This window comes from Lithobates pipiens, unplaced genomic scaffold, assembly GCF_037356315.1.
Source record: "Lithobates pipiens isolate NorthernLeopardFrog02 unplaced genomic scaffold, aLitPip1_a1.2 Scaffold_8, whole genome shotgun sequence".
Lineage (NCBI taxonomy): Eukaryota > Metazoa > Chordata > Amphibia > Anura > Ranidae > Lithobates > Lithobates pipiens.
Window position 1 is genome coordinate 302,052,860 of NW_027507903.1, and position 288,358 is coordinate 302,341,217.

Here is a 288,358-nt window from a genome sequence, read left to right on the forward strand (position 1 = left end):
CAACAGAACTAAATTCAAGTTCCAGGGGTTCAGGGGCGCCCTGTATAAAGCTTTGGACCAAATAACACGAAGCAAGCAGATGTTGAAACAATACCGACAAGGCTGAGGCCTGGCCCTTGATAGTACTCAAGGCCAGCTTCATCTCTAACCCCATTTGCAGAAAAGCAAGGATTCTCCCTATGACATACTTTCTGGGATTCCAACCAAAGGATTCACACCAGGAGACATATGCCTTCCAGACTCTATAATAAATGACTCTGGAAGCTGGCTTCCTTGCATTAATCAAGGTAGAAATTACCAGGCCTGAAAGCCCATGACTCTATAGAATGTGGGTTTCAATAGCCAAACCCTTAAATATAGAGTTTGTAAGGTAGGATGGAACACTGGTCCCTGCGATAGCAGGTCTGGACGTGTTGGTAGGGTCCATGGGGATCCTACCGCCATCGTCACTATTTCTGCATACCGATATCTTCTGGGCCATGCAGGGTTCTGTGGTAACAGACTCAATCTTCACCTCTCGCGGTAGGCTCCATTTAGAAAACCTTCAGGGACTGGGGCCCTTTTTTTTAACGGGGGATCCCAGCCCTGGGCCTGTAAAACACCCCACCAGGAATATGGCTGAAAAAAACAAATACTGGATCCCGAGGTCCAGCTCTCTAAAAAGAGAAGCGTTACAGGTAAAATCTCGTTTCTTCAGAGAAGAGGCCCGGGTACCATTCAATTTGGCCTGGAAAAGGCACTTTGAATGGATCCGGTTGCATAGCTTGCACCAGTAAGAAATATTCTAGCGGAGCTCAGCAAAGCACATCTTTACTGACCTAAAACACTGGCAAAGAAACTGAGGCACTCCTAGTAAGGGGAGTGGTTATATAGGGGGCTAAACTTCCTGACTAGGGTGTGCCAGTGTCCATCACCTGGCGGTGCCTATATAACCCATCAGCTGTCAGCCAATGACAGCTGATTATGTGATGTAAACAGAGTCGTTAATCAGCTATTTTTCCTCCTCACGCTGGTAGCGTGAGGTGGAAATAAAAGTTGATCACCGGTGGCTGCGAGAGGGACATCGGTCCAGATCTTGGAGAGTCACCAGCATCACCTACCAGTGCCCACAAGCACCACTGACCAGTGCCCACCAGCGCCATCTACCAGTGCCCCCAGTACCACCCATCAGTGCCCAGAGTGTCACCTCTCAGTGCCCTCAATGTCACCTATCAGTTACCACCTACCAGTGCCACCTACCAATGCCCATCAGTGCCCCCTATCAGTGCCCATCAGTAACATCTATCAGTGCCACCCATCAGAGCCCATCAGTGCCGTCTTATCAGTGCCCATCAATGCCTTCTCATCAGTGCCCATCAGTGTTGTCTTATCTGTGCCAATCAGTGTCGCCTTATCTGTGCCCATCAGTGCAACCAATCAGTACCCATCAGTGCAGCCTCATCAGCGAATATCAATGAAGGAGAAAAATTACCCATTTGCAAAATTTTATAACAAACTATGAAAAATGTTTTTTGTTTTTTTCTAAAATTTCTGTCTTATTTTGTTTGTTTAGCAAAAAATACAAACCCAAGTGGTGATTAAATACCACATTTTTATGTTTTTGAATTTCTTGCCTCCTACATTGCTTTTTATCGATTTGCGATCACTTTTTTTTAACATTTTATCCTACATTTCTTTGTAAGATAGTTTTTATTATAATAAACCTCTTTTTGGTTGACCTGTGCCATATGGAGCTCCTTTTTTCTTCCTGTTTTATATCTGGGTATCTGGGTACTGTTGAGTACCTATCCACCAACATTACCTCTGGGATTGGTCCGGTTGTCGAGTGTTCTGGAGCCACAAACCAGCTAGCGAGTGGTCTGGAGTCTTTGATTCATGAATACAACTCAGCGTGGAATTCTCACACTACCAGCAGTATAAGCCTATTTGATGCACTGCCGTACGGTTGGTGCGTCCATCACATCTGGTAAGAGTACCCAACTGTACCTTTGTGAATTTCCCTGAAGTGTCCAAAACTGTACTTTACCGTTCACGTAATTACACGCTTTAACTCCAGGTGGAGATTGAGGAGAAAGGACTTTTCTACTCTAATACATCTGTGGGGACTTTAAGACTTTTGTGTTCACCATATGATATATTCACCTGTGTGTATGATTTCATTTTTGCACTTAGTATTTCCGTTCACAGGTTGTTTTGAGTCACTTCATGTTTTTCTCCGTTTATTGAGATAGATAATTTTTAGCGCTACACTATTTTTTTCACATATTGACTTGGACTTTGTTTGTTTGGGTGTTAGCTGCTTTTTTGTATTTCACTTACATTTTGGTTTTAGTGCAGTCCCCCCCCCCCCTTTTCATACATGCTGCAGGGGATGTGGGAAGTTGTTTCCTTTAGCCACATTTGGCAGTGTAGTGGAAATTTGTAGGTTCTGTATATAATTGTATTCTATTTTATAAGTATTGCACAATGCCCTCACTGTGCACACGGCACTAATAATGTTTTCAGTACATGTTTTGCATTCCTTCAAGTCCTGATTAGAATTAGCCTGCCTATGTAACGCCCCTTGTCACCATAAACATACAATTGTAATATTAATGTGATACCTACGTAATCATGTGTATAAAAAGCTTCAAATGCGTCATAATAAAGGAGAACGGTTATTTGGAAAGATGCTGAGCGTATCTTTTGTGTCTGTTCCCTACTGCAGTAGTTATTATTCATTTGGAACCACTAATCAATATGAGGATAGGAGTTGCCTATCTATAAAATATCCATTTCAGTAGTTTTCTGATCTAGATGTATTGGGGGGGGGGGGGGGGTAATTTTTTGTTTCTATTATAATGGTTCAAGACAATTATCACTTTGACTATTAGGGCATGCATTGACTTAACCAACAGAGCCTGTTTTTTTTGTGTGTTTTTTTTTAAATATCTATTACATTCTATGTGCTGTTATGCTAGCTGTTGTTTACCTGTCACTGAATCAAGAAAAATATGAACATGCTGCAGGGGATGTGCAAAGTTGTTGTCCTTTAGCCACATTTGGTAGATTTGTGATCCAGATGTATTGGAGCCATACAGTATATTAGAAGCTATTAAAGACAAAACAGTTATAATTATAGAAGGAGACACATAGTAGATCAGTACTGCACAATGGAAGATATAACATGTAATACATCTGATACACAGTCCAAATTCAATCAGACTTGGGCAGGTTTTTTGGCATTTACATCTACAGAAAGGGATCTATGTATGGTATCCTAAAAATTAACTTGCTAACTGTGCTATTTTTTGCCCCTCTTGGACGGCTTTTTTTTAAATTATAATGGTTCAAGACAATTATCACTTTGACTGTTAGGGTGTGCATTGACTTAACCAACAGAGCCTGTTTTTTTGTGTTTTTTTTATATATATATTACATTCTATGTCCTCTTATGCTAGCTGTTGTTTACCTGTCATTGAATCAAGAAAAATATGAACTCAGACAGAAAGAACAGTTTTGTAAAGCCATATGAAAGATATACACACATCTGAACATTGCATTATTCCTCACTGAAGAAACCTTCTCCTGGGACATTTCAGTACATTTCAGGGATATGGGATCCCTGGTACAGGGTCCTATGAGCTCCTGTTCCTAATTATCAGGATCCTGGCCCTAGTAGGTGTCACTGTCCAAAAGTGGGAGACACCTGCAGTAGCCCTATATTGCTGCCCAGCATTCTGCCTGCCAGTCATTATTGTTGCAGGAGGTCCAGACTATGGGAAGAGCTAACCAGCAGCCAGGAAAGATGTAACCTATAGTGATACATGGATGCTTCCCTTCCTGGGAGAAGCACGGGGACTTTTCCCTCCACGGGAGATATAAGAAAGGGCATCTCATATGCTTTGGGATGCCTGGACTTTATCCCAGAAAGCTAAGTTACAAGTCGCTCAGTGGACCATCTCTCTCTAGAGAGATCTGTTGGCCCTCTTGTGACTGTTCGCCTCTCTCCTCTCCTCCCCTCCTCCTTGGCTGATGTTAGCGGGAGGTCTCAGCTCCTCCGGCTGTAGTAGTTGTCCGCCTGGGAGAGAGGTGAGCAGTCACGTGAGTATTGGGAGGCACTGCAAAATAGGGTAGAAGTCGTCATAATACACATACACTAGGGCACATGTTGTTAAACAGAGGGGGTTGTATGTTCCTAAACAAGTCGCTTTACAGTCACTTTAATGGAAATCCTTGGGCACCCCCAATTCACCAGAACCAGTGTCCCCATTGGAAGATATACACTATTACTTTTCTGGGGATAACCCAAAATTTGGGATTTTCTTTTCCTTTCAATGAATGATAAACAAGACAAATAGAGAGGGCGAATCTCCTTAACGGAAACACAGACAGCAATAAACACTGACAAGTGTTGCGATCTATCTCCACTCTATCCAAAACTAAAAAAAAGTTTTGCCTTTAGTTATACTTTAACATAACTATTGCTGTGTAGTATGTCTGACACCCCACTTTATCTATCCAGCCTCTCAAAGAAAGAGGCAATTTTACATGCTACGCATATGTGCAGATATTATTGATCCATTGTAGCTCAGAAACATGTCTAGGATTTGTAATATATTTGTAGTTCAATATGAATAGCCAAAGGGCTCTACATCAATTCACACATAATTCTTCCATAGCACAGCCACTTTGTAAATAATAATGACAGAATTGGTTAAGACTCATACAAGAATATTATTCTTCGTTATACAAATTACTTTTCGACCGCAAAATTTTCAGCTCAAAGCTGAGATCGGTATACTTTAGCCAAGATTAAAATGTATTGTTATGTGGTTGAAGAAATCTTGTTGCTATAGAGAGTAGGTCAACATAACTTAAAAGCCAAATCAAATAAAAAACAAATATAATGGATCCACCAGTCTAGTATGTAAATATTACTCATAAGTTCAACACAACTGACAGATTTTCGAATAAGGAATGTTTTCATATCACTTGTACTTCTGTGTTCTCAAAGTTGTTCATAATTGTATCACTTAACTGACCATTCATCGTTTGTAGTATGATTTAAGAGTTTTAAAAGAGAAGTATGGGTTTCAGGAAAAAAAAAAAAATTATACTCGCCTAGGTGGATGCAGCCTCGTTCCAATGCTGCATTTGTCTCACAATGCTACTAATGCCGCGTACATACGATCAGACTATCCAGCGGACTTAGTTTGGTGGACAAACCACCGGAAAGTCCGCCAAATTTCTGAACAAGTGAACCTGCCCACACACCGGACTTTTCCAGCGGACTAGGTCTATCCGCTGTACTTTTGAAATGAACGGACTTGCCCACACACGGAGGAAAGTCCGTTCATTTTGAACGAGGCTCCAGGTAGCCGGTGTTCTGCCCAATTGAGTCCGACCATCGATATGTGTCCGTTCCGTACTGCGCATGCGCAGTACGGAGCAGACGAAGCTTCGGAAAATCTCCGAAGCTGAACGGCGCCTGTGCCGTGAGTGGAGGAGGTAGCCCCACTATCCAAGCGGACATAGGGTTTAGAATTTTAGAGGGCCCCTCGCGGGCGAGCTTCGCTCGCCACGCTTCGGGCTCGGCCTCGCTGCGCTCGGCTCTTTTTTATTCTAACTCTATGTCCACTTGGATAGTGGGGATAGAACCTGGACTCACGGCGCAGGCGCCGTTCGTCCTCGGCAATTTTCGGAATCTGTGCTCCTGTGTACTGCGCATGCGCAGTACGCAGAGGACAGCATCTGATGGAGGACCCTATTTGACAAGACACCGGGACTAGTGAAGGAAGTCAATGTCTCCGCCTCTGGCACCTTGTCCCCATGTTGATGAGGACACGGGCCTCTTCCCGTCAACCCTGGCCGTTGGTTGTCGAGGTCTGCGGGCGGGGGGCTTATCGGAATCTGGGAGCCCCCTTTAATAAGGGGACCCCCGGATCCCGGCCCCCCACCCTATGTGAATGAGTATGGGGTACAATGTACCCCTACCCATTCACCTGATAAAAAAATTTAAATAAAACACAACACACAAGGGTTTAAAATAATTTATTGCACAGCTCCGGGGGTCTTCTTCCATCTTGGGGAGTCTTCTCACCGGACTCCTCCGCTATCTTCTGCTCTTTTGCTAGCTCTTTTACTAGCGGAGGAGTCTGGCTTTCTTCTTCATCGCCGCCTCCCGATTGTCTTCTTCCGACTTCGGGGGTCTTGTCCCCCTCTTTGGTTCTTCTTGCCGGGCCTCCGCTCCTTCTTCCAGCTCTTTTACTGGCGGTGGCCCTGTCTTCTGCTGCTGCTGTCGTCGCCGCTGTCTTCGTTGCCTTCTGTCCCCACCCCCTTTCTTGACCGGCCGGGTAGCGTGCTCAGATAAGGGTCTGATATGGACCTAGGGGGGTACCCTCATGCCATTTTTTCGGCGTAGGGCTTCCCCTTTAAGTCCATACCAGGTGACTGGGCCAGCGATGTGGCGACATTGACTTCCTTCGCTTGTCCCGGCCACCTGGAGCCGCGCTCAAAATGAACAGACTTTTCTCTGTGCGGGAAAGTCCGATCATTTCAAAAGTACGGCAGACTAACACACACACAGCCGTATTGTCCGCCTGAATGCAAGTCCGGCTGGCAGTTTTTGAGTCAAAACTACTTTCTAAGTCCGCCGGTAAACAAAGTGCGCCGGAGCCCACACACGGCCGGACTTTTCCGTCGGATAGTTTGATCGTGTGTACGCGGCATAAGACTGAGAACTGTGTGATCAAAGACAGCGGATTGCTCATTTTCCCCCTCCACTTTCAATCACAGTCTCTCTGTTCTGCCCCTCCATCCCTCACTGGAGTGCTGGGCTTCAGTGGGGCAAGGATCTTTGGTGGGGCTGGCTAAGGAGCCAGGCAAGGCATCTGAGTAGGGATATTCATATGGTCAGAATCTTTTTAAAACCTGGATTGGCTCTGTGAAGTCAGTTGACAACAGACTTAGCTATACTTCTCTTTTAAAACGTGAAAATGTATATACAGGTACATATAGGGTGCAGTAAAGAAATTTGCCAAAAATATATCTGTATTTCTATTGCTGATTAAAAATATTTTTTTGGTTTATGGGTAGAGACATGCTTTTGCCCATTCGATGATGGGCAAAAGAGAAAATAGCACTATGATGTAGTTTGTAAGTAGCATTAAACACAACAGTCTGCGTTTTGGAGTAAGTCTATTATTTTTCAACATCCTTTAACACACCAAGCTGTCCAGCAAAAGTGGTAGTTCAGGGGTTGAGACCAACCATATACCACTGACAGCTTTTATTCATATAGCTAAAACCTTTATCCCAAAACATAAAAAAAAAAAAAAAAAAACAGTTAGGCCGCGTACACACGCGGGGACTGTCTGCCGAAACTAAGTTCGTCAAACAGTCCGCTCAAACTTTTGAATGAACGAACACGCCCACACACGGCACTTTTTGAGCGGACAAATACGGCAAACTTTGTTCGTCGTACTAAGTCCGCGCAACTTTTGAAATGAACGGACTCGCCCACACACGAGGCAATAGTCCGCTCATTTCGAGCGCGTGTGCAGGTAGGCGGGGCCCGCGACGGAGACGTCGCGGGCTCCGCCGCCTGGTATGGACTTAAAGGGGAACCCCAACGCCGAAAAAAATCGGCGTGGGGGGTCCCCCCAAAGTCCACAACAGACCCTTGTCCGAGCACGCTACCCGGCCGGCCAGGAAAGGGGGGCGAGCGAGCGCGCCCCCCCCTCCCGAGCCGTACCAGGCCGCGTGCCCTCAACATGGGGGGTGCCTTGGGGAAGGAGGGGCCGCGCGCCCCCCCCACCCCAAAGCACCTTGTCCCCATGTTGATGAGGACAAGGGCCTCTTCCCGACAACCCTGGCCGTTGGTTGTCGGGGTCTGCGGGCGGGGGGCTTATCGGAATCCGGGAGCCCCCTTTAATAAGGGGGCCCCCGGATACCGGCCCCCCACCCTATGTGAATGAGTATGGGGTACAATGTACCCCTACCCATTCACCTGTAAAATAAAAGTACCCCAAAAAAAAACACAACACACGAGATAAAATATTTTATTGCACAGCTCCGGGGGTCTTCCGTCTTCGGGGGTCTTCTCGCCGGACTCCTCCGCTATCTTCTTGTAGCTCTTTTGCTAGCGGAGGAGTCCGGCTTTCTTCCTCCCCGCCGCCGGCCTCTTCTCCCAACTTCGGGGGTCTTGTCCCCCTCTTCGGTTCTTCTGCCGGGCCACCGCGCCTTCTTATAGCTCTTTTACAGGCGGTGGCCCGGTCTTCTGTCGCCGTTGTCGCCTTCCGGTCGCCTTCCGTTCTTCTTCTTGTTCTTCTTCTTCTTCTTCTCCAGGAGATGTTGACACGTCGCTCTCTCCGGCCGGAATGCCAGAGCCGCGCTGTGCGGCCACTTATATAGTGACAATGGGGCGGTGTCACATGGTATATGTCACATGGGTTGGTCACATGGTGACCCCGCCCCCTTACGATGTCATAATCCCCATGTGACATCAACCCATGTGACCAACCCATGTGACATATACCATGTGACACCGCCCCATTGTCACTATATAAGTGGCCACACAGCGCGGCTCTGGCATTCCGGCCGGAGAGAGCGACGTGTCAACATCTCCTGGAGAAGAACAAGAAGAAGAACAAGAAGAAGAACGGAAGGCGGCGGCGACAGAAGACCGGGCCACCGCCTGCAAAAGAGCTATAAGAAGGCGCGGTGGCCCGGCAGAAAAACCGAAGAGGGGGACAAGACCCCCGAAGTCGGGAGAAGAGGCCGGCGGCGGGGAGGAAGAAAGCCGGACTCCTCCGCTAGCAAAAGAGCTACAAGAAGATAGCGGAGGAGTCCGGCGAGAAGACCCCCGAAGACGGAAGACCCCCGGAGCTGTGCAATAAAATATTTTATCTCGTGTGTTGTTTTTGGGTACTTTTATTTTACAGGTGAATGGGTAGGGGTACATTGTACCCCATACTCATTCACATAGGGTGGGGGGCCGGTATCCAGGGGCCCCCTTATTAAAGGGGGCTCCCGGATTCCGATAAGCCCCCCGCCCGCAGACCCCGACAACCAACGGCCAGGGTTGTCGGGAAGAGGCCCTTGTCCTCATCAACATGGGGACAAGGTGCTTTGGGGTGGGGGGGCCGCGCGGCCCCCCTTCCCCAAGGCACCCCCCATGTTGAGGGCACGCGGCCTGGTACGGCTCGGGAGGGGGGGCACGCTCGCTCGCCCCCCTTTCCTGGCCGGCCGGGTAGCGTGCTCGGACAAGGGTCTGTTGTGGACTTTGGGGGGACCCCCACGCCGATTTTTTTCGGCGTTGGGGTTCCCCTTTAAGTCCATACCAGGCGGCGGGGCCCGCGACGTCTCCCTCACGGACCCCGCCTACCTGGAGACGCGCTCGAAATGAGCAGACTTTCCTCCGAGCGGGATCAGTTTGCTCATTTCGAAAGTGGCCTACACACGGGCGGACTGTCCGCTCAAACCAAGTTTCAGCGGACAGTTTTTCGGAATTTCCGAAAAACTTTGTTCGTCAAACTGTCCGCTGAAACTGTCCGCTGAAGCCCCACACACGAGCGGACTGTCCGCTGAAACACTGTTCAGCGGACAAAGTTGAGCGAACAGTCCACCCGTGTGTACGCGGCCTCAGGCTTCATGCACACAAGACGCAGATGCAAACGCTGCTGGACACATGTTGAAACCGGCGTTTAGAAACGCGCGTTTTGCCGTGATTTTTACCGCGATTTAGCTGCGTTTTACCGCGTTTGCGTCTAGAAGCGTTTAGTTAAGCTAACATCATAGACCCTCCCCAGCTCAAAAAAAACAGTATTATTAACTATTTCAGCAATTTTGTGAGACCAGAGTGAGTAGCAGCAGCTGTGAGAGCTGCAGTGTACTTGTATTTAGTGTGTCACTTGCCACGGCACCTGCCACAAGTTGTGGATTGTCCACTTGCCACGTCCCTTGCCACGTCACTTGCCACGTCATCTGCCACAAGTTGTGGATTGTCCAACTGCCACGTCACCTGCCACAAGTTGTGGATTGTCCACTTGCCACGTGACTTGCCACATCACCTGCCACGTCACTTGCCACGTCACCTGCCACAAGTTTTGGATTGTCCACTTGCCACGTCACTTGCCACGTCACTTGCCACAAGTTGGGGATTGTCCACTTGCCACATCACCTGCCACGTCACCTGCCACAAGTTGTGGATTGTCCACTTGCCACGTCACTTGCCACATCACCTGCCACGTCACTTGCCACGAGATGTGGATTGTCCACTTTCCACGTCATCTGCCATGCCACCTGCCACAAGCTGTGGATTGTCCACTTGCCACGTCACCAGCCACATCACCTGCCACAAGTTGTGGATTGTCCACTTGCCACATCACTTGCCACATCACCTGCCACGTCACTTGCCACATCACCTGCCACAAGTTGTGGATTGTCTACTTGCCACGTCACTTGCCACATCACCTGCCACGTCACTTGCCACGTCACCTGCCACAAGTTGTGGATTGTCCACTTGCCACGTCACCTGCCACGTCACCTGCCACGTCACCTGCCACGTCACCTGCCACAAGTTGTGGATTGTCCACTTGCCACGTCACCTGCCACGTCACCTGCCACAAGTTGGGGATTGTTCACATCACCTGCCACGTCACTTGCCACATCACCTGCCACAAGTTGTGGATTGTCCACTTGCCACGTCACTTGCCACATCACCTGCCACGTCACTTGCCACAAGATGTGGATTGTCCACTTTCCATGTCACCTGCCATGCCACCTGCCACAAGTTGTGGATTGTCCACTTGCCACGTCACCAGCCACATCACCTGCCACAAGTTGTGGATTTCCACTTGCCACGTGACTTGCCACATCACCTGCCACATCACTTGCCACGTCACCTGTCACAAGTTGTGGATTGTCCACTTGCCACATCACTTGCCACCTGCCATGTCACTTGCCACAAGCTGTGGATTGTCCACTTGCCACGTCACTTGCCACGTCACCTGCCACGTCACTTGCCACGTCACCTGCCACAAGTTTTGGATTGTCCACTTGCCACGTCACTTGCCACGTCAGCTGCCACGTCACTTGCCACAAGATGTGGATTGTCCACTTGTCACATCACCTGCCACATCACTTGCTACATCACTTGCCACGTCACCTGCCACAAGTTGTGGATTGTCCACTTGCCACGTCACTTGCCACATCACCTGCCACGTCACTTGCCACGAGATGTGGATTGTCCACTTTCCACGTCATCTGCCATGCCACCTGCCACAAGCTGTGGATTGTCCACTTGCCACGTCACCAGCCACATCACCTGCCACAAGTTGTGGATTGTCCACTTGCCACGAGATGTGGATTGTCCACTTTCCACGTCATCTGCCATGCCACCTGCCACAAGCTGTGGATTGTCCACTTGCCACGTCACCAGCCACATCACCTGCCACAAGTTGTGGATTGTCCACTTGCCACGTCACTTGCCACATCACCTGCCACGTCACTTGCCACATCACCTGCCACAAGTTGTGGATTGTCTACTTGCCACGTCACTTGCCACATCACCTGCCACGTCACTTGCCACAAGATGTGGATTGTCCACTTTCCACGTCACCTGCCATGCCACCTGCCACAAGTTGTGGATTGTCCACTTGCCACGTCACCAGCCACATCACCTGCCACAAGTTGTGGATTGTCCACTTGCCACACCACTTTCCACGTCACCTGCCACGTCACCTGCCACAAGATGTGTATTGTCCACTTGCCACGTCACCAGCCACATCACCTGCCACAAGTTGTGGATTGTCCACTTGCCACATCACTTTCCACGTCACCTGCCACGTCACCTGCCACAAGTTGTGGATTGTCCACCTGCCACGTCCCTTGCCATGTCCCCTGCCACGTCACCTGCCACAAGTGGATTGTCCACTTGCCACATCACCTGCCACAAGTTGTGGATTGTCCACTTGCCACATCACCTGACACAAGTTGTGGATTGTCCACTTGCCACGTCACTTGCCACGTCACCTGCCACAAGTTATGGATTGTCCACTTGCCACGTCACATGCCAGTCACCTGCCACAAGTTGTTGATTTTCCACTTGCCACATCACCTGCCAGGTCACTTGCCGCGTCACCTGCCAGGTCACTTGCCACGTCACCTGCCACAAGTTGTGGATTGTCCACTTTCCACGTCACTTGCCACTTCACCTGCCACGTCACTTGCCACAAGTTGTGGATTGTCCACTTGCCACATCACTTGCCACCTGCCACGTCACTTGCCACAAGTTGTGGATTGTCCACTTGCCACATCACTTGCCACCTGCCATGTCACTTGCCACAAGTTGTGGATTGTCCACTTGCCACATCACTTGCCACCTGCTATGTCACTTGCCACAAGTTGTGGATTGTCCACTTGCAATTGCAATTGTTTAAAATATTTTTCTAATGGTTTTTCATCATTTGCAATCATTTTTGAGATTTTTAATGTAAAAAAAAAGGTCACCTTTAAAAACGCATATAAACGCAAACGCGGCTAAACGCGGTAGCGGCGTTTTGCCGCGTTTTACCGCGTTTTGCCGCGTTTTGCGTCTGAAACGTGGAAATTTTTGCTTCTGAACGCATTTTTTTGCTTCTGGAAAAACGAGATTAAACGCAACTGCATAAAAACGGAAAAAAACGAGACTGTGTGCATGGACACATAGGATAACATTGAATGAGTTCAGGGGCAGTTAAAAAAACTGTCCAACTGCATCTGAACGCACGTTTAACTGCATCTCGTGTGCATGAGGCCTTATGCCTCATGCCTTATGTTGCTACTTAAAAAGTGTTAGCTGGTGGTCCCCTTTAATTTGTCAAGTTTATCTAAATCCACTAGTCCATCTAACTCTTCCTTCTATACAGACACCACTGCCTATAGCAACAACTAGCCTGTCCATTCACAGATCGAAATTCGGTCGGTCCCTTCTGAACCGGCTGAATTTTGATTTTGATCCATGTATGGCCAGCTTAACCACTTGCTGACCACCGCATGTACATTTACGTCGGCAGAATGGCATGGCTGGGAAAATGGGTGTACAGGTACGCCCCTTTGAATTTGCTGCCTTGTGGTCACGTGCACGCCGCCGGTGGCACACGCACGATCCTGCCGGGAGCTCCGTGAGTCAGATTGCGGGTCCCATGGACTCGATCAACGTGGGGATACCCGTGATCATCTCATGGGGCTGAAGAACGGGTAGATGCTACTGTAAACAAGCATCTCCCCCGTTCTGCCTAGTGACACTGTCACTTATCATAGCTCACTGTGATCGGGAGCTATGATCAGTGAAGTGTCGTTTGTAGCCCACCCCCCTAACAGTTAGAAACACTCCCCAGGACACACTTAACCCCTCCCTAGTCCCTTGATTAACCCCTTCACTGCCAGTGTCAATTTTACAGTAATCAATGCAATTTTATAGCACTGATCACTGTAAAAATGACAAGTGCTCTAAAAATGTGTCAAAATTGTCCGATGTGTCTGCCATAATGTTGCAGTAAAAAAAGAAAATTATTAATAAAAATGCCATAAAAGAACCCATATTTCATAGACGCTATAACTTTTGCACAAACCAATCATTAAACGCTTATTGCAAATTTGTTTTACCAAAAATATGTAGAAGAATACATATCAGCCTAAACTGAGGGAAAAAAAAGTTTTTTTTATATCATTTTTGGATATTTATTATAGCAACATGTAAAAAATAATGCATTTTTTATCAAAATTGATGCTCTATTTTTGTCTATAGTGCAAAAATATTGTTTGAGAGCCACGTCGCACGACTGCGCAATTGTCAGTTAAATCGACGCAGTGCCGAATCGCAAAAAGTGCTCAGGTCTTTGGCCAGCAAAATGGTCCGGGGCTTAAGTGGTTAAGACAATATTTTTGTCACTGGCTAAATCACAGGTGAAAATAAGGATAAAAAAATGACAAAAGAATAGATACACTTTAAGGCATTGCTTCAAATTTTAAGCAGTTTTTTAAATTGTATGCAGCTCATTTGGGTAGTCGCATAAGGTCGTCTACTAAGGAAGAGATGGTAGGGGGAGAGTGAACCCAAGCTGACATTACCAATGGTCAATGACCAGTGAGCTATCACTGAGCTTGGGTAGGTAAACTAGGTGCGTAGCCAACATGCCAAACAGAGCTACAAAATTAAAAACCTGGTAGGACTGTAATAATTGGGATCTATAAAGTTTGTAATTGTGTCCCGCCAGTAAGACTCTCATTGCTGCAACAGAAGAGTGATTGGAGGGTATTGGGTGGGGCCAGATGGTCCATAGGTTTAGAGGTCCCAATGAAAAAACAAAACAAAGGTAGACCTGACAATGTAGGTGGGTGGACAGCAGTATGGTATGGGTATCAATCTAGAAGGGTACTAAGACATCTGAGAGTGCTTTATGTTATATGTCAGATCCTTTAGGGCCTGTTGGTATGCTTTGGAGAGCGCTTTGTCCATGAACGTTCAAATTTGTGCTGGAATCAAATAGATTTTTGATAGTCGGAGAAGAGCAAGTCCATTTACTTTAACCTGAGGAGGTTCAGTAGGTTGGCTTTTAAGTCCTTGATGGTAAGAGGGATAGAGGAAGTCCACTTTTTGAGGATTACCCTCAATGACAAGTAGCAAGTAGCAATCCAGGCCTTATTGTGTTTGGAGGCATCCAATGATTCAAACAGTAAAAGTAATATCTTGTTGTGGGGGCAAAGTGCGGTAATTGTTGCTGCAAAAAGTTACACTCGATTCCAGTAGGATAGAATATGGGGATCAGAGTCTGTGTAGAAGTGAAGGCTTGGTGATACTACATAATGGGCATTTAGGGCAGTCTGGAAGTTCTTTAGATTTTAGGTGAGGGATATAGACCAGGTGAACATTTTTATACTGCTGCTCACATCAGAATTAATTCCTTATAACAGCATACGTTGTCTTGTGGCCCGTTAGGATGATGTTGAGAGAGTCTCGGGATTGTAGACCTTTATTCCAAGCGGTGGAGGTGGAGGAGTAGATGAGTGTCATAAAAAAAGTGGTCAAAGGCTTGTAATGGTTGGAGATTTTGTGAAGGTTCTGCTCCAGTATAATGTCCAGTAACCATGTTTTGAAGCATACATTTCTAAAGGGACACATGCTGGCCACGAAGCTTGTTGCTTGGTGAATGAATAGTAGGTGGCGGGTTGGTAATTTGAACCTGTGTAAGATCTGGGTAGAGGGGAGAGGTCTCGAAGAAGAAACATCAAATAGTTGAGAAAATCTGTATAGACCCTGGGAAGCCCATGTCAAGAACGTAGGATATTGCTGAGCCTGTGGGAACAGAGGGTGACCACAAATAGGGAGATGGTTGGACATAAAGGGAGAAATTTTTTTTCCTATCTCTCTCCAGGCCACCACTGTGCCCCAGATGAGGAGGTTATGTTTCAGATGGCAGGGAATTGCCGCAATGAGGGTAGCCCATGGAGCAGGGGTCTCAAACAGGCGGCCCTCCAGCTGTTGTGAAACTACAAGTCCAATCATGCCTCTGGCTGTGGGAGTCATGCTTGTAACTGTCAGCCTTGCAATGCCTCATGGGACTTGTAGTTTTGCAACAGCTGGAGGGCCACCAGTTTGAGACCCCTGCCATAGAGGCTAGTCATTTGTGATTCTAGGTCATGATTTGAGTACATGGAGGCACGTGTTGTCCAATCTAACCCCACTCTCAGAAGACAGGAAAGATTGTAGAGCCTTATGTTAGGGAGGTTGGCTCCCCCTTCATGTTTGGGTAGAAATTATTTTTGCAAAGCTATGAGGGGGCTTACGACCCTTCCACAGAAAGATGGTTAGGACTTTATACAATTTTTGGAGATCTTTGTGTTTTAACAGTAAGGGGATCATCTGGAGAGGGTATAATAACTTTGGAAAGCTGACTATCTTATAAAGGTGGCATCTGCCAAACAGTGAGAGAGGGAGGCCTGACCAGTTTTCTAACTCACTGCCACCTTTATAAGATAGTTAGCTTTCCCAAGTTATTATACCGTCTCCAGATGATCCCTTTACTGTTAAAATGCAAAGATCTCCAAAAATTGTGGTGCATATTAGCTCATTATACCTTTTGCCTTACAGGTCTGTAAAAAAAAAAAAATGTCAGCGGGTTTACGGCCGCTTTAATTCCATAGAGATGGGGGTGGGAGAGTAGAAATCTGGAGAAGGGTTCTATTGCCAGAATAACTAAGAGGGTGGAGAGGGGGAAACCTTGCCTAGTGCCTTTGTGTATTTTTTTTTGTTAGAAATGTTTCCTGTAGCAATCACATTAGCTAAAGGGGCTGAGTACATTGCACGAAAAAGATGGCTGAAGGGGTCCAAGAAGCCAAATTTCGACAATGGAAGTTGACATTGTCGAAAGCTTTTTTGGCGTTGAGTGTTACTATGGCCAGTTCCTTGGATGAGCTGGCTCTACCCATTTCCAGTACTGTTTGAACTTTCGTAATATTAGATGCAGCGGATCTTCTTTGTGTGAAACCTGCTTGAGAGGGATGAATGAGGGAGCAAGTCTGTTTGCAACAATCTTGGAAAGAAGTTAGTAGTCTAAATTTAGTAGGGAGTTTGGGCGATAGGAGCCTAGGTCAGTGGGATCTTTGTCCTTATTAGGGATAAGCTTGATGTGGGCTTGGAGGCCTGAAGGTAGGTACTGGTCCCCTCTAATATCTTTTGATATACTGATTTAAGGGTGGGGACTATAATGTCTAGGGACAATTTGTAAAAGTCAAAGATGTACCTGTTGGGGCCTGGTGCCTTGCCTGGAGATAGTGACTTTATTGTGTGTATAATTTTGTCAACAGATATTGGAGTGTTTAATAGTGCCATGAGAGAGTAGTCAATGGTAGGGAGTCTGATCCTATCTAAAAAGGATGTGGCTATAGTCTCGTCGATAGGGTCCTGTCCGTAGAGTGAGGCGTAACATTCCTCTAGAATGAGGTTAATATTTTTTGGCAATGTGACGAGGTTTCCAGATTTGTCCTTTAGGGCAGCTATACGTGTAGGGGCTATGCACAAGCTGGCAAGGAGTTTGCCTGATTTATTGCCGTATTTGTGATAACTATAGTCTAGTAATGACTGGTGCATTCCTTTTTGTGCCTCTGCCCACAGATTGAAGCAGTCCTTGACCTTTCGCCAAGCCCTCCTGTGAATTTGCGACTTGTTCAGAGCTAGGTTGGCTTGAGTCAGGCATAAAGCTTTGCTCAACTTGTGGTATTCTTTGTGAATTATTTTCTTGTAGCCAGAGGCATAGGAAATAATCCTTCCCTGTAACACTGCTTTCTCCATTTGCCCATTTAAGGGGCTCTGGGTGACTAGTCCTGTTAACTTAACAGAGATTTGCACGTGGTCTAAAATGTCTATGTCATGAATGCATGGTTCAAAGGGGTGAAAACATAGAGGGGAAAAGGGGGGAAAATATAGGGGGGGAAATTGGGACTTTATATGAAACACACCACTCAGGTCGGATGAGGCATACAGTAGATATAGTATATGTTATTAAATAAGTGGCCATTTTGGGCATATTATAAAAATTGATGAAAATGTAATCAAATCAAAAATTGGATACAATACACATTCAAACATGATTATACCATCATAGCAATGTACAATTCATAGCATAATAGAAAATGTAACATAGGAAAGAGGGAACATCAACAGATGGTCCTAACACTCTTACCTATGGGTATCTGAAAGAGGTACAAAATAACGTATATGGTATACATGTAGTGGAGGACATCGGGGGATGGGAATACATCCCCACCGGGAGCTGAGGCGGAAGACAATGTGGCAGCAGGGCAAGGCCAACCAAGGCTATTTCTAAGCCCTGGTTGGCCTTGCCCTGCTGCCGCATTGTCTGCCACCTATTTTGTACCTCTATCAGATACCCATAGGTAAGAGTGTTAGGACCATCTGTTGATGTTCCCTCTCTTCCTATGTTAATTTATGATTATTAATTAATTACATAATTACAATCTATTACAGGCACTCCCAGACTGGTTGCTCCTGGATACTACTTCACGAAACGCATTGAGCTTATATATTTGGTGCTATATCATGGTATCCATGTGTACACTATGGGCTTCATTCGGGTCATAAAGTCATAAAGTCATAAAGATTTTTCTTGAATTTTTATTTTTTTATTCTTATATCTGTGCCTACTTTTGGGTATACTGTTGTTACGTATTGTACTATGTGTTACATTATCTATTATGCTATGAATTGTACATTGCTATGATGGTATAATCATGTTTGAATGTGCATTGTATCCAATTATTGATTTGATTACATTTTCATCAATTATTATAATATGCCCAAAATGGCCACTTATTTGATAACATATACTATATCTACTGTATGCTTCATCCAACCTGAGTGGTGTGTTTCATATAAAGTCCCCTTTTCCCCTCTATGTTTTCATATAAATAGGGATGGAGACCTGTGTACCGGATGGTCATGGTCTCATATAAAGTCCCAACTTGTTCTCCTTCTATGGTTCAAAGGGGTTGTCAGGAAAGGCTGGCTGGGGACATTGGTCCGTCACCTGTCTGTGCGTGCCTGCGGGTGCCTGGGCGCGTCCGTGCTGGTGCGTGCACTCGCGGTCGCGCGGGCATGCGCGGTTACCGGCGCCAGGCGGGCTATTTAAACCCAGTTCTCCCTTCGGATCTTGCTGCTTGATCTACAGCGTTCCTGAGACTATTACCTGAATCTGATCTGTTTGTGCATTGACCCGGCCTGACCTGTGACCTTCCCTGCCTCCTGCCTGCCTCTGACCTCTGGCTTGTCTACGACTCTGCACCTGTCTCATCCTCTGGTCCATCCTGCTCATCCGTTACCGACCCGGCCTGCTCCACGTACCTGCCTCTGTCTGCTGCATCTGTTCCTGTACTGACTGTCTGATTTGACCCGGCTTGCCTGACTTTTCTGCGTGCCTGCCCCTGAGTGATCCACCTGTTCCTGTTGGTCTCCTGCTGTCTACTGGTTCCTGTCCGCTGCCACTGGGGCCTGCTTGTCCAGCTACAGTTCCTGAAGTCTGCCTGATCCATCCTCCGGCTGTTCATCCTGCCAGGCACTCGTGCTACCTTTGACTCCCGTGTTTCCTGTCACCACTATCAGGGGCCATGAGTCGGGGACGCAAGAGAGGTCTCCTTCTGCATTCCGGGCTCACCACTAGGTACGTGACAGTATCAAGCAGCCATGTCCGAGCCCGGGCAGGGAGCCTCTCCTTTGGATGAACTGTGTTTGCATTTGGCGGGTTTGACCCAGGCAGGTAAAGGTCTTCAAGAAAGCTATTCCCGTTTGGAGGAACGTGTTCAAGCCCTGTCTTCACCAGCTACTGCCCAGGGGTCACCATCTGCCTCTGCCAGCATGCCTGCTCCACCAGCAGTGGTGATGTTACCCCCTGAACCTCGAGTGCCCACGCCTGAGAGATTTTCTGGTGAACGCAGCAAATTCAGGGCCTTTCGCAACTCCTGCGAGCTATACTTTGCTCTTCAGCTACGGACATTTTCTTTGGAAGCCACCAAAGTGGGCTTTGTAATCTCCTTGCTCCAGAATGAACCCCAGATATGGGCACATCGCCTTCTTGAACAAAAGGCTGACAAACTTTCCAACCTGACCAACTTTTTTGACGCAATGGCCCAAATCTATGAGGACCCTCAGCTCTCAGCAACAGCCAAAGCCGCTCTCCATGCATTACAGCAGGGTCGCAGGGCCGCAGAGGACTACGTTGCAGAGTTCAGGCATTGGAGTGCAGACACCAATTGGAACGATGCTGCTCTCCGCTACCAGTTCCGGTTGGGTCTGTCTGATCCCCTTAAAGATGAACTCGCCCATGTAGGGGTTCCTCAGACTCTGGATGAACTCATCAATCTATCCATACAGATTGACAGGCGCCTACGTGAACGCAGGTCAAAGAGAGACGCAGGTCCGTCACGTCCCACCTGGATGTTGCCAAGAGTGCCCAGTTACTCAAGTACTATGCCACCAGCTCAGTCTACTCCTACTACTGATGTGCCGGAGCCTATGCAGCTGGGTTTGCTACGACCAACGCTCACACCTGAAGAATGTCAGAATAGCCGCATGAATGATCTGTGCATGTATTGTGGGGAGCCTGGGCACTATGTGAGGTCCTGCCCAACCAAGATCCATAAGTGGCTTCCTCCTTCTGCTGATCAAGTCCTTGCAATCACCAATGCTTCCCCTCATCTTGCTCTTTCCGTTTTGTTGCAGCTCCCCGGAAAGAACATCCAGGTTCCCGCTATCATTGACTCTGGAGCATGCAGCTGCTTTATGGACTCTGCTTTTGCAGCGAAACACCACATACCACTACGCTCTAAGACCCAAGGACTACTGATACATCTTGCCGATGGATCTGCCATCCGGTCTGGTCCTGTCACCCAGGAAACCATCCCCATCTCTGCCAGCATATCCAATCTTCACCATGAACTTTTATGTCTTGACATCATCACTTCACCCTTGTTTCCAGTTATCCTGGGAATGCCCTGGCTCCAGGCCCACAACCCCTGCATTGACTGGACTACCAGTGATGTTACTTTCACCTTATTGCTTCCAACATTGTCTACCAAGGACTTCCAACCAGCCCACAGCTCTGATGTACCTGGATACGGAAGCTCGCCAATTAGTTCCAGAGGCATACCACGACTTCATGGATGTCTTCAGCAAGAAAGGTGCAGAGACTCTTCCCCCTCACCGGGTCTATGACTGTCCTATCGAGCTCCTCCCTGGGGCCGAAGTACCATTTGGAAGAATTTTTCCTTTAACTGAACTAGAACTGGCAGCACTTAAGGACTATATTGATGAAAATCTTAAGAAAGGATTCATCCGCTCTTCCACATCTCCTGCAGGAGCTGGCATTTTCTTTGTGGAAAAGAAGGACCATACCCTTCGGCCATGTGTCGATTACCGGGAACTAAACAAGGTGACCATTAAAAACCGATATCCTCTCCCTTTGGTGCCATAACTTTTCCAGAGACTGGGGGCAGCAGTCATTTTTACCAAATTAGACCTACGGGGGGGGGGGCCTATAATCTGGTTCACGTAAGGGAGGGTGACGAATGGAAGACAGCTTTTCGCACCTGATTCGAACATTTTGAATACCTAGTTATGCCTTTTGGGCTCTGCAACGCCCCTGCCACCTTTCAGCATTTTATAAATGACATCTTCAGAGACTTCCTGGACCTATTCGTCATCATCTACCTGGATGACATTTTGATCTTCTCTGCCTCCATCAGTAGCCATCGTCAACATGTCAAGTGTGTGTTAGAGCGACTCCGTCAGCATGGCCTTTATGCAAAACCTGAGAAATGTGAATTTGAACAACAGAGCATACCGTTTCTGGGACTAATAATTTCTGTTGAGGGCATTAAAATTGACCCTCAAAAAATTTCCGCTATCCTTGAGTGGCCTGCTCCTGTGAACAAAAAGGGGGTTCAGCGGTTTGTGAGCTTTTCAAACTTTTATCTGAAATTTATTAAAGGATTCTCAGCCATCATCGCACCTATTACCCAGCTGACCAAGCAGGGAGTTCGATTTCATTGGACTCCCAAAGCCCAAACTGCTTTTGACACCCTTAAGAGACTTTTTGCCTCCGCTTCTGTACTAAAACACCCTGACCCAGCTCTTCCGTTTGTTCTGGAGGTTGATGCATCCGAAGTCGCCGTTGGGGCAGTACTCTCACAACGACAAGGTCCCAAGGCTCTTCTGTTCCCCGTTGGCTTCTTTTCACACAAGCTTTCTGCTCCTGAAAGAAACTATGATGTGGGAGACAGAGAACTATTAGCAATAAAGGCGGCTTTGGAGGAGTGGCAGTATCTTCTGGAAGGAGCAGCTCACCCGATCCTGATCTATACGGATCACAAAAACCTGGAGTACCTGAAATCTGCTAGAAGGTTGAAGCCGCGTCAAGCCAGGTGTGTGCTGTTCTTTTCCAGGTTTGCCTTCCATGTCACCTACAGAACCGGGTTCAAAAAATACCAGAGAGACCCTGGAAATTAATCTCCATGGACTTTATTGTTGAACTCCCCGCTTCAGAAGGCCACACTGCCATCTTTGTGGTAGTGGATCGGCAGTCCAAGATGGCACACTTCATCCCCTTGAAAGGAACACCGTTGGCACCGGAAACTGCACAAGTTTTTATCAGGGAAGTCATCAGACTTCAGGGAGTTCCAGCCAACATCATATCAGATAGGGGGGGTGCAGTTTACCTCTCAGTTCTGGAAAGCACTATGCAGTTCCCTTGGCTATCTTTTTCCTCTGCATACCATCCTCAGACAAATGGGCAGACAGAGAGAACTAACCAGACTCTTGAGCAGTATCTTTGCTGTTTTTCCTCCTTTTCTCAGGACGACTGGTTCTCTCTGTTGCCACTGGCCAAGTTTGCTTATAATAATTCCATCCATTCTACCATCAAGCAGGCCCTGTTTTTTGCCAATTATGGTTACCACCCATCATTTCTACCTAACTCTGTTCCTGAATGTTCTGTGCCAGTCATTCTCAAGACTGTGGATTTTTCAGTACCAACAATAAACTGTTGCAGGAAACCATGACCAGAGCACAAGCGCTAAACAAAGAGACTTTTGATAAAAACAGGCTGGGGGAACTGACTCTGAAACCCGGAGACCAGGTTTGGCTGTCTACAGTTAATCTCCGACTCGCTTGCCCTTCAAAGAAATTGTGCCCTAAGTTTCTGGGTCCTTTTGCAGTCAAGAGGAGAATCAATGAGGTGGCCTACGAACTGGAAGTGCCAGAATCACTTTGGGTATACCCCGTTTTTCATGTTTCTCTCCTGAAACCCGCCATCTCTAATCCTTTCCCAGGACAAGCCACAGATCCCCCTGCTCCTATTTTGGTCAATGGTGAAGAGGAGTTCGAAGTGGAGGCAATAATGGATTTCAGGAAGAGAAATAACTGTGTCCAATTTCTCATTAAATGGAAGGGGTAGGGTTCCGAGGAAAACTCATGGGAGCCTGAAAGCAACATACATGCCAAGCATCTGATACAAGCCTTCAAGAGATCCCATCCTGAGAAAATGGCCCGGTTGGGCATCCGGAGGCTGCCCCTTGGGAGGGGGCAATGTCAGGAAAGGCTGCCTGGGGACAGTGGTCCGTCACCTGTCTGTGCGCGCCTGCAGGTGCCTGGGCGTGTCTGTGCTGGTGTGCCCGTTCGCACCAGGCGGGCTATTTAAACCCAGTTCTCCCTTCAGATCTTGCTGCTTGATCTATAGCGTTCCTGAGACTATTACCTGAATCTGATCTGTTTGTGTATTGACCCAGCCTGACCTGTGACCTTCCCTGCCTTCTGCCTGCCTCTGACCTCCGGCTTGTCTACGACTCTGCACCTGTCTCATCCTCTGGTCCATCCGTGCTCATCCGTTACCGACCCGGCCTTCTCCACGTACCTGCCTCTGTCTTCTGCATCTGTTCCTGTACTGACTGTCTGATTTGACCCGGCTTGCCTGACTTTTCTGCATGCCTGCCCCTGAGGGATCCACCTGTTCCTGTTGGTCTCCTGCTGTCTACTGGTTCCTGTCCGCTGCCACTGGGGCCTGCTTGTCCAGCTACAGTTCCTGAAGTCTGCCTGATCCATCCTCCGGCTGTTGATCCTGCCAGGCACTCGTACTACCTTTGACTCCCGTGTTTCCTGTCACCACTATCAGGGGCCGTGAGTCGGGGATGCAAGAGAGGTCCCCTTCTGAATTCCGGGCTCACCACTAGGTACATAACAGGGGTGTTCGAGAAGGAGGGGGTTCAGAAAACTATAGCCTATTCTGGAGAGCGAATTGTGAGTGGGCGAGAAAAAGGTATATTCTCTTCCCTCGGGATGAGTCAATCTCCAAAAGTCCATTAGTTAAAGACCTCAACACCTCAGACATCTGCTGAGCCCTCAATGGCGGAGGCCTCTGTCTAACTCCCTCTGCAACAGCAATATGGAACATCTGAGCAGGAGGTTGGGGGAGGTACAGGCACGCTGGAGTTCATCTGTAAGCTTGAATCCCCAGATGATGATGATGAGAAGATGGACACTGTTCCTCACCTGTGAAACAGACCTGTTGCGAGAACAAGATCCACCATGAAGTTTGCAACAATTGGGGGGAAGTCTGATTCCACCATCAGCCATGACATTGTAAAGGTAACAGCAGAGCAAGCAGGTACAGTGTGTGTGCAGGATGGTGATGTGGACTTTATTAGTGACAATGGGCTTGCTGAGGGTTGTAGTGCTACGGGCAGTCAGCCCAAACCCATAGACAATGTGCAGTCTGAATTTCCTGCTGAAAACAAAATTTCAGATCAAACTGGTGTGAGTAATGTCAGCTTCTGGGGGAAGAGTTTGCAGAGAGGAGATCCATGGACAATACAGAGACTTTGCCTGGACCAGGCACAGCGGTTGTTCTTATGAATAATGGAGGAGATGCTGGGTGCAGTAGTGCTACAACTCTCCAGGAGTTTGCAGCAGCCAAGACTGTGATGGATCCCAGGATTGAAGCTGAGTGTTCAGAGGAGGGGGAGGGGGTGGGTCCTGCCTCTGCTAATCAGAAGACTGCTATCCCAGCTGATTCAAACTCTCTGCCAGCAGGTTTGAATGTGTCTAAGGACAAGACTGCAAATGCTGGTGGTGGAAGAAAAAACTTATGCTGGTGTTACTGCCACAATTTCTGGGAAGGAGGAATGTCGTTCAATTAAAATTGGAAGGCAGTGGAATCCCCCCACATAGGAGGGCAGTGGTGGATAAAATCCTGCAGTTGGGGTTTAGGCCTGTGGATATCTTCGCCCTGATCAGTCTGGCAGGTTCCTATGAGTATGATTTATCCTTTATCCGTCCGGAGTCTTTGGACATATTTTGGGAGAAGTATGAACACATATGTAGGGGCCTGCCAGACTGAAACGGGCTCATTCCCAAGCTTATATCACGGCAGCCCCTCACGAAAATGGTGACAATTCGTGTCTGCAATGAGTCTATACCCCAAGGGGATTTAACTGTATGGTTGAGGAGGTATGGGGACATCCTGTGCCCCCTAAAAAAGATTTTGGACGATTGGGGAATATGGACAGGGGGATGGTCTGTGCAGCTAAACTTAAAGGTCATTGACAATGTCGTCCAGCATCTGCCATCCTCAGCTTTCCTGGGGAGGGACAGACTTACCATCTTCTACCCAGGCCATCCAAAGCTCTGCAACAAATGTGGAGATAAAGGGCATCTTGCATCCTCCTGTCCAGTGATGAAGTGCTCTCTGTGTCAGGGTATACGACATTTGGCAAAGGACTATAATATCATCAGGTGCAATCTGTGCAATGCGGTGGGACATCCTTACAGTCAATGTCCTGAGTCAATGCACAACAAGCCGGAGCTTATGAGAGTTCTTCCATCTGGACATGGAGGATGTTCAGAGCTCAGCAGCTGGAGGGCCTGTGAGTCCATCTGAATCTGTGCCCAGGGCCAGATTAAGAACATCAGGGGCCTGGTGCTGAGGATTTTGGTGGGGCCTTTTATAAACAATAAATAAATAAAAATGCTAACTATTTTTTGTTATAACAAATTAAATTAAAGAGAGAGAAGGAGGATGAGAGAGAGAGAGAAAGGGGATGAAAGAGGTGTGAGGGGTAAGGGAGGGAGGATGACAGAGAAAGGGGGGATGAGAGAGAGGATGCACAAGAGCATGTGTGGGAATGACATCAACGCAGCCTGGCCAAGGCAAATGACAGAAGGCACAGAACCCAGAAGGAAGACCGGGTGAAGATGGAAGTGCCCGGGCCCCGCCGGATTGATCACAGCACAGCACTGGAGGGCTCAGTCTGACAATTTAAGTGTACCCTAATGTGCTAATATGCTGGGCATACTTGTACATTATGGCATAACCTACCCCAGGGCCCCTAAAAAGTAGTACTGTTAGAAAGGTTTACTACCGCTTTACTATCACCGGAGCCTCTCATGGGGCCCCTACTGACCCTGTGGTCTTTGGGCAGTGCCTAAGTACATGGTTGACAACATTTCAAAAATATTTTCAGGGACGCTTTTTTTACAAGTGCTATATTTAGAGTGGCTGACATCCCCGTGTTCCTCTATACATCACAATAGTAATTACAAAATAAAATAAGTACTAATAATGGGGCAGAACAAATATGAGGACTGTGAGATTTCCTTTAGTTGAACTGACAAAAGTGCCCATTCTAGAGCTGGTAACATTGAGGAACATATAATTTTTTTTTTTTTATTGAGAAAAGAAAAGGGTACATTACAAATGGGTGAGCAGTACGTACAAAATTTTTCTCATTTTGAAAATTCACAGGCTATATAATAGCAATATATTGAGCAACAATTGGTGCCAGGGCACCGTCCCATAAATCACATAATGGAGAGTATCACTCTCCCTGACAGTCAAATAGAAACGAGGTAGCAATAACTGGATGGATCATGGAACAATTAAACACTAACTCAACCTCGGGGAGAAGAACAATACATATATCAGATCATCAAGAGGGCTCTGATTGGGGGGAGGGGGGGGGGTAGGAGGAGGAGGGGGGGTGGGGGCCCGTAGGTGCAGTCTTGTCGTGGGTAGCTACCCAGTGGTGGAGGGGGTTGCGGTGGGCCATTGGCCATTGTAGATAAAAGAGTGTTCATCAAGGTAAGCTTGTTCCTGAGGAGTTAGTTGCGATTTCACAAAAGAGTCCCATCTGCTGTGGAAGCACTGAACGGCCTTTTTGTGGGCTAGATTAGCATTAATTTTGTCACGGAATAGGAGATGTAGGAGATCTCTGTGAACCTGCATGACTGAGGGTGGAACAGAAGATGTCCAATTGGCTAGTATGGCCCGTCTTGCCATCAGGAGGCATATCAAGGCCCATTCTTTGTCTCGTGGGCCAGAAACTTTCGACCAGGGAAGTAGTGTGGCATCCCAATATCCAAAAATAAGAAGTAAAGGGTCTTTGGGTAGCTTCAGCAGTGTGATCTTAAAGATGAAAGCCAGGATTTGGTCCCAGAACGCCGAGATAAAGGAGCAAGTCCAGTAACGATGCGCGAGAGAGGGCTTAGGTTGTTGGCATAGAGGGCATAGTGAAGACGGAGTGGAGTGGGGTTGTTTGGCATGGAGAAAGGGGATGTGTGCCCGGTGAGCGATTTTGAGTTGTGTTTCCCTCCAGGATTCATTGGGAACCAAATTGTAGACTGTGCGAAGACCTTGAAGGATCTTGTCCACCATATCATCGTTCGGGAAGTCTTTTGCCCAATTAGACACTGATGAGGAATCCAAGGGAGGCGTCGTTTGGATGAGTAGAGGCTTATAGATATCCGAGATTTTGTATGAGTCCTTCTGTATAAGGGTCTCGAGGAATGACGATGTGAATCTCGTGGATGCATCTCTGCAGGTGTTGCGGAGAAAGCTGAGACATTGGCCATGATGAAACGAGGAGGTTGCGGTGAGGGAGAATCGAGTAGCTAGAGTATGAAAAGGTAGAGCCTGGCCAGTAGCAGGATCGCAAAGGCAAAAGAAGGTGGAGAGACCCTTTTGCCGCCAGGAGTCACAGGGATTATGTTCCAGACCTGGAGAGAAGCTCGGGTTGCCTTGTATCGGGAGAAATTTTGAGATGAAAGGAGAGAGCCGGAGGCTTTTCCTTACCTCCCTCCATGCTATAGCAGTGTCTCTCAGCAGAAGGTTATGTTGATATGGTGTTGGTAGAGATTTCCACTTACAGTGGAGAAGGGCTGTTAGAGAGTAGGGGTGGACCATTGCGGCCTCCAATTGGTAATTAGAGACTTTGGATTTTTGGGTTATCCAGTCCAGACCTACCCTTAAAAGACAAGCAAGATTATACATTCTAAGGCTTGGGAGACTAATACCGCCCTCGGTCCTGGGAAGATGGAGTTTTGAGAGAGCTATGCGTGGTCTTTTGTTTCGCCATATAAATTTTGAGATCGCAGAGTTCAGTAATTTGGAGTCTTTGTGTCTTAGCAGTAGGGGTATTGTCTGGAGAGGGTATAACAGGCGGGCGAAACTGACCATTTTCACCAAATGACATCTTCCCAGGAGCGAGAGGGGCAGATCCATCCAGTTGTCTAATTCCTGAGTGATTTTAGCAAAAAGTGGGGGGTAATTCAGGTGGTAGAGGGAGGACGGGAGTTTCCCTATTTTGATTCCCAAGTAAGTGATATGTGACTTGGCCATAGTAAAGATGGAGTTTTGAACCCAGGTAGGAGGGGGGAGGGATCCTAAGGGCATAATCTCGCTTTTGGAGTAGTTTATGCGCAACCCTGAGCATTTCCTGAATAAATCAAAAGTGTTTTTTATTGTGGGCATATCTGCGGAAGGGTCAGCTGAGAAGATGAGGACATCATCTGCAAAGAGGGACGTCCTCAACTCTTGGTTCCCTATTCGAATGCCATGCAGCGGGGCAACTGTTAAGAGATATCTAGAGAGTGGTTCCTGAGCTAAGTTAAAGAGGAGTGGGGAGAGGGGGCAACCTTGTCTCGTGCCTTTGTGAAGGCGAAATTCCGTGGAGAGGAGGCCAGCTGCTACCAGCCTAGCCGCCGGTGAGGTGTACATGGAAGTTATTAGATGAAGGAAAGGGCCAGAGAATCCCATTTTACTTAAGACCATGGCGAGCCAATCAAAGTTTACATTGTCAAAGGCCTTTTCGGCATCAAGAGTGATAATGGCATAATCTCCCCTTGGATGGCATCTGGCGTGTTCCAGCGCCATCATCACTTTTCTAATATTCATCGTCGCCGTCCTGCCCTTCACAAAGCCGGATTGGGCTGGATGGATCAGAAAAGGGACGATGTCGGCCAGTCTCGTGGCTACAATTTTAGAGAGAATCTTAACATCAAGATTTAGTAGTGAAATGGGTCTGTACGAACCTGGTTCCTGGGGGTCTTTCCCTTTCTTTTACAATAGTTTAATTATGGCCTGATTGCCCGTGGGAAGGTAAGAGCCACCAGACCACATACGTTGATAGACACTATGAAGAGTGGGTGCCAGGAGAGGATGCAGTGATTTGTAGAATTCGCCTGTCAGACCGTCTGGGCCTGGCGCTTTAGCGGAGGCTAACTGTCGTATCGTGGTAGTGATTTCTAAAAGAGAGATAGGGGCATTAAGGGTTTCTAATTGGGAGGGAGATATTGGAGTCAGAGTAACTTTATCTAGGAAGTCGCACGCCGTGGGTTTGTCAATGGGATCGGCGGCATATAGCGTCGAGTAATAGCGCAGCAAGGCAGCGTTTATGCCTTTTTGCGTGTTCGTGACAGAACCATCCGGCTCACGGATGGAGGGGATAATGGTCAGGCGATAAGTCCCCTTGCTAAGGCGGGCTAGAAGCTTGCCCGCCTTATTTCCAAATTTGTGGAGGGTGGCGTCCAGGTATGCTTTCTTGGTCGATTCCACGGTGTCTGCCCAGGTGTCAAAGGACTGTTTGGCTAGTTGCCAAGCGGCCCGGTTTTCGGGGGAGTCTTGTGCATACAATGCACGTTGAGCCATGTGAAGTCTAGAGCTGGAGGAGTCGTAATTGAGGTGAGCATGTTTCTTAAAGGACGACGCATACGAAATGATGCGGCCTCTGAGAAAAGCTTTCCCTGCATCCCAGAATAAATTTGGGTCGTCAGCGCGCGGTGCATTAGTTTGCGTGTAAAACTGCCATTCTTTAGTGATGTAAGTTTGGAAATCCGCGTTGCGTTGGAGAAAGGAGGGGAAACGCCAAATTCTAGGGTTAGGATGTATGTCTGGGGTCTCAAGGGATATGAATATGGGGGCGAGATCAGAAATGGCTATATCATGTATCTCTGCTTCTGGGATTAGAGGAAGTAGATCATCAGAGCAGAAAAAATAATCTATTCTGGTAAAGACATGATGTGGGTGTGAGTAAAAGGAAAATTCTCTATCAGTCGGGTGGTGAAATCGCCATATGTCCCGAAGGTGGAGGGTTTCCATAGTTGCTGCAAGTACCGTGGGGTTTAAAGAAGTAGGGACCGAGGTGGGGCGTAGTCGTGTGGATCTGTCATCAATCTGGTGGACGACAGAGTTAAAGTCGCCCCCAATAATCTGAGGAAGGTGTGGGTGGCGTAGAAGCCAAGTGGTCAGCATATTGAAAAAGTCCTTTGTGGGACTATTAGGGGCATACACGTTGGAGATCGTCAGTTCCCTTGTCCCAATGAGGACGCGGATAGTGAGAAGTCTGCCCTGGTCGTCCGAGTCTGTGGATAAGAGTTTAAAGGGGAGACGTTTGTGAATGAGAACAAGGACTCCTGCTTTGCGGCCTAGAGCCTCAGAACCCACAACTGTGCCCACCCAGAGTTTCCTCGTCCGATCAAAGTTGGGTGTGGAAAGATGGGTTTCCTGAAGTAGCGCTATGTCTGTGTTCAGTCTTTTAAGATGGCGAAGGACCTTCATCCTTTTAGAAGGAGAACGAAGGCCCTTCACGTTCCACGAAATTAGGGATATGTTGTAAGGGTATTGTAGATTCTAAGACAACGGGGCCTGGGTGAGTAAGATAGCTAAAAACTGCTAAGGGCCTAGCTTCCCCAGGCCTATGAAGGGGATCAGTGCATGGGCTCATAACATCAACGGGCCTTAAGGGGAGAAGGAGAGACAAACGGGGGGAGGAGGAGGACGGGTATATGTACCAACAGTAAATGGAACAAAAATGAACATACACATTTACCAACTTCGCTTTTTTCCGCATGGGGGTCACCGTGAGGACCAGCTCCCATAACCAGCCCTGTGTCTGAAGTGAGGGTTTCCGCCCTTCAACTGATAAATAAAGGATAATAACAGCGGCCGTAAAGAATTGGAGCGTGGGTGTAGGTCTGCACTATGGCGCCCAGGGGAGGAAGACATGAGCATAACAATAGTAGAAACAACATCTAAGGTATCAATAAAGACAAACTAAACCGTATCCTAAACTGTAGCAAAAGAATAGCACCTGAGAACAGCAGAGGTTTCAGGCCATAACGGACCTTGATGTTGCTGGGGATAAACCCAAAACCAGAGAACTTTCGTCGAACAGTACCTGAAAGGTGTGGACAGTCCAGTAAGGAGAGTCCAAAAAAAAAACTGTTCACCTGGAGTAGGTCGGGTGGGGGCCAGGAAAGGCCTTCCAGGAGAGGAAAGAGAGTGTGCCAGGGGGGGCACCGGCAAATGCTTCGCCCCTCAGCGGGCGGTGAGGCCATGTTGTGTCGGGCCGGAAGCCCTAAACCGCTTGGGGGAGTCTTTCCGTGGGCTCCGTTGATCCAAGGCTCGGTTGATTTGTGGGGCTTTGGGTGTGGGACTAAGATGCGAGCCCGAGCGGGAAGATTTCAAGAAGGATGCCGCCTCCTCAGGATCATGAAAAGAGAGTTGTTTCCCGGCGGATGTTTTGATCCGCAGAACGGCTGGGAATGCCAGGGTGAACTGGAGTTGGCGTTGATGAAGTTCTGCGCAGATGTGCTGAAAAGCCTTACGCTTCTTAGAAACGTCCGCCGAGTAGTCAGCAAAAATTAGGATTTTGATGCCATCAATCTGTACAGATCTGGATTGACTGTACTTTTGCAGTATGGCGGCCTTGTCGGAGTAGTTGAGGTATTTGGCGATTATCGGCCGCGGTGATTTGCGTTCTGAATTAAAGGCTCCCACTCGGTGTGCGCGTTCCACCGTGTAAGGGCCTCCCAGGCCCAAAGCCTCAGGAATGCGGCGGGCACAGAAGTCAGACAAGGCAGATGAGGGAAGCGATTCGGGGAGTCCTACAAACCGCAGGTTGCTCCTCCTGGACCTATTTTCGAGGTCGTCGAGTTTTTCCAGAATGAACTTGTTTGTTCTATCTTGGGCATGTTCAAAGGATTGCGTCTGGTAGAGTTCATCTTCAAGATTTGATATACGGTGTTCTGCTTCATTTAATCTGGAAGCATGTTCTCCTAGCTGGGCTTGGATCTTTTGCATGCCTGCGCTGACAGCCTTTTCTACTGATGCTGCAATCATAGGGGAGAGAAGAGCAGCCACAGCTTGAGCCAGAACCTCAGTGTGGTGGTCCTGCAATGGCTGAGGTATGCGGGGCTGCTGCCCATGAAGAGGTATTGCAGGGCCAGAGATTTGCGGCGATGCCTGGGGTTGTGGAGACAATGAGTCCCTCTGGTTAGAGTGCGTAGCTGAGTGATCGCCTACCTCCATGGCCGGGGCCGCCTCCGCTGGATAGGCCACGCAGGCCGGTTCCGTGTAGGCCGAAGCCGGGGCCTCGATTTGCGGCGGGGCCGACCGCGGCCCGTTTTTTTCCACGAACCTGTCCATCGCGCGGACGGATTGGTGGAGAGAGTCGCAGGGAGCTTTTTGAGCGAAAAACGCCGACTTTATATGCCGTTTTGTAGGGCGGTCTGCGGGAGCTGTGAGGAGAAGCAGCTACTCCGTGAGGCGCCGGAACCGGAAGTCGAGGAACATATAATTTTAACATATAATTTTAAAGAACAGTTTTTGTGGGTAAGAGGCATAAGGGAGGAGTATGGATGGTATAAAAGTGGGAAGTATGTGCAGGTGGGGGAGAGGAATGTGGAGGGTCTAACAGTGGGCCCTATGTACATGAGAGGAGTGCAGAGGGTATGGCAGAAAGCACTATGTACAGGAGAGGAGTGTGAAGGGTAAGACAGTGGGCAGTATGCACAGCAGAGGAGTGTAGAGGGTATGACATTGGGCACTATATATAAGAGAAGAGTGTGGAGGGTATGACAGTGGGCACTATGTACAGGAGAGTAGGACAGTAAGCAGTAATTACAGGAGAGGAGGTGGGCACTATGTATAGGAGAGGAGGATGAAGTAATCTGGGAAGGAAAAATGTAAAGGTTTGTGGAAGGATGATTAGGGACTGCGTAGTGGTTAAGCAGGCCAGACATGGATTGAAATTACACCAATTAAGCAGAGACCAGCCATAGTCGATCTATGTATGGGCTAGCTGGTTTTACTCAAGTCAACCTATTAACCGACTTGAGTACAACCAGCCTGTAAGGTTTTCCCCAAAACAATCAGTGCTGCCAGCTATAGTTAGCAACACTAATCATTGTATTCACTGGCAGAACACAATAACACTGTGGGAGTGATTGCCCCATTCACAGGTCAGCAGGTGAGAGGGTGTGTGGGGACAAGCTGGGGAGAGATACTAGTCAGTCCCTGGGTAGGCGCTGGTTAGTATCAGAGCCAGATACACACAGGTTACATACGCCAAGATCATTAGAGCGAGAGCAATAATTCTAGCACTAGACCTCCTCTGTAACTCTAAACATGTAACCTGTAAAAAAATGTAAAGCATGGCTTAATACACAACAAAAAATCGTGATAACTTTAGTGTTTTTTTTTATGAATGAAACAGTTTCTTTCCAACATAAAAAGTTGCAAATACCACCATTTTATTCCATAGGGTGTCTGCTAAAACAATATATAATGCTCGAGGGTTCTGAGTAATTTTCTATCATAAAAAAATGATGATTTTTACATGTAGGAGAGAAGTCTCAGAATGGGCCTGGTTGCCAAGTGGTTAATTATCATAAGTAATATACAAATAATTATTATAAGCACTGTGAGTTCCTCCTCTCAGTCTGCTGCAGAGTGTTCCAGCTTGTATTTAAACTGGCCGCTCTGTATGTAGCTTCTGACAGGCTGTGCAAGGAGCCCCGTATCTCTGGAACCATAGATGATAGCAGCCCCATATTTTAACCAGTGCTGGAGTGGGTCTTTAGCTACCTACCCCCCAAATATGGGGTCTCTGTGACTCCTGATCGCCGAGCTACAATCCTCGAAGTTGATCATTTCTTTTTTTTTTTTTAGGCAAATGGGCCTATCTTGAGAAAGGGGCCTGGAGCTGCAGCTCCCATAGCCCCTATGTTAATCCGGCCCTGTCTGTGCCAATACCCAATGTGTCTGTGTCTCCTCAGTCTGTGCCAATGCCCAATGTGTCTGTGTCTTCCCAGTCTGTAGGTAAGGTTTCAGTTGCTGAGAATGTGTCCCATCCTTTGTGTCTTTTAAAATTGCAGAGGCAGCAAGAGGTGCTGAGGCAGGTGCATCAAGTGCGGTGCCAGTCCCCCTCCCTCGATGCTGCAGGGTCTCTGTTATGGGTCATGGGGTGCAGAGAAGTGAGGTAGATGGTGAAGAGGCTGGCCTGGTGGTAGATAAGGGAAGGGAGAGTGGGGGGGGGGGAGGCTGTTGACTCTGTTTTGTCCAAGGATGATATGGAGTGGTTGGAGGATAAAAGGAAAAAGGGCAAAAGGAAAGAAAAAAAAAAAGAGGTACAGTTACCGTAAGTCCTAAGGTTTTGCATTTAGAAAATAAGTTTGAGGTCCTGTCAGATGATGAAGATGATGAGTGGGACTCGTTCAGTTCAGCGTCCTCTATGGATGATGAGTGCCAGGGTGCAACCAAGCACACTAGTTCTCCAGGCAGAGGGAGTAGTCAGGCTAAGAAATGGCTGCCTCGACTACCGTAATGGCTGTTCCCACTCCGTTTTTATAAAAGGCTCCATGCATGGTGACGGTGATGCTCCTTAGTCTGGCTCTCCCGTAGGGATTATGTTGTACACATTTTGGTTTGCACCATTTATTATGTTCTTGTTTTGTATAGTCAGATTCAATTATTTTGTAAATATGTTTTATTTATTTATTATGGTTTTATTGTATATAAGTTGTTGTTTGTAAGATTTTCAATAAACAAAATGAACCCCTCATAATGGGCTCAGCGGGTGTACAGACCCGGGAACTCAGCACAGGGATGGTGGGAACCCCTCATAATAGGCACAGGTGTACAGACCTGAAAACTCAGCACAGGGATGGTGGGAGCCCCTCATAATGGACACAGCAGGTGTACAGACCCGGGAACTCGGCACAGGGATGGTGGGAACCCCTCATAATGGGCAAATGTCTATAGACCCGGGAACTCAGCACAGGGATGGTGGGAACCCCTCATAATGGGCACATCGGGTGTACAGACCCGGGAACTAAGCACAGGGATGGTGGGAACCCCTCATAATGGGCACATCGGGTGTACAGACCTGGGAACTCATCACAGGGACGGTGAGAACCCCTCATAATGGGCACAGCGGGTGTATAAACCCGGAACTCGGCACAGGGATGGTGGGAATCCCTCATAATAGGCACATCAGCTTACAGACCTGGGAACTCAGTACAGGGATGGTGGGAACCCCCATAATGGGCACAGCGGGTGTACACTGAGCCCCGGGAACTTGGCACAGGAATGGTGGGAACCCCTCATAATGGACACAGTGAGGCTGCAATTGATGGCCACAGTTTTACCTATCAATAATGATACATAATCACCTGATAAATGGCTATTTACAGCCCTGCATTACTAAAAGTTTAATTATTAAGTTTGCGCCCCCCCCCCCCCCCAAAAAAATTTTTGAGCACCAGCTGCCACTGTGTAAAGGGATTGCTTCAGGGTGAGAGTGGTAAAAGAACCTGATACAGGAGATTGGCTAGGAGACAGAAAAGAATTAGGACTAGAAATAGAAGGGAAACCATTGAAGAAAAAGAGGAAGGTCTGTTGAGAGGACCTCCCAGGATTGACAGATATGTGTTCATCAACCTAGAGAATTAAATGCGCCTGCCCTGTGGGGGGGGGGGGGAGCTAGCGAACTATCCCACAGTGACGGATACCCGTAACAATGGGGTAGGTGGAGGCACATGTGAGCCGCCTATGACCATGGTTGTTTGGAGCCTAACTAGGGAAAAACCTCACTCAGTTTCTGGTGAAATCCTAGTCCTTTTTACTGTGAGTGCCAGGGGGATTGTGGTCGATGTTAGAACCTATTAGTCTTTATTGGGAGAGACTTTCTGTATCTAGACGTACACTCCAGGGCAGACCAAGTTTGTATTCTGTCCGTACGATGGCTGAGGGTCATTCGAGTCTCCTGGTTAAAGAAGTGAAAGTATGAGATGCTGTAATGAGATGATAAGTTGTGGATCCAACAAATCAGAATCAGGTTGGAGAGTTACATAGTGAGCAAAGGATAAAGGTCCAAAGCAGAATGACCAATGCAAAAGTTAGGAGCATGAAGTTCAGGGAGGTTAGGAGCTATAGCTCCATTGGCAGGTTGAGCCCCAAATGGAATTGAGGGTTAAAGGGGTTGTATAAAATGAAGCCATATTATCCCTAGTTAGGGAGGCCTAGTATCAGTGTTTTTTTTGCTCTTGGCCTTGTTCCATGCTGAGGCAACTGGGCTGCGGGGGAGAGGACGTTTGGTGGTTCCAGTTGCTGAGTTATTAAAATCCATCACTGTCTCTTGTGTGATCAGTTTAAGGCTGTGAAGAGTTCTTTCTCCTTCTGGGAAGTCTTTGAAGGCGTATGTTTTGCCCATGGGAATCTCCACCAGTATTTGATTTATTTTTGGGAAAGGACATTCAGGAGGGGTTGAGGGATCTTCTTCTTTGGATATTTGAGGGGGAAAGGTCTGCAAATATTTGGATTTGGTGACCCTGGAAAATCACCTGAGAATTGGCTCGGGATTTTCACATGACTTTCTCTTTTGTGGCGTAAAAGTGGGGCTGGACTAAACCATCCCTAAGGAATCCATCCTTCCAGGGGGACCCAAGAGCTCTGTGAGCTCTGTCTAATTCAAGGCAGTGTTGGGGGATGCTCTGAATCAGGTTATTCATGAGGTCCTGGATTGCTGTTGGGATGTCTGTGATTTTTTTCGGGCAGACCCCTGACCCTGAAATTATATCTTCTGAACCTATTCTCAAGGTCATCTATTCTGGAGAGAGCTGTATCGAGCTGATCCTGTAAAACTTAAATGTGGTCGGAGTTGGACCGTGATGTCCAGTTTCTGCTCTATAGCATCCATTCTGGCACCCACATTTTTAAAGTCAGATTTAATGTATCCCGTAATTTTTGCTGCAGTATTGGCCAGTCCCCTGTCAAGTAATTTGGACATTTTGTGTAGAAGATCCACAGATTGTAATGTAGCTTCTGCACCTGACAAGCCAGGAGAGTAGGCCTCAAGGGGGTAGGCTAAGAAAGGCCCTGCTGGGGATAAGTTGTAGTCCTCCATAGTGTGGCCCAGGAATGATTCTGTGGATGCTGGGGAGGGTGCAGGGAACTGCTGGCCTTTTACCTGAGAGATGGTGGTGTAAGAGAGGGTCGCTGGAGAGATGATCTTTCTCACTTCAGGTGGAAGTAATAACTCAGCGCTGTTTGACTGTGAATGGTCGGCTGCGGTGGCCATCTTGGCACACCCGTCTCGGGCCTGACTGGCAAATTGCGGCCTGAGGTTCCTCCGTACTCTTGCTTCTGCCATCTGTATGTATGAAGCAGGGCTTTGGGTGTGCTTATGCCCCGTTTTTGGTGGTCCCTGTGGCAGTGCTCGGGTGCAGTAAGCACCTTTGGTCTGAGGGGGTGTGGAGCTCCGGAGCTAGGCTTCCATATTGGAGCTCTCGCGAATGCGCTCTTCGCCTTTTCATTTTAACCAAACACACTTTCATTAATGACAGCATACCTGCATGGCATACATTGATATGTGCTGCATTATGCAGCTGAATAGAGGAGGTAATGTGGGGAGGAAGTGCTCTCATGCTGACAGGAAGGGAGGGGGGAGAGACTGTTAGAGGAGAGACGAGAGCTAGGGATAATGAGGCACGTAGACTGACCATGATAATCAGGGCTCAGCAGCCCTGATTATCATGGTCAGCAAAGGCAGGGGGGCACAGGAACTGGCTGGATCAACCAGGTTTATTACAAGTTAGGAAGAAAAGAATTGGACAGCACAAGCACTGTGCTGTTATTCATGCCTTTTTTAGGGTTACAAACAATTTAAACTATAAGCAACAGAGCATACAATGGTTAAAGAAGATGACTGAGTGGTACCCTGGTTCTAAGTTAAAATGTCACATCTGTCAACATATTCCTGCTGTGACTGCAAAGATAAGCAAGCCATCCAGCTGACACTGTTAGATACTTTGTTGGGATCAATCACCCTGCTGGCACTTTAAGTTAGCTTTAGCAACAACACTTCTCTCTTGCTGCTGTTATTTAGGTTTACTACTGATGAGACAACTTTTCCTTTCTCTCCTCACAATTATATTTTCTTTCCTCTGTCCTACAACCATCATTGTGGCTGTAGGGGAGGCATTAAAATGTTATTTCTCAAGGCCGCTGTCACTATCACATTTCTTTTGAAATAAGGATGCTGCTGATATTAGCACAAATTCCATAGTCAAGCAAAATTATATATATGATGAGTGTCTCCATAATGAACACACTAAAATGTGGCAAAAAAAATTTAAATAACACTGTTTCTTAGGTAATGCAATATATTAAAATAAAAACAATGAAAAAATAAGCAAAGTGTACAATGTAGGAGAAATAAATCAATGTAATCATAGTGTTTTGAACCTGACAGCCTGTTTGTAAAAGCAGACCACAATGTACTAGGACTAGGACACACCACAACGCTGATCTAGGTAAAGAGTCTCTTTTTCATGATCAGCCATGTCCAATCACTACTGATCATGACTCGTGTCTTATGCTGCATACTAAGTCCAACGGTCTTCCTGACTCTTCCTTTCGGCGGAGTTCGGACCTTCCGAAGGAATGGACTTGCCCACACACAACTGGAGTAAGTCCGTTCAAAAGTCCATTAGTTTTTAACACGATGATGTAAGATGGGACTAAAAAAGGAAGTTCAATAGCCAGTAGCCAATAGCTTCCCTTGTGTTGTATTTGGTCAGTCGGACCAGCATACAGATGGACGGTTTTCCCAATGGGAATTGAGTCCATCGCACAGATTTGAAACATGTTCTATTTCAAGGTCTGTCTGATTTTTTTATGTGAAAAATGAATGGATTAGCCCACACATGATTGGATTGTCCGACGGACTGATTCCATCAGACCTAGTCTGCCGGAAAGTCCGGTTGTGTGTACGCGGCATTAGAGACGTGAGTAGAGGAGAGCCGAACGGCTGTTCCTCTGACAGGGGTGGTCTGTGCTGATTGTTTATCAGCACAAGCCCCCCTCAGATGCCCACCCAGGACCACCAGGGATGCCACCAGGACCACCAGGGGTGGTCACCACTGATGACCACCAGGCATAGCATCCCTGGTGGCCATGGGTGGCAATGTGAGCCCACACATGATGCCAATGTGTGCGCACCCAATGCCCACCAGCAATACCTGCCAGTGCCTCCTAATCAGTGATGCCAATCAGTGCCATCTATCAGTGTCAATCAGAGCCACTCATCAGTGTCCATCAGTGTCACCTATCAGTGCCCATCCATGCCCATCAGTGACCCCTTATCAGTGCCCATCAGTGACGCTTATCAGTGCCCATCAGTGTCACCTTTCAGTGCTCATCTGTACCGCCAATGAATGCCCATCAGTGCTGCATATCAGTTCTACCTCTCAGTGCCCACCAGTGCCACCTCATCAGTGCCACCTTATTGGTGCCACCTCATCCTTGCTCATCAGTGCCCCCTTATCAGTGCCTGGCAGTGCAGCCTCATCAGTGCCCATCATTGAAGGAGAAAACGTACATATTTGCAAAATTTTATAACAGAAATTAAGAAAAACTTTTTATTTTTTTCAAAATTTTTGGTCTTTTGTTATTTGCTTAGCAAAAATTAAGATCCACAGAGGTGATCAAATACCACCAAAAGAAAGCTCTATTTGTAGAAAGAAAATGATAACAATTTAGTTTGAGTACAATGTAGCATGACCGCGCGATTGTCATTTAAACAGTGACAGTGATGAAAGCTGAAAATTGGCTTGGGCAGGAAGGGGGGAAAGTGCTCTGTATTGAAGTGGTTCACAGCTGTAATGTATTGTCAGACCCCAGCAATATAGATAAAAATACCAAAAATACAAAAAAAATGGCGTGGATGTTTCCCCCACCCCCAAAATCCGTACAGGCCCCTCAGGTCTGGTAATAAGGGGACACTGCATCTATTTTTTTTAAATGGTGTGGGGGGCCCCCAGGCACTATATACTTTGAACCAGAACACTGTAACCCCTCACAGTTACTCTTGTTGTGCGCAGGAACGGGCCCTGCCTAATTATTATTTCAAAAATAGTAATTGCATACCCCTGTTAAAGAGGGGCAGAAAAATTGGGCCTTTGGTTTCGGTGGTGCCACAACACTGTAACCTCTCCCAGATACTCATGTTGGGTGCAGGAATGGGTCCTGCTGTTAAATATTAGATCAAAAATTGTAATTACAAACAGGGGCAGAAAAAATGGGCCTTGGGTGGTGTTGGTGGTGTCCTAAACCAATAATATTGTGTGAAGCTAGCATCAACAAGATTGAGGAGGAATAGGATAGTCAGCATAGGCAGTCTTCAAGGGATCCCAGATCTATAGCAAATTCAATCAGTTACATCAGAATCAGGTGCTTGATAGCTGCTGATACAAGACAGATTCATTTTTTATGAATGTGAGCCTATCAATGGAGTCTTTGGACAGGCACACTCGTTTATGCATTACAAACCATCCAGCAGCACTGAATGTGTTTTCAGAAAGCATGCTGGATGCAGGACAGGCCAGTAGCTCAATTGCATATTGAGCAAGTTATGACCAGTGGTCCATCCTCAAGACCCAGTAACCCAGTGGATGCTCTGTTGGAAAGGTCTCCAAGTCTGCTCTTGCCCCTAGATATATAATGCATATGGTGGCGATGGTTGCTTGAACTGATCAGACCTTGGCGCTGAGGACTGAAAAATTGTTTAAAGGCATCGGTCAGCTGGCCACCTTCTCCACCACTCTTCCTCTTACTGAACGAAGCCTCAGCAACACATTGTCCAGCACCAGGAAATGGTAACCTCCCAGGGTCTGGAAATGCGTTACACAAACCTTTCTTCAAGGCCTCCTGAAGATGTTTCATCCTGTGCTCCCTCTGTGAAGGCAGGATGAGTTTTGCAACTTTACCCTTGTAACATGGATCAAGAAGGGTTGCCAGCCAGTAATGAAATGTGCCTGCTAAAATCAGTTGGTGGTGTACTGTTAGCAGATTGGCTGCAAGTACTTGGGACGCCTATTGCTATACCTTCATTCCTCTCAATGCAGGTTTTTGAGAGGACTGGAGGTATAGTGGGGTTGGAGAACCCAGATGAGGAGCAAGGAGATGTAGGTCTTCCAAGTGCTATTGCCAACAGACTGCATGGCAAGTCGTCATATTTCTGGTCAAGCACGTGGTGCCCAAGGGGCTACTGTTCTGGCCACGCTTGATATGCTTCAGACATAGGTAGCAAACAGCAATGGCACGATCTACTGCACACGTGTTGAAAAAGGCCCACACCAAGGAACTTTTAAAAGTCAGCGGGCAGTTAGAATCACCCTGCACCTGTGGAGCTCTGCCGTGTGATGCAATAGGGTGGCTGCCCTTAATCTGCCCCCTAGAGGATACCCTGCCTCGTTGGAGTTGTGCCTCCTCCTCCTGCTCACTTTCCTCCTCTCACTTTCCTCAGGCACCCAATCACAGTCAGTGACCTAATCTTCCCCTCCCTCCTTGTCACTGGAGAAAACTTGGCAGTATACTGCAGCTGGGGGAACATGACTGCCAGTTCCTTGTCCTTTTGTGGCATCCCCTCACTCTAGGCTCATGTTAATCCTTTCCTAAACTTGGGAACCAACATCAGAACCTCCAAATAGCTGCGCATCCTCTTGCAGCATGTACCCGACACTGTGGTCAAATAATTCTGGGGACTCCTCTGTGCATGATGGTGAGGCTATATGGCCATGTCCATGACCACCACTGTTTACTGTAGACACAGAGGCTGCTTGGCCTCTTTTAGTGGCCTGTGATGTTGTGTTTTTTGCAAAAACACACTACACTATATTATATAATGTGTACACCGCCTAAAGTGTATTAGAAACTATACACCCTCGAGTGCACTGTATATATGGGCTGCACTGAATGCATATATATATATAGAATGTGGGAAGGCTGGCCGTAGGCCAGCCTGTATTTGTGGGAGGAGTCTGAGGCTATATAACCCTCCTCCTCTGCCAGGGCTGGGGTTTTCTAGGTGTAGGCAGCTCATGGGGGAAGGGCTGTCCAGCTATCCCCCACCACTCTCTGCTCTGCATTCATGCTGGTGGGGAAGCGGGGGTGCGTTTATCTGTCATGTTCCAGTGTGAGGAGAGGGGGGGGGTCATCCTCTCTCTCTCTCCCCACACGTTTGCTCTGTCCATCCGCCCACCGTTTCTGCCAGTATGGGGAGTGGGGGGGGGTGATCGACCGCCCCAGCTCCTCTCTCTCCCCACATGTTTGCTCTGTCCACCCACCCGCCGTTTCTTCCAGTGTGGGGAGGGGAGGGGGGGGCGATCAGCCGCCCCAGCTCCTCTCTCTCCCCATGTGTGTTGTGCTGCCGATTCGTCCGGGGGGGGGGGGCTCCACGTGGCGGCCGCTCGGCTGATTCTCCCTGGGGGGAGGGTGTGATCTGCAGGGCTGCTGGGAGCCCGCCTGGTGATCGGCCGCCCGCTGGCTTCTCTCTCATTGCTCACATGGTGGGGGGGTGGTCGGCCGCCCCTGGCTCCTCTCTCCCTTTGCTCGCATGGCGGGGGGTGAGGGGGGGTCAGCCACCGCTGGCTCCGCTCCCCGTGCATGTCCGTCGCCAGAGCTGCCGAGAACCCGCCTGGTGATCGGTCAGCTGCTGGATCCTCTCTCCCCTTGCTCATGTGGGGGGGGGGGGAGGGTGGTATCGGCTGGCTGCCTAAGTGAGCGGTGGGTCCTGGTGCTTGCAAGGGGGATGGGCTGTCACCCACCTGTTGCTCCTTTCCTCCCCACAGCGCAGACTGGCATCTCTGCTGCAGTGATGGAGGATCTCAGTCCACCCAGGTTGCTGCTTTACTTGTTGGTGGTTTCTTTGGTCGGTGTTATATTGGGGTCAGCCCGGGTGTCTGTGGTAGCTTCCATCAGCAATTTTCTGTCATAGCGTTCTGTTATAGTGTTTTGCCAGCGTTTTCTGTCATAAGCGTTTTTTCCAGCGGTTTCTGTCATAGCGTTCTGCCAGCGTTTTCTGTCATATCGTTCTGCCAGCGTTTTCTGTCATAGCGTTCTGCCAGCGTTTTCTGTCATATCGTTCTGCCAGCGTTTTCTGTCATAGCGTTCTGCCAGCGTTTTCTGTCATAGCGTTCTGCCAGCGTTTCTGTCATAGCGTTCTGCCAGCGTTTTCTGTCATAGCGTTCTACCAGCGTTTTCTGTCATAGCGTTCTGCCAGCGTTTTCTGTCATAGCGTTCTGCCAGCGTTTTCTGTCACAGCGTTCTGCCAGCGTTTTTCTGTCACAGCGTTCTGCCAGCGTTTTTCTGTCACAGCGTTCTGCCTGCGATTTTCTGTCACAGCGTTCTGCCTGCGATTTTCTGTCACAGCGTTCTGCCTGCGATTTTCTGTCACAGCGGGCTATCCAGCATTTCTGTCACAACATTCTGTCCAGCATTTCTGTCACAGCGTTCTGCCCTGCATTTTCTGCCCAGCATTTTCTGTCACAGCATTCTGCCCAGCATTTTCTGTCACAGCGTTCTGCCCAGCATTTTTCTGTCACAGCGTTCAGCCCAGCATTTTTCTGTCACAGCGTTCAGCCCAGCATTTTTCTGTCACAGCGTTCTGCCCAGCATTTTCTGTCACAGCGTTCTGCCCAGCATTTTCTGTCACAGCGTTCTGCCCAGCATTTTCTGTCACAGCGTTCTGCCCAGCATTTTCTGTCATAACATTCGGCCCAGCATTTTCTGTCACAACGTTCGGCCCAGCATTCCTGTCATAGCGTTCTATCTAGCTTTCCTGTCATAGCGTTCTGTCCAGCATTTCTGTCACAGCGTTCTGTCCAGGTTTCGGTCATAGCATTCAGTCCAGTTTTTGTCACAGCGTTCTGTTCAGCATTTTCTGTCATAGCGTTCGGCCCAGCATTTCTGTCATAGCGTTCCATCTAGCTTTCCTGTCATAGCGTTCTGTCCAGCATTTCTGTCACAGCGTTCTGTCCAGGTTTCGGTCATAGCATTCAGTCCAGTTTTTTGTCACAGCGTTCTGTTCAGCATTTTCTGTCATAGCGTTCGGCCCAGCATTTCTGTCATAGCGTTCCATCTAGCTTTCCTGTCATAGCGTTCTGTCCAGCATTTCTGTCACGGCGTTCTGTCCAGGTTTCGGTCAGCATTCAGTCCAGTTTTTCTGTCACAGCGTTCTGTTCAGCATTTTCTGTCATAGCGTTCTGCCCAGCATTTTCTGTCATAGCGTTCTGTCCAGCATTTCTGTCACAGCGTTCGGTCCAGCATTTCTGTCACAGCGTTCGGTCCAGCATTTCTGTCACAGCGTTCGGTCCAGCATTTCTGTCACAGCGTTCGGTCCAGCATTTCTGTCACAGCGTTCGGTCCAGCATTTCTGTCACAGCGTTCGGTCCAGCATTTCTGTCACAGCGTTCGGTCCAGCATTTCTGTCATAGCATTCGATCTAGCTTTCCTGTCATAGCGTTCTGTCCAGGTTTTGGTTATAGCATTAGTCCAGTTTTCTGTCACAGCGTTCTGTTCAGCATTTTCTGTCATTACGTTCGGCTCAGCATTTTCTGTCATCACGTTCGGCCCAGCATTTTCTGTCATTACGTTCGGCCCAGCATTTTCTGTCATACGTTCGGCCCAGCATTTTCTGTCATACGTTCGGCCCAGCATTTTCTGTCATAACGTTCGGCCCAGCAATTCTGTCATAGCGATTGGTCCAGCATTCTCGGTCATAGCATTCTTTCTAGCTTTCCTGTCATAGCGTTCTGTCCAGGTTCGGTCACAGCATTTAGTCCAGTATTTCCGTCATAGCGTTCGGTCCAGTATTTCCGTCATAGCGTTCGGTCCAGTATTTCCGTCATAGCGCTCTGTCCAGCATGGCGGTCATAGTGGTTTGCCCCTGGGTTCCTGTCATATCATTCTGCCCGGCATGTCTGTCATAGCGTTCCGCCCCAGGTTATCTGTCAGTGTTCTGCCCCTGGAGTTCTGTCATAGCGTTCTGCCAGCATGTCTGTCATAGCGTTCTGCCCCGGGATTTCAGTCATCGTTCTACCTAGGTTAACTTTTAGCATTTCTGTCATGGCATTGTCGTGACATTTTTCTGTCAGTATTTCTGTCATAGTGTTTCTGTTCAGTGGTTCTGTCATGGTGTTTCAACCTCTGTGTTTGGCTTCAGAGTTCGCAGAAGGGCGTTCACTTATGACATATTCTGGTTAGGTTTGTCTGCATTCATTGTCATGTCTCATCGTATCTGTGTTCATGTTTGTACCGGGGTCAGTTAGCTAGGGCTCGCACATCGGGATCTGTCACGTCTACAGATCCATACGGGCTGAGGTTTCGTTAATAATGATTGTTGACCACAATCTTCTCGCCTGTATACCATACGTCATACGATGCATGTTCATTCACCACACCTGTACGTCTACCCACCACGGTCTGTGGGTACTCTAGGCCTGAGTTTCTGTTAATTACCTGTCTCTGCGCTGCAGGTTACTCGGGTTAACTCACTATTCACAACTCACACACGGGGGGGGGGGGGGTTCATCATTAGGTTCATTCATGCGCTGTGGTCTTGACTTTTCTGCCATGTTCTCATTCTTAGGTAGGCAGAGGGGCGTTGTTGTTCTCATGTCTGGTTGTCTGTCTTTCCTTCTAGTTGCGTTTTCAGGTTGGGCCGTCTTGGCATCCATACCAATATCAACCATGCCTGCACTCACTTACAGATGTCATTTCGCCACTGGGCGCACCCTCGGGTTGGAAGCAGACGTCAATTTTCTTAGTTGACATCCTGTTGCATAGAGGCCCTGGTTACCGCCCTGGGATTCATACTCTCAGGGTGTGTCCAAGCCACGGTCCTTAGGTGGTAGGTTGGGTGATGTCGTCACCATTCTGGATTCCACTCTCAGCTCCGATCTCTTGTCTAGGAGGTTGCCTGGAGTACTGCTCAGGGACGTCGGTCCAGTCATCTTTGCTCCTCCCCGGTTTGTTCCAGGTGGGGAGGGGGGTGCTTTAGTCACTTTGGGCATGGCTGGATCATGCTATGGGACTTATTCCCCTGGGTTGGAGTCTGTTTCTCCTTCTTCGGTTCAGGATTCGGTCTCGGTTGGTAGGTCTCGGGCAGTAGCATGACCTGTTCGCATCCGGTGGGACCAGTCTGTCTTGGTGTCGCCATGTTGATGATGCTCATTGCCATGGCACCTACTCCATAACATCCATCGGGCAGCCAGGTTTCCTCTCCTATCACTGGTATTTTTGGCACTCACCCTCTCACTTCCTCTTACCAGGTATGGGAAGGGGTGTTTCACGGTGCTTCTTCTGGTGTCTGTTGTAGGGGTTCTTCGGGTTAGCCCTTGCTCTCTTGTCCCCACGTATCCTCTCATTCATAGCAGTTCATTCGCATGTCCGGGTTACCTTGGGCATCAGGCTCATCCTATCCTTCACGGGACGTTCAATTGGGTTTGCGTAGCTTGCAGGCTCTAAGGAGGTTCCTTCTCATCTCCAGGTCAGGAGTCGGTGGGTTCTACTCTCACAGCGGATACTTACCGGTTATTTACGGTTGGCGTTTGGGCATACATCATTTTATGGATGGGATCTTTACCTTCCCTCTCCCACCTAAACTTGTGTCTTTTTACCCTCTTTTCAAGCATACTGACCATACAGGCCATGGCACACCTCAGGCCTTGTTTCTTAAGTAATATTGCATTTCCCACTTGAAGACTCCGATTACAAATATTAATACACTGCCTGAAGTGCATTAGAAACTGTACACACTGCATTAGATACTGTGTACACTGCCTGCACTGTATTAGAAACTGTACAATGGCTGCAGTGTATTATATTCTGTGTATACCATCAGACGAGTAGTATAAACTATACACACTGTATTAGATACTGTGTACACCACCTGCAATTTAATAGAAACTGTACTACGGATACACTGTATTGTATACTGTATACAACACCAAAAGTGTAGTATAGTAGTAGAAACTGTACACATTATATTAGATACTGTGCACACCGCCTGAAGTGTATTAGAAACAGTATACCACCAATAGTGATGGACGAACGTTTCGCCCGGCGGTCGTTTCGCGGCGAATTTCCGACATTCGCGGTCCGCACGTTCGAACGCCTTTTTCCGTCGTTCGCCGCGGCGGACTTACGTGTTTAATGTATACAAGAACTTTAACCTTTGGTGACACGTTTATCATGTGATACAGGACAGCCAATTGAGACATGACAGCACATGGACACTTGGACATTCCCCCTAACCTATAAATACACCCGATCCGGTGGCCATTTTACATTCTTTCTTCTGTTACGATAGGGACAGGTTCCTGTGTGGAGTAGGGAGAGATAAACCACTAGCTATTTGGTACACAAAAGTTCTTTTCAGGACTGGTATAGGTGTTAGGTGTTGATAGGTTTGCTGTGCTGCTGATTCTTGCAGCAGCCTGAGTGTCTTTTGTTAGTTTAGAGAAAGGGAAAGGACGGTGTATGCTACAGGGACAGCCAGATTAGTCTTTCATCATCATCATCATCATCATTAGCTGTTACTATCAAGGTCCACAAAAGAGCTGTTCCAGTAACCACTAATCGTTCTCTTTTTTTGCCAATTTGTATAGGGACAGGAAGGAAGCAGTGTTGTCAGGCAGTGAGGGTAATTTTAAAGACTTGCTGTTATTATTAGTTCCACAAAGGTTCTTTTCAGGACTGGTATCAGTGGTACAGTAATAGGCTTGTACATGTATAATATTCTTTCTTCCAAATATAGAAAGGATATTATACTTGACTGCTGCCCTTCTGCTGCAGTCTGCTAAACATTCACAACTCACTTGTTCCACAAAAGTTCTTATAAGGACTGGTAACTTGGTATAGGGTGCTACGGTACATAGGCTTGAGTGCGGTACAGTCTGCTGTTCTGTAAGGACCGCTATCGGTCCACAATAGATAGGGTTGACGTGCACCACTGCTGACCGCTGCCCTATACTGCAGCAGTCCTTCAGCGGTATAGGGACTGACGTACAGTCTGCTAATCACTAACACACAACCTGCTTGTTCCACAAAAGTTCTTATAAGGACTGGTAACTTGGTATAGGGTGCTACGGTACATAGGCTTGAGTGCGGTACAGTCTGCTGTTCTGTAAGGACCGCTATCGGTCCACAATAGATAGGGTTGACGTGCACCACTGCTGACCGCTGCCCTATACTGCAGCAGTCCTTCAGCGGTATAGGGACTGACGTACAGTCTGCTAAACACTAATACACAACCTGCTTGGTCCACAAAAGTTCTTATAAGGACTGGTAACTTGGTATAGGGTGCTACGGTACATAGGCTTGAGTGCGGTACAGTCTGCTGTTCTGTAAGGACCGCTATCGGTCCACAATAGATAGGGTTGACGTGCACCACTGCTGACCGCTGCCCTATACTGCAGCAGTCCTTCAGCGGTATAGGGACTGACGTACAGTCTGCTAAACACTAATACACAACCTGCTTGGTCCACAAAAGTTCTTATAAGGACTGGTAACTTGGTATAGGGTGCTACGGTACATAGGCTTGAGTGCGGTACAGTCTGCTGTTCTGTAAGGACCGCTATCGGTCCACAATAGATAGGGTTGACGTGCACCACTGCTGACCGCTGCCCTATACTGCAGCAGTCCTTCAGCGGTATAGGGACTGACGTACAGTCTGCTAAACACTAATACACAACCTGCTTGGTCCACAAAAGTTCTTATAAGGACTGGTAACTTGGTATAGGGTGCTACGGTACATAGGCTTGAGTGCGGTACAGTCTGCTGTTCTGTAAGGACCGCTATAGGTCCACAATAGATAGGGTTGACGTGCACCACTGCTGACCGCTGCCCTATACTGCAGCAGTCCTTCAGCGGTATAGGGACTGACGTACAGTCTGCTCACTTCCTTGACCCAAAAAAGCACACCGTACTATATGCCCCTACCCTCCTCTTTGAAGAGGTTGAGCGGTGTCATATTTCTACTGGGGCTGCTTATGATATCCCTGTGCTGTGCTGACTTCCTCCTGGGGGTTCTTATTATGAAGGGATCACACTATCCCTGTGCTGTGCTGACTTCCTCCTGGGGGTTCTTATTATGAGGGGATCACACCATCCCTGTGCTGTGCTGACTTCCTCCTGGGGCTGCTTACGGTGCTGCTGTCAGTGCTGTATGTCACGGTGCTGCTGTCAGCGCTGTATGTCACGGTGCTGCTGTCAGCGCTGTATGTCACGGTGCTGCTGTCAGCGCTGTATGTCACGGTGCTGCTGTCAGCGCTGTATGTCACGGTGCTGCTGTCAGCGCTGTATGTCACGGTGCTGCTGTCAGCGCTGTATGTCACGGTGCTGCTGTCAGCGCTGTATGTCACGGTGCTGCTGTCAGTGCTCTGTATTACGGTGCTGCTGTCAGATGCCTCTATCACGGTGCATGTGTCATTCCGGTATGTCACGCTGCTGGTGATCATCTCCTGCACCCTCTTCTTTGCCTACCCTGGTCCCTGACCTTCCCTCTCCTCCATTGCCTTCATTAGCTCCATAGTCCTGAATTGTTAGAACAATTTCCCAAATAAAATAAAAATGCTTGTAGTTATCGATCCCAAATTCACCTCATACATGTATTATGTCATTGTCCAGATGGTGGGACTACGTTTTACCCCCTAATAATTACCACGTGGCCGCAAATTCGACATGAAGGTTTGCAAAGTTCGCCTCCCATTGAAGTCAATGGGGCCCGCGGCGAACGTTCGGTTTCGCGAACGTTTGGGTCCGTTCGCATTTCGCTTTCGCGAAACGTCCCGTCGGAAGTTCGTCCATCACTAACCACCAATTGCACTGTAGATATAGGCTACAAAGAATGCAGAGTAGATATATTAATGCACCGTCTGAAGTGTATTAGAAATAGTGCAACACTGAATGCACTGTAGATATAGACTACACTGAATGCAGAGTATATATTGTAACCTGGGTACAGGTGGCAGGTACAACGCTCCCTGGGATAAGCAGTCTTTCAGGCACAGACACCAAATCCAGTGAGGTAGTGACTAGGGATGAGCTTCGTGTTCGAGTCGAAAATACGTTCGACTCGAACATCGGCCGTTCGTCCGTTCGGCGAATACCAAATGTTATGGGCCGTTCGCGCCAAATTCATGTGGCGCTCACGGCCCACAATGCACTGTGCCATCGCAGTGCATTGCTGGCTCATGATTGGCCAAGCATGCACTGTGACCCCGCATGCTTGGCCAATCACAGCGCCGGCAGCAAGGAGAGCCATGATTGGCCACAGGCAGGATGCCTGTGGCCAATCATAGCTCAGGCTGTGTAGTACACACCCCACACTATATAAGGCCACCAGCGCGGTGGCCTTGTGTAGTGTGTTGGCGTCTGTAGGAGTTAGTGGGTGTTCTGTGTACCTTCAACACAGTATACACTGTTCGTTATCGGCCGATTTTGCGTTCTTGCTCTTCTGTAGAGGTTGTTGTCTGCGTGCCCTGACCGCAGTATACACCATTATATCCACCTATATAGCTAGCTATATTTCTCTTTTTTAATAGAGCTTGCAGTCAGTTGTAGGAGATTGTGTGTGCTGTCTGTGTGCCCTGACCGCAGTATACACCGTTATATCCACCTACATAGCTCTTCTCTAATTGAGCCATCTGCAGGAGTTAGTGGGTGTTGTGTGTGCCTCCAGCACAATATACACTACCCAATTGCTGGTTTTCCCATCTCCCTTCAGGCCATTACCATGTCTGGAAGGCCAACAAGGAGAGGCAGACAGGCGCAAGCCGATATAAGAGGGCAAGCAGGCTCTGTGTCTAAAGACAACAGTGCTGGTCAAGGACACGGTGCATCGTCATCATCAGCACATGGCCATGGGACACGCTTGTCCTTCTTTTCGGCAGCTGGACATGTTGAGCCGCAACATGCCGAAGACTTGGTAGAGTGGATAACCAAGCCCTCTTCATCTTCCTCATCCTCTCTCACCCAGGCTCAGGGTACTAGCAAAGCAGCTGCCAATGCATCGTCTTCCCTCCTCTCAGTGTCATCATCAGTGACTCCTTCCCTAGACCCACCATGTCCTCCTGAGGAGTCTCCTGAACTCTTTGAGCACAGTGTTGGGTACATGCTCCAGGAGGATGCCCAGTGTTTTGTAGGCTCTGATGATGATACTCAGGTAGAGGAAGGCAGTAATGTGAGTGCAGAGAGAGGGGATGCTCAAGAAGGACAGCAATCTGGCAGTCATGTTCCACAAGCTGCAGCATACTGCCAGGTTTGCTCCAGCGATGGAGAAGGAGGGGATGATGAGGGCACTGACTCCACGTGGGTGCCTGGTAGGAGAGAGGAGGAGGAGGAGGAGGAGGAGGCACATGTCCAATGAGGCAGGATGCCAGCTTAGGGGCAGCACACCGACTAAATCACACCGCAGAGCTCCGCCTGTGCAGGGCGCTGCCTCTGCGTGTTATTCTAAATGGTTCTTTGGTGTGGGCCTTTTTTGAGACGAGTGCATCAGATCGCACCGCTGCTATTTGCAACATATGTCTCAAGCGTATCTCGCGTGGCCAAAACATCAGCCGCTTGGGCACCACATGCTTGACCAGACATATGTTGACCTGCCATGCAGCTCATTGGCAAGCATACCTCAAAGACCCACACCAAAGAACAAAGCGGACCTCTCCTTGCTCCTCTTCAGCTGGGATCTCCAACCCCACTAGAACTTCAGTCCTCTCTGAAACCTGCTCTGAGAGGAATGAATGTGTAGAATTAGGTGTGTCACAGCCAAGTGCTTCCGGGCACTCTGCTAGCAGTACACCCACGTCCGATTATAGCAGGCAAATGTCTCTGCCCCAGCTGCTGGACCGTCGAAAGAAGTTCACTCCCAGCCATCCACATGCCCAGCGGTTGAATACTAGCTTGACTAAATTGCTAGCACGTCAACTGCTGCCTTTTCAGTTGGTAGACTCGGCCCCCTTCCGTGAGTTTGTACAATGTGCGGTTCCTCAGTGGCAGGTCCCCAAACGCCACTTTTTCTCACGGAAGGCGATTCCGGCTCTCTACCGGCATGTGGAAGGCAATGTCCTTGCCTCGCTGGACAGGGCGGTCAGTGGTAAGGTGCATATTACCGTTGACTCATGGTCCAGCAGGCATGGACAGGGACGTTACCTGTCTTTCACGGCCCATTGGGTAACTCTTCTGGCAGCTGGGAAGGATGCAGGACAAGGTGCAGTAGTGTTGGAGGTTGTTCCGCCACCACGCCTCCAAAATGCTACTATTGGTTGTGACACACCTCTCTCCTCCACCCCCTCCTCCTCTTCTTCCTCCATGGCCTCTTCCAGTGCTCTGTCCTCAGAACCATTGGTGCTCTGTAGGCGTTCCAGGGGCTACGCAAGTACGCAGGCAAAACAATGCCATGCCGTGCTTGCGCTGGTTTGTTTGGGGGACAGGAGCCACACTGGGGCAGATGTTTTGTCAGCTCTGCAGGGACAGGCCAAGAGGTGGTTGACGCCACGCCAGCTTAAGCCAGGAATGGTGGTTTGCGACAATGGCACCAACCTCCTCTCCGCCCTCTGACAGGGACAACTGACCCATGTGCCCTGTGTGGCTCACGTCCTTAACCTGGTGGTGCAGCGGTTCTTGGGCAGGTACTTGGGCTTACAGGATGTCCTGAAGCAGGCCAGGAAAGTCTGTGTGCATTTCCGCCGATCATTTAATGCCTGTACTCGGCTGGATGAGCTCCAAAAGGAGTTGAACCTGCCCAAGAACCTCCTTATATGTGACATGCCCACCAGGTGTAACTCAACGTTGGCTATGCTGCAGCGGCTGCACACGCAGCAGAGGGCCATCAATGAGTACCTGTGCAACTACGACACCAGGGCAGGGTCAGGGGAGCTCGGTTTTTTCTCACCATGCCAGTGGGGCATGATCAGGGATGCATGCACTGTCCTGTCACTGTTTGAGGAGGCCACAAGGATGGTGAGCACTGACAGTGCATGCATCAGGGACACTGTACCTCTTGTCCACCTGTTGAAGAATGTGCTATATGGAATAATGGACAGGGCACTTGAGGCAGAACAGAGGCAGGGAGAGGAGGACTTCCTTGCCTCTCGAGGCCCCCTTTATCTAGACAGTGTTCCTGCTGTGACACGCATCACACATGAAGAGGATGAGGAGGAGGAGGAGGAGGATTGTGTCAGCATGGAGGTGGAGGCTGGCACTCAGCATCAGCAACAGCAGCAGTCTTGTAGGGGTGATTTACAGTCCCAAGAAACCCATGGACTTGTATGTGGCTGGGAGAAGGTAGCTGCGGATCATGTTGTCCTTAGTGACCCAGAGGACTCCGGACCGAATGCCTCAGCTAACCTACGCTGCATGGCCTCCCTGATCCTGCAAAGCCTGCGGAAGGATCCTCGTATTCTTCGGATCAAGGAGAGGGACCATTACTGGCTGGTCACTCTCCTTGATCCACGGTACAAGGGTAAGGTTGCCGACCTTATCTTGCCGTCGCAGAGGGAGCAGAGGAAGAGACATCTCCGGGAGGCCTTGCAGAAGGTCTGTGCAACGCGTTCCCAGAGACTGGGAGGTTACAAACTCCTGGTCCTGGACAATGTGTTGCTGAGGCATCGGTCAGAAGGAGCGGTGGAGAATGTGGCCGTCTGACCGATGCGTTTAGACAATTTTTTAGTCCGCAGCCCCAAGGTATGATCGGTTACAGCAACCATCGCCAGCGTCTGATTTACATGGTGCAGGAATACCTAGGGGCATGGTCAGACTTGGACACCTTTCCCACCGAAAATCCTCTGGCTTACTGGGTCTTGAGGATAGATCACTGGCCAGAGCTTGCACAGTATGCAGCTACTGGCCTGTCCTGCATCCAGCGTTCTTTCGGAACGCACCTTCAGTGAGCTGCTGGTTACCGATCACAGGGTGCGCCTGTCCACCGACTCAGTTGATCGACTGACCTTCATCAAGATGAATCAGTCTTGGATCACCAGCAGCTACCAAGCACCTGAAGCTGATGTAACCGAATAATTTTTTTTGAAATATCACATCCCTTCAAGACTGCCTATGCTGATGCTGAGTGACTGTCCTGTTATGTTGATTGTCTATCCTCTTCCTCTTCCGCTGATAAGTTGGAAGAACATTTTTGGTTCTGGGTGATGCCACCAGCCCAATTTTTCAGCCCCTGTTTAACAGGGGCATTTAATTACAATTTTTGATGCAATGCTTTTCACCAGGGCTCATTCCTGCACCACAACTAGAGTATATGGGAGAGGTTGCAGTGTCGTGGCACCAGCACCAGTGCCTAAGGCCCAATTTTTCTGCCCCTGTTTAACAGGGGCGTTTAATTACAATTTTTGATGCAATGCTTTGCAAAAAGGGCTCATTCCTGCACCACAACTAGAGTATATGGGAGAGGTTGCAGTGTCGTGGCACCAGCACCAGTGCCTAAGGCCCAATTTTTCTGCTACTGTTTAACAGGGGCATTTAATTACAATTTTTGATGCAATGCTTTGCAGTAGGGCTCATTCCTGCACCACAACTAGAGTATATGGGAGAGGTTGCAGTGTCGTGGCACCAGCACCAGTGCCTAAGGCCCAATTTTTCTGCCCCTGTTTAACAGGGGCGTTTAATTACAATTTTTGATGCAATGCTTTGCAGCAGGGCTCATTCCTGCACCACAACTAGAGTATATGGGAGAGGTTGCAGTGTCGTGGCACCAGCATCAGTGCCTAAGGCGCAATTTTTCTGCCCGTTTAACAGGGGTGTTTAATTACAATTGTTGATGCAATGCTTTGCAGCAGGGCTCATTCTTGCACCACAACTAGAGTATATGGGAGAGGTTGCAGTGTCATGGCACCAGCACCAGTGCCTAAGGCCCAATTTTTCTGCCCCTGTTTAACAGGGGCGTTTAATTACAATTTTTGATGCAATGCTTTGCAACAGGGCTCATTCCTGCACCACAACTAGAGTATATGGGAGAGGTTGCAGTGTCGTGGCACCAGCACCAGTGCCTAAGGCCCAATTTTTCAGCCCCTGTTTAACAGGGGCATGTAATTACAATTCTTGTTATAATAGTTCACAGGAGGGCCCGTTCCTGTGCCCAACCAGAGTAACTGTGAGGACTTATAGTGTTGTGGCACCAGCACCACAACCACCAAAGGTCAATTTTTCTACCACTGTTCAACAATGGCATGTAATTACAATTCTTGATATAATCGTTCATAGCAGGGCGCTCCAGCGCCCACCAAGAGTCACTTTGAGGGCTTACAATGTTATGGCAACACCAACACCTTGTTCCGCCATTTCTGCAGAGCATATAGGGCAGGCCCCTACTTTCAAACATCCAACTTACAAACGTCTTCTACTTGCAAACGGAAGGAGACAACAGGAAGTTAGATGAAAAAAGACAGACGGCAAAACAAATTATACAGGGGTGATAACCGTTCCCTATATTTTCCAAATAGCTTAAAAATTGATTTTTTGACTGGAGCTACACTTTAAAAATGTACCAGTTCAAAATTACACACAGATTCTACTTAACACAACAAATCTACACAGTCCCTGTCTTGTTTGCACCACCTGTATCCTGCTGTTCTGAGTATATAGGGCCTGGGGGCCCCACGTCTTTCCTTTTTTTTATATGTGTACGGGGTTCCCCTTAATATCCGTACAAGACCCAAAGGGGCTGGTAATGGGCAGGGTGGGCTACCCATGCCATTTTTCTCAATGATTTTCAGTCATTAGTCATTAAAATCAGTGCTCCCGCCAAAACGGCCATTTTTAAAAACATTTTAGGCATTGACCCATGTCCCCTGGGGCAGGAGCCAGGTCTCCAAACCCTTTTTAGGACAGTATCTTGCATATTAGCCATTAAAATTAGCACTTTTTATTTTGAATGTTCGAGTCCCATAGACTTCTATGGGGTTCTAACGTTTGTACGAATTTGCGGTCTGTTCGAAAGTTCTGATGCGAACCGAACCGGGGGGTGTTCGGCTCATCCCTAGTAGTGACAAATAGTACTGTGTTTGTTGGTCATATATACAAGTCTATATACAGGTGCTGTACAGTGTTTCAGAAAAACAAACAGAACAAAAATAGCCAAACAAAAACGTAGGCGTGTCTCGGCACTAACTACACAATATATACAAGTCCTAACTACCAGGCTGAGAAAGCAAGAGAGTAAAGGCGAGCAAAGGGTAGAGGATCAAGATCCAAACTGGATTGTGGATCAGAGATCCCTAAACATGTATGAGAGGAGCCTGGGAGATGTATAAACTCTGAACAGGACTTTTCCTGGCTCTCTCTGGGATGCTATGCTACAATATAAATATGAGACTGTATCTATATATTAATACACCGCCTGAAGAGTATTAGAAACAGTACACCACCTAATGCACTGTGTGTATATATATATATATATATATATATATATATATATATATATATGACTGTATCTATATATTAATACACTGCTTGCACTGACTGAATATCGAGTAAACACTGAATATATAGTCTATGTTAAATATATATAATAGGCTGACTGTGTATACATATATAATCTCAAATACACTGCCACTAATTGAAGAACCTGCCTGCTTAATCTAACCCAAGCTATCTCTCTGTCCATGCCAACAACACTACACACAGCCACCGTGCAAGCAGCCTTATATAGTGTGTGGCGTGGACTTAGTCCCCCTGAGCCATGATTGGCCAAAGGCACCCTAACGTTTTTATGGCTCTCTCAACAGAGAGCACTGTGATTGGCCAAAGCATTCCCTTTGGAATGAAAGATACCATTTTCAGATGTTAAGATAAAAAGGCTGATTTTAGAGAAATTCTAGCCTGTAAATCGAATTCATTCATGTCGTGCCAACCCAAATTATTGGTGTCAGTGGGATAGTAGAAGAATATCTTTCAAATCATTGGTTTTGGTGGAATATTGGACAGCAAAGGAGAATGCTCCCCAAATCATTGGTGTCAGTGGTGGTACTTAACTAACCCTTGGAGCAAACATCACCTGCAGATGAAACCTAATGATCTTGTGCAGTGCCTCTCCTAATGATGTCTTTAAGTACACAGGCATAGCAATGTTAGAACTATTTCAGATCTGTTCAGTGCAGGTCAATCTACTCAGAGTGTAATTTTAGGTAGGGTACTTTCATTCATAAAAAGTAGGGGTGCCCTGGTTTGTTTGCTGACACCATGAACTTGAGAAATGAGAATCACTGGACTAGACTAGACTAGATCCCTTTGTTATGAGAACATATCCAGATCCATAGCTCCCCTCAAGACTCACTCTTCCTATCATACATTATTTTAGAAAATGGAGAGTAGATTCTGCTATGTGCTACATCCCTAAAACTGGATTCACAGAAACAAATTTTGCCTAAGCCCTTATACACACGGTCGGACATTCCGTCGGAAAATGTCCGATCGGACTGCGTTGTCCGATAATCCAACCGTGTGTGGGCTCCATCGGAATTTTTACATCGGAATGTCTGACCAACAAAGTTTGAGAGCTGGATATAAAATGTTCTGACAACATGATCCGATCGGACAAAGTGCCACACATGCTCAGATCAAATGACGAGACCAAAGCTATTGGCTACTAGCCGCAACATAGTCCCATCATAACGAACGAACGTCATCACGTTCTGAATGATCAGATTTTCCGATAACTTTGTCAAACCTTGTTTATGCAATACCAGGAAAAAATCCAACGGATTTTGTTGTCGGAATGTCTGACCATGTGTACAAGGGCTAAAAAGATAATGGTATTTTTTAGGCACTACAATAACAAAGTATATGAAAGGTAAGAACATAAAAGCAATGTTTATGGAGTGCGCATGCACAGAGTTTCCAAGATGGCCGCTTGAGCTGGAGCTCCACCGAACCCAGCGCCAAAGGCATCCACAGCGCACCACCACCCGCTCATCCAGAAGCGAAAACGGGCGATCGGGCATGTCAGCCCTCTTGGAAAGGGGCTTAGCTTCTACTGCAGCTAAAATAACTGGGGACATAAAAACAGATTTCCAAACCCTGGGAGCTAGAATGGAAGCTATAGAACACAAACTAGACATGACAGTTTCCGTGACCAATCAAAATTCGGAACACATCCAGACTCTGCAAGATAGACTGGACACCGCCATACTCAGAATTGATGAACTTGAAAACAGATCCAGACGCTATAATTTCCGGATCAGAGGACTTCCAGAATCCATTTCTGATGTGTCACAAGCTACCCAAGACGTCATTGAATCCCTGATACCAGCACCAGTGCCTAAGGCCCAAATTTTCTACCCTTGTTTAACTAGGGCATTTAATTAAAATTTTTGATGCAATGCTTTGCAGCAGGGCTCATTCCTGCACCACAACTAGAGTATATGGGAGAGGTTGCAGTGTCGTGGCACCAGCACCAGTGCCTAAGGCCCAATTTTTCAGCCCCTGTTTAACAGGGGCATGTAATTACAATTCTTGTAATAATAGTTCACAGGAGGGCCCGTTCCTGTGCCCTACCAGAGTAACTGTGAGGACTTATAGTGTTGTGGCACCAGCACCACAACCACCAAAGGTCAATTTTTCTACCACTGTTCAACAATGGCATGTAATTACAATTCTTGATATAATCGTTCATAGTAGGGTGCTCCAGCGCCCACCAAGAGTCACTTTGAGGGCTTACAATGTTGTGGCAACACCAACACCTTGTTCCGCCATTTCTGCAGAGCATATAGGGCAGGCCCCTACAGAAGCGAAAATGGGCGATCCGGCATGTCAGCCCTCTTGGAAAGGGGCTTAGCTTCTACTGCAGCTAAAATAACTGGGGACATAAAAACAGATTTCCAAACCCTGGGAGCTAGAATGGAAGCTATAGAACACAAACTAGACATGACAGTTTCCGTGACCAATCAAAATTCGGAACACATCCAGACTCTGCAAGATAGACTGGACACCGCCATACTCAGAATTGATGAACTTGAAAACAGATCCAGACGCTATAATTTCCGTATCAGAGGACTTCCAGAATCCATTTCTGATGTGTCACAAGCTACCCAAGACATCATTAAATCCCTAATACCAGCACCAGTGCCTAAGGCCCAAATTTTCTTCCCTTGTTTAACAGGGGCGTTTAATTCAAATTTTTGATGCAATGCTTTGCAGCAAGGCTCATTCCTGCACCACAACTAGAGTATATGGGAGAGGTTGCAGTGTCGTGGCACCAGCACCAGTGCCTAAGGCCCAATTTTTCTGCCCCTGTTTAACAGGGGCATTTAATTAAAATTTTTGATGCAATGCTTTGCAGCAGGGCTCATTCCTGCACCACAACTAGAGTATATGGGAGAGGTTGCAGTGTCATGGCACCAGCACCAGTGCCTAAGGCCCAATTTTTCAGCCCCTGTTTAACAGGGGCATGTAATTACAATTCTTGTTATAATAGTTCACAAGAGGGCCCGTTCCTGTGCCCAACCAGAGTAACTGTGAGGACTTATAGTGTTGTGGCACCAGCACCACAACCACCAAAGGTCAATTTTTCTACCACTGTTCAACAATGGCATGTAATTACAATTCTTGATATAATCGTTCATAGCAGGGTGCTCCAGCGCCCACCAAGAGTCACTTTGAGGGCTTACAATGTTGTGGCAACACCAACACCTTGTTCCGCCATTTCTGCAGAGCATATAGGGCAGGCCCCTACAGAAGCAAAAATGGGCGATCCGGCATGTCAGCCTCTTGGAAAGGGGCTTAGATTCTACTGCAGCTAAAATAACTGGGGACATAAAAACCCTGGGAAAAGAATGGAAGCTATAGAACACAAACTAGACATGACAGTTTCCGTGACCAATCAAAATTCGGAACACATCCAGACTCTGCAAGATAGACTGGACACCGCCATACTCAGAATTGATGAACTTGAAAACAGATCCAGACGCTATAATTTCTGGATCAGAGGACTTCCAGAATCCATTTCTGATGTGTCACAAGCTACCCAAGACGTCATTAAATCCCTCATACCAAACATACCACAACATCGTTTGGAGCTAGATAGGGTCCACAGGGCCCTAGGACCCCCTAGAAAAGATGGAACCCCTAGAGATGTCATTGCCAAGCCACATTTTTACCTAGTCAAAGAGGAGATCATGAAACAGTCCAGAGCAACGAAACAACTCTCTTATCAAGGACATTCTATCCAGGCCTTTGCTGACCTTTCCCCCTCCACAATTCAAAGAAGAAGAGTCCTAAAACCCCTTCTGTTGATACTCGCACAAAAAGAAATAAAATACTGGTGGACTTTCCCTTTTGTCGTCAAGTTCCAACATAAGGGCAAATCTTACTCCTTCTCCAGCTTCCAGGATGGAGAAAAGATCCTTTTATCCCTGAAGCTCATCACAACGGAAGCAGACATGGACACTTCAACCCCGAATTACAATCCGGCTAAGCGCCCACCTCCAACTAGCCCGCTTACACCCCTGTGGAACCAACAACTGCCGAAGAGGACAAAGGACCGCTCACAGACCTGAAGCCGGGTTCCCCCCACAAACTCTGGCCTCTCTAACCCATCTCCTACTCCAGGATGGAGTATAACCGGGGAATTTCCCCCCACCTGATGTGAGCTTCAGCTCCACTATCCTCCATTGAAGGGTTTTTTTTTTTCCTCAAACTGTGTGCACCAACTCCAATCCCCCCTCTAGCTGACCTGTTCATTCAATGGCCTTTTCCTGCCTAAAGGAGGGGGGTACAGACTAGTCTGCACCAAGTTTCTGACCCGTTCATTCGATGGCCTTTTCCTGCCTAAAGGAGGAGGACACAGACTAGACTGTACCAAGTTTCTGTTTTTTGCAAAGTTTTTCTTAATACAGGGCTGCACGAGACCTCTCCACGAGGCATACCTGTTTAATGACGGAATTTATATTTTTGTGGATGCAGCTCTGTACGGACCCAGGACCCACCTAGAGGTCCACAGTTGGACTCTGTTATCCCCAATATGTTTTTATTTTCATTCTCTTTTTTTATTCTCCAGGTTTTTTCACAATCGTGCTCAATATTTCAAATTTTATTTGATTCATGCAGCTCAGAAGAGCATTCTACGGTATGTTTCGCTTGAACTACACCCTTCATATGTTTGATGCTTGTTGCACAATTGTTTTTTGTTTTACAGAAATGCCGGGGCGCTGGACTCGGTACATGCGCCTCCACCTATCCCACGGACCTTTAATGTTCGATGGGCTAGGAAGTCTGCCCTTAGAGGAGCAGGCGCTTCCAGTGGGGGTAGCTCCCGGGGGACGACATGGTCTCCGGGGGGGTTACCCTGACACACCCAAGGATGTCTTTTAAGGCCTCCTCCACTTCTTCTCTTTCTTCTTCCTTTCCTCCTTCCACCTTGGATCTTTTCACTATCCCTCTCGCACTAACACAATGGTTCTCAATGGTCATTCTCTATTCTCTCTTCCTCCAGGTCCACCAAGGGGTCGTTTATAGCTCATTGTTCCCGCTCGATGGTTTCCACCACAGGACGGCAGGCTCCTGGGACTCCCTAGAGGTATGTAAAGCAGGAATGGAAAGCATCCCCTCTCTTTGTCACAATGGCTGACCACCCAGGCTCCACACTCAGGGTAGCTTCGCATAACGTTCAGGGTCTGAATTCCCCTGTCAAGAGGCGAAAGCTCTTTAATAATTACAAAGCCCTAAGATTGGACGTTGTCCTGATCCAAGAAACTCACTTTCCTATGCGGCACAGCCCTAATTTCTTGCATCACCACTTCCCTCAGTTTTATCTAGCAAAAAACGAAAACAAAACAAAAGGAGTGGCAATCTTATTTGCTAAATCCTGCAATTTTGTTTGGCAAGCAGAATATAAAGACCCAAAAGGGAGATTCATTCTGGTTAAAGGGACAATAGACGGCCAAGTATACTCATTCGTGTCATACTACGCCCCTAACAAGGGACAGCACAAATTTTTCCAGTCCATGATGTCCACTCTTGATCCCCTCATGGAGGGGAGCGCAGTCCTGGGGGGAGACTCCAACATTGCTCTAGACCAAGGACTTGACAAGTCAAACCCGGCCAAAAGCAAGCTCACCCGCCCCTCCAATGCTAGCCTAAAATTTGCTAAGCTGATTTATACTTATGGTCTGGCAGACGCATGGTGCGAGGCCAACCCGACAAAAAGGGATTCCACCCACTTTTCCAATCCTACGCCAGGATAGATCATGTACTCATGCCCACGCAATTACTGCCCAATATTGAAAACTCCAAAATCATAGATACTGTCCTCTCGGACCACTCAATAGTGACTGTCACACTGCACAATTCGCTTCATAGATCTAAACATTACCACTGGAGACTCAATGAGTCTATTTTATCAGAACCCACTAGGGTGACGGACATTCATAACGCATTGCTTGAATATTTTGAGCGCAACAAAACAGAAGGGATCTCTGCAGAGACCTTATGGGCAGCACACAAATTTTCCATTAGGGGGAAATTCATTCAAATAGCATCACAACTCAAAAAAGAGAGAGACGCTGACATTCGCAAGCTTGAGAAAACTTATAATGAACTCAAGGTCCAACACAAAAGAGATCCACATAATATTCCCTCTTCCCAACTGGACTCCGCCAGGCTTGAATTAAACCTCGCTCTGACAGTGAGAGTTGAGAAACAATTAAGATGGAGTGGGGCCAAATTCTATTCTCATAAAGATAAACTAGAGCACATGCTGGCCAACAAACTCTCCCCCAAGACACGAGTTAGGACTATCCCTAAAATTTGGACTCATGACCACATAATCACCTCTGATCCCACTAAAATCATTTCCGCTTTTCAGGAATTCTATGCTAAACTGTACAAAGATGACCGTCAGGGTCCCCCTAGTCTTATAACAAAATTCCTAGACACTTTACCCATCCCGTCCCTCTCAGGTGCTCACAAGGCCACCATGGAAGAGAGGATCTCTGTAGAAGAGACCTTAGCGGTAATTAAGAACTTGAAGAGAGGCTCGGCTCCGGGCCCAGATGGCCTATCGGTGCCCTATTATAAGTCCTTTGCCGAGATTCTAGCCCCCTATAAGACTAATTTTTTCAATGAAAAAGTGAACGGCTCCCCTCTTCACCCTGATTTAAACTCAGCTTTTATAACAGTACTTCCGAAACCTGACAAAAACCCGGAAGAAGTAGGTAACTACAGACCATTTTCTGTGATAAATAACAACCTCAAAATCCTTACCAAAATCCTCGCAAATAGGCTAAACTCCTTTATTTGTTCTTATATTCACAAAGATCAGGTTGGCTTCATACCAGGCAGACAGGGACCTGACCAGACCAGGCGTACTATAGATGTCATTTCTATTCTCCAATCGAATTGGCCAGGGGGACCCAAACAACAGGGCATGCTGCTCTCCTTAGATATACAAAAGGCGTTTGACTCAGTCTCATGGCAATACCTTTTTACGCTCTTGGATAGGTGAGGGTTCGGGGAACGCTTTATGGGAACCATAAAAGCTTTATATTCCACACCCACAGCTATTAGATCCCAGGGATACCTATCCACCCCCATCAAAATAGCTAGAGGCACGAGGTAAGGGTGTCCTTTATCTCCATTACTCTTCGCTATTGCGATTGAGACACTAGCAGTTGCAATCAGAACTAACCCAGACATTAAAGGGGTACTCTGTGGGCCTCAGGAGCACAAATGCGGACTGTTCACGGACGACTTGATACTCTATATCACCTCCCCCCTTACTTCCCTACCTGAATTTATGTAACACCCTGTCCTCATTTGCAAAAGTATCTGACCTGGAAGTAAACTTCTCCAAATCCCAAGCCCTCAATGTTTCTCTTCCCCCGGCACTGGTAGACCTACTCAAATAGAATTTCCGCTTTGACTGGAACGATCACACAATTAAATACCTAGGCATAAACCTTACTCCCAAATTCGATACTCTATATGAGAAAAATTACCCCTCCCTGTTTCGCAAACTAGACCAAGACCTAAAATTTTGGTCCACACAAAATATATTAAGATGACCCTGATGCCAATATTATTATATCTTATCAGAGCTCTCCCAATCCCGATATGATCTGATCATCTTCGATCTTTCCAAAGCAAAGTCCTGAAATTTGTCTGGGGAGGCTCAGGCTACAGATTTTCCCAGCAAATCCTATACTTACCCCGCAAACAAGGTGGCCTTGGTCTCCTGCATCTTCATAGATACTATCAAGCGGCCAGATTGGCACAGCTCTCAGCGATATACTTTAATGGAGAGAAACCTGACTGGCGACAAATAGAAAACAAGCAGTCCCACACAATACTCTGGATTTCTTGCTTTGGACCTCACCTAAAAGTAGACCCCCAATCCTGGCCCCTACACTCTCCCATTCCTTTTCGTTATGGGACAAATTGAAGTTGAACCCGAACATCACCTCAGGCCTAAATCCTTTGTCCCACATATTCCGTAATCCAAAATTCCCTCCGGGACTAGATATACAAGCTTTTCAATGGTGGCTGGACAAAGGGCTGTACCGCATAGGACATTATTTTTCTACCAATGGACCCATCTCTCTTGCGCATTGCGTTAGTAAACTAGAACTTCCACGAATGGAAAGGTTTCGATTCGGACAAATTAGCCACTTTCTACACAGCCTTTGGCTAGACAAATCAAACCCTCCACGCTTCTCTATTTATGAACTCTGGTGTGACCAAGCCGTGGAGCAGAGAGGAGGGATCTCACTCATCTATGCTTCACTATCACAACCTTCGGGAAAGTCCTCTTACATGCTAGCCTGGGAGGAGGATCTCCAATTTCAATGGAGTCTTGAGTCCTGGCAATCTGCTTTATCTATAGCCTTTAAAGGAATCTTAAACACCTCCCTCATGGAAGCAAATATAAAAATAGTCACTAGGTGGTATCTAACCCCCGCAAGACTAGCTAAGATGTTCCCGGCGGCCGACCCTCTGTGCTTCAGGGGTTGCCATCTGTTAGGCACAATTGCACACGTATGGTGGGAATGCCCCAGAATTAGGCATTACTGGAAGACACTATTCAACATCATCAAAAAAGTGACAGGACACGAGCTCCCTAAGCTACCACAAATTGCCTTACTGAATGGACATCTTCCTCACATTTCTAAATATAAGCGGAAATTGATCCATTTCATCCTATTGTGGGCGAAAATGACCTTAGCCAAAGCGTGGAAGCAACCTACAATCTCCGTTAGGCAAGCGATAAGGAAACTCTCATGGATTATGACCCAAGAAAAAATAGTGAGTTTCCTTAATGATTCCACGCAAAAATTTGAGCTGACCTGGGAACCCTGGGCTCAATTTGTGGGGATCTCCCTCATTCCAGGGATCTCCCCGACCCACTCTCTGAACAAAGATTGACCATTGGGAAGCTAATGAATATTCTTACTCTCTCTCTCTATCTTCTTCTATCTTTCCTTTCCTCTTTCTTTTTTTTTTTTTTAAATAAATTTTATTCAGAGAAAAAGAAATAAGGACATACAAAGGCATACAAAAAAGGCACAATCAGTGATAAGGAGAAAATATATAAATATCCAGGGCATGCCCTGGGGCAGAGGGAAACCGTAGTACACCAAAGAGTGCAGCGAACAGTAATACTATCATAGTATAGAACAGTAGGGACCAACCGGATGAATCGGGGACTGTTACGAACTCTAAATAGAGCAGGTATTAATACCGGCTCCCTAGCGGAGCAAATGCCTAGATTGCATTATATAGATCCAAATAAGTAGGAGGGAGGGGAGGGGGGGGGAGGTAGGGAAGGACAGGGGAAGGGGGGGGGGAAGGGGGAAGGGACCGGGGGGGGGGAAGAGAAGGCAGATTAGGAACAAGGATAATATCGTAAGGAAGGGTTCATATGCAGTGATCACAAAGATGAAACCTGGGAAGCAGACAAGGACCATAACAGCCTAGGCATTTAAGTAGATCCTGGAGATATGATAGGAGTGGAGCAAGTCATTGTAAGTAAAAGACAGTTGATCCAATGCACGTTGATCAAGTGATGACATGGTTGCAGTGATAAACAGACGCCATTTGGCGAAAAAGGCAGCTTTTTGGGAGGCATGGGAGAAGTCAGCCAGAAGCCTCTCCTTATGCATGAGAGATAGCAGGTCCTGGAGAAGTTGGGAGGCCGAGGGGGCGGGAGGCGAAAGCATAAAAACGAAGTATAAGGCGACGGGCCAGAAGTAGACATAACAAGATCCATTCGACTGTAGCATGCTGGGAATGGGGCCCTAGAATGGGTCTGGCACCCGGCAGTGTAGACCATGGCAGCAGCAATGGGTCCCAATATCCGAAGATTAGGAGCAGAGGTTCCTTGGGTAATTTCAGTAGAGTGATATCAAAAATGAATGCAATGACCTGGTCCCAGAATGTAGATATTGTCTGACAAGACCAGAAGCGATGAGAGAGAGATGGCTTTGGATCTTTACAGTGAGGGCAGGATGCCCCGTCTTATTTTGCTTTGGGGGACAAAAACGGGATGTAGGCCCTGTGGGCAATCTTAAGCTGGGTCTCCCTCCAAATTTCGTTGGGCGTAAGTCTCAGAACTTTGTTGAGACCCAGCATAATCTTGTAGACGATGTCGGGGTCTGGGAAGGCCGAGGACCAGTTTGCAATGGAGGTGCTGGAGGCCGGAGGCGTTGAGCGTTCCAGAAGGGGTTTGTAGACATCAGAGATCTTAAAACACTTGTCCCGTATCAGGTGATCCATGAAACTGGGTTGGAAACGAAGGAGCTCTTTTTTGCAACTTTGAGTAATAAAGCTGACACACTGTTGGTAGTGCAGAAAGTGCGAGGTGGGTATGGAGAACGATTCCATCACTGAGTGGAAAGGAAGAGGTCTGCCAGTAGCCGGGTCGCACAAGGAGGAGAAAAGGGATAGACCCCGTTCAGTCCAAGACGAAAAAGCCTTGCAATGGAGGCCTGGAGTGAAGCAAGGGTTTCCTTGGATAGGCAGGTGTGTAGAGATGAAGGGTGGGAGATTAGCCAGTTTCCTGGATTCCCTCCAGGCTATCGCTGTGTCTCTGAGAACAAGGTTGTGTTGGTGAGGGAGGGGAACGGATTTCCAGCGGCAGTGCAGCAGGGCAGTCAAGGAGTAAGGGTGAGCCATAGCGGTTTCGAGATCAAAATTGGAGTACCTGGACGAGTGGGTGATCCAATCTAGGCTGGTTCTGAGTAAACAAGCTAAATTGTACAATCTAACATTAGGTAAACTGATACCCCCTTTGCCCCTGGGAAGGTGCAATTTTCTGTAGGCAATACGTGGTCTTTTGCCGCGCCATAAAAATTTTGAGATAGCAGAATCCAAAGAAGTAACATCTTTATGTTTAAGCAATAGTGGTAGAGTTTGCATAGGGTATAAGAGTTTGGCAAAGCTGACCATTTTCACAAGGTGGCACCTTCCCAGGAGCGAAAGGGGCAGATCCATCCAGTTGGTCAATTCTTGGGAGATCTTAGATAGCAGGGGAGGATAATTCAACTGGTACAACGAGGAAGGTAGCTTCCCAATCTTGATGCCTAGATAGGTGATGAAAGAAGGGGCAACCGAAAATAAGGAGCCAGCGGCCCAGGAGGGGGTGGAGTGGGAGCCAATAGGAAGAATCTCACTTTTAGAATAGTTGATGCGGAGCCCTGAGCAAAGCCTAAATTCGTCAAAGACACTTTTAATAGTGGGAATGTCAGCTGCTGGATTAGATGTGAAGATGAGTACATCATCTGCGAACAGAGATGTGCGGAGTTCCTTGCCCCCTATGTCTATGCCGTGGAGTGGAGCAGTATAGGTCAGGTGTCTAGATAGAGGTTCAAGGGCTATGTTAAAAAGTAAAGGGGATAGAGGGCAGCCCTGTCTGGTGCCTTTGTGCAATGGAAAACTGGGTGAGAGGAGGCCAGCTGCCACCAAATTGGCGGAAGGGGAGGCATACATAGAGTTTATGAGGTGGGAGAAGGGGCCTGTGAAACCTAATTTGGAGAGGGTAAATGAAAGCCAATCGAAACTAACATTATCAAAGGCTTTCTCTGCATCTAACGTGATAAGGGCATAGGAACCCTTGGGGTTTTGTTTGGCTGCTTCAAGAGCTAGTAAAACTTTACGGATATTTAAAGTGGCCGTTCGTCCTTTGGTAAAACCCGATTGGGCCAAGTGAATTAGGTGGGGTAAGATATCAGCCAATCGCGTGGCAATAATCTTTGAGAGGATTTTTACGTCTAAATTTAGGAGGGAAATGGGTCTGTAGGATCCGGGCTGTAATGGATCCTTTCCTTTTTTGGAAAGTAGTTTAATGATAGCTTGGTTCCCCGAGGGGAGATATGGACCTCCCGCCCAGATAGCGGAATAGACGGAGAGGAGAGTGGGAGCCACAATGTTGATGTGGTTTTTATAAAAGTCGCTAGTAAAGCCATCGGGACCGGGGGCCTTGTGTGAGTTGAGATGGCGGATGGTGTTTTCAATCTCAGGGAGAGTGATGGGGGCATTGAGGATCTCCAATTGCTCCGGCGAGATAGAGGGGAGGGATAGGGTGTCTAAGAATTGTCGAGCCTTTTGTTGTATGATGGGGTCCGGGGCGTACAGATTAGTGTAGTACTGTAGCATTGCTTCATTAATGGCTTGCGGGGAAGAGAGTGTACGGCCCGTGTGATCAGATAGGGTGGTGATGTGTGTAGGGCGAAGACTACCTTTACATAATCTGGAAAGAAGTTTTCCAGCTTTATTACCGTACCTGTGGAGGGTGGCATCTAAGTGAGCCTTTTTCATGCGCTCAAGGGTGTCCGCCCAGTTGTCAAAATTGGACTTGGCTGAGACCCATTCGTCGTGGTGTTTAGGGGAACTGGCGGAGGACAGCTGCCGTTGGGCAGAATGAAGTCTGGCACTGGCCAATTTGTAGTGTTGGAGAGCGTGGCGTTTAAATGATGTGGCATAGCTGATAATGCGCCCCCTAAGATACGCTTTTCCGGCATCCCAAAAAAGGTTAGGATTAGCGGAATGGGTGGCATTTGCAGACGTGTATTCTGCCCAGGCCTTGTCTAGATATGTGCGAAAATCTGAGTTATTGGTTAGGAAAGCGGGGAAGCGCTAAAGGTTAGGGTGAGGAGGGAGATCCAGCCTATCTAGGGTGACTACCACAGGGGCATGGTCCGAAATCGCAATGTCGTGTATTTCGGCATCAGAAATTAAGTTTATGATATCGTCTGACCCAAAGAAATGATCAAGTCTCACTAGAGATCTATGAGGGTTAGAGTAAAACGTGAACTCCTTGTCAACGGGGTGCGAAAGACGCCAGAGGTCTGTCATGTGTAGGGAGTCCATGGTGGACGAGAATAGGGTGGGGTTTGATACGGCCGCGCCCGACATCAGTGGTCTTGGAGAGGATCTGTCTAACGAGGGATGCATGACGTCATTAAAGTCACCACCTACCAAGTGAGGCAGGTGGGTGAAGTCAAGTAGCCATGTAGAGAGTTCCTTATAAAATTGTGTAGTGGGGTTGTTAGGAGCATATATATTGGTGATGAACAACTCTTTAGTACCTATCCGTACCGTTGCGGTAAAGAAACGGCCTTTATCGTCCGAGACGGTGGATAGGATAGTGCATGGGAGGTTTTTGTTTATTAAAAGCAGGACACCAGCCTTCCGTCCCAAAGATTCAGCTCCATGGACTGAGCCCACCCACATTTTATGCATGCGCGGGAAGTCGGATGCAGGTAAGTGGGTTTCCTGTAGAAGGGCAATATCTGCCTTGAGACGTTTAAGATGCCGAAGGATCTTCACCCTCTTATGAGGAGAGCGAAGGCCCTTGACATTCCAAGAGACTACTCTAAGATAGGCATTGGTTGGGGGCTTGGAAGGCTGGTATTCTGGCTGAAAGGTGCAGGAGAGATTAGATGGTCTGGGTTGGAGAAAATATGGATCAGAAGAGATAGGCCTCGTTCATGGGTCCTAAACGGATGAGGGGGAGATCCCCGGTAAGCAGGGAGGGGGGGCGGGGGGGAGGGGGGTTTGGGGGGCTTGAAGGGGTAAAACAGTGGTAAAAAATGGATAACCAAACGAATAAACAAAAACACACACTTCACACTTCACACACCGCATGAGTTCACTGTGTAGGGAGGGACGCTCCTCAAACAGAGCCCCAGGGAGAAAATGGAGTGCCAGCGGTTCGTCTCTAAGATGCTCAGTAAGCAAGTAATTCAGGGACGAATGTCGCAGCGTTGCGGCCGAAAAGTAGCGGTGGGGAGGGAATACACAGTGGAGTCATGGTAGAACTGTCACGCTGTGGTAACCACAGTAATGTATGGCTTAGCAGAACTATACATAAAAAAAAACGTGAACGAGCATAGTACAAAACAATACAAAATGCGATAATAAACATAACCTGAGTAGTCCTAATGAGCTCGGAGAAGAACCACGAAGGTGGGGCAGAGAGACAGGAGGCCTGCAGTGCCCAGCGTCTGAGTCCTCCATGGTCAGCAGGAAATCATCTCCCGGAGTCGGAGAATAACAGACCTGATATCAGGAATGATGGGGGGAGAAAGAGGTACCGTATATACTCGAGTATAAGCCGAGATTTTCAGCCTCTTTTTTGAGGCTGAAAGTGCCCCCCTCGGCTTATACTCGAGTCATCGCTGTCTGCCTGCTCGATCAGCGTGTCGAGCAGACAGACAGCGGCCATTCTAACATTCAAACGCCGCGCCTCCGGCTCCGCCTTCGCCTGTGATAGGCGGAACACTGAATTTCCCAGCAGCCTTTGTTCCGCCTATCACGGGCATCGTCTCATCCTCGTACTACGGACGAGGATGAGACGATGCCCGTGATAGGCGGAACACAGGCTGCTGGGAAATTGAGTGTTCCGCCTATCACGGACATCCGATAGGCGGAACAGCAGTCAGTGGGAAATTGAGTGTTCCGCCTATCACCGACGGAGACGCGGCTTTTGAATCCTAGAATGGCCGCCGACGAAGAGCTGAAGGACGGAGGCTCGGCTCGGGACGGGACGGGCCGGGCCGGGACGGGACGCGACGCAGGCTGGACGGGACGCAGGCTGGACGGGACGCAGGCTGGACGGGACGCAGGCTGGACGGGACGCAGGCTGGACGGACACAGGCTGGACGGACACAGGCAGGCTGGACACAGGTAGGCTGCACGGACACACACACACACACACACACACACACACACACACACACACACACACACACGGATGCATGGACACACACACACACACACACACACACGGATGCATGGACACACACACACACACACACGGATGCATGGACACACACACAGGGATGGATGGACCCACAGGGATGGACGGACACACAGGGATGGACAGGCATGTCTCACCCTCGGCTTATACACGAGTCAATAATTTTTTCCAGTTTTTTGGGGGTAAATTGGGGGCCTCGGCTTATATTCGGGTCGGCCTATACTCGAGTATATACGGTACACGTTAGATTGAAACAAGTGACGGAAAAAAAACGCCGATCAACATAGTGTTCCTTATGACCTAGGCGGAGGAAGAATAAAAAAGATAGGTCAGCATTGGGGAGCAGGAGAAGCTTCAACGTGGAATATTGCGGTGTTGGTGATCCGGGGCAGATGCTCTAAAGCGCTTTGGTGAGTCCTTCCTGGGGCTCCTCTGATCCAGCGCACGGAGTGATGAGGCCGGTTTGGAGGGTGTGACTGGCAGCATGTCTGGGCGAAGAGAACGCAGAAATGTTTCTGCTTCTGAGGGGTCCTGGAAGGAGAGTTGTTCCCCCTTAGGGGACTTGAGGCGAAGCACTGCGGGGAACGCCAGGGAGAATTTAATCTGCATTTTAAACAGTTCCGAGCAGATCGGTTGAAAAGCTTTGCGTTTCTTTGACACTTCAATAGAATAGTCCGCAAAAATAAGAATTTTGACACCATCAACAAGTAAGGATGGAGATTGCCGGAATGCTTGAAGAATAACGGCTTTATCTGCATAATTAAGGTACTTGGCAATGATGGGACGAGGATTCTTGCGGTCAGCGTTGAAGGAGCCCATGCGGTGCGCCCTTTCCACTGTGAAAGAGCCTGAAAGTCCCATGGCCTCTGGCACACGTTTGGAGCAGAAGTCGTTCAATTCAGCTGTGGGGAGAGCCTCGGGGACACCGACGAATCGCAGATTGGATCGTCTGGATCTGTTCTCCAAATCATCTAATTTCTGTATGATATATTGTACTGTTTTTTTCCTGGGACCGCTCTGTGGCCTGAGACTGAAATAAGCCATCTTCCACCTCAGAAACTCGGTGCTCAAGGTCATTGAGCCTGGTACTATGTTCTGTGAGCTGGGCCTTGATTTGCTTCATACCAGCCTGGATGGCTTTTTCCACCGAGGCAGTGATCATAGGGGACAGCAAGGCCGCCACCGCCTGAGCTATGCGGTTGGTATGGCCGTCCTCACCGGGGGACGCCGAATTAGCATCCCCAGGCGTAATGTGCGGGGTACCTGTGACTTGTCCCCGAGATTGAGGGGGTCCGATGAAGGCAGGAGATGTGTGAGAGGTGGCCCCGCTTACCTCCATGGCCGCATCTGAAAGATCTGGAGCCGAGGCCTGCGACGCCGGAGCGGAGTAGGCCGAAGCCGGGGGCTCGATTTGCGGCCGTTCGGGTGGCGCCGCCGCGGCCGCATACGACCGGGCCCCCGTTTTTTCAACAAAACGATCCATGTTGGCGGGGATCGAGTGGGGGACGCACGGGTCTGAATTAGGATTCTGTGTCCGCTGGCGGTGGCTTTATAGGCCGATTCGGGAGGCTCTGTGGCGGGAGCTAAGCTGAGACGCAGCTAGCTCATGCGGCGCCGGAACCGGAAGTCCCTTTCCTCTTTCTGATTCTTTGGAGGGCTAGCCTCCCTATCTCCCAGGGTTACTGGTCGACCTTTACAACACTCTCGCATAACCGATCTTGAATACCATGGGGGGGTGGCTGGGGGATCCACTCAATATGCGGGGGCCCTCTCCCTGTGCAGTGTGATCCCGTGAGGGGCGCAGGGAAGGGGGTCCTCTCAATAGCCAACCCAGGTTGGGCCCAACCTGGGAAATTGATACTCTCCTGCCAAGACAATGTGCATTTATGCCTTGACCCTGGCAGACCTTCCGGGTCATTCCCCCTCCCTTATGATGAAGGGAATCATGCTCATTACTTTTAGAGCTGTTTTTTTTTTCACACGTGTTTTTTTATAAGTTCTCTTCACTCTTTAATTGTCAAGACGGTTGATATGTTAACTACCATGACTGTCACCATCACTATGTATTTACTCTAATACTGCTTGTCAGTCTGGTTGATTCAGTTTCTCTGTACTTTGTTATATGAAAATAAAATACTTTGAAAGAAAAGCAATGTTTATTAGTACATCAAAAAATTAAAACAAACACATGGCATAGAAACTGCTAATACACTAACTGTACAGAATGTGATGGCTGATACAATATGTCTTCTTCCACCCGACATGTTTCAGAGAAAGGCAGTCTCCATCATCAGGGGTATCGGGAATGTCACATCTCTATAATACAGTTACAGTAAATAATATATTTCTCATCACAGATATCAAACCCGACCCATACCTGGCACTTATAGTCCGTTGTTTGGTATCATGCATAGATATGCCATACTGACATTAAAAACAACGTTTGAGAATTATATTCCTTTGCCCAGCATTCACAGTCATGTCCTATATATATTTGGACTCCAGAGGACTCCAGAGGCAGAGAAGTGGAGGTAACAGCAAACAGGGGAGACCATACACCACTGAGGCCTAGGATATCCAGTATTAGAGTAATGAAAACAATTAAAGAAGTAGATTATAGTATATTGAAAGGCTATATAATAAAATATGGCCATACAAAATATTGAGAGGCATAAGAAGTAGGCTTAGTTGCATTCCAATCTTAGCTTCTCTTGCCATAGTCATTAATTATCAGTAGGGATGGGTGAACGGTTTGGCCCAACCGAATTATAGGGCATTTGACCATTTGTTCGGTCTACCGAACAATCACAATGCACTGTGTCGCTGCACAGTGCATCGAAAACCCTGATTGGCTGAAACAATGAAAGCTTTGCCCAATCAGGGCTCAGAGCACTGTCAGAGCCATGATTGGATGCTGTCATGATGACTGTATCCAAGCATGGCTCATTGCTGTTAGTTCCTTCCCACACTATCAAAGTAGTCTTTCAATAGTGGGAATTTTCAGAGTGCTATCAGCGTGGAAAGAGATAGAAAATGGCTCTATTCAGTGCTATTAGAGAGTTAGTGTGCTGTTCTGATTCTATTGTCAGTGTAGAACATCAGTTTAGTGTGAATGTATGGATAGTTCAGTGTGAGTGTAGTGCGACCATTCAGCTTTACATTAGTGTGAAAGTAGGGATAATTCAGTCAGTGTGAGTGTAGTGTGGCCACCACTCATCTTTACATTAGTGTGAATGTAGGGATAGTTTAGTCAGTGTGAGTGTAGTGACCATTTAACACAGAATATTTGATTGCGTTACTGCAAGTTTAACGCCGTATATCTCAGTGCATTAAATGGCATTTCTTCCAGTTTATTTCCATGCGTTAGTACACGCCATATATTTCAGTGCGTTACATGCCGTTTAACGCAGTACATTTCTGTGCGTTACTGCACGATTAATGCAATATATTTCAGCAATATATTTCAGTGTGGTACTGCAAGTTTAGCGCTGTATATTTTGGTGCGTTAGTGCAAGTTTAACACCATATACTGCAGTGCGTTAACGTCCATTTAACACAGTACACGCCATATATTTCAGTGTGTTACATGCCGTTTAACGCAGTACATTTATGTGCTTTACTGCACGATTAATGCAATATATTTCAGTGTGTTACTGCAAGTTTAGCGCTGTATATTTTGGTGCGTTACTGCAAGTTTAACACCATATATTGCAGTGCGTTAACTTCCGTTTAACACAGTACAGGCCAGTGCAGTACTGCAAGTTTAACACTGTATATTTTAGTGTGTTACCTTTCATGTAACACAGTATAGTTCAGTGCATTACTGCAAGTTCAATGCCATATATATTTCAGTGCGTTATCTTTCATTTAACGCAATATAGTTCAGAGTGTTACTGCAAGTTTAATTCTGTTTACTTTCTGTGTGTTACTGCACATTTGACACAGTATATTGCAGTGTCAGTGCAGTTTTACTGCAGTATATTATAGTGTATCAGTGGAGTGTGTCTGTGTAGTGAATACTCAAGTTAAAGTGCACCAAACACCACTTTCCATTGATTAACCACTAATGCCCTGTACACACGGTCGGACTTTCTGATGGAAAATTTGCAATCGGATCGTGTTGTCGGAAAATCCGATTGCGTGTGGGTTCCATCAGACTTTTGCCTTTGGAATTTCTGACACACAAAGTTTGAGAGCTGGATTTAAAATTTTCCGACAACAAAATCCGATTGTTTAAATTCCGATCGTGTGTAGACAATTCCGACGGACAAAGTGCCACGCATGCTCATAATAAATTACGAGACGAAAGCTATTGGCTACTACCCTCTTTATAGTCCCGTTTTACGTGGTTTACGTCACCTCATTCTGAACTATCAGATTTTTTACGACAACTTTGTGCGACCGTGTGTATGCAAGGCAAGTTTGGTCATCAGAATGTCCGACCGTGTGTACAGGACATTAAGGACCAAGCCTCTTTCTGAGATTTGTTGTTTACAAGTTAAAACGGGTTTTTTTGCTAGAAATTACTTAGAACCCCCAAACATTATACATTTTTTCTAACACCCTAGAGAATAAAATGGCGGTCGTTGCAATACTTTCTGTCTCACCGTATTTACGTAGTGGTCTTACAAGAGCACTTTTTTTGGAAAAAATACCTTTTTGAATTAAAAAATAAGACAGCAGTAGTTAGCCAATTTTTTTTTTATATTGTGAAAGATAATGTTACGCTGAGTGAATTGATACCCAACATGTCACGCTTCAAAATTGAATCCGCTCGGAGGAGGTCTAGGGCTATAATTATTGCTCTCGCTCTACGAATAGTGGGGATACCTCACATGAATGGTTTGAACACCGTTTTCATATGTTTTTATATATTTTACCTTTTATTTTTTATTTTTACACTTTTTTTTTTTAATTGTCACTTTTTTTTTATTGTAAACATCCATTGTAATAGAAAAAAGTCACCTAAGTGATGCATTTCATGATTTTTTTAGTCCTTGCTGCCCAGGGCTGTCAGCTTCCACATCCCATCTGCAGAGTGGACAATTATCTAAGGGTGAAAACAGAGATGAAGAGCTTTCCAGTCAACGATCCACTGGCTTACTGGGTCATGAGAATAAACCACTGGCCAGAACTGGCCCAGTATGCAATTGAGCTGCTGGGCTGCCCTGCATTCAGCATGCTTTCAGAATGGGTATTCAGTGCTGCTGGAGGTTTTGTTACTAATAATAGAATGTATCTGTCCACAGACTCAGGGGACCGTCTGACATTTATCAAAATTAATCAGTCCTGAATTACCAGCAGCTTTGAAGCCCCTGATGCCGATGTCACTGATTAAGTGTTTTTGGGATGTGGAATCTCTGCAGGACTTCTAGGCTGCCTAGCGTTATGGGAGTTGATTTCATCTGGAAGAATTTCTTTGGTGTAGGTTTCATGGGCACAATTAACACCCAAGGAAAGACCAATTTTTCTGCACCTGTTTGACAAGTGCATATCATTGCAATTTTTGACAGTAAGGCCTATTCTTGCTTTCATCAAGAGTACATCAATATGGTTACGATGTGAAGGCGCCACTGACACTCAAAGACCAATTATTCAACACCTGTTACTTCTATCCAAAGTTTGTGGAAGACACCAGAATTTATTCAAAAATCTCTAATCTTGTTCCCAGTGTACTACATTGTGGCCTCATCATACAAACTGGCTCCGCAAACCGGTGCTTACAAAATAAAGAAAGCTTGCTGGGAAAATGTCATTTTTTGGGCTTTATAATTGCAATTATTGCTGCAGCAGCTTCTATACACAGTACAGATGTGCCTCTTTACAGGTATACTAAGGAGACCTCCCCAGGCACAATATTGAAAGGAACTTTTCATTTTTTCATTGATACATGTCCGCCAGGGCAGTACCCAGACCCCCATAACCACAGTATGCCCAATTACTTGCATATAGACCTTCAGAAAGGGCACTTTTTATTTTTCAAGTTTTGGTCCAATAGACTTCAATGGGGTTCATTACTCAGTTCCAAACTTTCACAATGTTCGAAAGTTCTTTTGCAAACTGAACAAGGGGTCGTTCAGCCCATCCCCAATTATGAGCAAGATATATGCATACAACAATGTCTCCACCAGAAAACCAAAGATAAGATTCCCCTATCCTTGTGAGCAAGCCAGGAGTGGTGTAATGCATCAACAAAAGTTTGTTTTCAGGTGGAAACATCATTGCATGCAGACTTTTTACTGACAATTAATAAATGCAGCAAGAGAAGCTAAGTTTGAAGTGCAATTGATATACTTTTTCGTATCTTTGATAAAGCTGTTAGTTATTTACATACTAGCTTTGGATTGATTATTGCTCTCAGCTTGTGCCAACGTGCAAAATTACAAGTTCACTACATTAAGACATTGAGATGCACTTAAATACTCATCCTACCAGATGGTAGAATAATGCATCTGTTTGTCTGTTTTTCATTTTCATAGGCTCTCTGTGTCAGGTATAATAGCACCACTAATCAAGTTACATTTTCCATTTGATGCTAATAATTGGTCACAGTAATAGTCGATCCCCACCTTGCAGCAAGCATGGAATTTTTTAATGCTCATTTAAACATAACACTGGCCCTTTTTTCATCACTGTTGTGTGCCTAATTGAAAAAAAACCCCTACTAACTGGGATAAACTAGAATATACAGCTTAAGCTGATGTAGGATGTCACATATGCTCCTCATAACATGTGCTCCCAATAGAAAATGATTACTTTCTACAGTATTTAGATCAGAGGTACACAGCCTTTTTATGCTGAAAAAGAAGTATCAAATTCCAGTTGCCGCATTGGTATTTAATACTAAGAGCATCAGCCTGGTATTTGGTGCTAGTGCTGGGCAGCCAGTGATAAAAAAAAAAGTTAAAATCTTTTTCCTCAACAAGCCCTAACCTCTGACATTAAAATGACTCTGTTGTGTAAACCCTAACTCCAGGACAATAGCTAACCCCACCCCACTCTCCTCTAACTAACCACTGATACAAAAGAAAAATGATGCAAATGCTCACTTTACTTGTTGCCACAGTCCCGTGATTACTCTTTTCTACTTTCTGTTTACCTTCTGGGGTCCTTCTTCTGGTGTCTCTGCCTGGAAGATGTGAACACCTACTATTCTTGGAGATGAAACTTTCAGCAACTAGGTGCTCTCTCATAGTCAACAGAGGCAAAAGAACTCATTGGGGGTTGGAAATACATTTTGCATTTAAAGGAACTGGTGACTTTGATCAATTTGACTGAAGGATAGCTGAGGAAGAGGTTTCTGAAATTAAGACTGAGGGTTAAGGTAACTGATGCAAAATACACTATTTAAATTTACATTTACCTGTAGTTGGGCTTTGTTGAGTTTATGTAAAGCATAAAGCACAGCAGCTTTCACTATACCCAAACACCAGGCCATTGTTATAGTGCAAAGCTGAGCATCAACATATGTAGACTGATTTAGATCTAATAAATGTTAGATTTTTTGCATTAGGACAATTAAACCTTTCCTACATATTTATTTATGGGCTTATTTATGTTTAAATAATATTTACTTCCTCCAACATTTAATACAGTTCTGTAACCTTTTCTTTAATGCAGTAACATTGCTATGACAACCAACAGGCCAGTCAGCAAACACACCACTATCTCCTTCAAGTCCCATTTAGTTTAATGCACATTCAAGCTTATTCAATTAAAAGTACAAACGGCAATAGAGGTGTGCAGGAGTGCAACCATTTAGATGTCAGTTTAATTTAGTCAACAAAGGATTTCCAGTTGCTCTGGGGTACTGAAACGTCAATGCTCTGTGCTGCCTTATTACATGACTTATCTTCTATTTTACACTTTGATCTTCCAGTAGTCATGAACATTGTAGCACAGTTTTGCTTAAATGAGCACAGACAAAGAAAGAGAACTTAATGTAACCATCTACAGTATACAAGGTCCTTCCTTTTTCTATAATGTTTTTCTTAAGCTTTAACTGCACACAAATTTAGCTATAGAGAGAACCAATTTGGATGCCAAGCAACCCTCTAGTGTAACCTTTTCCATGGGTACTCTACTCCTGGGCTTCTATTTTTTATTTAAAACAGAACTAAAGCCTAAAAACAAAATGTGTGGCTCGTTAGTGCATATGAGTCTTGCAATATTGCTTCTGCAAATATAATTAAATAAACTTACCAGGCTGCTCGTAAACTTTTGTAGAATGTAGACCAAGCTGCATATGACCAGCTTGGTTTATATTCCCAGGATAGTTCCTATGAGCTGGGATGAATTCATTCCAGTACAAATTTGGGAATTACATCATCCTGAGCCAGCCAGTCAAATTGAGACCTGAGACCTGGAAGATGCCAGGGAGAAGAAGCCAGTGTTCTGTTAAATTAGTCAACCCCTCAGAAACTCCAGCCACTTCTCTTGCACCTCAATTGCTGTTTGGAAACAACACCGGCAACCAAATACAGTCTGGTACAGAAAGATTTTGCTGTTTTGACACCATTTTGTTAGTTAGTATCGGAGCAAGTAACAATCTCTGCTCATAATATTATTCCGTGGACTGTAAACGGTTGCCGGTTTTGTATCCAAACACAATTGTTTGAAATCTCCAATTGCTGATGGTTTAAAGAAACCGGAAGTGAGGTGGTTGGAGTTTTTGATGAGTTGGCTAATTTGACATCGGCACCAGCAAGAGTACTCACATGCGTTGGAGTGTTGGAGTTGAGATAAATTTTGCAGACTTTAGTTACTCTTTAATGCTGAACTCTAATGTCGCGTACACATGATCGGACTATCCTACAATTCGCCTGTGTGTGCCTGTCAGGTGAGAGCATTCGGGCGGCTCCGCTGCCACGCGATTGCACCCACACACCTCCGGTACGTGCTCCCCGCTGCTGCCATGCCCCACCATACTTACCGGGTTTTGCTTGCCCATCAGCGAGCCTGGGGAGCTCCATGGCAAATGCTGGTGGCTGGAGGGGAAGGAGAAGAGTAGGCACATGTCTGCTCTCCTCCCCTTCTTATTGTGACCTGGAAAGCGATGTCTCTGACGTCACTTTCAGGTCAAGCTCTCTGTGTCCCCGGCTAGCTCAGCCAGGAAATAATGATTTGCAAAGCGATCTGTATTGCTAAACATTCAGTGGAGCACAGGGGAGACCCACTTTTATACCCTGCATATCTCAATAAAGAGAACCTGTCACCTAAAAATCAGTTTTGCCCAAAAAATAAAGTTACACCCAAGCACATAGCCCCCTCCCAAAAAAAAAGTTTGAGGCCCCCCACCCCCACATTTACACACGCACAAACCTAAACACATGCATCAGGGTGTATACGCGTGAAAACGTAGATTGCAATACACATGTTACATATCACGCATGTTTTCTGCTTTCAGAAAATATATAATATGTGTGGGTTTTGTGTAATCTTCAGGCCTAAATAATTTTTTTAACATGTGTGCAAAAAATGCAAAAATGGCTAACGCAAATAAAGGGTTCAAGTAGTTCTAAACCCTTACATATGCTCAGTGAAGTGACTGGTCTCAGGTGATACATAGAGATAAAACAAATCCTCCTACATAAGTTATACCTGCTTATCTGCAGTTTTCTCTTCTCTACAGTGGTTCAAAGTCCAGAATTTGGGTGGGGGGGCATAGTTTATGGCTCATGGAGTAGGATGCTCTGACGGCTCTCTTCATTCATACTCCCTGCAATCATCCTGATCTGCTTCTCCTATTACAGTGAAGCTGACCCTCACTTATCTTCATGTAGGCTACACTGCTGGTGTTTCCTTGCAATAGTTGAATTTCCCAGCTAAGCCATGTCTAGACAGGATAAAGACTTGCAAACAGCAGTGGACCACATGGGCCAAGATGGCGGCTGTCCTCCTCCAGGGAGGCTGCCCAGAATCTTTTTGCTAGAACTTCCAATAAAGAGTGTGCTAATAAGCCGGCTGCCTTACTTCCTGAAGCTGCTGAATTGGATCCTACAGAGAAGGCTGTTGATGCTGTCCAGACCGTGGATCCATCCATCTGGGACACAGCGAGTACTCCAGCCCTCCTGTCCTCAGGAACTGAGCCCAGTGATAAGGTTGCACTGAATAGGGTATTTTAAAAGTGGATATGGCGCCACTTTGAATGATACATGCCTTATGAAAACCTTATATTGATTCTTTCTCTTCTATGTTTGTGGTGGAGCAGGCTCACAGGGTGCTTGTTAGGCCAATACAACCAGGAGAACCACTGTGACCATTCCTGTTTAAACTCTTGAAGTTTAAGGATCGTGATGTGATTCTATATCAAGCCAGAACAAAGGGAGATACCATGATCATGGACAATGTCTGAATGTCGGTTTATCCTGATTTTTCTACTAAATTGCAATGCTGGAGAGCAAATTTCACAGAAGTTAAAAAGCATCTTAGGTGTTTTTTTTGTAATTGTTTATTTTAAATTTTCAACATCATACAGAAGAAAATATACATGAAATATTAATATTAACATATCGAGATTGCAGGTATACTTTGATTACAGGGCATACAAAATCTAAACATATAGGGGTATAGCGATGTGATTAAAGTAGTAATTTGAGTGGGGGAGAGATAATCGCATTCCTAAAAGGAAAAAAAAAAAAAAATAGAAATTGAAGCGACCTTCTACCATACCTTTAAGGGGGTTATAGACAGAAACTGTAAACAGACTATTTAACCTCAAAGAGAGCTTTAAGGAAAAATAGATTTCAGACCTTCTCTCGGGGACATGTATATATCCAAGTTTAACTAAGTAGGAACAATCCCATCAGAGCCATATGTAGACTCATCCCATGTTGACCAAATTTTAGAAAATTTCTGCATCTTACCCTCCACTACGGCCGTCAAGTGTTCCATTCTGCGTATGTCAGCTACAGTGGTGATCAATTGCGGAAGTGTTGGTGGAGAGGTGGACAACCCTAACCTGGGTATGACCCTTTTAGCAGCCAATAAGATGAAGGACAACAATCTGCTCAAGGCCTTAGAAATACCAGAGAAAGGGAGGCCCAGTAGATAATGCATGGGCGTCAGGGGAATAGGAGTGCCAGCCAGTGTTTCTAACAGATTTTGGACTTGGAGCCAGAACTGGTGGACTAGGGGGCAGTCCCAAAAAATATGGTAGTGAGAGCCGACATCTCCACCACATCTCCAGCATTGCTTTGAAATTAACCTGTTACGGGCATGTAGAATATCTGGAGTCCTATACCAGTGCATTAGAACTTTGTATGCAGTTTCCTTGTGGGTCACACATCGAGATATTCTGGAAGTGTGCTCCCATATGTTCCCCCAGTCCACCAGGGAAATATCGTGGTGTAGAATCTGAGACCATTTCCTCACGTAGTGGTGGGTGTTCATCTTAGATGTTTTGATGTTACCTATGCTATGCTATACAGAGCTCAGCTCCAAGTGGCTGAAAACAATGAGACTCACTTTTTTAATAATCCTATCACTGCCTCCAATTGGCTTGAATGGAGCACATTTTGAAGAAATTAGCTGTCCCTCGATCTTAACACCTTTACAGTTTCTAATTTGATTCTGATTCTGATTTCATGACCTCTCGGTTTGGGACAACATGGAGCTCTCTTTTTTACATCACATTACCATACGTGGGATCTGCAAGTCCCTTCGGATCTATGGTTGTTCCAGTGACGTTGGGCTCCACCCCATCTACCTGTCCTGCATGGATGCTTTGTTCACATCCCCTGCTAATCAGTATATTGATTTCTAATATAGTACCTTTTCATTTAATGCAATCTCATATTGGTGACCAGGGTAGATACATTTTCTTATTATGTAAATTGGCTAGGGTAATTTGTATTGTGGGAAATATCTACGTCCCTCCACCCTTCTCTCCAGACAGTTTAAAATGTCTAACCCAATTTAGGGCTCTGTACTCTAAAGCCGCGTACACACGGGCGGACTGTATGGCCAACTTAGTCCGTCAGACAATCCGACGGACAGTCCGTCCTACTTTCGAATGAACGGACTTGACCACACACGGATGCACAAACAGTCCGTCGAAAGTTTGCGCGATGACGTGTACAGCACGTACGACGGGACTAGAAATAGGAAGTCCAATACACAGCAATGCAACCTTTCGCCGTGTAAATCCTTTCTGAGCATGCGCCATACTTAGTCCGTCGAACTAGCTTACTCACGAGCGGATTGTCCGCTGAAACCAAAGTACGACGGACAATATTACGGAAATTCCGAAATACTTAGTCCGCCAGACTGCACGCTGAAAAAGTCCGCTGAAGCCCACACACGAGCGAACTGTCCGCTGAAATGTGTTTCGACGGACTAAGTTTTCCAGACAGTCCGCCCGTGTGTACGCGGCTTAACATTCCTATCTGGGTACTAGGAGATTTTAACAATTTTCTAGATAACAGTATGGAAAAAATGTTCCGGATTAATAATCGGAAATTTTTTTTGTTATTCAGAGATTCGGATATATCCAAATACCCGAATTACAATATAGACAAATTTTACCTAATGCTCCTAATAACGAAACAAAATTTGTCTGAATTTTGGGAATTCTAACTGAAATTCAAATTGAATTTTACAATGAACTCCAGTTGAATTCTAACTGTATACATATTGCTGAAATCAAAGTCTGTGTGTGTTAATAGAGTACCATTTTGAAATAATGCTGTTTTAGTTAAGCCAATGGGGATTTAAAGTGTTATTGTAACCATTTGTTGAAGATGTTTCTTTAGTTTGGTCACTTTGCCACATTCGAATTGAGAAAAGATTTTTGATTCGACCGATTCAAAATGTATCTATTTGAACATTTTGAATCAAAAAAATCTGTAAATTTGAAGAAAATTGGAAAAATTGTGAATACAAATCATGAATACAAAGTGAATGAATCAACTGAATTTAACAAAACTAAATACTGTACTTATTGGTGTATAACATTCACTTTTTCACCATGAAAATCGGGTGCAAATAGCGTGTGCGTGTTATACGCCAATACTTCAATTTTAGTTGGCGTGGAGGGGACAGGGAAGGGGGCGGGATGAGTGCCGTCAGATTAAATACAGTCAGAATCTCCTGTTTACTTGGCGGCCTCTGTAATAGGAAGTCCCGTCTCCTGGGCCACCATTGGACCACTGTTCTGTCTATCATAGGAGATTCTCACTATATGTAATCTGTCGGTGCTCATCCCACCCCTCCCTCTCCCCTCTAGGTTGCAGATGGGCATCGATCAGGCTGCACTGATGGCAATGGTGAGGCTGCTGCACTAATGGCAATGGTGAGACTGCTGCAGTGATGGCAACGATGAAGCTGCTGCATTGATGGCAATAATGAGCCTGCTGCATTGATGGCAATGATGAGGCTGCTGTATTTGTGGCAATGGGGAGGCTGCTGCATTGATGGCAATGGTGAGGCTGCTGTATTGATGGCAATGGTGAGGCTGCATTGATGTGGACTGATAAGGCTGCATTGATGGCACTTGTGAGACTGCAGATGGGCATTGATCAGTCTGCATTGATGACAATTGTGAGGCTGCAGATGGGCACTGACCCTTATTTTGCTTCAAAGTTCCTTATTTAAAATGTAATTTTTTTCCTGAAACGTCCCCTCTTAAAATGAATATGCGTGTTATACACCTGTGCGTGTTATATGCCGATAAATGCGGTAACTAGATTAACGTCTTGAAACAAAACAAAACATTTTTTTTGTCATGCACATGGCGAGACATCATGGACTGGTGCATGCTGGGTCGGTGACACCACATGGGGGGGGGGGGTTCCACCAGGGGATGTCATCATGTAGCACCACCCCTTACCTATATAAGAACTGGCAAACGGCGGAGCCTGCAGTAAGCGGTCAACCTCCATGAAGGGGCCGTTTATTTTTTTCTTCTTTTTCTGGTCCGACCCTGCAAATTCGGATGTTTTCCAAATGGGGCGAACGGCCAATGCTGGTCTGAACAGTTCACCCAACTTTATATATCAAGTACAATTTAATTTAGACCTGTTAACTTGCTTGCTTGGTGGTTTAGTTGAAGAATTGTACAGCCCCCCCCCCATCTATATAGTCCTTCTAAGCCCCTGTACACACGGTCGGAGATTTCCACAACCAAATCCGTCGGATTTTGCCCGTCGGATTTTGTCCGTCAGATCTTGTCCGAAACTGTTGCATACACACGGTCGGGCCAAGTTGGCGAAAAATCCGATCTTTCAGAACGTGATGACGTAATTTCGTTACGATGGGACTACATTCAGGCTAGTAGCCAATAGCTTTGATGTAGGAATTTGATCTGAGCATGCGTGGCACTTGGTCCGATGAAAATGCTCTACACATGATCGGATTAGGTCCGTCCGGCCCAGTTGGTCGGGAAATATTTCCAACATGTTGGAAAATTGGGTCGGACGGAGATTCGGATGGAATCAGTCCGATGCATACCACACACAGTCGGATTATCTGACGACACGGTCCGATAAGACTCATTCCGACAGATTCTCCGACCGTGTGTACAAAGGCTTAGACAGCTCTACTGAGACAGAAAGATACTGGTTGTCTCCCCAATCTCAAAAGTGTCAGCAATGGATTCAACAGGTCAAAATTATACTTATTTGAGAGAAGAATACCTTTCAGCATAGGAATACACCCAAACAAATAATGAATAGCTGGCAATATTGGTTAGACAGCCCTCCACAGCTCACCCTTACTAGATTGTTGCATCTCTAACTAGAGGACACTTATGAGTGCCATTGGGTTTGCCACGGTGCCCTAGGTCTAATCACTATTACTAGATTATAGGATTCTATTAAAGTGCCTTCTTCCTTATGTTTCTAATATGTCTAGTATGAGTAGTGCACACTCCAGGATGTTTGTTTATTTAATTTCTTTTGTTTTGTTAATTGTTTCTATATAAGCTGTGCCCTTTATGTGTGCGAACAGCTGCTGTCAAAATGTATTGACTCCCAGAAACTGCATGATAAGAGAACTTCAGATATTTTTTAATGTTCACTGTTTATGGGGTTTGTACTATATGGTACTTTGTTCAATATAGCCCCTTCCCCCCTTCCCCACCCCCTTTCCTGGCCGGCCGGGTAGCGTGCTCAGAAAAGGGTCTGATATGGACCTGGGGGGGACCCCCACGCCGATTTTTCAACGTAGGGATTCCCCTTTAAGTCCATACCAGGTGGCGGGGCCAGCGACGCCTCCTTCGCTGGCCCCGGCTACCTGGAGACGCGCTCAAAATGAACGGACTTTACTCCGCGTGTGTGGGCGAGTCCGTTCATTTCAAAAGTACGGCAGATAGTCCAGCGGACTTAGTGCGCCGTATTAGTCCGCCACAAAAGTGCCATGTGTGGGCAGGTAGCTCGTTCGGAAAGTCTGGCGGACAGTCCGGCGGAAAGTCCGCCAGACTAAGTCCGCCAGATAGTCTGCTACGTGTGTACGCGGCATTTGATTGCCCTGTATTTGGCTACACCCATCTTCTCATCCACTCTGACCAGCTTCCCTGAAGAAAAGCATCCCCACAACATGATGCTGCCATCACCATGTTTAACGGTGGGGATGGTGTGTTCAGGGTGATGTGCAGTGTTAGTTTTCCTGCCACACATAGCATTTTTCTTTTAGGACTCATCTGACCATAGCACCTTGTTCCATTTGTTTGCTGTGTCCCCCACATGGCTTCTCGCAAACTGCATACAGGACTTCTTTCAACAATGTCTTTCTTCTTGCCACTCTTCCATAAAGGCCAGATTTGTGGACTGCACGACTAATAGTTGTCCTGCGGACATATTCTTCCACCTGAGCTGTGGATCTCTGCAGCTCCTCCAGAGTTATCACGGGTCTCTTGAGTGCTTCTCTGATGAATGCTCTCCTTGCCCAGCCTCTCGGCCTCTCAGTTTAGGTGGACGGCCATGGCTTGGCAGATTTGCAGTTGTGCCATACTCTTTCCACTTTCGGACGATGGATTAAACAGTGCTCCCTGAGTTGTTCAAAGCTTGGGATTTTTTTTATAACCTAATTCTACTTTAAACTTCTCCACCACTTTATCCCTGGCCTGTCTGGTGTGTTCCTTGGCTTTCATTATGCTGTTTGCTCACTAAGGTTCACTAAGGTTCTAAGGTTCTCTAACAAAACTTTCAAGAGGGTAAACACTTGACAAGTGCCAACCAGGGATGAGCTTTATGTTCCAGTCGAACTCATGTTCGACTCGAACATTGGCTGTTCGCCAGTTCGCCGAACAGCGAACAATTTTGGGTGAAAGCCTATGGGAGAAATCAAGTGCTAATTTTAAAGGCTTATATGCATGGTATTGTCATAAAAGTGTTTGGGGACCTGGGTCCTGCCCAGGGGACATGTATCATTGCAAAAAATAGTTTTAAAAACGGCCATTTTTTCAGGAGCAGTGATTTTAATAATGCTTAAAGTGAAACAATAAAAGTGTAATATTCATATAAATTCCATGCCCGGGGGGTGTCTATAGTATGCCTGTAAAGGTGCGCATGTTTTCTGTGTTTAGAACAGTCTGACAGCAAAATGACATTTCTAAAGGAGAAAAAAAGTCATTTAAAACTACTCGCAGCTTTAATGAATTGTCAGTCCGCAATACACATAAAAGTTCATTTTGATTATTCGTGTTCGGGTACCATAGACTTTAACGGTGTCCGCGTGTTCGAACAAATTTTTGGCCTGTTCGCATGTTCTGGTGCAAACCGAACAGAGGGAGTGTTCGGCTCATCCCTAGTGCCAACATTGAACCTGCCCCCTGATGTAAGACACCACTGTCGTGTTGTTCAGCCTCACTGGAGACTAAAAACCCTGCTGTCAAGTGACAAAAGGCAAAGGGAATATAAAATAGCTGTCCAGAAAAAATTAATGTTCAAAACAACTTCCCAACCCGGGAGTCCTACTGGCAAAACAACTTCCCAACAGGGAACAATAGCAGCACAGAAGATTTATTACTGTGCCAGCACCCCGGGCTTTATCGGCCTGTTTGCGAGACATGAATTGCTGGATGCATTATCAACATTGGGGAAAAAACCTGTCAGGACAGGAGGCCATTTCCATTGAGCACACCTCATTATAGGGATGGGAGAGACCATGATCTTGATCATCGGGTATTGAGATTTTGACAGGAAAAGAGAGGAAAGCCAGGTTTACCCAGTGTCCTAACACCAGTATGCTCGAGTGGTAAAAACAATGTATTCTGAATCGTGATGGATTAAGCTCTCAGATACACAAGAATTTGCATAGGAGTAACATGACCTTTTTTGAAAGACTAGCCAATAGACATGCGCACACTGAAATATTTTGTTTTGGAATTTAATTTTCGTCCGAAAAATAAATGTATTTAGTTACTCCCGAAATTCGTTTTTATTTATTTTGTTTAGTTAAAAAATGCATTAGTCCAAAAATCCAAAATAATTAGGATCAAATCTGTCATTGTAGGCTTATGGTGTCTGTCGCCGCAATCGTACATTTCCGGTTGAATGTTTCGCCTACAAGCTATAGTAGAATTCTAATGTTGTATGACACTAGTAATAATTATATTTATTAAATATTATTACTAGTCAACCAACATTAGAATTCTTCTATAGCCTATGGGCAGAGCATTTGACCATAAATGCCCGCTTGTGGCGACTGTTTCGTCAAATCTTTTCTCTCTATGTCTAATAATCTTGGACTAATAGAGTTAAATTGGCACATTCGACCTTTTTTGCTATTGTCTCTATAATATCAAACATTTTCTCTCTATGTCGAATAATCTTGAACTAATAGAGCTAAGGTTAGGCACATTCGACCACAGGTTCGATGGACACAGATCGCTATTGTCAGCATCATGTTGAATCTCCTATCTATATCGAACTGTTGCAATGAAAACAAATCATTTGTCGTATTTCGGTTTTTGGATTCTGCATGTTCGTTATCGTTGGTTAAAATGATAACGAAAATACCCGAAATTCGGATCAAAATGCATTCGGACGAAAATGAATGCACATGTCTACTAGCCAGACAATCTCTGGTAGGGTTCTGAGAATTCCCTCTGTATACTTGACAGGAATCCCTGCCTATAGCCAGAGTGGATGGAACCCAACCAGCAAATATGAATGCTCCATGATGTCTTGACCGATGTAGAAACAGAGGTATGTCAGAAGACAACTCTGGGAGTTGGAAATAGGCATCACTCTGAGAAACAATAGTACTCCTCTTAAAATCACATCTGCTGGAATTGGAATTGCTGTCCCTAGAGATGGCATGAACAATGTTGGCTAGCAGAACTTGTCTATTGTTTCTGGAGCAAAGGATTCCTCCTGGCAAAGTCAGAGGCTTGAAGGTGACTGATTAACCAACATGACCTGAAGTGCTTGACCTGAGGGTTTAACCATCCGAGACCAAAGCTGTATCTTCCTATCAGAAGAGGAGCAACCAGGTATCCAGATATGTATGGGTGGTACAATATGAAAAAGGCCAGTAAGCAACCTCTCCCCCAGAAGTGGAGCTCTTTGCCCACTACTTGGTTGAGGACTCTTTCTCTCTTTAATTATTTCTGGACTCCAAGTCAGAACTGCAGGAGCAAAACTTTTTTGGAGTTAGACGATGACTCTTGAATTGCAGTCTTCTTTCATTCAGCAGACTTGTACTCTGAGGCAGAAGGCCGGACTAAACACAGCTCTCAGCTATCAAATGAAACCTGTTACTGTTTAGACTCTCGCAATGCAGACAAGATTGTCCCACTTATAGAATTATTCCCAGCTATTTTCTATCAAATAAAGCTATTATTTCCAGCTACCTCTGCCATTTTAGGCATCCCAACAGCCTTAAAAAAGGGAGCTACAAAAACCTGCTTAACCACATCAATACAAGGCACTTTCCCACATTCCAGCCCAGGACAATTTTCAGCTTTCAATGCTGTCACAATTTGAATGACAATTGCGCGGTCATGCAACACTGTATCCAAACTACATTTTTAGAATTTTCTTCCCAAAAATAGAGATTTATTTTGGTAGTATTTGATCACCATTGGGTTTTTTTTTTTTTTTTTTTTGCTAAACAAACAAAATTAGACAAAACATAAAAAAAAAAAAAAAGTTTTGTTTCTGCTATAAAATGTTGTTTTTTGCTTCACTGATGGGCACTGATGAGGCTGCACTAACAGGCACTGGTATGGTGGCACATATAAGGTGACACTGATGGCCACTAATGAGAAGTCACTAATATGTAGAATTTATGGACACTGATAGGCAGCACTGATAGGCACTAATAGGCGGCACTGATGGTAACTAATGGATGGCATTGATAGGCAGCACTGATGGCAATCATTACTGATGGGCACTGATTGGCATCTGTGAAGGGCACTGACATGCATTACTGATGGGCACTGATTGGCACTTTGGACACTTATTGGCATTGTGGTGGGCACTGATTGGCATTGTGGTGGGCACCTCTGATGGGGGCTGTGCTGATAATCAATGCACTTTTTATCCGCACAGACCCCCCCCCCCCCCCCTGACAGGAGAGCTGCTGATCGGCACAAACTGAGAAAAGCAGATTACTGGCACTTCCTGGTTCCCGCTGTGATTAGCCATTTGCTATCAAATAAAGCTGGTAAATCACACCAGATATGTAATAAGAAATCCCTTTAAATGCTTGAGTGTTTAAAATAAACATTGATTTATGTGGTCAAATGGAAAAGAACTTGTTTAGCAAATAACCTCAAAACACTCTATATTTTAAAATAATGCTTTATATAAGTAACACAATTTTAAATAAGGTAGCATAGGTAATGTTTTTATTATAGTCATCAATTAAAATACATATATTTCAGAATATTTTTAGAACAGTAACTATTTGAAATGTAGCTGGTACAGTAATCACACAGCAAAAATATATGGCATATACTATATTATTTGTTTTCAGTAGTATTTACAACATTTAAATAAGTAAGTAAGCTGCATGATATACAAAAACATTTCTATTTTAAAATCAGATAAATTCATATATATTGAAAAGCAACATTAAATAATTATGTTTTCAGAAATTATTTAGTAGTATAAGCGTGTGATCATGTTCAATTATTTACATTGTCTCGAAAACAAACTGTGCACTTAACCACTTTCAGACCGGACCATTTTGCTGGTAAATGACCAGAGGTCTTTTTACACTTTGGCACTGCGCTGCTTTAACTGGTAATTGCGCGGTCATGCAATGTCGTACCCAAACAAAATTTGCGTCCTTTTCTTCCCACAAATAGAGCTTTCTTTTGATGGTATTTGATTGCCTCTGCGATTTTTATTTTTTGCGATATAAACGTAAAAAGACCGCAAATTTTGAAAAAAAATTATATTTTCTACTTTTTGTTATTAGAAAAATCCAATAAACTCAATTTTAGTCATACATTTAGGCCAAAATGTATTCAGCCACATGTCTTTGGTAAAAAAAAAGTCAATAATTGTATATTTATTGGTTTGCGCAAAAGTTGTCACATCTACAAACTAAGGTACGTTTTCTGGAATTTACGCAGCTTTTAGTTTACGACTGCCTATCTCATTTCTTGAGGTGCTAAAATGGCAGGGCAGTACAAAACCCCCCCAAATGACCCCATTTTGGAAAGTAGACCCCCTAAGGAAATTGATAAGAGGCATGTTGAGCCCATTGAATATTTTATTTTTTTGCCTCAAGCGATTGAATAATGACAAAAAAAAAATATTTTTTTTTTTTACACAAAGTTGTCACTAAATGATATATTGCTCACACATGCTATGGGCGTATGTGAAATGACACCCCAAAATAAATTCTGCTGCTTCTCCTGAGTACGGGGATACCACATATGTGGGACTTTTTGGGAGCCTAGCCGCGTACGGGGCCCCGAAAACCAAGCACCGCCTTCAGGCTTTCTAAGGGCGTAAATTTTTGAGTTCACTTCTCACTACCTATTACAGTTTTGAAGGCCATAAAATGCCAAGATGGCACAAAACCCCCACAAATGACCCCATTTTAGAAAGTAGACACCCCAAGCTATTTGCTGAGAGGCATGTTGAGTCCATGGAATATTTTATATTTTGCCACAAGTTGCGGGAAAATTACAAACTTTTTTTTTTTTTTTTTTTTTCACAAAGTTGTCACTAAATGATATATTGCTCATGCATGCCATGGGCATATGTGAAATGACACCCCAAAATAAATTCTGCTGCTTCTCCTAAGTACGGGGATACCACATATGTGGGACTTTTTGGGAGCCTAGCCGCGTACGGGGCCCCGAAAACCAAGCACCGCCTTCAGGCTTTCTAAGGGCGTAAATTTTTGAGTTCACTTCTCACTACCTATTACAGTTTTGAAGGCCATAAAATGCCAAGATGGCACAAAACTCCCACAAATGACCCCATTTTAGAAAGTAGACACCCCAAGCTATTTGCTGAGAGGCATGTTGAGTCCATGGAATATTTTATATTTTGCCACAAGTTGCGGGAAAATTACAAACTTTTTTTTTTTTTTTTTTTTTTCACAAAGTTGTCACTAAATGATATATTGCTCACGCATGCCATGGGCATATGTGAAATGACACCCCAAAATAAATTCTGCTGCTTCTCCTGAGTACGGGGATACCACATATGTGGGACTTTTTGGGAGCCTAGCCGCGTACGGGGCCCCGAAAACCAAGCACCGCCTTCAGGCTTTCTAAGGGCGTTACAGTTTTGAAGGCCATAAAATGCCAAGATGGCACAAACCCCCCCCAAATGACCCCATTTTGGAAAGTAGACACCCCTAAATTTAGGGGTACACTAGTGAGACTAGGTAATAAATGGCGGGTGCCCTGAAACTATAAAAAAATAACTAACCAACCAGCGTCACCTGTAACAGTTATATGGTGATCACTGGTGAAAGGGTTAACTAGGGGGCAATCAGGGGGCTTTATGCGGTAGTATATGGGGGTCCCTGGCGCTATAAAAAGCTGCGGCAAACCTAAATACCTACCTGCCTAACTAGCGTCACCTGTGACACTAATACAGCGATCAGAAAAACGATCGCTTATTAGGCTGGGTTCACACTGGAGCGATGTGGGAACGCCACGAATGCGCGGCGGGTTCCCGCATCGCATGCCTCCCGGCGGCAGTTCACACTGCCCTATGCGAACTGCTGGGAGTGTCAGTGAAATGTTACTGACACCCCCAGATCAGTTCGCATATCGCAGTGCGATCTGGAAACTCGGATCGCATGGTGTGAACACCCATGCGATCCGATTCTGCTGCGGGCCAAAAAAAGGGTCCCGTGCGAATTTGCGGCGGGTGCGGCGGGTGTGGCGGGTGCGGCGAATGGCTGAACTCGAATCGCACAGAGATCGGATGTGATTTGCACTGCAGTGTGGTGCGAATCACATCCGTTCTCATAAACCGCTGCAATGTGAACCCAGCCTTAGTGACACTGGCGACGGGGGGTGATCACGGGGTTAAACCTTTATTGGGGGGGTTAGGGGGGTACCTTAGAACTAAAGGGGGCTAACCCTAACTGCCCTAACAGTTATTAGTCACAAATGACACCCGCCGGGTGATCAGGGGGTTAAACCTTTATTAGGTAATAAATGGCGGGTGCCCTGAAACTATAAAAAAATAACTAACCAACCAGCGTCACCTGTAACAGTTATATGGTGATCACAGGTGAAAGGGTTAACTAGGGGGCAATCAGGGGGCTTTATGCGGTAGTATATGGGGGTCCCTGGCGCTATAAAAAGCTGCGGCGAACCTAAATACCTACCTGCCTAACTAGCGTCACCTGTGACACTAATACGGCGATCAGAAAAATGATCGCTTATTAGGCTGGGTTCACACTGGAGCGATGCGGAAACGCCGAGAATCCGTGGCGGGTTCCCGCATCGCATGCCTCCCGGCGGCAGTTCACACTGCCCTATGCGAACTGCTGGGAGTGTCAGTGAAATGTTACTGACACCCCCAGATCAGTTCGCACATCGCAGTGCGATCTGCAAACTCGGATCGCATGGTGTGAACACCCATGCGATCCGATTCTGCTGCGGGCCAAAAAAAGGGTCCCGTGCGAATTTGCGGCGGGTGCGGCGGGTGTGGCGGGTGCGGCGGGTGCGGCGAATGGCTGAACTCGAATCGCACAGAGATCGGATGTGATTTGCACTGCAGTGCGGTGCGAATCACATTCGTTCTCATAAACCGCTGCAATGTGAACCCAGCCTTAGTGACACTGGCGACGGGGGGTGATCACGGGGTTAAACCTTTATTGGGGGGGTTAGGGGGGTACATTAGAACTAAAGGGGGCTAACTCTAACTGCCCTAACAGTTATTACAGTCACAAATGACACCAATGCAAAAAAAAAAAAAAAATGACATTGGTGTCACTATGACTGGGGGGCAGGGGTAATTGGGGGGGTGATCGGGGGGTAAAGGGGGGGGTGTGAGTGTGCCTGGCATGTTCTACTGTGTGTGTAGAGTGTTGGTGCAACTCACCGATCCGCTCTCCTCCGTGTCGGAACGAAAAATACCGACACGGAGGAGAGAATACATCACTTCCTCTCCTGTGTTTACATTACAGGAGAGGAAGTGATGTCACGGGGGATTTCCATTCGTCGAGAGCGATCGCGAGGGGGTGGCCATGAATGAATGGCCGCCCCCTCATCCCGGATCGCTCTCGAAGGAATGCCGACCGCCGCAGGCACCGGGGGGGGGCCCGATCGGGCCCCCCACCCGCGGGCAGGCAGGGACTTATATATACGCCCATATGCCTGCCCGTGCCATTCTGCCGACGTATATCGTCGTGCGGCGGTCGGCAAGTGGTTAAGGTAGCCAAATTTTTCATCTCTTATGCATCTCCTCCTGATACATACATTTCCCCCTCCTGATGTATGCATATACTCTTATTTTATCCTAATGTATATATTTTTTATATTCTTGTATTTTCTAAATATTTTGATCTTTCGCGTCAAAATTGTTTAATATTTTTTTTAAATATAACAAAGATTGACAAATTGAGTACATACAAGGATGGTGATACAATATTCAAATAGCAATAAAGCTAAACATATCGATTTATGGATAAGTGGATAACAATGTAAAAATGTCATGAGTAGAGCAATGAATTAACCAGTAAAGTATTACATCAAAAGCATGAGTATTCCATCAGAAGGAAAAAAGTAAGCTAGTGACTTTTGGTTCATTTTGCAAGAGCAGTAATTAGGACATCAAACTAATAAATGTATATATAGATATATATTAAAAACAGGAGATAATGTGCTTATAAGTACCACACAACATTAAAAGAAAAGTAGAGAAAAAAATAGGAGTAAACAGAGAGGAGAGGGTAGAAAAAAGGAGGGGTGGGGGGATTTACAAGTGGTAATGTGATCCCAAATGAATAGAAAGTATAGTCAAGGCAAATTACAAAGGCAATAATAGTGTTTCATCAAAGTCTGGATGTAAACAATGCTTAACCCAAAAAAGCCAGTGTTTCTCAAATTGACCAATTTGATCTTTCCCATTTTTGGATTTTATATTGATTATAAGTTCTATTTTATAAATTGACTAAACATGTATTAACTATGTTGAGTTCATATAGGATTTTTTTTATTAATCATTTGTATTACAATACATGCAATTTTACATAGGATATACAGTATACTGTATCTATATTCTATGGATAATAGATGGAGGATGTATATATATAAAAAAAAAATAAAAATCATGGCTGCATATTGGTATTTTTTTTAACGTAGCATCGCTATTTACCATAGCTGATCCTAGTGTGAAATCCCAGTCAATTCTACTCCTCGTGCCTGATATGTTTCGCCCTGCCCCCCGGCTGGTTAATCATAGGGGTCCCCCACAGACTAAACATGTCTTGTCTGTGTAGAATAACTTCTGCTCAATCATAGTATTGTGCTCTGTATCTCATATATCCTGTATTCTCAGCACTCAACTCCATATTTTGTAAATAATATACTCACTTGGATGATGCCTGTTGCAGTTGTATTATTGAAAAACATATCAATTCCCAAAGGTCCATCTGTCCTCAGGTATATATGCCTTCTGGTGTACTGGCAAGGAACACTGTCACTATGACAGGACTGGCTCTGCATCCAAGAGATAAGTCAAATTCACTCTATGTTGGACAAGATGCAGACAAATATATGTAAAATATTCATACAGTAGCAAAGCAACTGAGATAAAGTGAGGAAAACATCATATTTTTTTTGTTCCTAATGGGATGGGGAGTGGCAGCAGTCCAGAAACAGGTTACTATGGCAGTGACAGTCTCAGTGCAGAAGTCTTCTGCTTTGTAGTGCTGCATGGCTTCTTGAGCTGATACACACACTCATCCCTGCAGCTTGGTCCAGCTAAACATAATCAGCAGGCCTGTCATTGGAAATAACAGACATGTAATTGGAAAAACCAGACCTGGTCCATGGGATTGGAAATCCATCCCACCCTGCTCATGAGGATTTTCAGTGAAAGTAGAGCCAACACACATTTTGTATTTAAAAGGTGAATATCTAGGTTTCTTTACCATCAGGATCTGACAACTTCAGCATAAAATGAATATTTATTTAACTAAGTTTATAAAAACACCATGTTTTACCGCACCAGGTGACACCAACCCTAGTGAAGCCACTGACCATGATATCTAGAAAGCAAGGTGTGTTTACTTTTAGTGACATTTCTAATAACAGTAAAAGCTATATCAAGCTGAGCATCATATAGTGCAGAAACAGCATTGAGTTAAAGCTGTTGTAAATTACGGCTTGACAAAGAAATAAGCTATTCTATAGGTCTGCTAAAACTCTTATTCTGGTAAAAAAAATATTGTTACATAGTAACAGTAAAAACCATATCAAGCTGAACATCATACTGTATAGTTCAGAAACAACTAGATAATTTAAATCCAAATATTCTCAACATAGAAGTAAAGCTGTTGTAAACTATTGCCTAACATATGTCCTATAGGTCTGCTGCATCTCTTAATTATTTCTTGCAAACAAGGTATTGTCACATACTTGGTTGGATATCAAATCAAAAGATAGTCTCCCTTGCACCTCTTATGCCGCGTACACACGATTGGACTTTTTGACGGACTAGGTCTGACGGTCTTCTCGGCGGAGTTCCAACTGACTTTCCGAATGAATGGACTTGGCCACACACAATCACGCTAAAGTCTGACGGATTCAAACGTGATGACGTACGACCGGACTAGAATAAGGAAGTTCATAGCCAGTAGCCAATAGCTGCCCTAGTGTCGGTTTTTGTCTGTCGGAGTAGCATACACACGAACGGATTTCTCGATAGGAACTGGGTCCGGGAGAGTTCCAGCATCAAAATTTGAAACATATTCTATTTTTAAAGTCTGTCAGATTTTTGGACAGCAAAGATCTGATGGATTCCACACACAATCGAATTGTCCGACGGATTATTTCCATCAGACCTTTGCTGATGAAAAGCCCGGTCGTGTGTAAGCGGCATTAGACTCAGTTTACCATGGAAATGAGAATATTGAATGCAATGCTAGTGCTGGCAGCAAAAAGGCTGTCAATATTAATTTAGAAAGCTGAAAAAGGTCATAGAAAGGAAATGGTCAGCAGGGTTTTGAAAATGAAGCACTAAGACAACAGGTGGGGGCAGTAACAGCAAGGTGACGAAGTACCAGAACAGCAGGCAGAGATGAGCCTGTAAGCAGATTGTAGACAACAATAAGTACAAGAAGAAATGGATAAATACTAACCAAATAAAGCTGACATTTTAGAATAGCCTGATCTCGATCCAGTGTCATGCACAAGAGCAGCTGCTCTCCCAGTTCACTTCCTCCTCACTGGCTCAGACACATAACAGCCAGTGAGGAGGGGGGGGGGGGGGATGAACCCCATTATGTGTGTCAATGGAAAGAAAGAGCAGGGCTCGTGAGTGAACCATAGCAAATGGCTTGCTAAGGGGGTACTCACCAGAGGGAGAAGGCCAGAGCGTTGGAGGGGAACCCAAGAAACTCAGGGCTGCTCTGTACAAAATCATGGCACAGAGCAGATAAGTATAACACGTTTGTTTTTGTTTTTCTTTTTAAGGTACTTATATAGTGCCGTCAATTTATACAGCACTTTACATACACATTGTACATTCACACTTACCCTCAAGGAGCTTACAATCTAAGGTCCCTAACTCACATTCATATACTAAGGCTAATTTAGACAGAAGCCAATTAACCTACCAGCATGTCTTTGGAGGGTGGGGGGAAACCCATACAGGCACAGGGAGAACATGCATACTCCAGGCAGATAGTGTCATGGTTGGGATTTGAACCAGTGATCCTTTTTACTTTTTCCCACCCCTTCCTCTTGCCTCCTTTCTAACCCATGCATCCCTTTTTTCTTGTTTCCTTTTTTGTGAATGAGTAACATAATTATTCACATTGGGAGGCTGATAAGCAGCTTTAGTAGACTGCAATTTAAGAAGGTGACACAAGGCAGGTTTTGATAAAAAAAAAAAATCTAAATTAAAATGTATTATTTCACTAAAAAAGGCAAAAATATCTTTAGCACTATGTGCTGTAAAGCACTATATCTAAAGCACTATGTGATGTGCTTTAATGATGTGCTTTAGTAGGCTACAGTTTCAAATGAAGATAACAGGCATATTTATAATCAGGAAACCAAAATGAAAGTGTTCTATATGACAAAAAAAAGACTATGAAATAAAAAAAAATGTTGTGCTCATATCATGCACCGGTGCACCCAGGAGCCTGGTAATCGGTGTGATGCCTGGAAACAGCGGATCACATTACCACTGTGTCCAGGTGATCACCTGGTCTTGTTCCATGGGATTGCTGTGTTCAATCACAGCAATCACATTGTACTCAATAGAAACAAAAAGTAAAGATAGTTCTCTCTGCTCTCACACCGATCAGCTGTAAGAGCAGAAAGAACCAATGCTGCAGCCTGTGATTGTACAGCAGCTTGTTAGACTACATGTACACTCACAGATTGTAGTGCCAGCTTGCCCCAGTGTCCCTGATCACGGCACCAGTGTCATATCAATAAAGAGTGCAATCAGCCCCTGTTACCTGTCCCAGTGTCACTAGTGCTCATGACATTTACCATCACTGCCAAATCAGCAGCCTGATCACCGCTGTACCTCATACCAGCATCCTGATCACTTCCATTCGCCGTACCGGAGCCCTGATCACTGCCGTACCTCATACCAGCATCCTGATTATCACAATACACCATACCATCATCTTAAACTCCACAATACACCATACCAGTACCATGATCATTGTCAATCCCCATACCAGCATCCTGATCCTCTCAATATACTATACCAGCACCATGATCACTGCCTTACACCATACCAGCATCATGATCCCCACCACGTCGGCATCCTGATCAATGACATACCATATACCAGTGTCCTAATCACTACCATATCCCATGGCAGTGTCCTAATCATCACCTGGAAAATGGACTTCATAGGAACCACTGATAAAAGATATACATTTTATTAAACACACCACATAAATATAAAAACATAATTTATAAAAACAGTAATTGAGAAAACACACAATAGTCTAATATATGTCTCCAAGACAGCCGTCTACATTAGGGGTGTACTGGTGAGAAGTATTGTCATGGCGGCTAATTACAAAGTATGAATTACATGGCGCTTTGTTATCTTTCTACACCACCGTGCCATCCTGCGTTGGTGTGCTTAGCTCTTTCTTAATACTGATAGCTATCATACCACATAACAATGTCCTGATCACTGCCATTCCACATACCCAGAATCCTGATCACTGCCATTCACCATACCAGGGTCTTGATTCTTGCCATAATCCATGCCAGCATCCTGATCACTACCATACCCCATACCAGAATCCTGATCAATGCCATATGCCTTACTGGCATCCTGATCACTGCCATATCCCATACCAGCATCCTGATCACTGTCATATCTAATACCAGTGTCATGATCACTGCCAAATCACAGTACCTGTGTCAACAGAGCCAGTGTTCCCAATAGTTTCCAATGTCTTTTGGTTCTCCAGGGCCTTCAAAAATGTATCAGGTAATTAGATGCGTAATTTATGCCCCTAGAACTCCTTAACCCCTTCCTGACCAGTGACATACCAGTACCGGTGATTTCAAAGGCGCTAAATGTAATCCGAGTGGCTAAGGAGCCACTTGGAATACTTTTACAGGCAGCGGAAGGGGCCATATCACAGTACCTGTGTCAACAGAGCCAGTGTTCCCAATAGTTTCCAATGTCTTTTGGTTCTCCAGGGCCTTCAAAAATGTATCAGGTAATTAGATGCGTAATTTATGCCCCTAGAACTCCTTAACCCCTTCCTGACCAGTGACATACCAGTACCAGTGATTTCAAAGGCGCTAAATGTAATCCGAGTGGCTAAGGAGCCACTTGGAATACTTTTACAGGCAGCGGAAGGGGCCCCCATTCTGCCACCAACTTTACTGGGATCTCCTGAGCGATTGGGAAACGAACGGCAGCATCTGGCTCCGGGCAGACAGATTTTGTTACTCCCACTGTGAGGAGGATTTCGATTCACTTTTGTTTTTTGGTTCTTTGTTTATCAAATCTGTGTCTAGTCAACTGCATTGGAGGCTGCAGGGTGGTCTGGGGTTTATTTGATCTCTATAAAGAAAACCTGTCACAACTCATGCTGTCGCAAGGTATTTTGTTCATCCCTTGTGAATGGCAATAAAGTTAATCAAGAAAACAAAAAGAGACAGTGTCAAAAAAATGTTTTAAATAAAATAACATGAAAACATTTTTTTGAGTGCCCCTGTCCATGCTCACACAGAAATGTGAACATGTGTGTCAATACTGTCATCAGCATCAACATGGGGACAAGGTGCTTTGGGTAGGAGCACCCCCCTATGTTGAGGGCATGTGGTCTGGTATGGGTCAGGAGGTGGGGTGTTCACTCTCCCCCCTTTTCTGGCCTGCCAGACTGCATGCTCCTATGAGGGCCTGGTACAGATTTTAGAGGGATCCCCACATTATTTTTTGTATTTTTGGTATGGGGTTTCCCTCAAAAACCCACATAATTTTTTTAAATATTGTCATAAGATTCCCTTTAAAATCTGTACCAGACCGGATAGGCCTGTTATGGATTTTCTCCATTTTTATGGCCAGCATAGTTTTGATTCATGAGTCATTCAATGTTAAGGAGGCAGTGGCCTCTCCTTAACAACCAGTGAATAGCTGGAGGCAGCCTGCTTGTCAAGAAAAATGCTACTGCTCCTAAACACTGCAAAAACGCTGGCAAAAAAAAGCAAAATATTAGCATTTTCTAGCCAGATTTCTATAGTGGTTTCTGAGCATTTTTGTGCATGGAGCCTAAACAAAGAATTTTTTCGCACCACAGAAATGATTTCTTCCTGCACAGACTCTGTCTGTAATTTATCCGTACCTGTTCTAGGTCTGTTCAGCACACTGTGAAGCCGCGTACACACGCAGCGGTATGACCGACGTACTTAGTCTGGCGGACTTCCCGCCAGACTGTCCGTCGGACTTTCCGAACGGGCTACTTGCCCACACACGGCACTTTTTGAGCGGACTAATACGGCGTACTAAGTCCGCCGTACTATCCGCCCTACTTTTGAAATGAACGGACTCGCCCACACACGCGGAGGAAAGTCCGCTCATTACTCCAGGTAGGCGGGGCCCGCGAAGGAGACGTCGCTGGCCCCGCCGCCTGGTATGGACTTAAAGGGGAACCCCAACGCCGAAAAAAATCGGCATGGGGTCCCCCCCAAGTCCACAACAGACCCTTGTCCGAGCACGCTACCCGGCCGGCCAGGAAAGGGGGGGCGAGCGAGCGCCCCCCCCTCCTGAGCCGTACCAGGCCGCGTGCCCTCAACATGGGGGGTGCCTTGGGGAAGGGGGGGCCGCGTGGCCCCCCACCCCAAAGCACCTTGTCCCCATGTTGATGAGGACAAGGGCCTCTTCCCGACAACCCTGGCCGTTGGTTGTCGGGGTCTGCGGGCGGGGGGCTTATCGGAATCCGGGAGCCCCCTTTAATAAGGGGGCCCCCGGATACCGGCCCCCCACCCTATGTGAATGAGTATGGGGTACAATGTACCCCTACCCATTCACCTGTAAAATAAAAGTACAAAAAAAAACACAACACACGAGATAAAATACTTTATTGCACAGCTCCGGGGGTCTTCGGGGGTCTTCTCGCCGGACTCCTCCGCTATCTTCTTGTAGCTCTTTTGCTAGCGGAGGAGTCCGGCTTTCTTCCTCGCCGCCGGCCTCTTCTTCCGACTTCGGGGGTCTTGTCCCCCTCTTCGGTTCTTCTGCCGGGCCACCGCGCCTTCTTCTAGCTCTTTTACAGGCGGTGGCCCTGTCTTCTATCGCCGCCGCCGCCGCCTTCCGTTCTTCTTCTTCTTCTCCAGGAGATGTTGACTCGACGATCTCTCCGGCCGCAATGCCAGGGACGCGCTGCGCTGCCACTTATATAGGGACAAGGGGCGGTGTCACATGGCTTTATGTCACATGGGTTGGTCACATGGGTTGATGTCACATGGGGACTGTGACATCGTAAGGGGACGGGGTCACCATGTGACACCAACCCATGTGACATAAAGCCATGTGACACCGCCCCTTGTCCCTATATAAGTGGCAGCGCAGCGCGTCCCTGGCATTGCGGCCGGAGAGATCGTCGAGTCAACATCTCCTGGAGAAGAAGAAGAAGAAGAACGGAAGGCGACGGCGGTGGCGACAGAAGACCGGGCCACCGCCTTTAAAAGAGCTAGAAGAAGGCACGGTGGTTCGGCAGAAGAACCGAAGAGGGAGACAAGACCCCCGAAGTCGGAAGAAGAGGCCGGTGGCGAGGAAGAAAGCTGGACTCCTCCGCTAGCAAAAGAGCTACAAGAAGATAGCGGAGGAGTCCGGCGAGAAGACCCCCAAAGACCCCCGGAGCTGTGCAATAAAGTATTTTATCTCGTGTGTTGTGTTTTTTTTGTACTTTTATTTTACAGGTGAATGGGTAGGGGTACATTGTACCCCATACTCATTCACATAGGGTGGGGGGCCGGTATCCGGGGGCCCCCTTATTAAAGGGGGCTCCCGGATTTCGATAAGCCCCCCGCCCGCAGACCCCGACAACCAATGGCCAGGGTTGTCGGGAAGAAGCCCTTGTCCTCATCAACATGGGGACAAGGTGCTTTGGGGTGGGGGGCCACGTGCCCCCCCCTTCCCCAAGGCATCCCCCATGTTGAGGGCAGGCGGCCTGGTACAGCTCAGGAGGGGGGGCGCTCGCTCGCCCCCCCTTTCCTGGCCGGCCGGGTAGCGTGCTCGGACAAGGGTCTGTTGTGGACTTGGGGGGGACCCCCACGCTGATTTTTTTCGGCGTTGGGGTTCCCCTTTAAGTCCATACCAGGCGGCGGGGCCAGCGACGTCTCCTTCGCGGGCCCCGCCTACCTGGAGACCCGCTCAAAATGAGCGGACTTTTCTCCGGGCGGGAAAAGTCCGCTCATTTCAAAAGTACGGCGGACTGGCATACACACGGCCGGATTGTCCGCCGAAATGCGAGTCCGGCGGGAAGATTGGAGTGCAACACGGCATTCTAAGTCCGCCGTACTTTCGGATCAAAAAAGTATGCCGGAGGCTACACACGGGGGGATTGTTTGGCGGACTTGAGTTTGCCGGACTTTTCCACCGGATTATTTGATCGTGTGTACGCGGCATGAGTGTTGTCTGTGACTCAATGTAAATATAGCATTTTTATTAATCAGCACGATCAACTAACTCTCCTTACAAACACTCTGTGATCTATACCTAATTACTCCTTATCTCCTCACCCACTGCCAAAGGTTTGCTGATAACCCGGCTTTTTTTTATTGGGAGGGGGCTGGCACATGGGATCCTAGATATTATATTTACTGCGCTAGTTTTTCTCAAGTGAAAATGAGAACATTTTCTCTTATAGCTCTGATGTTTTACATTTTACTGGAACATCCGTTCATTTTATAAAGCATATTAATTCCATTTTAGTTGATTTTCTGCATTTTTTCCAAACCAGCTTGGCCTTCTGGGTTTCTGAAGGTTAAACCCCATACTTCTCAAGCTTTCTACAAGAAGCATCTTGGCTAAAAGGAATAGTAAACTAAAAAAGTGTTGGTAGGTGGATGACGTCTTTGAGAACAAAATGTCCTTTTACCATTCTGCCAAATGTAAATGGTGTAATAGTCCCTTATTACATTTAAATGGCTGCAGTGGTCATACAGAGTAAGTACACTCTCGGGGAAAAAAATCCAAATGAAATTTTCTTGATAAATAAAATAGTAATAATACTCTGTTCTGAGGCTGTTTACTGTTTTTTTTCTATATCAGCAGAAAAATATATATTGAAAGCACTAAAAACATCTGGTATAGATAAGATCCAGAGAAAAACTTAACAGTCATTAGTGCATTGTAAATGAGCAAAATGATTACTGTTAATAGAGTTCAGTAATTATGTAACCCTGTTTCTTTTACTAAGCAGTACAATCAACGTGGGCAGCACACTCCAAGGTATAAAAAGTTACTTTTTTTCTATATCATGGAGCAAGCTGTTCTAATAAAAATGCTCCCTGGCAACATGGCATAAAGAAAACAATAGCAATTTATGGTCCACTGATTTTACTGCACCACAACAAACTGTTACTGTTTTCTTTATTTTTATAAAAAGAGAACACCAGCTAGTCTTATTATGCCAGTATGAAACACTGCATCATTCATACAAATCTCTATATTGCAATACATCTATAATTAACCCCTTTTAGTTTAAATGCAAAGTCATTTGAGATTATATACAGTATATATTAGGGATGCACCAATACCACTTTTTTAGCAACAAGTACGAGTACCGATACTTTTTTAAGTACTCTCCGATACCAATTACCGATACCTATTTCTGGTATTTAGAGAGATCAATATGAAGAGGAGGAAGATGTGTAATATTACCATCTGGATGAGACCAAGTGATGAAGAAACACAGCACTCCCAACACTAGGCACTGCCAGCCCCATGGCTACGAGGGCCATATTGTCAACCCACGTTCTCCTCCAGTCAGGGCTGGACTGGAACAAAAATTTGTCCCTGGACGTCATCCAAACCAGCCCACTTTAATTTTGCAAACAAGCACAAAAACAGTATATAAAACTATACACAATTGTGCATAAAAAACAAAAGTAGAATAACATAAGGAGTCCTCACTAACCTCTTTTATTATTTCACTTATTCTCCTCTGTATTTTGTCATCTTTCTCACATCACTGCGTGAAGTTGAGGGCGAGCCGGGCAGCCATTACTTTGTCACTGAAATGGGCTCACTGAGCCATTGGCCCACCGGGAAACTCCCTGTAGTCCCAATGGCCAGTACATGCCTGCCTCCAGTCCCATCTCCTCCATCCCACATCCCCCTCCTCCTGCAGTCCATACAACATGTTTGAGTGCAGGAGTAAATAACATAAAATACAGTGTATTGACTGCAGAAGTCAGGATGAGAGTGGGGTGTGGGTGACAGGAGTGAACGACAAAGGGGTGAGAGAGCAAGAGGACAGTGAATGAGAGAAAGGGGGAAATAGTGAGGGGGAGAGGGAGGACAAACATAGAGAAATAGAGGCAAAAGAAAGAGAGAGAGAGAGAGAGAGAGAGAGAGAGAGAAATAAAGGAGAGATTTCCTATGGCACTACAAATCCCAGTACGGCAGACTCCCATTCCTCAGCTCACACAGCACAGGGAGATGTCCACCAAAGGGGTCACTACAGCCTGTCAGCTTTCCCACTATATAATATATATATATATATATATATATACACACAGTATCTCACAAAAGTGAGTGCACCCCTCACATTTTTGTAAATATTTTATTATACCTTTTCATGTGACAACACTAAAGAAATTATACTTTTCTACAATGTAAAGTAGTGCGTGTACAGCTTGTATAATCAGTGTAAATTTGCTAATGTGAAACAAAAATATGATCAGCACAATATTCAAACTAAATGCAAGTGAAAATACAAATAAAATATTCAGTGCAATTCAATATTAAACAAATCCATTGTCAATAGCCAACTGATAGGCTTATCGTGATTGCTGCCAACACCTCTCAGTGTGTATCCACAATTTACTCCCAGTACAATACTAATAAGCAAAATATAGTGTAGCACAACCATTAAAGCAATAATTCAAGTCCATATAATGTAAAAATTTCATTGTTGTGCAACTTTAGGTGACCTCCAAATGATGACCCCCACTACAGAGTCACACACGCCTAGTATTATGTCTCTTAGAAAACCACTGGAAAATGAATCCTCCTACAGGTGAGCTTCTTCAGCAGGTGAGGAGCTGTCAGTGATTCAATCACTGACGGTTCCTCACCTACCGAAGAAGCTCATTAGAGAGCGTAACACATACAGGTGTGAGGTGCCGCCATTGAGGATGTTTTTTCCATTTTATATCAATATGGAAAGTTGATGATATGCATGTTTTCACATACCTAACTGAGTATTTTAATGCCTGCATATTGTTTTAATAAATATAAATAACAGAGAGCACTATGGTTTGCCTTTGTCATTCTATGGTCAGACAGGATTGATTGAGATCCCGGGAGGAGGGCTGTGTTGTCCAGGGACACCAGGAAGAGGACTTATATTCCCATGGTATCCTGAGAGACATAATACCGGACGTGTGTGACTCTGTAGTGGGGTCATTATTTGGAGGTGAGCAGGCATTCCAGCTAGAGGTGGTGGTCACTGAAGTCACTGGATAATACGAATTAACCATTCTATGAACTGTCACCTAAAGTTGCACCATGGTGGAATTTTTACATTATATCGACTTGATTCATTGCTTTACTGGTTGCGTTACACTATATTTTGTTTATTAGCGTAAATTTGCTGTCCCCTCAAAATAACTTAATACACAGCCATTCATGTCTAAACCGCTAGCAACAAAAGTGAAAATGTCCAAATTTAGCCCAAAGTGTTAATATTTTGTGTGGCCACCATTATTCCGTTTCTGTTTAAAGATGCCCCACAGATGCCCAATAGGGTTTAGGTCTGGAGACACGCTTGGCCAGTCCATCACCTTTACCCTCAGTTTCTTTAGCAAGGCAGTGGTCATCTTGGAGGTGTGTTTGGGGTCGTTATCATGTTGGGATACTACCCTGCGGCCCAATCTCCAAAGGGAGGAGATCATGCTCTGCTTCAGTATGTCACAGTAAATCTTGGCATTCATGATTTCCTCAGTGAACTGTAGCTCCCCAGTGCCATCAGCACTCATGCAGCCCCAGACCATGACACTCCCACCACCATGCTGGACTGTAGGCAAGACACACTTGTCTTTGTACTCCTCACCTGGTTGCTGCCACACACACTTGACACCATCTGAACCAAATAAGTTTATCTTAGTCTCATTAGACCACAGGACATGGTTCCAGTTATCCATATCCTTAGTCTGCTTGTCTTCAGCAAACTGTTTGCGGGCTTTCTTGTGCATCATCATTAGAAGAGGCTTCCTTCTGGGACAACAGCCATGCAGACCAATTTGATGCAGTGTGTGGCATATGGTCTGAGCTTTGACAGGCTGACCCCCCACCCCTTCAACTTCTGCAGCAATTCTGGCAGCACTCAAATGTATATTTCCCATTGACAACCTCTAGATATGATGCTGAGCACGTGCGCTCAACTTCTTTGGTCAACCATGGAGAAGCCTGTTCTGAGTGGAACCTGTCCTGTTAAACCGCTGTATGGTCTTGGCCACTATGCTGCAGCTCAGTTTCAGGATATTGGCAGTCTTCTTATAGTCTATGGCCATCCTTATGTAGAGAAACGATTCTTTTTTTCAGATCCTCAGAGAGTTCTTTGCCATGAGGTGTCATGTTGAACTTCCAGTCACCAGTATGAGAGAGTGAGAGCGATAACACCAAATTTAACACACCTTCTCCCCATTCACGCCCATTCACACCTGAGACCTTGTAACACTAACGAGCCACATGACACTGGAAGGGAAAATGGCTAATTGGGCCCAATTTGGTAATTTTCACTTAGAGGTGTACTCACTTTTGTTGCCAGCAGTTTAGACATTATTGGCTGTGTGTTGAGTTATTTTGAGGGGACAGCAAATTTACACTGTTATACAAGCTGTACACTCACTGCTTTACCTTGTATCAAAGTGTCATGTCTTCAGTGTTGTCACATGAAAATATATAATAAAATATTTACAAAAATATGAGGGGTGTACTCACTTTTGTGAAAATACTGTATATATGTGGGAAGCACAGGGTTAACAATGAGATCCTGATTATAGTGCAGCTGTGTTCTAGTTCACACTTACAGGGCAGAACAGGGTTAAACCATGGGCTGTATAGCACACAGGCAGTAAAACAATGGGATCCTGATTAGCTCTCCCCTCCAAAGGCAGCACAGGGTTAATACTGGACTTCTAATTATAACCTCAGCCAGCTCTCAGGGCAGCACAGGGTTAATACTGGACTCCTTATAGCCTCAGCCAGCTCTCAGGGCAGCACAGGGTTGATATGGGCTCCTAATTATAGCCTCAGCCAGCTCTCAGGGTAGCACAGGGTTAATACTGGACCCCTAATAATAGCCTCAGCCAACTCTCAGGGCAATGCAGGATTAAAGAGGAAGTAAACTCTCCCACTCTGATGCTTCTTTTCATTTAGTCCATTATAATAAGTAATTATCAAACTATAGCCACTGTAATCCAGCCCAAATCTCATATTACTTACTGTTTAAAGAAACTTTAAAAAACTTGTTTCCAGGGGTTAGGCAGCGCCATCTTAAGTTTTATTTTCTGAGTCCATAGTGGAGTGTATTTATTCCCTTACATTGAGTACTTCCTGTAATGTTAACCAAGCCTTCTTCTCAATCAAACGTTTCTATGGCAATCCTGCTTCCCTGTTCATAGCTGACTTGTTTTATTTCATAGTATTTACTTTGCCAATTGTCTAATGTTAGCCTTTGTCAGTCTTATCAGCTTCAGCTGATAAGACTGCAGTAATGGCCAGGTTTACACTGCACGTGATGTCACATGGTCACATGGGGTGTAGAAGGAAGCTATGAATGATTCTGCAGTCTCCTGGGATTTCAGTGGTGTGCCGTAGGAAGTCCTGATAACAGATAGATAAGCACATAAAGAGTGTGCCGTAAATCAGGGGAGATCTGGGCATGCTCAGTGACGTTATTCTAAAGAACAAAAGGATTACAACAATACTAAGCAAGCAAGGAGATATCTACAAGCAGTGTTCATTAGGGTTTTTTATGCTGATTTACATGGGACAAAGTTGTGGGGGAGAGTTTACAACCACTTTAATAGTCTAGGCTTATATAAGAAGGGGTGGAATTCATCATGCGATAGAGGCGTTAAAATATTCACTGACTTACCAAATTGAGGTGTGGTGTTTGCCTAAATGGAGATTCAAAAAGAAAGGAAAACAGCTGTATAGCGCAGACTGTAAAAAAAAGTAGGCAGTAACAATCACCTAAGCAGTGTAGTATGCAAAAAAGTTGATTGAAAATAGATTAAAAAGTAATGTGTAATCTCCCCCACTTTAGAAAGATCCAAAAGCTTACAATGATTGAACAATGACAAAATATACATACAACATAACTACAAATAATTTGGATTGTTACCCAGTATGAGTAGGGGGGATCAAATGTATTCCTGGATGATGAGATTTCACGCCTCTTTTTAATCTATTTTAGTAAACTTTTTTGCATACTATACTTCTTAGGTGATTGTTACTGCCTACTTTTTTACAGCCTTACTATACAGCAGGTTTCCTGTCTTTATTAATAGTCTGGACTCCTTTTAGCCTCAGCCAGCTCTCAGGGCAGCACAGTATTAAACCCCGAGTTCCTCAATAGCTAGTCAGCAGCAGGCTCCTCTCCTGGCAGGCAGCACAGGGTGAAATGATGGCTCCCTCCTCTGTACAACTCCAGGCAAAAAGCGATTTGCCTGTCTGCACACAGCAGAGATAATTGAGGGAGGAGGAGATCTCTGAGCACTGAGAGAGAAGCCATGGCCAGCCAAACACCTACCTCCCAGGTCCTGGTGCAGGTCAGGTCTGGAGGAGCCAAATCTTCACCTAGTGGGTTTAGCAAGGCTGATGAAGAAAGTATTCCTGTATACCAACACTCCCTTGTGGTGGTACATCAATGCTGTTCCTCCCTACATGCATGGCAGACTCCACAGGTGAAGAATGGCTCCTCCTCCTCCTTCTTCAGCTCCACTGACAGCTGAATGAGTAATCCATTGTTAAGGATGCAGCGGCCCCACTCCTTAACAACTGACAATTGCCACATTATTTTGTTTACATTTCAGCTGTCAGTGGGGAATCCCACTGATAGCTGAAAGAACCAAGCCTGAAGGTATCGGTATTAGTGCAACCCTAATATATATATATATATATATATATATATATATATATATATATATATATATATATATATATATATATATATATTTTTTTTTGGTTTTCTAATTGGGTTTCTAAACAGACTTATACTTTCCTTGATTTGCAGTCCTAAAGCCTATATTCACACTGAGACACTCAGACTTCTGGTTATGACTGTCAGTCAGCTGCAGCCACTTAGCATGCTATCTCCAATTTTTCTTGTTGCCAGATCATCATGACATGGGCATGGCTGCTGCTAGAGGTTATCACCCATATATTCTAACACTTATTTTTTACAGATTGCTTTATAAACAACAGTAAAGACAGCAATGTATTTATAAAGAGCTAGTCCACAGCAGCCCGCTACAGTAAGCTTGACTCAATGCAACATGACCCAAATTTCTGTGCTTTGAACTATGTTGCAGCCGATTAATTTAAATGTACTGGCTAAAGCAATGTACTGCTATGCAACACATAGTGTGTTAAAGCACAGTGCATGGAAGTGTGAACAAGCCCTAAAGAGTATTAAATGTAATTTTTTTATGTAATTATTGCAAGTGCCTACATTTGTAATCATCCACCTAGTTTTTTGCACAACAGATCTTGGCAGGGAAAAATCAGAGCCCGCTGAGCTTATCAGGTTCTTTTGCAGTGCACATGTGCTTCTGACAATGACCATGCTTACTCAAATACAGAGCAGAAGGTGCCCGGAGCTGGAAACCTTCTCTAATGCCGCGTACACACGACAGGACTTAAGTCCGGCAGACTTTCGATGGAGTTCTGATGGAGTTCTGACAGAGTTCTGACGGACTTTCCGAATGAACGGACTTGGACACACACAATCACACCAAAGTCCGACGGATTCGAACGTGATGACGTATGACTGGACTAGAATAAGGAAGTTCATAGCCAGTAGCCAATAGCTGCCCTAGCGTCGGTTTTAGTCCGTCAGACTAGCACACACACGAGCGGATTTCTGGGTCCGGCAGAGTTCTGGCGGAAAAATTTGAAGCATGTTACATTTCTAAAGTCTGTCAGACTTTTGCGAATCAAAAGTTCGTTGCAGCCCACACACGATCGAATAGTCTGCCGGAATCATTCCGTCAGACTTTTGATGTTGAAAAGTCAGGTCGTGTGTACGGGGCATAAGTCATAGTATATCTAGTAGTAACTAGTCACATTCAACTGGACTTGTTCTGTAATGTTAAAGACATTTTATATCTTATCCAAGTCACTTCTTATGTTTTAATGGTTGTTCGGAAAATACCCCAGCATTTATAGCCAAAAATGTAGCACTGGCACCTTGATCCAATCACCATAGAAAGGCAGATGTTATAGTCCAAGAACTGGATGGGAGGTGTGAAAATTATGGAACCCCCTTGTTCTAGTTACATAATCCTTGGTGTTAGGAAGGATAAGTAGGTGTTAATACTATGATTTACATGGCTCAGGGTGTGAATTGTTGTCAGTATGGTGGGTAGAGATGTTAAAAATAGCAATATATGGGGAATACAGATGGTCTTCAACGGTAGGAGAAGCACCCGCGCTACCCACCCCCTTACCTATGAGGACATGTCATGCTTTGCGGCTGATATCAAAGCCTCGTTCTCCGCCGCCATCACAGATCTTAAGACTAGTTTCCTTGTCTTGCAAGAGAAAATGGCGGCCACGGAGGTGGCGGGGAAGCTGAGGGATAGATCCATTAATAGACTGGACGAAGCTGTTACCACGCACTCCCTCCATTTTATTGAAATTAACAGACATTTAGAAGATTTATATAATAGGGGGAGGCGTAACAATATCAGGGTACGTGGCATACCGGAATCGGTTATGGCGGATCAGATCACCTCAGTCCTGCAGAGGCTCTTTAATACCCTTCTTGAGCGGCCAGAAGAGACTGCCATAGAATTCGTCAGAGCACACAGGGCACTCAGGGCGAGAGGCCCAGACACATCACCCCCCCCCCCCCCGCGATATAGTTTGCTGTCTGCAGAGCTTTGCCCTTAAAGAGGACATCATGTCACGGGCACGCAGGGAAGATCAGATTATTTTCAACGGGGAAAACATCAAACTTTTCCAGGATCTCTCCCAAATTACCCTGAAAAACCGTAGGGCTCTGCGGCCCCTTTTGGACAAATTAAGAGAGAAGGATCTGCGCTATTCCTGGCGTTTCCCCTTCGCCCTGTTGGTCGCCCATGGTGGCAAACAGCACATTCTGCGCACACCTGTTGACCTCCCGGAGTTCTGTGCAGCCCTCCAGATTGAGTTGATTGCCTTGCCTGACTGGTATCGGGAGTTTTCTCTGCCACCTAAAGATAGGACCCCACCTTTTTCCCCGTTGGCATCGCCTGAGAAACACCTCACCAAGAAACAGAGACAGGGTCGCAATGACTCACCACCAAGGGGCACTCCCCAAAGCCGTCCTCATTCCTCCAGGATTCTGATGGAAGCCTAGGCGTTTTGAAGTACCTTTGCATGTTTGGGTTTTTCCTTTTTTCACTTTTTCCCTTATACCTGCTTTTTCCTTTGCTTCTGGAACATCTACTGCTCCCACTACAGTGCAACTCGGACTCTCCTATCGATTGGGGGGAGGGGGTGTGTGTTTCTATTTTTTTTTATTATTTTTTATTTTTATTTTTACCCCCCCCCCCCCCATATTCAAGAGACCAGAGGGGGTCTGGTTAGCTCTATAAGCCTTGGATCGACAGGCCGCCGGTTAAAACCTGCCTATCTACTTACACAGGCCCCTTGAGATATCTGGGCAGGAGTCTCCCGTGTGTTTGTTTGCACACCCGATCTATGGAACGGGCAAGGAGCGAAGTGCTCACAAGAGGCCCTTACGTCAGATTCCCACCTTTCCGGCTCTCCTGTTCAGTTGGCTACGCAGCTATTCCTGACACAAGTTGGGACGGTTTTGTTCTTTTTTCGAGAACTGCCGACCACCGGGGTCCCGACCGTTAGTGGTCGAGTCTGTAGGGGTTGGGTCGGGAGGAGGGTGGACTCAACCCGATATGATGGAGGCCGGTCCCTGGAGCCGTCTTGTAACTGCAAGGGGTCGTTTAGTAGCGGTGATACTCTGCTGGTCGAGCCTTGGGGGGTCTGCTTGCCTAGTGCTTCAGGGGGTTGTTGATGTTCAGATGCTATACTTGTTTCTTACTGTAACTGCTCATCGCTTATTGTTAAGTTTCTCTGATATGCTTTATTCGTTTGTTGGTGTTTAACAGACTATTCAGCACTTTTTATATGTTTAGAATGGGCCACGTTCGACGACTCCTATTTGGACAGTCGAGTACTTGCTCTAGTTTGATTGATTGTTGATACTGAGTTTTGCTCTTATACATGGCGTGGGCACCTAGGTTGTTAATCTGGTGTGTTTCACGCGGTAGTTGCTGCTGTCTCTGGGGTAGGCCTCCCCGAACCCCACAATAGTGTCCCGTACGGGCCGTTTGAGACCCGTTCTCTCACACTAACTTTAACCTCCGGGACGGTCCGCCCATCTAAAGGGGGAGTAACCTATACTTTATCTTTCTCACACTCATCTCCTACTTTCTGCTGTTGTTCAACTCTTCCCTCTGCCTTACCATAGCCTATAAACAAGTAAAGGTCCCTTACTCTCTTAAGTTTGCACGTATAACTTCTGAGCTATTCTTACAGGTTCTGGCCTCCACGCATCCCTGAGTCTGAATCATGGCATACTCTGATGTCGGTCGTGGCCCCACGGTGATCTCTCACAACATTAAGGGGCTCAACATCCCTGAGAAGAGAACCACTCTATTGAGGGAACTCAGGAAAGGTATGCCTGGTTTTGTATTCCTGCAAGAGACTCATTTTAAGATCAACCACATACCGAGACTTACCGACTCCTACTTCACTGAGGCACACCATGCTGCCAGTCCCGGGACCAAGTCCAAAGGGGTCTCGATACTGGTGAGCAGGGACGCTGCCTTTGCAGTAACGGGCAAACTGGTGGACCCTGAGGGGAGATTTATTTTCCTCAAAGGGATGTGCCAGGGGATCCCCCTGACACTGGTGAATGTTTGTTTATTTTCCCAACTCGGCCCAGCTCACTTTTTGCCGGAAGGTGGTTGACGAGCTGTTGAGCTTTAGCTCCGGCAGATTGATACTGGGTGGGGATTTTAATATTCCTCTTATACCGACTGAAGACACCTCCACTGGCAAGTCGACTACTACATATAAAGTCCTAAAGAGCATTAAGAAGCTTCTACATTCGCTGAACCTAGTGGACACCTGGCGCCACTTGATCCCAGAGGGTAGGGATTATTCCTTCTTCTCGGTTCCCCACAATCACCACTCGAGAATCGACTATATTTTTATCGCCCAGAGGGATTTTCCACTGTTGCGCGATGCTCGCATCGGTTTGCAAACCATTTCAGATCACGCACCAATTTCCATTTCATTAGACCTGACAGACCCCCCTACCAAACACAACACATGGAGACTGAACTCATCACTGTTAACGGACCCGACGCTCTTACCTGACTTAGTTTCCTCCCTGACTGAATACTTCAGGCTGAATAATACACCCTGGATGCCATATTAGGGGCGAGTTGATCCGTATGGGGGCCCGGAAAAAAAGGGAGAGGGACAAAGCTATCTCAGACTTGACCGTTAAGATTCGCACTTTAGAATCCCTTCACAAACACTCCCTAACCGTTGACTCAGCGGGAGCACTACTCGAAGCCAGAAGGACCCTGAAACAAATTTTAGACAACACCACCAGGAGATTCCTATTTTTTAAGAAGAGGATATTCTATGAACACAGGGATAAGACGGGCAAGATTTTAGCAAGAGCCCTGAGGTCCCAGACAAAATACAACCACATTTTGGGCATTAAAGGCAAAGGGGGGAAGACTGACAATGACGCCGTGACCATTGCCCGACACTTCCAAAACTACTACACGACCCTGTACAATCTCCCTCCTACGCACAGACCACCTGACATGCAAAGCAATCGTGCCCAGGCAATACAGGCCTACCTGGAGGCAGCTAACCTCCCCGCGCTAGGCGAAGGAGAACGTATTCAGTTGGATAGGCCCATAGAGGATGCCGAAATCAAAATTGCTGTTAGAGACTTGAAAACGGGCAAGTCCCCTGGGCCCGACGGGCTTAGCGCTATATACTATAGGACTTTCTTGGACATTTTACTTGCCCCCTTTAAGGACGTTATGAACTCACTGACAACCCAGGGAATGACCTCTAACGACTTTCTGACAGCCTTCCTTACAGTCATACCTAAAGAAGGGAAGGATCCTCTAAACTGCTCTAGTTACAGGCCGATTTCCCTCCTGAATATTGACATCAAACTCATAGCAAAAATTTTAGCCAACAGATTGAGACCCTTGCTTCATGACTTGATAGGACCCATCCAGGCCGGGTTCATGCCCGGTAGGGAGGCCAAAGATAATGTCACAAAGTCCCTGAACCTGATCCACCTGGCACACCAGCGAAAGATCGAGGGCTTTCTCCTGTCAACGGATGCGGAGAAGGCCTTCGATCGAGTAGCTTGGGACTATATGTTACAGATGTGCAAACATACAGGACTGGGTCCGAATATGATGGCCTGGATCTCGGCATTATATCAAAACCCCTCAGCCAGGCTCAAGGTGAATGGGACATTATCAGACACAGTGCATATTAAAAATGGCACTAGACAGGGACAACTCTTCATTATCTCCCTTGAACCATTTTTACGACACGTACTCGCAAATCCATCCATCAGGGGTTTCCACCTCAATGGGAAGGATTTCAAGCATTTGCCGACGATCTATTGTTTTTTTTGACAGATCCCCACATTTCCATCCCCTCTCTTCTGAAAGAATTTGCCAACTATGGATATTTATCTAACCTTAAAATAAATTATTCTAAATCTGAAGCTATGAATATCTCACTCCCCCAAGATTCACTGACCAGGGTTCAGGTTAATAGTCCCTTCCATTGGGTCGAGACGGCTATTAAATATCTGGGAATTTGGTTAACCCCAAGACTGTCAATGACGTATGTGCAGAATTTTTCCCCCCTTCGTAAGAGTCTAGCACAGGATCTACAGAGGTGGGTTTTGGGGTTTTTCTCATGGTTTGACAGGGATACCCATGAGCTTCTTTAAATCTCTACACTCGCTCCAGATGAAATTTATCTGGGGCCACAAACCGCCTCGACTGAAGAAGACCCTACTGACCAGACCCAAAGACAAGGGGGGCCTGGGTGTCCCTGATTACAAATACTACTATTACGCTTCACACATTGCACGTATTATTGATTGGCATTGTCATTCTCATCTCAAAGACTGGGTTCTCTTGGAGGAAGACTCTAGCATAACCCCCCTCAGATTCTTGCCCTGGATCCCACGAGCTAAATGCCCTATAGCCATGCTGTCGCATCCTATCATTGGTACTACCCTCAACATATTCCATAAACTAGCCAGAAGTTCCGGGCTCTCCTCCTCCTTGATCCCCCTCACCCCTATGCGTGACAACCCGGATTTTCCCCCTGGCTTGGGCAACCCTTTACTCACACTGACTAATCCAAGCAGACCGCTCCTGTTTCCTTAACAAAAGGATGAAAGACTTTGCTCAACTTAAATTGGATTGTGACATGCCACATTTGCCTATGTGGACGTACTTCCAATTGCGCAGCTACGTTAATGCCACTACCCGTAGGCCTCGCTTTTCGAGAGACCTGACAGACTTTGAGTCAGTGTGTTCAAAGGGAGAACCAACCCCGAAGACCACATCACTTTCTTATGCCTGGTTACAATCCTTGAGCCCACAGGAGGACCATAGACTCAGGGAGCGATGGATTCAGGAACTGGGACTACCAATTTCTGATGACCAGTGGGATAGGGCTTGCATTTTTTCGCACAGATGCTCCCTGAGCACGAAAGTGCAGGAGACGGCCTACAAGGTCCTCACTCATTGGTACGCCACCCCAGAGAAAATCCACCGTTGGTACCCACAATCGTCTGATAGATGCTGGAGGTGTGACACAGAGCAGGGCACACTGCTTCACATATGGTGGAACTGTGAGTTGCTGAGGCCATTCTGGACAGGGGTTAGGGATTTGATCATCCAGATTACGGAGACCAGACTTAGGTTAGACGCTGCATGCTGTTTGCTACATATGTCCAACTCGTCTTTCAGACAGTATAAGCATTCACTTACGAGGCACATGTTAAATGCAGCCAACTCCCTTATTCCACTTTTCTGGAAATCTAAAGCAACCCCCACCTTGAAGGACTGGTTAAACAAAGTCTCCTTTATATGCGAGATGGAGGACACAGCGGCTCAATCCAATGAGCGAGTGGAGCGCTACCATAAGACCTGGTCTCCGTGGTTTGTCTTTAGATACTCCCGGACATATCGGGATATAATAGATCAGGGAGGAATGCGAGTTTGAAAGTCAGTGGCCCGTGCTGGACCTGTGTCTCGGATGAGCCCTTCAGATATTTAAGCTCAGACCTAGGGATTAAAGATCTTACGTCTCAGTACTACTTAGCCAGTCTTGTGCTACCTTATTCTACTTCTTGGTATAGGCACTCCTTCTCTTTTTCTTTATTTCTTCTATTTGTTTCCTTTACCCTGCTTTTCCTTTAGTCTAATACTTTTTCTACCTCCGTTTCCTTTTCACTTACTGGAAACATATGAGAATAGTTAGAATTGAGGTGTTATATGATGAACGAGCCTCCAAGGGCTATTTAGTCCTGTACTGGAGGAATTTGGTTCTCCATAGGCAATACCTCTCTCATTGTTCATAAAGACAATGTTGGCATGTTTATGTTTTGTCTTGGCTTGTAATAACTCATTTGTGTCAATTATGTGCCCATGTTCATTGTGTTTTATTCTTGCAAATAAACTTTACCTTTAGTGATAAAAAAAAAAAAAATTTTAATTTCTGAAAGATTTCTGGGGATGATCTAACAATCCGTTTTGGCTAAAGTGAGCGAAAAAATCAAAATACAAGGATCTAACATTTTTGTTCAATCTAATGGGAATGATTTTATAATCATTGAATTCACTCCCAATGAGAAACACATAACTAGTCTTATATGCATGCAAAGGTTAATCACATCACAGTACACCAAACTCATTCTAAAAAAATCAAGATATTGACAGGCTGGAGCTGCAGGGATGACACAGGGGCTCAGGGAAACCCAGCGCAAAGCCATGGAACAAAGAATACAGGAGCGCCACTGGTAGGGGGCCCATCTAGAACTGTGGGGCCAGGGGTCTGATGAAGGGGGAACCAATCTGCTGGCACAGGAACTGTTGGGGCTAGTGTACAGCGGTCACTCTGACTGTGTAAAATACATCACAGCCTGGCGGAAGCCCCTGTGTCATCCATATGGCTCCAACCTCCAGGTACTGCCAGTTTTTCAATCCAAGTCTCTGTATGACCACTAACAGACTGCTTTATGCCCTGGTGATTACATTTATTTTCAACTTAACAATAAAAAGTGTTTGCTTTGCGTCTGAGGATTCCATTTATCTCTGCTAATCAGCGCTGTTCACCCTTATTTATGTCTGCTAATCAGCGCTCTTCACCCCTTTGATTGTTTAGCCCTCATTTGTCTATGAGTTTTGGACAGCAGCGGCCATAGCTATACTTATTTTTTTTTTGGTCTTTCACTTGATTTCTTATCTGTGCGCCTGGACTTTTGTTTTTATTATTGAACGGTTTGACAAGTGATTTTTATACTTTATTGTCTGAACGTTCCAATCAAATTCTACAAGTGTAATGTCAGCACTAGCATGCTGTGCTCAGGCTCCTATTTGTCACTTACAGAAAGGAAGTGATTTATTTTGTACACTGAGTTACTATTGGTTATCATTATGGATTTAAAGTGCATCATAGACACAATTACCTCATTGTCTCCTGATGCCTTGTATATTCCAGATTGCTGTATTACTACAGCTGCCAAATCCTATTTGCTTTGCTTTCTTCAGAATCTTACTTTATGTCCAAGATATCTGCTTTTTACTGTTACCTATTTCAAATCTTTCACTCCCTTAACTCAAAATCATATTTCTTGTTCAATATTTTTATTGAAGCATTTTGCAATACAATAGGAACAATGACATTCCAAACATAAAAAATACTCCTCGCTGGCCAAGTTAGCCAGGAGAGGAAAACATGTTGAAATAACAGAGTTATCCCTGACAGGTTTAATACAACAATAAGGCACTGACATGACTACAGATATAGTATAGAACCCACCTATGTATTAGCTGAGGAGCTATAACAAGTACGGATGGAGCAATAATCAAAGAGAAAACTGAACAAGAACTAGAGAAAACATTATAACTCAGAATTCAATGGCTCTCAAAGAAAGTGGCTTATAATGCAAGAACGGGTAAAGTAACTTAAAGTGGGCTCCTACCATTGTCTATGAGTCGTCAGACTGGGGGAAGGCGAGGCATTGCGAGCCCCCCTTGTCCGTTCCAGTGATTGAAGTGTTACCCAAGTATACTACTGCAGATAATGGTCAGAATGAGATAGATTGCAGCAGGGATGCCCCCCAAGACAAATCCCAGAGATCATCACCCCACCCCTATGGGTGCACACTGTGGGGTGAGAGAGCTCCTGGAACCCGCCCGGCAGGACCACCCACTGACTCCACCTGGGAGCCACACCAACCAGGAAGGGACCCGGGCTTTGCATCCCCCGGGGTGGAGCCAATTTGTTCCTAGCAATAAGTGGTTGACCAAAAGTGAAGGACTGTTCACCTTGCTGGGTAATCTGACAGACCTCTGAGGACAATCCATGTGGAGCCTTCAGGACAGTTTACACTCTGTCAATCCAGGTTCTAATGCTAGATAGTGAGAGAAAGAGGGGTGACAGAACAGAAAGAGAAAAGGAGGTAGGGAAAAGTGGGAAGGGGGTGAGAGGGGAAGTAGGATCCAGAAGTGTGAACTAGCTGGAAATCCTCACATTAAAAGGGGCCCTGGGTAAAGTGGGATCTTAATATAAGTGGTCCATGGTTCCCAAATCCCCTTAAAGCGCTGTACCATGTCTCGCAGTTTCGCCACTGTTTGTTCCTGTGACATAATCCATGAGATTTTCCGTTTGGCGGCCAGGATTGATACCGTGGGAGTTTTCTAGGCTTTTGCAAGAGTGATCTTGGCACCCAGACACATGAAGAAAATCAGATGTTGTGTGTTCTTAGGCATGTTGAGCACCCTACGGTTCAGTAGGACATATGAGGGGTCTTGAGGCACATCAGTCCCAGTGACTTTGTGAAGAAGGTGAAGAAATTTGTTCCGGTAGCTTCGTATGCGGGGGAGGCATCAGGGTAGATCTGGGAGAGCCTGGCTGGGACATAGTACCACCTAGTGAAAATCTTAATATTATCTTCTATCAAAGCAATATTCAAAATACCTTTGGATGATCTGCCAAAGGCTTGGAACCACATTTCAGGATCCAGCTGGATGTCCAGGTCCGCGTCCCAGGATCGAGCATATGCCGGGACCTCCTTCCTATCTGCCAGGGAAGCGTATATAATGGAGATCCCACCCTTATGAGGTCCTATATTAGAGCACCATTGCTCGTACCTCGTGGCTTTAGGAATGTTCAGTTTGTCAGTCCAGAGTGTGCATAGGAAGTGCCTGATCTGTGAAAATCTAAATTTCTCAGAAGCTGGCATTTCTAGCGTAGTCAGGCAGTGACCCAAGGAAATGGGACCATTAGGTGTAAAGAAATGGCCTATTCTGAAGAGACCTTTATTCAGCCACCAGTGAAACGCATATATGTTCATCCCTGGAGGGAAGTCAGGGTTATGAAATAGGTGTGTAAGGGGCTTTAAAGGGGATTTTTATGTAGTTGGTCACAGAGCGCAAGGGAGTGAGATAGCATAGCGGCTAGTATGACAGGTCTGTGTTTAGAAGGTCTTCCATGTTAAGAAGTCGAGTGTATAATGTGGAACTGCCTGCCTCTCAAGGTAGACCCAGTCGGGTTTGTGATTCCTCGCGTATATGGCGGAAAAGTGAGCCAGTTGTGCTGCCTGGTAATAGAGCCATAAGTTCAGTAGGCCTAAGCCACCTGTGTCTTAAGTCGGAATAATATGTTCCTTGAAAAGCGATGACCTCTGTCTCCCCAGACAAATCCAACCACCCTGGATTGAAATTTAGACAGGATAGATTTTTTGATTGGTAAAGGGAGGAAGCGGAACAAATATAAAAGACGGGGTAATATATTCATTTTGACTGTGTTCAGTCTTCCTAGTCAGGATAGGCCTTCATTTGACCATTTATTTAGGTCCGCCTCTAGGGAGCGGAACATGGGGGGGGGGGGGTAATTGCCAGTATATAGGTCATGGATGCACTTAGTCAGTTTGATGCCTAGATAGGGGATTGCGTCTTCTGCCCAAGTGAAGGGAAAATGTTGTTTGAGTCGGTCAATTAGAGTCGTATGGACCAATACGTTGAGGGCCATGGACTTGGACACATTAACCTGGAGCCCCGAGATAGCTCTGAAGTCCTGGAGAAGTCGGAACACATTGGGGGTAGAGATCAGTGGTGATGTCAGGAATAATAACATGTCATCGGCGAAGAGGGCAAACTTATGTTACTCTTGGCCGCAGGAAACCCCCTTGATGTACGTATTTGCTTTAATGGCTATGGCCAGTGTCTCGATTGCAATTGTGAAAATCATGGGGGAAGAGGACAGCCTTGCCTGGTTCCTCTGTGAATGTTGAAGGACTTGGAGTAGTGTCCCATTAATCGCACTTGAGTGGTGGGAGATGAATAAAAGGAGTGTATTATTTTAAGAAATCTGTCACCAAATCCCCAGCGTTCTAAAATATCAAAAAGATCAAAAAGAGCCACGACACCGAATCAAATGCCTTCTGCAGGTCCAATGACAACAGGTAGCCTTCCTGAGAGGGGCCCCATTCCACTGGGAATCCCAAAGGGGATATCAGATCAATTGCTCTACGAATCTGGTCTGGACCCTATCTCCCTGGGATGAAGCCCACTTGGTCCCTGTGGATGTAACTAGCTATGAAGCTAGAAATCCTGTTTGCTAGGATTTTAGTCATGATTTTTGATTATTGATTAACGAAATAGGGCGGTAGTTACCAACCTCGCTAGTGTCTTTTCCATGTTTGGGTATGACCAATATAAAAGCTGATTGTGAATCGCTCGGGAGAGGGGCCCCATCCCGGAGAGATTTGAAAAACCAGGCCATGTAAGAAGCAAGTTGTGGGCCGAACTTCTTATAATAACAGACTGAAAAGCCATCCGGTCTAGGGGCTGAGGCTAACTTCAGGGATTTAATGACTTCTAGTATTTTGTCGGATGAGAAGGTTGTGTCAAGAAGCTCTCTGTGTTTTTCCTGTAGGTGAAGTAGAGTAAGGTCCTAAAGAAACCCTTCACTGGCACTGGGATGTGTGTGGGGTATTTTTCCATAAAGGTTCAAATAGAAGTTATGGAATGAGTCCATAATGACTCGAATTTTGGGGAAGACCAATGTGCGAATCCTTGTGCTTAGTTTGGCTGCTAGCTTGGAGCCTATTTTGTCCTTCTGGTAATAGAAGCGTGCCCCAGACCATCTCAGATATTTTTCAGCCGAGGTAGTGAGGGCAAGATTAAGTTTTATTCAAGCTGAGTCGAGTTTGGCCAGACTGTCCGAGGTGGGGTTTTGTTTATGGCGTTTACTCAGCAGACGGAAATCCTCTCTGAGTTGTAAAACTTCTGCCTTGTTCTCCCTTTATAGTTGAGATGAGAGCTGTAGGAGCCTACCCCTCATCACTGCTTTGTGGCTGCCTATAGAGAGCCTGGCGAAATCGACCCAGTGTCATTTGCACAGAAGTATTCAGTTAGGGTTGTTTCCAGAAGTTGGAAGTGAGCCAGATTGCTCAAGAGCATTTCATTGAGACACCACCTGAAGGGACCCCTCTCACCCGTCCCTCCTCTCAGAGTTAATGTCATTATAGAATGATCAGACAGGGGCGTGTCAAATTTTTTGGAGGATGCTACCCTCGGGATAACGTGTGTTTGGACAAAGATGTGGTCTATCCTAGAAAAAGTAGCGTGTGGTACCGAGTAGTGCGTATAGTCTCTGGAAGGGGGGTTCATTTCCCTCCATATATCGATTAGGCCGAAAGACTGAATGATCTGAGCTACTTGAAGGCTGCACTTAGGGGGACGTTTGGCTTTAGGCTTCAGGGGCTTAGATTTGTTTGAGGAGTGATCAAAAGGAGTGTTGGAGTCACCCCCCCCCCCCATCACTGTGCCAATGAAATGGGGCTTTAAGACCTTAAGAGTCGTGTCAAAGAATAAGTCTTGGTGCGTGTTTGTGAGAGAAGTGAATTCTATTGGAGAGTAGGCTTGTGCAATTCGTTTCGTAACTAATCGAAATTCGGCCGAATTTTGCATCTTTTGGACATTCGGATGCATCTGAAAGTCCGAATAAAAAAATAACGAATAACAACGAATACGAAAGAAATATAACGAGTGATTACGAATGAATTCGACATGATTCGGTAATTCTTTAAAGATCTAATGAAACAAAGGGTCAGCTCAAAGTAAATCTTATAGTCCAATCAGCTAATTAATTTTGTGCCGGAGGATGGATTACTGGCAAAGTGCATTTCTGAGAACTGAGTTAGAAGGGTGTTGTATTGTATTTGAGCCGAGGAGAAGAGACGTTGTCATTGTGTGTGTTAAAAGATTCAATAAACAAACGACTTTCCAAACTACGAATCATTATCACGAATGTCTATACATACATAAATAGCGAATTTCAACAAATACGAACGAATGAATTCGACACTCTACAAATAATAACGAATTATCCGAAAACGTATTAACGGAGCATAATGAATATAACAGAACGAAATGATGTATTTTACGAATGACAATGAACCGAAACTAAACGAAATTTTCAGTTGTGCACAAGTCTATTGGAGAGGCATAACGACACTCGTGTTTTGTTGACAGCATTAGCTAAGTGAAAATGTGTGAAGTTTTTATGGAGGAATCTAGGATTATAGGAAGCTGGGAAATTAGTCTCTTGGAGCAGTGCCACATCTGCCTTCAATGTATGTAGCTGTTGTAGTATTTTGAGTCTCTTCACTGGGGAGTTGAGACCCTGTACATTGTGGGAAAATATGCTGAGTTTCCCGACCGTCTGTGTCGTGTCAGTCATGGGGCGTTAATTGGGTGTGCTATGTGTGCACAACTCTTACCGGTCATTGTTGCTGTGCCTGGCAGATAGGAAATGTCCCCAGCATCATGATAAGTAGGAGATCCAGCGAGACCCTGTATCGGAAGAGCAGAGTGGGTGGGGGGAGGGGAAGGGAGAGGAGGGTGGAAAAGAGAGAGAGTAGAAAAAGGGAGAGAGGAGGAAGAAAGAGAAGCGTTAGATGATGTATCATACAAAGACATTCCCAACCCACTGGGACCAGGGAGGGACCATACCTGCCTGGACCATCACTCAGAAGAAGTTCGCACTGACCTACAGTAAGGAGGTCGATAGAGTCTGGGTCTGACAGGAGAAAGAACTAAAGTTCACCTATCGGAGCCAGAGGGAGGTGCACTGTGACCACTCCGGTCAAGACCACCTCATACATAAACAAAATTAATATGAAATTCTTGCAGTCTAAGCCCTGCTAGCGTGTAAGTGAAGTATTTGCAAACCCTATAAGGCCCGCCCACACCCATCCTGCAGGCAACCCGCGACAGCCCAATGTACAACAATCGGGGATGAGTATGTTTTAATGCTGTCACCCTCTGCCTGCCAGGAGAAGGAGCAAGACCGTCACCCGGAAAAAGAAAGCTGACCCTACTAGAAGAGGATCAAAGACCCAATAGGGAGGGACGCAGACAAAAGGGAAGATCTCCTAGTATAAATCAGACTGATCCCTGAGCTCCACTATACCAAGGGGACAAGAAAAAAAGCAAAAAAATAAAAAGCAGTTGTGTGGAACCGGGGATTGAGTCAAGTAAATGGGAGGTGGGGCCTTCAGAGCAAATCAATACACAGGGGAAGATGATGAGGATGCAAAGGGACCAGTCATTGAGGATTGTTTATAAAAAGATTTGAGGGAAAAAAAGGGAAAAGTCCTTAAGGAAATGTATGGACGTCCTGAGGTACATTCAGGAGAAGTTAGCCACCATTACTATGGCTGCAGTTAGGCCAAAATCTCAGTCCAAAGGGCAGTAAGAAGAGGGATGGGGCATGGACAGTTAATTTTCTGGGCTCATGGTGGGAAGGATTCTCTGGATCGTTTGGGAAGTTGTCCTGGAAAGAGGAAAAGCTGTATGGTTTGTTGCGGTAGGAGAAGTTTAAGCGAAGTGGGAAGGCCCACCTGCAGGCGATTTCTTTGCCCGCCAGGACTTGTAGTAGCGGCTTCAGTGCCCGGCACTTTTGTACTGTATATGGGGACAGATCCGCAAAAATTTGAATTTGGTGACCCATAATCCTCAGCTGTTCTGCTATCTGGGAAAGTTTCATTACTTCTTCCTTGACCGCATAGAAATGCGGCTTCACTATGATGTCCCTCGGGAGTCCATCACAGCGAGGAGGTTGTAAAGCCCTGTGAGCTCTGTCAAGCTCCATGCGATGTGCTGGAATATTAGGAATTAAACCTTTAATAAAGTCCTGAACTGCCGTGTGGGTATCCTTAACGGATTCTTGGAGACTTCTAATACGGAAATTGATAGTCTCGACCTGTTCTCGAGGTCATCTATTTTGGAGGTAGCAGTCTCTAGTTGGTCCTGGAGCTCCTGGATCCTAGCAGAATTTTGATGAATTCTCAGAATTGCTTGGTCAGATTTGTGCTTGATCGCCTCTATTCTGGCCCCTATCTGCTGCAGATCTGTGTGTATAGATGTATAGATATAGACAGGACAGTCACTCAGCATCAGCATAGGCAGTCTTGAAGGGATGTGACATTTCAAAAAAAATTATTTGTGTTATTTGTTGCTAGGCAGAACGGGGAGATGCTGTTTACATCAGCATCTCCCCATTCTTCCTCCCCGTGAGACAAACGCGGGTATCCCCGTGGTGATCAAGTCCGCGGGACCAGCGGTCGGACCCACAGGGGTCCCGTCCAGCATGATGGCATGGCGGCAAATTCAAAGGGAAGTACCTATATGCCCATTTGCCTGTCTGTGCCATTCTGCCGACGTACATCATTGTGCGGCGGTTGGGAAGCAGTTAATAAAGTACTTAAACAAAATACCACATAATGGATTCTAGGTGGTATACTGTACTATATACTACTGTGTGCAAAGCAGAGTACTGCACTTTACTACAGTACAATTTTTTTACCAAGCCTTGATGGGTTCTGGAGCCCCCATCCTGTTTGCCAGCTCCATTTAGTTTTAATGTGGGTGTTATTTTATTTGCTTTTTCCTATTGCTCTGGTTGCTGATTCTGGTTGTCTTGACCTTGATTAAAGCAGGCCTGCCATTATTTTGATTTGACTCTTGACTTTGATTCTGATTTACATTTTACCTCCAAAAAGCAGAATTCCCTTGAAGTTTATGGTGGAGAATGTAGCTGTTAACCACTTAAGCCCCGAACCATTTTTCTGGCCAAAGACCAGAGCACATTTTGCAATTCGGCACTGCGTCGTTTTAACTGCCGGTCCCGCGACGTGGCTCCCAAACAAAATTGATGTCCTTTTTTTGCCACAAATAGAGCTTTCTTTTGGTGGCATTTGATCAACCCTGTGGTTTTTATTTTTTGCACTATAAACAAAAAAGAGCAACAATTTTTTTTAAAAAATTTTTTTTACATTTTGCTATAATAAATATCCCCCAAAACCCCCAAAAATATATATTTTTTTTCCCTCAGGTTAGGCTGATACTTATTCTTCTACATATTTCTGTTAAAAAAATCGCAGTAAGCGTTTTTCGATTGGTTTGCGCAAAAGTTATAGTGTTTACAAAATAGGAGGTAGTTTTATGGCATTTTTATTAATATATATATTTTTTTGTACTAGTAATGGCAGCGATCAGCGATTTTTATCATGATTGCGACATTATGGCAGACACATCGGACATTTTTGACACATTTTTGGGACCATTGTCATTTATACAGCAATCAGTGCTATACAAATGCACTGATTCCTGTGTAAATGACACTGGCAGTGAAGAAGTTAACCACTTGTCAGAAACCATGGATCAGACCGAGACAGAAGTGCAATTAAATCACACTTGTTTATTAAATAAAAATAAAAAGGTAAATAGAAAAAGCTTAGTCAAAGCATAGCCAGAGTCCAGTAACCGGATCGAGTAGTCAGCCAGGCCAGAGTTCAATAACCAGAAGCCAGGGATCCAAATAGAGCAACAGCAAGCAGGATAAGGAGCCAGAAAGGAAGTCAGCAAGCCAGCCTTAAAACAGAACAGCAGCAGATGGTTTCTTGTGATGTGACCAAGGCAAAAGCAGAGGTGAAGTGAGCTGGACAGCTTTAAGTAGGCAGGTCAGACGAGCATGATCAGGAACAGCTGGTAACTGTGGAGAGAGATGGGAGCTGGTAATTAGCCAACAGCTGAGCAGCCAGCCCAGAGAAGGAAGGGCTAAGCCAGCCCTGACACTGCTAGGGGGCAGTGTAGGAGATAAGTATGTATGTCCTGGGGAGTGATTCTAACTTGGGGGCGTGGCTCACTGATCTCTGCTCCCAATCACAGGGAGCTGTGATCATTGACTGTCACTAGGCAGAACGGGGAGATGCTTGTTTACATTAGCATCTCCCCATTCTTCCTCTCCGTGAGGCCATCGCGGGTATCCTGCAACCCCACTCACGGAGGTCTCGGGTGGAGTACACACGATGGCACGGAGGTGAATTTAAAGGGACCTACAAGTACGCCCATTTGCCCAGCCGTGCTATTCTGCCAACATACATCGACGTACGCCGGTCAGGAACCGGTTAAAGTGATACTAAACACACAGGGGTGATTTACTAAAACTGTAGCGTGCAAAATCTGGTGCAGCTCTGCAAAGAAACAAATCAGCTTCCAGGTTTTTTTTATGTTAAAGTTTAATTGAACAAGCTAAAGCACAACTGTACTGGATTTTGTACTCTCCAGTTTCAGAAAATCAACCCCACTGTTTCATTTACATTACCCCTTCTATTTATCTATATGGATGATGGAGTTGTAATTACCAAAAAGCATTGAAGTCCTTTTTTTCATAATCAATATACTGTTGTCACGTTAAAGGCAAATCTGCAGGGAAACATCAATGGGAGGAACTGCTGGCCACATGTTTAAAAAAAAAATCCTTTGAAATACAAAGGAAAAATATATAATTAATATCAAATAAATATTTAAACAATCATAAAAATATTTATTTGAACTCAAACATTTATTATTGTTGTGCAAAAACATGGTGTTGGCTATCTAGGGGAGGTTCTGCCAATCACAGCCTGTTTCACGCCCCTCCAGACTGTGTCTATTGTTTGTATATGCTTAGAATTGCAAAGAGGGGATGGCTCTACCAATCAACACGTAATATCTCTCCTGATAGTGTTTAGATGTTTAGTAGGCATGAAGGAAGAGGGAAGAAGTGGGATGTCACTTATCCGGCGTGTATACATTCACATATGTGACTGTATAGTCATGTAGGCTGAACAGATAAGAAAAAAGATGAAAATAACATCTTAGAGGGGAACTGAAACTGCAACATGCTCAGTAGATGTGGCAATAGCTGGCAATAGCTGGTCTACACAATCTTAGGCTGCTGCGGGTGGCATTTTTTTTTTTTTTTTAGCCAGTGGCCCTATTGACACCAGGGCTGGACTGGGACAGAAATTTGGCCCTGGACTTCACCCAGACCGGCCCACTTACATTTTGAGTGTCCCATCAGCACCCCTTACATCAGAGTGTCCCATCAGCACCCCCTTATATCAGAGTGTCCCATCAGCACCCCTTACATCAGAGTGTCCCATCAGCACCCCTTATATCAGAGTGTCCCATCAGCACCCCTTACATCAGAGTATCCCATCAGCACCCCTTATATCAGAGTGTCCCATCATCAGCCCCCTTACATCAGAGTGTACCATCACCAGCCGCCTTACATCAGAGTGTCCCATCAGCACCCCTTACATCACAGTGTCCCATCAGCACCCCTTACATCAGAGTGTCCCATCAGCACCCCTTACATCAGAGTGTCCCATCAGCACCCCTTACATCAGAGTGTCTCATCAGCACCCCTTATATCAGAGTGTCCCATCACCAGCCCCCTTACATCAGAGTGGCCCACTGAGCCATCAGCCCACCGGGAAACTCCCGGTAGTCCCAATGGCCAGTACATGCCTGATTGACACCATCTGCTGCTCTGCTGACTGACATCATCCACTATTCTACTGATACCAATGTCTCCCTTACTGACATATCCATTGCTCTACTAAATGGCAAGATCACTCCTGTTGCTTGACATTCTGTCGCAAAGCAAACAAAGAGGCACAATCATCAGGTGAAATCACTCGGTGACCCCACCTCTATGATGTCCCTCAGAGACCACACCCTATGACATTATGGAGCAGGGCCACCCAATTTGGATCAAAATTGCACAGCATTAGTGTGAACCTAGCCTTGGCATTACCTGTCAATCCTTTTGAGAAACACTCACCATGTTCAGACACTATAGTTTGGCACACAAGTCTCAGGGGCATCCAAGTCTTGCATCAAGCACATTACACATTACTAAAAGTAAGCTGTTGTAGTGTAAGTTCGCTGCAGCAGTGGCCATTATGTCTTATTTGGCAATCAACCCTTACATAAAACATTCAATTAATGTATTGGATTGGAATAATTTTGATAGTAAAATTTATGACCTAGAAACAGATACAATTTGAGTTTTAATTTTAGGAAGGCTCTTTGCCTGCTACAGTTAAATAAGACATTCATGAACTTTCTTAATAAACAGAGATCAGGCATATAATTTGCATGTCACCATTCTCTTTTGTTCACTCTCTTATAAAAGAAAAAAAATAAAGATGTGTAAAGAGAGAAAAAAGAATAACAATTATATACTAGATAATCTAAGGCAAGGACTGTTCTGTTCTTTTTTTTTTTTTTTTTACTCTCGTATTATATAAAAATGTATTTGAAATTGTGCAGTCAGCTGTTAAAGATGGTTTCAGTTGTACGGGCTGCATCACTTGGAAGAGAAAATGTGAAAGAAGTTTTCAGGAGATTAAAGGAAATGTTTCCCTTTACCTGATTACAAGCACTCACATATTTTGGTATCATTATACATCATTTTTCAGGAATCAAAGCTAGTTCAAGTTTGGTATGTTAGCTGAGTGGGTTTCACCTTCATCAAGTTTTCCTGCTTAGAATCTTCTACATTCTCCAATAGTGATGGCCGAACGGTTCGCCCGGCGGTCGTTTCGCGGCGAATTTCCGACTTTCGCCGTCCGCGGGTTCGAACGCCTTTTTCCGTCGTTCGCCCCGGCGGACTTACGTGTTTAATGTATACAAGAACTTTAACCTTTCGTGACACGTTTATCATGTGTTACAGGACAACCAATTGAGACATGACAGCTCATGGACACTTGGACATTCCCCCTAACCTATAAATACACCCGATCCGGTGGCCATTTTACATTCTTTCTTCTGTCACTGTAGGGAAAGGATCCTGTGTGGAGTAGGGACAGAGAAAACGCTAGCTATTTGGTACACAAAAGTTCTTTTCAGGACTGGTATAGGTGTTAGGTCAGCAGCCTGAGTTTCTTTTGTCAGTTTAGATAAAGGGACAGAGCGCTGTATGCTGCTATTTTAGGGACAGCTCAGCCAGATTAGTCTTTCTTCATCATCATCATCATCATCATCATTAGCTGTTACTATCAGGTCCACAAAAGAGCTGTTCCAGCTAATCGTTCCAGCCTACTCTTTTTTGCCAATTTGTATAGGGACAGGCAGGAAGCAGTGTGTCAGGCAGTGAGGATAATTTTAAAGACTTGCTGTTACTATTAGTTCCACAAAGGTTCTTTTCAGGACTGGTATCAGTGGTACGGTAATAGGCTTGTACACGTATAATATTCTTTCTTCCAAATATAGAAAGAATATTATACTTGACTGCTGCCCTTCTGCTGCAGTCTGCTAATCATTCACAACTCACTTGTTCCACAAAGCTCTTTATCAGGACTGGTAACTTGGTCTGTCTAGGGTGCTACGGTACATAGGCTTGGGTGCGGTACAGTCTGCTGTTCTGTAAGGACCGCTATCGGTCCACAATACATAGGGTTGCCGTGCACTACTGCTGACCGCTGCCCTATACTGCAGCAGTCCTTCATTGGTATAGGGACTGACGTACAGTCTGCTAATCACTAACACACAACCTGCTTGGTCCACAAAAGTTCTTATAAGGACTGGTAACTTGGTATAGGGTGCTACGGTACATAGGCCTGAGTGCGTTACAGTCTGCTGTTCTGTAAGGACCGCTATCGGTCCACAATACATAGGGTTGCCGTGCACTACTGCTGACCGCTGCCCTATACTGCAGCAGTCCTTCAGCGGTATAGGGACTGACGCACAGTCTGCTAAACACTAACACACAACCTGCTTGGTCCACAAAAGTTTTTATAAGGACTGGTAACTTGGTATAGGGTGCTACGGTACATAGGCCTGAGTGCAGTACAGTCTGCTGTTCTGTAAGGACCGCTATCGGTCCACAATACATAGGGTTGCCGTGCACTACTGCTGACCGCTGCCCTATACTGCAGCAGTCCTTCATTGGTATAGGGACTGACGTACAGTCTGCTAATCACTAACACACAACCTGCTTGGTCCACAAAAGTTCTTATAAGGACTGGTAACTTGGTATAGGGTGCTACGGTACATAGGCCTGAGTGCGTTACAGTCTGCTGTTCTGTAAGGACCGCTATCGGTCCACAATACATAGGGTTGCCGTGCACTACTGCTGACCGCTGCCCTATACTGCAGCAGTCCTTCATTGGTATAGGGACTGACGTACAGTCTGCTAATCACTAACACACAACCTGCTTGTTCCACAAAAGTTCTTATAAGGACTGGTAACTTGGTATAGGGTGCTACGGTACATAGGCTTGAGTGCGGTACAGTCTGCTGTTCTGTAAGGACCGCTATCGGTCCACAATAGATAGGGTTGACGTGCACCACTGCTGACCGCTGCCCTATACTGCAGCAGTCCTTCAGCGGTATAGGGACTGACGTACAGTCTGCTAAACACTAATACACAACCTGCTTGGTCCACAAAAGTTCTTATAAGGACTGGTAACTTGGTATAGGGTGCTACGGTACATAGGCTTGAGTGCGGTACAGTCTGCTGTTCTGTAAGGACCGCTATCGGTCCACAATAGATAGGGTTGACGTGCACCACTGCTGACCGCTGCCCTATACTGCAGCAGTCCTTCAGCGGTATAGGGACTGACGCACAGTCTGCTAAACACTAACACACAACCTGCTTGGTCCACAAAAGTTTTTATAAGGACTGGTAACTTGGTATAGGGTGCTACGGTACATAGGCCTGAGTGCGTTACAGTCTGCTGTTCTGTAAGGACCGCTATCGGTCCACAATACATAGGGTTGCCGTGCACTACTGCTGACCGCTGCCCTATACTGCAGCAGTCCTTCATTGGTATAGGGACTGACGTACAGTCTGCTAATCACTAACACACAACCTGCTTGGTCCACAAAAGTTCTTATAAGGACTGGTAACTTGGTATAGGGTGCTACGGTACATAGGCCTGAGTGCGTTACAGTCTGCTGTTCTGTAAGGACCGCTATCGGTCCACAATACATAGGGTTGCCGTGCACTACTGCTGACCGCTGCCCTATACTGCAGCAGTCCTTCAGCGGTATAGGGACTGACGCACAGTCTGCTAAACACTAACACACAACCTGCTTGGTCCACAAAAGTTCTTATAAGGACTGGTAACTTGGTATAGGGTGCTACGGTACATAGGCCTGAGTGCAGTACAGTCTGCTGTTCTGTAAGGACCGCTATCGGTCCACAATACATAGGGTTGCCGTGCACTACTGCTGACCGCTGCCCTATACTGCAGCAGTCCTTCATTGGTATAGGGACTGACGTACAGTCTGCTAATCACTAACACACAACCTGCTTGTTCCACAAAAGTTCTTATAAGGACTGGTAACTTGGTATAGGGTGCTACGGTACATAGGCTTGAGTGCGGTACAGTCTGCTGTTCTGTAAGGACCGCTATCGGTCCACAATAGATAGGGTTGACGTGCACCACTGCTGACCGCTGCCCTATACTGCAGCAGTCCTTCAGCGGTATAGGGACTGACGTACAGTCTGCTAAACACTAATACACAACCTGCTTGGTCCACAAAAGTTCTTATAAGGACTGGTAACTTGGTATAGGGTGCTACGGTACATAGGCTTGAGTGCGGTACAGTCTGCTGTTCTGTAAGGACCGCTATCGGTCCACAATAGATAGGGTTGACGTGCACCACTGCTGACCGCTGCCCTATACTGCAGCAGTCCTTCAGCGGTATAGGGACTGACGTACAGTCTGCTAAACACTAATACACAACCTGCTTGGTCCACAAAAGTTCTTATAAGGACTGGTAACTTGGTATAGGGTGCTACGGTACATAGGCTTGAGTGCGGTACAGTCTGCTGTTCTGTAAGGACCGCTATAGGTCCACAATAGATAGGGTTGACGTGCACCACTGCTGACCGCTCACCTATACTGCAGCAGTCCTTCAGCGGTATAGGGACTAAGAGTTTTGTCACAGGGTCATTTAAAAAATGACATGCAGAGGAAGAGGCAGGCCCTTCCGCAGGGGTGGTAGGGGTAGGGCAGGAGCAACAGGCTTGAGCCAAAGTGGGAAGTTGCAGAAGGTGCGTTCAATTACTTTAAAGGATGCACCAGACTTGGTTGAGTGGCTCGCTCAGCCTTACTCTTCTGCACCCTCCTCATCCTCTCGATCTGCACCCTCTTCTTCACTCTCTGCTATGTGCACCCCCAAAGACACTACCACCAACAACACGACCACCACCACCACCACCACATACCTTCCGCTTGAGTCACTGGAATTATTTTCCGATCCATATCAAGAGGACATTTCTGATGCGCAGCCACTCTTGGTATTGGATCAGGAAGAGGAGGTAGCAACAAGCGCTACTCAGCAGTCTGACGCCAGTACCCAGATCAGCCCAAGGAGGAGGTTGGTCCCCGGTGTTGCTGCCTACTCTACTTATAGCGGTGGGGAAGGTGACGTTGATGATGACGTGTCTAGTGATGTCACGTGGGTGCCCACAAGAGAGGAAGAGGAGGGGAGTTCAGAGGGAGATATGGACCAGCAGATAGGGAGGAGAAGCAGCAATGACTTACATTGCACAGCAGGGACAAAGCAGACTGCAAATGTATCAGGAGCGAGTCATCGACCATGTACGGTCACATCTGGCGCTCCCAGGACACCGGCACATGGCTCCGCAGTGTGGGCTTTTTTTAACGTGTCCGCTGCTGACAATAGCGTTGCCATCTGCAATCTTTGCAGTCAACGCGTTAGTCGCGGTAAGCCCAATACTCACCTAGGGACGACCGCCTTAAGAAGGCACATGAGCAGCCATCACCGAGCCCAGTGGGAGCAACGGAACACACAAAGCCACACTGCAGGCTCTCACCGTCCAGCCTCGTCTTCTACTTCTCCTTCTCCTCTCTCCTCACAATTGTCCTCCACTCCACCTTCCATCACGCCAAGCTCACATTTTTCTGCAAAAAGGCAGGCTTCCGTGGGCCTAATGTTTGAGCGTAAAAAAATGATGACGCCGGATAACCCTCTTGCCCAACGGTTGGCGGCTGGCTTGTCAGAACTCATAGCCCGCCAACTACTGCCATATAAACTGGTGGACTCGGAGGCCTTTCGCAAATTTGTGGCCATTGGAACACCACAATGGAAGGTCCCAGGAAGGAAGTATTTCTCAGAGAAGGGCATCCCAGAGCTATATGGCCATGTTCAGCGGCAAGTGAATGTATCTCTGGCACACAGTGTCGGTGCCAAGATACATCTGACCACAGACACGTGGTCTAGCAAACACGGGCAGGGAAGGTATATCAGTTTTACTGCCCACTGGGTGAACCTTCTGACGGCCGTCAAGCATGTAACCCGTGGCACCCGTGTAGATTTGGTTTTACCGCCACGGATTGCATGCAGGCCTGACTCTTCTTCTCCTCCTCCTACTCCATCCTCCTCCCTCTCCTCCTCAGCTGCCTCCTCCTTTTCCGCTGCTAGCGTCTCTTCCACTGCACCGCCCAAGCTCCCCAGAACCTATTCCACATGCCAGGTGAGACGTTGCCATGCCGTGCTGCGTCTGTTGTGCCTGGAAGCAAAGAGCCACACTGGCCCGGCACTCCTTTCAGCTTTGCGTTCACAGGCAGATGAGTGGCTAACACCGCTCAATTTGACAGTTGGTAAAGTGGTGTGTGACAACGGTGCCAATCTGCTTAGCGCATTGAAACAGGGCAAAATCACGCACGTGCCGTGCATGGCACACGTCTTAAACTTGGTCGTGCAGCGATTCCTTGTCAAATACCCTGGGGTCCAGGACATCTTGCGGCAGGCAAGGAAAATCTCGGCCCATTTCAGAAGATCTTACACGGCCATGGCTCGCCTTGCTGACATTCAGCGGCGACACCATCTGCCGGTCAGACGTCTTATTTGCGATTGCCCGACGCGATGGAACTCAACCTTCTATATGCTTGATAGGCTGCTCCAGCAGAAACGTGCAGTTAACGTCTACCTGTATGAACTCTGCGAAAGAAACGGTTCTGGGGAGCTGGGTTTTTTTTCACCGCGCCAGTGGCTGCTCATGCGCGACACATGCAGACTTCTGCGGCCATTTGAGGAGATCACCAAACTGGTCAGTCGCAGCCATGGCGCCATCAGTGACATGGTACCTTATGCCTTCTTTCTGGAGCGTGCATTGCGTCGTGTCATTGATCAGGCTGTGGAGGAGCAGGAGCGGGAAGATGAGGAAGTCGCAATGCTGGATGAATTCCCAGGGGGGGCTACTCTATCTGAGACAAGTCAACAACAGGAGTCTGATGAGGAGTCAGAGGAGGATGGTGCCGGGGCGGATGAGCAGGAGCAAGAAGAGCATGCTTTAAACCTTTCTGGGATCCCTGTTGTGCGAGGATGGGGAGAGGAGAATGAAGAGGACGACATTATCCTGGATGATGAGCAGGAGCCAGGCCACCACACCGCTTCCACTTTAGTGCAAATGGGGGCCTTCATGCTCCAGTGTTTTAATAGGGACCCCCGTATAAAAAGCATGAGGGTCAAGGACCAGTACTGGGTGGCAACGTACTTAGACCCCCGGTACAAACACAAAATGGCGGAAATGTTACCGCCGTCGCAGAGGGCTGTCAGAATGCAGCACTTCCAGGCCTTGCTTCGAGAAATGCTGCATTCTGCTTTTGCGTGCGCTGGCAGAGGAGCAATTCCCACTCCCAGAGAAGGATTTGCGGGTACCAATCCAACAGCGCCTGCAAGAAGAGGCCGGTTTGAAGATGTGTTGGTGACTTCGGATATGAGGTCATTCTTTCAGCCGACCCATCGACAGGTGTCATCCGGATCCAGCATCAGGGAACGCCTAGACCGTCAGGTGTCCGACTACATTGGGTTAACGGCCGATGTGGACGCTCTGAGGAGTGATGAACCCCTAGACTACTGGGTGGGCAGGCTTGACCTCTGGCCAGAGCTTGCCCAATTTGCAATCGAACTGTTGGCTTGCCCCTCATCCAGTGTCCTGTCCGAAAGGACGTTCAGCGCAGCAGGGGGGATTGTGACCGATAAGCGTACTCGCCTAGCTCACCACAGTGTTAACTACCTCACATTTCTAAAAATGAATGAGGCATGGATCTCGGAGGAATTCAACACATGTGATCAGTAGACCATGTATATGTCTATAAACAATTTTTGGAATCAAGCACACAGACCTTCTTAATTCATTTGGCTCACTTCCCTGACCCAAAAAAGCACACCGTACTATATGCCCCTACCCTCCTCTTTGAAGAGGTTGAGCGGTGTCATATTTCTACTGGGGCTGCTTATTATGAGGGGTTCCCACCATCCCTGTGCTGTGCTGACTTCCTCCTGGGTGTTCTTATTATGAGGGGCTCCCACCATCCCTGTGCTGTGCTGACTTCCTCCTGGGGGTTCTTATTATGAGGGGATCACACCATCCCTGTGCTGTGCTGACTTCCTCCTGGGGCTGCTTACGGTGCTGCTGTCAGCGCTGTATGTCACGGAGCTGCTGTCAGCGCTGTATGTCACGGAGCTGCTGTCAGCGCTGTATGTCACGGAGCTGCTGTCAGCGCTGTATGTCACGGAGCTGCTGTCAGCGCTGTATGTCACGGAGCTGCTGTCAGCGCTGTATGTCACGGAGCTGCTGTCAGCGCTGTATGTCACGGAGCTGCTGTCAGCGCTGTATGTCACGGAGCTGCTGTCAGCGCTGTATGTCACGGAGCTGCTGTCAGCGCTGTATGTCACGGAGCTGCTGTCAGCGCTGTATGTCACGGTGCTGCTGTCAGCGCTGTATGTCACGGAGCTGCTGTCAGCGCTGTATGTCACGGAGCTGCTGTCAGTGCTGTATGTCACGGAGCTGCTGTCAGCGCTGTATGTCACGGAGCTGCTGTCAGCGCTGTATGTCACGGAGCTGCTGTCAGCGCTGTATGTCACGGTGCTGCTGTCAGCGCTGTATGTCACGGAGCTGCTGTCAGCGCTGTATGTCACGGAGCTGCTGTCAGCGCTGTATGTCACGGAGCTGCTGTCAGCGCTGTATGTCACGGAGCTGCTGTCAGCGCTGTATGTCACGGAGCTGCTGTCAGCGCTGTATGTCACGGAGCTGCTGTCAGCGCTGTATGTCACGGAGCTGCTGTCAGCGCTGTATGTCACGGAGCTGCTGTCAGCGCTGTATGTCACGGAGCTGCTGTCAGCGCTGTATGTCACGGAGCTGCTGTCAGTGCTGTATGTCACGGAGCTGCTGTCAGCGCTGTATGTCACGGAGCTGCTGTCAGCGCTGTATGTCACGGAGCTGCTGTCAGTGCTGTATGTCACGGAGCTGCTGTCAGCGCTGTATGTCACGGAGCTGCTGTCAGCGCTGTATGTCACGGAGCTGCTGTCAGCGCTGTATGTCACGGTGCTGCTGTCAGCGCTGTATGTCACGGAGCTGCTGTCAGCGCTGTATGTCACGGAGCTGCTGTCAGCGCTGTATGTCACGGAGCTGCTGTCAGCGCTGTATGTCACGGAGCTGCTGTCAGCGCTGTATGTCACGGAGCTGCTGTCAGCGCTGTATGTCACGGAGCTGCTGTCAGCGCTGTATGTCACGGAGCTGCTGTCAGCGCTGTATGTCACGGAGCTGCTGTCAGCGCTGTATGTCACGGAGCTGCTGTCAGCGCTGTATGTCACGGAGCTGCTGTCAGCGCTGTATGTCACGGTGCTGCTGTCAGCGCTGTATGTCACGGAGCTGCTGTCAGCGCTGTATGTCACGGAGCTGCTGTCAGCGCTGTATGTCACGGAGCTGCTGTCAGCGCTGTATGTCACGGAGCTGCTGTCAGCGCTGTATGTCACGGAGCTGCTGTCAGCGCTGTATGTCACGGAGCTGCTGTCAGCGCTGTATGTCACGGAGCTGCTGTCAGTGCTGTATGTCACGGAGCTGCTGTCAGCGCTGTATGTCACGGAGCTGCTGTCAGCGCTGTATGTCACGGAGCTGCTGTCAGTGCTGTATGTCACGGAGCTGCTGTCAGCGCTGTATGTCACGGAGCTGCTGTCAGCGCTGTATGTCACGGAGCTGCTGTCAGCGCTGTATGTCACGGTGCTGCTGTCAGCGCTGTATGTCACGGAGCTGCTGTCAGCGCTGTATGTCACGGAGCTGCTGTCAGCGCTGTATGTCACGGAGCTGCTGTCAGCGCTGTATGTCACGGAGCTGCTGTCAGCGCTGTATGTCACGGAGCTGCTGTCAGCGCTGTATGTCACGGAGCTGCTGTCAGCGCTGTATGTCACGGAGCTGCTGTCAGCGCTGTATGTCACGGAGCTGCTGTCAGCGCTGTATGTCACGGAGCTGCTGTCAGCGCTGTATGTCACGGTGCTGCTGTCAGCGCTGTATGTCACGGAGCTGCTGTCAGCGCTGTATGTCACGGAGCTGCTGTCAGCGCTGTATGTCACGGAGCTGCTGTCAGCGCTGTATGTCACGGAGCTGCTGTCAGCGCTGTATGTCACGGAGCTGCTGTCAGCGCTGTATGTCACGGTGCTGATGTCAGTGCTCTGTATTACGGTGCTGCTGTCAGTGCTCTGTATCTCCTGCACCCTCTTGTTTGCCTACCCTGGTCCCTGACCTTCCCTCTCCTCCATTGCCTTCATTAGCTCCATAGTCCTGAATTGTCAGAACAATTTCCCAAATAAAAAAAAAATGCTTGTAGTTATCGATCCCAAATTCACCTCATACATGTATTATGCTATTGTCCAGGTGGTGGGACTACGTGCTACCCCCTAATAATTACCCCGTGGCCGCAAATTCGACCTAAAGGTTTGCGAAATTCGCCTCCCATTGAAGTCAATGGAGCCCGCGGCGAACGGTCGTTTTCGCGAACGTTTGTGTCCGTTCGCGTTTCGCGTTCGCGAAACGTCCCGTCGGAAGTTCGTCCATCACTATTCTCCAATGTTTGTCATCTACAGAGATCTGGGATACTTTACACAGCAGTATATTAACAAGGTTGAAAAAAGAAACATGTCCAAGGAATTCAAATATCAGCAGATCTGGCCCAGAGGCAGGTATAGTCTAATGCCGCGTACACATGACTGGACTTTCTGGCAGAAAAGGTCCGACGGACTTCCGACTGAATGGACTTGCCCACATTTTGAACGTGATGATGTACGACAGGACTAGAAAAGGAAGTTCAATAGCAAGTAGCCAATAGTTGCCCTTGCATTGTATTTGGTCCATTGGACCAGCATACAGACGAATGGTTTTCCCGATTGAAATTGATTCCGTTGGACAGATTTGAAACATGTTCTATTTCTAGGTCCGTGTGAATTTTTGAAGAAAAAAGTCAGATGAAGCCCACACACTATCATCATATCCGACGGAATGATTCCGTCGGACCTTTTATGCTGGAAAGTCTGGTCGTATGTACGCGGCATAAGGCACTACTAGGGTAACTATAACTAGTTCTGCTTCACAGATGGAAAGAAAAAAAACTTCGTCCAATAGGGAGTGAGATTAATTCCTAATATCACAACACGTTTTACAATTGTCTTTATTGATTTTAATTGTGGAACCTAGTAAAGTTAAGAGCAGTATCTAGTCGTTTTAAAAGGATAATGATTCAATTTGGCATTACTTTTCTTATAGTAAGACATTCAAAAGGATAACCACTCTTACAATAAATAATCCCTACCGTTTTACTGCTAACCTCCTGTTTCCTTCACATGGGATTGATGTCCCCTTGTACTTTCTATAGTTCTTAGAGCAAACAGTGAATTTAACAAATATTAATACAGTGTGTGATTATAGTATATTCATATGGCTTTGCTGCAATATGCACCTTATATCTAGAGCTTCCTTCCACAACACTTTTTCTCTGCCAGTAAATGTTTTTGCATCTACCAACAAAAATCATACCTTTATTATGATTCCTGGCTCTAGTTGTATAGGACCCATAGGCTTTTTATGCCTCTCCTTTATATATTGTATTACATTATGGTACTTTTGTGACTACTGCTGAACTGGGGTTTCTTTCACATTAGCCATTGATCTGGATCAGACATACATGGGATGATCCATGTTTACAATACACGCTGCACTGTGGACATCTTTCTTTTTGGATCTTTATCCCTGGTTGTTTGTGTATACTAAGGCATGCTTAAAGCTCCTAAAGAAGCGTTTACACGCGTAACATGAAGAGCCGAGCCATTGCACATTGCTGACATACCCGTACCAAGCCTGCTAGTACAAATACCACTCAACAAGGACATCTTTATGATCTTTTCAGGATCAATCATTGGGTTATGGGTTATGTGCTGATATAGTTTATAAGCAATTTATACTTTGCAAAGTTGTTTTTATTTTTTATTATTGTTTGTCTTGTTGTTCTTTCTTATCTATTTGTAATAAAGTTATATATATTTTAAAATATGTTTGAATCTCAGTGCCAATTTTTCCACTATTTCTGGCTATCTTGGAGCCACCCCGGGGGTGGTGTCATTAGGCATCCTGGGCTCACAATATGCAAGAGGGTGATGTACTGCAGGAGCCACTGCGCAGCTACAATGATGCTCCTTGAGCTGGTGTCAGCATTGAGAGTTAGGAGGTGATCTGTAGATTACCCACTTACTACCTGGCTAGAGGTCAGAAATAAACACAGTGATCACATGATGGCTGCTTAACCCTAGTGCTAGGAGAAACCTGCAGAGGACTTGTACTCTGCACTGGGCTCCAGGTGGCCATCTTGGAGGAGCCTGTGTCTAATTGAATTGAGGCTTAGGCGGCTTTGTTAACTTAGGGGAGGCTATATTTATGATATATAAAAACAATGCAATGCTTACAACACAATATGTGACATAATAGAAATATTCCCAAAGACCATATGGGTAAATAAAGTTCAAATAAACAAAGTGCAAAGTGCAAAATGCAAAATAACCATATCTCAATATATCAAACAATATACAGTATACCTATTTAATTTATAAAAAGGAAATAAGTTCAACATTTTAAAGTCTTCAATGTCATTAGAAAGATGAAAAATTATAGTAGAGATAGTCCCAATATCACATCCCTTGAGTGTACATCCACCACGAGAACGGGTACTGTGCTTACCAGAACAAGTGGTCTCAGGTACCGTAGTACTGAGTCAATAAGGCATGTGTAATACAAACAGTGGTTACAGAGCTTAAATCGGATGATATCACTTCTCCACCTCCTATTGGTACTGCCACTTACACAATTTTATTATGCATTTTAATGAACCAAGTAAACATAAAAGCTCATAGTGTAAAACCACATTGGTAAATTTATTTATATGAGAACTTACATCACATCCAAAGATCAAAAGCCTCTCATGTAAGCCAGCAGAAAGACAACAGCATACAAATCGCAATGGCCTGGATAGAGCATGGACCTGATGCGTTTTGGCTGCTAAGACTATCATCTGAGGCTATATTTATCCCATCATTGATCATGTTAGCAGTGTCAGAAGTGTAATATAGGGATGGAGGCTAGCTAGATAGGATAGGCTGGCTGAAAATAAGGAGTTTTCCTGTGGAGAGGGACCAGCTTAGGGCTTTTTGTGTAACCCCACGGTACAACCTGGTTTGGTAAAGACCCTTTCACCAGCCTGCATCTGGATCAGAGCATTCTTGTGCCCTACATTAGGCTTGTGCAATTCGTTTCGTAACGAATCGAAATTCAGCCGAATTTTGCATCCGAATGTCCGAATAAAAAAATAACGAATTACAACGAATACGAAAGAAATATAACGAATGAAATCGAATGAATTCGACATGATTCGGTAATTCTTTAAAGATCTAATGAAACAAAAGGTCAGCTCAAAGTAAATCTTATAGTCCAATCAGCTAATTAATTTTGTGCCGGAGGTTGGATTACTGGCAAAGTGCATTCCTGAGAACTGAGTTAGAAGGGTGTTGTATTGTATTTGAGCCGAGGAGAAGAGACGTTGTCATTGTGTGTGTTAAAAGATTCAATAAACAAACGACTTTCCAAACTACGAATCATTATCATGAATGTCTATACATACATAAATAGCGAATTTCAACGAATACGAACAAAGGAATTAGACACTCTACGAATAATAACGAATTATCCAAAAACATATTAATGTAACATAACGAATATAACAGAACGAAATGATGTATTTTACGAATGACAACGGACCGAAACTAAACGAAATTTTCCGTTGTGCACAAGTCTACCCTACATCACTAGCACAGCACAAAAAAACAAAACATAGAATATTGCTGTGCATAAAGTTAAGCTAAAGTAATGTAATAATATATGACAACAAATGACACCAAAAAATCACCATAATAAATATAAAATCATACCCATGAATGAACATGTGATTAAATAAATGTGTAATACGTGATAAATACGTGATAACAATAATAAATCCTAAAATAAAAGAAATAAAGTCAAAATATTCTATTCTCTTTATATCTGCGCTTCCGTAAACTTATATCTAATCTATTTAATAAGAATATCTAAATTGATAGGTTGAAATAGAAGAAAAATTAAGAGGGTGGGAACAGGGGGATAATCTCTCTCCATATTCCACCCCCCCCCCCCCCCCTGTTGTTTTATATATATGACCCGAGGGTGACGCTCTCCCCAGGCCAATACAAATTTCGACCACTATCTTCCACTCTTTCCCCTACCTCCCCTTTTTAAAAACCAAATCCATTTCTTTCCCCTCCTAATATCCCCCCCCCCAAAAACAAACAAACAAACAAACCCCTCCCCCCCCCCCCCGGCTCTCTATATCTCCTCCCTACAATACCTCTATCTGTCTTTTTCCTTTCTCCGAAGAGATATAGCAATTCCACGGTGTCCATATTTCTAAAAAAATCCTTCTTTTTTTTCCTAGCTGTCCATACTTGGTCTTCCATCCTGTTTACTTCTTCTTCTACTTTTTTGAGCCACATACTCACCGTCGGAGGTTGTGCTTGTTTCCATTTAAGTGGTATGCAAGCCTTAGCTGCATTTATTAAAGGGGAGGTCCACCCTAAAGTGGAGCTTCCGCTCATTGGACCCCTCCCCCCTCCGGCGCCACAATTGGCACCTTTTCGGGGGGGGGGGGTACAGATACCTGTACAGTACAGGTATCTGCACCCACTTCCAGCATAGATATCTGCAGAAGGTACGCCCCTTTCCGCAGAATCTACGCCCCTTTCCGAAGCTCCCCCGCTGTCTGCTGGGAAACACACGGATCCCAGAGACAGCGGGGACCATCCTTATTGCGCAGCGCGACTCGCGCATGCGCAGTAGGGAACCGGGAAATGAAGCCGCAAGGCTCCACTTCCTGATTCCCATACCCAAGATGGCGGCGGCAGCACCTGAGAGACGGCTTCGGGTGCCGACATCGCGGGCGTGCTGGGCGGGTAAGTGTCATTATTTTAAAAGTCAGCAGATGCAGTATTTGTAGCTGCTGGCTTTAAAAAAAAAAAAACGGCGGACTCCCACTTTAAGTGACACAGGATAGAGTTCCTATATGTTTTCCTCAGGATCTCTGACATGTAGGAGAAATATCACAGGGACATCCCCTATTTCTTTCTCGCTACATTTCTGGATTATCTCTTGTATCTCTTTCCAATATTCCCTCACTTTGGGACAGGGCCAAATTATATGTAAGAAGGTTCCTTGTTCCTTCTGACATCTCCAACACTCATTTGATATGTTCGAGAAACATTTTTGACGTTTTTTCCAGGGTTTTATACTATTGTGAAAGGGTTTTATAATTCAGCTCCTGTAATTTTGTACATGTTGCAGTTTTAAAAATAGATTGTATCATATTACTTTTCTGATCCTCAGAAAAACTCCTCCCCAAATCCATTTCCCATTTTCCAATAAAGGGCAACTGAAAATTCTCTGATGGTTTAATTAGTAATGCATACATTTTAGAAATTGCAAATGGCATAAAGCCCCAGACTAGAAAGCTTTACTGTATCCCTGTACTCAAAAAATTTCCTAATTGTGCTGCTTGCCAAAAATCTAATTGGAAAGGGCCTTTTTTATCCATCAGCTCCTTCATGGCTGGCCATTTGCCTGCTTGTATGAAATGTGATGCTTGATAAATTCCTCGTTTGATCAAGATCTCGAAAGATCCTTTCTGTATCCCTGGTAAAAACTGCGAATTATCTAATATAGGGACTAATGGTGAGTTCTGTGTAGATAATTTGCTTTGGACTAGCAGATTATAACAAATGTGTAACGTCGATCCTATTGTGTGGTGTAATTTAGTATTGGAAGATAGATTCCTGTAACACCAAGGTGCTTTATGTAACAACTCCCTCCACTGTAATTGTTCTAATTTAGGCCAAAGTTCCAGTTCCCTGTGTCGACACCAGTTTAACAGCCGGCCCATATGTAGAGCCTGATAATACTTACATATGTCCGGACCTCCCAACCTTCCAAGTTGTTTAGGTAATGACAGTAATATCCTTTTTATCCTTGGCTGTTTATATGACCAAATAAATTTGGTAAATAATGTTTGAATTTTTCTGAAAAATTCCCTTGGTATTGAAATTGGGAATTGCATGGAGGAGGTATAGGAGTTTTGGCAAAATAGTCATCTTAATTATATTAATTCTTCCAAACCAGGAAAATATTCCCTTATGCCACCTCTCCAGTAGCCCGCGTATTCTGCTTAGTACTGGCACAAAGTTTAGTTCATATGTTTTTTTAAGGTCTTCCGCTATATTTATCCCTAAATATTTTAAACACTTTTCCGCCCATCTGAATTTAAAATTTGTTTTTATTGAGTTTCTCATTGCCTTAGGGACTGCTGCCATCAGAGCCTCTAACTTTGAAAAGTTTATTTTAAAGAAAGATAATGTACTATATAGCTCAATCTCCCTGAAAAGGTTCGGGAGTGAGATTATCGGGTTAGTCACTAAAAAAAGCATATCATCCGTACTTTGTTTTGGGTTCCTCCTATACTTATTCCTTGAATGTCCTTATTAGACCATACTTTGCACAACAATGGTTCGAGGATCAGTGCGTATAACAAAGGGGACAATGGGCACCCTTGTCTTGTCCCGTTTGTTATCGCAAACGGAGGTGACACTACTCCATTCACTTTAACCTGTGCCGTAGTTCCTTTGTACATACTTTTAATCCATTCAATCATTTTCCCCCCTATTTTTATATGTTGAAGGACCACAAACATAAATCCCCATTTCACCCGGTCAAAAGCCTTCTCTGCATCTGTCTCAAGTAAGAGGCAGGGAGTCTCTGTCGAGTTGGCTATATGTATTAAGTTTAAGGCTTTAATGGTATTGTCCCTTGCTTCTCTTGTTGGCACAAATCCCACTTGATCTTGATGGATCAATGAGGGCAGGTATTGTTGAATCCTCCAGGCTATAATCTTACTGAATAATTTAAAATCATCATTCAGGAGGGATATTGGTCTATAACTTCCACATAACTTCAGATCTTTACCCTCTTTTGGTATAACAGAGACCATCGCTTTCGCTGTTTCTGAATGAAAAAAAGCTGTATCTCCTAATTTATTAAAATGCAATAAGACAAGCAAAAACTGTCCTGCCTGTGGCCAATTATGGCTCTCCACGCTGCCAGCGCTGTGATTGGCCAAGCATGTGGGGTCACAGTGCATGCTTGGCCAATCATGATCCAGCAATGCACTGCGATGGCGCAGTGCATTGTGGGCCATGAGTGCCACATGAATATGGCGTGAATAGCCCACAGAGTTCTGGCTTCGCCGAACGGGCGACCAGCCAGTGTTCGAGTCAAACATGCGTTCGACTCGAACGCCAAGCTCATCCCTACTCTCTACTATGAGTCCCTGCTCAATACGATATAAGTAGCAGGGAGCCTACTAATTAAAGTCCATTAAAGTCCATTAAGTGCCGAGCTGTGGGTCGGGAGCACGCCACCGGCGGTGCGCTCCTGACCCGGTCCTGTGCTCAGTGACCGTGGCCGCGGGACCAGCGGACCTGATCGCCACTGGTGTCCCGCGATCGGGTCACAGAGCTGAAGAACGAGGAGAGGTCTGTGTAAACAAACCTCTCCCTGTGCTTCCCCGTGTGGCTGTCACGATCGTCTCTTCCCTTTTATAGGGAAGAACGATCAGTGATGTCACATGCCAGGCCATGCCCCCTTTGATAAAAAAAAACACATAACGTCATACATAACACTACACTGCCCCCTAGTGGTTAACTTCTTCACTGCCAGTGTCATTTACACAGGAATCAATGCATTTAAATAGCATTGATTTCTGTATATCTGACAATGATCCCAAAAATGTGTCAAAAATGTCCGATGTGTGCGCCATAATGTCGCAGTCACAATAAAAATCGCTGATCACCGCTATTACTAGTAAAAAAAAAATATTAACAAAAATGCTATAAAACTATCCCATATTTTGTAAACGCTATAACTTTTGTGCAAACCAATCAATAATCGCTAATTGCGATTTTTTTTTACCAAAAATATGTAGAAAAATACGGATCAGCCTAAACTGAGGAAAAAAATTTTTTTTATATATTTTTGGGGGATATTTATTATAGCAAAAAGTAAAAAAATATTGCATTTTTTTCAATTTGCCGCTCTATTTTTGTTTATAGCGCAAAAATTAAAACGCAGAGGGGATCAAATACCACCAAAAGAAAGCTCTATTTGTGGGAAAAAAAGGCCGCCAATTTTGTTTGGGAGCCATGTCACACGACTGCGCAATTGTCAGTTAAAGCGACGTGCCGAATTGCAAAAAGGGGCCTGGTCCTTTGGCTGCAAATTGGTCCGGGGCTTAAGTGGTTAAGGGCAGCCACCCTATTGCATCCCACCGCAGAGCTCCCCAGGTGCAGTGTGCTGCTAACTCACCTCTGACTTTTAAAAGTTCCTTGGTGTGGGCCTTTTTCGACACGTTCTCCTCCTCACACACCGATCGTGTGTGAGGAGGAGATTGCGGTAACATCTTGTTACTGCATACAGTGTACACCAAACATACTGATTGCCCCCCCCAATAAAGAGGACCTGTCACCACCCCTCATAGTACCTGTCAATCACAGTCCATCAGAGTGCCTGTCACAGTCCATCAGAGTATTTGAGTACCTGTCTGTCATGAAATGGTCCACCCGTTGGTGGCGCTGTTGATCTCTTGGATTGCAGTACCAGTGTTCACCAGCGGGTGTCTTCTAACACCCAGGGCCTGTAATAAGAGGACATACCTCCTGGTGGCACTATTGGATCCCTGGACTGTAGTACCAGCGCTCACCAACGGGTGTACTCCGGCAGTGTGGAGCAGACAGCACCTGCAGCGATCAGCTGTTACGTGAGGGTAATCAGTAGTCTTATAAAGACCCAGCAAGCCCTAACATGCTTGTCTCAGTATCACACTCTCTCCTTTGGACCTGAACCTTTGGACCTGAACCTTTGGACCTGAACCTTTGGACCTGAACCTTTGGACCTGAACCTTTGGACCTGAACCTTTGGACCTGAACCTTTGGACCTGAACCTTTGGACCTGAACCTTTGGACCTGAACCTTTGGACCTGAACCTGAACCTGGACTTTGTATTTACCTGACCTGTCCCTTCCTGATTCTTAGCCCATCCTGGACCCGTCCCTCTTGTCTCCTGCTACCTTGATCCCTGCTCTGCAGCCCATCCATCCGTCCTTACACTTCTACTGTTTCCCCGGTGTTTGACTTCGGCCTGGCTTCCGTTGACGTCACTGGTAGTTTCCATTTATTATATATATATTACTTGTTCTGGTTGGTAGTGCACTGTTTGTTTTCATTTTCCTTTTTATTTATAATAAACACGTTATTACTTCATTCACATGCGTTTGGGTTCCTTCTGTGCAGTCCACACAGTCTGGTCTAATCACTCCCTGACAGTATACTGAGACCATTCCTGACCAGACGTGGCTGCATTGAGGAACCATCCTAACCTGTTAGTCTGCCAATATGGATTTCAATGAAATCATGTATTATTCTCTGCTGGCAGAAGAGAATGGTGAATATTGTCGCCAGCTTCTAAAGAGGTGGTCTAGTGACCGGCTGATGGAGACCGTCCGATCAGCCCATTCCCTGGTGGATCAGGGCTACATGTCATTTGGGGATGTTCAGCCCTTAATCCAATTATGTGCAGAGCTAGTACTGACATGTAATTCCAAAGTAAGTGGTGATTTTTCTCCCCCCTTCAATTTGAGCCAAGTTGTATCTTTGGTATGGTTGTTAGAGGATGACCCAGCCTATTTCATGGAATGTTATTCCCCTTGTCCTCAGCAGGTGTTGTCTGATTGCATCCATTCAGTGCAATCTCTGGTTAGTCAGGCTGTGTGTGAATCAGTGTTTGTTCAACCTGTGCTACAGGCATGGTCAGATCTCCTGCATTTAGCTAAACCACAACCTTCCAGCTCTGTCATTAACCACCTGCCTTCCCAAGTATCTATCTCCTCATTGCCTATGGCAACCTCAGCTACAGCCCAGTCTACTCCACTTCCTACCAAATACTACTATCCTGTCACCAAGTGTAGCACCTATCCTGCCTGCAACCCACCTGCCTCTTCTCCTCCACCTGTAACAGTCCCACAAACCCCTCCTCCTACTACTGTTCCTTGGTCTTCCTTTTGCCCAGATACTTTGTTTTCTCACAGCCCTGCACCTACATACAAAGCTGCAGCGGCTAAGTCAAAAAAGAAACGAAAATTCTTTCCGACCCACACAATCATGCCAGTAACCCAACCCGCCTCCGCACTAACCAACCCGGTCCAGCCTGCATGCATGCCAGTTGTATCCGGTGGCCCACCTAAGCCTGTTGTTCCAGCTTGCCAGCCTGTTGTTCCAGCTTGCCAGCCTGATGTCCCAGCTTGCCAGCCTGATGTCCCAGCTTGCCAGCCTGTTGTTCCAGCTTGCCAGCCTGTTGTTCCAGCTTGCCAGCCTGATGTCCCAGCTTGCCAGCCTGATGTCCCAGCTTGCCAGCCTGATGTCCCAGCTTGCCAGCCTGATGTCCCAGCTTGCCAGCCTGATGTCCCAGCTTGCCAGCCTGATGTCCCAGCTTGCCAGCCTGTTGTCCCAGCTTGCCAGCCTGTTGTCCCAGCTTGCCAGCCTGTTGTCCCAGCTTGCCAGCCTGTTGTCCCAGCTTGCCAGCCTGTTGTCCCAGCTTGCCAGCCTGTTGTCCCAGCTTGCCAGCCTGTTGTCCCAGCTTGCCAGCCTGATGTTCCAGCCTGCCAGCCTGATGTTCCAGCTTGCCAGCCAGAAGTTCCAGCCTGCCAGCCAGAAGTTCCAGCCTGCCAGCCAGAAGTTCCAGCCTGCCAGCCAGAAGTTCCAGCCTGCCAGCCAGAAGTTCCAGCCTGCCAGCCAGAAGTTCCAGCCTGCCAGCCAGAAGTTCCAGCCTGCCAGCCAGAAGTTCCAGCCTGCCAGCCAGAAGTTCCAGCCTGCCAGCCAGAAGTTCCAGCCTGCCAGCCAGAAGTTCCAGCCTGCCAGCCAGAAGTTCCAGCCTGCCAGCCAGAAGTTCCAGCCTGCCAGCCAGAAGTTCCAGCCTGCCAGCCAGAAGTTCCAGCCTGCCAGCCAGAAGTTCCAGTCAGAAGTTCCAGCCTGCCAGTCAGAAGTTCCAGTCAGAAGTTCCAGCCTGCCAGTCAGAAGTTCCAGCCTGCCAGTCAGAAGTTCCAGCCTGCCAGTCAGAAGTTCCAGCCTGCCAGTCAGAAGTTCCAGCCTGCCAGTCAGAAGTTCCAGCCTGCCAGTCAGAAGTTCCAGCTTGCCAGTCAGAAGTTCCAGCTTGCCAGTCAGAAGTTCCAGCTTGCCAGTCAGAAGTTCCAGCTTGCCAGTCAGAAGTTCCAGCTTGCCAGTCAGAAGTTCCAGCTTGCCAGTCAGAAGTTCCAGCTTGCCAGTCAGAAGTTCCAGCTTGCCAGTCAGAAGTTCCAGCTTGCCAGTCAGAAGTTCCAGCTTGCCAGTCAGAAGTTCCAGCTTGCCAGTCAGAAGTTTCCCAGCCTGAAGTTTCCCAGCCTGAAGTTTCCCAGCCTGAAGTTTCCCAGCCTGAAGTTTCCCAGCCTGAAGTTTCCCAGCCTGAAGTTTCCCAGCCTGAAGTTTCCCAGCCTGAAGTTTCCCAGCCTGAAGTTTCCCAGCCTGAAGTTTCCCAGCCTGAAGTTTCCCAGCCTGAAGTTTCCCAGCCTGAAGTTTCCCAGCCTGAAGTTTCCCAGCCTGCGGAGTCGGGGCCCGCTACCCAGCCTGCGGAGTCGGGGCCCGCTACCCAGCCTGCGGAGTCGGGGCCCGCTACCCAGTCTTCTGAATCAGTGTCCATTAATTGGCCTGTTAAGCTTGTGCCCGTTATTTGGCTTGCCGGACCAGTGCCTGGTGTCCAGCTCACTGAGCCGGGGCCCGTCACCCAGCCTGCTGGGCCGGGGCCCATTACTCAGCTTGCTGAGCCAGTGCCTGTAATCCAGCTTGCCCTTGCAGTACTTGCTGTTCGGCCTAAGGACCCAGAGATCGCTGCCCAGCTCAAAGACCCAGAGCCTTTGCCCGCTGTCTGCCCTGATGTGCCCTGTACCCAGCTTGACGTGCCCTCATCCATGGTGTGGTTTGAGGTCATTAACTGTGGACAATTACACCTAGCTGGAGCGTCCGGAGGCCGCTCCTTTGAGGGGGGGTACTGTCATGAAATGGTCCACCCGTTGGTGGCGCTGTTGATCTCTTGGATTGCAGTACCAGTGTTCACCAGCGGGTGTCTTCTAACACCCAGGGCCTGTAATAAGAGGACATACCTCCTGGTGGCACTATTGGATCCCTGGACTGTAGTACCAGCGCTCACCAACGGGTGTACTCCGGCAGTGTGGAGCAGACAGCACCTGCAGCGATCAGCTGTTACGTGAGGGTAATCAGTAGTCTTATAAAGACCCAGCAAGCCCTAACATGCTTGTCTCAGTATCACACTCTCTCCTTTGGACCTGAACCTTTGGACCTGAACCTTTGGACCTGAACCTTTGGACCTGAACCTGAACCTGGACTTTGTATTTACCTGACCTGTCCCTTCCTGATTCTTAGCCCATCCTGGACCCGTCCCTCTTGTCTCCTGCTACCTTGATCCCTGCTCTGCAGCCCATCCATCCGTCCTTACACTTCTACTGTTTCCCCGGTGTTTGACTTCGGCCTGGCTTCCGTTGACGTCACTGGTAGTTTCCATTTATTATATATATATTACTTGTTCTGGTTGGTAGTGCACTGTTTGTTTTCATTTTCCTTTTTATTTATAATAAACACGTTATTACTTCATTCACATGCGTTTGGGTTCCTTCTGTGCAGTCCACACAGTCTGGTCTAATCACTCCCTGACACTGTCCCAGCCCATCAGAGTACCCGAGTACCTGTCCCAGCCCATCAGAGTACCCGAGTACCTGTCCCAGCCCATCAGAGTACCCGAGTACCTGTCCCAGCCCATCAGAGTACCCGAGTACCTGTCCCGGCCCATCAGAGTACCCGAGTACCTGTCACGGCACATCAGAGTACCTGTCACGGCCCATCAGGGTACCCGAGTACCTGTCACGGCCCATCAGGGTACCCGAGTACCTGTCACGGCCCATCAGGGTACCCGAGTACCTGTCACGGCCCATCAGAGTACCCGAGTACCTGTCACAGTCCATCAGGGTACCCGAGTACCTGTCACAGTCCATTAGAGTACCGAGTACCTGTCACAGCCCATCTGAGTACCCGAGTACCTGTCACAGTTCATCTGAGTACCCGAGTACCTGTCACAGTCCATATGAGTACCTGTCACCGCCCTTCAGAGTACCCAAATACCAGTCACCAAACCATCAGAGTACCTGTCACCAGGCCATCAGAGTACCTGAGTACCTGTCACCAGGCCATCAGAGTACCTGAGTACCTGTCACCAGGCCATCAGAGTACCCGAGTACCTGTCACCAGGCCATCAGAGTACCTGTCACCAGGCCATCAGAGTACCCGAGTACCTGTCACCAGGCCATCAGAGTACCCGAGTACCTGTCACCAGGCCATCAGAGTACCCGAGTACCTGTCACCAGGCCATCAGAGTACCCGAGTACCTGTCACCAGGCCATCAGAGTACCCGAGTACCTGTCACAGTCCATCTGAGTACCCGAGTACCTGTCACAGTTCATCTGAGTACCCAAGTACCTGTCACAGTCCATATGAGTACCTGTCACCGCCCTTCAGAGTACCCAAATACCAGTCACCAAACCATCAGAGTACCTGTCACCAGGCCATCAGAGTACCTGAGTACCTGTCACCAGGCCATCAGAGTACCTGAGTACCTGTCACCAGGCCATCAGAGTACCTGAGTACCTGTCACCAGGCCATCAGAGTACCTGTCACCAGGCCATCAGAGTACCCGAGTACCTGTCACCAGGCCATCAGAGTACCTGTCACCAGGCCATCAGAGTACCCGAGTACCTGTCACCAGGCCATCAGAGTACCTGTCACCAGGCCATCAGAGTACCCGAGTACCTGTCACCAGGCCATCAGAGTACCCGAGTACCTGTCACCAGGCCATCAGAGTACCCGAGTACCTGTCACCAGGCCATCAGAGTACCCGAGTACCTGTCACCAGGCCATCAGAGTACCCGAGTACCTGTCACAGTCCATCTGAGTACCCGAGTACCTGTCACAGTTCATCTGAGTACCCAAGTACCTGTCACAGTCCATATGAGTACCTGTCACCGCCCTTCAGAGTACCCAAATACCAGTCACCAAACCATCAGAGTACCTGTCACCAGGCCATCAGAGTACCTGAGTACCTGTCACCAGGCCATCAGAGTACCTGAGTACTTGTCACCAGGCCATCAGAGTACCTGAGTACTTGTCACCAGGCCATCAGAGTACCCGAGTACCTGTCACCAGGCCATCAGAGTACCCGAGTACCTGTCACCAGGCCATCAGAGTACCCGAGTACCTGTCACCAGGCCATCAGAGTACCCGAGTACCTGTCACCAGGCCATCAGAGTACCCGAGTACCTGTCACCAGGCCATCAGAGTACCCGAGTACCTGTCACCAGGCCATCAGAGTACCCGAGTACCTGTCACCAGGCCATCAGAGTACCCGAGTACCTGTCACCAGGCCATCAGAGTACCCGAGTACCTGTCACCAGGCCATCAGAGTACCCGAGTACCTATCTCCAGCCCATCAGAGTACCCGAGTACCTATTTGCAGCCCATGTCTCATAGAATATACGTTGGGGTGTTTACTTTCCAAAATGGGGTTATTTTGTGGGTAATTTCACTGTCCTGGTGCTCCAGGACCTTCAAAAGTGTGATGGGTAGGAATGAAATGAGATGTGTGATTTATGCTCCTAGAACGCCTGAACGTACTACTTCAATGTTCGGCCTCTCTATGTGGCCAGGCTGTGTAAAAGTCCTACACATGTGGTATCGCCATACTCGGGAGGAGTAGCAGAATGTATTTTAGTGTGTAATTTTTGCTATATACATGTTATGTGTTAGAAATATCTTATAAATTGACAATTTTGTGTAAAAAAAAAAATGCGTTTTAATTTTTTTCCACATATTCCAAAAACTTCTGGAAAAAAATGAACCGTTCAAAAGACTGATTATGCCTCACAGATTATACGTTGGGGTGTTTGCTTTCCAAAATGGGGTAATTTTATGGGAAATTCCATTGTGCTGGTACTCCAGGGCCTTCAAAATGTAATAGGTGGTTGAGAAATGAGATGCGTAATTTTTGCTCATAGAACGTCTGAAGGTACTACATCAATGTTAGTGCTCTGTATGTGGCCAGGCTGTGTAAAAGTCTCACACATGTGGTATCACCGTACTCAGGAAGAGTAGCAGAATGTATTTTGGGGTGTAATTTGTTGTATGCATATGCTGTGTGTGAGAAATAACCTGATAATATGACAATTTAGTAAAAAAAAAAAAAAAATCTTCATTTTGCAAAGAATTGTGGGAAAAAATGACAACTTAAAAAAACTCACCATGCTACTTACTTAATACCTTGGGATGTCTACTTTGTAAAAAGGGGTCATTTGGGGGGTATTTGTACTTTCCTGACTAGTTAGAGTCTCAAGAAATTAGGTACACCTGATGTACTGAAGGCCTGATCAGAAGTGATCAATTTTCAGTGATTGGCACCATAGATTGTAGACTCTATAACTTTCACAAAGACCAAATAATATATACTAATGTGTGTTATTTTTACCAAAGATATGTAGCAGTATAAATTTTGGCCAAAATTTATGAAGAAAAATTACTAATTAGCAAAAATTTATGACAGAAACGAAGAAAAAGGCATTTTTTTCACAAAATTTACGTTTTATTTTATTTATAGCACAAAAAATAAAAAACCCACTAGTGATTAAATACCACTAAAAGAAAGCTCTATTTGTGTGAAAAAAAGGACGCAAGTTTCATATGGATACAGTGTTGGATGACTGAGTAATTGTCATTCAAAGTGTGAGAGCGCTGAAAGCTGAAAATTGGTCTGGTCAGGAAGGGGGTGTAACTGCACTGTATTGAGGTTGATAAGGAACATGCTGATAGCAGGGTAGAATTCCTCTTTTCACTGCCACAGGCCGGGGTAAGGAAAGTGACTAAAAAAACTGCATAACTGCAGCAGAGGAAAGCCAGGTCTCCTGCCTGCCAGGAAGGGTTGTGCCATGTGGTAGGGCTGCATTAATCTGGATGCACAGAGAAAGAAATCATCTGACAGATAAAATATCTCTCTTATATTTGTTTTATTTATTTATCAGACTGCCTGAAGTTCAGCTTTAACTAAATACAATATTTATAAAGTGGAGAAAGTAACAATTACGAAACATTAAGTGCAGGCAAATCTTCCTGTATCATGTATTTTGCATCATCAAAGCTAAAGCTTAGGTATCAATCACCTGACTGATCCCCCTTGAAGCTTGAAATGACTTTAGTAGGCAATGATACTACAGTAACTGCCACTAGCTTTCAGGTTCAGTGCCGAGTGGCTGCCCTGCTGCATAGCAAACACAAGAAAATGTCCATCCTCTGCAGGTGAAGAAATTTTCACCTGGATTGGACAAGGTGGGGATAGTGATGTCACTGGCCTGCCTGTACACCTTGTCCATTCAGAGAACACTTTCTTATACACTGAGAAAATGCTAAATGTTTTCTAAATGGTGCCCGCCTTCCTGTGTTCCCTAAACAGGGCAGTCACTTGGCAAGGGACCCAAAAGCTAGTGGAAGTTTTTATATTGCATGTAATAAAACATGATTTTTATACAAACTGTATGATATAGGATAATTTTTCTTTTTGCATGGTAAGTGTGCACACTGGGGTATATTTAAAATCCCAAAATACTCTCTGTCGTTTTGCTATTATATGGGGATGATACCCTAGTGCTCACACATTTTAGATTTACTGCACTCTTTCCCACAGACAAACTCAAAGCATTGCTTTATGAATATGTCCCATGTGTATAGGGCATTACATTTCCATATAAATGTATTTATAAGGAAACAAATACATGTCCTCCCTGTTGGTGTGTCTTTAGAACGTTTGCATTGTAATGGTAATAATTTCAAAATATCATCAGGAGGTTGGCAAGACCAGTTTTCTACTTTTGCTTTCATAACAAAAAATAAAAAAAAGTTTTTTTTTGTAAAGGATGGTTCCATTAAAGCAGATAAATGAGAATGCTGTAAAGTTATCTGCAAACCATACAGAGCAAGCTGCATGGATTTTCATTTGCACTGCACTGTTAAATGTGCACAGTAATGGCACTTTTTCTGGCTTCTATGTTTTGCAGCTGGCTTCTTGAGAAATGTGCCCAGGCATGCACTAAAACCTTACTGAGAGAGCCAAACATCCCCATTCTCCTTCACAGCATTGTATTTATCACTAAGGCACAGCTACACTTTCATTTAAAATAAGGCAGTTTTTTCTTTGATGTTGTCTTTGGGTCTGCATGCACTTTCAATAATGAAATGCATCTTAGTACGACCTCAGATATTCTTTATTATATTATTATTTTTAAATATACAGTATAAAGCATGACATAGCTGCCTGGTATAATTGTTTTACATGCTTAAGCATGTTTTTCACATTTAAAAAAAATAAAAAATAAAATAATAATAATAAATGTACATATTTATTAGAAGCCTGTAAAAAGTAGCACCTGTGATCAGCATATCACAGGTGCAATCTCAGGATCCTGCAGACTGTCAGTCTAGCTGTCTGCCCATACCTTGTATGGGCAGGCAGATACAGAATGACAGGAAGAATGAATGAACTAGGTAGTGTGCCCATCAGTGCTCTGGTAGTTAATTAACTACAAGCCATCAGCTGCAATGAATGATGGTAGTTGTAGTTCTCCCATCCACAGAGCTCTGTTTTATTTAAAGTGTGACAGTGGATACAAGGAGAAGATCCCAGTCGCTGTCACAACGGGGACTTGGGGGGTGCAGGGGCTGCTCCTTTAGTAACATATTACACCCTGGATACGAGTGTAACATGTAACATGTTATGAAAGAGCAACTAATCCTTTAAATTCTAAATTCTAATAACTGACTTAAAGCTGTAATAAACTCCACTTTGCAAATTTTACCTACAGGTAAGCTTATTATCGACTTCAGCTCCGGAAGGTTTACCCCCATTCATAACCAGGCCATATTTTGCGCTATGGCACTGCGTTACTTTAACTGACAATTGCGCGGGTGTGCAAAGCTTTACCCAAATTAAATTGTCATTTTTTTCCCCCAAATAAAGATTTCTTTTGGTAGTAATTTATTTTTTAAATTATTTTTTTATTAGTAATGGCAGTGATCAGTGGGAGTGGGTCCCAGCAGGACGCAGGCGCATCCAAGACCTCAAAGTGTCAGATAAAGGTATGTGATCTGGCAGAGAGCAGCCACCCTGCCGCAGTCATTTATATGGGGCGACCGCTAAGCGTTTAATAAAGTTTATCTGTAGGTAAAATAAATATCTTGTAAACGTGCACCATTTAGGAGCTATTTACATGTTTTTTTAGCTGGTGTATGTGCGCTGCATTTGCGATCATGGCTTCCGTACTCATGCACTGGATTGACGTCATTGCGGCTCGGTCATTCAAACAGCCAGCACCCATGAACCCAGAAGGAGGATTGGTGAAGATTGGAAAATGTCAGCTGTGACACTGAGCTGCTGGAGGGCTTCGTTTTTACAGGTCTTTTATAATGTGTTGGCATACGTCGCATACTTTTATATTATGACAATACCTTGCAGGGGGCCCAGGATTTTTTTTTTTTTCAGGATTTAATACCACTTTAAGAATTAGTGATGGCCGAACGGTTCGCCCGGCGGTCGTTTCGCGGCGAATTTCCGACTTTCGCCGTCCGCGGGTTCGAACGCCTTTTTCCGTCGTTCGCCCCGGCGGACTTACGTGTTTAATGTATACAAGAACTTTAACCTTTCGTGACACGTTTATCATGTGTTACAGGACAACCAATTGAGACATGACAGCTCATGGACACTTGGACATTCCCCCTAACCTATAAATACACCCGATCCGGTGGCCATTTTACATTCTTTCTTCTGTCACTGTAGGGAAAGGATCCTGTGTGGAGTAGGGACAGAGAAAACGCTAGCTATTTGGTACACAAAAGTTCTTTTCAGGACTGGTATAGGTGTTAGGTCAGCAGCCTGAGTTTCTTTTGTCAGTTTAGATAAAGGGACAGAGCGCTGTATGCTGCTATTTTAGGGACAGCTCAGCCAGATTAGTCTTTCTTCATCATCATCATCATCATCATCATTAGCTGTTACTATCAGGTCCACAAAAGAGCTGTTCCAGCTAATCGTTCCAGCCTACTCTTTTTTGCCAATTTGTATAGGGACAGGCAGGAAGCAGTGTGTCAGGCAGTGAGGATAATTTTAAAGACTTGCTGTTACTATTAGTTCCACAAAGGTTCTTTTCAGGACTGGTATCAGTGGTACGGTAATAGGCTTGTACACGTATAATATTCTTTCTTCCAAATATAGAAAGAATATTATACTTGACTGCTGCCCTTCTGCTGCAGTCTGCTAATCATTCACAACTCACTTGTTCCACAAAGCTCTTTATCAGGACTGGTAACTTGGTCTGTCTAGGGTGCTACGGTACATAGGCTTGGGTGCGGTACAGTCTGCTGTTCTGTAAGGACCGCTATCGGTCCACAATACATAGGGTTGCCGTGCACTACTGCTGACCGCTGCCCTATACTGCAGCAGTCCTTCATTGGTATAGGGACTGACGTACAGTCTGCTAATCACTAACACACAACCTGCTTGGTCCACAAAAGTTCTTATAAGGACTGGTAACTTGGTATAGGGTGCTACGGTACATAGGCCTGAGTGCGTTACAGTCTGCTGTTCTGTAAGGACCGCTATCGGTCCACAATACATAGGGTTGCCGTGCACTACTGCTGACCGCTGCCCTATACTGCAGCAGTCCTTCAGCGGTATAGGGACTGACGCACAGTCTGCTAAACACTAACACACAACCTGCTTGGTCCACAAAAGTTTTTATAAGGACTGGTAACTTGGTATAGGGTGCTACGGTACATAGGCCTGAGTGCAGTACAGTCTGCTGTTCTGTAAGGACCGCTATCGGTCCACAATACATAGGGTTGCCGTGCACTACTGCTGACCGCTGCCCTATACTGCAGCAGTCCTTCATTGGTATAGGGACTGACGTACAGTCTGCTAATCACTAACACACAACCTGCTTGGTCCACAAAAGTTCTTATAAGGACTGGTAACTTGGTATAGGGTGCTACGGTACATAGGCCTGAGTGCGTTACAGTCTGCTGTTCTGTAAGGACCGCTATCGGTCCACAATACATAGGGTTGCCGTGCACTACTGCTGACCGCTGCCCTATACTGCAGCAGTCCTTCATTGGTATAGGGACTGACGTACAGTCTGCTAATCACTAACACACAACCTGCTTGTTCCACAAAAGTTCTTATAAGGACTGGTAACTTGGTATAGGGTGCTACGGTACATAGGCCTGAGTGCGTTACAGTCTGCTGTTCTGTAAGGACCGCTATCGGTCCACAATACATAGGGTTGCCGTGCACTACTGCTGACCGCTGCCCTATACTGCAGCAGTCCTTCATTGGTATAGGGACTGACGTACAGTCTGCTAATCACTAACACACAACCTGCTTGGTCCACAAAAGTTCTTATAAGGACTGGTAACTTGGTATAGGGTGCTACGGTACATAGGCCTGAGTGCGTTACAGTCTGCTGTTCTGTAAGGACCGCTATCGGTCCACAATACATAGGGTTGCCGTGCACTACTGCTGACCGCTGCCCTATACTGCAGCAGTCCTTCAGCGGTATAGGGACTGACGCACAGTCTGCTAAACACTAACACACAACCTGCTTGGTCCACAAAAGTTTTTATAAGGACTGGTAACTTGGTATAGGGTGCTACGGTACATAGGCCTGAGTGCGTTACAGTCTGCTGTTCTGTAAGGACCGCTATCGGTCCACAATACATAGGGTTGCCGTGCACTACTGCTGACCGCTGCCCTATACTGCAGCAGTCCTTCATTGGTATAGGGACTGACGTACAGTCTGCTAATCACTAACACACAACCTGCTTGGTCCACAAAAGTTCTTATAAGGACTGGTAACTTGGTATAGGGTGCTACGGTACATAGGCCTGAGTGCGTTACAGTCTGCTGTTCTGTAAGGACCGCTATCGGTCCACAATACATAGGGTTGCCGTGCACTACTGCTGACCGCTGCCCTATACTGCAGCAGTCCTTCAGCGGTATAGGGACTGACGCACAGTCTGCTAAACACTAACACACAACCTGCTTGGTCCACAAAAGTTTTTATAAGGACTGGTAACTTGGTATAGGGTGCTACGGTACATAGGCCTGAGTGCAGTACAGTCTGCTGTTCTGTAAGGACCGCTATCGGTCCACAATACATAGGGTTGCCGTGCACTACTGCTGACCGCTGCCCTATACTGCAGCAGTCCTTCATTGGTATAGGGACTGACGTACAGTCTGCTAATCACTAACACACAACCTGCTTGTTCCACAAAAGTTCTTATAAGGACTGGTAACTTGGTATAGGGTGCTACGGTACATAGGCTTGAGTGCGGTACAGTCTGCTGTTCTGTAAGGACCGCTATCGGTCCACAATAGATAGGGTTGACGTGCACCACTGCTGACCGCTGCCCTATACTGCAGCAGTCCTTCAGCGGTATAGGGACTGACGCACAGTCTGCTAAACACTAACACACAACCTGCTTGGTCCACAAAAGTTTTTATAAGGACTGGTAACTTGGTATAGGGTGCTACGGTACATAGGCCTGAGTGCGTTACAGTCTGCTGTTCTGTAAGGACCGCTATCGGTCCACAATACATAGGGTTGCCGTGCACTACTGCTGACCGCTGCCCTATACTGCAGCAGTCCTTCATTGGTATAGGGACTGACGTACAGTCTGCTAATCACTAACACACAACCTGCTTGGTCCACAAAAGTTCTTATAAGGACTGGTAACTTGGTATAGGGTGCTACGGTACATAGGCCTGAGTGCGTTACAGTCTGCTGTTCTGTAAGGACCGCTATCGGTCCACAATACATAGGGTTGCCGTGCACTACTGCTGACCGCTGCCCTATACTGCAGCAGTCCTTCAGCGGTATAGGGACTGACGCACAGTCTGCTAAACACTAACACACAACCTGCTTGGTCCACAAAAGTTCTTATAAGGACTGGTAACTTGGTATAGGGTGCTACGGTACATAGGCTTGAGTGCGGTACAGTCTGCTGTTCTGTAAGGACCGCTATCGGTCCACAATAGATAGGGTTGACGTGCACCACTGCTGACCGCTGCCCTATACTGCAGCAGTCCTTCAGCGGTATAGGGACTGACGTACAGTCTGCTAAACACTAATACACAACCTGCTTGGTCCACAAAAGTTCTTATAAGGACTGGTAACTTGGTATAGGGTGCTACGGTACATAGGCTTGAGTGCGGTACAGTCTGCTGTTCTGTAAGGACCGCTATAGGTCCACAATAGATAGGGTTGACGTGCACCACTGCTGACCGCTCACCTATACTGCAGCAGTCCTTCAGCGGTATAGGGACTAAGAGTTTTGTCACAGGGTCATTTAAAAAATGACATGCAGAGGAAGAGGCAGGCCCTTCCGCAGGGGTGGTAGGGGTAGGGCAGGAGCAACAGGCTTGAGCCAAAGTGGGAAGTTGCAGAAGGTGCGTTCAATTACTTTAAAGGATGCACCAGACTTGGTTGAGTGGCTCGCTCAGCCTTACTCTTCTGCACCCTCCTCATCCTCTCGATCTGCACCCTCTTCTTCACTCTCTGCTATGTGCACCCCCAAAGACACTACCACCAACAACACGACCACCACCACCACCACCACATACCTTCCGCTTGAGTCACTGGAATTATTTTCCGATCCATATCAAGAGGACATTTCTGATGCGCAGCCACTCTTGGTATTGGATCAGGAAGAGGAGGTAGCAACAAGCGCTACTCAGCAGTCTGACGCCAGTACCCAGATCAGCCCAAGGAGGAGGTTGGTCCCCGGTGTTGCTGCCTACTCTACTTATAGCGGTGGGGAAGGTGACGTTGATGATGACGTGTCTAGTGATGTCACGTGGGTGCCCACAAGAGAGGAAGAGGAGGGGAGTTCAGAGGGAGATATGGACCAGCAGATAGGGAGGAGAAGCAGCAATGACTTACATTGCACAGCAGGGACAAAGCAGACTGCAAATGTATCAGGAGCGAGTCATCGACCATGTACGGTCACATCTGGCGCTCCCAGGACACCGGCACATGGCTCCGCAGTGTGGGCTTTTTTTAACGTGTCCGCTGCTGACAATAGCGTTGCCATCTGCAATCTTTGCAGTCAACGCGTTAGTCGCGGTAAGCCCAATACTCACCTAGGGACGACCGCCTTAAGAAGGCACATGAGCAGCCATCACCGAGCCCAGTGGGAGCAACGGAACACACAAAGCCACACTGCAGGCTCTCACCGTCCAGCCTCGTCTTCTACTTCTCCTTCTCCTCTCTCCTCACAATTGTCCTCCACTCCACCTTCCATCACGCCAAGCTCACATTTTTCTGCAAAAAGGCAGGCTTCCGTGGGCCTAATGTTTGAGCGTAAAAAAATGATGACGCCGGATAACCCTCTTGCCCAACGGTTGGCGGCTGGCTTGTCAGAACTCATAGCCCGCCAACTACTGCCATATAAACTGGTGGACTCGGAGGCCTTTCGCAAATTTGTGGCCATTGGAACACCACAATGGAAGGTCCCAGGAAGGAAGTATTTCTCAGAGAAGGGCATCCCAGAGCTATATGGCCATGTTCAGCGGCAAGTGAATGTATCTCTGGCACACAGTGTCGGTGCCAAGATACATCTGACCACAGACACGTGGTCTAGCAAACACGGGCAGGGAAGGTATATCAGTTTTACTGCCCACTGGGTGAACCTTCTGACGGCCGTCAAGCATGTAACCCGTGGCACCCGTGTAGATTTGGTTTTACCGCCACGGATTGCATGCAGGCCTGACTCTTCTTCTCCTCCTCCTACTCCATCCTCCTCCCTCTCCTCCTCAGCTGCCTCCTCCTTTTCCGCTGCTAGCGTCTCTTCCACTGCACCGCCCAAGCTCCCCAGAACCTATTCCACATGCCAGGTGAGACGTTGCCATGCCGTGCTGCGTCTGTTGTGCCTGGAAGCAAAGAGCCACACTGGCCCGGCACTCCTTTCAGCTTTGCGTTCACAGGCAGATGAGTGGCTAACACCGCTCAATTTGACAGTTGGTAAAGTGGTGTGTGACAACGGTGCCAATCTGCTTAGCGCATTGAAACAGGGCAAAATCACGCACGTGCCGTGCATGGCACACGTCTTAAACTTGGTCGTGCAGCGATTCCTTGTCAAATACCCTGGGGTCCAGGACATCTTGCGGCAGGCAAGGAAAATCTCGGCCCATTTCAGAAGATCTTACACGGCCATGGCTCGCCTTGCTGACATTCAGCGGCGACACCATCTGCCGGTCAGACGTCTTATTTGCGATTGCCCGACGCGATGGAACTCAACCTTCTATATGCTTGATAGGCTGCTCCAGCAGAAACGTGCAGTTAACGTCTACCTGTATGAACTCTGCGAAAGAAACGGTTCTGGGGAGCTGGGTTTTTTTTCACCGCGCCAGTGGCTGCTCATGCGCGACACATGCAGACTTCTGCGGCCATTTGAGGAGATCACCAAACTGGTCAGTCGCAGCCATGGCGCCATCAGTGACATGGTACCTTATGCCTTCTTTCTGGAGCGTGCATTGCGTCGTGTCATTGATCAGGCTGTGGAGGAGCAGGAGCGGGAAGATGAGGAAGTCGCAATGCTGGATGAATTCCCAGGGGGGGCTACTCTATCTGAGACAAGTCAACAACAGGAGTCTGATGAGGAGTCAGAGGAGGATGGTGCCGGGGCGGATGAGCAGGAGCAAGAAGAGCATGCTTTAAACCTTTCTGGGATCCCTGTTGTGCGAGGATGGGGAGAGGAGAATGAAGAGGACGACATTATCCTGGATGATGAGCAGGAGCCAGGCCACCACACCGCTTCCACTTTAGTGCAAATGGGGGCCTTCATGCTCCAGTGTTTTAATAGGGACCCCCGTATAAAAAGCATGAGGGTCAAGGACCAGTACTGGGTGGCAACGTACTTAGACCCCCGGTACAAACACAAAATGGCGGAAATGTTACCGCCGTCGCAGAGGGCTGTCAGAATGCAGCACTTCCAGGCCTTGCTTCGAGAAATGCTGCATTCTGCTTTTGCGTGCGCTGGCAGAGGAGCAATTCCCACTCCCAGAGAAGGATTTGCGGGTACCAATCCAACAGCGCCTGCAAGAAGAGGCCGGTTTGAAGATGTGTTGGTGACTTCGGATATGAGGTCATTCTTTCAGCCGACCCATCGACAGGTGTCATCCGGATCCAGCATCAGGGAACGCCTAGACCGTCAGGTGTCCGACTACATTGGGTTAACGGCCGATGTGGACGCTCTGAGGAGTGATGAACCCCTAGACTACTGGGTGGGCAGGCTTGACCTCTGGCCAGAGCTTGCCCAATTTGCAATCGAACTGTTGGCTTGCCCCTCATCCAGTGTCCTGTCCGAAAGGACGTTCAGCGCAGCAGGGGGGATTGTGACCGATAAGCGTACTCGCCTAGCTCACCACAGTGTTAACTACCTCACATTTCTAAAAATGAATGAGGCATGGATCTCGGAGGAATTCAACACATGTGATCAGTAGACCATGTATATGTCTATAAACAATTTTTGGAATCAAGCACACAGACCTTCTTAATTCATTTGGCTCACTTCCCTGACCCAAAAAAGCACACCGTACTATATGCCCCTACCCTCCTCTTTGAAGAGGTTGAGCGGTGTCATATTTCTACTGGGGCTGCTTATTATGAGGGGTTCCCACCATCCCTGTGCTGTGCTGACTTCCTCCTGGGTGTTCTTATTATGAGGGGCTCCCACCATCCCTGTGCTGTGCTGACTTCCTCCTGGGGGTTCTTATTATGAGGGGATCACACCATCCCTGTGCTGTGCTGACTTCCTCCTGGGGCTGCTTACGGTGCTGCTGTCAGCGCTGTATGTCACGGAGCTGCTGTCAGCGCTGTATGTCACGGAGCTGCTGTCAGCGCTGTATGTCACGGAGCTGCTGTCAGCGCTGTATGTCACGGAGCTGCTGTCAGCGCTGTATGTCACGGAGCTGCTGTCAGCGCTGTATGTCACGGAGCTGCTGTCAGCGCTGTATGTCACGGAGCTGCTGTCAGCGCTGTATGTCACGGAGCTGCTGTCAGCGCTGTATGTCACGGAGCTGCTGTCAGCGCTGTATGTCACGGTGCTGCTGTCAGCGCTGTATGTCACGGAGCTGCTGTCAGCGCTGTATGTCACGGAGCTGCTGTCAGCGCTGTATGTCACGGAGCTGCTGTCAGCGCTGTATGTCACGGAGCTGCTGTCAGCGCTGTATGTCACGGAGCTGCTGTCAGCGCTGTATGTCACGGTGCTGCTGTCAGCGCTGTATGTCACGGAGCTGCTGTCAGCGCTGTATGTCACGGAGCTGCTGTCAGCGCTGTATGTCACGGAGCTGCTGTCAGCGCTGTATGTCACGGAGCTGCTGTCAGCGCTGTATGTCACGGAGCTGCTGTCAGCGCTGTATGTCACGGTGCTGATGTCAGTGCTCTGTATTACGGTGCTGCTGTCAGTGCTCTGTATCTCCTGCACCCTCTTGTTTGCCTACCCTGGTCCCTGACCTTCCCTCTCCTCCATTGCCTTCATTAGCTCCATAGTCCTGAATTGTCAGAACAATTTCCCAAATAAAAAAAAAATGCTTGTAGTTATCGATCCCAAATTCACCTCATACATGTATTATGCTATTGTCCAGGTGGTGGGACTACGTGCTACCCCCTAATAATTACCCCGTGGCCGCAAATTCGACCTAAAGGTTTGCGAAATTCGCCTCCCATTGAAGTCAATGGAGCCCGCGGCGAACGGTCGTTTTCGCGAACGTTTGTGTCCGTTCGCGTTTCGCGTTCGCGAAACGTCCCGTCGGAAGTTCGTCCATCACTATTAAGAATTACGTATTAAATACACTCAAAGCTTATATTTTAGTTATGGGCAGAAGATTCACTAATGTATCTCTCCACTGGAGTTCCTTAGCCGACCTAATTCCCTTCAGAGTCTCACTCCTCTTTTTACACTATTTTTAATTTAAAACAAGTGAAAAATATAACAATAAATGTTATTATAGCACTAGGCTTAGTGGTGGCGGCAGGTGACTTAGGTCCTTAGTTAGAAAGATACCACCATAGTCCTTGTGAGATATAGCTAGTTGGAAATCCAGCCGAGGTCGGGTCTCATAACAGACAGAGGGGAGACATTTGACAGGAGTAATAAGAGGCTAGCTCCAAGGAGACCACTTACACCGCAAACACGGACGCAAACAGCTGACATAGGATGAAAGGTTTTCCCATGTGCTACACAGTGGCAAATACTGTGAAGGCGTTATACCTCCTCGTGGAGTGGAATAATTGTGGTGAGTGCATTTCCTATGGGGCACCTTTTAAGAAGCACCGAATAACAGTTGTGAAGAACACTTGTCACTTTATTATTGTCACGATATCTGGAATTTTGTAGCACGGCCTATTGGAGGATATTATATATATATATATTATGCTCATTGTTATAGATTATTGTCACAGCAGAGCATTGGTCCTAATTTGCGGTTATTGCACAGGGGATTTGCACATTTATTTGCATCATTTGCACAGTTACCATATCCGTTTTTTGTTTTTTTTATATATATTCCAGTAACAGCTTATCAGGTTGTGGTAACAATTAAACAGATTTTTTGCACACTGTGCACATTTTTATGGTAACAACTATATTTTGCACATTTTTTTTTGCTTTTTGCACATTTTTATTGCTTCATTGCATAGGTACCATATTAAGATTTCACCATGCCAGTAGAGGTTTAAAATACCTCAGAACAGCGCCAATTCTACCCTTCCTTCCTCGAATTGTGGGGAGTCTGACAATATTAAAATGGGGGGCTGAGGACTGTGATGTGAGGGGAGCTATGGACTGTAATGTGAAGGGACTGAGGACTATGATGTTGAAGGTAAAGACATTGAAGTTGGTGGAGTCTGAGGACTGTAATGTTGGGGGTTAAAGATATTAAAATGGGGGGGGGGGGCTGAGGACAGTGATGTGGAGAGGGCTGAGGACATTAAAGTGGGGAGTTGAGGACTGCGATGTGGGGGGGGGGGGCTGATGACATTAAAGTGAGGGAGCTGAGGACCGTGATGGCTGAGGATAGTAGGGGGATGAGGATTGTGATGTTGGCAGGCTGAGGACTATGATGTGGGGGCTGAGGACATTAACTGCTTGCTACCCACCGTATAGTGAAATGATGGATGGGCGGGAGCACTCTAACTTTCTAGGAGGACGTCATTAGTCCAATCACGTGAGGAGAGGAGAAGAGAGTAGGTAAACGGCATTCCTTAAAAGGGGCAATCATGGCAATGATCATCATTGTGTTGATAATCGGCGTAACCCCAACAGTGCTGCCAATCAGTGCCAGTCAGTGCAGCCTCATAAGCACCCATTAGTGAAGGAGAAAAATTTTTTATTTACAAAATGTATAACAGAAGCTAAGAAAAAAATAAAAAAATACCAATAAACAAAAAGTCGGTCATTTTTTGTTCGTTTGTCAAAAAATAAAAAACCCAGTAGCAATTAAATACAACCAAAAGAAGGCTCTATCTGTCTATGAAAGAAAAAAATTATAACAATGTTGTTTGTGTACAGCCTTGTATGACCACAATTGTCATTCAAAATGTGGCAGCACTGAAAGCTGAAAACTGGCCTAGGCAGGAAGAGGGTGAAAGTGGCTTGTATACAAGTGGGAGCTGAGGACATTAAAGTGGGGGGAGATGAGGACTGTAATGTGGGGTGCTGAGGACAATTTAAAATGGGGGACTGAGGACTATGATGTGGGGGCTGAGGGCATTAATGGGGGCTGAGGACAGTTATGTAGGGGAATGAGGACATTAAATTGGGGGGGGGGCAAAGGACTATGATGTTGAGGGGCTGAGAACTGTAATGCAAGGAACAATGAGGAAGGTAACGTAACAATATTAGAATATTAGATATCGTTCAATATTTTTAAGTAAGTAATTGACTGCTCTGGGCTTCAGCAAAATGGCAACCTCAGGCAAGAAGAAACAGGATCAATGTTGGGAGCAATTTACAGCAACATTTATTTTGGTGGCATAATTAATAATGTGGAATGAATGTTCTTTTGTCAAAGAACATTAATTGTTTTCATAAGAAGCTGCACTCAAACATAAAAAAATATATTTTTTTTAACAAACGTGCAATAAAATGAAATCAGTAAGATCGATCAGTCCGATAATAAATCACAGAGAATGACTCCAAACAAGGCAAATAATAAGTGAACATAAATGATAAATAAGTGAATCATCAGTCTTCAAAAAGTTTCAGAGAAGGAAAATGTAGATAAAACACCATGTGATACAATCTTCCGTGACTTCTTATGAGACAAAGTGTATCCACCACCACATACAGTAGGGTGCAAGCTTACCAGCTGTGCAAGCTGTCTGAGGTTGTGGCTAATGCCAAGCCAGGGCCTTTGATCTTCCCAGCACCTCCGGTGACCGATAACCCATGTTCTTGGGGGCTTGGAGTATATCCAGCAGTCAGCAGCCAGCCGCCAGCCACAAGAATGAAAACCAAATCAACCAGCGCTGAACATATAAAATAAAAGAAAATATATATAAAACTCGTAATTAAATACTGCAGCTAGAATACTCTAGGTCAAAATACCAAATCCCACGATGAAAACTAAAATACAGCAGTACAGCGCAGATGATAAAACATAATACACAAAAATATAATATGAATAAAACGGAATGCAAAATAGGTGAGGTAAACATCAAGAGTCCACAAGTGCAGGGTATCTCCTTCCAGCAAAGCAAAGTGATGATGTGATCCCTTCCACCAATAGATAAGATGGACTCTCACCTTAAGCAATGGACCCCTGACAAGTCAGACAGGTCAAACAGAGATATCCCCACCAGGGGTTAATTACAGACATCAGCATTCATATACAGGTGCTCCTGGAGTGTAATATTTCTCAAATCCCATATGTCAACACAGTTCCGTAATATATAAAACATAAGATGACAACATCTAGTGCTCTCCGTATCAAAATTTATTTTTACTTTTTGCTATAATACACATCCCCTAAAAATCTATATAAAAAAAACATTTTTTTCCTCAGTTTAGGCCAATACGTATTCTTCTACATATTTTTGCTAAAGAAAAAAAAAAGAAAAAAGGTTTGCGCAAAAGTTATAGCGTTTACAAAATAGGGGATAATTTTATGACATTTTTATTAATATTTTTTTTTTATTAGTACTATCGGCAATCAACGATTTTTATCATGACATTATGGCGGACAGATCAGACACTTTTGGTGCGATTTTGGGACCATTCACATTTATACAGCGATCACTGCAATTAAAAATGCATTGATTACTGTGTAAATGGAACTGGCGGTGAAGGGGTTAACCACTAGGTGGTGCTGTAGGCGTGAAGTGTGTCCTAGGGAGTGATTCTAGCTGTGGGGGAGCCGTGTGTGACACAGCACTGATCACCTCTCCTGATTACAGGTGACAGTGTCACTAGGCAGAATGGAAAAAATGTCCAATGTGTCCGCATAATGTCGCAATTACAATAAAAATCGCTGATCGCCGCCATTACTAGTAAAAAAAAAAAAAAAATTAATAAAAATGCCATAAAACTATCCCCTATTTTGTAAACGCTATACATTTTGCGCAAACCAATCAATAATCACTTATTGCGATTTTTTTTTTTTTACCAAAAATATGTAGAAGAATATGTATCGGCCTAAACTGAGGAAAAAAATTGTTTTTTTTATATATTTTTTGGGGGATATTTATTATAGCAAAAAAAATAAATAATGCGTTTTTTTCAAAATTGACCCTCTTTTTTTTTTTATAGCGCAAAAAATAAAAACCGCAGGGGTGATAAAATACCACCAAAAGAAAGCTCTATTTGTAGGAAAAAAAAATATGTTAATTTTGTTTGGGACCCACATCGCATGACCGCGCAATTGTCAGTTAAAGCGACACAGTGCCAAATCACAAAAAGTGGTCTGGTCATTGGCCTGCAAAATGGTCCGGTCTGAAAGTGGTTAAAAGTGGGGTATGCCTGTACATGAGCATTTCCCCGTTCTTCCTCTCTGTGAGACAATCGCAGGTATCCCCATGGACATAGAGTTGGTGGGACCCGCGATCGTGCTCACGAAGCTCCCGGCGGGTGCGCCCGCCCACAACCCGCCTCTTAGAGGGCAACGTACAGATACATGATTTTGCTTGTACATGCCCTTCTGCTGCAGTATATCTGTGTGAGGAGGTCGACAAGAGGCTAATCCAAGGAATATCATATTGCCTTAGGGCAGGGATCCTCAAACTACGGCCTTCCAGCTATTGCGAAACTACACATCCCATGAGGCATTGTAAAACTCCGACATTCACAGACATGACTAGGCATGACGGGAATTGTAGTTCCTGAACAACTGGAGGGCCGTAGTTTGAAGGCGCCTTAGGGAATCAGGAAGGAATATTTATTTCCCCGCTGAAGCATATTGGATCGTGTTTTATAGGGAGTTTTTGCCTTCCTTTGGATCAATTATGGGTATAGGGTTGTGTATATGGAGGTTTTCTTTGTTTTTATTATTTTTTTCTATTGGTTTAACTAGATGAACTTGTGTATTTTTTTTCAACCTAATCATGTAATTTGTGTATATTAGGCAGTAAATTATTTAATTATATAATAGTTTGAACTAGTTAGATAACAGAATGTATAACACTTTTTTTTAACCTTTGCAGACTGGAGTGCATTGAAGTTATAAGGATGGTACAGGTACAGTATATGTGACCTTATCATGGTCACAGTTGTAAACGAATGGAATATGTGACCTCATCATGGTCACCCTGGGTAATATGCATCACAGTGTTACCAATGTTTATATAATAATGCTTTTTATATGTTCTAACTAAAGAACATCCAGTTCAACTACGCAATGAGAAGTGTTTGTCATAATACTATACAATAACTGCTCATGGCTGCTTAAAAATTCTATTGAAATTATTTCCCACAGCATGCAAAGATAATTAAAGCTGCATTTCTTATTACCTGAGTTAAGCACACAAGTGGACAAAGTTGTGTTTATCAGTGTTCTGGCATAAAATTACTAGCTTGGAAACCATCCAGGGAGAATATCAACTTCCTACTCCTTTATTCTGCCATTAGAATACTCAAGTAAAAGGCAGCCTATTATTTGCAGATTTATATGGACTGGAAGCCACAAACTGCGAGATGCTAATTTATTTTGAAGGGGGAGAAAACGAAATTGTGCATGTCGCGTTGTCAATGTTACTTAAATGTGTGCATACAATAGAGATGTTTAAAGCCTCATTTCATAACAACTGTTGTAGCTATCAGAGAAAACAAAGGCTGTTTGTGCATTTTGATCCACAACAACAGTGCTCTATTTTTAACAGTTTTCTGTGAAGCTTTCAATGCATGGTTAAAAGATTTTTTAGAACAGGCATATAAAGAGGCGTTTTACTCACCGGGAGGAATTTCAAAAGGCTCTGAGGGGCAAGACATGGGTTATTTAGAGATATAATGTATTGTAGGTATAACGCTGAAATTCAGTGGCACTGTTGCATGACCCTTTACAGCTGTCATTTATAAGTGCGGACAAACTACAAACAGGAAATAAATGCTTTTTCTAGCCGACTTGATCACTGTCACTACTCCATTTTCCAAATCATTCATATAACCTAGCACAATCATAGGAGAAATATGAAGACTGCCATTCCTCCAGTAAATGCACGTATTGCTGTGCAAATTCCTCAGGCTAAAAACTGTCCTTGATCAGTAGAGTTTTCTTATTCTTATTATTAAATGCTAAATTCTAGGCAGATAGAAAAGATACATATAATGCATCCTTTATGTGACCAGGATTTGACTTGCTATCTCCTATATAGCAGAGCTCATTATACAATTTTCATATTCTATTTCCTTTTGGATTTACCTATAACTATATAGTGCAAGGGCCCATCTGATAAGCGTTTACATTAAACAATAGTATATGGATTTGGTAAAAGTACAAAAAAAAAAAAATGTATAATTTATGGCCAGCCTAATAGAAGAAAAGAAGCAGAACAAGAAGTCAATCAGTTCCCATGCTGATAAGGAGCATGCTGATAGGAAGAAAAAAGCAGAGTTACAGAGATATTTTCTAATCATTGTGTTGCTTCTTCACTGTCCAGTTTGAAGCATGGGTCGGGTACATGACAGGGCAACTGGGTTGAATGATGTTGGCTCTTATTTAACTGCTTAAGCCCCGGACCATTTGGCTGGCCATAGACCAGACCACTTTTTGCGATTCGGCACTGTGTCGCTTAAACTGCCAATTGCGTGGTCGTGCGACGTGGCTCCCAAACAAAATTGATTTCCTTTTTCTCCCACAAATAGAGCTTTCTTTTGGTGGTATTTGATCACCTTTTCCCACAAATAGAGCTTTCTTTTGGGGTTATTAGATCACCTCTGTGGTTTTTATTTTTTGCGCTAAAAAAAAAAAAGAGCGACAATTTTGAAAAAGAGTGACAATTTTGAAAAAACTTTTTCCTATAATAAATATCCCCCAAAAAATATATAAAATTATTATTTTTTCCTCAGTTTAGGCTGATACGTATTCTTCTACATATTTTTGGTAAAAGCGTATATTGATTGGTTTGCGCAAAAGTTTTAGCATCTACAAAATAGGGGATAGTTTTATGGCATTTTTATTCTTTTTTTTTTTCTTTTTACTAGTAATGGCGGCAATCAGTGATTTTTATCATGACTGCGACATTATGGCGGACACGTTGGACAATTTTGACACATTTTTGGGACCATTGCTATTAATACAGCGATCAGTGTGATTAAAATTGCATTGATTACTGTAAAAATGTCACTGGCAGTGAAGGGGTTAAAACTAGGGGGCAGTGAAGGGGTTAATGTGTGTCCTAGTATGTGTTCTAACTGAAGGGGGATGGGATTGTGCAGGGAAACTAACAGATCACTGTTCATACTCTGTATGAACAGACGATCTGTCAATTCACTCCTCAGAGAACCGGAAACTGTGTTTACACACATAGCTCCCGGTTCTGCGTGTGCCTCGAGCTATCGCAGGAGCCCGGTAGTGATCGAGACCACGGGGCACTCGCATGGGCTCAGGGAACAATGGGCAAGTGCCCCCTAGTGGCCGTTTATGTTACTGACATAGCATAATGCCGATTCGCGCAGCCAAGCCATGTTGCCACAGTAAAACTGCGCGGTTGGTCGGCAAGTGGTTCACCAAAAAGTACACCTTGTGGAGGAAAAGAAGTACTGTGGGGAACAGCTGTGGGTAAAGATAGCAGCATACATTTTTTTTATAATTGTTTTTATAATTTAAATATTTGATGGTTGATTCATTATTTTCTGTGTTTATTTTAGGCTGGAAGTCTGCTTTTAAAGTGTATGTAAACCCTAACAATGAAATCCTCTTATTTGTTCTCTTTTGGTTTGTTAAACATACAACGGGAAGCCTAATGTTTTTCAGAAACAAATAGCTGTCCTTTGGCCCCTTGCATACTTCCCCTGACTTATCTCAAAGATCTTGGACTACAGAATAATTAGCCCTTATGTTTTTGAAATTTGAGAGTAAAGAGTAGTTTACCAAATTATATTGGGGAGGCTCACACTATTTGGTCCACAAAAAAAAGCTGTGGGTTGTCAGCCAACAATAGAGTTTAAGAGATGGGTGCATTTCTGTCAGATCAACAATTTGTTTTGGACTTTTGGGGTCTTTAACCACTTGCCAGCTGCTGCATGCCGATAAACGTCGGCGTAATGGCAGCAGTGGGTAAATGGGCGTACCTATACATCCACTTTAATTGGCGGGGCTGTCGGGCATGTGTGCACCCGCCGCGTACAGTGTGGCCGTGCCCGTGGGACCCATGGGCTCGATGTCCGCCAGTGTCCCGGTGATTGTGTCATGGGACGGGGAGATGCATTTCTCTGTCCTGCCTTGTGATATGATGGAGATCACTGCTCCCTGTCATTGGGATCAGTGATCGCTGTCATGTGAGTGGAAGCCTGTCCCCCCCCACTGTTAGAATCACTCCCTGGGACACTCTTAACCCCTTTATTGCCCCCTAGTGTTTAAGCCCTTCCCTGCCAGTGTCCTTTACACAGTAATCAGTGCGTTTTTATAGCACTGATCGCTGTATAAATGACAATGGTCCCAAAATAGTGTCAAAGGTGTCCGATGTGTCCACCATAATGTCACAGTCACAATAAAAATTGCAGATCGCTGCCATTACTAATAACAAAAAAATGAATAATAAAAATACCATAAAACTATCCCCTATTTTGTATAACTTTTGCGCAAACTAATCAATATACACTTATTGCAATTATTTTTACCAAAAATATGTAGAAGAATACATATTGGCCTAAACTAAGGAGTATATATATATATATATATATATATATATATATATATATATATATATATATATATATTTTTTATTATTTTTTTTTGGGGGGGGGGGATATTTATTATAGCAAAAAGTAAAAAATATTGCTTTTTCTTCCAAATTGTCGCTCTTTTTTTGTTTATAGTGCAAAAAATTTAAACCGCAGAGGTGATCAAATGCCACCAAAAGAAGGGACTATTTGTGGGAAAAAAATGACATAAATTTTGTTTGGGTGCAACGTCGCACAACCGTGCAATTAATGCAGTGCCGAATCGCAAAAAGTGCTCCGGTCAGGAAGGGGGTAACATCTTCTGGGGCTGAAGCGGTTAAATGGATAAAGCAAGAGGAAATGTGAATGTTTTGCAGAGATGTATTTTATTTTATTTTTTTCCAATATTTTCTTACAACATGCTTTTTTAATTTATTACAGGTATTTATATAACACTGGTAGTTTTTACAGTGCTTTACATGCATTTAGATCAGTCCCTTCCCTCAAGGAGCAATTTAAGGTCCTTGCCTCATATTCACACCTAGTAGGGCCAATTCAGAAAGGAGTCAGTTAGCCTACCACCCTTTCTTTGGAGTGTTAGAGGAAACTGGAGGACCCAGAGCAAACTGATGCAAATGCAGGAAACATATAAACTGCATGTAGATAGTGTCCTGGTTGGAACCTAGTGCAAGGTAGGAGTGCTAACTACTAAGCCATGCTGTAACCTCTAACACCCAGGGTTCTATTTAAAATAGAATGTTTGTACCAATATCTATGCAGCGTAAGGCACCACAGTTATTGCTAAACATTGTGACTAATTAAAAAAAAAAAATAAGGTGCAGTTTGTTGCCTCCAGTGTTCTACAGAGTTTAGGAGGAGAGCTCAATTACGTGACATTTATAACTCATGAGACAGACTTTTTCTTGCTTACACTTTTTGCTCCCCATTCATTAATAAATTGGTTCCCTGGCTTCAGTGACCAAAACAATAAAAGCAAAGTGAATATTTGTGCTCTGCTTTATAAATGAGTTGGATGATTTCCTTTTACAAATAGTGGTATGACCATGGTTAACTCATACCACTGCTACTACAGCAAGACAACTAGCATTTTTAGAAGGAGACCAGCAATAGCATCCTCTGTATATCTTTTATAACAGGTTTTCAACAGCTAACAGGTATAAAAGGTAAATCATGTTTCTATCAGAACAGACAAACCAAAATAATTTTAGCATCAACCTAGCCCTAGATAGTCTTTTTGTCAAATTAATTTACAGTTCACCAAGGAAACACTCTTAATACTTAGTACTTGCTATACATGGTAAATGTCATTATTATGTAAATAAATGTGGAGAATATGTTTATCAGACAGGGGGGAAGAAGAATTTCTGCCCACAATTTTTTGTATTTTTAAATTAGACAGATTAGGGTGATTGTTTGACATACCTAGATGTGTTTGGGATTACTGATGGATATGTATTTATTTATTTTGCTACCTCGTCTAACATGATTGATGGAGGAGCCTTATCCAGATCCTGCATAAAACCGTGACTAGGAGGTAATAATATTGAATGCTGTGAGTGTCTCTGAGTGATCTTGCACAATTCCCAAGTGCATTCTTACCTTTTGTAGCAACAGTGGAATGAATTAAAAAATAACTAGATTGCAAGCGATTAACATGTGGTGAAATGTAGGACAATCCATGTCCCAGAAGAGTTATTGTGCAGGTAAAAAAAGAATATTATAGATTTATTTTTAATAGTGGTGGCAAATTTCTCTGTAGCAATGGAACCTCATCTGTTTGTATTTCATTTTTAAATACTTTTTATCGATTTTGTATGCACAAGGTACAAACAGTAAAGAACAGATAAAGCCCTGCAACCGTTTTGTTTTTGCATTCTATTTTTTTTCCACTTGACCTTGTACACATATTATAATACAGATTGAAGCCTAAAAAATAAAACCCAACACACTGAGGAAAAATGATTAGATTATTTACATAGCAACTTATTTTAAAAGATTGCTAATGCTGCCATCTGTATAGACATTTCCACAAGAAGGAAGAAGGTAAATGTGAATTGTATGTGAATGTAAATGTAAGAGTTGGGCAGCTAAATAAAAGTGCAATAAAGTGAGAAAAGCCACAGCTCCCAAAAATGTCAACCCTGTCTCATACAACATGATATTTGGAGAAACTGGAGATACATTATTCAAATTCTGACCATTGGTGCAGTGTACGCTAAATGCATCGTCTTCAGAAACTGAGAACCAAAACTGAAGCATTGTAGTCAATGAATACAAAAACTAAAAGTAAAGTACCAGTAAAATAATTCTGACGCGTGTGGCCTTATGCATAACATAATAAAACACAAAATAATCACAACTTATATAGTCCCTGGCATCTACTGCCCAACTAATTAATGGAGGCGGAACCCAATGACTAAAATCATTAGTAAAGTGACAAATAGGAAGAGGTGAAACACTCAACCAATGATGGTAAAAATATATGATAATGAATTTTAAATATATAAAAATATAAACATCATTGTCCCAACAAAACATAATTTAAAAAATAAATTTGTATCCCATATGGTTAATACTGCTTCCAAAAGGGTATCCTGATAATAGGAGGTGTCTTCAATGTTCCCCTCAATCCCCTTCTAGACACATCCCAAGGCACTTCATACCTACCTTACAGGGCACTACGCCAAATTAGATTGTGCCTTCAAGACACAATCTACTCCATGACATCTGACGTACTCTCCACCCAAAGGATAAATATTCTACCATTTTCAGCCCCCCTATAACAGGTCTCGACTACTTTTTCCTAATGCAACAAGATCTCTCATATATGACTGTAGCAACGATAGAACCTATGGTCCTCTCGAACCCTCACTCATTTCCATCACACTAAACTTCCCTGACAGAATCCCTACTGCAAAACTATAAAGACTCGACTCGACCCTTCTAACTGATAAAACTCGAGCAGCGGAGATCTGCAAATGCCTTAATGACTACTTTAACTAAAACAATGCCCCTGATATCTTCAAATTAACACAATGGGAAGCACACAAATATATAATAAGAGGGAACCTCTTATTAACTGCAGCAGTCAAATGGGAAAAACAATCCCATCTCAAGGATATTTTCTCCAAACTCAAAGCACTGGAAGAAACATACAAATGGACCCTAGCTCAGCAGTCCTATCAGAAACTAACTGAGGTTCATATGCTCCTACAAGAAGAACTAGAGCGCAATCTTAAACAAAAATATACCTTATCACAAAAACTTTTCTACAAATATGGCAACAGATATGGCCATTTACTGGCCCATCAAAAAAAAGCAAAAACCACAGTTCATCAATTACTGTACGTTCCCCTACAGGCAAATCACTTACAAGAAATAATAATATTGTACAGGAGTTTGAAATATTTCCCTTAGCCCTATATGATCTTAATGCATCTAACCACTCTACCCCTTCCCCAACTACAAGATCCAACAAAATCAAGGCATTCCTAGACAAACATTGCCCTAGAGCAGTGATGGCGAACCTTGGCACCCCAGATGTTTTGGAACTACATTTCCCATGATGCTCAACTACACTGCAGAGTGCAAGAGCATCATGGGAAATGTAGTTCCAAAACATCTGGGGTGCCAAGGTTCGCCATCACTGCTCTAGAGCAATATCTACAGAATCCTCCAGTAGCATACAGCCAAAAAGAATGGAAACTAGCAATAAAACAACTACAACCAAGCAAAAGTCCTTTCGGCTGTATGCTATAAGACCTTCTCTATGTACTAGTTTCCCCCCTTCCTGAGAGCCTTTAACTTCATCTCTGCCTCTAATGCCCTTACTACTAAAATGCTCAAGCCAGAGACAACAGGATTAAAGCTCTCAACTTTCACCATACAGTGACTCAGACAGGACAGAAGGGCTTCTTCCTGTCTCTATATGTGGAAAAGGCATTCAACAGGGTGGCATGGGACTACATGGATGCAGTCCTGCGAGCCATAGGTATAGGCTCGCAAATGCTGCGTCTCATCTTGTCCCTTTATACCAATCCATCAGCATGGATTCACATCAGCAACACCCTGTAAAGTGTCTTCTCCATCCACAATGGAACGAGACAGAGTTGCCCCTTGTCTCCCACCCTCTTTGTACTCACCCTTGAACCGTTCCTTCATAGCCTGAGGCACAATCCAAATATCCAGGAGATCCACGCTGCCAATCGGGAATACAAACGTTCTGCTTTTTCAGATGACATTGTACTTGTCACGGAACCCCATCACACTCCGCTTGAGTGCTTCCGTCAGTACACTGCTTCCTCCAGTCTGAACATCACATATCAGATATTACAGCCCATATATTGTAACTAAACAACAGGCAAGACTAGCTCAGTTACACAGCTTGAACATGGAATTGTTTATTGGACAAACTCACATAAATATTTACACCAGGAGGACATCCCCCCTTCTGATCATATCACCCTAGCAAACTGTAACAAGAAACAGAATTAACATAGCTAATTAACTAATCATTTAAACAGCCTAGGTGACTCAGAGGTATTACCTTTCAGGACAGATTTGCTGTCTTTTAGCTCAGAAGACACAACACACATTATCATAAACATAAACACAGGACACCTTCACATAATATCAGGAGCACCAAAAAAAGTTAATTTTCTTTGGAAATCTGCCTCTATCACATATTTAGGCACACAGTTTCCAGACTATCAGCTGTATACATGAAAAATTACATAGCAATCCTAAATAGACTGACAATTGTCCTCAAAAGCTGAAATAATCTTTATTTTCCTGGTTTGGCAGGGCGGCGATTTTAAAAATGAATGCCCTCCCCGATTGCTTTATATTTTACAGACTATACCCATACATCTCCCACCAGCTTTTTTCAAGACGTACAAAAGTTCCTACTCCAGATATCTCTGGGGAGATTGCAAACCCAGGATCAGTTATGCACAACTTGTAGCTGAGATGGAAGAACGAATTCATATAGATACGCCCACAACATTTGGGATCAGGTGGGCATGCTGGACACATTTTTAGTCGAACCCTAGAATTTTTGCAGAAATACCACATCCCACGTTCTGTCTTCCATTACTTGGACTATTCTTATCTAAACACAAAACTCCAGACCTGAAGACCCCCTCCCTTTATGATGGGCACCCCCCTCCACCATCTCTCTCTACTCCCTATGGAGCCATATATATTTATTATGCTCTCAGGGAGGGATGTAAGAGACGGCAAACACCTACTCCTTTCACCCCCCCCCCCCCCTCTTCCCTTTTCTATTTTTTTTTCTTTTTCATCTCTCTATCTTCCTTCCCCCCCCCCCCCTCTTCCCCCCTCCCCCATTTCTCCTGTCACGCTAGCTCAAACTTTCACTCTACATATACCACAATTACCCTTCTGACTTTAATCTGCACTACTCCAGTTTACTGTAAGACTTTTCCCACTGCTAGATCTGTCCTGTAACCACTTCAGTTTACTAATTTGCAAACTGAAAACCACTTATTATTGTTCTTACTCTTACAGAGGACAGAAAAAAATGTATAAGTGGCTCCTACTTATCTAATGTTGAGGGCATGTGGCCTGGTATGGTTCAGAAGGGGGGGCACTTGCTCGCCCCGCTGTTCTGACCTGCCAGGCTGCATGCTTGGATAAGGGTCTGGTATGGATTTTGGGGGGGGGCACATTTTTTTTTACGTTGGTGCGGGGTCTGGTATGGGCGGTGGGAGAGCTTACACATTTAATTTTTTTACTAGTTTTTTTTACCAGAAAATGTCTCATCGGTTGTTAAGGACACCATGTCCGGCTTCCCGACCCCACTCCTTAACAACCAGATTTTAATGCAAGCTTTGCCCAATCAGGGCGCAGAATGCACTGTGTAGCACGCAGTGCATTGCAGGGTATTCAGACAAGCGTTTCAATATAAACAGTCCTGTTGCATTCGGTTTTTAGCTCTCACCACCAGATGAATCCCTTTCATGGCGATGTACCCTGGTTGAGCTGACCGTTGATAGACAGACTGGATGGCTGTGTAGTCACGCCAATTTTTTTTTTTAAATGGCGTGGGGGTCCCCCATGCCCCCAGAGACTATATGCTCTGAACAGCAGTATATATACTATATGGCCTGCCTTATATACCCTTTAGAAAATTGGGCCTTGGGTGTTGGTGGTAACGGAACACTGTAAGCCCTCACAGTTACTCTTGTTGGGTGCAGAAATGGACCCTGCTGTGAAATATTATATCAATAAATGTAATTACATGCCCCTGTTAAACGGGCAGAAAAAATGGGCCATGGATGGTGGTGGTGCCACAACACTGTAACCCCTCACAGATACTCATGCTGGGCACAGGAACGGGCCCTGTAGTGAAACATGACTGCCAGTTTCTTGTCCTTCTTTTGCACCCCCTCTCTGTAAGCGCACGTTACTCCCTTCCTCAACTTAGAAACCAACATCGGAGCCTTCAAATCACTGCACATCCTCCAGCAGCATATAACTGTGGTTGAATAATTCTGGGGACTCCTCCATGCCTGATGGTGGGGCTATGGAAGGGGTGACTGTGGGGAGCCGGTGTAATAGGCCACTTTGGCAGCTGTTTGGGAAGGCAAACTACTCTGAGCCTGGGTGACAGAGGATGAGGAGGATGAGGATGGCTTCGTTATCCACTACACCAACTCTTCTGCATGTTGTGGCTCAATAACACGACCAGCAGCAGCAAAAAAGGGCACGCGTGCCCGTGGCCACCTGCACACAGAGCCTGCTTTCCATCTTTTAGTGGCCTGTGAGCGTCTGCCTCTCCTTGGTGGCCTTCCGGACATTATGTATATTTGGTTTTGCAATATCACACTACACTGTATTATATACACGGGATGCAGAGTAGATATATATGTATATATATCTCAAATACACTGCCACTAACTGAATAACCTGCCTGCTTAATCAAACTCAAGCTATCTCTCTTTCCACAGCAACAACACTACACATGGCCGCTCTGTAAGCAGCCTTATTTAGTGTGGGGCATGGACTTAGTCCCCCGAGCCATGATTGGCCAAAGACACCCTGCCTTTGACCAATTATGGCTCTCTCCGCAGAGTGAGTTTTGATTGGCCAAAGGATGCAGATCAGGTGCATGCTTCGGCCATGCAGCAATGCACTGCGATCTTGCAGTGCATTATGGGGGGTTCCGTGGTGCTCAAATGTTCTGCGAATGTCCCATATGTTCTGTGCGCTATAGAACAAATGAACACAGATGTTCTAGTCTAACCTACATTCGACTCGAACAGCGGGTCATCCCCATTCCTTAGTCTGCTTGTCTTCAGCAAACTGGCTTTAAAAGAGGCTTCCTTCTGGGATGACAGCCATCCAGACCGTTTTGATGCAGTGTGCAGTGTATGGTCTGAGCACTGACAGGCTGACCCCCCACCCCTTCAACCTCTGCAGAAATGCTGGCAGCACTCATATGTCTATTTCCCAAAGACAACCTCTGGATATGATTTTCTAACAAATTCCATATTTTCGAAAAATGATCAACCAATTCTAATTCTGTGTGAATAATAGCTGGTTGTTAAGCAGCGGGACGGGAAGCTGGCCGTGGCGTCCTTAGCAAGTGATGACTAGGGATGAGCTTCGTGTTCGAGTCGAACATACGTTCGACTCGAACATCGGCTGTTCGTCCGTTCGGCGAAGTCCAAACATTTTGGTCCGTTCGCGCCAAATTCGTGTGGCGCTCACGGCCCACAATGCACTGCGATGGCGCAGTGCATTGCAGGTTCATGATTGGCCAAGCACTACACAACAGCAAGATCAAAAATCGTCCGAAAACGATCGGTGTGTACTGTGTTGAAGGTACACAGAACACCCACTAACTCCTGCAGATGCCTTTATTATAGAACACCAGAGATAAAGGGGTATATACAGATGTATACTGTGCTGTGCTGGAAGCACACACAACTTCCAATAACTCCTGCAGATGGCAAGTGGGCTCAAATAGAGAACAGCTATGTAGGTGGATATAGCGGTATGTACTGGGTACAGAGCACGCAGACAGCACGCACTATCTCCTAACACTACTGACTGCAAGCTCTATTATAAAAGATAGATCACTAGCTATATAGGTGAGGTGAATATAGCGGTGTATACTGCGGTCAGGGCACGCAGACAATAACCACTACACAACAGCAAGATCGAAAATCGGCCGAAAACGATCGGTGTGTACTGTGTTGAAGGTACACAGAACACCCACTGCTTCAGACGCCAACACACTACACAAGGCCGCCGCGCTGGCGGCCTTATATAGTGTGGGGCATGCACTACACAGCCTGAGCTATGATTGGCCACAGGCATCCTGCCTGTGGCCAATCATGGCTCTCCTCGCTGCTGGCGCTGCGATTGGCCAAGCATGCGGGGTCACAGTGCATGCTTGACCAATCGCAGCGCCAGCAGCGAGGAGAGCCATGATTGGCCACAGGCAGGATGCCTGTGGCCAATCATAGCTCAGGCTGTGTAGTGCACGCCCCACACTATATAAGGCCGCCAGCGCGGCGGCCTTGTGTAGTGTGTTGGCGTCTGAAGCAGTGGGTGTTCTGTGTACCTTCAACACAGTACACAACGATCATTTTCGGCCGATTTTCGATCTTGCTGTTGTGTAGTGGTTGTTGTCTGCGTGCCCTGACAGCAGTATACGCCGCTATATTCACCTCACCTATATAGCTAGTGATCTATCTTTTATAATAGAGCTTGCAGTCAGTAGTGTTAGGAGCTTGTGCGTGCTGTCTGCGTGCTCTGTACCCAGTACATACCGCTATATCCACCTACATAGCTGTTCTCTATTTGAGCCCACTTGCCATCTGCAGGAGTTATTGGAAGTTGTGTGTGCCTCCAGCACAGCACAGTATACATCTGTATATACCCCTTTATCTCTAGTGTTCTATAATAAAGGCATCTGCAGGAGTTAGTGGGTGTTCTGTGTACCTTCGACACAGTACACACCGATAGTTTTCGGACGATTTTCGATCTTGCTGTTGTGTAGTGGTTGTTGTCTGCGTGCCCTGACCGCAGTATACACCGCTATATTCACCTCACCTATATAGCTAGTGAGAGCCACCTATCAGTGGTACCTATCAGTGCCCCTTAGTGCCACCCATCTGTGCCACCCATCCGTGCCATCTTATCTGTGCCCGTCTTTGCCCATCAGTGCCGCCTTATCTGTGCCCATCGGTGCCGCCTTATCTGTGCCTATTAGTGCCGCCTTAACTATGCCTATCAGTGCCTATCAGTGCCCACCAGTGCAGCCTATCAGTGCCCACCAGTGCAGCCTATCAGTGCCCACCAGTGCAGCCTATCAGTGCCGCCTCATCAGCACACTTCAATGAAGGAGAAAAATGACCTGTTTGCAAAATTTTATAACAAACTATTAAACATGATTTTTTTTTTCTTTTTTGCATCTTTTTTTGTTTGTTTAGCAAAAAATAAAACTCCCAGCTGTGATTAAATACCACCAAAAGAAAGCTCTATTTGTGGGAAAAAAATTATAAAAATTTCATTTGGGTACAGTGTTGTATGCCTGCGCAATTGTCATTCAAAGTGCATCAGCGCTGAAAGCTGAAAATTGGTCTGGGACTGAGGGCGGTTTAAGTGCCCAGTAAGCAAGTGGTTAAAAATGTACCAGTTGAAAATTACAAACAGATTCAACTTAACACAACAAACCTACACAGTCCCTGTCTTGTTTGCACTGCCTGTATACTGCTGTTCTGAGTATATAGGGCCTGGGGGCCACACGCATTTCCTTTTTTTAATATGGGTACGGGGTTCCCCTGAATATGCGTACAAGACCCAAAGGGGCTGGTAATGGGCAGGGAGGGCTACCCATGCCATTTTTCTCAATGATTTTCAACCATATTGCAGGAACCAGATATAACATTAAAACCGCAAGCAGCTTTAAATGATGTTATTTCCGTTAAATGTCATTTTGTGCAGGGACTGTTCTAAACACGGGAAACACGTGGCACTTCACAGGCATACTACAGACACCCCCCAGGCACCATATTTAAAGGAATATTTCACTTTTTTTTTCCACTTTAATCGTCATTAAAATCAGTGCTCCTGCCAAAACGGCCGTTTTTAAAACTTTTTTTTGCATTGACCCATGTCCCCTGGGGCAGAAGCCAGGTCCCCAAACCCTTTTTAGGACAGTATCTTGCATATTAGCTGTAAAATTAGCACTTTTAATTTCGAACGTTCGAGTCCCATAGACTTCAATGGGGTTCTAATGTTCGTACGAATTTGGGGTCCGTTCGAAAGTTCTGGTGCGAACCGAACCGGGGGGTGTTCGGCTCATCCCTAGTGATGACTCATTAGCTGTCAGCAGGCTACCCCACTGACAGCTGAAATTTAAACAAAATGATCAAAAATTCCGGAAAAAAGCCCCTTCAGGTCTCGAATGGATTCTAAGAGAACCCCATGCCAAAAAAATGGCGTGGGTCCCCTCCAATTCATCTCAGATCCTTAACCAAGCATGCAGCCTGCCAGGAAGGGGGTACAAGGGCCTCTTCCTCACAACCCTGGGCTGTGATTGTAGGGGTCTGCGGGCAGGGGGCTCTGAATCTGGAAGTACATATTACCTTTACTCATTCACCAAAAATGTGTAAAAAGTGAATAAAGACAGTACACAAGTTTTTGACAATTCCTTTATTAAAATAATTAAATACAATGTAGATCCATCTCACACCACCCGCCACACTACCAAAGAAAATAAAACCTCCGGCCTTGTTGAACCCTTCTTGTGGACTGTCCTCTCCTCTGTCTGACATTTCTTAAATAGCTAAGGGGCGGAGCCACCTGATGACCTCACCCCCTTGTGACATCACTGACTGGGGCATGCTGGGTCAATGATGTAACAAGGGGATGGGGTCACCAGGTGACATCACCAGATGACTTTGCCTCTTACCTATTTAATAACTGTCACCTGGCTGAGTAGGCATTAGGTGGTCAGCCTTCATGGCAGGCAGAGCTTTTTAAAAATAAATCAGTTCCTGCAGTGCAGCTGATGATGGATCACATTGGGGGACATTGTTTTTTTAATTTTTATAATAAAGGACATATCAAAAAACGTTTTTTGTTTTTTCTTTATTTTTGACCCTTTTTTTGGTGAATAAGTAATGCCTAATGCCTACTCCCCCAAGTAACATTTCTTAAACAGGTAAGGGGTCGGTCCACCTGATGATGTCACCTGGTGACTCCCCCTTGTGACACCATCAATCCAGCATGCCCCAGGGAGGGTCCGTCAAGGCCAGATTTATTTTTCTTTTTTTCAGGTTCAGCGGTGTGGCAGGCGGCATGAGATGAATCTACAAAAGGCATTAAAACACCCCCATGTTGAGGGCATGTAGCCTGATATGGTTCAGGGGAGGCACTCGCTTCTCTCTCACCTGGCCTTAAGCTCAGTTAAGGGTCTGGTATGGATTTTGGGAGGGTCCCCACACTGTTTTTCTTTTAATTTTCTATTGCCTACATTGTTTTGTTTACATTTTAGCTGTCAGTGGGGAAGCCTGCTGACTGCTGAAGAGTCACAGATGTTAAGGATGTAGTGACCGGCTTCCTCCCCTGCTATTTAACAACCAGCTATTCTTCACACAGAATTCGAATCGACTGATTCCTTCACTCGGTCATTTTTCGACCAATTCCAGATTTTAAACATTCTGGAAATTTGAAATTCATTAGAAAACAAATAAATGAAGCTAATTTTAAAAAATTTTAACAAAATGTGTTACTATTCATTACTATTTCATTCAGAGATTCAGAGTCTCCAAATAACCAAAACTTTGTCCAAATTTGTATTCGGACCAAAACGAATTGCACATGTATAGTTGATACTGCCAGAAAGTTAGTAAGCTGATAACTTCCTGTCCTGTATGTTTGTGCTATCTGTTATCAATTAGCACGTTTGTCAGTTATTTATATGGACTTCAAAAAAGCAGGTTTTCTATAGTTCTGGATGACTTTTACTTTTCCAATAGGAAGAGAAAAAAAAATCCCAAAAGCAGGGGCGTTCTCATCTTTTACAGTTGTCACCAGAACAACTGTCCCCACTGAAAGCTTTTTTTCTTATTCAGCTGTCAGCAAGGAAGCATATTAACAGCTGATGACTCATCGGTTGTTAAGGATGCCACAGTCGATTTCCCGGATACACTTATTAACAACCAGCTTTTACTGTGCCCTGATTGGGCAAAGCTTTGCCCAATCAGGGCACAGACTGCATCATGCAGCACGCAGTGCATTGCAGGGCGTGGGTGCGGTGAACACCCGCTGAACACCCTGCAAATTCAGGTGTTCCCCGAATGGGGGCAAACATCCAATGTTCGGCCCAAATTTAATGCTCGGGCCGAACTGTTCACCCAACACTAGTGACAATGATGCTTCACCATTCCTGATTTCAGAGCACAATTGCCGCTTTCAAGTAGGCTGCATCTGCTTGCACTACATTGGGATCAAAAATGTTGCAAGGGGCTTGGCTTTTAGCTTTGACACTGCTGATTCACAATTCTGAAGCTTATCAATCAGGAGCTAGCCCTGTCCAGATTGACAGCACAGCCTCTGTAGCTTAAACCCTGCCACTGTGATCTGGGAGGGGAACCATGTGGGACACAAATAAAGGAAGATTTGGATCAGTCAGATAAGATCAAGGTCTTTTTCCTTTTACACTGTCATACAGGAGCCTTTAGTTGTATTCCAAGAAATCACATGTTCTCATTTACAATACATTACATACAGTATATATATACTTACAATAAAATATTTGTATAATGACTGTGAAAAACAAGGATGTGTTGTATGTTTTGGAAAATAGATGTTTGTTTAATATAATAAGGCTTTATAGGTAATAAACAAATATAGTAATGGATTTCAGGCTTACTGTGATGATATTCAGATAACTACATTATAGAACTACAGCATACGAACATTGGATAGGGCTGCATTTGTAAGAGACTGCTGTGTTCCCAATGTGTAGCTAGGATTTCATTTTTAGAAGCAGGGTCTATTTTTAATTATTTTTCTAAATATCAGTGTTCATACCAATCAGTACTGATTTACATATTCTTGTGATTAGCAAACAACTCATGTTTTGTATCCACATCTGAAACACAGAGCCATGTACTCTTTGGAAGAAAATGTTACATTTGAGAACCTTACCCTTGACTTATATACCTCAAATGAATCATAAAGCAAGTCTGCTATAAAGTTTGTAAATGTGTAGTACGTTTTTATTTATTCATATTTATTTTGTTGCTGTTATACAATATGTGAGACAGCATAGGCTGCATGCCAAAAAATTTAAATAATTGGCTAATTATAAAGGTATCACAGCCATCTTAACCATCATCTACAAAAAAAAATGTTAGTTACATATAGGTTTTGATGTTATATCCTTCAAACCAATAGTTTGAGCTGTCGCACCATTAAACCACGCAAGTATTATACCTACACCGTATATCCCACCCCTATCTTTAAACTGCACTCTTTAAGCAATGTGTAAGTTGACACATTAAGTATAAGATGTTGCTTATGTCAAAACCTTATATCATGTAGGATGTATTTATTATTGCACTTTTTCTTTTGACTAGGTCAATAATCTTTGCTGTCAAGATAAGGAGGCCCTGAGGTAGCTGGTATATGTGAAACATGTCAGCCTCTGGGATCATATAGCAAAGATAACTTGTTACAGTAAATTATGGCCAACATAATTTTACGATTTTGTAATAAACATATATTTTTATTGCTTTGTGTGTTCCATTCCTCTCTGGTACTAGTAAAGTCTGATATAAATTGTTTTTTTTGTTTTTTTGTAGAGCATAGGCTTCACGTATATTCTTCTGTTCTTTTCCAGGTCTTTAACTGGAAATCCTAAAGTACAGCTAAATACTCCTGTGTAACAGCCTAAATTCAGTTACAATGGGATGCACAAGCTTCATAATATAAACTAAGTATTTCCTTTACTTTCCCTGACTAAAATAAATCTTCTTATATTTGTATCTCTTAGGCTCCCCCTCCCAGACTTTGCAGCTCACAAAGGAAGGGCTTCAGCAACAGAAGCAGCACTGTCAATTCAGAAATCAGCTGGCAGAGCTAGGTGTAGCCAGGTACATATGAGCCCTGCAAACCTGGGATCATTATGAGACTGCCCACTCCCCCTGCTGGATTTTTAAATATATAATTTTTATAATGTTTTATATTATGATGAATGCAAAAGGTCAAGCTAGAATATGCAAAGGTGGGTGGGAACTCCCAAACCTACCTACAAAGTTGGCAGGAGCATGGTTTGGAATTAATCAGGGAGATATCACTATTGCAGTATCTAAGACTTATGCCGTGTACACACGGTCGGATTTTCCGACAGAAAATATTCGATGGGAGCTTTTTATTGAGAATTTTGAGCTTCTTCTAAGCTAGTAGTGTGTACTAGGCTTAACCCCTAAATTATCAAGACTTTTACCATATTTCATTCTGTTAAACTATTATATTTATTTTATAAGGCTCTTCTTGTGCCTCCACCACCATATTGTAGTCTCTTTCTTATTATGTTTGTGTTCTCAGGCAATAACAGTTATAAAATGCATAGAACAACTATCACCTATCTAAAGTGGTTCTAAACTCAGAATGTTTTTTTACCCTGATGCATCTCCATTAAGGTAAAAAAACTGCAGACTATCTTCCCACCCCCATCCATAAACACTTATCTGACTGTGTCACCAATCCAGCATTGTCTTGGCTGTAGCACCACTATCCAGGGGCATGGCTTACCAGTGCTGTTAATATATATTGATGCACACAGCCTGGTTTGGGAGTGCACCCACATAGGGGCCCCCTTAGCACCTGGATTGCCGACAGGGCACCTGTATGAAGGGGGAGTGGACTGCACCAGCAGGAGAATGAAAGTGAATTGGGGCATGGCTTAGCATGTGTCCAAAATGGCTGCATGATCCAAAAGCACCTGCAATGTGGGGTCTAAAATTAGCTTAAAATGAGCTGAAAATTCCCTGCTCCCAGGATAGTGAAACCGAGTCAGAATGCATCTGCTTCTCATATGCTTTGAGAATGGGGCATCCAGCTTAGCAGTAATATATCCACACCAGGTCAGTGACCAGTACTGAGGCCTCCAAAACACCTCCGCCACTCTCTCGTGGCAGTGACTCTGACAATTGAGTTAGAAGAGAGGAGCGGGCACTCACTTCAATGCTCATCAGAATGTCACCTTTCCCATATAATGGAGATGTATCGCCACCTGGAAGCTTTGGACAATCAAGGCCACAGATACAATGTCCATATGTGTGGTGTTCCTGAATCTGTTGAGCTGCCTGCCCTGGAGCAATCAATATGCGCCATTTTAATATGCTTCTGGAGAGATTACTCCCCAATTGAAATAGAAAGAGTCCACAAGGCCCTGCGACTGAGGGGTCATAACACTGATCCACCTAGAGACATAATCTGTTGCCTAGGGTCATAACACCGATCCACCTAGAGACATAATCTGTTGCCTGGTCAACTGCCCTCTGAAAGAGGCTATACTGAAGAAAGCCCAGGATCGCAACCATACTCTTTTTAATGGAACCAAAATCAAACTATTCCAGGACTTGTAGCCCATAACTCTACTGCAACAATGTGCCCTGAGACTGCTAGACTGGAGATGCTATGTACATGCGGAATTACATATTGATGGCTATTTTCTTTGTGCCTGATGGCCACAAAACAAGGCTGTGCTATTTTGCTTTGCACTCCTGGTGACTTACACTCCCTTTTTGACAATCTTGACCTCAACTTAAGGACAGGTCTGAGGCCTAACTGTTAAGGATCATCACACCATGTAGCTTCTCAGCTATGGATCTCTGGTAAAGTTTTGGGCTGCACACCTTTTCCTGACAGTTTATATGACCTGGAGCAATATTTCTCAATGCTAGTCCTCAACAGGTCATGTTTTCAGGATTTTTGATTAGTGATTTGATTAGTTTCACTGCCTTAGTAATTACCACAGCCGTTTCATCTGAGGGAAATCTAGAAAACATGACCTGTTGGGGGTACTTGAGGACTAGAGTTGAGAAAAATTGACCTGGAGAACACTATGCTTTTCTCCGTTCTCTTTTCTTCTGATTTTTATGCCTCATAGCTGTTTGCACAACTTTACTCCTTCTCGCATTTTTCTTGAACCTGGGCCTATTTTTTTTTTTAGAGAATGACCATATGTAAGGTAATTGTATCACTTCCAGGATTACAACGCACATGCTCTTGTTACTCATCTCTATATTTATCACATGAAGATAGCAAATGAGACACAGTGGGACCGTATGCTGATCCCCTTATTACCGCTGATGTGTATTTTGAAGCGCTCTTATCTATGCGGAGTATGAAAGTGCAATTCTTATATTACTTCTTAATAAAGAGCGTGTGTCCACGCTTTTTAGTAAGCGGCTATTGCTTCTGGTGGTGGATTCTTTTCGTCACACATCTTTATTTGGATATTCACTTAAAGACAGTTTTTTGTGCATCACTCACGTTTTATTGGATGTCACATGTTTGGTCTTCTTATTATAAGCCTTGTGACAAGCCTTAGACTCCTACTTTTAGTTATTTCCACCTAGACCCTCCATAGTCAGGACCTCAATATCTTTGACACCTCCGATCTTTGCAGCCACATAGCAAACTCTTTGAGTATTTGCTGCCCCAACCAGAATCTAATCTTCTACCATGGTAGGATAGTGTTCTGCCTTCAGATCGCCTCTATCTGCCCTCTTTCCCTACTTTCTTTTAGCTTACCTCACTCTCCCCTTTTCTTCCTATTTCCTTCTCACCTCCCCTTTTTATTCTCTTCCCCATACCCCACCCTATGCACTACCTTTTGACTCTAGTCCCATAAAATGAATTATACCTCTTTTACGGCAACAATCCCTTCCCTTGTCATTGAAATTGGTCTCACTGAACACAAAGGGGCTAAATCTCCCAAAGAAACATTTTCAATTCATAGACAAATTTCAAAGATTTAAAGAACAAATGGCCCTTATTTAAATAACCCACTTTAAGACTAACGTTATCCCTAAACTTATTACTAAACACTTTCCACTAGCCTATCATGCGTCTAACGCAGAATCCAAAATTAAAGAAGTCTCCATTCTCTTCTCTAAACATGTTTCTTTTCAGCTACACAACAAGCTAGAGGACCCTTTGGCTTGTTACCCATTACTTACAGGAGTATTGGGAGCATGACCTATCACCAACGCAAACCAAATTTATGGGTCTACCTAAAAACAAGCGACATTCTGTTGCCTGATTGGGGAGCTTCTATCTGCCTTCACCTTGGACATTGTTCTTCTAGGGGGCAACATTAATGTCCCCTAGCCCCTTTTAGTCTTTACCTTCGGAAAGTCAGCCTTGCCTGATTGGGCGCTCCATCAGGTCAAATCCTGCATGAACTGGTACTTAATGACACTTGGCGCACACTGAGACCTGATGAAAGAGACTACACGTTCCTTTCAACCCTCCATCAAAAATATTCTAGAATTTATCATTTTTTTCCTTTCTCAGGCTGATCTACCTCTATTGCAACAAGCCACGATAGATCCTATGGCACTGTCCAACCATAGCCCCATCACAGTTACCCTATTGTAACTCTCTTGAAATTTCCCTACTTTTAATCATTTAATAATTTTTTAATAAATACTTTTGGAAAATCTTTAATGCTATGATACTCTATCTTCATTTGAGTTTTGCTGGAAGAAATATGCAAAGATGAAGGAGGATTAAGATGGATTGAATTTCTGAGATAATTGTATCTGGAGAAACTTCTGAACTTACCTACCCAGTTTAAAGGAATAAGCGTTACTTGACCTAACATTAATTTGGGTCAAATACTGGAGGTCAGGTATATATATTTGTCGGAATAGGGAAGAGTACTATAGTTGGTGGTACAATAATGAGTGAAATATATGGATTGCACATTAATCAATCAATTTGCATATATAAAATTTGATATGAATAACATCATTGGCACGTTTATATGTCAGCACTGATTCTTTGAGTCACACAGACTACATAGGAAGACTATGCAGCACTAATGCCCTGTCCACACGATAGGATTTTCCGACAACAAATGGATGTGAGCTTGTTGTCGGAAAGTCCCACTGTGTGTATGCTCCATAGAACATTTGTTGTTGGAATTTCTGCCCACAAATGTTTGAGAGCAGGTTTTTAAATTATCAGACAACAAAACTTGTCGGAAACTCCGAGCTTGTGTACACAATTCCGACGCACAAAAGTCCACGCATGCTCGGAATCAAGCAGAAGAGCCACATTGGCTACTGAACTTCATTATTCTCGGGTCATCGTACTTGTTGCACATCACTGCATTCTTGACGTTTTGGAATTTCCAACAACATTTTGTGACCATGTGTATGCAAAACAAGTTTGAGCCAACATCCTTTGGAAAAAAATCCACGGTTTTGTTGTAGGAAAATCCCATCGTGTGTACAGGGCATTACAGATTGATTGATGACATTCGTTTATAAGGAAGGACATGCATGTTATTTAAGTGAATATTTTATTGATGGAATTTGCTATTTTGATATTTTGGCAAGCAATGTTATGTCTTGAGCACATATAAAAAGATTGCACTGAGATAGCTCTATAACCTTTTTTTATAAAAACCTTTACAATCACTTTAAGAGCATGACCAGCAGTGGTTATACATGGTTAGATCTCTCAATTAACATGCTGACACACCAAATGATTATCTACTTTACTCTGCCACACAGGTTATTGAAGTTGTGCATTTTTTTATGTTTCACTTTAGGCATTACTAAAATTGCTCCCTGCCATATTTTTAGAAACAAAATGTTTGCTTTGGTACATATACCCTAGGATATTTATTGCCCAGCTCTCTATGTCATTTGTTTGAGAGTCCCTTGCCTAATAGCTTAGAAAATGTCCATTACAATTTTGTAACTTTCAGCTCTCATTGAAACCCATTGAAAATAGGATTCACTCTCTCTAAGGCTGCTTTCACACTGAGGCGCTTTACAGGCACTATAGCCGGGCTTTCTCACTGCAGTGTGAAAGCCCGAGTGCTTTCACACTGGAGCAGTACGTTTGCAGGACGGTAAAAAAAGTCCTGCAAGCGGCATCTTTGTGCCCCTGCCCATTGAAATCAATGGGCAGCGCTCCCACGCTGCCGGCAAAATGCCTTTGTCGGTAGTTCTAACCCTTTTTCGGCCGCTAAAACTACGGTAATGCGCCGCTTTACTACCAACGCCCCGAATGCCCCAGTGTGAAAGTAATCCTAAGCCCCGTACACACAATCGGATTTTCCGACAGGAAATGTTGGATGTTAGGCGGTTGGCGGAAAATCCGACCGTGTGTATGCTCCATCGGATAATTGTTGTCAGACTTTCCGCCAACAAATGTTGACTAGCATGTCTTCAAATTTTCCACCAACAAATGTGTGTTGTCGAACTTTCCGATTGTGTGTACACAAGTCCGTCGGACAAAAGGCAAAAGTACAAACATGCATGCTCAGAAGCAGAAGCGGTCAGTTTTGTAAACTAGCGTTTGTAATGGAGAATTAACATTCGTGACACGGCAAATTATGAAATCTCCAAATGCGGCACACAGTTTTCTTCTTCTTTAATGGGATAATAATGAAGCTGCTTTGCTGGTGATACTGATGGAGTTATTGCAAACACTTTTTCAAATACTTTTTTTTTTTTTGTGATATCAAGAATAATATTATTATGTTTTTTTTTTTTGTGCAAGTTACCACAACACCATTATCCCGTAGATCAAAGATACAACTATGTTGGTTTCCCTTGTCAATTTTACATTGTGTTTTTTAAAATGTAACTGCCTACACCCAAACTGTCATTTGAAGAAAGACACATAGCCAAGTATTATTCTCCACTTTTTTTTATTGTGCATTAAAAATAAATAAATAGACATGGTATCTGCCAATAGAACTTAACCAAAAAGTGCATTCTATGCATCCAAAAATATAGAAAATATACCAAATCAAGTCATTATTTAACCAGAAAAATAATGTCAAAGCAATAACTCCAAGGTCAATAATAAACACATTATCTCTTCCGATTCCACAACATGTCTGGTTGACGAACGACCGTTCAGAAATTAACTGAAAAGCACGAACTGAAAAGAGCTAAATGAAAAACGCGAAAAGGAAAGCACAAATCAACCCTCACCAAACTTCTACTAACACAAAATTAGCAGAAGAAGCCCAAAGGGTGGCACTAAAGAGCTGGAAAACCACGTAGTACGCCACTACATTCGTAATTGTTGGCCAACAATTGTGTGACCGTGTGTATGCAAGACAAGTTTGAGCCAACACCCTTCGGACAAAATTCCATGGTTTTGTTGTCGGAAAGTTTGATCATGTGTACGGAGCTTAAGTGTCGTGATCATCAATTTCACCAGAAAACAAAGTGAGGGTAAATCCAAAATTTTGAGTTGTGATCAGAACAGGAGTAGAGGGTAATTCTTTCATTGGGAATATGTGTGCCCATGATGACTGTTCAAGAGGGGATTTCCCTTGCCTGGGAAAGATCCTCTAACTTTCTGTTGGGGCTACAGGGCAGGAAGTGAAATTTTCCTAAGACACAGATGGCATAAAAAAAAAAAATCCAAAATGAAAAAAAATTTAAGTTTTGACTTTAAATGTACTTTAAAGTGTATCTACGATCAAAATTTTAAATCATATATTCATTTTCACATTTTATTTAAATTATTTTTAGCTTGATCATATTAATCTGCATGATCTTGAAGTTTAAAAACGACCTTTTTGATAATTCCATACATTTACTTCCTTAAATGCATAGACACATATTCACCATGCCTTATGAATATGTACCATTGTGTCAGCAATTTCACAGAGCCTGATGTCTGAACTATAGTGGAGGAGTTCAGGAGGCAGAAAGAGATACAAAAAGGAGTGAGCATGTGCAGAGTTGCCGAGATGGACGCTTGGACTCATGGCTCCATCCCACTCCAGCCTTTCCAATCCTGCTGCAGCAAGCATCCGGATCACAGACCCCTCTCCCCGGGCTTTCAATCCACCACGGAACAGCCCAGGAACACGCCTATGTCCTCGAGATCTCCCAACAACCTGTCTCCAGGAGGAAGCCAAGATGGTGTCTGGAGGACAGTATGCTGATGCTAAAGGGGGGAGAAGCAATGGAGGCAGGCATGGACACGGATCCACAGGTAGCCCCCCCCCCCCCCCCAGGTCTTATCCCTGTAAGTGGTCTTACTCCTAATTAGGGATGAGCCGAACACCCCCTGTGACGGATCCGATCCCACACTCCGATTGAGTGCTTCTGTCAGTATATCCCGCTTCCTCCAATCTGACTATCAGAGAGATATATTCTTATAGCTGCACTGTATACAAGTCTAGCCGAAAATAGCTTGTAGAATCTTGAATGCCTTTATCGGACAGAATCCAGTGCCGTTTATACACATTTTACACAAGGGGTACATAACGAGGTAGGGCTGCTCATGGATACTCCCCCCTCCCCTATAGCAACAAGACAATTACACAATTAACATGTTAATTAAGCCAGCACTTAAGGCAGCCTAGGTGACCAGACAGTCCGTCTCCAGAGGTCAGTGTGATTAGCTCTTTTAAGGATTGTGTATTGTTCAAAATTAACATTCAAGAAAAAAGTCTCGCAAAAATGTAACAAAAGAAAGATTAATATATCAATACCAAAAAACAGGGTGAACGTGGACAGAAAAGGGTCCTTGCAGCCAGTGTCTGCGACAGTGCCCCCCCCTGTCCCATAGTCCAGCAGACCCAACTAGATCCACCACGGGTCAGCTTGTGGCTGTCCGGGAGAGTCTTTATAGTTCAGTTTGCCGGGAAAGTCCATCAGCGTTCCCATTCTGCTTTCCTGGCCGATATTGGATGGTAAAATTGTAAGGCTGCAGGGCCAAGCTCCATCGTAACAAATGTCCATTGTCCCCGAAGACCTGATTAAGGCAGATTAATGGGTTGTGGTCAGTGAGCACCATAAAAGATTGTCCGTAGAGATAAGGTTGGAATTTCTTGAGAGCCCACACCAGCGCCAAACACTCCTTCTCCACGGCTGCATAACTGACTTCCCTGGGTAGCAGCTTCCGACTGATGTAGGCCACTGCCATCAGGTCCTACTTGGCTTAGTACTGCCCCTAGCCTGAATGTAGAGGCATCTGTGTGGACACAAAAACATTTGGTTGGGTCAGGGGCAGTTAGAACAGGAGTTGAAGTTAGTGCATTCTTTAATTGTTGGAAGGCAGCTTCATACTCGGGGGACCACAGTACCTGTCGGGGAAGGTGCTTCTTAGTCAGGTCTGTCATCGGCTTAGCAATGGAACTATATTGCGGGACAAACTTCCTATAGTACCCAGCTGTGCCGAGGAATGCCAGGACCTGAGTTTTAGTACGGGGGGTCGGCCACTTGGCAACGGCCTCAATCTTAGCAGGCTCGGGTCGTTGTTGTCCACTGCCTATGCGATGTCCAAGGTACTGTACCTCGGACCTCCCTATGCTGCATTTCTCCGGCTTAAGGGTTAGTCCTGCAGCCTTGATGCGGTCTAACACAACACCCAGGTGAACCAGATGGTCCTCCCAGGTATCACTGTAGATTGCAATGTCGTCCAGATATGCACAAGCATAGTCCTGGAGGCCATCGAGGAGTTGGTCTACCATCCTCTGGAAAGTCGCTGGTACATTCTTCATCCCAAATGGCATTACTTTAGACTGGTATAGGCAAAATGGGGTAATGAACGCCGATTTTCGGAATAGATTCCACATCCAGAGGAATTTGCCAGTACCCTTTGCATAGGTCGAGGGTTGTCAGGAATTTTCCCCGAGCAATGCGATCTAACAGATCATCCACCCGGGGCATAGGGTAAGCATCAGTGGTGGTGCGCTCATTTAATCTGAGGTAGTCTACGCAGAAGCGAGTCGTGCCATCCCTCTTCGGTACAAGGACCACCGGGGAAGCCCAGGGGCTGCTGGATGGCTCAATGACTCCCAACTCAAGCATCTCCTTAATTTCATGACACATCCCCTCTTTCACTGTGTCAGGTATCCGGTAAGCCGCCTGTCTTATTGGCAGTTGTCCCGGGGTCTACACTGCCATAGTAGTGTACCCAGGGACTGTGGAGAACATTTCCCTTCTCTGACTAAGGACCTGTCTAGCTTGTTCTTTCTGTGTTGGCCCTAGCTGGTCGTCAAGCTTTATCATCTCTATCCCTGCAGTAATCCTATTTAGCTCCGGGAGCTCCAGCAGGGAAAGATTCTCAGAATCTTCCACAGCTAGAGCACATATAGCGGCTACCTCTCCTGATCTATCACAGTATGCTTTCAACATGTTCACATGAAAGGTCCATCGGACTCTTTCATCCGAACATTTAGCCACTAGGTAGGTTGTGTCACAGAGCTTTGCCACAACCAGGTAAGGTCCCTGCCAAGTGGCCTGTAACTTGTCCTGCTTGGTTGGCCTGAGGGCAAGAACCTTCTGCCCAACCTCCAGAGTGTGGTTCCGAGCAGTACGATCGTACCATCGTTTCTGCCGCTTTTGGGCAGCCCGAAGGTTCTATTGGACAGTGTCTGTGAGCTCCTTCAGTCTGTCCCTAAACTTAAGAACGTAGGCTACGATAGAGGACCCTTGGGGAACAATTCCCCCTTCCCAGTGGGCTCTGACTAGATCTAGGGGCCCCCTCACCCGCCTCCCATACAGTAACTCAAACGGGGAGAACCCGGTAGATTTCTGTGGCACCTCCTGATAAGCAAAGAGAAGGTGCGGCAGATATCTCTCCCAATCCCTGTGAGAGGTTGCAAATGCCCTAAGCAGCTGTTTCAGGGTTCCATTGAACCTCTCACACAGTATGTTGGTCTAGGGGTGATAAGGAGAGCTCTGTAGGGGCTTTATCCCACAGAGCCTCCATAACTGCTGAGTGAGCTCAGCAGTGAACTGGGTACCCTGGTCACAGATGATTTCCTGAGGGAAACCCACCCTGGTAAAGATCCGGAGCAAGGCATCAGCCACGGTTTCTGCATGTATATTTGCCAGGGGAATGGCCTCCGGGTACCGGGTGGCATAATCCACCACAGTGAGGATATATTTCTTCCCAGAAGGACTAGGTCGGGGCAGTGGTCCAACCAGGTCTACAGCAATGCGGCTAAAGGGTTCATCAATGATCGGTAAAGGGTGTAGGGGAGCTTTCAGTGGTCCCCCATGCTTACCCACCCACTGGCATGTGTCACAGGTCTGGCAATACTGTCAGACATCCCCTGTAATCCCTGGCCAAAAAAAATGACTGAGTCAGACAGCGGAGGATCCGGGACATCTCCAGGTGTCCGGCTAAGGGTATGTCATGCCCAATGCGCAGCAGGTCATGCCTATATTTCTGCAGCACAACCAGCTGCCGCTTGGGTGGATGGGAGGCTGTCTTTCCCTCAGTAACCCAATAGAGTAATCCCTGGACCCACTCTACATGCTCCCCCTCCAACCCCTCTGGGTCCAATCCTGCTCTTTCCCTATAGCTAGCTAGGGAAGAGTCGCTGAGAGTTGCCTGAGCAAAGTCTTGGGGAGAAGCCCAAGTCGGGATAGGAATAGTTGGGGTAGGACAGTCTAGGTCAGGGGTGACAGGTCTTACCTGGGTCCCATCCTCGAGGGAGTGCACCTACATCCAGGCTTGCTGGCGGGTGGTAACAGAGCAGGCTTCCGGGGATACATCCAAGGAGAAGGCTAACCTTATAGTTAAATTGAATATCCCTATTATTGTTATTCAATGAGGTCATAGATGACGTCCTCCTCCCACTTGGCCATGAATAGATTCACCAAGCTGGGGGCATACTAACTTACTAATACCTTAGATCCGGTTAGGAAGGTTGACAGGTCAGAACTCCTGAAGGATGAGCCACATAACCTTGAGGATAATAATACATTTAGGAACCCCTTCATGACAAATTATTCAAGACAATATTATAGTATAAAACATATTGTTAACATCTCCAGAAGAAGAAGAAGAAGAAGAAGAACGGAAGGTGGCGGCGACAGAAGACCGGGCCACCGCTAGTAAAAGAGCTGGAAGAAGAAGCGGTGGCCCGGCAAGAAGAACCGAAGAGGGGGACAAGACCCCCGAAGAGAGGGACAAGACCCCCCGAAGTCGGAAAAGAGGGCGGCGGCGAAGAAGAAATCCGGGCTCCTCCGCTAGCAAAAGAGCTAGCATAAGATAGCGTAGGAGTCCAGCGAGAAGACCCCCGAAGACGGAAGACCCCCGGAGCTGTGCAATAAACTATTTTAACCCTTGTGTGTTGTGTTTTTTTGTAAATTTTTTTCACAGGTGAATGGGTAGGGGTACATTGTACCCCATACTCATTCACATAGGGTGGGGGCTGGGATCCGGGGGCCCCCTTATTAAAGGGGGCTCCCAGATTCTGATAAGCCCCCCGCCCGCAGACCCCCCGACAACCAACGGCCAGGGTTGTCGGGAAGAGGCCCTTGTCCTCATCAACATGGGGACAAGGTGCTTTGGGGTGGGGGGGCCGCGAGGCCCCCCTTCCCCAAGGCACCCCCCCATGTTGAGGGCACGCGGCCTGGTACGGCTCAGGAGGGGGGGGCGCTCGCTCGTCCCCACCCTCTTTCCTGACCGGCCGGGCTGCGTGCTCGGATAGGGGTCTGGTATGGATTTTGGAGGGAACCCCAGGCCGTTTTTTTCGGCGAAGGGGATTCCCCTTGAAATCCCTACCAGACCTAAGGGCCTGGTATGCCCCCGAGAAGGCATGCAGGCTTCATGAGTGAGGCGACATTATCGTATTGCAGCCAGTGCAACGGGATTGCGCTGGTTAGAGGAGCCTGTCGCCGGGAACCAGGGCGATACTGTCGCGCTGGAAACACAATATTGGCGGCACCTACTGTAACAGAGCACCAGGATCCGTAAAGGAAAGAGGAGCAGGGATCAATACACTGTGTTCTCGCAGGGAGGATTGATATGCCTGGTGTCTGCTTAGTTATCTGAAAAGGTAAAATCATTCCTGCGGATCAGACTGCTGGGTTCTGACTGGGATCACTGAAGTCTGTGTAGAAGGAGCCAGAGAAAGTGAGCTATGGACTGCAGGGGCTGTCCTGGGGGTAGGAACTTCCTTCTAGTGACCATGCCTGCGTTTTTTATGTGTTGCAGGAGTAGGCTTCTAGAATTTTTCCATCAAGCAGAAACCGAGGTGGTATTTCATATCCAAGAAAAAAGAAGGGACCTGGCCATCCACTTGGTATCATACTGCTCCGCGTGCTTTTTCCATACATGCAGTGGAGGAGCGTGCCAGTTAAACATAAGTAATCTTCATAAGGAGGAGCAGGGATGAAGGAATTGAGTATAGAAATACATGACTCTCTCCAAAAAAATGATTGTAATTCTCAAAAAAAAAAAAAAAAATACAAAGGATAGCATTCACACATGATTTTCTTGACAACTGTTTACATTTTAAAGGCTCATGAGAGTTGTTTTTAATAGATCATATTTAAAAATGTTTTATTGAAACAGCACTTCTATTCCTGACTTAAATCGCTCTTGTCTAACAATTATTGATTCGCTGCATTTCTAAGTCATGTCTTATGTTGTCACTTAACACATAAGCATTTAATATGTCTAGATATGCCTAGATTTCATATTACGGACAAGTGAATAGCAGACTTACAAGCTTATTTGAGGCGACAGAAGACATAAGCACATAAGCATTTAACACATAAGCATTTAATATGTCTAGATATGCCTAGATTTCATATTACGGACAAGTGAATAGCAGACTTACAAGCTTATTTGCGGCGACAGAAGACCGGGCCACCACTAGTAAAAGAGCTGGAAGAAGAAGCGGTGGCGCGGCAAGAAGAACCGAAGAGGGGGACAAGACCCCCCGAAGAGGGGTCTGGTATGGATTTTGGGGGGGACCCCACGGTGCTGGCTCCCACGACGGAGCTCATAGGGTGTCAATCTCGCCGCTAGAAGCAGCGAGATTGACCCAATATCGCGGTCACCTACTGTAGTTTCCAAAAATGTAGTCCATGCTCTAAAGTCAGCCTGTTTCTCCCATTCCCAGGGATTACTCCTCTCAAAGATATACACGCAGTGCATGACATAGCATGCTTTCTTGCCTATTATGACAGGGGATAACTAACTGCATACTCAGTGGGTTATACATTAGCCCCAGTCTGACCTTACATGCCCTACCACCCAGGAGTCTAAGTGACAGGCTTGTTGTCTGGAACCCAAAAGGTGTCACTAGCTCTTAAGGGAACTATGAACAGAATATGTAGTCATGGACTACATGGCTATAGATAACTCTTAAGGGTTTTAAGGGGACCTACTACCCCGATTACAGGAATAAGAGCACCATCAATTATGACTGATTTCCTATTCACCACCTTGATGCTGTGTGGTCAAAAATCAGTGTGTGTGTGTGGGGGGGGGGGGGGTAGCTATGGTCAACCACTGGGTCTCTATTTCTTCAAAAGATGGGACAACATTTTATATGCACTTTTCACCCTAGGGGACCAGAGCATTAAAATAAATATAAAGCAAGTGAGACTGCTTATTTAAGTGCATACTCAACGTTTGAACTTGCGCATTGAAAAGCCATCTTTTCTAGTGTTTACAGAAAGTTATAGTATACAATCAAATGTTATGCATTACCTTCTTAATAACTTAAAATTGATTTTTCTTCTGTACATTTCTGCGTAATGTTTATTCAAGCTCATCAACTTTTAAGTGGTTACACAAAATTTTCCAGAACTGAATGAAAAATAATTTTGATTCTATGGCTCAAAAGAAGCAATTCATAAAAAAAGTTAATTAAGAAATACAGCCGCATTGTTCATATTTTAAAAAGAAAAACAATGTAGTGTAAATGTCTGTATCAAGATGTAATTATAATATTTGCACAGAAAGCAGCTTTGCCACATGTCAGATGTTTGTCGAATCAAGAAACTTTAAAACTGACTTCCGGTAGCATTTAAAGATTCTATTGTAATTTGTGCACCCCACCAAACACTAATTCACCCTTGCAAGCTGGTTTACATTTGAAAATTATTTTCCTAGAAACTCTTGCTGTTTCTCAACTGCTGCTTAAAAGCAATATCAACGTGCTGTCTATTGACAACTTTAAAATAAGGAAAACATGCAGGAACAAAACTGCTAAAATATGTGAATGGTCCATGCAAATGTTTTCTTAGACTTAGGACTAGACTAGGTTAGAGCTAGAGTTGAACCAAGGCTATGTCCAAAATTACCATTGAGATTATCGATTGGGATAATGATCCAACAAAACCAACATTTTAGCAGATCAGGTGAAATCATTGGTTATGGTTTTATAGAGTCAGGCTGAATGCTTTTCACAACACAGAATATCAGAAACCTTGCCACCAAATATCACCCCATATCTCAATTGCCAAAAAGACTGGGCAGGGTATTTTTGAGAAAACAATATTAACCACTTCCCGACCGGTGCACGACGATGTACATTGGCAGACTGGCACGGGCAGGCAAATTGGCGTACAGGTACGTCCATTTTAAATTGCCGCCGTGCCACCGCGTGCATGCCGGGACCCCCATGAGTACGGTTGCGGGTCCTGCGGACTCGATCACCACGGGGATACCCGCGATCATCTCACGGGGAGGCTGAACGGGGAGATGCAAAAGTAAGCAGCATCTCCCCATTCTGTCTAGCAACAAGTGACACTGATCTCTGCTCCCTGTGATTGGAGCAGAGATCAGTGTTCACTAACACACAGCCACGCCCCCCACAGTTAGTAAAACGCCCCTAGGACACACTTAACCCCTACACTGCCAACCCCTGGTTAACCCCTTCCCTGCCAGTGTCATTTACACAGGAATCAGTGCATTTGTATAGCACTGATTGCTGTATAAATGACAATGGTCCCAAAAATTTGTCAAAAATGTCCAATGTGTCCGCCATAATGTCGCAGTCACATTAAAAATCGTTGATCGCCGCCATTACTAATAAAAAAATATTAATAAAAATGCCATAAAACTATCCCCTATTTTGTAAACTCTATAAATTTTGCGCAAACCAATCAAGAATTGCTTATTGCGATTTTCTTTACCAAAAATATGTAGAAGAATACGTATTGGCCTAAACTGAGGAAGAAAAATGTTTTTTTATATATTTTTGGGGGATATTTATTATAGCAAAAGTTAAATATAATGAGTTTTTTCAAAATTGTCGCTCTTTTTTTGTTTATAGTGCAAAAAATAAAAACCGCAGGGGTGATCAAATACCACCAAAAGAAAGCTCTATTTGTGGGGAAAAAAAGGACGCCAATTTTGTTTGGGACCGCCCAATTGTCAGTTAAAGCGACGCAGTGCCGAATCGCAAAAAGTGGTCTGATCTTAAGCCAGGAAAATGGTCTAGCAAAGAGAATTTCTAAAAAATCCAACGTACATACATACCATATTTTGTAAATGTAATGTAAAAATTTAATTTTTACATTACATTTACAAAATATGGTATGTATGTACGTTGGATTATCTGTATACATAGTTTATAAGGTATGGGTACAGAGGTTATCATTTAACATACATAATAGTTATTAGAAATAACAAAGTATGAGATAACAATGCAGAACCTATAGTTAAAACTAAACATAGTTCAAACTAAAGTTAGAAATGAAGAAAAGGGCAGAGAGTGCTATATGACATCAGAGTCCGAGGGGTCAGTCCAGCTTTGTGCTTCTGGGGTCATTGAGCCATATATCACAGGTACTGTAGAATGTCTCAGTTGTGAGTTTGGCTTTAGAGAAGAAGTACTCCCTTTTAAAATGATCATTAAGGATTGTGATCACTGTTTTGATGTTCGTGGGTATAGACATTTCCATTTTCTTGGTAAAGCTAGGCGTACAGCAATAAGGATGTGTGTGGCTATGGTTTGGAAGCATTTGGGCCAAGTGGGAATTTCGAATCCAAGTAAAAGGTCTAGCGCAGACATCTTAGTTGTTGAGGGGATGACTGATTGGAGGAAAGTTATTGTTTGATTCCAAAAGTCCGTGAGCACAGGGCATTCCCACCATATGTGGAAAGGAGTTACTGGGAGGCCACATTTTCTCCAGCATAAGTGGGAGGCATCAGGATATATTTTTGCAAGTCTGGTAGGTATATAATACCATTGCTGAAAAGGTTTTTGTAAATATTCCCAGTGTGTGATACAGCGGGAGAGACATAATGGTAATGAGAATGCTTTGTACCATTGGTTTGTTGGTGGGGTATAGGATAGGTGCATTGACCATTGTGAGATTTGGTTCTGGATGGATTTCCCAGACGATTGTGAAAAGAGGCCATAAATATGTGAGATGCCCTTTAGTTGTTTGTTGCTTGAGTCATAGAATTGTAGCAGGGAGTGCAGAAGCTTGTCCTGTGTGGTCCATTGACCTTTATTCAGCATCAGTCTGATCCTGAGGTAGACGTAGAATGTTTTTGGAGATGCCATATGTGGTTTGGGGATCTGCAAAAGTTTTGAAGTTCAATGAAGGGAAGAGGTTAACTATTGTGCGGATACCTGCATCAATCCAGGGTTGTAGTTGTAGGTCTGGAAGCAAGAGTGCAATAACTTGTATTGGCATGTAGGACAGGATAGTATGAGGTAAACCTTTTAACATCTGAGGGATAGCTATACAAACTTTCAAGGAAGCTGCTATTGTGTCCAGCTGGAAATGCTTATGAGTAGGAGCTTGAAGTGATGCACAAAGGTTCAGTTTTGGGTCTTTGGTCAGTACATGATACATGGAAAATGCTGCCCCTAGAGTACAATACAGCAGGATGGACAATAATATAATATATTGAGAAGGACTGCCCTGGAACTACTCTCATTCATTAGAAACCTAAATGGGCAGGCAATGGGATTGGGTCTGGATGGTGTATGGATGAAGTTTAAAAATTGCACCCCAGGAGGGAAGTCGTCCCTTTTTGCTCTTGGCTAGTGCCTGATGGCTCTCTGAGCCGCATGGCTTTCTCTGTTACAATCTCAAGCCCAGCTGATGATACCGTATCTATAGGACAGCTTTGTGATAAGTATATTTGATGTTTCTTGTTGTTATATGCTTTGTGATATCTTTCTTTAGTATTTTCATGTTAGCGTTTTCCTATTTTCTTGGGAAATAAATAAGACGTTGTTACTAAGCAGTGTGTTTGTTTTCATAGCTAACATTATATTATTGTGCTATCAACAGTAGCTATCAGAGTTTAAATAGACTAGTTAACTATAGGAATAGACAAATTAACACATATATGGAATAAATAGAGGTTATCCATAATCATCGGATATTATTTGGGTTAAAATGTATTGCAATTTCAGTATTTATTTCAGGGGGATAAAGAGGGTAGTTTTATGGATGAGAGGAAGGGGTCATTTTTTTCAATACATGGTGGAGTGGTAGGTTCTGTGTCTTGGAAACAGTGAATTACCATGCTATACCAAATGTAAAAACAAAATACCAACTTTAATAAAAAGCAGCCGCTAAAGGTGAGATACACACAAAAATTAAACAGAAGAAAGTGTAGCAGCACGGAATTAAAGTGCTTGTAAACCCTTACAACACACTTTGACCTACAGGTAAGCCTAGATTAAAGCTTACCTGTAGGTCCAAGAAATATCGCCTAAACCTATACGGTTTAGGAGATATTTGCCCGAATACAGGCACCGCTGTCTACGGCGCATGCACCGTAGACAGCGGTGTGCAGGCGCACTGAGCGCGTCATTTTCAACGACGGAGCTGCCGCGCGTTTCGGCTCCCGTGCGCATGCGCAGGAGTGATGTCATTGCGGCTTTGCCGAATGACAGCGGTGGAGCTGCGAGACACCACCGAGAAGCTGGATGCGCTGGACTACAGGGGACAGCGGTGACTTCGCTGGCTCCTGTGTCAGGTAAGTGACACATAATGGACTATTATGTGATGCATAGTAGTCCATTATGCTTTGCCTTTGCAGGGAATGAAAGAGGAAGTAAACTCATCAGGGTTTACTTCCTCTTTAAGGAGATAAATGAATACCCCAATTACTAATAAACTAAATCAAAATGTAATCCCTCAGAAAAATATATAAAAAACTGATAAATACATCAATAAATAATCTATAAGTGAATAAATAATTAAATTCATCAGAAAATTAATTGTGGTAAAAAAAGTATAATATCATGCAGAAAAGTCCATGGGGGGAGGGTGTATAAATTTAAATCACCCTCCTAAATAATAATCAATTAGGTGAATCACATAAAGAGTAATGAAGTGAAAAAAGTGTCCCAAAAAAGAATAAAATAACGATCCACCACCATATCCAGGATGTGACACCAGATAAAATGCAAGCTTACCAATTAGCAAGCTATATGAGCTTGTAACCTGCAACCCGGTCAGGCAAAGAGGGGAACCAAATTTCTCCAATCCCGGATTGGTATCCTAAGGTGGACAATAATCTCCGCCACCAGATGAAACTGACAGCAGGAGGACGAACCCGTCAGGACCAAGAGGCTAGTGTTACTGATATAGGAGTAAAGGCCAGCAATGTCTGGTACAGACTGCACAAGATGAGTATCAATTATGTCAATACAACATGATTACCCTTTCCAAAATGGTTACTGATTTTAAATGATGGTTACCAGAGTTTTAAAATGGCTACTTTGGTTTCCAAGATGGCTTCTGCCTAGAGAGGGATTACTTCTTGTGTCCTCAGAGCTTCAAAGTATAACGTGTCAATGAATCTTCATGAATGTGGAGAGTTGATGAATGAAAGCATCCATCTTGATCCTATATACCATTTTGGACACAGAAAAAATTTAAATAAGCCTAGCCCAGAAGGTGTAATTTATTTTTCATTGGTTGAAAGATCTATTGATTACCTTTTTGTAGATTTAGGTAATACCACTTTCAACAACTAAGTACTTACAACTTATATTTATTAGTCCAGGGCCTGGACCATCCTCCTATCTGGATCCTAAACATTGGGGACCCCCCCAGGTCAGCACCTTCATCACTACTGTTCCCAGGGGCTCACCTTTCAATATGGTAGACACTGGCTCGTCCAGGAGACAGACAACAGATGCAGCAGCAAGCACCAGCTTCTCCATAACACAGACAGTAGATGCAGCAGACACAAACTCCAGTGTGCAGGGAGATGTAGACGGACAACGTTTTCCAGCAGTAGTCGTCCTTCCTCTGCTGTGGACGTACCCAATAGGCTTCAGTCCCAGTCCCAAAGACTCTCAGGCAAGTGTAGCAGGGTTGACAGAGGCATGTGAGGCCTCATACCTCTCTGCCGCATGTTGAGTAAACTCTTGTGCCTCAGAAGCCTAAACTACAATCTACATGGAAGATGCTGGGCAGTAGGTTCCTGGGTAGGAGGTCCAACAGCATCTCCCTGTAATGCCCACATCGACTCCCTGATTTTATTACTTCTCCATCCCTTCTGGTCCCAAATTTCTCGTGCCAGAATGCACTCCTGCTGTGTTGTTTAACCCCCAATACACCACAGGAAATAGAAAGGGCCACAGGATTTGATGTCTACGGTAAGTCTGTTAGCTTTCACTGCTAGATTAACAGTGCAAACAGAGACTGTTAGTCGCACCAGATATGGAGTGAGATTTGGTAATGTTACTATTGCTTACAGTATTTTTTTTAGGAGCGTCGGACATGAGGAAGCAGAGTCCTACCTCCACCAAAGCCAGCTGCCTCCACACAAAGACAGAGTGCAAAATAAGGGATTATAAAGTCAGTATGAGAAAAGATCAGCTGCAGGAAAATCACATGCAATATTTCTGACTAGTCCTGTGCCTTAAAAAAAATTGTGCAAATGGTACACAAAGAGCCTATAAAAAATCGGCAAAGGGTCATAGGTCTTAATGGAGAATAATGACCCACAACAGACAAGTAAAAACACCCAAACATAGCATATTGAAATATTGCCAGGGCAGAATGAAACATGACTTTTTTATTTTTATTTTTATTTTTTTCAGGGTGAGAAGACACCCAAAGAAAAAACATTACTGTTGATGATGTGAAATAGGGGATTGGATGAGGTCATGTTGTGACATTGGCTATTTCAATCTCCCCAGAGGAAGGTGGAACGTTTGCAGAAGAGAATGAAAGTGTGGGTTGTGGTGTCTAATGGGGGTAAATTGTGGTGGTTGAGAGTAGTGCTGGTGGTTGAGAGTAGTGCTGGTGTTGTGTATGTTGTGAGGAAAGGAAAAGATGTGTGCATCAGAGGGGTGTAGTGATGTGCGTATGGTCTAGAAACTGATCCTGGTGGTGGTATGAAAGGCTGTGAAGAAATGGAAGAGGTAGAAGAAGGGGGGATGAGTGAGCAAATTAATGACTTTGGTTTGCATTTGTAATTCAACTTCCTCTGTGACTTTTTTGACAAAACACTCAAGGCTCTTAAAAAATTAGAGTGAATCTGAGGTAGACAGCAGCATTCTGTCAGACATTTTTAACATTATGTCTATCACCTTGTCAAAGTTTTGCGAGTTCACACTGCCTTTTGTGGGCCTACAAATTGTCGTGGGACATAAATGCATGGCTGGACCTGGTGTCCCCTCCTTCTCAGGTACAGATGTTGCATATGAGGAGTTGCTTGTCGACGCTTGTGTTTCTAGACAAGGCAATTTTTTTTTTTTTTTATGTTGGCCTCTTCTTCTAATGCTTCCCAACTGTTTTCAGTGCTGTAAATAAAAAACAAAAAAAAATAAAAAAACAATTTGAGCATTCACATTTCATTAAAGTAATTTTTAAAGAATCAAAGATAATAGCACATGTTAGTTTATTTCCTCATTTTCACAATTGGCTGCAGAAACTCTAGTTCCCAGGAGTGCATGTACAGTGGTGTGAAAAAGTGTTTGCCCCCTTCCTCATTTCCTGTTCCTTTGCATGTTTGTCACACTTAAGTGTTTCGGAAACATCAAACCAATTTAAACAATAGTCAAGGACAACATAAGTAAACACAAAATGCAATTTGTAAATGAAGGTGTTTATTATTAAAGGTGAAAAAAAATCCAAACCATCATGGCCCTGTGTGAAAAAGTGATTGCCCCCCTTGTTAAAACATACTATAACTGTGGTTGTCCACACCTGAGTTCAATTTCTCTAGCCACACCCAGGCCTGATTATTGCCACACCTGTTCACAATCAAGGCATCACTTAAATAGGAGCTGCTTGACACAGTAAGGTCCACCAGAAGATCCTTAAAAGCTACACATCATGCCGAGACCCAAAGAAATTCAGGAACAATTGAGAAAGAAAGTAATTGAGATCTATCAGTCTGGAAAGGGTTATAAAGCCATTTTCAAAGCTTTGGGAATCCAGCGAACCACAGTGAGAGCCATTATCCACAAATGGCGAAGACATGGAACAGTGGTGAACCTTCCCAGGAGTGGCCGGCCGCCCAAAATTACCCCAAGAGCGCAGCGACGACTCATCCAAGAGGTCACAAAAGACCCCACAACAACGTCCAAGGAACTGCAGGCCTCACTTGCCTCAGTTAAGGTCAGCGTTCATGCCTCCACCATCAGGAAAAGACTGGGCAAAAATGGCCTGCATGGCAGAGTTCCAAGGAGAAAACCACTGCTGAGCAAAAAGAACATCAAAGCTCGTCTCAATTTCTCCACAACACATCTTGATGATCCCCAAGACTTTTGGGACAACATTCTGTGGACCGATGAGACAAAAGTGGAACTCTTTGGAAGGTGTGTGTCCAAGTATATCTGGCGTAGAAGGAACACTGCATTTCATAAAAAGAACATTATACCAACAGTAAAATATGGTGGTGGTAGTGTGATGGTCTGGGGCTGTTTTGCTGCTTCAGGACCTGGAAGACTTGCCGTGATAAAAGGAACTATGAATTCTGCTGTCTACCAAGAGATCCTGAAGGAGAATGTCCGACCATCTGTTCGTGTACTCAAGCTGAAACGAACTTGGGTTCTGCAGCAGGACAATGATCCTAAACACACCAGCAAGTCCACCACCGAATGGCTGAAGAAAAACAAAATGAAGACTTTGGAGTGGCCTAGCCAAAGTCCTGACCTGAATCCTATTGAGATGTTGTGGTATGACCTTAAAAAGGCCGTTCATGCTCGAAAACCCTCTAATGTAACTGAATTAGGACAATTCTGCAAAGATGAGTGGGCCAAAATTCCTCCAGGACGCTGTAAAAGCCTCATTGCACGTTATCGCAAACGCTTGGTTGCAGTTGTTGCTGCTAAGGGTGGCCCAACCAGTTATTAGGTTTAGGGGGCAATCACTTTTTCACACAGGGCCATGATGGTTTGGATTTTTTTTCACCTTTAATAATAAACACCTTCATTTACAAATTGCATTTTGTGTTTACTTGTGTTGTCCTTGACTATTGTTTAAATTGGTTTGATGTTCCGAAACACTTAAGTGTGACAAACATGCAAAGGAACAGGAAATGAGGAAGGGGGCAAACAATTTTTCACACCACTGTATTCTATTGGTGCTGCAGGATCTGCAGGCTTCTCATTTTTCTGAGAGCCTTTAACCACTTGACCCCAGAAGGTTTCACCCCCTCCTCTCCTCATGACCAGAGCATCAGCATTCTGCTGCTTTAACTGGAAATTGCTCGGACAGGTAACATTGTACCCAAATTAAATGTATATACTTTTTCACACAATAGAACTTTCTATTATATAAACTAATTTCTGTTACGAAACATCCAATAAAATTTCTTCATAGATTTAGGACAAAATGTATCCTGCTACATGTCTTTGGTAAAACAAAAATTCCAAAAAGTGTATATAATAATTGGTTTATGTGAAAGTTTTAGCATCTACAAACTATGGTATATATATATATATATATATATATATATATATATATATATATATATATATATATATATATATATATATATATATATATATGGTATATATATATATATATATATATATATATATATATATATATATACTAGAATTTATGCAGCTTTTATGCAGCTCTGACTTTCTGACTGCGGAGTCAGTGACATTACTTCTGGTGTTTCCGGGACCCAGAAGTCATTGCACGAAGGCCATCTGCTGTTCTGTTTCATATTTTAACCTACATGTTATTACCAAGTGCCATTTTTGTAAATGTAGCGATGTGGACTACAGTCATAACATGGTACAATTCCCCATTATTCTTTACCTATAGAGATATCCCTCTAGTGTTGGGCGGCAGTGACTGTCATCACATCTGTGAGCCCAACCAGAAAGGATTGTGGGATTAGTAGTCTTTCAGGTCAGCATTCCCTTTGCGTGATATGACATCTGGACAACCCATCCCAGGGATCCTTGCTACAAACCGAAGAGACACTTGGGAAGAACTATTAAAGGGTCCAGTGATCCTTGCCTCTCTTCTTCCTGGGCCTTGCTATGTGCACATCTTCCTGTGCAGGAGGGGAGAGGCTGCGGCCTACCACATGGTGAACAAATGATTCCAATTGGCTCTGGAGGGCCTAAGCCGGCCTGCTGTTCATTGGACATCCACGCAGCACCTACCCAGCTGATCTACACTACGGTCACCTGCATCCATACGCCGTGGGTCATCGCTAGTCGTTTACTGATGGAAATCTCTTCCAGGATTGCTGTCTGCAAGGTGTAAGGCAGTCTGATCTGGTCATTGGTGAGAGGGCAATTGCCCATCCTTTGAAACCCTTCTTTGCTACTATACCTAAACACTGTGTACAGACACCTTTACCTTGGGAACACTTTATTGCTGTTTGAAACACTGTACATCTTTACTTAAAACCAATTCAAGGTGTATGACTAGCATGTCTAAGCCCCTCAGCTATTACCGCACCACCATGCCTTATGGGATACAATCTAATGAGCTCCAACTGTCGGTGAAGACTATCAGGCCTGCATCTTGGACACTGCTGTTATTACCATACAAAGGGACCTACTCTATCCCCTATTTTGTCTGATCTCTCATTAGGATATAAAGGTTGAATAGGCTGACCTGGGGTTCCCCTTTAGTGTGAAACTGCCTGTCCTAGATAGCTAACTTTTTACTGCCTTTACAGGTTATGCTTCAAGTGGTAATTCATTGTACATATATGTAATTTGTGTTTTTGTGCTGTTTTACTGTTTTAAGCTGCCTTTTAGGGGAATTATTCTTTCAAGTCTGGCCTGTTTTCCAGCACTCAGCTGACCAATTCTCCTTTTCCATGTATCAATACTACATCACTTACTACAGTAAAAGTGTATTAACTATAAACATATTTGACTTGTGTGACGTGTCATTTAAAGGTGTTATGGAAGCTGTCTGAACCCAGAGTGTCAGGTGGGTTGGAGTGTTCACAGGGTCATGGCGATGCAGAAGAACAGGGGAATCCAAGCAGTTCCCAAGGAAGTACTCGTTTGAAGCTGAGCTTGTCCAGCTATATCCATTCAAAAGCATATCACAATTGGAGTTTACCAGATCGGAGGCATACCAGACCAACAGTATAACATTTTAAAGGCATTGCATGACCTGTAATGGGTTTTGATGAAAGGTGAGCGGGCACTGCACTCAAAGGTGTCTGGTGATGACATTATGATATACAGCTGCTCCTCTATGGATAAACACTACATTTTATTTTTCTATTATAAGTTTTGTTTTTGAAGTGGACTATGAGATTTTAGAAGATTTATATGGAAGTTTACTATAATAATCTTTATCCTATGTATATGTGGAATTACCAAGCACATATTTCACGGAATACTATATGTGATTCAACATGTGTTTATTTTATATTTGTTGTCCGTTAATGGCACTAGGTAATGTAATTTCATTAGCAAGAGTTTATTCAATTAGTTATTTAATTTTTGAACAGCACATTTTCTTTTTATTCATCGTTTGGTTGTTGGACTCTTTGCCTCCCATATTTAGATTATAGTCATGGACACAGAGAGGCTTTTTAACGACACCAGATGCCGTGTTAATTTGGACTGTCATGCCTGTATGAATGGAAAACAGGATGTAAACATCCTGTTTGTCCTTCCACTTCACTGCAAGTAATTCTTCATTGCACAAGCAGGATTTCTCCCCTTTTCTAAGTGAGGGGAGTAAATAAGCCACTGGATGAAGCCACTGTGATTAGGTCACATGGTGCCACAGCAGCCAATTTTAGTACTGAATTGGTATCTAAAAAGTGGCATGGTAAGATGTACAAATGGTGCATCTTATAGAACAAAGGTAACACCAATTCCCACACTATCTTGCCACTGCTCCCTTTGAAGTCTGTGCTTCTGGGGGGCTCCACTTCATTGTCTTTTCCCTCATAAACTCTAAATTGGTATTTCCAGCCTGTTGCCCTCTCACAAAGCTTATACTATACAGTTTGACCCCATATCTGGCACGCTTGCTGGGGAGATATTTCTTTATTGTAAGCCTGCCAGTAAAATGTATGAGGGACTTATCTACGGCAAATTTCTCAGTGAAGTCGTTTATGAGGAATTTTGTAGAGCCAATAATATTCAGGGTCATCCTGAGGATCGTCTCATATCTATGCCTGGAAATTGCAGCAGAGGGCATATTATGAATCGGGTCTGTGGACCAATATGACCGGAATTCATTATGTTTTGTAATACCCATGTTAAGGATTAGGCCTAAAAATTCCTAAATTCAGAATCTATGGTAGGTTTACGCTCGAATGGTCTGGCAAGATTTAAATTTGGGTTAGTGTTGATGTATTACTGTGCTTAAAGATTGCTTTGGTCAACAATCAATTGATACAGATCTTTCATGAAAAAAAGCTACAGATGGTCAAGGGGAGTTTTAAATTTTCTGTTTCCACCTGCATTTTGGGTTGGGCTGTGAATTGGGGATAACTTGTGCTGCTAAATCTGGGGGCAGCCAATTAGGGTTCGCAAGCACCTCTGGGAGGCTACTATAGGCTCTATGGGCATATGTTCAAATTCTTTGTGGCTGTGGGACACTACAAGTGCTAGCCACTGCACCAGCTTGTACTGCACTGTTGGACTTGCCATGTCATCATGATATACTGCAGTGCTGGTATGTAATAGACCAGGATGTACTAGGCCCCTGGTGCTTGCCAGTCCACCAAAACGTAGTGCAGCACTAGTACGTGCACCCTGCTAAATATGAGAAAAATCATGCATTTCTAGCACTTCGACTATCTGGGGTGAAGTATGCCTGATCTTAACAGGGTCCTCTACTTCATCATCTGAACTACCTGTTAGGATGCCACTGCTTTCTACAAGCTCATATTCAGAGGCAGATTCTGTCAGAGAAGTCTTCACTTTGCTCTCATCTATATGGTCAGAATCCTGTAGGCCTCTTAACTAATGTACATTTTTTTGGACATTTTGGACACTAAATTCCAAGGTACCTAGTGCAGAAAAATTGCTCCTGACTGTCAAGGACTGTTTGAACTGCTAGAAATAAAACATACCTATTAGTGCTAGCAGAGATCAGGCCTGATCCTTCTAGCACTGCAGGTTTGTGTACAATGTATCAGAGGTGGCAATGATCAGAAAAGTTATACTGGCACAGCACTTGTTGGGGTGGAGGTTCATGGTAGTATGGATGCTAAACGAAAATGCTGGCAGGTATCGGGGCTGATCCTGCTAAAGATGCATTTTTGGGGACACTATACACTAGTATAGTTCTGTTCATGATCAATATATTAATCCAGACAGACAATATACTAGCAATGGCGGCGACCTATAGTGTGAGTGTGATAGTGTTGCAGGTAATTTACCTAATTGTGAAACAATAAAAAATGTTGTTGCGATTAACATAGATATGGAATAAACAAGTGTCCTTAAAGTGTGAACAACTTGTGCTGTTCTAAATAGTGCAGATGAATTCCTTGATGAACATCCAGTTAAAATTAGTAAAATTGATGTGCGTTTTGATCACCCATGTGCACCTCCACCGATATTGATATAAAATACCTCCTTACCAGAGGCCTAGACTCCAAATTATAAGAGTCTAGATAGGCGTGATATGCAAGTATAGAAAATCCAATCAGCTTCCTCCATTATCTTGCAGGTTGTGGTACTGTCATGGCTGATGATAAAGTTTACTCCATAGTAGGGCCCATGAAGGAAAGATAAAACAGCCACATAGTGTAAAATTTCTTAACAGTATATTAAAAGAAATCAGTGCTAAACACTTACAGAAATACGGTATAAAACGAGCATTAATAGAACCAAGAAATCCTAGAAGTCGATCGAGTAGTATACAGGATTGGCTTGCGTAGTACCTCACAGACATGGACTCCACTGATGCATTCTGCTAGAATTACCATCCTATGGGGCGCAATAATTCTTTTTGTTTGTTTGTTTATAGGGATGGGATGCTAACTGGTCCTGATGCTATCTGACAGTATCTGGTGTCGCAAATGAAGCTAAAACAGTGATCAGTGATAAATACTGTACACCAACTAATGGCACTGACTGAGTGACAAAGGGTTAACTGAGGGCAATTAAAGGGTTAATGTGTAGGATGTGCCTAACTAGGGTGTGTGGGTGTAAAATGTTCTTATTATAATCTTGCTTTCTTCTCTCCCTGAACTGAAAAGGGTCCATGAAGAGAAGAATCAGCAAGATCCTGTATCTGTGTTACCAAACATAGGCACATGACCACACTATCATTACCTGCAGCCAATCAGCAGGGTCCTGGACAATTATTTTTGTTGACAAAATTGGACTGCAGCAAATGACAGCGCCAGGTACTAGGGGCTGTGTGTGTGCCTGTACACCTGCAGTAAAATTACTGCAGACCAGTCAGCAAGTTCTTAAATTTTATTTGTATAGGCATCTTTGAGGCTTTTCCATTTTGTCTTTAGAATGCTCACTGGAAAACATACACAACGATATTTATCATTTATCATTTCAAAATACTTAGCAATTACTCAATAGTTGGCTAGTTCGTGCTTTTCCTGTTGAGGTGACACCAAACCAATGGTGATGGGAAACTGATTGTCTGTAGTCACTCTCAGCAACACTTCGAAGGTTGGTTTGGTGTCACCTCAACAGGAAGAGCTTTTCCCTTCACATTTTTGTGGACTGTTGCTTTGTGTTTAATTTATACACTAATTACGTTTAAGCACAGCTACTTTTTGTTTTTCATATATACAATTTGTGTTTTTTATATACATTATATTCAAGCTCATGCACTTTATTTTAGTGCGTATTCTAGGGCTACACTGTTGTTTCACTATTCATGTTGAACTTTGTTTGAGTGTTGGCAGCTTTTTCTTGACTTTAAATTGATTTATTTATGTTGTAGCGCAGTCTTTTCCCCGCATTTCTTCTCGTCTTTTGCTTTCATGGTGGGACAGCTGAAAGCTACATTGTCACTGACACCTGCACTGCCATATGGCATGTGATAAAGGATGTGGTCATGAAAAACCCATAAAGGAAGGATAATCCAAAATATCACATCTTCTAGGAGTGCTGCAATTTCCGCAGTTTAGAGAAAACACTTAGGTATCAATAAGCCAATAATAAGTGGCAAAAAGTTCCCAACTATAAAACATGTATTTTTTATTTTTTTTGGGCAGTGGCTGATGCCAGTTATTGTTTCTGTTATGCTGACTTTAGGTCAAATAGGCTCCAATGATGAAAAATGCATTCAAGAGGCACTAGGACTCTTTTTATGTCAAAGAATTTTATTTTCACAAGAAAAAAGAAAGGATATTACACATACAGTGAATATACATGTTGCGCATTGAATCAATAGCAAGTACAGGAAGGCTTTCAAAATCTTAGAGAAATACGTAGGTAGAGCCTCAATGGCCAGTACAGCCGCAAGTTGGCAATTCTCCTGAGGGCTGGGACAGGAGCAGAATGAGATATGCCCATCCCAGCACCCCAAATGGGAGCAAGCTGTGCCGGGCCGACATACCACACCCTATACCAAAAACTCCATCCCCCCCCCCAGGGAAAATCTTACTAGTGCAATAGATCTGAAGCCACTTGTGTGGCATAATACCAAACATAAAACAAACCGAAACGGCTTTACTTAAACTTATAACCATAAACCTCTAGGCTAAAGGAGCTTGGATGGCATAAGGGAAGAGAGAGAGGGAAAGAAAAGAAAGGAAAGCTCAGAGTGAGCAGAAAAAGAAGGGTGAGAAGAGCAACGCCCAATACTCCATAGGTAAATTAAACCGGCCGTGAGAGAGGCCCTGAGGTAAGCCCTATCAGTTGGGTCCAGGGTTCCCAGGTCTTGTCGAACTTATCAGTTGTGTGTGATATTTTCCTTTTGGCTGCAGAGAAGAACACTGTCTGTTGTTTACAAGCACTGGCTATAGTGAGCTTGGCTCCTAGAAGAATGAAGTGAATCAATCTCCTGAGGGGTTTGGTTACTAATGGGATTTGATCGTTCAAAAGGGCCACCATTGGAGTTCTGGGAATCTGACCTTCCACCAGCTTGTCAATTAAATTGAAAATATGTTTCCAGAAGGAACGGATTCTCGGGCATTCCCACCAATTGTGAACCATCGTTCCTACGTGTTTACAGCCCCTAAAACAGAGGGGGTCAGCCTTTGGGTAGATTACGGCTAGTCTAGAGGGGGTGTAGTACCATCTTGAGATTACCTTCAGGCTGGCTTCAGTTAAGGTAGTATTCAGAATGCCTCTGAAAGATTTGAAGGAGGCTGACTGCCATTTATCTAGGCCCCACTGGAATTGAAGTTCAGATTCCAAGGAGCACATATATGTCTCTTTGGAGGTCGCGGAGGCAAGGGACGAGTAGATCACAGAAATACCCCCCCGCTGGACCACGGCTTGTCCACACCACAACTCATATTCATTGAATTTCGGGGGGAGGGTTGTATCCCTCCAGAGGGATTTAAGGAAGTGTGTAATTTGCTGAAACCGGAACCGCTCAGAGTCGGCATGTCTAATTTTTTGACACAATACTTAAGAGTGAGGGGACCTGCCACAGTAAAGAAGTGTCCAATTCGGTACAGTCCCTTCTCCAACCACCATTTGAAAGCTGATATCTCCAACCCAGGGTAAAATTTCGGATTGTTAAAGAGGTGGGTTTAAGGGTCTACATTCCGAGACCAATTCCGGTGAGGAGCGTAGTTTATCCCATAGAGCAAAAGGGTGGGAAAGGGTAGGAGCTAAGATCGGGGGCCACTCTTTCGGAGGGGACCATAATAGGAAATCGAGTGTATGTCTTGGGGTGGCAAATTTTTCTATGTATACCCAGTCAGGTTTTTCATACTTGGAATAAATAATTGATAATTGTGCTAACCTGGCTGCCTGGTAGTATTTGTAGATAGGGATGGCCGAACGGTTCGCAGCGAATTTCGGCTGTTCGCCGTCGTTCGCCCGGCGGACTTCCGTGTTTACTGTGTAAAAGAACTTTGACCTATGATGACACATCCATCATGGGGTACAGGACAGCCAATTGAGACATTACAGCACATGGACACTTGGACATTCCCCCTAACTTATAAATAGACCCGATCCAGCGGCCATTTTACATTCTTTCTTCTGTCACTATAGGGAGAGGTTGCTGTGTGGAGCAGGGAGAGACTTCAGTGACCCAAATCGCTATCTATTAGGTCCACAAAAGTTATTTTAAGGACTGGTATCATGGTATAGGTGTTAGGTGTAGTTCAGGATATAGGTTTGAGGCACTGCTATTCAAGTCATTGTTGCAGCAGCCTGAGTGTCTTTTGCCAGTGTAGAGAAAGGGACAGGACGCTGTGTGCTGCAGGGACAGTCAGTTTAATCATTAGCTGTTACTATTAGGTCCACAAAAGTGCTATTCAAGTTATTGTTCCAGCAGCCTCTGTTTTGTCAGTTTAAATAGGGACAGGCAGGAAGCTGTGTGTGAGGCAGTGAGGGACAGTCAGTTTAATCATTAGCTGTTACTATTAGGTCCACAAAAGTTCTTTTCAGGACTGGTATGGTAATAGGCTTGTACACGTATAATATTCTTTCTTCCAAATATAGAAAGAATATTATACTTGACTGCTGCCCTTCTGCTGCAGTAGTCCTTTATCAGTATAGGGACTGAGGTACAGTCTGCTAATCATTCACAACCTACTTGTTCCACAAAGGTCCTTATAAGGTCTGGTAAGGTATAGGGTACTACAGTACATAGGGTTGAGTGAGGTACAGTCTGCTATTCCTTAAGGACTGGTATAGGTCCACAATACATAGGGTTGAGGTGCACTACTGCTGACTGCTGCCCTACTGCTGCAGTAGTCCTTTATCAGTATAGGGACTGAGGTACAGTCTGCTAATCATTCACAACCTACTTGTTCCACAAAAGTCCTTATAAGGACTGGTAAGGTCTAGGGTACTACAGTACATAGGGTTGAGTGAGGTACAGTCTGCTATTCCTTAAGGACTGGTATAGGTCCACAATACATAGGGTTGAGGTGCACTACTGCTGACTGCTGCCCTACTGCTGCAGTAGTTCTTTATCAGTATAGGGACTGACATACAGTCTGCTAATCATTCACAACCTACTAGTTCCACAAAGGTCCTTATAAGGACTGGTAAGGTATAGGGTACTACAGTACATAGGGTTGAGTGAGGTACAGTCTGCTATTCCTTAAGGACTGGTATAGGTCCACAATACATAGGGTTGAGGTGCACTACTGCTGACTGCTGCCCTACTGCTGCCCTACTGCTGCAGTAGTCCTTTATCAGTATAGGGACTGAGGTACAGTCTGCTAATCATTCACAACCTACTTGTTCCACAAAGGTCCTTATAAGGACTGGTAAGGTATAGGGTACTAAAGTACATAGGGTTGAGTGAGGTACAGTCTGCTATTCCTTAAGGACTGGTATAGGTCCACAATACATAGGGTTGAGGTGCACTACTGCTGACTGCTGCCCTACTGCTGCAGTAGTCCTTTATCAGTATAGGGACTGAGGTACAGTCTGCTAATCATTCACAACCTACTTGTTCCACAAAAGTCCTTATAAGGACTGGTAAGGTCTAGGGTACTATAGTACATAGGGTTGAGTGAGGTACAGTCTGCTATTCCTTAAGGACTGGTATAGGTCCACAATACATAGGGTTGAGGTGCACTACTGCTGACTGCTGCCCTACTGCTGCAGTAGTCCTTTATCAGTATAGGGACTGAGGTACAGTCTGCTAATCATCCACAACCTACTTGCTCCACAAAAGTCCTTATAAGGACTGGTAAGGTCTAGGGTACTACTGTACATAGGGTTGAGTGAGGTACAGTCTGCTATTCCTTAAGGATTGGTATAGGTCCACAATATATAGGGTTGAGGTGCACTACTGCTGACTGCTGCCCTACTGCTGCAGTAGTCCTTTATCAGTATAGGGACTGAGAGTTTTGTCACAGGGTCATTTAAAAAATGACAGGCAGAGGAAGAGGCAGGCCATTCCGCAGGGGTGGTAGGGGGAGGGCAGGAGCAAAAGGCTTGAGCCAAAGTGGGAAGTTGCAGAAGGTGTGTTCAATTACTTTAAAGGACGCACCAGACTTGGTTGAGTGGCTCACTCAGCCTTACTCTTCTGCACCCTCCTCATCCTCTCGATCTGCACCCTCTTCTTCACTCTCTGCTATGTGCACCCCCAAAGACACTACCACCAACAATACCACCACCACCACCACCACATACCTTCCGCTTGAGTCACAGGAATTATTTTCCGATCCATATCAAGACATTTCTGATGCGCAGCCACTCTTGGTATTGGATCAGGAAGAGGAGGTAGCAACAACCGCCACTCAGCAGTCTGACGACAGTACCCAGATCAGCCCAAGGAGGAGGTTGGTCCCCGATGTTGCTGCCTACTCCGAGAACTCTACTTATAGCGGTGGGGAAGGTGACGTCGATGATGACGTGTCTAGTGATGTCACGTGGGTGCCCACAAGAGAGGAAGAGGAGGGGAGTTCAGAGGGAGATATGGACCAGCAGATAGGGAGGAGAAGCAGGAATAACTTACATTGCACAGGAGGGACAAAGCAGACTGCAAATGTATCAGGAGCGAGTCATCGACCATGTACGGTCCCATCTGGCGCTCCCAGGACGCCGACACATGGCTCCGCAGTGTGGGCTTTTTTTAACGTGTCCGCTGCTGACAATAGCTTTGCCATCTGCAATCTTTGCAGTCAACGCATTAGTCGCAGTAAGCCCAACACTCACCTAGGGACGACCGCCTTAAGAAGGCACATGAGCAGCCATCACCGAGCCGAGTGGGAGTAATGGAACACACAAAGCCACACTCCAGGCTCTCACCATCCAGCCTCGTCTTCTACTTCTCCTCTCTCCTCACAATTGTCCTCCACTCCACCTTCCATCACGCCAAGCTCACGTTTTTCTGCAAAAAGGCAGGCTTCCGTGGGCCTAATGTTTGAGCGTAAAAAAATGATGACGCCGGATAACCCTCTTGCCCAACGGTTGACGGCTGGCTTGTCAGAACTGATAGCCCGCCAACTACTGCCATATAAAATGGTGGACTCGGAGGCCTTTCGAAAATTTGTGGCCATTGGAACACCACAATGGAAGGTCCCAGGAAGGAAGTATTTCTCAGAGAAGGGCATCCCAGAGCTATATGGCCATGTTCAGCGGCAAGTGAATGTATCTCTGGCACACAGTGTCGGTGCCAAGATATATTTGACCACAGACACGTGGTCTAGCAAACACGGGCAGGGAAGATATATCACTTTTACTGCCCACTGGGTGAACCTTCTGACGGCCGTAAAGCATGTAACCCGTGGCACCCGTGTAGATTTGGTTTTACCGCCACGGATTGCATGCAGGCCTGGCTCTTCTTCTCCTCCTCCTCATACTCCATCCTCCTCCCTCTCCACCTCGGCTGACTCCTCCTTTTCCGCTGCTAGCGTCTCTTCCGCTGCGCCACCCAAGCTCCCCAGAACCTATTCGACATGCCAGGTGAGACGTTGCCATGCCGTGCTGCGTCTGTTGTGCCTGGAAGCCAAGAGCCACACTGGCCCGCCACTCCTTTCAGCTTTGCGTTCACAGGCAGATCAGTGGCTAACACCGCTCAATTTGACAGTTGGTAAAGTGGTGTGTGACAAGGGTGCCAATCTGCTTAGCGCATTGAAACAGGGCAAAATGACGCACTTGCCATGCATGGTACACGTCTTAAACTTGGTCGTGCAGCGATTCGTTGTCAAATACCCTGGGGTCCAGGACATCTTGTGGCAGGTAAGGAAAATCTCGGCCCATTTCAGAAGATCTTACACGGCCATGGCTCGCCTTGCTGACAATCAGCGGCGACACAATCTGCCGGTCAGACGTCTTATTTGCGATTGCCCGACGCGATGGAACTCAACCTTCTATATGCTTGATAGGCTGCTCCAGCAGAAACGTGCAGTTAACGTCTACCTGTATGAACTCTGCGGCAGAACAGGTTCTGGGGAGCTGTTTTTTTTTTCACCGCGCCAGTGGCTGCTCATGCGTGACGCATGCAGACTTCTGCGGCCATTTGAGGAGATCACCAAACTGGTCAGTCGCAGCCATGGCACCATCAGTGACATGGTACCTTATGCCTTCTTTATGGAGCATGCATTGCGTCGTGTCATTGATCAAGCAGTGGAGGAGCAGGAGCGGGAAGATGAGGAAGTCGCAATGCTGGATGAATTCCTAGGGGGGGCTACTCTATCTGAGACAAGTCAACAACAGGAGTCTGAAGAGGAGTCAGAGGAGGATGGTGCCAGGGCAGATGAGGAGGAGCAAGAAGAGCATGCTTTAAACCTTTCTGGGATCCCTGTTGTTGTGCGTGGATGGGGAGAGGAGAATGAAGAGGACGACATTATCCTGGATGATGAGCCAGGCCACCACACCGCTTCCAGTTTAGTGCAAATGGGGGCCTTCATGCTCCAGTGTTTTAATATAAAAAGCATAAGGGTCAAGGACCAGTACCTAGCTCACGACAGTGTTAACTACCTCACATTTCTAAAAATGAATGAGGCATGGATCTCAGAGGAATTCAACACATGTGACCAGTAGACCATATATATGTCTATAAACGATTTTTTTAATCGAGCACACAGACCTTCTTTCTTCATTTGGCTCACTTCCTTGTCCAAAAAAAGCACACCGTACTATATGCCCGTACCCTCCTGTTTGGAGAGGTTGAGCGGTGTCATATTTCTACTGGGGCTGCTTATTATGAGAGGCTCCCACCATCCCTGTGCTGTGCTGACTTCCTCCTGGGGCTGTACCTCTGCTGTGCATATTATGAGGGGCTCCCACCATCCCTGTGCTATGCTCATTATGAGGGGCTCCCACCATCCCTGTGTTGTGCTGACTTCCTCCTGGGGCTGCTTATTATGAGGGGCTCCCACCATCCCTGTGCTATGCTGACATCCTCCTGGGGCTGCTTATTATGAGGGGCTCCCACCATCTCTGTGCTGTGCTGACTTCCTCCTGGGGCTGTACCTCTGCTGTGCATATTATGAGGGGCTCCCACCATCCCTGTGCTATGCTCATTATGAGGGGCTCCCACCATCCCTGTGCTGTGCTGACTTCCTCCTGGGTTCTGTACCTCTGCTGTGCATATTATGAGGGGCTCCCACCATCCCTGTGCTATGCTCATTATGAGGGGCTCCCACCATCCCTGTGCTGTGCTGACTTCCTCCTGGGGCTGCTTATTATGAGGGGCTCCCACCATCCCTGTGCTGTGCTGACTTCCTCCTGGGGCTGTACCTCTGCTGTGCATAATATGAGGGGCTCCCACCATCCCTGTGCTATGCTCATTATGAGGGGCTCCCACCATCCCTGTGCTATGCTCATTATGAGGGGCTCCCACCATCCCTGTGCTATGCTGACTTCCTCCTGGGGCTACTTACAGTGCAGGTGTCAGTGCTGTATATCACGGTGCTGGTGTCAGTGCTGTATATCACGGTGCTGGTGTTAGTGCTTTATGTCACGCTGCTGATGTCTGTGCTCTCTATCACGGTGCTGTTGTCAGATCACTCTATCACGGTTCAGGTGTCATTGCTGTATGTCACTCTGCTGATGTCAGTACTCTCTATCACGGTGCTGCTGTCAGTGCTGTATATCACGGTGCTGGTGTTAGTGTTTTATGTCACGCTGCTGATGTCAGTGCTCTCTATCACGGTGCTGTTGTCAGATCACTCTATCACGGTGCAGGTGTCATTGCTGTATGTCATGCTGCTGATGTCAGTGCTCTCTATCACGGTGCTGCTGTCAGTGCTGTATATCACGGTGCTGGTGTTAGTGCTGTATGTCACGCTGCTGATGTCAGTGCTCTCTATCACGGTGCTGGTGTCAGATCACTCTATCACGGTACAGGTGTCATTGCTGTATGTCACGCTGCTGATGTCAGTGCTCTCTATCACGGTGCTGCTGTTAGTGCTGTATATCACGGTGCTGGTGTTAGTGCTTTATGTCATGCTGCTTATGTCAGTGCTCTCTATCACGGTGCTGGTGTCAGATCACTTTATCACGGTGCAGGTGTCATTGCTGTATGTCACGCTGCTGATGTCAGTGCTCTCTATCACGGTGCTGGTGTCAGATCACTCTATCACGGTGCAGGTGTCATTGCTGTATGTCACGCTGCTGATGTCAGTGCTCTCTATCATGGTGCTGGTGTCAGTGCTGTATATCACGGTGCTGGTGTTAGTGCTTTATGTCACGCTGCTTATGTCAGTGCTCTCTATCACGGTGCTGGTGTCAGATCACTCTATCACGGTGCAGGTGTCATTGCTGTATGTCACGCTGCTGATGTCAGTGCTTTCTATCACAGTGCTGGTGTCAGATCACTCTATCATGGTGCAGGTGTCATTGCTGTATGTCACGCTGGTGATGTCAGTGCTCTCTATCACGGTGCTGCTGTCAGTGCTGTATATCACGGTGCTGGTGTTAGTGCTTTATATCACGCTGCTTATGTCAGTGCGCTCTATCACGGTGCTAGTGTCAGATCACTCTATCACGGTGCAGGTGTCATTGCTGTATGTCACGCTGCTGTTGATCATCTCCTGCACCCTCTTCTTTGCCTACCCTGACCTTCCCTCTCCTCCATTGCCTTTATGCGCTCCATAGTCCTGAATTGTCACAACAATTTCACATATAACAAAAAGAATGCTTGTAGTTGTCGATCCCAGATTCACCTCATACATGTGTTATGTCATTGGCCATGTGGTGGGACTATGTTTGCACAGCTAGTAATTATTTTGTGGCTGCAAATTTGACCTGTAGGTTTGCAAAGTTTGCCTCCCATTGAAGTCAATGGGGCCCGCCGCAAACGTTACGGTTCGCAAACTATCGGCCGCGTTCGCGGCCTCCTCGTCTTCTATGGAGGTATAGCATCCTTTGTGGTATTCTGTAGCCTACATTACCCCAAGTAAATTTCAGCACCCTACTTTTGAAAGATTTCAAATGGTCATACCGTATTGAAGTGGGTAATGCTCTGAAGAGGTATAAGAGGCTAGGGAGCATTTTTATATTATATATAATTTTTATTGAGTTAACCCTTCCCAACCAAGATAGATTACTCCGAGACCAGGAGGTCATGTCAGCCTCTAGCTTCCTATACATGGGGGATAATTGGTTACGTAGAGAGATTCGATCCTAGGGGTCAGATTGATGCCCAAATATCTAATTGATGTATCATTCCAGGCGAATTTGAATGATTGTTTCAGGAGGGTGACCGCATCTGCCGGAAGGAATATGTTAAGTGCTTGGGATTTGCGTAATTTACTTTTAGTCCCGAGATTTGAGCGAAGTCTTCCAGGGTCTTGCATATGTTTGGTAGGGAAGTGATGGGTGAGGTGACAAAAAGGAGGATATCATCAGCGAAGAGGCCGCATTTGTGTGTGTGGGGACCACAGGAGACCCCTTGTATGTTTGGGTTGTAGCGAAATGAGATAGCCAAGGTTTCAATCGCTATTGCAAAAATGAGTGGGGAAAGAGGGCATCCTTGCCTGGTGCCTCTCTGTATGGGGATGGAATTAGAGTAAGCCCTTGTACACACGGTCGGTTATTCTGCCAACCAAATCCGTTGGATTTTGTCCGGCGGATTTTGTCCGACGGATTGTGTCCGAAACTGTTGCATACACACGGTTGGACCAAGTTGTCTGAAAATCCGATTGTTCAGAACATGATGTCGTTATTTCGTTACAACGGGACTACGTTCACGCTAGTAGCCAATAGCTTTGGTGTAGGAATTTGATCTGAGCATGCGTGGCACTTTGTCCGATCAAAATTTTCTACACATGATCGGAGTATGTCCGATCGGACCAGTTTGTCGGAAAATATTTCCAACAAGTTGGAAAATTGGGTCCAACGGATATTCAGACGGAAACAGTCCGATGCATACCACACACAGTCGGATTATCCGACAAAACAGTCCGATAGGACACATTCGAATCTTCGACCGTGTGTACAAGGGCTAACACCCCTGCAGTCTTATATGCGCTGTAGGATTAGAGTATAGAGCTCGCATCAGGCCCATAAAGCGAGAACCAAACCCCCAACGTTCTAAGATTGCAAAAAGATAATGCCAGGACACCGAATCGAAGGCTTTGTGGAGATCCAGAGACAGGAGCATCCTCTGTTGTCTGGATCCCCCTAGCCAATTTGATTGAAGAACGGAGACAATGTCTATCGCCCTCCTAATTTGATCAGGGCCTTGTCTGCCCGGGATGAACCCCACTTGATCCTTATGAATGTAAGCGCTAATGAAGGCTGCCAGTCTATTCGCTAGCATTTTAGTGAGGATTTTCAAATCACTGTTTATTAGCGAGATGGGGCGATAGTTGCCTACCTCTTCCGGATTTTTGTCTGGCTTGGGAATTACAGTAATGTAAGCTTTATTAAGTTGGGGGTCAAGAGGGCTTCCCTTGGTTTTGGAGTTTAAGAACTTTGTAAGAGGGAGTGCAAGGGTATCAGAAAATGCCTTATAGTACGGGTTTGAAAGCCCGTCGGGGCCTGGAGCTGAACCTGTTTTTAAGTCTTTGATTACTCCCAAAACTTCCTCCTCAGTGAAAGGGGCTTCTAGTTCTGCTCTGTGTGTTGAGGAGAGAACCGGAATGGGGAGATCATCCAAAAATTTCTGGAGGGAAGGCTCCTTCCCAGACGTGTGAGAGCTGTAAAGATTTGTGTAAAACGACTGAAAGGCGTCCATGATCTTAGAAGGAGTAGAAGTAGCACCCTGTCCCGGGATGTTAATTTTGGGCATCACGTAGGACCGAGTGCAGGGGGTGAGTTTAGAGTCCAGCATGGATCCCAGCCTGTCGCCATGAGTGTAAAATTTATTTTTACTCCATCTAATTTGTTTATCCGCTTTGGCTGTTAGGGCTAAATTAAGTTCAAGCCTAGCGTTATCCAGTAGTGCAACCGTGTTGGGGGAGGGATTCAATTTGTGTACGGCTTTCAGTCGAGCAAACCGTCCTTCCAGCTTCTCCAAGTCGATCTCCCGTTCTCTTTTTATCTGAGCTGAGATACAAATTATTTCACCTCTGATAAAGGGCTTGTGGGCTGCCCAAAGGGTTTCCGCTTATATCCCCTCAACATTATTGAGAAGGAAGTATTCTTTCAGGGCTTGGTTTAGCTGAGAAACTCTGGACGGATCAGACAAGATAGATTTGTTGAGTCTCCAATGCCTCTGGCCTGGCCTGGGCCCCGTAATCTGGATGGACATGAGCATCATGGAATGATCTGACAAGACCATATCCCTAATGCAAGAACTTACCACCAGATGGATGGACCGGCTAGGCACCAAAAGGTGATCGATACGTGAGTAGACGTTATGGAGGTACGAAAAGTGAGTATAATATAATATAATATAATATAACGAATATAGATGGCGATCAATCGTTCCCTTGACTAGAATGAACCTGTCTTCTGGGTCTTTTATTTCGGCTAGACAGGAGAATTTACAGGACATAGAGAGCAGAATAGAAAATTGGGGAAATGTGAATGGAGAAACTTGGGACTTTACCGACTCAGGAAGTGGGTCTCCTGCAGGAATACTATGTCCAATTTGGAAGATTTATACGTGTTAAACAATTTTCTACGTTTAAGGGGCGAATTGAGGCACGTTATGCGTGGCAACGGTTATGGTTTTCAGTATGTGATCAGCCATGGTTCCAGTGGAGAAGCAGACTGCAAACAATATCGTCCCTTACCTGTGATGTCTTTTGATGACCCTTGATTACGGAGCCGTAGTCATCGCTGTACTTGGTGTTTCTTAAGGGATGGACGGGCCCCCTCAGGAGAACCTCTGCAAGAGAAGACATGATTAGGCAATGCTCAGGACAGAAAAGCAAAGAAAGAAGAAAGAAAAGAAGGAAGGGGGAGACAGGAGAACCTCCCCGCCAGAGGGAAAACGAACCTCAGGGCAGAGAGAGGGTCCTCGAGAACATCTCACGCACAGTCGTGAGATTATACCTGACTTGGAAATGCTACAGGAGAAATACTCTGGAGGTCCTAGCCCACGAAGACCAGCCGGTGTTCATAGGGTAGGAGGAGGCGCATGGGGACCGCCCCAGACCAGGGCACCTTGTTAGCACCAACGTTAAGGCTCATTGAGCTGCCTGAGTAATAAGGGACCTTATCCTCGTTTAATCCCCTCAATCTCCCTCCCAAAACCCCAGGGGGGAGGGGGGATCTGACAAGAAAAAACAAGATATATGGAGACCCCTGCTGTATCAACCATGGTAGAAGACGGGGTTATCCCCCTCGACTACCAAATGTTCAAAGTGATTCTTTTACCCTATGGGGTACTTTAGAAAAAAAGAGTCTAACGAAATAGAAACAGTCACCGAACATCAAACTCTAACAAACGGTAACTACTGTCTGTCGTTTTTTTGAAAGTTTCACGAGAATCCATGACCGAGGCAGAAATTGCCAAAATAAGGGGAAAAAAGGGGAATGTCACAATGGAAACATCCATAGGAGTGGGATATGTCGATGCGGGGGCATCGTGCACTACGAGGGTCCTCACAAGCTCCCTTCTTGATCTCATGGAGGGCCTTTGTGCGATGATCTACGAGACTTGGGCTTGTTCCAGAGAGGGTCTTGCGGGCTGTTCGGAGGGGGTCGCTTGTGTTGACCCGTTGAAGCAGTGGATGTGTCCATGACCGCCTCCTGAGAAATAATTTTCAAATGGAGGAGTAGCTTTTCGCCTGCTGTAAAGCTGGAAAATGCCTGGTTTTGTCCTTGGTAGGAGAATTTTACTGCAAAGTGGAAGGCCCATTTGTATTTAATCTCCTTCTGGGTCAGAGCAATCAATAATGGTTTCAGAGACCTCCTGCGTTGTATAGTAGATGGTGATAGATCCTCAAATATCTGTACGGGGTGGCCCTGGCAGAGGACTTGTGGAACGATCGGCCTGCTTCATGACGGCTTCCTTGACTGCGTAGAAGTGGGGCTTAACAATGACGTCCCTAGGAGATCCGTCTTTCCTGGGGGACCAAGTGCCCGGTGGGCCCTGTCCAGTTCCAGGCGGGAAGCCGGAATGTTGGGGATCAGAGACTTCATGAGGTCCTGAGTTGCCGGCTCCACATCTAGGATCGATTCAGGCAGGCCTCTGATCCTAAAGTTATATCTGCGGGACCCATTTTCAAGGTCATCTATGCGGGAGAGAGCCACATCCATTTGTTCATGGAGGGTGTGAATGAGGCCAGTGTTTTGATGAGATACCGCTGTTGTCTGTTCTAAGTGACTTTCAATGGCGTCCATCCTGGAGCCTATATTCTGGAGATCAGCTTTGATTTCTCCAGTGATTTTGCCAGCTGTGGAAGCCAGACCTGTCTCCAGGAGAGTTGATAGCTTTAGGTACAAGTCTGCAGCATTAAAAGAGTGGTCCGGGCCTTGACCACCCTGAGGAGAGGAGCCAATGTGAAAACTGTCATGAGGGACCGACTGAGAGTAGGCCTGTTCTCTCATAGTGTGGCTGAGGAGGGATTCCGTGGAGGCCGGAGAGGGGGTATATGGCTGCTGGGCAATCCCCTGTATGCCTTGGGTGAAGGTTAATTGTGCAGGGGCCAGGACTTGCCTGTGTTCTGGCGTTGTTTCGGAGGCCGAGGCCTGTGGCTGAGAAGACGCTGCTGCCGCGGCGGCCATCTTGGTCCACCCAGCCCGGATGGAGTTGGCAAATTCGGGCCCCAAATTGCGTCTGGCACCCGATCGGTGCATGCAGGGGGGATCCTCGATGCTTCGGGGAGGTGATGACCGGTCCGTCGCTGAGCGGTAGCGGCTGGATCAGGCGCAGCGAACGCTGTGGGTCTGGGGTGGCGTGGAGCACCGAGGCTAAGCATCCATCTTGGTTCCTCCGCGCATGCGCACTCGGCACTAGGACTTTCATGTAAATTCAATGTAGTAAGAGGACAAAAAAACTGCCTCAGGTTAGGCTTCTCACAAGAGATAAGGCTGCTCTTCAGTGGATACCCCAGCAAGTTAACAGAAAAAACAACATGCACTAATGGAAGGAGGACCAGACCAAAAGATAAAATTGTCAAAATTAATTTATTCGTTTATACTAAAAAAAAACAGCCAACATGTCACAGGGGTCATAAAAAAACTCTCCCTTCATCAGGGTTTCAATTGCAATAAATTGACTCAAAATAAAACTTTCCTGTTTGAATCTATATAGGGAAGCTAATTGCTGGAGCAGGAGAATTACTGGCCAACAGTATTTGCATGAGCAATCAAGACAGGAATTGGATCATATAGGAGTCATTCTTCATTTGAGCAGATGCAGGAAAATGGATTGACCTCCTAGAGAATTGTTCATTGCCTGGAACAACAGTTCATACTCTTGTATCTTTGTTGGGGAAGAGGTATTTTCCCTAATTATCACCTGCTAGAACTCTATGTTGTTCGCTAAATTGAAAAGGCTGCTCAATTATTATCTCACCTGAGCATGAAGAGTTGTTGAGTGTGCATTGGAATCCTTACAAAGTGCAAAAGTTAAAAAATGTGGTGAAAGCATCACATGTGCCACAAAACTTTGAAGGTGTGGTTAATTCTGATTTAAACAATCATCCATAACATGGAAAGGGCCCATTGGACTGTAACTCAGGGAAGCACACACCCTGAACACACCCCAGATGATTTTGCATCCTTTTTTATGTCTTCCACAGAACTGCTACCCTGGAATCTAGAGTGTGTTGAACATAGGTGTGTCCAGCCTATTGCATTAGGATTTGCACCTCAATTGTGTGTATAATATAATATATATATATATATATATATATATATAGTCAGGGGCGTATCTATAGGGGGTGCAGCAGTTGCAACCCGCAACTGGGCCCTGTGATGCAGGGGGCCCATGCAGGCCCCTCTACATATGGCCGGCAGCAGCATAGGCAGCTAGGGGTACTAGTGCACCATGCCCACAGGTGGCTGGAGGTGATGGGTGACTAGCAGAGCTTTATGCTCGACTATCGCACTGGCTGTTTAGTTGTGCATTCCCCGCATGGCCTGTGTTCTCAGAGTACCCCTCTGCTGCTCCATGCATTGCCGCTCAGTCTGATGTCTGTTCTCCCCAGCCAGAGTCCCGACCCCCCCCCCCCCCCCCCCCCGAGTCCGGCCCACACTGCATTGCATACTTCTCCCGGGTAAACAAACTTTAGGCACACAGATGCAGTGCAGCCCTATGAGAGCCGGCTCCCCGGAGGACACTGCAGGCTTGTCTGCCAGCCCCCCTCCTCCCCCGTCATACACAGATGATGAAAGGTCTTTCTGGGAGATATGCTGATCGCACACTGGATGGAGCCCAGGCCAACATGGATGAGTGTGTGGCCTACAGCTTGGTCATGGTGAGTGAGAGGACCCCATCCCCCACACACCATTACATACCCCCTCCATCTCCCCCTGGGGACAGGGACCCCTTCTCACGTGGGGACAGGGACACCCACCTCCCCTGGGGACAGGGACCCCTTCTCACCTGGGGGCAGTAACTTTATCTGCCCTGGAGAAAAGGACCTAATTTCTTCTGGGGACGGGGACCCCATCCTGCCTAGGGACAGTCCCCTAATAGGGCACCTAAAAATAAAAAAAACTAATAAAAAAAACTACTGATACCAGTGGTGGAACTACAGGGCTCACAAAGGTCACACCTGTGACCACGCCCTGGAGTTCCACCGCCGGACTCGGAGGGAAGGGCCCTGGCTGGAGTTTAGGGGGGCCCTTCATGCTTTCTTGCATCGGGGCCCTGAAGGTTCTAGTTACGCCACTGTATATAGTGTGAATACATGTTTTTTCATGTGGTGGGAGCTATGTGCAGGCAGCCTATATTATGCTATGGGGGCACAGCAGCTGTATAAGCACAGCTATAGGCCCTAATTTGCAGGCATGTGGATGCAGGTGTACAGCCTCAAATACAGACAGTCAGTATTTGTGACCCCTCACCCACACTTGCACACATGTTGGATTAGGACCTGCGGCTGTGTTCATACAGTAACAATGTATTGTCCAAATTCCCTATGCATTCCTGGATATAGGCATTATATGATACAGTCATTAGCAGGTGCTATAGCAACTATCAGCTTGCAACTGGGCTTGTCATGAAACAATGCACATATTCACCAGCACACCGTGCATCATTAGATAACATCCAAAACTTTAATTGCAGAAAGATCACATCACAAAGGACCATTTTCAACATTTCAGAGACGCGCAGGACCTCTTTGTCAGGCATGTGATGAAATCACAGTGCAGTCCACCACACCCCACCCTCACCTGTGGCTCCAGGGCTCTCCTAACCCTCCTGGGAGCCCAGGACCACAATAAATGCGCTCAAGATGGCAAGCAGAAGGAGACCAAGGAACATCTATTCCTCGATCTCCTCTGTAGTGAATGAAGCCGGAAGCAGCAATGATTTTGTCACTATTCAGAGCTGTGACTTCATGGCTAATAGAGTCAGGAACTCAGCTTACCATACATGTTGGTTCCCCATTGACAATGTCACATATGATGAAACGTATCTAGAGGAGGGTACGTACAGTACTGACGTCACCACGCTGTTTCACTAGGAGGACGGGCTTCCAATTGCATCTGCTGGCAGGCACTGTTTACTATGCGAGTTTTACAACTGATTTGATGTAAGTGCAATACGTCTTCTTTTTTAATAAATTAATAGACGTTATTATGCTATGGTCAGTTTTTTCTTTTGGGTCATTTGCTGCAAATATGGTTACAGACTTTATAGACGATCACAGGGGGAGATCCACAGCCATCCAGCCTTCCTGTCAGGCAGAGGCGGCTCTCTAATTAGGCAAATTAGGCCGTCGCCTTAGGCCTCGCACTCACAGGGGCCCCGCGGCTGCCTAATTTGCATTACTAAACAGCCGTCTCTGATGTAGATGCAGCTCGGGAGCTGATGCGGGTGAGAAATGCAGCATGTGTCACTTGTGTACAGGGGCGGACTTACAGTTCCTGTCCCCGAATGTGTGTTACGAACACACTGCCTGTGCCGACCATGCGGTTGTTCCGCTCAGCCAATGAGAGTGGCACTGTAACCTGCCCCCTTTCTCAGCCCGGCACATTTGACTGTGAGGAGGAGGTGCCAGAAACGGAGGGTGACAGGGAGAGGACACAGAACCTGCACTGCTGGCCGGGACAGACCTAATGCCGAATGTAAGCTCGCTGGATGCATGTAGCAAGGCTTGTTAGGAATGTGAGGCATTTCGCTGTTGTCTCCCTCCTTCTGCATGAATGCTCAGAGCTCTCTCTTGGCTGACGCCCACCGATGCTCAGGTCAGGAAGGGAGAGTGACTGCAGACAGGAGTGTCTGTGAGGAGAGAAAGAAGAGATGTGCCTAATGCTTTGAACTGAGGGCGATGTTATCCCCTGAAACAGGAACGTCATGCCTAGCTTCCATTGCTTGTCATTCTATACTGTCCTGTATTCTCTTAGCTGTGCCTTCCAATGGAAATAGCATTACTTTGTGTGATTTGAGGAATGCATGGGGCAATATGAGCCTCCAAATTCCCTGCAACATCATGTCTTCTGGGTGATGGATCTGTGTAGAGTGTTAGGGAGAAAGACCATCAGTGAACCTTGCTTGAGTTATGGTTGTCAGTGTTGGTATATGGATTACAGTGGCTAGTCATACTACCTTGGCTGAGTGGGGAGGGGGGGGGGGGGACTCTGCTTGTGGGGTCCATCAGCAAAGCACACTGAGCACACTGAGCATACACCAGCACTGCATAAGTCTATCTGATCACTAAACGGTGACTTGTGGATGTATAGAAATGTAAATGTATAGAAATGTATCATTCACCTTTGCTGTTATGTTCAATGCTAGCAGTGATATACTTGTGGGGACTGGGGTCACTAGTGCACTCTATTCAGTGTGATTACATATGGTTTTATTGCAGTGCCTCACAATAAAAAGTGGCTGTCATCTAGACAGATTGCCTTATGGTTTGTCTTACAAAGCTAGCAGCAATATTGTGCAAGTACTTTTACTGCAAGAACCATTGTTATCCCTCTCCTTAAGCCCTGGTTCCCATTGATGCACTACTACTTCTTCACTTGAGGTAGTACAATTTCAAAGTAGCAAGGTCAGTGCGATTTCAGGTGCTACTTGATAAGATATCCTTCATGCACAGGTGTCTATTGAAGTCACACCTGAAATCAGCAAAAGTAGTGTAGGAACTACTTTTGCAAATCAGTGCAGGGCCACAAAATCCGTGTCGCACCAATTGGAACAGTGCCATTGCCGCCAATAGGCTGCAACTTGTCATGCAATTTGATCTCTCAAATCACATGACAAATCGCTCCAAAGTGAACCTAGGTTTAGTATCTGCTCTTTGTACATCTGCCATTCAACACAACAGGACAAACATCTTATTCATGTACTATACACATATGATCAACTGCTGTGCCAAGAACTCCTAGCACTGAACATAGTGTGTGTGTGTGTATATATATATATACACACACACACACTGTTTAGTTCTATATTAATACATTGTGCTAGAAGGTCCACCTCTAGTCATATGCCATCACATCCCCTCCACCTGATAAGTGTTCATTCAGTCCTGGCTGGAGCAGATGACACTTTACAGTGAATAGTAGCTGGTAAGCTGGCTGGCAGCAGGGCTGCCCTCACCATCAGCACAGTGCTGATAAGGCAGTGCCACTGATCCTGTTGTACTGGGCTAAACAGGAGGGCCCAGGCAGCTTCGGGGGCATATGAGCATGTAGCATACATGAGCATATATGCACAATTACTTTAGGCGGGCTAACCTCCCTGGTGGAGTGATTCTTTGTACAGCCTCGCCTTCAGTAAGTGCCAAGGAGGTAGCTGAGAGGGCACAATTCCAGCAGTAGGTGATAGTGCAGAGTGACACTCACACAGTACAACTACTCTGGAAGAATGGTACTGTCCCCAGGCTTCCCATTGTGTGCTTATGATCATCATCAATTTCTTATAGCTGTGCAGTGTGTTACAGACAGTAGCACAGTACAGTCATAACAAAGTCAGCACCCAACAGCCATGGACACTGTGACAGAGCCATAGAGCACCTACTGTGATCATCATAACGAAGATTATCATAAGCACAGTGAGATGCTAGTTTACACATGTTTAGGGGGCAGTAAAAACAAATGGCTCCACTCCCCAGACCCTTTCACCCAAGCTTTCCATTGAGGTCCACCTGTCAGTTTTTTCATGCAGCCCTAATTGAAAGTTGCATGTAGGTTTACAGGTGGCTGGATGTAAACAGACTTGTGTCCCTTACACCCGCCTACCTTATAGTCTGTTTGAATCCAGAAAGAAAAATTAAAAGGGGCTGAATCCTTTATTTTTTTCTAGACCTACTGTAAATGTGAGGGATCAGAGGTAACCTGATGTAAGTGGACACAAGCCCATTTACATCTGGCCACTCATAGAGTCGGTCCACTGCAGGTCCAAAGCCAACTCCTGTCTGCTGTACAGATAATGACCACATCTGTCCCAGTCAGCTCCAATTCAAAAGGGAATCCACTCACAGATTCCCCCCGCTGAGCAGATCTGTGTGAAAGCTCCCTTATGATGTGGAAAGTACATATGCTGCAACCGTGAAGCTTTTTGTGCAGCAAAAAATATCCTCACTGTCACCACCCACCATGTTGCCTGCTGAATGTGATAACATTCAACTGCTATCAGGGATTTTAGTGGTTAAAACGGGTGCTGAGGAAGTGGAAAAATGGAATTGATTTACTAAAACTGGAGAGTAAAAAATCTGGTGCAGCTGTGCATGGTAGCCAATCAGCTAGTTCAATTAAGCTTTCACAATGAAACCTGGAAGCTGATTGGTTTCTATGCAGAGCTGCGCCGGATTTTGCACTCTCTAGTTTTAGTAAATCAACCCCAATGCCTTATTACTACCAGCCCAATGCTCTTTGAAGAGCAATCTAGATGCAGATTGCTCATCAGAGAGCGATAATATAGTGTGAACTAACTCTAAAAGACCAGGTTGGGGGTGGGATGTAGGCAGGACTGGGGGGGGGGGGCATCAGAAAAGCTGTACAGGGCCCCATGATTTCTAACAGCAGCTCTGGTGTTGACTGCCGGCCAGTCTGTAAGCGGTACAATCTGCTCAACTGCTCCAGGGAGAGATCTACACGGAGATAATTGGGCTGTGATCAGGAGAAAAATTATAGAAACTGCGAATTCATAGTTTAAGTGATTTAAAGTGGTTGTAAACCCTTACAAACCACTTTGACCTACAGGTAAGCTAGATTAAGGCTTACCTGTAGGTCCAAGCAATATCTCCTAAACCTATATGGTTTAGGAGATATTTGCCCGAAAACGGGCACCGCTGTCTACGGCGCATGCGCCGTAGACAGCAGCGTGCAGACGCACTGAGCGCGGCATTCTCAGCAACGGAGCTGCCGCACGTTTCGGCTCCCGTGCGCATGCGCGGGAGTGACGTCATCGCGGCTTTGCCGAATGACAGCGGCGGAGCTGCGAGACCCCACCAAAAAGATGGATGCGGCGGACTACAAGGGACAGCGGCGACTTCGCTGGCTCCTGTGTCAGGTAAGTGACACATAATGGGCTACTATGCGATGCAATGCGATGCATAGTAGTCCATTATGCTTTGCCTTTGCAGGGTATGAAAGAGGAAGTAAACTCATCAGGGTTTACTTCCTCTTTAAGGCTCTTAATATATGCAATTTATTTAGTTAATTTTTATTGCTTTAATGATTTTTCCTATTATGGGCTTAAGTGGGGCCCCATGTCTAAGTTTTGCCTAAGGCCTCACAAAGCCTAGAGCCGCCTCTGCTGTCAGGGTTTTGATCTGGTCATCAATTTCAAGCTAAAGGCCATGGCTGGGTTATAGCCAAACACTCTTTGTGCTTGCCATCTGGTAAGCAGATTTGTATTATGGTGGTTGGGCACACTTTTGTAGTTTGCAGTCACTGTGGTGCCAATAAGAAGAGGATTACTTTTCTTCATTAATGATTATTAATATGTCTTAACAACATTTTTTTATTATTGGGACTTTTTAGCTCAGCTTTTCTTCTTTGTTCTATTCTATACATTGGGGGTTATTTACCAAAGGAAAATCCACTTTGCACTGCAAGTGCACTTGGAAATAAAGTCACTGTAGATCCGAGGGGGACATGCAAGGAAAATAAAAAAACACCATTTTAGCTTGCACGTGATTGGATGATAAAATCAGCAGAGCTTCCACTCATTTCAGATCTACCCCTTAGATTTAGAGCAACTGCACTTCTAAGTGCACTTGCAGTGCAAAGTGGAGTTGCCTTTCATAAATAACCCCCATTGCGTTCTATTTTTTTGGTATAATTTATATTAATTCTAACGCAGTTTCATTTTTTGCCATTGTCATACATGTGATTGGTTAGTTGCTTTGGAGGGCAGGGGGCCATTGATGGCCTATTAAACCCATAATGTCTCCAAAAAGAGTACCTGTCACATGTCCAATGGTATCACATGGGGTTTGTTAAGCCCTTTGTGATAAAATAAAGTTAAAATAAATCAAAATGGATTAAAATAAATAAACAACCCCTTTTGTCCTGTATACTTCCACAAATGCAAAGGCAGCACAGGGTGTGCATGTTTATATAAACTGCAATTGCACCACATATGCAAAATATTGGATTGAATGTTCGAGTGACAGCATTAATTCTAGCACCATAGTTCACAGTTACCTTTAAACAAAAGTCTAACCTATAGAGATTTTTGGGTGCCATGGTTTTTCACAATATCACAGGCACACACAATGTTGAGATGTGACATGTCCAGTATATATTTACTCAACACAATCGCATCTTTTTTTTTTTTACCAAAGAAATTGGGTATTATATTGTGTTTGTTTGCACTAAAGTTAATTTTATTATATTTTTTCCTGAAAATATACGTTTGATAAAAAGATGCACAAATATTATGTAATTTAAAAAAAAATAAGTACTATCTTTTTATTCTACAGTACCTCTGCTTTCAGGAAATATATAATGTTCTTGGGATTTTAAATAATTTCTGGCCAAAATTCAGATTTTTACGTGGTTGCAAAAATTTAAAATTTGTTCTAGAGCCAAATAAACAATATGTTACCCCAACATTTCATATTCCTGATGTGTGTATGATGTACCATGTACTTAAATTAAAAGGTATCCTTTTTTCTTTGCATTGCCTCTTTTGTGTGAAATACCAGGTAATCTTGCCAGTCCCTGCTTTCCTATTTCAAACTGACCACTCTAGGCATAGAAGCTCATTCATCTCATTATGGGTAGTTTTCTGTCTGTGCTAGGAGAAAAGCCTGTCTGGCCGCCAAAAGCCAATACTTGCCATTCACTGGGGAGATCAGATTTTTTTCCAACCTACCTCTCCAAGCCCCTTTTTCAGCTGAGAAAGAAGATTATGTGATAACTTATAAAAAAAAAGTATGTATTTTATTTTTATACAAAAATATTTTTAGGTTTCAGTGTAAAAATGTCAACAGGGACAATTCCGCCGGACTTTGCAGCTGAGGTCCGCCGGACTTTCAAATGAACGGACTTGGCCACACACGATCACTCCAAAAGTCAGACGGATTCGAACTAGCTGCCCTAGCGTCGGTTTTAGTCCATCGGACTAGCACACAGACGAACAGATTGTCCGCTAAAAGCCGAGTCCAGCGGACAAATTTGAAGCCAGTCTTATTTCTAGGTCCGCCAGACTTTGGGCTGTACACACAATCGAATTGTCCGATGGACTCTGGTCTGCTGGAAAGTCCGATCGTGTGTACACGGCATAAGGCATAGCGTAAGGAAACAAATTGACAAACGCTTAAGTGTGCATATCAGCTAATATAGCCACACATCTACAGACAAGTAAGCCACCATATCTATGAAATAGTAAACTAGGATATCTAAACCAAGATACTGTATCTTGGGTTAGATATCCTTTATGACAACCTACTACCAACAGTTTCTACTGAAAATCTGAAACAATCTACTGTTCAGACCATGGTTAAAATTATTTTTGAAATTGTTGTGTTGTTGATATGGAACATACTGTAAATGTAAAATGTGAGTTCACATTTTTTTTCAGACTTCACTGGCTACATTCTTGTTGCAGGCCAATGAGGCACTGGATTAAAAAAACTGTAAAAGATTGCCAGCTCTAGAGCCTCTACATTAAAAAAAAAGTCAGCAATGGCAGATCCTACTGTATATTTCTCTCTCCCTAGGTTCCAGGAATATGTTTCAAGTGTCCATGGGAATTTGGCTCACAGTGTCTAGCTCTCCAGCTGTTTTGAGCTGCATCAGGTCATGCTGTCTGAACCTGAGATTTCATAAAAAGCTTGAAAAACAAGATTAACTATATCTTCGGACAGTGTGGTTTTGGACGTACTACATCAAAACCTGAAGAAAACCACAATGCAGTTTATGAGGAAAAAAATATAGGGGAATTTAGACAGGTATTGATTAACATTATGGAACCATTGTAGCACTGTTTAAAAAAATAAGCTGAGGATAATAAGAAATTATTCATTCACAAACAGAATTTCTAAAACCAGTATAGATCAAACTGCTGCAGCTGTTTTGTTTTTGCAGTTTGCATATTGCTCAATGTGAATGAAGAGGGTGTCCGTATGGTTCGTGCACATTCAGCAATATTCCAATATGTAAATAAACACCTTACTTAAAGCATATTTATAGGCTGGTGCAGACGGCTTTATCTACTGAAGATGGTATTCAAGTTCAGTGGCATTTCAGGGCGAGAGGAAGTCAAGAGAACATGATTCCTCTATGGTTCTCATGGCCAATAGCTATCTTATTGGATGCTGCCACCCCATGTGACTCTAGTAGCCATCTTGGGCCAGGCAAAGCCTATTTAATGCCCTGGCACCCAGGCTTGGAACGAACTTAGTGTATGGTTAGTGTAGGGTAACAAGTGGGTGATTGTGGTGGGTGATGGCAGGGGTACTTCATGTCACTCACTTTGTAGTGAAGTCTCCATATTGGAGCCTGCTGTGGTGCAAGGTTAGCCCAGATACCTGGCCTAAGATAGTTATGAAAGCAAGGCCTTGAATCAGTAGAAATACGGTGGCTGCTGGCTTCAACGCAGTACTAATGAATCAAGGGTATGGTGTCAGGAGGAAACATGAGAGGCTGGTAAAGAGTGAGATGTGTTCTGCATTCCCTTCTTGTAAAGTCAAAGAATACACAGAGAGAGAGAGAGAGGTTGGGTCTACAGTGTCTGTGGGTTCTGGGCATGAAGGGGTTAATGCCATAGGAACAAAAGTTTGGAGTGCTATCATAATGGCTTGTGGTTACCCAACCTGCCGCTAGGGGGTAACCTCCCTACAAATTGGTAAATCTGACAGGAACAGTGAGAAATGAAGATGAATGGCCGCACAATCTGTCAGGATGTTGATTACTTTTATTGATGCATTTCAAAAGACACACAGTAAAAGAATCATAGCACAAGGAGCACAGATGAGAATAGATGTTGTGGGTGTTATAAGTAAGCGCTGTTTAGCATCAACATCTATTCTCATCTGTGCACTATGCTCCTTGTGCTGTGATGTTTTCACTTTGTGTCTTTTGAAATGCATCAATAAAAGAGACCAACGTCCTGACAGAGTATTCGGCCATTCACCTTCATTTCCTGCTGTTCTCGGAGGTGAGCCAGGCGAGCACATCCTTGAGTGGACTTGGTATATGGGTGCTGTGTACACACACCTTCTGTCTATCTTTTTCGGATGACAGGGACAGTGATTAGCAGCAGACAGAGGTTCCAAACAAGTAGGGAAAGGATAGGGACACAACATCCTTCTGGAAACCTCCCCATTTGAGGTCCAACTCGCCAGTCAACATTCTGCCCTTCGAGACAGATGATGTTGGCACATCGAAGACCTGCTCTTCTACACATTGCTGTTATATATATCGTGAGTGTTCCTGGTTGGGTGCCTTCCCACTGGGCTTGTTGTGAATGATTGGATTCTACATTTATATAATTGGATTCTACATTGATATTTCTGCTCAGATGTTTTAATCTGAACCTAGATGCTGAATGCTAGGACTGTATGGTTAAACAGATTCTGAAAAACATATTAAAGCCTCTGTAGCATCGAGATCCACAAAGCATTTGAGCAGAAGTATGCTGTGCATGTGCAGCATTGATCAATCTCTGGAAAAAAAGCAGTTCATTTACTAACACTAGTCCAGATTTCAAATGTTTTATTTTTAGATGTGAATTCTTATTCATGAAGAAAACCTAACATCACTTCAAACAATATCTATGGGCTACCCCACATCCTTAGTTGTTTTATATTGAAGTGAAGTATAAGGGCAATAAGTGTGACTAAAGACTTGTAAACGCTATTATCAAAAGAAATTTGATTATGATGGGAAATTGTGTAATTTGCAGAATATGTGGGAAAGATAAAATACTGAATGTTTTAGGTATAAAGAAATGTCATAAAACTGATTAAATCACAAATAAACACAATGAACACAGCAAACGCAAGTATAATTTGGTTTTATATATATATATATATATTTAGAGAAGACCCCGAAGACGGAAGAACCCCGGAGCTGTGCAATAAACTATTTTAACCCTTGTGTTTTGTGTTTTTTTTACATTTTTTTCACAGGTGAATGGGTAGGGGTACTCATTCACATAGGGTGGGGGGCCGGGATCTGGGGGCCTCCTTATTAAAGGGGGCTCCCGGATTCCCCATAAGCCCCCCGCCCGCAGACCCCAACAACCAACGGCCCCCCTTCCCCAAAGCACCCCCCATGTTTAGGGCACGCGGCCTGGTACGGCTCAGGAGGGGGGACGCTCACTTGTCCCCACCTCCTTTCCTGACTGGCCGGGTAGTGTGCTCAAATAAGGGTCTGATATGGACCTGGGGGGGACCCCCACGCCGTTTTTTCGGCATAGGGCTTCCCCTTTAAGTCCATACCAGGTGACGGGGCCAGCAACGCTTCCTTTGCTAGTCCCGGCTACCTGGAGCCATGCTAAAAATGAACGGACTCCACAACTGTCCACATTTCTAATTAGTAATAGGACAAAGGTACATTAATTCCTTCATAAAGTAGTGTTTCCATATATCTCATTCAGGTGCTTATCTAATAGTCTTTTGAAACTATCGATGCTCCCCGCTGAAACCACCGCCTATGGAAGGGAATTCCACATCCTGGCTGCTCTTATAGTAAAGAACCCTCTATGCAGTTTAAGGTTAAATCTCATTTCTTCTAACTTTAATGAGTGGCCACGTGTCTTATTAAACTCCCTTCTGTGGAAAAGTTGTATCCCTATTGTGGGGTCACCAGTATAGTATTTGTAAATGGAAATTATATACCTTCTCAAGCATCTCTTCTCCAGAGAGAATAAGTTCAGTGCTCATAACCGTTCTTCATAACTAATATCCTCCAGTCCCTTTATTAGCTTTGTTGCCTTTCTTTGTACTCAATCCATTTCCAGTACATCCTTCCTGAGGACTGGTCCCAGAACTGGACAGCATACTCCAATTGAGGCCAGATCAAAATCTTGTAGAGCGGGAGAATTATCATTTTATCTCTGGAGTTGATCCCCTTTTTAATGCATGCCAATATTCTGTTTGCTTTGTTAGCAGCAGCTTAGCATTGCATGCCATTGCTGAGCCTGTCATCTACCAGGACCCCCAGGTCCTTTTCCATCCTAGATTCCCCCAGAGGTTCTCCCCCTAGTGAGTAGACTGCATTCATATTTTTGCCACTCATCCCCACCTTTTTGGTGGATTATTATACTAACCTAGAGCAGCGATCTTTTACATTGTTCCTGGGGTATGTGATGACTAGAGTTGTGCACAACAGAAATTTTTTTTTGTTTCATTGTGGATTCTTTTGTTAAGTTAATCATTTTATTTCATTATATTCATTATGGTAGAATGATTAATTTTTAGAATTCATTACGTATATTTGGATTCATTTCTTACATTCATTGTTCTGAATCAATCTGTATTTTTTAAGTTATTTCTGAAGATTGGCTATATTTGTTTTAAAGTGTTACGAGTATTTCATTATTTTGTGATTACTTATGCACTCTGCTTGGATTTGATGCAGGTGGATCCATCAGAATCTCCAAATCATAACATAACGAATGAAACTAAATTAATTTCGGATTCATTATTATGTTATGATTCAGAGATCCATCTCCATCCAACACAAACACAATAATTAGAAATCATCATCTTACTTACTTACTGTATTTATTGCAATATTTTCCATTTCATATGTAGCACATAATTTATAATAATGAAAAACATTATTGCATCATAAAAACAAAATTAATACAAATCAATTTGGATCATTCATTATGTTGTAACATTGCTTTGGATGCTTCAGACATTAACAAAAGGTCTAAACAAAATGAGTGAATATGAATAAATTGCATTGATTTATTATAATTTTTTTTTTGGATGTGCTGAAATTTGTTACTTTTGTGATTCTGGGATTTGAATAAATCCGAATCTCCAAATAGCGAAAATTCTGTTCAAAGTTTGATTTGTAACAAAATTAATTGCACATGTCTAGTGATGATCCTCTCCTGGCTGTCTTGTACTTGTGAGCAGTGACGGTGCATCCATAAAGGGTGCAGGAGCACTGCCCTGGAAGACCAGGTTCTGAATCTGGGGAAGCAACTGTCAGCACTGGGAAGTCCCTCCAATGGAGAGTCAGGAACGTACATGGTAGGTGCTGGCAGGGGCCAGCACAGAGGCAGGCACTAGCAAAGAGTAGATGAGTGACACTCAGGAAGGGTAGAGGGGGAAGTGCCAGGGAGGCCAATCCAGGGCTGGAGCATCCCAATAAGTATGTTCCATTGAGTGACTTTGGTGAAACCAGTCAGGGACAAAAACAATTACATAGCTTAACTCATCAACCAGTCTGCTGACCAACCAAATTAACCTGTCTAACCATCTGTTAAAAGCAGGGGTTTAGTTAGCACACATTTGCAAATGCATGTGAAAGTTGCAAGGCCTCGTCACAGCACCCTGTGTTCCTTGCAGTCCTCACACTACAAATTTATAAGTGTCTCCAGAGTGGAAGCACATGCATGAAATGGATAGATGTGGGACTGGTGAGCCTTGAGGCTGCCCAAGCGCCCTTAAAGGAACAGGAGCACACTGGAAACCCAGCAAGAGCACAATGGCAGCGAAGGTGCCCAGTGTGTCCCTGGGCCGTATATATGAACAGCAACAAAAAACTGGCCACTGCCCAAACCCATAACTGGCCTTCAAAGTAAAGAGCACATGGAGGGCGTATACATGTAAGACAAAAACAATTCCATAGCTCAACTCACCAACCAGTCTGCTGATCAACCAAATGAACCTATCTAACCATCTAACCATGGCGAAAATGCAAAAAAGATAATATAACAGTCAAAATGCAATATACCAGAGCTGTAAACAGTAAAGAAAGAGCAATGAACAATGAACAGTGCACCCCGTGGGTGTCGGGGAATAGGTATGGGGGATCCACCATGGTATAACGGCAAAAAACTGCACCATGGAAAATCCAACAAGGCCCCATCAGAGGGGGTAGATAAGCTCAATTGTGTTCCGATGCGGTGTTCCTCAAGTCGGGGGTCTGAAGGACGGTCTCCGTTGAGGGGTGAGGTTGGATCTAGAAGGCTTTGGTCGAACTGGGGTCCAAATTCGGGCAGGAAGTGCGGACGGCCGAGGTGTAGAGGGAAGCGGAGTAGGCTCTTCATCTGGGAGAGGAGGGAGGCCAAGGCTACGCAGGAAGGTGTCGCTTTCATGTAGCTCACGAAGAGAGAATTGAGTGCCGTCTCGGGTCACTGAGCGGCGGAAGGGAAAACCCCATCTGTATGGAACCTTGTGGGCTTGGAGATGAAGCGTCAGTGGACGGAGGTTCCTTCGTCTCGCTAAGGTAATGGGTGAGAGATCATTAAATATTTGAATTTTGGCTCCTTTAAAGTCCAGCCTGGGTTGATTAGGAGTGGCGAGCGTAAGTGCTTCCTTGCTGTCAAAGTAGTGGAACCGAACCACCACGTCCCTTGGGTTAGCACCTGCAGGGGGTTTAGGCGCCAGTGATCTATGAGCCCTGTCTAATCGCCAATCAATATCCGGAACTTGGGGGGCCACCACGTTAAACAAGCTCAGAAGGTAGGTGCGGAGATCCCTGTCCTCCATCGCTTCAGGGATGCCTTTGATCCGCAGGTCCTGTCTGCGTTCACGATTTTCGAGGTCTTCTTGTTGTGTTTGGAGTTGGGAAACAGAGTGTTTAACAGCGGCGTTATCTTCCTCTAACACTTGAACATATTGAACCAGTTCATCAAATTTAGTCTCTAGGGTGTCCGTTCGGCCGCCCAATTGGTCAACCTCACCCCTCAGCTCCTTGGCAAGCTTCCCAACTTCCTGAGTTATGGAGTGAGTGATAGCTTTGAGCAGGGATTGGAGCTTAGCGTCTAGGACATCTGCCGTCAGCAAAGTGGGTGAACCCTGGTCTAGGGTGGGTGAAAGAGCGTCCGGGATGTTCAAATCTGGTTCATGGCGAAGGTGAGAGTGATGCAGGGTGTCCCTCCAGTTGGGAGGAGGGGGTGGGTTTATGTAGATAACGGTCCATGGTGGATGAAGCTTGGGGGAGAAGTGCAGAAGCGTAGGACTTTCTTTGGTCTCCTATTTTCCCCATGGGGAGCACGGCTGGGCTGAGTGGATGAGGATGCGACTCCGGAGGTAGTAAAGCTGCAAAATGTTGAAAAGGAGTCTTAGGAAGGCGGGGGTGAGGACATGGACCCAAAATCACATGGTTGTCATAGTAGAGGGATTCTCACATGTTCTGGTAGTCAATAGGCCTGGTCAGGTTGGCACAGGGGTTGAAGGGGGGGCAGGAGAGGCACAGGGAGACTCAGGGGGGGTGGGGGCAAAGCAGTCAGCCCATGTGAACGTGGGGGGATGCAGGGGCACAGGGGGGGAATGATGGGGGGGTGGATGCAGGAGAGTACCTGTTTAGAAGGCAGGAACACTGTGCTGTGTATCGATGAGTCCAGGCAGGGGTCAGGTGCAGTGGGGGAGAGCAGTCCGGAATCCTCCAGGGTCCTCTGACCGGTTGCACCACAGATGGAGGGTGGTGATGGATGCAGCCCACCACAACAGCGGCCACCAGCACCTCCGCTGGGCGAGTGGGCTGTACAGGCCTGAGGCCTAAAGATGGTGGCCGGCCGAGTGTGAATGGGGCTCCGCAGTAGGCCTCAGCGCAGAGATGTTTCAGGCAACCTTCGCTCGTTGGCTGGTCCGGCGGAGAGAAGTAGGCCGCGAGCCTGAACGGGGCTCGAGCGGCCGGCGAAACAAACAAAAAACCCCCCGGGATGGTGCGGGGGGGTTCCGGTACCCAGCGGGGGGAGTCTAGGGCTCTCTCCCCGCACGGATCGTCCCGATGGCGGCAGATTAGGCGGCGGTTGTGTCAGAGCTCTGGCACAGCACATCTGCTCCCGTCGACTTCCGGTCACGCCCCCCTATTCCACATTTTCACAGCTCTTACTGTGAAGAAACCTTTCCATATTTGGAGATGAAATCTCTTTTCCTCTAGACGTAAAGAGTGCCCCCTTGTCCTCTTTGTTGACTGTAAAGTGGATAGAGTAAGAATCCTTAACCACTACTCTCTGAATTCTGTCTTTACAAACTGATATTTCCAAACCTGTAGACTTTACCTTACACATGAGCCGTGTGTGTGGAACTGTATCGAACGCTTTTGCAAAATCCAAGTATACCACGTCCACCGCCACCCCTCTGTCCAAGGTTTTACTTGCCACCTCATAAAAAGAAATCAGGTTTGTCTGACTACTACTGTCTTTCATGAATTCATGCTGTTTGTTGCTTAAAATATTTTTTCCTGCAAGAACTCGTCTATGTGGTCTTTTATTAATCACTCCAGTATCTTCCCAACTATAGAAGTTAAACTAACAGGTCTATAGTTACTTGGAAAAGACTTTGTTCCCTTTTTAAATATAGGCACCACATTGGCCCTGCACCAATCCAGTAGTACTATTCTTGTCATTAATGAGTCCCTAAAAATTAGATACAATGGCTTTTAAATTGCAGAGCTGAATTCTTTTAGGATCTGTGGGTGGATGCCATCAGGTCCAGGTGCTTTATCCACCTTTATTCTGTACAAATATTTCTGGACCATATCACTTTTGAGCCATTGTGGCTGCGTTTGATGGGCACAGTGGCTGCGTTCGATTGCACAGCGGCAGCATTTGATGGGCACAGTGGCTGCGTTTGATGGGCACAGTGACTACATTTGATGTCACAGTGGCTGCACTTGATGGGCACAGTAGCTGCGTTTAATGGGCACAGTGGCTGTATTTGTTGGGCACAGTGGCTGAGCTTGATGGGCACAGTCACTGCGTTTGATGGCACAGCGGCGGCAATCGATAGGCAAAGTAGCTGTGTTTGATGGAACAGTGGCTGCAATTGATGTTTTTTTTTTCAATATGTTTGCGCCCTCCTAAAAATTTTGAGCACCAGCCGCCACTGCTCCACTCACATACAACATTGGTTATTAGCTGAAATGGAGGGAAAAGTCAACAAAGGCCAGCAAAGAATGTGTCCTAGGAGTTTAATCTCATGCTTAAATAGATGGACTTTCTAAGGTTTGAGCTTCAGCTCATACTGGTGTATACGGGCCAACACAGCATCTACAGTACATGTACAAGATGATTCTCAAATATGGTAGAAAGTGCTACACTACATTGTCTAAATAGAGCAAGATCCTATCCAGACTCATGTCCCCGAGACAATGTTCCATCCCCCTCTGGAAGGTGGGGGGTGCATTTTTGAATGGCACAACCCCACTGGAGTAAGTGAAGTGGTTTTCTGCTGGTCTGTCTTGGTGACAGGGAACTACAAATATGCCTTGGTGACAGGGAACTACAAATACACTCTGCAGAGATTGAGTGTAGAGTAAAAATTGGCCCGTTCTAGGGTGGTAAGAGAGTTCTCAATCTATGTAAGAGGATAAGTGTCCCTAGTAGTAACAGCATTCAGATGCCTTTAGTCCACAAAAAATCCACAAAGACAATTGAAGCTATTGATGGACTCTCACTCTTTTTAATTATCCATTGCAACATCATCAAGGCTATCTTGTGTTCAGTGCCATTGCTAAAGCCCATGATTCACCTTTGAGAACACCTATGATCACTTATTTTTAGTTTCCATACTGCTTCAAACTGAGTGAGTCTCAGTTCCTTCGTGGTCAATTTCAGGAATGATAGTATTTGCTCTCCTGCCTATCTATAGTGAGGACTGACATTCATGGGGGATTCTTGAGTAGGAGGCAGCAAAATCTCTGTCGCAGAAGGAACCCTGGTGGTTCCAACTTTTTCCCAGATGTTTACAGAGCAAGCATCAGGGCCCTCTAGTGCTTCCAGAACATGCAGCTGCCTGCTGAGTGTCCAGGATCCCATATGATCAGGTCACACAATCTTCTGACCCAATCATCAAACCCTATGTCAAGGTTCCTACCATGCCATGCAAAAGGCCAGGCGTGGCCACCCCTCAGGTGGCTAAAGGAGGTATTAAACCCATGACTTTCTGTGTACTGCTCCTGCTGTTTCGCCTCTGAGACACACACCAGTTCATTATTCAGCCTGGTTTCCAGCTATGCCCTGTCCTGCATTCAGCACTGAGGGCATACCCTGGATCTTCGATCTTTTCAATAAGCACCTGTCACTGCAGGTTCAGCTGAGGCAGTTTATCTAATCAGCTGGGTATAAAACACTGCCTCACCCTGAGGGCTGGGTCAGTTCATTGTCTCGTGTATTGCCAAAGGTGCCTGTTTTCCTGTGTTCTTATTTTTAAGCTTCAGTGTTCCAAGACTGACCCTGGCATCTGATCCTGGCACTGTTCCTTGTTAACTCTGACTTCTGGAATCCCTAACTATGGCTTCACCTCAACAATCTTTTGGTAAATTCCCTGTAAATCTCCTGTGCACAGATTCACAGCCCAGGTAGACTTTTACCTTGTTACGATGGGCTGTGCGTATTTGCAAGGGTGAGCTTACATCTCTGCACTATGGACTCCAGCCAAGGTAAGCCCTTACACCCTGGCCTGTGTACTTGGGTAATTGTTGCAGCAGGAATCCTGCCAGAAAAAAGGGGGTCAATAATGGAGGGGCGGTAGTTAGTCTGCTTCACTTTAGAGTAGCACTATCAGGCATTCCTGTTATTCTACTCTTATTACTATTATCTGACATAGCCTATCCTGGTAATCAGGTGAATGATTAGACAAAGAGTTACTGTAATTCTCAGTATACTAATCAACTGCACAGTTAGAAGCATCAATGCAGAAGAATGGGAAAAAAACATGCATACACTACAGAATAATGAAATCTGCACAAACATAGACTCTTCAGGGTAACACGTGGCTGCATGGTATAGTCCCCATAAGACTATATTGATAGAGAGTCAAGCTGAGAATCATAAATTGCCTAGGGTATCTCTGTTAAAACAAGTGAACAACTAGAGGGTTCCAAGGACCAAAGGGCCATCTCACTGGGACTGGAGGACTGGAGTACTAGTAGCAACCCCACAGTAGATGGGTCATCTATAGAAGTGTGCTATAGGCTTTGTCCTGGTTGCCCGCAAGCCACTTTTGAAAGTGGAGGGCCTCTTACTTGGCTGCAGATCACTTGCTAACTACCTCTGTCTATTAAGGTGTGGCTTATCTCAGCTGCCAAGGGAGGGAAACTGAGAAACGTATACACTGTGGACATATTCAGGAACAAAGGGCGTTGTGGGAAATAGAGATAAAGGAACCTACACCAGTATCTGATCATAGTGAGTAAATGGGCACTCCGCTACAGTCTCAATTGTAAACATAAAGTTTTTAACAACCAGCGGTATGCTCAGTCTCCATCTGTCTTGTTGAGCAATCCAGTGCTGGTATTTTCCCCACTACTGTAACAGTGCATTTTGTTCCCACTACAGTGCATCTCCACAACACCTTTGTATTGCAGTGCACTGAAATACATAATCGGGCACTACCATGCATTGTGGTGCACTGTATCAGTAAAAAAAAAAAAGTGCAGGTATATTTTTATGTCTGACCTGTTATGTTGACAGCCTATTCAAATGTATAAGATGCTTTAGAGCAATGCATGTAAACATGTATGAATTTAAGCAATGCAGCTGAGCAAAAGATGAGGGGTAGAGTTTTCATCCAAACTTTTTGGACACACCACATACCATAATATACTGTAGTGAAAACAATATACAGTATACAATGTATGTGGTATATTCAGTTCTTTGAATCTGGAAGAACACATACAGTATATCAAGTATTGGCTAAGGAGAGGGGCAGGGGCAGGTTTTGTAATGATGACTACTACAACCCACTATTTTTCATGTTATTTGCTGAAACTAGGACCAATGAAAACTGAAGCAAAGATGAAGAAAGATGTCCTTAGAAAGCAATCAAGATTCATCTTTTAAGTACATTTGGTTTGGTAACTGTTTCAGTTTTCTTGATTTTAAACCAGACACTATGTAGTCATTTCATGCCAGTTCAATAACTACTTATGTAATAAGAGATTAATTTTACAGTATATAAAGAAATTGCTTGCAACAGGTTTTGCATTCCTTAAATACTTAACATAACCACTTCCTACTTAGGCATAATCCATTATAAGAAGGGATTATGTGACAGGATTACAATGTTTAAGAATACATGAACACTAAAATATCTAATTCTCCACATTTTACTTCCCTATTATGCTATCATCTTAGCTACCTTTGTGTTCATTACTCTGAGAGTCCCTCCTCTAATCAAATGCTTGTTTTTCCTTGTCTCTTTTGAACTTACTGTTAGCTTATAATCTACAATATTAAATAATTTATAATAAAGGTCACCCAAAAATATTGTTATGTGTATTATGACAAATACCGGTATACATTTACCAGCCTCCTGGCTATCTAGACTTTGAGGTCCCTAAGCCTGTCTATGCACAGACTCGCCGTGTCATCACCTTCCACCTTGCGACATACAAACTGACCAAATTGGCGCTGCCCAGTCTCCTAAGTACACACAGTTTCTCAATACTTCTCTCAGGCAATGCCAATTTATATTACCTCTCCATGAGGCCAGAGCCAACACTCTCCCAGTACCTGTTCACAAACACAGCTTGTGTAGCTTACCTCCAGAGGAAGGAATTCTAAACCAAAAACTGCCCCTTAACTAAAAATTTTTGCACTTGCGCGCAATTAGAATGCTGGTTTCTAGCAAAATATGGACACAGTATTGGTGGCTTTATCCCTTCCAAATTTCTACAAAACCTCTGCACTAGAAATGTAAAATTTCCAGAAAATGTAAAGCCATGGGAAAAAATTAACATTTGGAAAAAATCTAAAAAAAAAATTCAGGCTGGTATTTTTTTAAATTGAAAGGTGATTTGTTACACTGGAAACATTCATCATGGTGCTCGTCACTTCATTCCATAAAGTCTTTTTTAATATCTTTAGGGTATCTCTTGCATGGAAGGATGTGTTTTTTTGATCATTGTAGCATTTGGAAAATAATATTTCTTCTCACAATATTTGCAAATGTCAGCTTTGCTTTCAGCATTAATTGCACCGTGGAAATTAGAGTTTCTAAACTCAGATGTTGGTCTCTCCATTTTACTGAGAGGAGGAAAAGAAAAAAACTATTTACTGACCAGACTATAAGTAAACATTATGTTCTGCTGGTGTAAAACATTTATAGCAATCATATTAGAGGTTATAAAGATAAACAAATTTCAGAAAAATTTACCCTCTTACTTGTCAATTGAAGCCTGAGAGAACAGAAACTATCATTTACTGTATCGCAACTAGGGATGAGCCGAACACCCCCTGGTTCGGTGCACAACCTGCGAACGGACCGAAAATTTGCACAAACTTTAGAACCCCATTAAAGTCTATAGGACTCGAACGTCGAAATCAAAAATGCTAATTTTAATGGCTAGTATGCAAGTTATTGTCCTAAAAAGGGTTTGGGGACATGTATTAATGCAATGCAAAAAAAGTTTTAAAAACGGCCGTTTTTGCGGGAGTACTGATTTTAATGACGCTTGAAAAAAAAGTAAAATATTCCTTTAAATATCACGCTTGGAGGGTGTCTATAGTATGCCTGTGAAGTGGCACATGTTTCCCGTGTTTAGAACAGTCCCTGCACAAAATAACATTTCTAACGTAAAAAAAGTAATTTAAAACTGCTTGCGGTTTTAACCTCCCTAGCGGTAATCCCGAGTCTGGCTCGGGCTGCAATTTCAGTACCACGAGCGGTAAGCCCGAGCCAGACTCGGGATTGCATCACTGGATACAGGGAGGATACAGATAGAGGTTATTTACCTTGTCCCCTGCATCAGGCGATGTCCTCCACGCTGTGTGTGCGAGCTGTCCTCCGCTCGATTCACATGGTGCCGAGTGCCGCCGAGCTCCGTTCCCTGCGACGTTACGGCGCACGGGAGCGGAGATCGGCGCCAAATTCAAAAAAGTTAAAATACACAAAACACATACAGTACCGTCATCTTATAGATTACAGTACTGTATAAGAAAAATACACACCCCCTTTGTGCCTAGTGGTCTGTCCAGTGACTTGCATGTAGTTTTATATTATAAATACAGTTTTTTTCTGCCTGCAATTTGGAGATTGTCCATAGCAACCAAAAAGTGTCCCTTTATGTCAAAAGTGATTTTAGACCAGCTAGAAAACAGTGATAATAAATTAGAATCACTTGCAGAATTGAGCGATAGCAATTTCTGGGGAGATCCGTCATCAAACACTAAATCTAATGACAGCGACAATTCTGTAAATGAGCAAATCTCAGTATTTTTGGATTTGATTACATTATTGAATAATTTTTATTATTATTTATTATCATTATTTATTATATTATGAACTTTATCATACCCGGGATGTCTACTAGACTCTGGTTTGAACAGATTTAAGTGAGTTATTCCTAAGAATTGCAGGCCTACAATATGAAACGCCAAATTTCCATGCAAAATAATTGTACTGCTTTCAGCACCTAAAATCAGAAATAATCATACCGCCAGGGAGGTTAATGTAATGTCTGGTCCCGGCAATATAGATGAAAATCATTGAGAAAAATGGCATGGGTAGCCCACCCTGCCAATTACCTGCCCCTTTGTGTCTTGTAAGGATATTAAGGGGAACCCTGTACCCAAATTAAAAAAAGGAAAGGTGTGGGCCCCCCAGGCCCTATATACTCAGAACAGCAGTATGCAGGTGGTGCAAACAAGACAGGGACTGTGCAGGTTTGAACTGGTACATTTTTAAAGTGTAGCTCCAGTCAAAAAATCAATTTTTAAGCTTTTTGGAAAACATAGGGAAGTGTTATCACCCCTGTAACATTTTTTTTCCATCTGTGTACCTCTTCAGAAGATTTCACCTCACTTTCTGTCCCAATGACAAATGTTTTTTGGAAATTTTGGGTTTTTAGTGAAATAAGGATTGGGAAGCATCAGTAGAGAGGAGACACGTTTTCCCCATATCAACTCTTACAGGAGAGAATTTCCCTTCCTAGGGGTATATTTCATCCCACTTTCTGTTGTCTCCTACCGTTTGCAAGTAGGAGGATTGTAAATCATCCCTAAGGAGGTTGAGAGGAGGTTGGTGCCATTGTTGCGAAACCACCATTCCTGGCCTAAGCTGGCATGGCGCCAACCACCTCTAAGCCTGCCCCTGTAGCGCTGACAGAATATCTGCCCCAGTGTGGCTCCTGTCCCCCAAGCACACCAGTGCAAGCACGGCATGGCAAATTTTTGCCTGCGTACTTGCGTAGCCCCTTGAACGCCTACGGAGCACCACTGGTTCCGAGGACAAAGCACAGGAAGAGGCCATGGAGGAAGAAGAAAAGGAGAGGGTGGAGGAGAGAGGTGTGTCACAATCATCAGTAGTAGCTTTTTGGAGGCGTGGTGGCGGAACAACCTCCAACACTACTGCACGTTGTCCTGCATCCTTCCCAGCTGCCAGAAGAGTCACCCAATGCGCCGTGAAAGATAGGTAATGTCTCTGTCCATGCCTGGTGGACCATGAGTCAGCAGTAATATGCACCTTACCGCTGACTGCCCTGTCCAGCGAGGCATGGACATTGCCTTCCACATGCCGGTAGAGAGCCAGAATCGCCTTCCGTGATAAAAAGTGGCGTTTCGGAATCTGCCATTGAGGAACCTCACATTGCACAAACTCACGGAAGGGGGCCAAGTCGACCAACTGAAAAGGCAGCAGGTGAAGTGCTAGCAATTTAGCCAAGCTAGCATTCAACCGCTGGGCATGTGGATAGCTGAGAGGGAACTTCTTTTGACAGTCCAGCAGCTGGATCAGGGAAATTTGCCTGGTACAATCAGGCATTGGTGTACCGCTAGCAGATTGCCCGCAAGTACTTGGCTGTGACACACCTAATTCTACACCATCATTCCTCTCAGTGCAGGTTTCAGAGAGGACTGAAGGTATAGTGGGGTTGGAAATCCTAGTTGATGAGGAGCAAGGAGAGGTCTGCTTTGTTTTTTGGTGTAGGTATTTTAGGTACGCTTGCCAACGAACTGCATGGCAGGTCGACATATGTCTGGTCAAGCATGTGGTGCCCAAGCGGCTAATGTTTTGGCCACGCAAGATACGCTTGGTCGTCCACTCTACCAAGTCTGTGGCATGTTGCGGCTCAACACGTCTAGCTGCCAAAAATAAGGACAAGCGTGTCCCATGGCCACGTGCTGATGATGATGATGCAAGGCGTCCACGACCAGCACTGTTGCCTCTAGACACAGAGCTTGCTTGCCCTCTTTTATTGGCTCGTGACTGTCTGCCTCTCCTTGTTGGCCTTCCAGACATACTAATGGCCTGCAGGGAGATGTAGCTGCACAAAGCTAGCACGTATATACTGATTATACTGCAGCTAGCAGATTCAACTGCTTGCCTGTAGTAGTATTATTACTATGAGAACACCAGCAATTGGGGTAGCTTTAGGCGTACACTGTGCAGATGCCACAATACACCGACTGTAATTGCTGCAGCTGCCTACCTGTGGTATAGGATCTGAAGAACACCAGCAATTGGGGTAGCTTTAGGTGCACACTGTGCAGATAACACAATACACCAACTGTAATTACTGGAGCTGCCTGTGGTTTAGGATCTGAAGAACACCAGCAATTGGGGTAGCGTTAGGTGCAAACTGTACAGATGACACAGTACACCGACTGTAATTGCTACAGCTGCCTGCGGATAGAATCAGCAGAACACCAGCATTTGGGGTGCTTTAGGCGTACACTGTGCAGATGACACAATACACCACCTGTAATTACTGGAGCTGCCTGCGGTGTAGGATCAGAAGAACACCAGAAATTGGGGTAGCTTTAGGTGCAAACTGTGCAGATGACACAGCACACTGACTATAATTGCTACAGCTGCCTGCAGATAGAATCAGCAGAACATCAGCCATTGGGGTAGCTTTAGGCATACACTGTGCAGATGACACAATACACTGACTGTAATTGCTTCAGCTGCCTGTGGTATAGGAGAAGCAGAACACCAGCCAATTGGGGTAACTTTAGCTATACTCTGTGCAGGTGGCACAATACACTGACTGTAATTGCTACAGCTGCCTGTGGTATAGGACAAGCAGAACATCAGCAATTGCAGTAGCTTTAGGTGTACACTGTGCAGGTGGCACAATACACCGACTGTAACAGTTGCTAGTTGCTAATTAGTCCTTGACAAATTTTAACAAATGTCTTCTTTAAGGTAAGCTCAGATAAATTGTCAGCTTCCTGACTATTTTCATTGTACACAAAATCATTTGTAACAGGGGAGTTGTTTTTTTTTTTTTTCATTATTGTGCTGAGGTTTATACATTTCCATTTGTGGTACAGCAATATACGCATATTTAATGGGTGCAAGAAGGCCTTTGCTTTAGTTAACCTTGCCCCTTTATGCCCCTCCCACTGTGAAAGCAATTGGGCCACACTCACCCATGCACTGTGGTCAAGTAGGGTGCCACATTACTACTCCACTTAAGATTCATAAACACACCCCAGGTGTTTGTTAATTCTAGCAACAACCTAGCCACAATAAAAAACATGTCCACTCTTTGCCACAGTGCAGCAGGCATGCCTCTGATCTCATAAAATGCTCCTGAATGCAGTTGAGGTGAAAAAAGTCTTCACCTAAAGGTAGGCATAACTTTGCTTAGATCTCTCCTCACTTCTCTTGCTGGCTTAAGACCTTATTGCTACTATTCTATGTTTTCTCACTATGTGTGAGGAACCATGAAATAGACTGAGACAGAAAATGCAGTTAAAATAACACCTTTTAATATAATGGTAAAAAAATTATAAATAGGAAAGGTAGTCAAAACCTAGCCAGGGTACAATAGACAAAGTGGGTACTGAGAACAAGCCAGTAAATTAGGAAGCCAGAGATCAGTGTAGTTGGAGGCAGAAGATAGGATCAGGAACCAGAAGGGAATCACCCAGGCAAGTCTTCAACAGGAACACAGCAGAGAGACTCCAGATATAGTTGACCAAGGCAAAGGCACGGAAGAAATGAACCAGGCAGTTTAAATAGCCAGAAGGGGCTGGCTGTAGGCTGGACTGACGAGCAGTAAATAATAACCAGATGAGCTGCTGTGGAACGATGAGTGCTGGCAATAAACCGACAGCTGAGCACTAAGAAAGGAGGGCTGAGAGCCCTGACACTGTGCTTTCTTTCTGTATATAATGCTGCTTATACTCAGACTGCTCCCCAGCACTTGTCACCTCTTTTTGTCCCTTTATTTTCAACCTTCTAAAAAATGAATTCTCTTATCAACCTTCATTACTTTAGTTGTCATAGAACACACTAAACAAAGCTGCTTCCCAATCATACCACCAATCTTCAAATGCCTCTGTCTTCTTTTTTCCCAAACAACATTTAACCAGTGTGAATGAAGAAACTGGGAAAGTGATGGCCAATACCTGGGGTACCTCATAATGTTAGAAAGGATCCCCATTCAGCTACCTGGCAGTGAGAATAAAGTGGCATGTCAAGAACACCCCCTAGAGTCTTTGATGTTCAATCCAAAGAAACACAGAATTGAACTCAGTGTTGTCAATGTCATGAAAAGCCAAAGCAGCAAACAGTCCTCTTGCACACTGCCACCAATGGGCAAATCTAAAAAAAAAAAAAAAAACTAACAAAAAAAATAGTAGTGTGAATAATAGCATTTAATTTGTTTAATATATATTAAATTAATAAAAGAATCAATTGGCCTGTCTCATTGGTTCATTTAAAGAGCCTGCATTTCAAACTGGTGCACAGCCGGCTCCCTCATCACTGACCTCCAATTAGCAGTGTGAATTTAATCAAGTGAGGATTCTGCTTTCATTTATGAGCATAGGGAGCAGGAACAAGTTTCTTCCATACACACATATACAATGCTGAATATAATAATACAAAAAAGGATAAACAATGTATCAGTAATATATTAATATTATCAAACAATATTGCCAAATTTTAATTCCTGGTGGGATACTGTAGCTGAAAACAGTGGTAACATTGTGTGCTGTCCTGCAGGTCCATACATTGAAGCGAGGTTTAGGTGTTTGCTTATATGCCACTACATAGTAAGTAAATCTCACTGTTTTGTCACTGGCAGGTTGCAGGCTCCCTACTTTTTTTTGTTATTTTTTGGGTCAGTAAGTGTTTTTTATTTAAAATTGTTTTCTATTAAATTTTATCAAAAAGAAATGCAGATACAAACTTACGCCCCAACGGCAAATGAACAAACAATGGGGGTTATTTACTAAAAGCAACTCCACTTTGCAGTGCAAGTGCAAACTACAATTGCAAAGTGCACTTGAAATTGCACTGAAAGTGCATTGGAACTGCAGTCGCTGTAGATCAGAGGGGAACATGCAAGGAAAACAAAAAACAGAATTTTAGCTTGCACATGATTGGATAATAAAATCAGCAGAGCTTTCCCTCATTTCAGATCTACCCCTTAAATTTACAGCGACTGCACTTCCAAGTGCACTTTCAGTGAAATTTCAAGTGCACTTGTAGTGCAAAGTGGATTTGCCTTTTGTAAATAACCCCCAATGTCTTTAAAGTACTGTGGAAATTGTAGCATCTTGTAATGTAAAATTAGCATTTCAAACAATAACAGTAACAATACAATATAAGTTAAATGAAATAAAAAAGTAAAAGTAAGCTGAGAAGAGCATACATGTCACAGTCAGGTTAACTAAAAAGTGTCACCTTAGATAATATTAGGTATGTAAAGTTTATAATTTGATTTATAGTCTCAGATTTTATTTAAGACAAAGATTTATTATACCATGTCTTCCAAGGCTTCCATTCTTTAGATGCCTTCTGTAATGTAGTGTGTCTCAATTTCCTGCTTTTCAAGAGTATTTCTTCTAGCTGACAGTGAATTGCACTGCAGTTTTGAGAAAGATCATAGGAAGCAGATTGAGAACCCTTGTGATTAAAATGAATGGAACCCCCACTTCATTAACCAGTTCCTGACCAGCGCACACCGATGTACGTTGGCAGAATGGCACGGGCAGGCATATTGGTGTACAGGTACGTCCAATCTTTAATTCCGCCGGCGGCACGCTCGCATGCTGGTCAAGTCCCCCATGAGTCCGGTCGCGGGTCCCGCGGACTCAATCACCGCGGGCATACCCGCGATCGTCTCACGGGGCGGCTGAACTGGAAGATGCCGTTGTAAACAGCATCTCTTCATTCTGCCTAGCAACAAGTGACACTGATCTCTGCTCCATGTGATTGGAGCAGAGATCAGTGTTCACTAAATGAAAGCCCAGCCCCCCACAGTTAGTAACACACACCTAGGAACACTTAACCCCTACACTGCCACTGACTGGTTAACCCCTTCACTGCCAGTGTCATTTACACGAGATCACTGCATTTGTATAGCAGTGATCACTGTATAAATGACAATGGTCCCAAAAATGTGTCAAAAATGTCCGATGTGTCCGCCATAATGTCGCAGTCACAATAAAAATTGCTGATCGCCGCCATTACTAGTAAAAAAAAAATTATTAATAAAAATGCCATAAAACTATCCCCTATTTTGTAAATGCTTTAACTTTTGTGCAAACCAATCAATAATCACTTATTGCGATTTCTTTTACCAAAAATATGTAGAAGAATACGTATCGGCCTAAACTGAGGGAAAAAAATGTTTTTTATATATTTTTGGGGGATATTTATTATAACAAAAAGTAAAAAATAATGCGTTTTTTTTGAAAATTGACGCTCTATTTTTGTTTATAGCGCAGAAAATAAAAACCGCAGGGGTGAGCAAATACCACCAAAAGAAAGCTCTATTTGTGGGAAAAAAAGGACGTCGGTTTTGTTTGGGAGCCAGGTCGCACGACCGCGCAATTGTCAGTTAAAGCGACGCAGTGCAGAATTGCAAAAAGTGGTCTGGTCTTTGGCCAGCAAAATGGTCCGGGGCTGAAGTGGTTAAAGATGCAGTCCTGGCCCAAAGGTTTGATAGTAGGCTATTTAAAGTATTTTAAGCATTTAAACGTATATTCTTTCCCAGAAAATAGTATGTGATAAACCCAAAACCAAAAACCCAAAAATTATATAATGCAGTTTACTAAGCCTTAAATGTAGTGGCTGTATTTGTTTTATTCTTTTAGGTTTTTTCCTTTTTTTTTCACCTGATGATCTGTCAGAAACACACCCCTGAATGAAGGAGTCAGGACCGTTTTTAAGACAGGGCAAAAGGGGCAGCTTTCCTGGGTCCCATCATTGTTGTGGGGTCTAAAGCAGCTGCCTCATACTTGCCAACTATCCCAGTTTAAATTCCCTTATCCCTTGAAGTTTTTAGTCTTGTGCTGTGTCCCGATATCTCAGTGTAAAGTTATGTTGCTGCTGTCCAGCTCTGCCCTGTTGCCATGTACAGATGACTCACTTGCAGACCCTCTGACCCTAACCTGCATTGATATGTAAATAGCAGCGGCTAGAGCCCATGGCAGTGGTCACCAACCTTTTTTCATGCCTGCGGGGGCGGGGGGACGACGACGACCAGGGGTAAGCAATTTTTCACGGACCATGGCTTTTGTTGGCGCTTCAATCATCATGACACTATGGTTGATATGGTGTCAGGCTGATTGAAGTGCATTATTTCTATTGTTACATTCTATTATATAATGAAGTGGTTCAACTCACCATACTGCAGAATCAGTGGGAGCCCTGGGCGTGTCACTTTCCACATCTCATGCCACTAGATGCAGCATGTCACTTGCCGCAGTCGCCTAACACCAAATGCAGTGTGTTACTTGCCACTAGATGTGGATTGTCACTTGCTATGTCGCCTGCCACCAGATCTTGATTGCCACTTGCCACTTTCACCTGTCAACAGATGTGGATTGTCACTTGCCACGTCCCCTGACACCATTTGCAGATTGTCACTTGCCACATCTCTTGCCACCATTTGCAGATTGTCACTTGCCACATCTCCTGGCACCATTTGCAGACTGGCACATCTCCTGCCAACATTTGCAGATTGTCAATTGCCACGTCACTGGCCACCAGATGTGGGTTGTTACTTGCCAATCGATGTGGATTGTCACTTGCCATGCCAGCCAGTGCCACTAAATGTGCATTGATGCTGCATTGGTGGCAGGCTGACAGTACTGGTCCATTTAGTGAGAGCAGGAGAGTGGTGATATGGGGCGGGCAGTGAGAGATGATGTAATCTCGCTGCTCCCCGCCGCACCTCCGGCATTGAAGCAAGGGGGTCTGGCTGCAAAATGGAGCTCCATGATGAAAAGAAGCATGTGATCTCCACTCCACCGTGCTGTGAGGGCGGAAGAGTGCTGATGTGTGGCGGGCAGTGAGAGATGATGTAATCTCTCTACTGCTCACGCACCTCACTCCCAAATTGAATAGGCCCGGCTGTGAAGAGCACTGATGTGGATCGGGCAGAGAGAAATGTTATCTCTGCTCATCCGCCCGCACGCTTCTCTCCTCTCCTCCACCTCTCTCATGCAGCTAGCCTACTCGCCGCAGCAGCCGCAACCCGCTGGTTAGGCAGGGACCCCACGGCAAGAGACACGGGGCTATGATCCCCAGATTCGGGGCTATAGCCCCAATAGCCACCCCTTAGCAATGCCCCTGGCGGCAATAATGTGTAAATAGTCAGGGACTGCGGCATTGATATGTAAATAGAGGTGGCATTTGTATGTAAATTTTGTCCCCTTGAGGTCATATCTGTTGAATGCTGTCCCCTTACATTTAGTGGCCAGTGTAGAAATCCCCCTTTATTGGTTGTTTATGTGAAATCCCCCATTACATTGGTTATCAGTGTAAATTCTTCATAACGTGATCAGTGTACATCTCCCTTTACATGATTCACAAGTTGTCAAAGTGTACTGCTTCCTAACTAATCCCATCCTCCACCACTGCCACTGATCCCATTAACCCCCCAGAATTGCCACAGATCACCCCCCCCCCCCCCAGCATTGCCACTGATCCCAGGAATTCTAGGATTCCTAGGCGTTTTCTGTATATTGGAGAAATAAATAGCTGGATAGCCGCACACCAAAGAATTTCACCTTTATTGTTTAAAAAATTCATATCAAAACATCATAAATGGGTACAGAATAACTGCACAGCCACTGACGCGTTTCACACCGAACACGGTGCTTAGTCATAGCATGCTAGTTAGTCTGTACCCATTTATGATGCTTTGATATCCATTTTTCAAACAATAAAGGTGACATTCTTAGCACCCTTAATAAATGGTTTGTCTTTCCCCCTTAACTGCTACATCTGGAGAACAGCCTGTTCTGTTGAATAACAATAGACTTTCTGGCCAGCCTGTTTTAGTGTGCCCCCACTCTGGATGAAGGAGCACAGGTCACCTTGGTGCAACAACATGGTCAGTCTGGGGGGAGGGCAGTGTTAGCACTAGCAGACTTAGATACACTAACAAATTGAAGACAACAAATACAAATACACTAACAAATTTAAGACAAACTCCAGCTTTCTTTTGCGATAAAGGTTTAACATGAATAAATGAAAACAATCATTGTAAACACCCATGTCAGTGGTAAATATTTTATCTTCAACACTCTAACTGCTACATTTGCAGGAGAGCATGCTCTGTTAAAAAACAACAGACTTATTGGCTGGATCAACAGATGAAAATAAAGGAAAGAAAGCCTAAAACAGAAAACCAGTGCAGCCATCACATCTAGGAATTGGTAAGTTACAATATATTAAATGTTTGCTTTTGGGTTTAGTACTGCTTTAAGCTTTTATAACAAATATAATACAAAATCTGATTTCTTTTACAGAACGCTTTTCTTCAGTACATTTCTGAACAGTGTAAAACAATTGATCAATAAACTTCCATTGAAAGTAAAATATTGGGAATGCCATTACCCTTGCTGACAGGGAGATATTTGGTGGCATCATAGTGTGTGTAATAATAGAATCACATTACATAAAATTCCCAGTTATAGTCACATGAACCCACAACTCTGCTTTACATGGTACATTTACTGTATATGAAAGTCAGTATGCAGTACTTTGATGTGATTCAATGACATCATCACCTGATGTATGTTCAAACTACATGTTTATTGTCTTTTATCCTAGCTTTCATTTATAAAGCATTTATAAAGCAGTGAAAGGCCACTGCCAAGCTTCTTATATTGCCTAGGGCAAATGAATAGTGTTGAAAGATATGCATAGACATCATACTAAAATGTTCTCCTATTTGGGAAATATCATATCATTTTGACTTATCTAAATACACGTATTGTTTTGCAGAAGCTAACTTTTAATTAAAGTGCATGTCAGGGCAAAATAAATAAGACAAAACATTTACATTGGTTGCATACACATTTCCCCATGTTTATCCCTTTAAAGATCCTGCAAGTACAGAACAAAAATGTCAGTTGATCTGCAAGAAATGCACTCAGTTACTAATTTCCTACCACATGTCTTTTGATCTGAAATTGACTTGGTGTTGACTGGATGATGGCATGGCTGCGCAAAAGGACGCACAGGTACGTCCCCTTTAAGATGCGGCATTGTGGGCGTGTGCTCCGTGACTGTGCCTGCAGGTCTCGCAGACTCGATGTCCGCCAGTGTCTCATGATTGTGTCACGGAGCAGCAGAACAGGGAGTGTCATGTCCTAGGTAGCCTATCCACCCCCCAGTTAGAATCACTCCGTAGGACACACTTAACCCCTTGATCAACCCCTTCCCTGTCAGTGTCATGTACACAATAATCAGTGCATTTTATAGCACCAATCGCTGTATAAATGACAATAGTCCCAAAATAGTGTCAAAAGTGTCCATAATGTCGCAGTCACGATAAAAAGTGCAGATCACCGCCATTACTAAAAAAAAAAAAAAAAAACACAGAGGTGATTAAATACCACTGAAAGAAAGCTCAATTTGTGGGAAAAAGAGGACACCAATTTTGCTTGGGTGCAACGTCGCACTTGTCAGTTAAAGTGACGCAGTGCCACATTGTAAAAAGTGCTCTGGTCAGGAAGAGGGTAAATTCTTCTGGGGCTGAAGTGGTTAAAGTGGCTGTAAAGGCAGAAGGTTTTGTACCTTACTGCATTCTACATACCGCGGTCAATCACAGCAAGTGAGCAGGGAGGGGAGGGCAGGACTGGGGAGTGAGGGCGAAGGGACAGGAGTACCGGTGGGCAACCCAAGAATGGAGGAACTGGAGCAGCTCTGTGCAAGACCATTGGTCAGAGCAGGTAAGTATAACATGTTTATTATTAAAAAAATAAAAAAACAAACAAAAAAACTAAACTTTACAATAATTTTAAACTACTGAATCCCACCCATTTTCTTTATCTCCACAGCCTTGCAACTAAATATTCTATAGTGCAGGATACGAACTGGAAGAGCTCCATGAGATAACACAGGAGGGTGTGCGCAGGATACGGGAAGGCTCTGAATTTTTGACAAGACCAGCAAGTAGTTTTACACTTAAACAGATATATCAAAATGCTTGCAATGGTATTTAACAAATCAAAAGCAAGCAAATTAGATAAATTATGTGTAGGGCTTGCATTCACGTTAAACAAAGTGTATGAATATTAACCACTTTCAGACCGGACCATTTTGCTGGTAAATGACCAGAGGTCTTTTTACACTTTGGCACTGCGCTGCTTTAACTGGTAATTGCGCGGTCATGCAATGTTGTACCCAAACAAAATTTGCGTCCTTTTCTTCCCACAAATAGAGCTTTCTTTTGATGGTATTTGATTGCCTCTGCGATTTTTATTTTTTGCGATATAAACGTAAAAAGACCGCAAATTTTGAAAAAAAATGATATTTTCTACTTTTTGTTATTAGAAAAATCCAATAAACTCAATTTTAGTCATACATTTAGGCCAAAATGTATTCAGCCACATGTCTTTGGTAAAAAAAAAGTCAATAATTGTATATTTATTGGTTTGCGCAAAAGTTGTCACATCTACAAACTAAGGTACGTTTTCTGGAATTTACGCAGCTTTTAGTTTACGACTGCCTATCTCATTTCTTGAGGTGCTAAAATGGCAGGGCAGTACAAAACCCCCCCAAATGACCCCATTTTGGAAAGTAGACCCCCTAAGGAAATTGATAAGAGGCATGTTGAGCCCATTGAATATTTTATTTTTTTGCCTCAAGCGATTGAATAATGACAAAAAAAAAAATTTTTTTTTTTTTTTACACAAAGTTGTCACTAAATGATATATTGCTCACACATGCTATGGGCGTATGTGAAATGACACCCCAAAATAAATTCTGCTGCTTCTCCTGAGTATGGGGATACCACATATGTGGGACTTTTTGGGAGCCTAGCCGCGTACGGGGCCCCGAAAACCAAGCACCGCCTTCAGGCTTTCTAAGGGCGTAAATTTTTGAGTTCACTTCTCACTACCTATTACAGTTTTGAAGGCCATAAAATGCCAAGATGGCACAAAACCCCCACAAATGACCCCATTTTAGAAAGTAGACACCCCAAGCTATTTGCTGAGAGGCATGTTGAGTTCATGGAATATTTTATATTTTGCCACAAGTTGCGGGAAAATTACAAACTTTTTTTTTTTTTTTTTTTTTTAACAAAGTTGTCACTAAATGATATATTGCTCATGCATGCCATGGGCATATGTGAAATGACACCCCAAAATAAATTCTGCTGCTTCTCCTGAGTACGGGGATACCACATATGTGGGACTTTTTGGGAGCCTAGCCGCGTACGGGGCCCCGAAAACCAAGCACCGCCTTCAGGCTTTCTAAGGGCGTAATTTTTTGATTTCACTCCTCACTACCTATTACAGTTTTGAAGGCCATAAAATGCCAAGATGGCACAAAACCCCCACAAATGACCCCATTTTAGAAAGTAGACACCCCAAGCTATTTGCTGAGAGGCATGTTGAGTCCATGGAATATTTTATATTTTGCCACAAGTTGCGGGAAAATTACAAACTTTTTTTTTTTTTTTTTTTTTTTCACAAAGTTGTCACTAAATGATATATTGCTCACGCATGCCATGGGCATATGTGAAATGACACCCCAAAATAAATTCTGCTGCTTCTCCTGAGTATGGGGATACCACATATGTGGGACTTTTTGGGAGCCTAGCCGCGTACGGGGCCCCGAAAACCAAGCACCGCCTTCAGGCTTTCTAAGGGCGTTACAGTTTTGAAGGCCATAAAATGCCAAGATGGCACAAACCCCCCCCCAAATGACCCCATTTTGGAAAGTAGACACCCCTAAATTTAGGGGTACACTAGTGAGACTAGGTAATAAATGGCGGGTGCCCTGAAACTATAAAAAAATAACTAACCAACCAGCGTCACCTGTAACAGTTATATGGTGATCACTGGTGAAAGGGTTAACTAGGGGGCAATTAGGGGGCTTTATGCGGTAGTATATGGGGGTCCCTGGCGCTATAAAAAGCTGCAGCGAACCTAAATACCTACCTGCCTAACTAGCGTCACCTGTGACACTAATACGGCGATCAGAAAAACGATCGCTTATTAGGCTGGGTTCACACTGGAGCGATGCGGGAACGCCACGAATGCGCGGCGGGTTCCCGCATCGCATGCCTCCCGGCGGCAGTTCACACTGCCCTATGCGAACTGCTGGGAGTGTCAGTGAAATGTTACTGACACCCCCAGATCAGTTCGCATATCGCAGTGCGATCTGCAAACTCGGATCGCATGGTGTGAACACCCATGCGATCCGATTCTGCTGCGGGCCAAAAAAAGGGTCCCGTGCGAATTTGCGGCGGGTGCGGCGAATGGCTGAACTCGAATCGCACAGAGATCGGATGTGATTTGCACTGCAGTGCGGTGCGAATCACATCCGTTCTCATAAACCGCTGCAATGTGAACCCAGCCTTAGTGACACTGGCGACGGGGGGTGATCACGGGGTTAAACCTTTATTGGGGGGGTTAGGGGGGTACCTTAGAACTAAAGGGGGCTAACCCTAACTGCCCTAACAGTTATTAGTCACAAATGACACCCGCCGGGTGATCAGGGGGTTAAACCTTTATTAGGTAATCAATGGCGGGTGCCCTGAAACTATAAAAAAATAACTAACCAACCAGCGTCACCTGTAACAGTTATATGGTGATCACTGGTGAAAGGGTTAACTAGGGGGCAATCAGGGGGCTTTATGCGGTAGTATATGGGGGTCCCTGGCGCTATAAAAAGCTGCGGCGAACCTAAATACCTACCTGCCTAACTAGCGTCACCTGTGACACTAATACGGCGATCAGAAAAATGATCGCTTATTAGGCTGGGTTCACACTGGAGCGATGCGGAAACGCCGCGAATCCGCGGCGGGTTCCCGCATCGCATGCCTCCCGGCGGCAGTTCACACTGCCCTATGCGAACTGCTGGGAGTGTCAGTGAAATGTTACTGACACCCCCAGATCAGTTCGCATATCGCAGTGCGATCTGCAAACTCGGATCGCATGGTGTGAACACCCATGCGATCCGATTCTGCTGCGGGCCAAAAAAAGGGTCCCGTGCGAATTTGCGGCGGGTGCGGCAGGTGTGGCGGGTGCGGCGGGTGCGGCGAATGGCTGAACTCGAATCGCACAGAGATCGGATGTGATTTGCACTGCAGTGCGGTGCGAATCACATTCGTTCTCATAAACCGCTGCAATGTGAACCCAGCCTTAGTGACACTGGCGACGGGGGGTGATCACGGGGTTAAACCTTTATTGGGGGGGTTAGGGGGGTACATTAGAACTAAAGGGGGCTAACTCTAACTGCCCTAACAGTTATTACAGTCACAAATGACACCAATGCAAAAAAAAAAAAAAAAAAATGACATTGGTGTCACTGTGACTGGGGGGCAGGGGTAATTGGGGGGGTGATCGGGGGGTAAAGGGGGGGTGTGAGTGTGCCTGGCATGTTCTACTGTGTGTGTGAGTGTTGGTGCAACTTACTGATCCGCTCTCCTCCGTGTCGGAACGAAAAATACCGACACGGAGGAGAGAATACATCACTTCCTCTCCTGTGTTTACATTACAGGAGAGGAAGTGATGTCACCGGGGATTTCTATTCGTCGGGAGCGATCGCGAGGGGGTGGCCATGAATGAATGGCCGTCCCCTCGTCCGGGATCGCTCCCGTACGAATACCGACCGCCGCAGGCACCGGGCGGGGGCCCGATCGGGCCCCCGACCCGCGGGAGGCAAGGGACGTACATGTATGTCCTTATGCCTGCCCGTGCCATTGTACCGACGTACATCGGCGTGCGGCGGTCGGCAACTGGTTAACACTAAAGTATAGATACTCTATGATGCCTGCTAGTACAGTATTTGTAAGCTGCCCTTAGATGGATTGAAATTCAGTCAGTTCAGCAGGTTGAATTTTTCAGGTAATGTATGGGCACTGTGGTTCTGCCGATCAACATCTGTACAACCGCCCTGATGAAAAAGTTCCTCTTTATCAGCTCTGCAAGCATTAGCCTGCAGCGCTTACAATGTATTCTGACAGTGGGGAAGCCTCCTTGCTATCAGAAAGCAATGACACAACAGGAGGAGGTCCCCATCCACCTCAAATGTGTGAATGGGGGAATCAGGTCCATTTTTTTCATTCTAATGGGTGGTTGCACAAAAAAAAAAAATACTGAATTATGTAATAGCACACATGCAGCCAAATCATTTTGTAATGGAAATCGTTAATTTGTGCCAAGTTAGCTAAAACTAGACATGTGCAGAATGAAAAAAAAATAGTTTTGTTTTGTTTTCTTTCGATTCGTTATTTAACTAAATTAGTTTAGGTCTAGTTACATTTGTTTTCGGGACTTGTTTAATTTCGTATTCGAATTTGAAAAAATTTGACCGAATTCAGATCAAATTCAGATCAAATCTATCTATATCCATCTTCTGAAATTCAAATTTGGTACAGAATGAATTCAAATTTGAATAAATAAGTTTAATATAGAATATATTATATATTTTTTTCTATTGTTTTTCTATGCTATTCTTTTCTATTCTATTCTAATCTTTTCTATTCAAATTCAATTTCATACTTTAAGAAATTCAATTTCATACTATAAGAAATTCAAATTTTTAATTTATACTATTTGAAATTTGAATTTTCGAGAGATAAACATGTTCTATTTTATTATATTCCAATAAATTCTATTCTATTCTATTTTTTTTTATTCTATTGCTTTATAATTTTATATTCTATTATATTGTATTTTTTAGAAAATCTATTTCTATTTTTTCCAAATAAGATTTGAATTTGTTTTTGAATTCGATTCAACTTTGTTTTCGAAATTGATTTGACTTTCATCTGCTTTTTTCAATTCTAACCGTTATTTTGTATTCGGTTAAATTCATTACTATTGTAATTTGGAAATTTTAATGCGTCCAAATCTCAGAATAATGAAAAATTCCTAGCCAGAACTATTTTAGGTGACAGAAAACCTGTATGTAATTCAGCTTTATAATACTCTTCAGCTCCAATCTTGGAATGTTAAGTGTAACTCCTTATTGGAGTTCTGAGTGTCATGTTAAACAAGCTGCTAGCAGGCTTCAGGCACTACTTGAAGAATGTTGAGTGCCTGATGAAGTAGCATGATGAAGTTGCTAGCATGATGATGCTAGCAACTTGTTTAAAGTGACTCCCACTCCCATTAAGATCTGTCCTTTAAATGCGGTAGGGTGATTAAATGGCTTCAAAAAAGCTGTTTGAGGCTTGCTAAAAACTTTTCAAAAGCTTGCTGTTCAAAATGTAAGCTAAAGTTGTGAACTGCTGCACATATTTCCATATCTTTTAGTATGCCTTCAATTTTTTTTCAATTATGTTTTTTTTTTTTTTGCCATTAAAGAGTTGCTCTTTAGATTTGATTTTTACATATGCTTCTCTGCTTTTTAATCCATAACAGCAATTACTAGTAAATAGAAAAATCATTTAAATGAAGATTATGATAATATTTTGATCATCAACTGCCTTTTCCAGAATGAAGCCTGTAAACAACAGCTGGTTATATACCGTAGTTTTTTGAATCAGGAACACTGTTTTTCTACATTCAAGGATTTGTTATCACTGTTCCCAGGGTAGCAGTGATTATGTATGTATTTGCATTTTACATTACAATCTGAGGTTATAAGAGGAGTTTTCTTATACAACATTATGTTTTCCATTATTTGTATGGGTGAGTTTGAGGTTTATGGTGGGTAGTATTAATGAGAATAGATATACCAGTACACTTTTAATTTTTGTATATGACATGGTCTCGTTTGGAAACTGGCTACTGATTGATTTGTCTGTTTTGGAGTATTAGTGTCTTATATATGATAATTTTTTCTTACTTTATACAACTTATGGTAGGTCCTTGGCAGCCCATTAACGGTAGTTTTTTGTAGGTATTACTTCCACAGTCTGATGATTTGTATGAATGTCACATCTGGGATGCCAAAATTTCTGATATTTCTGTTTACAATATTTCCATTCAAACACGTCTGTTAAGGAAAAAAATGTGGAATCATGAATTTCTGGATTTTTTATACTTTCTTCCTCCAATTAATTTTTAAGTAAAACTGACCATAAAGAAATTAATGGTTCTGATGATGATAGGTGCTGACCCGTTTGTAGATCTAGTAGATCTTATAGCACTAGCTTTAAGTCCTTTGTATTTATTTCAGTGTTTTGGTAGAAAAAGTTCCTAAGAAGAGTAATGGACTCTTTTGAAATACCGATACAATTTTGGAAGCATATAGCAATTTTTATGGTCTCTACGGCTTTTATAATGCTGAGGTGTTTCCTCAGAATCCTTCAGTTCACCCTTTTTTAAACATGCTTACAGTTAAATTTATCGTTATCCCCAAATCCCCTAGTTTGGAGCAACTATCTGTGTTGGTAACTTCTGGGTATAAAAAGGTTTCTGTTTTGCTTTTACGACCTGGAATTGTAAGTGGAATTCATCTTGCAGGTACAGGTGTTTTTTCGTTTCAATATTTTTTATTTTGCATCAAGAACAGTAAACAAAGTCAACGTGAAAATGACTAAAACATAGTGAAAGACAATATAGAAATATGGACAGTCTTAAGTTTGAATATGTCAAGCCAGTTTGCAAGCATACAGAGCATTATAATACTGACCCGAATCCAACACGAAATACATATGATGGGAAGTACACATTCATGTAACTGAGGTAAACATTTGCCTCTAATAGGCCTGAGCTAACGTAGGCATTTGAACAAAATCCCAGTCAAATAAGGAAGAAAATACATAAAAAATATAATGGTCATGGGATGAGGGAGGGATCTCCGCCACCCCATAAGGGCTCTTTGCTGTGGCCGAGGGCCCCTATCCCCCTGCCAAAAATAAAGACAGATAGGACCAGGAGTAAATCCACAAGGGTTATTAAATTATATACGTGAGCCATCATATGTAACCAAAACATGTAGCATGGCTATAATGCAAAAGTAATCCTGAGATGAATGGAACAACATCCCGAACGGGCACAGAAGCCCAGTGCAACTGGATGAAAGTATGTAAATCAGGTTTCTGTGAACCGAGTGTAAAATACTGAGATCCACATTGCGATGCAGGAACTGGCCCTGAAATCAGCTGGCCCGGCCCAACTCCGCAATGAAGCGTCCACTAAAGACCGTCTTTCACTAGGCTCCTTAGAAGAAGGTGAAGAATAAAAAATAGTAGAAAAGGAGAAGAAGAGGAAGGGAGAAAGATATAAAGAAGGTAAAGGGAAGTGGCATTTTCCTACAGGAGTCGCCTGGGGGTAACAGAACCGTAATCAGGGTCTAAATCCGGGAGCATTTATGTGGATAGAGATACTCCCACGAAGTGCGCCCATGGTTCCCAAGTGGCCCTGAATTTATCCGAGCGATCCAGGAGTACGCTTGCCGTCTTTTCTTGTAACATAATCCAGGAAATTTTCCTTTTGGCCTGTATAGTGGAAACAGAGGGCTGCTTCCAGGCTTTGGCAAGAGTGAGCTTAGCACCCAATAAAATGAAAGTGATGAGGCGTTGCGTACTCCTGGAGGCTCCCTCTGTAGGGAAATTAAGAAGTGCCACCAAAGGAGACATCTGAACCGGTGTTGCAGAGACTCTGGATATCCAGGTAAAGATCCTATACCAGAACTGCCGTATTCTAGGGCATGTCCACCACGTGTGTATCATGTCACCTCGAAGGCCGCATCCCCTGAAGCACAGTGGGGAGGCGGAAGGGAACATTTTGGCCAATTTCGAAGGGACTAGGTACCATCTCGTTAGCACCTTGACACCAGCCTCTATCATACTTGGGTTAAGGATACCTCTGAAGTATTTCAGGAACACACCATGCCACTGCTCAATGCTCCAGGATTGGTTAAGGTCCTCTTCCCAGGCCAACATGTAAGATGTCTTGGACTTTGTGGAAGACAGTGCCTTATAAATGACTGAAATCCCCCCCCTCTGCTCATCGGACTGACAGCACCATGTTTCATAAGACGTCACCTGAGGACCACTGGGAAGGGACTTGCATTTTTTGTGTAGGAAATTTGAGATCTGAGTGAATCGAAATATTTCAGTGGGGGGCATATCAAGTTTGCTGGTGCAGTAGGCTTTAGAGATTGGGCCCACTGGTCTGAGGAAATGACCTATTCTATATAGCCCCTTGTCCAGCCACCATTGAAAGGCTTTAATGTTCAGGCCCGGAGGGAAGTCTGGGTTATGGAATAGGTGAGATAAAGGTTTTAATTGGGAAATTAGGGAGCAATTATGTTTAAGTCCATCCCAAACTGCGAAGGAGTGCGAGAGAGTTGGTGAAAGGATCGGAGGTCTCATCTTTTTAGGGCTCCACATCAGGAAGTCTAGCGTGTGCCTAGGTACCGCTTGTCTCTCTATCTGTATCCAATCAGGCTGTTCCCATCTAGAATAGACAGCTGACATCTGTGTCAATTGGGCTGCTTGATAATATAGACGTAAGTTTGGAAGTCCCAAACCACCTTCCGATTTGGATCTGAATAAGATAGATTTAGAAAATCTATGTCCACCCTTACCCCAGACAAATTTAATAACTTTAGCTTGAAAGCGTTGCAGGCGTACTCTATCCACCGGGATGGGAAGAGCCCTGAAATATTACAGAATGCGAGGGAGCAGCGTCATCTTTATAGCATTGATTCTACCCAGCCAGGATAGGGACAGCCCAGTCCACCCGATGAGATCCTCCTCCAATTTGCGGAATAACGAAGGGTAATTAGCTTGATGGAGGAGATCGATCCTAGTGGTTAATTTAATCCCCAGATACGATATTGATGAGTCACTCCAGGTGAACTTGAAGCTGTCCCTAAGCCTTTCTATGAGTGAGCCAGGGATATTAACATTAAGAGCTTGAGATTTCTGATAATTAACCCTGAGACCCGAAATCGATCCAAAGTCATCTAAGAGACTACAAATATTGGGCAACGAGGTCAGGGGGGAAGAGACGAACATAAGGATGTCGTCCGCAAATAAAGCACATTTGTGTTGGATAGAACCGCAATGGATATCTTGTATATTTGGGTTATGCCTAATGGCTATGGCCAGGGATTCGATCGCTATTGCAAAAATTAAAGGGGAAAGCGGACATCCCTGTCTTGTCCCTCTGGATATGGGGAAAGATTCCGAATAAAATCCCTGCAGACGTACCTGGGCCGTTGGGGACGAGTACAGGGCGCGCAAGACATTGAGAAAAGACTCTCCAAATCCCCAACGTTGTAGGGTGGTGAAAATATATGACCAGTGTACAGAGTCAAACGCTTTTTGGAGATCCAAAGACAAGAGGCATCCCTGTCTGGTAGATTTCCCGTCCCAATTCGAATTAAGAAGCGATATGATGTCTATGGCCCTTCGAGTTTGGTCCGGACCTTGTCGACCCGGAATGAATCCCACTTGGTCCTTGTGTATGTATAAGCTAATGAAGGAAGCCAGACGGTCCGCAAGGATCTTGGTCAGAATCTTTAAATCATTAATGATAAGAGAGATTGGTCTATAATTACCGACTGAACTGGCATCTTTATTAGGCTTAGGGAGAACAGTGATGTAAGCCTCATTGAGAGAGGAATCTAAACTCCCCCCCCTTCGGAGAGTGTTGAAAAAACGGGCCATGTACGGGGCAATCGTAGGGGCAAACGCCTTATAGTAGGGAATCGAAAACCCGTCCGGACCAGGGGCCGAATGCGTTTTCAAATTTTTAATCACCGCGCACACCTCATCCGCTGAAATGGGCGAATCCATCCTAGATTTGTGTCTATCTTCTAGTGAGGGGATCGGGAGGGTATCTAGGAATTTGTTAATCTCTGCGGGGGATGGACTATGAGTACTACTGTACAATGATGTGTAAAAGTCGTGGAATTCGCGCATAATGCGCTGGGGATTCTGGGACATAGAGCCTCCTTGTATTCTGATTCTGGGGAGAGCCGGGGATCGGAATTTAGGTGTCAATCTCTTGGCCAGCATAGAACCAATGTTATCACCCTGATAGTAGAATCTTGCTCTATTCCAGCGCAGCCATTTTTCGGCTTTGGTGGTTAGGGCCAGGTTCAAAGCCACTCTAGCAGCATCAAGTTGGGGAAGGGGGACCGAGCTTGGGTTCTTTTTATGTTGTTTGGCTAGTTTGGTGTACTCCCAGTCCAGATTTTCAATATTAGCTTTGTTAGCTTTGTTGATTTGTGAAGAAAGTTGTATAAGTTGACCCCTAATTACCGCCTTATGGGCAGCCCACAGGCAAGTGGCATTTATGTCAGGTGTATCATTTGTGGCAAAGTATTGAAGGATTTTTCGTTCAATTTCTTGAACGTTAGCGGGATCACTCAAAATAGACTCATTAAGTCTCCAACGTCTACTCGGCCTGTGGTTAGCAGGACGAGAGAGGCACAAAACTACCATTGAGTGATCTGACCAGACCACCTCCTTAATACTAGCCCTTGTAGCCAGAGGAATAGAGGCAGATTCGACAAGGATGTGGTCTATCCGGGAGAAGGAGCCATGAGGGTTAGAATAGTGAGTAAAGTCTTTTAGGGTCGGATTCACTTCTCTCCAGATGTCGACCAAACCTCGCTGAAAGAGCAGCTTGGCCATACGTAGGCTTTGATTGGTAGGTCTGGTCAGGCGCTTGCCAGGAGGGCGTGACTTGTCTAAACCCTGGTCAAATGCGGTATTGGAGTCCCCACCGAAAACCACAGTACCTTCCAGTAATGGCGATAGAGTAGAAAGCATACGTTTAAAAAAGGCTAGCTGGCCCTTGTTGGGAGCATAGTAAGAAACTAAAGAGTACAGCTTTCCATCGAGATCACCCACCACTAACAAGAACCTACCCTCTGTATCCTTGAATTCGGATTTCAGTGTAAATTTGCAGCGTTTAGAAATAAAGATGCCCACTTCCCTAGTTTTATCCTCTGCATTGGCCAGGTAAAATAGAGGGAATTTAGAGTGTATAAAGGAGGGGTTAAATCTTTTAGGGAAGTGTGTTTCCTGAAGCAGAGCCACCTCTACCCCATGTTTGTATAGATACTGAAATACTTTGCGACGTTTAATGGGAGAGTTCAGTCCCTGGGAATTGTGGGAGATAATTTTGAGTGGGGATAGTGGAGGCAAGGGCGTATCAGTCATTGAGCAGAGAGGGGGACCGCCATAGAAATCAAAAGCACTTACCCCACAGAGCCCACCAAACCCAATCCGTACTACCAACCATGGAAGTAGCCCCTGAGGAAGATGAATGTTCCGATGTAAGGAACCTCCGGCGACTCCTGCAACGAAAGTGTAAAAATAAATACAGAGGGAAAGAAGAAAAGAGAGAAGGATAGATAGAAAGACGGGTGACAAGAGAGCCAACCGTATAGTGGAGGGGACAGAGCCCTCAACAAGCAACGACAAAACATTCACACAAACCGTCCCTTCAAAAAATTGGGACATGGTTTGTCCAGTCACTAGGACCAATACGCCCCAGTAAGCCAGACAAATGGGGGGTACATGAGTACCGCCGCAGCAGGCAGGCCCCAACAATTATGGGTAAACCATAAAACATATAAAAATAAGCTGAAATAAGGCACCATTACAACCAAGGCTCTCGTGTCTCCACTATGATTAATAAGTTGGGATAAGCTAAAGTGGAGGGGGATGACCGAGAGCCCGTCATGCAGCAATAAATGTGTAAAAAATCAACATATGAAAAATGTAAGGAAAGTGTACGCAAAGGAACATAGAGGACACCAGAAACTAAGAGGAATTTAAAGTCACGGACATTTGGCAGGTAGATGAGCGAACATAAACAAAAAAAAAAAAACACCGGCCTCACGGGTGGGCGAGGATAGGAGCCAATAATGAAACCCAAGGTATCATTCAGGGAGAAAAATATAAGGACCAAACACATTCCCCCACCCCCCTCCCCCCAGAAACATGCATGAGAAGGAGTGGGACATGGGGAGAAACAATGGGAAGTCCCAAAGGGGGTCACACGGCCTAGTCACTCTCCAAAGTCCGCCTCATGTCCACCGTGGATGGGAGAGGCAGCAGTAGACAAAGGAAAGGGACAGGATCCAAGGCACAAGTGGGGTGGCATTTGCTCCCTGGGAGCTTCTGAGAGGTTACAAAGAACTTGGACAGCTTGTGGTTGGTGCTCTCAGGGGGGACCGGTTTCCTTAGACTTTTTGGAACGTACTGTCTCCCACACTGGAGGCAGGGGGCTGGTGGGCAGTTGTCTCTTGGCAGATTGTAGCGTGTTTCCATGAGGAGCGTGATTTGGAGTCTGGCTGATGAGGCCTAGCTGCAGCAGGAGGTTTTCCCCTTCATGCAGGGAACCGAAAGTGTAAGCTTTGCCTCTCCAGACAAATTTGAGCTGGAATGGAAAGAGCCACCAATATTTGATTTCTTTCTCCATCAGGACTTGAAACAGAGGTTTCAATGTTCTCCTTTTTTGGATAGTAGACGGAGATAAGAAGATAAGAAGATCTGCAGATGATGGCCTTGAAAAAGGATCTTCGGTAAGGATCTTTACTTGCGCATTATTTCCTCTTTGACTGAATAGAAGTGGGGTTTAACCACGATGTCTCGGGGGAGGCCATCCGCCCTGGGAGGCCTGAGGGCTCTGTGGGCCCTATCCAATTCCAGTCGGTGGGTCGGGATATCTGGAATTAGTGTTTTGATGATAGAAGAAACCGCCTCAGGGACATCTTTGAAGGATTCAGGAAGCCCCCTGACCCGAAAATTGTACCTTCGATTTCTATTTTCGAGATCGTCTATTTTAGCTTGTGCAGTCTCCAATTGTTGGTACAGGTGTTTTTTTTGCAAGTCAACATCCTCTTTCCAAATGTTGCAAGAAGCTTGCTAGTCAATGAACTTGAAAAGAGCTTTTTCTCAAAAGCTCCCACTCTAACGAGCCTTTAAAACATGTTGCCTTGGCTGTTAATCTACCCAGACAACAGAATAGAAGATCTGCTAATTAATGGTTTTACCCTTGGTTCTAAAGGGTTTGTTAATTCCATTAATAGTTTAGAACACATTATTGAGAATAATATCTTTAGCTTGATAGAGTTGCTGGTCCATTTTCAGTTTCATCCTTGGATACACGTTTAACCCCTTGATCGCCCCCTAGTGTTAACCCCTTCCCTACCAGTGACATTTACACAGTAATCCGTGCATTTTTATAGCACTGATCGCTGTATAAATGTCAATGGTCCCAAAAAGTGTCAAAAGTGTCCGATCTGTCCGCCGCAATGTTGCATTCCTGATAAAAGTTGCAGATCACCGCCATTCATTCATCCTTGGATAGCAACCTGTCAGGGTATTTATACTGAAATATTAAACAGTTTTAATATAAATAAATACTGTACCCTGACAGGTTGTTCCATGTTCAGTAATCAGTGCTATAAAAATGCACTGATTACTGTGTAAATGTCACTGGTAGGAAAGGGGTTAACACTAGGGGGCAATTAAGGGGTTAAATGTGTTCCCTCGGTGTGTGTTCTAACTGTATACGGATAGGACTGAGTAAGAGAGGAGATATATCTTTGTTTAATTTTACTAGGAATAAACTACATGTCTTCTCTCGCCAATCCCCATGCTGGAGCTCGTGCATGTGATCGCGGAGTGGCCGGCAGCGATCGCACTCATTGGCCACGTGCATCGGGTCCCCCACCATGCAGAGGGGATGCTCTCTGGTGGCTCCTAAAGGGCCGACATACTCATATGTGATTTTGCGCACCCGTGCCACTTTGCCAGCGTATATCTGCGTGAGCCGGTAGGCAAGTGGTTAAGCACATATCATAACAAAACCATTCTACAGACTTTTAAATTAGATTTTGTAGAAATATACAAAGATTTGTATTCCTATTATAATTGGAATATAATTATGTCATGCTGCAGGTATAAATAAAAAAATGTCAATACTATGCCACAATGGCTTAGTCATGTACATACCCACACAATTCAATTTACCAATAGGCAAAAGAAAATGATACTTTACTAGAAAGATAAGACTATTTTGTTTGAGAGATATCAGCATTCCAAGGACACCCTTTTCCTACATAGACCTTTCTGTCCTCTTTTTCATTCTTTTCTCTTTCTCCCCTGGCTATCTTTATGTCACTTTTTACCTCCTCCCCAGAAAGTGGGTGTGTATTTGTCTTACACGTAACTAATGATGTCAATTGACATGTTATTTACCATGTAACCATGACAACACTATCTAGGAAGCCAATTTGGACTTTAACATAATCACCAACAGTGGGCAGTGTTGTGTTAAAAATAAATTTGGGGGGAGTGATCAGAAGTCGACCTGCATGGATGCTTGAGTGCTTAGCTCTCTCACAGCCCACAGCTCCAAGGTCTTTCCAGGGGACTTTTTACACCCTCGCATGGGTGGATCTAGAAGAACCCGATCTTCTAAAGCACAGGGATCCTCCCAACGGCCTCCTGGGTATTCTACGACCTTCTGAGGCTATTTTACATTGCCTCACATGCCACCCGCCAGGACGGACAATATGCGGCCGGCCGCCTCCATCACATGTACTCGGACCCCTCCGCAGCCGGCATGGCAAGCTCCAGCTTCACACCAGAGCACACTCAAACACCCATGGATAACATCAGGCAACCATCCAGCACTGGTGGACGCAGTGAGTCTTCCCCATCATCCTGGCGGCATGGCGGCAGCACCACACGAGACCCAGCCAGCTGCACTAGGCCTGCTCCCTGCCTCATACACTGCCTTCCCATGGCTGCTGCGCACAGCATCAGACCCCGGTCTCCAGGCTGGAAGACTGAGGTCTCTCTATTGGTAGACTCGGAGGACTTCCCACCCCTGTTGAGCCCCTTACACTCCCGGGGTTCTATGGCATCACACACCGGGCCTCAGAGGGACCTCATGGCAGGTCTGGCCTGCTCCTCAGCCCCTGCCTCCCCTAAAGCTCAGAGGCAGTCCCACTCCAGAGACACCAGCTCCTCTCAGAGAGCCACAGTTTCCACTTCCACCTATGCCCAGGCTGTCAGCTCCCCAGTTCCATCTCAAACAGGGGCCCCAGCAGTGCAGGCCTTTTTGCCTTCCCAGGCCCTGACATGATGTGAACCATGGGAAACTCCAATGGGTCCTAACATACAGGCCCAATATGACACCACCATGGGGCCTCTGCTTTTACCCCCCTCTCACCTGCTCCTACAAGAGGCGGTGGGTCCCCACCATCAGGTCCCACCCTCTTGGGAAGCCTATCTTCAGACTATACTGATTAAATAGGACTTTAAACAACTTATAGAGGTTGTTAAATCCACATGCCATGCAGAGATTCATGCAACCTTTAAACATCTAGCAGATAGCGTAGAGATGGCTGAGGAAGAGATCCAAGAGACCAAACTGGCAGTTCACCACACTCAACTACAGGATGCAGACCATCACCTACTATTGAGAGCTATGCAGCGCCTAATTGAAGACTTGGACAACCAGGGGCATGGGAACAACATTCGTGTCAGGGTTTATCCAGAGTCAGAGGGCTTTGAAGATTTGCAAGCCACCCTGTAAACCCTATTCAATAACCTTCTGGGTGAACCCCTTACCAAACATATTGAGATGGATAGGGCCCATCGAGCTCTATGCCCCAAAGGGCCTGCTTCCAAACCACACAATGTCATCTGTAGAGTTAACTCCTACCCCTTGAAGGAAGACATCACGTGCAAAGCTTGCTCCGTCTGCAAAGTGATCTTTGATAATACACCTGTACAGCTATGCTTGGACCTCTCCTGGATCACCCTACAAAAACGCAGGCTCCTCCAACCCCTTCTCCACCTGTTTCAGGATAAGGACATCATCTACCATTGGGGATTTCCTTTCAGTCTTACAGCAAGACATCGGGGACAATCTTCAGTGCTGCACTACCCGGAAGATCTGGATGCCTTTTGTTATACTCTGGGGATTCCTGTCCCCCAGCTTCAGCACTCAGACTTGGTTGCCACCTCACCATCACAGCCTGCAGTTTGGCAGAAAGTCCCCTTTTCCAAATGCTCCTGGGGACCAGATACCCCCCACAAAGCTACCAAACCAAAAAAAACTTGACTACCATGGGGCTTTCCCCTTGGTTCATTTTTACCCATAGACGGGGTCTCCAATTTGATGACACCCATGGCTCACCTTACTAACTTGTTACTGCCCCCCTTAGGCCCCTGACTTCCCTTAGTTAAGAATTTTGGGTGAATCTCAAATGAGATACAATTGTGGTCACACTTCTGTTCACTAAATGCCCCCTGATCTACCCCCTAGAGTTCCCTTAAACATCTCACTGTTTATTTTTGAATCTATTATTTTGGTTCTCTGTGTCCCACCTGCCTGTTTTTTTATTACCTTTGGTCGGGAGGACAGGAACTTAGTTAGGCCTGTGCCTTACAGATCTCATAGAATTGGTTGACAATCTATACTGCACCTAATATATTAAGTATTTATCTAATTGTTCTTTTTTTTCTTAGCTTCTTTCTTCTTTCTGTCCCCCATCCACCGGCTCACCTCATGGTCCCTTACAACCACTTGGTCTTCCTCCTGGAGAAGGCACTGTTCCTACTGTGGTAACACATCTATTCCCCTGATGGATCAGATAAATGCTTTTATATTTGCTTTTATCCAACACCATGGCTAAGGTAATGTCATTGAATGTTCATGGCCTAAACCAGTGGTGCCCAACCAGTGGCCCCTCCTGCTCTGGGATGGTGGGTTAGCAAGCCAAGATTGCAGGTTGCCTACCCGCCATGCCAGAGCATCAGTGTTGTGAATGAACACAGTGGTAGAGAAAGCAAGCAGCTGCAGAAAAAAGATGCATAAGCCAATGATTCCTGTAATACACCGGCTCCTGTCATAGGCGGAGTGATACCAAATGCACTCTGCCTGGGACAGAAAGTTTATTACTAAAATCACAGTGTATATAGAGACATATCTGTTCTGCAGTGGTTACTGGGCTGCTTTCAAACTGATCTGCAGGTGTAGTGCATAGTACCTGTGGCTTACCTGCACTGAGCTATAGACTTCTGGTTTTACCTGTGGGTTTGGTGCACTTTCAGAAAGTGCACCACACCTGCAGGATATAATAGAATTCTATGGCAAAGTACAGCTAACCCGCAGGAAAGCTACAGGTGCACTGCGCTGCACCCACGGTGTGGGTAGACCGCAGACCATAAGTGTAAAAGCAGCCTTAGGCCCCTTTAACATGATCAGTCTGACCCAATCGCACCCTCCATTCACCTCTCTGGAGAGGCAGATGTAAACAGACTTGTGTCTGTTTATACCCGCCTACCACCAATTGGATCTGCTAAAAAAACAGAGGTGGATCTGGTCCCTTCCATTTGATCTGATCTGAGGGCTCATAGAGAAGAGTGGGCTGTGTCTGTGTCCCCTTTGCATAGGCAGAGTGGACGTGAAGCTGTCATTTGCGCACTCTGCTCATTGTGGCCCGCAACTGGTTACAAAGTCGCTTAAGTGGCCCTCACTCTTCAAAAGGTTGGGCACCCCTGGCCTAAACTCTAACAGAAAGAGCCACCTGGCACTTAGAGAGTTCAGGCAGTTGGGGGCAGATATTATCCTGATTCAGGAAACTCATTTTAACAAGGGAGACTCCTTCACATTTACATCCAGATACTATCCTCGGGCCTACCAGGCAGTTAACCCCTGCATGCATGCCGGTGTAGCTATACTATGTGAACAGGGGGCATTTCAACATTGTGGCTCGCAACTGGTTACAAAGTCGCTTAAGTGGCCCTCGCTCTTCAAAAGGTTTGGCACCCCTGGCCTAAACTCTAACAGAAAGAGACACCTGGCGCTTAGAGAGTTCAGGCAGTTGGGGCAGATATTATCCTGATTCAGGAAACTCATTTTAACAAGGGAGACTCACATTCGCATCCAGATACTATCCTCGGGCCTACCAGGTATTTAACCCCCGCAAGCATGTAGCTATACTTTATGAACAGAGGGCATCGTTCCCATGCTCTGAGTCATACAATGACCCGCGGGGGCATTTTATCCTTTTGCGCAGCCACTGGCATGAGCAGGCAGTCACCCCATGTCATTTATGCCTCTAATGTCTACCAGATCCACTTTTTAACTAAGGTGCGTCTCTTTCACACACCAAACAAATTCCTAATTGTAGGTGGATATTTCAGTCTATTTCACTCTGCTATTCTTGATCGCCATGTGGTGAACCCACTGGATTTGCTGCCTGAGCCTTTAGGGACTTGAAACTCTTCTGTCAACTTACCAGACAATTTGCTCTTTTTGACTCCTGGTGGGTTCTCCACCTTGACGACCATAATTATATGTTTTATTCCACCCTCATTGCATGCACATGTACAGTATATTGACTCACCAATAGGGATGAGCTTCGAGTTCGAGTCGAACTCATGTTCTACTCGAACATTGCCTGTTCGCCTGTTCAGCGAACAGTGAACAATTTGGGCTGTTTGCAGCAAATTCAAAAAGCCGGAACACCCTATACAAGTCTATGGGAGAAATCTAAAGTGCTAATTTTAAAGGGTAATATGCAGGTTACTGTCCTAAAAGGTGTTTGGGGACCCGGGTCCTGCCCCAGGGGACATGGATCAATGCAAAAAAAAGTTTTAAAAACGGCCGTTTTTTCAGGAGCAGTGATTTTAATAATGATTAAAGTGAAACAATAAAAGTGTAATATTCCTTTAAATTTCGTAGCTGGGGGGTATCTATAGTATGCCTGTGAATGGGGCGCATGTTTCTGGTGCTTAGAACTGTCCCTGCACAAAGTGTCATTTGTGCAGGAAAAAAAGTCTTTTAAAATCACTTGCGGCTATTGTCGGGTCCTGTAATACAGAGAACACTCAATGAGTGTTCTCTGCATTAGCCGAAAATTCATTCATTCATTGATAAAAAAAAAAAAAAGCGTGGGGGTTCCCCTAAATTCAATTACCAGGCCCTTCAGGTCTGACATGGATATTAAGGGGAACCCCGTGTCAAATTAAAAAAAAAATTGACGTGTCATTTGTGCAGGAAAAAAAGTCTTTTAAAATCACTTGCGGCTATTGTCGGGTCCTGTAATACAGAGAACACTCAATGAGTGTTCTCTGCATTAGCCGAAAATTCATTCATTCATTGATAAAAAAAAAAAAAGCGTGGGGGTTCCCCTAAATTCAATTACCAGGCCCCTCAAAGCACCTTGTCCCCATGTTGATGAGGACAAGGGCCTCATCCTCACAACCCTGGCCGTTGGTTGTGAGGGTCTGCGGGCGGGGGGCTTATCAGAATCTGGAAGCCCCCTTTAACAAGGGGACCCCAAGATCCCGCCCCCCCTGTTTGAAATGGTAAGGGGGTACAAAAGTACCCCTACCATTTCACAAAGAATGTGTCAAAATGGTTAAATAAGACAAACACACTTTTGAAAAATTCCTTTATTAAAAATAAAAAAAATAAAAAAAAGATTCTAGCGGTGCTAATCCACTCTTGCTATCCAGCGAAGGGGTCTCCGGGGTCCAGCGATGGATGATCATATCCAGCGACGGGGGATCTCTCAGTCCAGCGCTGTCCCTACATCCTTCTTCTGTCTCCACTCCGGAGACACTGCAGAGATCCCAGCACTGACGTTTCTTATATTAGGAGGGCGGGGACACCCGTCACCTGACCCCGCCCCTCTGATGCTGGAGAGGGAAGCCAGGGGTTCCCCAGTGACGTGTGGGTGACCCCGCCCCCTCTGATGTAACGCAGGTTTCTGTTACATCAGAGGGACAAGGTGCTTTGAGGGGTCACAGACCCCCAAAGCATCCTCCCAATGTTGAGGGTATGTGGCCTGGTACGGTTCATGAGGGAGGGGGGGCCGCTCTCTCGTCCCCCCTCTTTTCCTGCGGCCTGCCAGGTTGCGTGCTCGGATAAAGGGTCTGATATGGATTTTTAGGGGGACCCCCATGTCAATTTTTTTTTCATTTGATGCGGGGTTCCCCTTAATATCCATATCAGACCTGAAGGGTCTGGTTATGGATATTTAGGGGGACCCCCACGTCAATTTTTTTTTTTATTTGACACGGGGTTCCCCTTAATATCCATGTCAGACCTGAAGGGCCTGGTAATTGAATTTAGGGGAACCCCCACGCTTTTTTTTATTATCAATGAATGAATGAATTGTCGGCTAATGCAGAGAACACTCATTGAGTGTTCTCTGTATTACGGGACCCGACAATAGCCGCAAGTGATTTTAAAAGACCTTTTTTCCTGCACAAATGACACTTTGTGCAGGGACAGTTCTAAGCACCAGAAACATGCGCCCCTTCACAGGCATACTATAGATACCCCCCAGCTATGAAATTTAAAGGAATATTACACTTTTATTGTTTCACTTTAATCATTATTAAAATCACTGCTCCTGAAAAAACGGCCGTTTTTAAAACTTTTTTTTGCATTGATCCATGTCACCTGGGGCAGGACCCGGGTCCCCAAACACTTTTTAGGACAGTAACCTGCATATTACCCTTTAAAATGAGCACTTTAGATTGTGAACGTTCAAGTCCCATAGACTTTAATAGGGTTCTAAAGTTCACACGAAGTTTAGGTCTGTTCGCAGGTTCTGGTGCGAACCGAACAGGGGGGTGTTCGGCTCATCCCTACTCACCAAGTCCGCGCAGATACTTCCAAACACCTGGTCCTATCATGCCCCCATCTTACATATACTGGACTTAGCAGCCCCGAATCACAAGCCTTGCCATTGGCAGCCGGATCATTTCCTGTTGCAGCACCTCCCATCCAAAATAGAATTGGAGACCACACCGAAACTGTATTTTCTTGAAAATAACCCCCCTGAGGTATCTCTTTCCACCTCCATCCATGAAAAAAATACGCCAGGGTTACCAAGTTACAAACTGAAAGGGAAACTTGAAACTTGGCTACAGGTGTCTCCATCCCTACTCTTACTTAAAAAAAATCACCCGTCTCCGAACAACACTCAAAGACCTGGCACTAGGACAAGTGGATAAAACCCCGACTAGGCTGAAACAATTATACTACAACAAGGGTATTAAAGCCCACTCCCTATTAGCTAGAAAACTGTCTGACCACAGTCACACATCCACCCCACACCAAATTAAAAATAGATTCCATTGAGGAGTTCTATTCAGCTTTATATAATAACCCCAGGGTCCCTCATAACCCCCCTGATCTCACTGACTGCATTGATCAATACCTGCAGCAGTGTGAAATCCCCCAACTGCAACATTCAGACCTTCTTCCTCTCAGTGCACCTATCACTGAGGAGGAACTTGAGTCGACCATTAAAAATCTACCCACACGTAAATCCCCTGGCCCAGACGGCCTCCCTTACAAATACTACAAATGCTTTCTCCCCCTCTTGTTACCACAAATGTGCAAGCTTTTTAACGCTTTCCTTCAGCAGACCCCCATACCCTCAGATATGCAAATATTATTACTAAGCTTGGACTTAAGCTTGGTTGGCCCTTCCTGTTTTCCACATTGGGATTTTGAGGACCATACCTACAAGCTATCTCACACTTTTATTCTAACTGTACATGCCAAGTGAAGACCCCCTTTGCTCTATCCTCCTCTTTCCCAGTCACTAATGGCACCCATCAGGGGTGCCCGCTCTCACTCCTACTGTTTATGTTGAACCCTTGGCAGCATCTATCCACGGAAACCCAAACATTTGGGGCATATCGGTCAGGGGAAAGGAGTTTAAGCTATCACTGTTTGTGGATGACATCATACTTAACATAACTCAGCCTGGGATTTACATACCTAATCTGCACGCTGAGCTGGACAGCTATAGGTCCCTCTCGGGTTATAAAATGAATGCATCTAAATTGGAGGCCCTCCCAATCAATATCTCTGCTGGAGAAGTCCACCACCTGCAAACGAGTTTCTCTTATAACTGGAAGACCTCGGCCATGAAATATCTGGGGGTTCACTTTACACCAACATTCGCCACCCTATACCGAGCAAACTTCCGTCCTCTTTTTTGCTCTATACGGGAACTACTACAAAAATGGAACTATCACCACATATCCCTCTTGGGGGGTGTGGCTTTGGTAAAGATGCCCATTCTCCCTAAAGTCCTATACTTATTCCAAACACTGCCTATTCCTGTCCCCTATGCACACTTGAAAACACTCCAAGCAGATGTTATACTCTTCGTTTGGAACTATAAGAGACATCAGATTCAGTATTAATGGCGTCCAAATCTGATGGGGGACTAGTGTTCCCTAACCTTGTAAAATATTACCAAGCGACCCAACTGCACGCTATAACCTCCTGGTTCCCCCAATGATCTTATAATATAGTGGATGGAGATTGAAAAAATATGGCTGACAATACACTCAAACAGTTTGCTCTGGAATGCAAATGTGGAGGTGGACCCGTGTAGACTCCTGGGATCCATGTCTCAACTCATATCCCTCTGGAGCAAACTATCCCGTGACCATAAGCTCTGCTCTGCAATATCACTCCTAAATTCCTTTATCTGCAACCCTAGGCTGCCTGC